The sequence below is a fragment of the Salvelinus alpinus genome, chromosome 35 (assembly GCF_045679555.1).
Source record: "Salvelinus alpinus chromosome 35, SLU_Salpinus.1, whole genome shotgun sequence".
In the NCBI taxonomy this organism is placed as follows: Eukaryota; Metazoa; Chordata; class Actinopteri; order Salmoniformes; family Salmonidae; genus Salvelinus; species Salvelinus alpinus.
The window spans coordinates 4,936,524-5,224,881 of record NC_092120.1 but is presented as its reverse complement, the minus strand read 5'-3'; the positions used below and the strand labels follow the sequence as shown (position 1 = coordinate 5,224,881).

The 288,358-nt window shown below is 45.3% G+C and overlaps 2 protein-coding genes, 1 long non-coding RNA gene and 1 pseudogene across 4 annotated transcripts; 1 reads left to right on the top strand and 3 right to left on the bottom strand.

The window, feature by feature from the left end:
• Window positions 1-76,107: 76,107 nt before the first annotated feature.
• LOC139564321 (uncharacterized) lies at window positions 76,108-78,202 on the top strand. Its single transcript, XR_011672720.1, has 2 exons — window positions 76,108-76,903; window positions 77,299-78,202. It is a non-coding gene; the product is annotated as an uncharacterized lncRNA (long non-coding RNA).
• Window positions 78,203-107,878: 29,676 nt separating this feature from the next.
• sim1a (SIM bHLH transcription factor 1a) lies at window positions 107,879-128,772 on the bottom strand. 2 transcript variants are annotated; one of them, XM_071383938.1, is made up of 12 exons: window positions 128,518-128,772; window positions 127,589-128,185; window positions 122,074-122,177; window positions 121,163-121,252; window positions 120,921-121,029; window positions 120,727-120,812; window positions 120,187-120,386; window positions 119,828-119,943; window positions 117,438-117,585; window positions 111,921-112,086; window positions 111,236-111,662; window positions 107,879-110,899 (listed from the first exon to the last, which is right to left on the bottom strand). In XM_071383938.1, exons 2-12 carry the CDS (start codon window positions 127,761-127,763, stop codon window positions 110,148-110,150), a joined length of 2,373 nt encoding a protein of 790 aa, XP_071240039.1. In that variant the 5' UTR covers window positions 127,764-128,185; window positions 128,518-128,772; the 3' UTR covers window positions 107,879-110,147. The 2 variants fall into 2 exon arrangements, with proteins under 2 accessions (XP_071240039.1, XP_071240040.1); XM_071383939.1 differs by having other exon boundaries at window positions 107,880-110,899; window positions 119,837-119,943.
• Window positions 128,773-132,470: 3,698 nt separating this feature from the next.
• Window positions 132,471-254,171, bottom strand: LOC139564274 (activating signal cointegrator 1 complex subunit 3-like; annotated as a pseudogene).
• Window positions 254,172-267,829: 13,658 nt separating this feature from the next.
• LOC139564079 (activating signal cointegrator 1 complex subunit 3-like) lies at window positions 267,830-278,585 on the bottom strand. Its single transcript, XM_071383289.1, has 5 exons — window positions 278,483-278,585; window positions 275,438-275,645; window positions 274,635-274,770; window positions 273,689-273,814; window positions 267,830-267,868 (listed from the first exon to the last, which is right to left on the bottom strand). Exons 1-5 carry the CDS (start codon window positions 278,583-278,585, stop codon window positions 267,830-267,832), a joined length of 612 nt encoding a protein of 203 aa, XP_071239390.1.
• Window positions 278,586-288,358: the final 9,773 nt, after the last annotated feature.

Below are 288,358 nucleotides of genomic sequence, written 5' to 3'. Positions count from 1 at the left end.
AACTGTTGGCGCAATTATTAGAAAATGGAAGAAGTTCAAGATGACGGTCAATCACCCTCGGTCTGGGGCTCCATGCAAGATCTCACTTCGTGGGGCATCAATGATCATGAGGAAGGTGAGGGATCAGCCCAGAACTACACGGCAGGACCTGGTCAATGACCTGAAGAGAGCTGGGACCACAGTCTCAAAGAAAACCATTAGTAACACACTACGCCGTCATGGATTAAAATCCTGCAGCGCACGCAAGGTCCCCCTGCTCAAGCCAGCGCATGTCCAGGCCCGTCTGAAGTTTGCCAATGACCATCTGGATGATCCAGAGGAGGAATGGGAGAAGGTCATGTGGTCTGATGAGACAAAAATAGAGCTTTTTGGTCTAAACTCCACTCACCGTGTTTGGAGGAAGAAGAAGGATGAGTACAACCCCAAGAACACCATCCCAACCGTGAAGCATGGAGGTGGAAACATCATTCTTTGGGGATGCTTTTCTGCAAAGGGGACAGGACGACTGCACTGTATTGAGGAGAGGATGGATGGGGTCATGTATCGCGAGATCTTGGCCAACAACCTCCTTCCCTCAGTAAGAGCATTGAAGATGGGTCATGGCTGGGTCTTCCAGCATGACAACGACCCAAAACACACAGCCAGGGCAACTAAGGAGTGGCTCCGTAAGAAGCATCTCAAGGTCCTGGAGTGGCCTAGCCAGTCTCCAGACCTGAACCCAATAGAAAATCTTTGGAGGGAGCTGAAAGTCCGTATTGCCCAGCGACAGCCCCGAAACCTGAAGGATCTGGAGATGATCTGTAGGGAGGAGTGGGCCAAAATCCCTGCTGCAGTGTGTGCAAACCTAGTCAAGAACTACAGGAAACGTATGATCTCTGTAATTGCAAACAAAGGTTTCTCTACCAAATATTAAGTTCTGCTTTTCTGATGTATCAAATACTTATGTCATGCAATAAAATGCAAATTAATTACTTAAAAATCATACAATGTGATTTTCTGGATTTTTGTTTTAGATTCCGTCTCTCATAGTTGAAGTGTACCTATGATAAAAATTACAGACCTCTACATGCTTTGTAAGTAGGAAAACCTGCAAAATCGGCAGTGTATCAAATACTTGTTCTCCCCACTGTATAAAACTTTATTTGTTCATCGAAAATTGTGAATAACTCACCACAGGTTAATGAGAAGGGTGTGCTTGGAATGATGCACATAACACCGCAATGTTGGGTTGTATTGGAGAACGTCTCAGTCTTAAATCATTTCCCACACACAGTCTGTACCTATATTTAGTTTTCATGCTAGTGAGGGCCGAGAATCCACTCTCACATAGGTACGTGGTTGCAAAGGGCATCAGTGTCTTAACAGCGCGATTTGCCAAGGCAGTGGCAGTGGCTTCTGATTAAATAACATTTTCACAAAACTGCTTGTTGCAATTTCGATGAGGCTCTCATGTTCAGATATCGGTAAGTGGGCTGGGTGCAGGGCATGAAAGGGATAACGAGGGCCTCCCAAGTGGCGCAGTGGTCTAAGGCACTGCATCACAGTACTAGTTGTGCCACTAGAGATTCTGGGTTTGAGTCCAGGCTCTGTCGCAGCAGGCTGTGACTGGGAAACCCATGGGGTGGCGCACAATTGGCCCAGAGTCGTCCGGGTTAGGGGAGGGTTTGGCCGGCAGGGATGTCCTTGTCCCATTGCACACTAGCGACTCCTGTGGCGGGCCGGGCGCAGTGCACGCTGACATGGACACCAGGTGTACGGTGTTTCCTCCGACACATTGGTGTGGCTGGCTTCCAGGTTAAGTGGGCATTGTGTCAAGAAGCAGTATGGCTTGGTTGGGTTGTGTTTCAGATGAATCATTGCTCTCGACCTTCGCCTCTCCCGAGTCCATACGGGAGTTGCAGTGATGAGACAAGACTGTAACTACCAATTGGATACCACGAAATTGGGGAGAAAAAGGGGTAAAAAATGATTTAAAGAGAAAGGGATAACGAAACCAGCTGTTTGTGTCATCCGTTTCGGGAAAGTACCTGCATAATTGCGCACCCAACTCACTCAGGTGCTTCGCTGTATCATACATTTGAGCTTGAGTTCATTTGCACACAAAAAAAATCATACAATGATGGAAAGACCTGTTGTCCTTGTTAATGCAGACAGAGAAGCGCTCCAACTTCTTAATCATAGCCTCAATTTTGTCCCGCACATTGAATATAGTTGCGGAGAGTCCCTGTAATCCTAGACTCAGATCATTTAGGTGAGAAAAAACATCACCCAGATGGCCAGTCGTGTGAGAAACTCGTTATCATGCAAGCAGTCAGACAAGTGAAAATGATGGTCAGTAAAGAAAACAGCAAGAGCCTCTCGGTGGATGCTGCAGTGTACCCAAGTGGCGTCGGGAGCAACTGCTTGTACATGTGTTACCACTCCACTATGTCTCCCTGTCATGGCTTTTGCACCATCAGTACGGATACCAACACATCTTGACCACCAAAGTCCATTTGATGTCACAAAGCTGTCCAGAACTTTAAAAATATCCTCTCCTGTTGTCCTGGTTTCCAGTGGTTTGCAGAAGAGGATGTCTTCCTTAATTTACCCCCCATAAACGTAACAGACATATACCAGGAGCTGTGCAAGGCCTGCCACATCTGTTGACTCATCCAGCTGTAACGCATAGAATTCACTGGCTTGTATGCGAAGCAGTAATTGTAATCTCCTGCCATGTCACTGAGGCGCCGTGAAACAGTGTTGTTTGATGAAGACATTGTCTGAATAGTTTTTTGGGCCTTTTCCCCCAGAATTGTCCCAGCCATATCCGAGGCAGCCGAAAGAATTAAGTCCACAATAGTATGGGGCTTGCCTTTCCTAGCCACTCGGTAGCTCACCATATAAGACGCTTCTAGCCCCTTCTTATCAATGGTATCTGTTGATTTTATACATGTCTTACTACTCAAAGTCGTCTTAATTTTCGCTCAAAAAACTCCCATGGCTTATTTTTAAAATTGGCATGTTTTGTTTCTATATGTCTGCGCTAGAGTGAAGGTTTCATTGAGTTGTGAGATAGTTATTTTGCACATATAACACACTGTGGCTGAGGAAAGGCACTACTCCCAATATAAATTAACTCCAAATCAATATAGTTCTCATCATATTTGCACCTCTTCGATGGTCCAACATCGCTGTCTGTTGTTCGGTGCTTTCCCGGGTAAGAGGGCAGTAGCTCTTCAGCTGCATCAGATTCACAACTGTCAGTGTCCATGCTAGCTGGGCTAACAACAAATGTAGAATTAATGATGCTAGCATTGGATGTGCTCGTGGAAGCAGAACAACTTGTGTTGTCGACAGGTGCAGGTGTAGTACTACTGGTAGTAGCAGTACTACCAGTAGAGCTGGTATGTGTCTCTATGGACGAGGGCCTTACTTTTTTTTTAACCATTTATACTTTTTCAAGGAAACGGAATGAGCAGCAGCTATGTTTGGCTACATAAGGACCGTTAGTGGAATTCCCACGAGAGAGTAATGGTTAATGTGACTGGATGTTAATTATTTGACAAGGCTTGCTGTATTTGACAATTGTGTTGTTATTTCGCTGAACACTAGATGGTTTAATTTTATTTTGGGCAGTGAAACGAGGCTACTCAGGTGAGAAAAAAAAACTCACCCCAATGTATAGCCTGTTGGAAAATGTATTTGAATGTAGCCTGTTTGAATGTATTTTTATGTATTTTTTAATCACATTTTTATTTGGCGTACCCCCGACGGCATTGTGTGTACATGGGAATACCTGACCTAGAGGATATGCATAGTGAGAAATACTGAAAAATGTAGATTTCTCTTTTGATAGATCTCTCAGAGCCAGAAACCTGTCCGGATGTTTCATTGGCTCTCCTGTGCCCTGACTCTGATGGATCGCTGGCTGACTAGAACCTTTGAAGTGATTGTGTTCAGTCTGATTGGCCGATCGGCCGTGTCCAACATGGATTCATGGTTACACCAGGTCAGCTCTCCATGAATCATCTCACAGAGTCACGACGTATGACCTTCCACTGCCCAGCCAATGGCTTTGACCACTACCCACTTAATCAGTTACCATTCATTCATACATACTATTCTATTCATCCAGAATGTGGGTTTTATGTGTGGATAAATCATGTCTTTGGTTATTTGTGTTGTTTGGCAGTGTTATAATGAATAGATGTCAATGGAAATTAAGGTTCACTTTGTTAATAAACCATACTTGTCACATATGAATGTTCAAGTTTCTTAAAAAAAAACATGAACATTCATATGTTCATGTTCCATTTACCAGTCAAACAGAATCCCAAGGCCAGGAAGGAATGCATCTCACCATGGCTCCAGGGACCCAGTGATGTCACGGTGTCCTAATTGGCTTGACAATCCTCGTCCATCTTAGTAGACTGAGCGGGAGTGGGGGAGGGAGAGAGAGAGAGAGTGAGGGGGGAAAGAAAGAAAAAAGAAAGACAGAAAGAAAGAAAGAGAAGAAATGTCCCATGTCAGGATCCAGGGCTGACAGAACAGAAACACCCCCCTGAGAAAGACTCGGTTGGACTAAACCAACTGAGACCCCCATACCTACTCCATTCCACATCTAATGTTTGGTGTCTACCAGTGGGAGGGCTAGGGCCTGTCAGTCAAAACACTGAGGGCATGCCGCTGTTTCAAAACATGTGCTTAAAGGGTGTGAAGTTTAACTGCAGTGGGGCTGGAAGCAGCAGTAAAAGTCTCCTTCAAATTTAAGAGACAGACATGCATCTAGCCCTCTCTCCTCTCTGGTACTGCAGGGGGCTGGATGTTTCTAAGAGACAGACATGCATCTAGCCCTCTCTCCTCTCTGGTACTGCAGGGGGCTGGATGTTTCTAAGAGACAGACATGCATCTAGCCCTCTTTCCTCTCTGGTACTGCAGGGGGCTGGATGTTTGTAAGAGACAGACATGCATCTAGCCCTCTCTCCTCTCTGGTACTGCAGGGGGCTGGATGTTTGTAAGAGACAGACATGCATCTAGCCCTCTCTCCTCTCTGGTACTGCAGGAGGCTGGATGTTTCTAAGAGACAGACATGCATCAAGCCCTCTCTCCTCTCTGGTACTGCAGGAGGCTGGATGTTTCTAAGAGACAGACATGCATCAAGCCCTCTCTCCTCTCTGGTACTGCAGGGGGCTGGATGTTTCTAAGAGACAGACATGCATCAAGCCCTCTCTCCTCTCTGGTACTGCAGGAGGCTGGATGTTTGTAAGAGACAGACATGCATCTAGCCCTCTCTCCTCTGGTACTGCAGGAGGCTGGATGTTTCTAAGAGACAGACATGCATCAAGCCCTCTCTCCTCTCTGGTACTGCAGGGGGCTGGATGTTTGTAAGAGACAGACATGCATCTAGCCCTCTCTCCTCTCTGGTACTGCAGGGGGCTGATGTTTGTAAGAGACAGACATGCATCTAGCCCTCTCTACTCTCTGGTACTGCAGGAGGCTGGATGTTTCTAAGAGACAGACATGCATCAAGCCCTCTCTCCTCTCTGGTACTGCAGGAGGCTGGATGTTTGTAAGAGACAGACATGCATCTAGCCCTCTCTACTCTCTGGTACTGCAGGAGGCTGGATGTTTCTAAGAGACAGACATGCATCAAGCCCTCTCTCCTCTCTGGTACTGCAGGGGGCTGGATGTTTCTAAGAGACAGACATGAATCAAACACTGTCTCCTCTCTGGTACTGCAGGGGGTTGGATGTTTCTGCTGTCATGTGTCACATCACATCAGCCTCGCCATGTGACAGTTATGAGTGATACAAACTAGTGCACCAGAAAGCAGTTAGGATGGTCTTCTGCTGTGTTCTGTCTACATTCATCATTGTATAATTGCATGAGATTGTTTTTGCCTAATAGACCAGATTGACAGATAAAAAGGGTGAACACACACACACGCATTCAAGCACACACACACATTTACACATACATAAACACACACACAAACACACACAGTCTGTAGCCTTTAGGATGTGTGTGATGAGTTGAATAAACTGTTTTGTTTTGTCCTAATCCCTATAACCCAGGCTTTTGTCTGCTGGCTCTGTGGAGATGAGAGATGTCACTCACTGCTGTAAGCTTCCTCTATCCTCTGATGACACATGATCCTATCTTTAATGTACCTTATTTTTCCTGTGTGTGTGTGTGTGTGTGTGTGTGTGTGTGTGTGTGTGTGTGTGTGTGTGTGTGTGTGTGTGTGTGTGTGTGTGTGTGTGTGTGTGTGTGTGTGTGTGTGTGTGTGTGTGTGTGTGTGTGTGTGTGTACTTGTGTATGTGTCTATGTCTGTGTTCATATAGCGAGTATTTTTTGGCTGTACAATGTCTTTGGTGAGATTGAAATGAGTATTGAACACCAGTTATGCATGTTGGTCATGTCTAACAGCCTTTTACAGGTGCTGGGATATACTCAGCTCTGCTTAATGGTGCATTTAGCAGCTACAATAACTAACTCGGTGGAGGGACTGGATGATAAAGCACATACTGTGAGACACACACAAACACATGTACGCACGTGCACACACACACACATGCATAAATGAACACAAATACACACACACACAATAAAGCACAAATGCACGCACACACATACAGTGGCTTGCGAAAGTATTCACCGCCTTGGCATTTTTCCTATTTTGTTGCCTTACAACCTGGAATTAAAATAGATTTTTTGGGGGGGTTGTATCATTTGTATTACACAACATGCCTACCACTTTGAAGATGCAATTATTTATTTTTTAGCAAACAAGAAATAAGACACTTTTTTTTTTTTGAAAACTCGAGTGTGCATAACGTTCACCCCCCAGAAGTCAATACTTTGTAGAGCCACCATTTGCAGCAATTACAGCTGCAAGTCTCTTCGGGTATGTCTCTATAAACTTGGCACATCTAACCATTGGGATTTTTGCCCATTCTTCAAGGCAAAACTGCTCCAGCTCCTTCAAGTTGGATGGGTTCCGCTGGTGTACAGATTCTCAATTGGATTGAGGTCTGGGCTTTGACTAGGCCATTCCAAGACATCCACCACCATGCTTCACTGTAGGGATGGTGTTCTCGGGGTGATGAGAGGTGTTGGGTTTGCCCCAGACATAGCGTTTTCCTTGATGGCCAAAAATCTAAATTTTAGTCTCTTCTGACCAGAGTACCTTCTTCCATATGTTTGGGGAGTCTCCCACATGCCCTTTGGCGAACACCGAATGTGTTTGCTTATTCTTTTCATTAAGCAATGGCTTTTTCTGGCCACTCTTCCGTAAAGCCCAGCTCTGTGGAGTGTACGGCTTAAAGTGGTCCTATGGACAGATACTCCAATCTCCGCTGTGGAGCTTTGCAGCTCCTTCAGGGTTATCTTTGGTCTCTTTGTTGCCTCTCTGATTAATGCCCTCCTTGCATGGTCCATGAGTTTTGGTGGGCGGCCCTCTCTTGGCAGGTCTGTTGTGGTGCCATATTCTTTACATTTTTTTATCATGGATTGAATGGTGCTCCGTGTTCAAAGTTTCTGATATTTTTTTATAACCCAACCCTGATCTGTACTTCTCCACAACTTTGTCCCTGACCTGTTTGGAGAGCTCCTTGGTCTTCATGGTGCCGCTTTCTTGGTGGCGCCCCTTGCTTCGTGGTGTTGTAGACTCTGGGTCCTTTCAGAACAGGTGTATATATACTGAGATCATGTGATAGATCATGTGACACTTAGATTGCACACAGGTAGACTATGTTTAACTAATTATGTGACTTCTGAAGGTGATTGGTTGCACCAGATCTTATTTAGGGGCTTCATAGCAGAGGGGTGAATACATATGCACTCTTTCCATTTATTACATTTTATTTGATATTTTTGAAGCAAGTCATTTCATTTCACTTCACCAATTTTGACTATTTTGTGTATGTCCATTACATGAAATCCAAATAAAAATCAATTTAAATTACAGGTTGTAACGCAACAAAATAGGAAAAACGCCAAGGGGGATGAATACTTTTTCAAGGCACTGTACACACTGTGAAACTACAGATTGTCTGACGAGTATTTTTCTCCGCTCATACAGGAGTAATAAAGGCTTAGTGAACTAATTTGGTGGGAATTTATCAGGGGGTGTTGCAGCACCCTCAGCACCGGTACTACCCACTGTTATGTCTTCATTAGTCTTAGATGTGGCTTGGACAATTAGAGGCTATTAAAATATCCAACATGACAAGTGAAAGTTTTATGTTCATGTTTCTTTCATTTGCAGCATAAAAACGTTATTTTTACCTTTTATTATTTATTATTTTATTTTACCTTAATTATCCTTTTGTTTCGAGGACTTAGTCTAAAATTACACCATCTGTAACGACCTGGGTGTCGGGGGGGTGCGAAGTCAAACGCAGGAGACAGCAGAGCTTCAATAAGTTGAGTCTTTAATCCCCAACTGTCCAATACAATGTCCAACACGGACGAACTGGGTGAACATACACGACGGTCCAACGACACGAGCAAACAATCCCAGTCCACAAATACAATCTCCACTCCCGAAATCCAAAAGGTTTACAAAGTAACAATCCCGCACAAAGACGCCTACGGGCTGGCTGACAAATAAAGCCATACTAATTACCCACTTAACTGAACACAGGTGTAACAAATAAACACATAAGGAGGGGGAGGAAAAAGAGTCAGTGGCAGCTAGTAGGCCGGTGACGACGACCGCCGAGCGCCACCCGAACGGGAAGGAGAGCCTGCCTCGGTTGAAGTCGTGACAGTACCCCCCCTCTGACGCGCGGCTCCCGCAGCGCGCCGACACCGGCCTCGAGGTCGACCCGGAGGACGAGGCGCGGGGCGATCCGGATGGAGGCGATGGAAATCCCTTAACATAGATGGATCCAAAATGTCCTCCACCGGTACCCAGCACCTCTCCTCCGGACCGTACCCCTCCCAGTCCACGAGGTACTGCAGGCCCCTCACCCGGCGTCTCGAGTCCAGAATGGCCCGTATCGTGTACGCCGGGGACCCCTCGATGTCCAGAGGGGGAGGAGGGACCTCCGGCACCTCACCGTCCTGCAGGGGACCAGCTACCACCGGCCTGAGGAGAGACACATGAAACGAGGGGTTAATACGATAATAGGAAGGGAGTTTTAATCGATAACACACCTCGTTTATTCTCCTCAGGACTTTGAAGGGCCCTACACACTGCGGCCTCAGCTTCCGGCAGGGCAAGCGGAGGGGTAGGTTTCGGGTCGAGAGCCAGACCCTTTCCCCCGGTACAAACACGGGAGCCTCACTGCGGTGGCGGTCAGCGCTCCTCTTCTGCCTCCTAGTAGCTTGTTGAAGAGACTCCTGGACGGACCTCCAGGTCTCTTTGGAGCGCTGTACCCACTCCTCCACCGCAGGAGCCTCGGTCTGGCTCGGATGCCATGGTGCCAGGACCGGCTGGTACCCCAACACACACTGAAAGGGGGACACATTAGTAGAGGAGTGGCGTAGTGAGTTCTGGGCCATCTCGGCCCAGGGAATGTATCTCGCCCACTCCCCTGGCCGGTCCTGGCAATAGGACCGCAGAAACCTACCCACCTCCTGGTTCACTCTCTCCACCTGCCCATTACTCTCGGGGTGAAAACCGGAAGTCAAGCTGACCGTGACCCCCAGACGCTCCATGAACGCCCTCCATACTCGGGACGTGAACTGGGGGCCCCGATCAGAAACGATGTCCTCCGGCACCCCGTAGTGCCGGAAGACGTGAGTGAATAAGGCCTCCGCAGTCTGTAGGGCAGTAGGGATACCGGGCAACGGGAGGAGACGACAGGACTTAGAAAACCGATCCACAATTACCAGAACCGTAGTGTTTCCCTGAGAAGGGGGGAGATCGGTCAGGAAGTCCACGGACAGATGAGACCATGGCCGTTGTGGAACGGGGAGGGGTTGCAACTTCCCTCTAGGAAGGTGCCTAGGAGCCTTACTCTGAGCGCATACCGAACAGGAGGAGACATAAACCCTAACGTCCCGAGCTAAGGTAGGCCACCAATACCTTCCCCGAAGGCTCCCCACTGTCCTCGTCACCCCAGGGTGACCCGAGGAGGGTAGGACATGAGCCCACCGAATCAGTCGGTCCCGAACACCAAGCGGTACGTACTTACGGCCCGCCGGGCACTGAGGAGGCGCGGGTTCCGCCCGTAACGCCCGCTCGATGTCCGAGTCCACCTCCCATACCACTGGCGCTATCAGCCTCGAGGCGGGGATGATGGGAGTGGGCTCGGTGGTCCTATCCTCCGTGTCGTAAAGGCGAGACAGTGCGTCAGCCTTTACGTTTTGGGAGCCGGGTCTGTAGGACAACGTGAACCTAAACCGGGTGAAAAACATGGCCCACCTTGCCTGACGCGGGTTCAGTCTCCGAGCTGCCCGAATATACTCCAGATTCTGGTGGTCGGTCCAGATGAGAAAGGGGTGTTTAGCCCCCTCAAGCCAGTGTCTCCACACCTTCAGAGCCCTGACCACCGCTAACAACTCCCGATCCCCCACATCATAGTTACGCTCCGCTGCACTGAGCTTACTAGAGAAGAAAGCGCAGGGGCGGAGTTTTGGTGGCGTACCCGAGCGCTGTGATAGCACGGCACCCACCCCAGCCTCGGACGCGTCCACCTCCACTATGAATGCTAAAGAGGGATCCGGATGCGCCAACACGGGAGCATCCGTGAACAGAGCCTTCAACCTGTTGAAAGCTCCGTCCGCCGCCGCTGACCACCGCAACCGCACCGGGCCCCCCTTTAGCAGTGAGGTAATGGGAGCCGCTACCTGACCAAAACCCCGGATAAATCTCCGGTAGTAGTTGGCAAAACCCAAAAACCGCTGCACCTCTTTCACCGTGGTTGGAGTCGGCCAATTACGCACGGCCTTTATGCGGTCACTCTCCACCACCACCCCCGAGGTGGAAATGCGATAACCCAGGAAGGAGACGGCTTGTTTGGAGAACACACACTTCTCAGCCTTGACGTATAGGTCATGCTCCAGCAGTCTGCCAAGCACTTTGCGCACCAGAGATACATGCGCGGCTTGAGTAGTTGAGTAGATCAGAATGTCATCGATATACACAACTACCCCCTGCACGTGCAGGTCCCTGAGAATGTCGTCTACAAAGGATTGGAAAACAGCTGGAGCATTCTTTAACCCATACGGCATGACGCAGTACTCATAATGGCCCGATGTGGTACTAAATGCGGTTTTCCACTCGTCCCCCTCCCGAATACGCACCAGACTGTACGCGCTCCTGAGGTCCAGTTTTGTAAAGAACTGCGCTCCGTGAAATGATTCCACCGCCGAAGCGATGAGAGGTAGTGGGTAACTAAACCCCACTGTGATGGCATTTAGACCTCTATAATCAATACACGGACGCAAACCTCCCTCCTTCTTCTTCACAAAAAAGAAACTCGAGGAGACGGGTGAGATGGAGGGCCGAATGTACCCCTGTCCCAGAGACTCCGCGACATATGTCTCCATAGCCAACGTCTCCTCTTGGGACAAAGGGTACACGTGACTCTTGGGAAGCGCAGCGTTAACCTGGAGATCTATCGCACAATCCCTACCCGGTCGATGTGGTGGTAATTTCGTCGCTTTCTTTTTACAGAAAGCGATTGCCAAATCGGCATACTCGGGGGGAATGCGCACCGTGGAACCCTGGTCTGGACTCTCCACCGACGTGGCACCAATGGAAACTCCCAGACACCTTCCAGAACACTCCTCTGACCACCCCTGGAGAACCCCCTGTCTCCACGAAATATTGGGATTGTGCCGGGCCAACCAGGGAATACCCAGCACCACTGGAAACGCAGGCGAATCAATAATAAAGAGACTGATACGTTCCCTATGATTCCCCTGCGTCACCATGTCCAGGGGAACTGTGGCCTCCCTGACCACCCCTGACCCTAATGGCCGGCTATCTAGGGAGTGCACGGGAAAGGGAGAATCTATCGGCACAAGCGGAACGCCCAACTCTCGGGCGAGTCCGCGATCCATAAAGTTCCCAGCTGCACCTGAATCTACTAGTGCCCTATGCTGGGAAGAGGGGGAAAAATCAAGGAAAAAAATTGAGACAAACATGTGACCAACAGGGGGTTCTGAGTGAGTCTGGTGCTGACTCACCTGGGGTGATCGAGAAGCGTTCCGCCTGACATCTCGACTCCCAGACAGACCCCCCCAGCACCGATCGGCCGTGTGTCCTCTCCGACCACAGCTGGTGCAGGGGAGGCCTCCTCCTCCGGTACCCCTAGGCGCGGCCCCTCCCAACTCCATTGGGATGGGAGCCGGGGCGCTGGGTGGTGGAACGCACAGGACCCTCTCCGAACGCCCGCGGGCAGCCAGCAGATTGTCCAGTCGGATGGACATGTCGATAAGCTCATCCAAAGAAAGAGCGATGTCCCGACACGCTAGCTCCCTGCGGACGTCCTCCCGGAGACTACACCGGTAGTGGTCAATAAGGGCCCTGTCGTTCCACCCTGATCCCGCGGCCAAGGTCCGGAACTCCAGCGCGAAATCCTGTGCGCTCCTCTTCTCCTGCCTAAGATGAAACAGTCTCTCACCCGCCGCTCGGCCCTCTGGGGGGTGGTCGAACACGGCACGAAAGCGACGGGTAAACTCCGGGTAGTGCTCCTTCGCTGAGTCCGGGCCATTCCAGACTGCGTTGGCCCATTCCAGAGCACGACCCGTTAGGCAGGAGACGAGGACACTCACCCTCTCCGCTCCCGAGGGAGTAGGGCGAACAGTGGCCAGGTATAGCTCCAGCTGGAGTAAAAACCCCTGGCACCCTGCCGCCGCTCCATCATAATCCCTCGGGAGCGTAAGACGGAGCGCGCTGGAGCCGGGGGATGAAGAGTCCTGAGGAAGGGGAGCTGAAGGTGGAGAGAGGAGCCCACTCCTCTCCCATCGCTCCATTCTCTCCATCATCTGGTCCATGGCGGATCCGATTCGATGGAGGACGGTGGTGTGGTGGAGAACCCGTTCCTCCATCGATGGGAGAGGGTTGGCTGCTGCTCCTGCTGACTCCATTCTTGGTGCGGGATTCTGTAACGACCTGGGTGTCGGGGGGGTGCGAAGTCAAACGCAGGAGACAGCAGAGCTTCAATAAGTTGAGTCTTTAATCCCCAACTGTCCAATACAATGTCCAACACGGACGAACTGGGTGAACATACACGACGGTCCAACGACACGAGCAAACAATCCCAGTCCACAAATACAATCTCCACTCCCGAAATCCAAAAGGTTTACAAAGTAACAATCCCGCACAAAGACGCCTACGGGCTGGCTGACAAATAAAGCCATACTAATTACCCACTTAACTGAACACAGGTGTAACAAATAAACACATAAGGAGGGGGAGGAAAAAGAGTCAGTGGCAGCTAGTAGGCCGGTGACGACGACCGCCGAGCGCCACCCGAACGGGAAGGAGAGCCTGCCTCGGTTGAAGTCGTGACAGTACCCCCCCTCTGACGCGCGGCTCCCGCAGCGCGCCGACACCGGCCTCGAGGTCGACCCGGAGGACGAGGCGCGGGGCGATCCGGATGGAGGCGATGGAAATCCCTTAACATAGATGGATCCAAAATGTCCTCCACCGGTACCCAGCACCTCTCCTCCGGACCGTACCCCTCCCAGTCCACGAGGTACTGCAGGCCCCTCACCCGGCGTCTCGAGTCCAGAATGGCCCGTATCGTGTACGCCGGGGACCCCTCGATGTCCAGAGGGGGAGGAGGGACCTCCGGCACCTCACCGTCCTGCAGGGGACCAGCTACCACCGGCCTGAGGAGAGACACATGAAACGAGGGGTTAATACGATAATAGGAAGGGAGTTTTAATCGATAACACACCTCGTTTATTCTCCTCAGGACTTTGAAGGGCCCTACACACTGCGGCCTCAGCTTCCGGCAGGGCAAGCGGAGGGGTAGGTTTCGGGTCGAGAGCCAGACCCTTTCCCCCGGTACAAACACGGGAGCCTCACTGCGGTGGCGGTCAGCGCTCCTCTTCTGCCTCCTAGTAGCTTGTTGAAGAGACTCCTGGACGGACCTCCAGGTCTCTTTGGAGCGCTGTACCCACTCCTCCACCGCAGGAGCCTCGGTCTGGCTCGGATGCCATGGTGCCAGGACCGGCTGGTACCCCAACACACACTGAAAGGGGGACACATTAGTAGAGGAGTGGCGTAGTGAGTTCTGGGCCATCTCGGCCCAGGGAATGTATCTCGCCCACTCCCCTGGCCGGTCCTGGCTATAGGACCGCAGAAACCTACCCACCTCCTGGTTCACTCTCTCCACCTGCCCATTACTCTCGGGGTGAAAACCGGAAGTCAAGCTGACCGTGACCCCCAGACGCTCCATGAACGCCCTCCATACTCGGGACGTGAACTGGGGGCCCCGATCAGAAACGATGTCCTCCGGCACCCCGTAGTGCCGGAAGACGTGAGTGAATAAGGCCTCCGCAGTCTGTAGGGCAGTAGGGATACCGGGCAACGGGAGGAGACGACAGGACTTAGAAAACCGATCCACAATTACCAGAACCGTAGTGTTTCCCTGAGAAGGGGGGAGATCGGTCAGGAAGTCCACGGACAGATGAGACCATGGCCGTTGTGGAACGGGGAGGGGTTGCAACTTCCCTCTAGGAAGGTGCCTAGGAGCCTTACTCTGAGCGCATACCGAACAGGAGGAGACATAAACCCTAACGTCCCGAGCTAAGGTAGGCCACCAATACCTTCCCCGAAGGCTCCCCACTGTCCTCGTCACCCCAGGGTGACCCGAGGAGGGTAGGACATGAGCCCACCGAATCAGTCGGTCCCGAACACCAAGCGGTACGTACTTACGGCCCGCCGGGCACTGAGGAGGCGCGGGTTCCGCCCGTAACGCCCGCTCGATGTCCGAGTCCACCTCCCATACCACTGGCGCTATCAGCCTCGAGGCGGGGATGATGGGAGTGGGCTCGGTGGTCCTATCCTCCGTGTCGTAAAGGCGAGACAGTGCGTCAGCCTTTACGTTTTGGGAGCCGGGTCTGTAGGACAACGTGAACCTAAACCGGGTGAAAAACATGGCCCACCTTGCCTGACGCGGGTTCAGTCTCCGAGCTGCCCGAATATACTCCAGATTCTGGTGGTCGGTCCAGATGAGAAAGGGGTGTTTAGCCCCCTCAAGCCAGTGTCTCCACACCTTCAGAGCCCTGACCACCGCTAACAACTCCCGATCCCCCACATCATAGTTACGCTCCGCTGCACTGAGCTTACTAGAGAAGAAAGCGCAGGGGCGGAGTTTTGGTGGCGTACCCGAGCGCTGTGATAGCACGGCACCCACCCCAGCCTCGGACGCGTCCACCTCCACTATGAATGCTAAAGAGGAATCCGGATGCGCCAACACGGGAGCATCCGTGAACAGAGCCTTCAACCTGTTGAAAGCTCCGTCCGCCGCCGCTGACCACCGCAACCGCACCGGGCCCCCCTTTAGCAGTGAGGTAATGGGAGCCGCTACCTGACCAAAACCCCGGATAAATCTCCGGTAGTAGTTGGCAAAACCCAAAAACCGCTGCACCTCTTTCACCGTGGTTGGAGTCGGCCAATTACGCACGGCCTTTATGCGGTCACTCTCCACCACCACCCCCGAGGTGGAAATGCGATAACCCAGGAAGGAGACGGCTTGTTTGGAGAACACACACTTCTCAGCCTTGACGTATAGGTCATGCTCCAGCAGTCTGCCAAGCACTTTGCGCACCAGAGATACATGCGCGGCTTGAGTAGTTGAGTAGATCAGAATGTCATCGATATACACAACTACCCCCTGCACGTGCAGGTCCCTGAGAATGTCGTCTACAAAGGATTGGAAAACAGCTGGAGCATTCTTTAACCCATACGGCATGACGCAGTACTCATAATGGCCCGATGTGGTACTAAATGCGGTTTTCCACTCGTCCCCCTCCCGAATACGCACCAGACTGTACGCGCTCCTGAGGTCCAGTTTTGTAAAGAACTGCGCTCCGTGAAATGATTCCACCGCCGAAGCGATGAGAGGTAGTGGGTAACTAAACCCCACTGTGATGGCATTTAGACCTCTATAATCAATACACGGACGCAAACCTCCCTCCTTCTTCTTCACAAAAAAGAAACTCGAGGAGACGGGTGAGATGGAGGGCCGAATGTACCCCTGTCCCAGAGACTCCGCGACATATGTCTCCATAGCCAACGTCTCCTCTTGGGACAAAGGGTACACGTGACTCTTGGGAAGCGCAGCGTTAACCTGGAGATCTATCGCACAATCCCTACCCGGTCGATGTGGTGGTAATTTCGTCGCTTTCTTTTTACAGAAAGCGATTGCCAAATCGGCATACTCGGGGGGAATGCGCACCGTGGAACCCTGGTCTGGACTCTCCACCGACGTGGCACCAATGGAAACTCCCAGACACCTTCCAGAACACTCCTCTGACCACCCCTGGAGAACCCCCTGTCTCCACGAAATATTGGGATTGTGCCGGGCCAACCAGGGAATACCCAGCACCACTGGAAACGCAGGCGAATCAATAATAAAGAGACTGATACGTTCCCTATGATTCCCCTGCGTCACCATGTCCAGGGGAACTGTGGCCTCCCTGACCACCCCTGACCCTAATGGCCGGCTATCTAGGGAGTGCACGGGAAAGGGAGAATCTATCGGCACAAGCGGAACGCCCAACTCTCGGGCGAGTCCGCGATCCATAAAGTTCCCAGCTGCACCTGAATCTACTAGTGCCCTATGCTGGGAAGAGGGGGAAAAATCAAGGAAAAAAATTGAGACAAACATGTGACCAACAGGGGGTTCTGAGTGAGTCTGGTGCTGACTCACCTGGGGTGATCGAGAAGCGTTCCGCCTGACATCTCGACTCCCAGACAGACCCCCCCAGCACCGATCGGCCGTGTGTCCTCTCCGACCACAGCTGGTGCAGGGGAGGCCTCCTCCTCCGGTACCCCTAGGCGCGGCCCCTCCCAACTCCATTGGGATGGGAGCCGGGGCGCTGGGTGGTGGAACGCACAGGACCCTCTCCGAACGCCCGCGGGCAGCCAGCAGATTGTCCAGTCGGATGGACATGTCGATAAGCTCATCCAAAGAAAGAGCGATGTCCCGACACGCTAGCTCCCTGCGGACGTCCTCCCGGAGACTACACCGGTAGTGGTCAATAAGGGCCCTGTCGTTCCACCCTGATCCCGCGGCCAAGGTCCGGAACTCCAGCGCGAAATCCTGTGCGCTCCTCTTCTCCTGCCTAAGATGAAACAGTCTCTCACCCGCCGCTCGGCCCTCTGGGGGGTGGTCGAACACGGCACGAAAGCGACGGGTAAACTCCGGGTAGTGCTCCTTCGCTGAGTCCGGGCCATTCCAGACTGCGTTGGCCCATTCCAGAGCACGACCCGTTAGGCAGGAGACGAGGACACTCACCCTCTCCGCTCCCGAGGGAGTAGGGCGAACAGTGGCCAGGTATAGCTCCAGCTGGAGTAAAAACCCCTGGCACCCTGCCGCCGCTCCATCATAATCCCTCGGGAGCGTAAGACGGAGCGCGCTGGAGCCGGGGGATGAAGAGTCCTGAGGAAGGGGAGCTGAAGGTGGAGAGAGGAGCCCACTCCTCTCCCATCGCTCCATTCTCTCCATCATCTGGTCCATGGCGGATCCGATTCGATGGAGGACGGTGGTGTGGTGGAGAACCCGTTCCTCCATCGATGGGAGAGGGTTGGCTGCTGCTCCTGCTGACTCCATTCTTGGTGCGGGATTCTGTAACGACCTGGGTGTCGGGGGGGTGCGAAGTCAAACGCAGGAGACAGCAGAGCTTCAATAAGTTGAGTCTTTAATCCCCAACTGTCCAATACAATGTCCAACACGGACGAACTGGGTGAACATACACGACGGTCCAACGACACGAGCAAACAATCCCAGTCCACAAATACAATCTCCACTCCCGAAATCCAAAAGGTTTACAAAGTAACAATCCCGCACAAAGACGCCTACGGGCTGGCTGACAAATAAAGCCATACTAATTACCCACTTAACTGAACACAGGTGTAACAAATAAACACATAAGGAGGGGGAGGAAAAAGAGTCAGTGGCAGCTAGTAGGCCGGTGACGACGACCGCCGAGCGCCACCCGAACGGGAAGGAGAGCCTGCCTCGGTTGAAGTCGTGACACCATCAGTTATTTTTCCTTGACAGTGTCCTCATTAATGACCAACAACGAGTGATTAAAGATATTATTTACATGAAATAGTGAACACTAATAATCAGTCCAGTAGGATAGCAGATAGGCTTAACCTTTTATATATTTTTCTTGAATTCAACACTTTCGGCTAATTAATGTATTTGGATCAGACCCAGTTGTGTGAAGGGGATCGTGCCTGGGCTCTGATATCCCTCATAAAGACCATATGACCTAATAATTACCCTGCTAACGATATCATCATCCATCCCCCACTCCACTCCCTCCGCCACACACCGCTGTTCTCCTTCAAAAACAGAGAGAGATACCATGTACTGTGTCAAATCACCTCAGGTAAATGATGTCTCGTTAAAATAACTCAGGGCCGAGGGTAGAACTAAGTGGACCACAACCAGTAAAGACAATTGTTTGACCTCAGTAGTTTTTTAATTGGATTCCTGTAGAAAAAATGAAACTTTGGATTCAACTTTTGTTCATTTAACTGGAAACCTTATGATGCCTTTTGTTTTTGTAACTCCTTTGACTTGAAGCTCTGTGCGGCCTGCTGTACTTGGCTAAAGCCTAGTTAATTAAGCTTCATGAGTTGGGAGCCTAAAACAGCGGTTCCAGCTGTGATGGTTCACCACATTACAGAGCCCCACGGACCTCTTCTGCTGTGATTAATTACTAAAATAATGATTCACTTAGTAGCCTCTGCTCCCACTCAGCTCAAATGATTCCCCACTGGAGCTATTCCCCACATAACGTTCGGTCATAAGTTTGGGTCAAATGTAAAATCATTTGCATGTAAATGCATCAAATGTCTGCAGCTGGAAGTGCTTGCATGTGTTGTTCAACCAGCTCAGATGCTCTAGACTAGGTCACCAGTTTGGATCTTCTTTTACAATATTTAAAAAAAGTGTGTGTGCATATGTGTGTGTGTGCGTACGTGTGGCATCATAGTTTCTCCTACCTCTCCTCGGCACAGTGAGTAACATGACCACTCAGGTATGTCTGATTCTCACCTTCGTGTTTAATCTTAGCAAACACATCCTAAATAGATCTCTACTATCCCTAAAGACACCCTCTCTTCTCACAACCCATCACTTCTCCCTTCTCTTAAAGAAGACAGATGTATTATGTCAGCCGGTAATAAAGTATCTGATAAGTACATGGCTTGTGTTTACTAACAAGTAAAGGTGAAATTTAACACCTATCTCTAAAGTAAATATGCACACTCCTGCTCCCACACATCACATACTGTATCTCAGAGAGAGAGAGGAGGGACTGATAGAGAGTGGGAGGGAGGGGGAAAGAGAGAGAGAGGGGGGGACTGATAGAGAGTGGGAGGGAGAGAGAGATGGGGGGGCTGATAGAGAGTGGGAGGGAGGGAGAGAGAGGGGGGGGGGACTGATAGAGAGTGGGAGGGAGGGGGAAAGAGAGAGAGAGGGGGGGACTGATAGAGAGTGGGAGGGAGAGAGAGAGGGGGGGACTGATAGAGAGTGGGATGGAGAGAGAGAGAGGGGGGACTGATAGAGAGTGGGATGGAGAGAGAGAGAGGGGGGACTGATAGAGAGTGGGAGGGAGAGAGAGAGAGAGAGAGAGATGGGACTGATAGAGAGTGGGAGGGAGGGAGAAAAAGAGAGAGAGGTGGCCAGGCTCAGGTTGTGAATGCGGGGTAAACATGCTGACAGTGTGAGCACAGCTGGGAGTGCTTAACTCACACTACCTCCCTGCATAGAGCCCTGCATTAACTCACACTACCTCCCTGCATAGAGCCCTGCTTTGTTCCACAGGCGCCTCTGGCTCTTTTCCTCCTGATAATTACACCTTATTTCACTTCAAACAAGCCTCCAACAAACCAACACAAAAACACTTGCCTTTTCTCTCCTCTTGCCCGTTACATTGCCTCATTTTCTCTCCTCTGCGTCTCCTTCTCTATAAATCTATGCAAGAGAAGAGTGTTTAATTAATCTATGTAAGATTGTATGTTCATGAGCTAACATGTCCGAACTCAGGTATGCTGTGCCACAAGACTATGTTAACCGGCTGAGCTAAAGCCTTGGTATTAGCTCTGGGTGCAAATGCAAGGTTACTCATCACACATCACACACAGTTTGATGTATTTGATACCATTCCACTAATTCCGCTGCATCCTCCCTAATTAAACTGGCACCAACTTCCTGTGTCACACAGGCATGACTCCCAACCATCTATGCTACACTTGCACCCCTTCCCCCGCCTATAGATACATACAACACTAAATATATCTTACACATCACCTTCAGTAGACTATCACTGTCTCATAGTTTGGAACTAGCAACAAAGCAGCACGACTCCATCAATGTCCAGACAGAGTGAATGAATAGTTGAATCCCCCATAGAGACAACCTGTTGTCCCTCTCATAACCACAACACACACATGGCCTCGGCTCACAGGTCACCAAATTGGATGACATAGCTTAAATCAGCTCATCAAACTGAGGGAAATGAGGCCAGTCTCCATGGTATCATATATTGACTGAATGAGACCATCAGTGCTTAAAATGTCTTCACTCTTTACTCAAAACATCATGCCACCACCACCAATGAGCTTAAGAGAAGTGTGAGGAGGTACAGTATTTTGACAGAGATAATTATGATTGCAAGTCAATATCAGTCAGGCGTCCGTATTGCTTATTATGCATATTTCATGTAACCAGAGTTAAAGACACCTGTATTTTAAAATGTGTTGATGGACACCAGTGTGCCATGCTGGCACAGAGCCAACATGCCAATGCCATCTGTCTCCTCTTCTTCTTCCCTCTCTTCCTCATCCTCATCCTCCTCTCCAATCATCTCCTGGCCAATAAATGTCAATATGAGACAGGCAGACAGATTAATCCCATACACACAAACACATGCACATGTACACGCACACACACACACACACACACACACACACACACACACACACACACACACACACACACACACACACACACACACACACACACACACACACACACACACACACACACACACACACACACACACACACACACACACACACACACACACACACACACACACACACACACCTCAGCTCAACAGCAAACACATGCTTTGCTAATCAGCTTAGCATTTAAAACTGACTCTCTCTCCCCCCTTTCCCCCCACACCCTTCTTTCTACATCTCCCTCTCGCTCTCTCTCTCTTCCTCTCTTTCCATTCAATCTCTCCCTCTCCCCTTTCTCCCCCCTCCCCCATATCTATCAGCCCCAATCAACTACACTTTCTCTCTCTTTCTATCCCCTTCTGCCCCCTTCTCTCTCAGCCCTCCTTCCTCCCCTTCCCTTGGAGGAGGATTGATATCTAATTATGTCAGGTCACTCGTCCAGATGGACCCATCGCCCGTCCCTTTGTATCCCCCCTCACCACTCCCACAGGCCCTCTGACCTCCTACAGCATCGCCCTGGAAACCAACCTGTCTGAGCTAGCTAGGTCCCCATGGGCAGAGTGTGAGGGGGAGGGGGGATGAGACCCTTGGGTTTACTCAGGGAAGAGATGCAGAGAAGGATGGATAGGGGGAGAGGAGAGGAGGAGAGGAATACTTGTATTCCAGGTTGCATACTTGGTATTCCAGGCCCATCTCACGGCTGGTTAAGCTGCATGAATAGTTATAGCTGGCAGGGAGGGAGGAAGGCCATGGATGTGTCTCTCTCTCTATATATCTCTCTCTTGATCTCTCTCTCTCTTGCTTGATCTCTATCTCTCTTTCTTCATCGTCATCTCTCTCTTTCTCTTTATGTCTCTCTGTATTTCTCTCTCTTTCTCTTTCTCTCTCTTTTCTCTGCTCTGGTGCCAGACAGATGGTTCAGTACACAGACAACAAGCATTTGTTTGAAGAGCTTCAATAACTCCACTAATGTGAAAGAGAATAAAGTGATAGTAAATAGGACATTATATAGGACATCATAGTGCAGGGTTGGGAATATGTCTGTCTCTGTGGTGATGTTTTAAACAACCGCCCCCAACCAAGAAACATAAAGTACATTGAAGACTGTTATATATTTGATTTGTTGATAGTATAACCTTGATCCCTTGATTTTATTGAAATGGGTAGAGGTATGATTTTCTTTATGGTTTTCAGATGGTGGGCAATTTCTTCCAAAGGTCTAGGACTTTCAAACTAACAGTGACTCTCCACTGATTGTGTTCTCCCCCGAGACACTGAAACACAGCAATCTATTTTAGGGCAGTAACCACTTGTCATATGCATTCAATTACCCCTTAAAGAATTGAGTATTGAAGTTGTAATTTGTAGGGCAGCATACCCTGACTGACCTCCCACACTGCACTGGGCTAATCATACCCTGACTGACCTCCCACACAGCACTGGGCTAATCATACCCTGACTGACCTCCCACACTGCACTGGGCTAATCATACCCTGACTGACCTCCCACACTGCACTGGGCTAATCATACCCTGACTGACCTCCCACACTGCACTGGGCTAATCATACCCTGACTGACCTCCCACACTGCACTGGGCTAATCATACCCTGACTGACCTCCCACACTGCACTGGGCTAATCATACCCTGACTGACCTCCCACACTGCACTGGGCTAATCATACCCTGACTGACCTCCAACACTGCACTGGGCTAATCATACCCTGACTGACCTCCCACACTGCACTGGGCTAATCATACCCTGACTGACCTCCCACACTGCACTGGGCTAATCATACCCTGACTGACCTCCCACACTGCACTGGGCTAATCATACCCTGACTGACCTCCCACACTGCACTGGGCTAATCATACCCTGACTGACCTCCCACACTGCACTGGGCTAATCATACCCTGACTGACCTCCCACACTGCACTGGGCTAATCATACCCTGACTGACCTCCAACACTGCACTGGGCTAATCATACCCTGGCTGATCTCCCAGGGTGCATTTGTGCTGATGTTTGGCTGTTCATGCCAGTCCAGATTGCCAGCTATAGTTGGGAACCGTTGTGTACCAAAAAACTACATTTCCAGCAACCAAATTTCCAAGTTACAGAGTTTCAGTCTAACTACTTAAGGTTTGTCATTGATGTCATTGTACAGTAAGCTGCATTTTGTTATTGATGTCATTGTACAGTAAGCTGCATTTTGTCATTGATGTCATTGTACAGTAAGCTGCATTTTGTCATTGATGTCATTGTACAGTAAACTATATTTTGGCCTTGATGTTAAGTTAAAGCACACATTTCAGAAAGATGAATTGTTACCTAACATGAAAAAAGGAATGTCTTTACTATTAGGATGCTATACGTATTTACAGCCCACTTCAGCTGTTGGTTTGTTTTTCAAGCCCTTCATGGATCGTTGTTGATGTGTATATCAGTCTGGGTAAGAGAGATGCCAGAGTCACAAATCAAAGCCCACCAACAATCTCAGAGCCAGGAAGGAGGGCAGAAATCAGAGAGCAAAACGTTACCCAACTCATCACAGCACTTAGTGTGTCCGCTCTGATGCAATCACACCTACTACATATCTCAATACTTTTATACACATTCATGAGCATATATAAAAGCTTCATGAAAGTTGTTATACATTCTTATCAATGTGTAGTGTACCGAATAATCTCAGATTCTCAATATATTCCCAACAACCAATACACAAACCGCATACACTGTAAATCTGTGCTATGCCTCTTTGATATGCCTCTTAAACACAGGCTTTTCCTGAAGCATCATGAGGACAGACTTATTTACTGTCTGAGAGGAAAGAACAGACAAATAAATAACAGCAAACAGAAGTCTGGATGAAGAGATGAAAACCGTCATTATGGTTTGTTGTGTTTCTTTCGCTTCGCATCCGTCCGTTGCACTCATTTCCAAATGTCAAAACACCCGCTTTTCTAAGACCCTCGAAGAAAATAACAAAAAGGGCAGATTTCTAAACCAACGGTGTATTATGTACAGCCTCTTGGATGGTGGATGGGCTTTCCTGCCAAGGTTGAAATTTCCATTGCTAATATGAACTTTGCATAAGTGCTTATAATGTTAGCTAGCATCGCTTCCTCAGCCTCTCGTTATTGTTTTTCCACTAAAGTAAAGCAAAGCCGCGAAAATTCCTGGGCAAATATAAACTTTGCTTAAGTACTTATATGGCTGTTTTCTCTCTCCCATATGGCGGCCAAAGGCACAAAGCCTCAGAGAGAATACAAAGCCGTCCCTGCTCCGCTAAGCCCATCCCCACCCACGGACAAAAGACACAGGGCCTTCAAAGGATCTGGGAGCCTTTAACCAGTTAACAGGAGTCGGACGAGTTGGACCATCAGTGTTTGAGAATGCTTTGCTTCACAAAACCTTTCAGAGATCATTCAGCTTCTCCTGCCGACTCCCACTCCATTGAAGGGAGAAAATTGACAAGATGAACTCCCTGCAAATATACTGTGCCCATTTTGTAAATAGCCCATCTGTAAATAGCCCATCCAACCAACTACCTACCTCATCCCCATATTTGTTTTTGTTTTTCTGCTCTTTTGTACACCAGTATTTCTACTTGCACATCTTCATCTGCACATATATCACTCCAGTGTAAATTGCTAAATTGTAAATGCTTCGCCACTATTGGCCTATTTATTGCCTTACCTCCTTACTTCATTTGCACACACTGTATACAGATTTTTCTATTGTGTTATTGACTGTACGTTTGTTTATCCCATATGTAACCCTGTGTTGTTGTTTTTGCCGCACTGCTTTGCTTTATCTTGGCCAGGTCGCAGTTGTAAATGAGAACCTGTTCTCAACTGGACTACCTGGTTAAATAAAGGTGAAATACATCTTTTTTTTTTCTGTTGTTCTGCACTCATTCTCTCTCACTCTCTTCCCTTCGTTCTGTGTCTCATGTAACTTCCCTTGGAGGGTAAGTCATTACCGCCTTGTGAGATTGAAATGAAACAAGCTGAAATGAATCTTAAACCTGTTGTTGTTGGTAAGAGCCTGAAAATCAACTGAAGTGCGACTAAACTCCATGCTGATACAGAGAAATGTCATTTTCAGATGGAAATGTATTTCCCTCCTAGTCGTCTACATACAGTGTGTGTGTACTACAAGCTACACACACACACACACACACACACACACACACACACACACACACACACACACACACACACACACACTCACACACACACACACACACACACACACACACACACACACACACACACACACACACACACACACACACACACACACACACACACACACACACACACACACACACACACACACACACACACACACACACACACACACACACACACACACACACACACACACACAGTGGCTGAACATTGAGTAATTGCTGGGGAGAGATTTAAGAAGTAAAGCCTGACTGCTGCATATGTCTTTATGACAAGAGTGTGAAGTGTTATCATTAGTAATGTGATTAACACCTTCTCAACAGGGGGTGGGCTGGGTGAGCCGGGCTGAGGTAGGGTAGGGGGAAGTGTGTGTGTGTGTGTGTGTGTGTGTGTGTGTGTGTGTGTGTGTGTGTGTGTGTGTGTGTGTGTGTGTGTGTGTGTGTGTGTGTGTGTGTGTGTGTGTGTGTGTGTGTGTGTGTGTGTGTGTGTGTGTGTGTGTGTGACCATGTGTGCTTTCTCAGTTGCAGCTCTTCTTCTCTTTCATTCTCTCTTTCTACTCATTATCTCTCTCTCTCTCCAAGACAATGCCTTGTTGGCGGAGAACGCGTTCTGTCAATATTTAGTAAATATGGAGAAGTCTATGGCCAAATCTCTCAATGTGTATTTGCTTCTCTCACTGATTCATTTATCTGTCCTCAACTAATGTTGTTTCAACCTCCTGTTTCTTTCTTTTCCTCTTTCCCTCTCTGTGTCTGTTTCTCTCCGTCTCACTGTCTTTCCCTCACATACTGTAACTTGCAGTGTAACTTCTATATAGCATAGAATTACAATTAGTATTCCCCCTCCCTCCATCCTTACCTCCCTGTGAGTGTCTATAATTACCCTGTTAATATATTACTGCACAGCATCGATTACCTGGCTAATCTGATCCCAAGCCTGCCATTGATTCTTGAGCTGTGAGCGGCCCGACAATAAGCACTTTGAGCTGAGGGCCGCTCAATAGTGCTCCCACAATAGGCTCTCTCACTCAGCTAATAGGCTAAAACAAGCCAAACATTTTGGTTTCCTACACAACACTTGGACCAATGAAGAGTATGGGAGCTGAATGCAGATGACTTTCTTAACAAGCAGTTTTTCTCTCCCTCCTCTATCCCTCTCTCTCTACGCCTCCTATTGCACTCCTCTCCTCATCTTGTTTCTCTATTAATTTCCTTTATTCTCCCTTTCCCTCTCTCCTTCCCTCTCCATCTCTCTTTCTCTCCAAATCTTTCTCTCTCCCTCCATCTCTCCTTATCCTTCTCTCTTTCTCCATCTCTCCCTCCCTCTCTCTCTCACACTCTCTCTCTAGCTCCCTCTCTCTCCCTCTTTCCCTCTCCTTACACACTTAGAAAAAAAGGTGCTATCTAAAACCTAAAAGGTTTCTTCAGCTGTCCACATAGGAGAACCCTTTGAAGAACCATTATTGGTTCCAAATAAAACCCTTTTGGGTTCTATGAAGAACCCTTTCCACAGATGGTTCTACATGGAACCCAAAGGGGTTCCACCTAGAACCAAAAAGGATTCTACCTGGAACCAAAATGGGTTCTCCTATGGGGACAGCTGAAGAACCCTTTTGGAACCCTTTTTTCAAAGAGTGTATCTCTCTTTCCCTCTCACTCCTTCTTTCCCTCTCTCTATCTATCTTTCTCTTTATCCCTCCCTTCCTCTTTTTCCCTCTGTCCCTCTCTCCTTCCTTCCTTCTCTCTCTCCCTCTTTCAGTCCGAGGCCCATCTGAGGGCCAGCTGGCTTGAAACAGCTGAAGCTCATAAATCACAGCAGAGAGGCAGAATTCCATACGCCACGTTGGCATGCGCTCTGTCAGCCATGAAATAAAGATGTAGTGGAGCAGGGGGTCAAAGGATATTACCCCCCACTAGCACCATCGTATAGCCCCTCCTTCCACCTGCACGATGACATCCAAACCCCAGGAAGTCGGACTGAGTCTCACATCCCTGTGGTTAGGTTTGTGTGGTCCCCACTAGCCTTCCATAATTTACAGCTTGTAACACCTCAGCAGTCTCCGTGTTCCCCTGTCCTCCCACCACAGTCTCCCCACCCTGAGCTCTCGGTCCTGGGTCCGGGCTGGGCCCTGCCGCCCCCTACCCTCCTCTCCCAGAAAAGCGGACAGGTCACCCTGTGGCTGACAGAAACCTGACACTCAGACAGAGTGTCTGTAATGATGTCAAACACACCAGGGCTATGTGGCCTCTGCTAGGAGCATATCAGTCACAAGAAGGGAGCAGGGACACACATCTTTATGACTGCCTGTCAGTACTAGCACTAACACACAGGGCCCACATGCACATGCTCACACAGACACACACACACACACACACACACACACACACGCACGCACGCACGCACGCACACAAGCACACACACACACACACACACACACACACACACACACACACACACTGACATAAACACCAACGTCCAACACCATAAACCAACGTTATGTATTTTACCCTTCCTCCTTTTGTTTTTTGTTTTTCAATGTGTCATACTGTATATGTTGACATGTTTATCCCATGACAGGCCTCTTCCCTCCCCCTGAACACAACTCTCCAGCATGCCATCATGACACACACACTAATTCAGGAACAAGCAAGACATGGATTATCCAGATATCCTCCATGTGATTCCCATGTGCTCCAGTAGCCCAGGCAGCCATGATGAAGTCTGGGCAGCTGGTCAGCCAGCCACAACAATAAAGCCTTTCACATAGTTACACTACACTACATTAACACACACTTTCCTTTTAGTTTTCCTTATTTCTTCCTTTTACTCTCTTCCTCAAACTTCTTTTATAAAACGTTGACTAAAAACAACGCCATATGGCCATGAATTGATAGATCTCCATCAATACACACACCAGATTCATTTGTGTTGGTGTACACATTAATTAACGTATTAACCTGGATATTACACTTCCTATGTCTTGATGTGTTCATGTTTTTTGCATCACTTTTTCAACAACTGCTCCAATGAACCCTTCCATGGTGTAGATATAATACTAATTATAAACTGATGGTTCAAGCCCTGAATGCTGATTGGTTGATTACTAAATAAACACTGATGTATTTCTTACTTTCAATTCAAATTTCTCCCAACCCTCTCTCTCTTTTACCCCTCCTCCATCTCCATCTCCCTTTCCCATCTTCTCTCTCTCTCTCTCTCTCTCTCTCTCTCTCTCTCTCTCTCTCTCTCTCTCTCTCTCTCTCTCTCTCTCTCTCTCTCTCTCTCCCCTCTATCTCTCAATCTCTGTCCCCCCCGCTCTCTCTCTCCCCTCTACCCCCCCCCCCTCTCTCTCGCTCTCTCTGAATTCTGAATTCAATTCAATTCAAAGGGCTTTATTGGCATGGGAAACATATGTTTACATCTCTCTCGCTCTGCGTGTCTCTGTCTTTTCCTCTGTCTCTCTCTGTCACTGTATTTTTCAATTCCAATGTATGGGGCTGTATTGGCATGGGAAACATAGGTTTACATTGCCAAAGCAAGTGAAATAGATAAAAGTGAAACAAACAATCAAAAATGAACAGTAAACATTACACTCACAAAAGTTCCAAAAGAATAAGGTCACTTCAAATGTCATATTATGTCTATATACAGTGTTGTAACGATGTACAAATAGTTAAAGTACAAAAGGGAAAATAAATAAACATAAATGTAGGTTGTATTTACAATGGTTTTCTTCACTGGTTACCCTTTTCTTGTAGCAACAGGTCACAAATCTTGCTGCTGTGATTGCACACTGTGGTATTTCACCCAATAGATATGGGAGTTTATCAAAATTGGATTTGTTTTTTGAATTCTTTGTTTGTCTGTGTAATGTGAGGAAAATATGTGTCTCTAATATGGTCATACATTTGGCAGGAGGATAGGAAGTTATCAAGGCTCAGGCTAAGACCCATATGCAGACACAGAGGCGGATAGTACGGAGTTTATTATAGTACAAGACGTAGACAAAAGGTAGGTCAAGCCAGGTAAAGAGTCGTAATCCAAATCAGAGTCAGGCAGGTACAGCACAGCAGACAGGCAGGCAGGATCACTTCCTATGGCGCCGACAGAGATGGCCGCCTCGCTTCGCCGTCCTAGGAAACTATGCAGTATTTTGTTTTTTTACGTGTTATTTCTTACATTGGTACCCCAGGTAATCTGGGTAATCTTAGGTTTTATTACATACAGTCGGGAGGAACTACTGAATATAAGACCAAAGTCAACTCACCATCATTACGACCAGGAATATGACTCTCCCGAAGCGGATCCTGTGTTTTGCCTTCCACCCAGGACAATGGATCTGATCCCAGCCGGCGAACCTAAACAACGTAGCCGTAAAAGGGGCAAACGAAGCGGTCTTCTGGTCAGGCTCCGGAGACGGGCACATCGCGCCTCACTCCCTAGCATACTACTCGCCAATGTCCAGTCTCTTGACAACAAGGTTGATGAAATCCGAGCAACAGTTGCCTTCCAGCAAGACATCAGAAACTGTAACGTTCTTTGCTTCACGGAAACATGGCTCACTCGAGAGACGCTATCGGAGTCGGTGCAGCCAGCTGGTTTCTTCACGCATCGCGCCAACAGAAACAAGCATCTTTCTGGTAAGAAGAGGGGCGGGGGGGTATGGCTTATGATTAACGAGACGTGGTGTGATCATAACAACATACAGGAACTCAAGTCCTTCTCTTCACCTGACTTAGAATTCCTCACAATCAAATGTCGACCGCATTATCTACCAAGGGAATTCTCTTCGATTATAATCACAGCCGTATATATTCCCCCCCAAGCAGACATATCGATAGCCCTGAACGAACTTTATTTGACTCTATGTAAACTGGAAACCACATATCCTGAGGCTGCATTCATTGTAGCTGGGGATTTTAACAAGGCTAATCTGAAAACAAGACTCACTACATTCTATCAGCATATCGATTGCGCAACCAGGGCTGGTAAAACCCTGGATCATTGTTATTCTAACTTCCGCGACGCATATAAGGCCCTCCCCCGCCCTCCTTTCGGAAAAGCTGACCACATTTTGTTGCCTTCCAGCCTACAAACAGAAACTAAAACAAGAAGCTCCCGCTCTCAGGTCTGTTCAACGCTGGTCCGAACAATCTGATTCCACGCTTCAAGACTGCTTCGATCACATGGATTGCGATATGTTCCGCATTGTGTCCAACAACAACATTGACGAATACGCTGATTCGGTGAAAGAGTTCATTAGAAAGTGCATCGGCGATGTCGTACCCACAGCAACTATAAAAACATTCCCAAACCAGAAACCGTGGATTGATGGCAGCATTCGCTCGAACCACTGCTTTTAACCAGAGCAAGGTGACCGGAAACATGACCGAATACAAACAGTGTAGCTATTCCCTCCGCAAGGCTATCAAACAAGCTAAGCGTCAGTATAGAGACAAAGTAAAGTTGCAATTCAACGGCTCAGACACAAGAGGTATGTGGCAGGGTCTACAGTCAATCACAGATTACAAAAAGAAAACCAGCCCCGTCGCGGACCAGGATGTCTTGCTCCCAGACAGACTAAATAACTTCTTTGCTCGCTTTGAGGACAATACAGTGCCACTGACACGGCCCGCTACCAAAACCTGCGGACTCTCCTTCACTGCAGCCGATGTGAGTAAAACATTTAAACGTGTTAACCCTCGCAAGGCTGCAGGCCCAGACAGCATCTCCAGCCGCGTCCTCAGAGCATGCGCAGACCAGCTGGCTGGTGTTTTTACGGACATATTCAATCAATCCTTATCCCAGTCTGCTGTTCCCACATGCTTCAAGAGGGCCACCATTGTTCCTGTTCCCAAGAAAGCTAAGGTAACTGAGCTAAACGACTACCGCCCCGTAGCACTCACTTCCGTCATCATGAAGTGCTTTGAGAGACTAGTCAAGGACCATATCACCTCCACCCTACCTGACACCCTAAACCCACTCCAATTTGCTTACCGCCCCAATAGGTCCACAGACAACGCAATCGCAACCACACTGCCCTAACCCATCTGGACAAGAGGAATACCTATGTGAGAATGCTGTTCATCGACTACAGCTCAGCATTTAACACCATAGTACCCTCCAAACTCGTCATCAAGCTCGAGCCCCTGGGTCTCGACCCCGCCCTGTGCAACTGGGTACTGTACTTCCTGACGGGCCGCCCCCAGGTTGTGAGGGTAGGTAACAACATCTCCACCCCGCTGATCCTCAACACTGGGGCCCCACAAGGGTGCATTCTGAGCCCTCTCCTGTACTCCCTGTTCACCCACGACTGCGTGGCCATGCACGCCTCCAACTCAATCATCAAGTTTGCGGACGACACTACAGTGGTAGGCTTGATTACCAACAACGGCGAGACGGCCTACAGGGAGGAGGTGAGGGCCCTCGGAGTGTGGTGTTGCGAAAATAACCTCACACTCAACGTCAACAAAACAAAGGAGATGATTGTGGACTTCAGGAAACAGCAGAGGGAGCACCCCCTATCCACATCGATGGGACAGTATTGGAGAGGGTAGTAAGTTTTAAGTTCCTCGGCGTACACATCACGGACAAACTGAATTGGTCCACCCACACAGACAGCGTGGTGAAGAAGGCGCAGCAGCGCCTCTTCAACCTCAGGAGGCTGAAGAAATTTGGCTTGTCACCAAAAGCACTCACAAACCTTTACAGATGCGCAAATCGAGAGCATCCTGTCGGGCTGTATCACCGCCTGGTACGGCAACTGCTCCACCCACAACCGTAAGGCTCTCCAGAGGGTAGTGGGGTCTGCACAACGCATCACCGGGGGCAAACTACCTGCCCTTCAGGACACCTACACCACCCGATGTCACAGGAAGGCCATAAAGATCATCAAGGACAACAACCACCCGAGCCACTGCCTGTTCACCCTGCTATCATCCAGAAGGCGAGGTCAGTACAGGTGCATCAAAGCAGGGACCGAGAGACTGAAAAACAGCTTATATCTCAAGGCCATCAGACTGTAAATTAAACAGCCACCACTAACATTTAGTGGCTGCTGCCAACATACTGACTCAACTCCAGCTCACTTTAATAATGGAAATTGATGGGAATTGATCAAAAATGTATTACTAGCCACTTTAAACAATGCCACTTAATATAATGTATATGTATATACTGTACTCTATGTCATCTACTGCATCTTGCCATCGTTATGTAATACATGTATCACTAGCCACTTTAAACTATGCCACTTTTATGTTTACATACCCTACATTACTCATCTCATATGTATATACTGTACTCGATACCATCTACTGCATCTTGCCTATGCCGTTCTGTACCATCACTTATTCATATATCTTTATGTACATATTCTTTATCCCTTTACACTTGTGTGTATAAGGTAGTAGTTGTGGAATTGTTAGGTTAGATTAATCGTTGGTTATTACTGCATTGTCAGAACTAGAAGCACAAGCATTTCGCTACACTCGCATTAACATCTGCTAACCATGTGTATGTGACAAATAAAATATGATTTGATTTGATCAGGACAGGCAGAAGGGTCAGAACTGTGAAGACTAGGAAAACCAAAAACTAGAGTACAGGAAACACTGGAACAGGCTGGTAGGACTTGACGGGACAAGACGAAATGGCAACAGACAACAGAAAAGGCAGGTATAAATACACAGGGCATAATGAGGAGAGATGTGAGACACCTGGTGGGGGGTGGAGACGAGCACGAAGGCAGGTGAAACAGATCAGGGTGTGACAGAAGTGCAGCTCAGTTTAAACCTAATTTTGTGGGCAGTGTGCACATAGCCTGTCTTCTCTTGAGAGCCAGGTCTGCCTACGGCGGCTTTTCTCAATAGCAAGGCTATGCTCACTGAGGTCTGTACATAGTCAAATATTTCCTTAAGTTTGGGTCAGTCACAGTAGTCAGGTATTCTGCCACTGTGTACTCTCTGTTTAGGGTCAAATAGCATTCTAGTTTGCACAGTTTTTTTGTACATTCTTTCCAATGTGTCAAGTAATTCTCTTTTTGTTTTCTCATGATTTGGTTGGGTCTAATTGTGTTGCTGTCCTGGGGCTCTGTGGGGTCTGTTTGTGTTTGTGAACAGAGCCCCAGGACCAGCTTGCTTAGGGGACTCTTCTCCAGGTTCATTTCTCTGTAGGAGATGGCTTTGTTCATGGAAGGTTTGGAAGGTTTGGGAATCGCTTCCTTCTAGGTGGTTGTAAACAGTAAACATTTGACGTCAGATTCTAGCAGGGTGAGGTGCTGCAGACTGTTCTAGTGCCCTCGCCAATTCGTCGATACATATGTTGAAGAGGGTGGGGCTTAAGCTGCATCCCTGTCTTACCCACCCAGCCCTGTGGAAAGAAATGTTTTTTTGCCCATTTTAACCGCCCACTTGTTGTTTGTGTACATTAATTTTATAATGTTGTAGGTTTTCCCCAACACAATTTGTATAGCAGACCCTCATGCCAAATTGAGTCAAAAGCTTTTTTGAAATCAACAAAGCTTGAGAAGACTTTGCCTTTGTTTTGTTTGTTTGTCAATTAGGGTATGCAGGGTGAATACGTGGTCTGTCGTACGGTAATTTGGTAAAAAGCCAATTTGACATTTGCTCAGTACATTGTTTTCACTGAGCAGATGTACAAGTCTGCTGTTAATGATAATGCAGAGGATTTTCCCAAGGTTGCTGTTGATGCATATCCTCCGGTAGTTATTGGGGTCAAATTTGTCTCCTCTTTGTGGATTGGGGTGATCAGTCCTTTGATCCAAATATTGGGGAAGTTGCCAGAGCTGAGGATAATGTTAAAGAGTTTTAGTATAGCCAACTGGAACTTGTTGTCTGTATATTTGATAATTTCATTGAGGATACCATCAACACCACAGGCCTTTTTGGGTTGGAGGGTTTGTATTTTGTTCTGTAGTTAATTCAAAGTAGTTGAAGAATCCAGTGTGTTCTGGTAGTCTTTAATAGTTGATTCTATGATTTGTATTTGGTCATGTAATATGTTTTTGCTGTTTGTTCTTTGTTATAGAGCTAAAAAGATTGGAAAAGTGGTTTATCCATACATCTCCATTTTGGATAGATACAGTGGCTTGCGAAAGTATTCACCCCCTTTGGCATTTTTACTATTTTGTTGCCTTACAACCTGGAATTAAAATTGATTTTTAGGGGGTTTGTATCATTTGATTTACACAACATGCCTACCACTTTGAAGATGCAACATATTTTTTTATTGTGAAACAAACAAGAAATAAGACCACAAAAACAGAACTTGAGCGTGCATAACTATTCACCCCCCCAAAGTCAATACTTTGTAGAGACACCTTTTGCAGCAAATACAGCTGCAAGTCTCTTGGGGTATGTCTCAAAAAGCTTGGCACGTCTAGCCACTGGGATTTTTGCCCATTTTTGCTACAGCTCCTTCAAGTTGGATGGGTTCCACTGGTGTTCACCAATCTTTAAGTCATACCACAGATTCTCAACTGGATTGAGGTCTTGGCTTTGACTAGGCCATTCCAAGACATCTAAATGTTTCCCCTTAAACCACTCGAGTGTTGCTTTAGCAGTATGCTTTGGGTCATTGTTCTGCTGAAGGTGAATCTCCGTCCCAGTCTCAAATCTCTGGAAGACAAACAGGTTTCCCTTAAGAATTTCCCTGTATTTAGCGCCATACACCATTCCTTCAATTCTGACCAGTTTCCCAGTCCCTGCCAATGAAAAACATCCCCACAGCATGATGCTGCCACCACCATGCTTCACTCTAGGGATGGTGTTCTCGGGGTGATGAGAGGTGTTGGGTTTGCCCCAGACATAGCGTTTTCCTTGATGGCCAAAAATCTAAATTTTAGTCTCTTCTGACCAGAGTACCTTCTTCCATATGGTTGGATAGTCTCCCACATGCCCTTTGGCGACCACCGAATGTGTTTGCTTATTCTTTTCTTTAAGCAATGGCTTTTTCTGGCCACTCTTCCATAAAGCCCAGCTCTGTGGAGTGTATGGCTTAAAGTGGTCCTATGGACAGATACTCCAATCTCTGCTGTGGAGCTTTGCAGCCCCTTCAGGGTTATCTTTGGTCTCTTTGTTGCCTCTCTGATTAATTCCCTCCTTGCCTGGTCCATGAGTGTTGATGGGCGGCCCTCTCTTGGCAGGTTTGTTGCGTTGCCATATTCTTTCAAAAACATTTTTTTTTATCATGGATTGAATGGTGCTCCATGTTCAAAGTTTCAGATATTTTTTATAACCCAACCCTGATCTGTACTTCTCCACAACTTTGTCCCTGACCTGTTTGGAGGGCTCCTTGGTCTTCATGGTGCCGCTTTCTTGGTGGCGCCCCTTGCTTAGTGGTGTTGTAGACTCTGGGTCCTTTCAGAACAGGTGTATATATACTGAGATCATGTGATAGATCATGTGACACTTAGATTGCACACAGGTGGACTTTGTTCAACTAATTATGTGACTTCTGAAGGTAATTTGTTGCACCAGATCTTATTTAGGGGCTTCATACCAAAGGGGGTGAATACATATGCACACACCACTTTTCCGTTTTTATTTGATATTTTTTTAAACAAGTCTTCTTTTTTTTCACTTCACCAATTTGGACTATTTTGTGTATGTCCATTACATGAAATGCAAATACAAATCTATTTAAAATACAGGTTGTAATGTAATAAAATAGGAAAAATGCCAAAGAGGGATGAATACTTTTGCAAGGCACTGTAACTCTGTGTTGTTTGTTTAGAGTTTTTCAATTTTCCCAGAAGTTGTTAGATTCTATGGCTTCTTCAATTACATTGAGCTGATTTCTGATGTGCTGTTCCTTCTTTTTCCGTAGTGTATTTTTCTATTGTTTTAGTAATTCACCATAGTGAAGGCATAGGCTCAGGTTTTCTGGGTCTCTATGTTTTTGGATGGATAGCTTTCTCAATGTCTTTCTTAGGTTTTTGTGTTCTTCATCAAACCATTTGTCATTGTTGTTCATTTTCTTAGTTTGTCTGCTTGAAGTTTTTAGATTTGATAGGGAAGCTGAGAGGTCAAATATACTGTTTAGGTTTTCTACTGCCAAGTTTACACCTTCACTGTTACAATGAAACATTTTGTCCAGGAAATTGTCTAGAAGGGTTTTGAATTTGTTGTTTTTTGGTAGATTTCCACACTATTTTCCTTCCATTTTTAGCATTTCTTAAAATGTCTTGATGCCTCATGAATGAGCAAAGCTCTGTTCAAGTACTGTGAGATTTTGCTGTGATCTGATAGGAGTGTCAGTGGACTGACTGTGAATGCTCTAAGAGACTTTGGGTTGAGGTCAGTGATAAAGCAGTCTGCAGTACTACTGCCAAGAGATGAGCTATAGGTGTACCTACCACAGGAGTCCCCTCGAAGCCTACCATTGACTATGTACATACCCAGCGTCCGACAGAGCTGCAGGAGATGTGACCCGTTTTTGTTGATTATGTTGTTGTAGTTGTGTCTAGGGGGGCATATGGGGAAGGGAATGCTGTCACCTCCAGGTAGGTGTTTGTCCCCCTGTGTACTGAGGGTGTCAGGTTTTGTCCAGTTTTGGCATTTAGGTTGCCACAGACTAGTACATGTCCCTGGGCCTGGAAATTGTTGATCTTCCCCTCTAGGATGGAGAAGCTGTCATCGTTAAAGTATGGGGATTCTATTGGGGGGTATAGGTAGCAGACATGAGGACTTTTTTCTCTGTTGAAATCATTTCTAGCCAGATGTTCCTGTTTTGACTAATTGAATAGAGTGGGTTAGGTCTTTTCTATATCAAATTAGCATACTCCCTGAGTCTCTTTCCTGTTTCACACCTGGTAGTTTGGTGGATGGGACTACCAGCTCTCTGTATCCTAGAGGGCAACCAGTGGGTCCGTCTCCTTTATACCATGTTTCTTGTAGGACGACAATGTCTGTATTTCCAATTTCTTTGAAGAAGTCTGGGTTCCTGCTCTTTAAACCAAAGGCAGATGACCTCAGACCTTGTATATTCCAGGCTGTATTTTGCTCTGTCTGTCATTGTTTGTCCTCCTGCCCCCTGGTCAGTGAGAGGGGTCAAAGGTGAAAAGGATAGGTCCATGTTTGTCCAGTTGTATTGTCTCTGCTGGCCTTGGTCTGTCTGACCTAAACTCTCTGTCTACAGACTCACTCACAGGATGTGCTGCCAGGGTCACAGCCCAAACACCCTATCACTGTGTGTGTGTGTGTGTGTGTGTGTGTGTGTGTGTGTGTGTGTGTGTGTGTGTGTGTGTGTGTGTGTGTGTGTGTGTGTGTGTGTGTGTGTGTGTGTGTGTGTGTGTGTGTGTGTGTAGTCGGACATGTGTACAACTCACACGTATACAGAACATAAACACCAACTTTCTTTTCGTTTTTTTCCTCTTAACACTTTCTTCTTTTAACTCCCTCACACACACTTCACACTCATACACCCACAGCTGTTCTGCTTCCTCTGTCTAATCTGTAGAGCAGAAACATCAATGGGCTAGGAACAGGAACAGCACAATGGCTCCAAACACATCAGTCCTCTCTGTGTTTTAATGGACTGTGGCTATTGGTCTACGGTGGAGGAGCTGTCTGTGTTCTGTTTTGTTTGAGAGGTTAACTCCACACTGTAAAACCTGAGGTGGATTTCTCCGACCTAAGACCCTTTGAAGAGGAACAAAAGAAAGCCTTGTCGTGGAGATTATTCCATTAGGACAAGACCCGCCTTGCCCACCCACGGCGTAACACACACACACACACACACACACACACACACACTCACATACACATGCACGAATGCATGCACACACAGACACACACACATATACACACACTGTAACCGTCATATCGGTGAGGACGTCAACGTTAAACCAGCCCAGCAGGCAGTGGACGTGACCACATAATTACCGGATAGATACTGAACACTGTTGGACAGGTGCTTCGTTTCACCCAGATTAGTGATATTGAGGGTTTTACTTTACCAGAAATAATATCTCTTGGGGGGGGGGGGGGGGGGGGGGAGTGAGACAGTGATAGATAGATGTGAAGAGAGTCTGAGACCAAATGAGAGAGAGAGATACAGTAATACACTGACAATTTAGAAAAAAAATCTCACTTTAAACAGATAGAGGGAAAAGGAATGAGAGAGAGAATTACATTTCAATGAGAAAGACAAAGACAAAAGGACAGAGAGATTGACACTTCAATTGACACTTTTGTTTATTATCTAGTTCACTTGCTTTGGCAATGATAACATATGTTTCCCATGCCAATAAAGCCCTTAAATTGAATTAAATTGAGAGAGAAACACTGTGAGACAGCAGTAAGAGGAGACTGTCTACGCCTTGTTGGCTCTAGCCCTGTTGGCTCTAGCCCTGTTGGCTCTAGCCTTGCGACTCGTTTCATGGAATTTAGGACGTGTGGAAATATACCCAACAAGGAACAGCCATGATAAAATGCTGTGTGACAGCTTAATTGTGACTGGTGCATCCCTCAACCTGAATTTCACTCGCTCCGACACACAGCTGTTATTTAGATGGCAATTAACAATCTTTGCATCGCCATGGCGATTTGATACGACTCAGCAGCGAGGAGGGGAAGGGGGGGTGTGATGAACGTAAATAACAGAGTTTAATGAGACCTTCGGATTTGATAACGGCAGAAACATAAAACATATTCCCTACATCTGTGCAGTCAATCACAGCCCATGTAGGCAGAGTGGAACAATGCAGCTTCTTTACAGGTGACATTACAGGAGCCAGGACAGCCTGGTGTGACAGCCTTACAGAGCCTGATAGAGTGTCTGGGACACAAAGGCATGTAGGACACACCTGTAGGACAGCGATGCTATCATCAATATTGGGAGCCCTGCCAACCCTCTGACCCTTCAAGCCCATGTGTTTGGAAGAGATGCAATCATACTACTCTTAGACTGGCAGCCATTGGCATCAACTCATCCCCCCTCCACCTCCACTTCACACACCCAGAGTGTTTCTCTCTATATCACAGGCATACACCTGCCCCCCATCACCTCACAACAGGGGTAAACAAGCTGCTGGTATCTAACTAAGGTTACATCTGCCACTCCAAGTGTAGGAGGATGAAAAATAAAGAGGTATTTGCCCACAGCAGCAGACCAGAGAAGACCAATCCATCTGAAACAGTAGCCTGTGCCGGGAGCCATTGGACCAATGGGAAGCTGAGTTTGAGACACGGTGAAAGGAACATGACTGTGAGTGCAGCCAGCAGAGAGCTGCCATTCATCGATTTACCTGGAATGGAGCCTAAATTAGAAATGTGTGTGTGTGTGTGCGTGCGTTTGTGCTCGTGTGTGTGTGTATGTGTGTGTGTGTGCGTCCGCACGAGAGAGAGTGAGAGACGGAGGAGTCGGGTTAGATGGCAAATAGAGAGGTCATTGACAGCGAGATGGGGCTGGGAGGGTGGAGAGACGAGAGTGAGAGATGGACAGATAGAGCAGAGGATGGGGGTGTGTGTGCTCTACAAGGAGGAGGAGGAGGTAGAAATAGGCAGATAGCGTAGAGTCAGGGGTGGATGGGTTGTGTGTCTGTGTGTCTGGCAGACAGGTGGGGTGAGTGATAGTTTTATGTCTCTATCCACGACTGGCCGAGAATCTGTCAGGTTTGTCGCCCAGGGAGTACGCAGAGTCGAGGCTTGTGGCTAGCTGCTGTATCAATGTCGCTCAGAAGCGGAGAGGAGGGAGAGGGGGAGTGGGAGGTGGGAGCTGGTGTGAGGAGGGAAAGGGATAGAGGGCCACAGGGGTAGCGAGGTGGGGCTTCAAGTATTCACCCCGAACTCACAGCTGCCCACTCACTTACGCCAGGAGCGGAGGGGGCAAGGAAGCAAGGGAAGGAAGCAAGAGTTACATTACATTAAACACATTACATACCACATAATCTCAGTGGTAATTCTATATAAGGATATTAATGTATGTGACTGGGATGAACATGAACATGTCAACAGCTGTACGATTATAGACATGCAAACGTGTGTGTGTGTGTGTGTGTGTGTGTGTGTGTGTGTGTGTGTGTGTGTGTGTGTGTGTGTGTGTGTGTGTGTGTGTGTGTGTGTGTGTGTGTGTGTGTGTGTGTGTGTGTGTGTGTGTGTGTGTGTGTACTGTAAGTGTAGAGTTCGAGGAGGTCACAATGCGTGACACTAGGCTCCTCCCCCTCAGTCCTCTCAGTAATGCAGACTGCCAGTCTGGACTGGGGCATGTGGGATCTGTTCTGGGGTCAGCTTCCCCTGCTGACCTTTTTAACACCTCACAGCCCCCAGAAAGCATCGGGACAAAAGTGACTTTTGAATGAGTCCCGGAGTGCAGTGGAGCGTGCTCTGAGGGACTAACACACAGTAGAAATCTACAGCATGCTAGGAATCCACCAGCAGTTAGACTCCCAGTTTCACTCAGCAGGCTCCCCCTGCTGCCACTGACTATTCCTCTGTCCCAGTGTCTTACACCTCCATCTCCACGTAGCTCAGTCTCAATGCTGCCGTTAGCTCAGACTCCCACTGACCCACTTGGATTAGACCATTTCTTATAACCCTCACATAGAAGGAAATTGCACTATAGATTGCGTTTTGCAAATGAGATCTTGGGGAACAGTGTAATTTCCATTACGGTCCACATCCACCTGTGGCCTCCAGCCAGCCAGAGAGACGACCCAGGACCTGCTGGGGGAACACTAAAGAAATAAACACACTCATCCCATCCAAACACCAGCCAGCCCTGTCTGACAAAACACTGGGAGAGTCTGCAGACACAGGCTGCTGAGGAGGTGTGTATGTGAGAGAGAGAGAGAGTGTGTGTGTGTGTGTGTGTGTGTGTGTGTGTGTGTGTGTGTGTGTGTGTGTGTGTGTGTGTGTGTGTGTGTGTGTGTGTGTGTGTGTGTGTGTGTGTGTGTGTGTGTGTGTGTGTGTGTGTGTTGGGCCGACATGCTCCCCCTGAGGGTATTGTTTTCAGTAGCAGTGTGGGTCGTGGAGAGGGCCTGTCCTGTCACACCGAGGCCTGGTCCTGTGAGAGGTCTTGTTAGCACAATAAGCAGTGGCCAGGGAATCCAGGGACAGTGTGTTTGCCCAGGTGGGAGCCCCTACTGTCAGAGCAAGCATAAATCTCCCAGGGTCAGGAGAGAGTGTGTGTGTGTGTGTGTGTGTGTGTGTGTGTGTGTGTGTGTGTGTGTGTGTGTGTGTGTGTGTGTGTGTGTGTGTGTGTGTGTGTGTGTGTGTGTGTGTGTGTGTGTGTGAAAGCTCGTAGAGGGGCACAGACAGCAGTCTGACCCCAGAGAGAGGAGCATGTATGGGCATTGGGTTCACACTGAAGCAGGAGAGACACATGGAAAGATACTGGAGGTGCCCACTGGAGGTGCTCTGCATGCTAACTGGAGGTGCTCTGCATACCCACTGGAGGTGCTCTGCATGCCAACTGGATGTGCTCTGCATGCCCACTGGAGGTGCTCTGCATGCTAACTGGAGGTGCTCTACATGCCCACTGGAGGTGCTCTGCATGCCCACTGGAGGTGCTCTGCATGCCCACTGGAGGTGCTCTGCATGCTAACTGGAGGTGCTCTGCATGCCAACTGGAGGTGCTCTGCATGCCCACTGGAGGTGCTCTGCATGCCCACTGGAGGTGCTCTACATGCCAACTGGAGGTGCTCTGCATGCCAACTGGAGGTGCTCTACATGCCAACTGGAGGTGCTCTGCATGCCAACTGGAGGTGCTCTACATGCCAACTGGAGGTGCTCTACATGCCAACTGGAGGTGCTCTGCATGCCAACTGGAGGTGCTCTGCATGCCAACTGGAGGTGCTCTACATGCCAACTGGAGGTGCTCTACATGCCAACTGGAGGTGCTCTACATGCCAACTGGAGGTGCTCTACATGCCAACTGGAGGTGCTCTACATGCTAACTGGAGATGCTCTACATGCCAACTGGAGGTGCTCTGCATGCCAACTGGAGGTGCTCTACATGCCAACTGGAGGTGCTCTGCATGCCAACTGGAGGTGCTCTACATGCCAACTGGAGATGCTCTACATGCCAACTGGAGGTGCTCTACATGCCAACTGGAGGTGCTCTGCATGCCAACTGGAGGTGCTCTACATGCCAACTGGAGGTGCTCTACATGCCAACTGGAGGTGCTCTACATGCCAACTGGAGGTGCTCTACATGCCAACTGGAGGTGCTCTGCATGCCAACTGGAGGTGCTCTGCATGCCAACTGGAGGTGCTCTGCATGCCAACTGGAGGTGCTCTACATGCCAACTGGAGGTGCTCTGCATGCCAACTGGAGGTGCTCTGCATGCCAACTGGAGGTGCTCTGCATGCCAACTGGAGGTGCTCTGCATGCCAACTGGAGGTACTTTACATTCTAATTGGAGGTACTCTACATTCTAACTGGAGGTGCTCTACATTCTAATTGGAGGTACTTTACATTCTAATTGGAGTTATTCTACATGCCAACTGGAGGTGCTCTACATGCCAACTGGAGGTACTTTACATTCTAACTGGAGGTACTTTACATTCTAATTGGAGGTACTTTACATTCTAACTGGAGGTACTCTACATTCTAACTGGAGGTGATCTACATTCTAACTGGAGGTACTTTATATTCTAACTGGAGGTACTTTACATTCTAATTGGAGGTACTATACATTCTAATTGGAGGTACTTTACACTCTAACTGGAGGTACATTACATTCTAACTGGAGGTGCTCTACATTCTAACTGGAGGTACTTTACTTTCTAACTGGAGGTACTTTACATTCTAACTGGAGGTGCTCTGCATACCCACTGGAGGTGCTCTGCATGCCAACTGGATGTGCTCTGCATGCCCACTGGAGGTGCTCTGCATGCTAACTGGAGGTGCTCTACATGCCCACTGGAGGTGCTCTGCATGCCCACTGGAGGTGCTCTGCATGCCCACTGGAGGTGCTCTGCATGCTAACTGGAGGTGCTCTGCATGCCAACTGGAGGTGCTCTGCATGCCCACTGGAGGTGCTCTGCATGCCCACTGGAGGTGCTCTACATGCCAACTGGAGGTGCTCTGCATGCAAACTGGAGGTGCTCTACATGCCGACTGGAGGTGCTCTGCATGCCAACTGGAGGTGCTCTACATGCCAACTGGAGGTGCTCTACATGCCAACTGGAGGTGCTCTGCATGCCAACTGGAGGTGCTCTGCATGCCAACTGGAGGTGCTCTACATGCCAACTGGAGGTGCTCTACATGCCAACTGGAGGTGCTCTACATGCCAACTGGAGGTGCTCTACATGCCAACTGGAGGTGCTCTACATGCTAACTGGAGATGCTCTACATGCCAACTGGAGGTACTCTGCATGCCAACTGGAGGTGCTCTACATGCCAACTGGAGGTGCTCTGCATGCCAACTGGAGGTGCTCTACATGCCAACTGGAGATGCTCTACATGCCAACTGGAGGTGCTCTGCATGCCAACTGGAGGTGCTCTACATGCCAACTGGAGGTGCTCTGCATGCCAACTGGAGGTGCTCTACATGCCAACTGGAGGTGCTCTACATGCCAACTGGAGGTGCTCTACATGCCAACTGGAGGTGCTCTGCATGCCAACTGGAGGTGCTCTGCATGCCAACTGGAGGTGCTCTGCATGCCAACTGGAGGTGCTCTACATGCCAACTGGAGGTGCTCTGCATGCCAACTGGAGGTGCTCTGCATGCCAACTGGAGGTGCTCTGCATGCCAACTGGAGGTGCTCTGCATGCCAACTGGAGGTGCTCTGCATGCCAACTGGAGGTACTTTACATTCTAATTGGAGGTACTCTACATTCTAACTGGAGGTGCTCTACATTCTAATTGGAGGTACTTTACATTCTAATTGGAGTTATTCTACATGCCAACTGGAGGTGCTCTACATGCCAACTGGAGGTACTTTACATTCTAACTGGAGGTACTTTACATTCTAATTGGAGGTACTTTACATTCTAACTGGAGGTACTCTACATTCTAACTGGAGGTGATCTACATTCTAACTGGAGGTACTTTATATTCTAACTGGAGGTACTTTACATTCTAATTGGAGGTACTATACATTCTAATTGGAGGTACTTTACACTCTAACTGGAGGTACATTACATTCTAACTGGGGGTGCTCTACATTCTAACTGGAGGTACTTTACTTTCTAACTGGAGGTACTTTACATTCTAACTGGAGGTGCTCTACATGCCCTACTGGAGGTGCTCTACATGCCCTACTGGAGGTGCTCTACATGCCAACTGGAGGTGCTCTACATGCCAACTGGAGGTGCTCTGCATGCCAACTGGAGGTGCTCTGCATGCCAACTGGAGGTGCTCTACATGCCAACTGGAGGTGCTCTACATGCTAACTGGAGGTACTCTACATGCCACCTGGAGGTGCTCTACATGCCAACTGGAGGTGCTCTACATGCCAACTGGAGGTGCTCTACATGCCAACTGGAGGTGCTCTACATGCAAACTGGAGGTGCTCTACATGCCGACTGGAGGTGCTCTGCATGCCAACTGGAGATGCTCTGCATGCCAACTGGAGGTGCTCTGCATGCCAACTGGAGGTGCTCTACATGGCAACTGGAGGTGCTCTACATGGCAACTGGAGGTGCTCTACATGCCAACTGGAGGTGCTCTACATGCCAACTGGATGTGCTCTACATGCCACCTGGAGGTGCTCTACATGCCAACTGGAGGTGCTCTGCATGCCAACTGGAGGTCTTCTACATGCCAACTGGAGGTACTCTGCATGCCAACTGGAGGTGCTCTACATGCCAACTGGAGGTGCTCTACATGCCAACTGGAGGTGCTCTACATGCCAACTGGAGGTGCTCTACATGCCAACTGGAGGTGCTCTGCATTCCAACTGGTGTGCTCTGCATGCCAACTGGAGGTGCTCTGCATGCCAACTGGAGGTGCTCTGCATGCCAACTGGAGGTACTTTACATTCTAATTGGAGGTACTTTACATTCTAATTGGAGGTACTCTACATTCTAACTGGAGGTGCTTTACATTCTAATTGGAGGTACATTACATTCTAATTGGAGGTACTTTACATTCTAATTGGGGGTACTCTACATTCTAACTGGAGGTGCTCTACATTCTGATTGGAGGTACTTTACATTCTAATTGGAGGTACTCTACATGCCAACTGGAGGTACTCTACATGCCAACTGGAGGTGCTCTGCTGGCCAACTGGAGGTGCTTTACATTCTAATTGGAGGTACTTTACATTCTAATTGGAGGTACTTTACATTCTAATTGGAGGTACTTTACATTCTAACTGGAGGTACTCTACATGCCAACTGGAGGTGCTCTACATGCCAACTGGAGGTGCTCTACATGCCAACTGGAGGTGCTCTACATGCTAACTGGAGGTGCTCTACATGCCAACTGGAGGTGCTCTACATGCCAACTGGAGGTGCTCTGCATTCCAACTGGTGTGCTCTGCATGCCAACTGGAGGTGCTCTGCATGCCAACTGGAGGTGCTCTGCATGCCAACTGGAGGTACTTTACATTCTAATTGGAGGTACTTTACATTCTAATTGGAAGTACTCTACATTCTAACTGGAGGTGCTTTACATTCTAATTGGAGGTACATTACATTCTAATTGGAGGTACTTTACATTCTAATTGGGGGTACTCTACATTCTAACTGGAGGTGCTCTACATTCTGATTGGAGGTACTTTACATTCTAATTGGAGGTACTCTACATGCCAACTGGAGGTGCTCTACATGCCAACTGGAGGTACTCTACATGCCAACTGGAGGTGCTCTGCTGGCCAACTGGAGGTGCTTTACATTCTAATTGGAGGTACTTTACATTCTAATTGGAGGTACTTTACATTCTAATTGGAGGTACTTTACATTCTAACTGGAGGTACTCTACATGCCAACTGGAGGTGCTCTACATGCCAACTGGAGGTGCTCTACATGCCAACTGGAGGTGCTCTACATGCTAACTGGAGGTGCTCTACATGCCAACTGGAGGTGCTCTACATGCCAACTGGAGGCGCTCTACATGCCAAATGGAAGCGCTCTGCATGCCAACTGGAGGTGCTCTGCATGCCAACTGGAGGTGCTCTGCATGCCAACTGGAGGTGCTCTACATGGCAACTGGAGGTGCTCTACATGCCAACTGGAGGTGCTCTACATGCCAACTGGAGGTGCTCTACATGCCAACTGGAGATGCTCTACATGCCAACTGGAGGTGCTCTGCATGCCAACTGGAGGTGCTCTACGTGCCAACTGGAGGTGCTCTGCATGCCAACTGGAGGTGCTCTACATGCCAACTGGAGATGCTCTACATGCCAACTGGAGGTGCTCTGCATGCCAACTGGAGGTGCTCTACATGCCAACTGGAGGTGCTCTGCATGCCAACTGGAGGTGCTCTACATGCCAACTGGAGGTGCTCTACATGCCAACTGGAGGTGCTCTACATGCCAACTGGAGGTGCTCTACATGCCAACTGGAGGTGCTCTGCATGCCAACTGGAGGTGCTCTGCATGCCAACTGGAGGGGCTCTGCATGCCAACTGGAGGTGCTCTGCATGCCAACTGGAGGTGCTCTGCATGCCAACTGGAGGTACTTTACATTCTAATTGGAGGTACTCTACATTCTAACTGGAGGTGCTCTACATTCTAATTGGAGGTACTTTACATTCTAATTGGAGTTATTCTACATGCCAACTGGAGGTGCTCTACATGCCAACTGGAGGTACTTTACATTCTAATTGGAGGTACTTTACATTCTAACTGGAGGTACTCTACATTCTAACTGGAGGTGCTCTACATTCTAACTGGAGGTACTTTATATTCTAACTGGAGGTACTTTACTCTCTAACTGGAGGTACTCTTCATGCCAACTGGAGGTGCTCTACATTCTAATTGGAGGTACTTTACATTCTAATTGGAGGTACTCTACATGCCAACTGGAGGTGCTCTACATTCTAACTGGAGGTACTTTACTTTCTAACTGGAGGTACTTTACATTCTAACTGGAGGTGCTCTACATGCCCTACTGGAGGTGCTCTACATGCCCTACTGGAGGTGCTCTACATGCCAACTGGAGGTGCTCTGCATGCCAACTGGAGATGCTCTGCATGCCAACTGGAGGTGCTCTACATGCCAACTGGAGGTGCTCTACATGCTAACTGGAGGTACTCTACATGCCACCTGGAGGTGCTCTACATGCCAACTGGAGGTGCTCTACATGCCAACTGGAGGTGCTCTACATGCCAACTGGAGGTGCTCTACATGCAAACTGGAGGTGCTCTACATGCCAACTGGAGGTGCTCTGCATGCCAACTGGAGGTGCTCTGCATGCCAACTGGAGGTGCTCTGCATGCCAACTGGAGGTGCTCTACATGGCAACTGGAGGTGCTCTACATGGCAACTGGAGGTGCTCTACATGCCAACTGGAGGTGCTCTACATGCCAACTGGATGTGCTCTACATGCCACCTGGAGGTGCTCTACATGCCAACTGGAGGTGCTCTGCATGCCAACTGGAGGTCTTCTACATGCCAACTGGAGGTACTCTGCATGCCAACTGGAGGTGCTCTACATGCCAACTGGAGGTGCTCTACATACCAACTGGAGGTGCTCTACATGCCAACTGGAGGTGCTCTGCATTCCAACTGGTGTGCTCTGCATGCCAACTGGAGGTGCTCTGCATGCCAACTGGAGGTGCTCTGCATGCCAACTGGAGGTACTTTACATTCTAATTGGAGGTACTTTACATTCTAATTGGAGGTACTCTACATTCTAACTGGAGGTGCTTTACATTCTAATTGGAGGTACTTTACATTCTAATTGGAGGTACTTTACATTCTAATTGGGGGTACTCTACATTCTAACTGGAGGTGCTCTACATTCTAATTGGAGGTACTTTACATTCTAATTGGAGGTACTCTACATGCCAACTGGAGGTGCTCTACATGCCAACTGGAGGTACTCTACATGCCAACTGGAGGTGCTCTGCATGCCAACTGGAGGTGCTTGACATTCTAACTGGAGGTACTTTACATTCTAATTGGAGGTACTTTACATTCTAATTGGAGGTACTTTACACTCTAACTGGAGGTACATTACATTCTAACTGGAGGTACTCTACATTCTAACTGGAGGTGCTCTACATTCTAATTGGAGGTACTTTACATTCTAATTGGAGGTACTCTACATGCCAACTGGAGGTGCTCTACATTCCAACTGGAGGTACTCTACATGCCAACTGGAGGTGCTCTGCATGCCAACTGGAGGTGCTTTACATTCTAATTGGAGGTACTTTACATTCTAATTGGAGGTACTTTACATTCTAATTGGAGGTACTTTACATTCTAACTGGAGGTACTCTACATGCCAACTGGAGGTGCTCTACATGCCAACTGGAGGTGCTCTACATGCCAACTGGAGGTGCTCTACATGCCAACTGGAGGTGCTCTGCATGCCAACTGGAGGTGCTCTGCATGCCAACTGGAGGTGCTCTACATGCCAACTGGAGGTGCTCTACATGCCAAATTGGAGGTAATTGGAGGTACTTTACATTCTAATTGGAGGTACTCTACATTCTAACTGGAGGTGCTTTACATTCTAATTGGAGGTACTTTACATTCTAATTGGAGGTACTTTACATTCTAATTGGGGGTACTCTACATTCTAACTGGAGGTGCTCTACATTCTATTTGGAGGTACTTTACATTCTAATTGGAGGTACTCTACATGCCAACTGGAGGTGCTCTACATGCCAACTGGAGGTACTCTACATGCCAACTGGAGGTGCTCTGCATGCCAACTGGAGGTGCTTGACATTCTAACTGGAGGTACTTTACATTCTAATTGGAGGTACTTTACATTCTAATTGGAGGTACTTTACACTCTAACTGGAGGTACATTACATTCTAACTGGAGGTACTCTACATTCTAACTGGAGGTGCTCTACATTCTAATTGGAGGTACTTTACATTCTAATTGGAGGTACTCTACATGCCAACTGGAGGTGCTCTACATTCCAACTGGAGGTACTCTACATGCCAACTGGAGGTGCTCTGCATGCCAACTGGAGGTGCTTTACATTCTAATTGGAGGTACTTTACATTCTAATTGGAGGTACTTTACATTCTAATTGGAGGTACTTTACATTCTAACTGGAGGTACTCTACATGCCAACTGGAGGTGCTCTACATGCCAACTGGAGGTGCTCTACATGCCAACTGGAGGTGCTCTACATGCCAACTGGAGGTGCTCTGCATGCCAACTGGAGGTGCTCTGCATGCCAACTGGAGGTGCTCTACATGCCAACTGGAGGTGCTCTACATGCCAACTGGAGGTGCTCTACATGCCAACTGGAGGTGCTCTACATGCCAACTGGAGGTGCTCTACATGCCAACTGGAGGTGCTCTACATGCCAACTGGAGGTGCTCTACATGCCAACTGGAGGTGCTCTGCATGCCAACTGGAGGTGCTCTGCATGCCAACTGGAGATGCTCTGCATGCCAACTGGAGGTGCTCTACATGCCAACTGGAGGTGCTCTACATGCCAACTGGAGATGCTCTACATGCCAACTGGAGGTGCTCTACATGCCAACTGGAGGTGCTCTACATGCCAACTGGAGGTGCTCTGCATGCCAACTGGAGGTGCTCTGCATGCCAACTGGAGGTGCTCTGCATGCCAACTGGAGACGCTCTGCATGCCAACTGGAGGTGCTCTGCATGCCAACTGGAGACACTTTACATTCTAATTGGAGGTACTTTACATTCTAATTGGAGGTACTCTACATTCTAACTGGAGGTGCTCTACATTCTAATTGGAGGTACTTTACATTCTAATTGGAGGTACTTTACATTCTAATTGGAGGTACTCTACATTCTAACTGGAGGTGCTCTACATTCTAATTGGAGGTACTTTACATTCTAATTGGAGGTACTCTACATTCTAACTGGAGGTGCTTTACATTCTAATTGGAGGTACATTACATTCTAATTGGAGGTACTTTACATTCTAATTGGGGGTACTCTACATTCTAACTGGAGGTGCTCTACATTCTAATTGGAGGTACTTTACATTCTAATTGGAGGTACTCTACATGCCAACTGGAGGTGCTCTACATGCCAACTGGAGGTGCTCTGCATGCCAACTGGAGGTGCTTTACATTCTAATTGGAGGTACTTTACATTCTAATTGGAGGTACTTTACATTCTAATTGGAGGTACTCTACATTCTAACTGGAGGTACTCTACATGCCAACTGGAGGTGCTCTACATGCCAACTGGAGGTGCTCTACATGCCAACTGGAGGTGCTCTGCATGCCAACTGGAGGTGCTCTACATGCCAACTGGAGGTGCTCTACATGCCAACTGGAGGTGCTCTACATGCCAACTGGAGGTGCTCTGCATGCCAACTGGAGGTGCTCTGCATGCCAACTGGAGGTGCTCTACATGCCAACTGGAGGTGCTCTACATGCCAACTGGAGGTGCTCTACATGCTAACTGGAGGTGCTCTACATGCCAACTGGAGGTGCTCTACATGCCAACTGGAGGTGCTCTACATGCCAACTGGAGGTGCTCTACATGCCAACTGGAGGTGCTCTGCATGCCAACTGGAGGTGCTCTGCATGCCAACTGGAGGTGCTCTGCATGCCAACTGGAGGTGCTCTACATGCCAACTGGAGGTGCTCTACATGCCAACTGGAGGTGCTCTACATGCCAACTGGAAGTGCTCTACATGCCAACTGGAGGTGCTCTACATGCCAACTGGAGGTGCTCTGCATGCCAACTGGAGGTGCTCTGCATGCCAACTGGAGGTGCTCTGCATGCCAACTGGAGACGCTCTGCATGCCAACTGGAGGTGCTCTGCATGCCAACTGGAGACACTTTACATTCTAATTGGAGGTACTTTACATTCTAATTGGAGGTACTCTACATTCTAACTGGAGGTGCTCTACATTCTAATTGGAGGTACTTTACATTCTAATTGGAGGTACTTTACATTCTAATTGGAGGTACTCTACATTCTAACTGGAGGTGCTCTACATTCTAATTGGAGGTACTTTACATTCTAATTGGAGGTACTCTACATTCTAACTGGAGGTGCTTTACATTCTAATTGGAGGTACATTACATTCTAATTGGGGGTACTCTACATTCTAACTGGAGGTGCTCTAAATTCTAATTGGAGGTACTTTACATTCTAATTGGAGGTACTCTACATGCCAACTGGAGGTGCTCTACATGCCAACTGGAGGTGCTCTGCATGCCAACTGGAGGTGCTTTACATTCTAATTGGAGGTACTTTACATTCTAATTGGAGGTACTTTACATTCTAATTGGAGGTACTCTACATTCTAACTGGAGGTACTCTACATGCCAACTGGAGGTGCTCTACATGCCAACTGGAGGTGCTCTACATGCCAACTGGAGGTGCTCTACATGCCAACTGGAGGTGCTCTGCATGCCAACTGGAGGTGCTCTACATGCCAACTGGAGGTGCTCTGCATGCCAACTGGAGGTGCTCTGCATGCCAACTGGAGGTGCTCTACATGCCAACTGGAGGTGCTCTACATGCCAACTGGAGGTGCTCTACATGCCAACTGGAGGTGCTCTGCATGCCAACTGGAGGTGCTCTACATGCCAACTGGAGGTGCTCTACATGCCAACTGGAGGTGCTCTACATGCCAACTGGAGGTGCTCTACATGCCAACTGGAGGTGCTCTACATGCCAACTGGAGGTGCTCTGCATGCCAACTGGAGGTGCTCTGCATGCCAACTGGAGGTGCTCTACATGCCAACTGGAGGTGCTCTACATGCCAACTGGAGGTGCTCTGCATGCCAACTGGAGGTGCTCTGCATGCCAACTGGAGGTGCTCTGCATGCCAACTGGAGGTGCTCTGCATGCCAACTGGAGGTACTTTACATTCTAATTGGAGGTACTTTACATTCTAATTGGAGGTACTCTACATTCTAACTGGAGTTGCTCTACATTCTAATTGGAGGTACTTTACATTCTAATTGGAGGTACTTTACATTCTAATTGGAGGTACTCTACATTCTAACTGGAGGTGCTCTACATTCTAATTGGAGGTACTTTACATTCTAATTGGAGGTACTCTACATGCCAACTGGAGGTGCTCTACATGCCAACTGGAGGTACTCTACATTCTAACTGGAGGTACTTTACTTTCTAACTGGAGGTACTTTACTTTCTAACTGGAGGTACTCTACATGCCAACTGGAGGTACTTTACTTTCTAACTGGAGGTACTCTACATGCCAACTGGAGGTACTTTACATTCTAACTGGAGGTGCTCTACATGCCCTACTGGAGGTGCTCTACATGCCATCTGGAGGTGCTCTACATGCCAACTGGAGGTGCTCTGCATGCCAACTGGAGGTGCTCTGCATGCCAACTGGAGGTGCTCTACATGCCAACTGGAGGTGCTCTACATCCTAACTGGAGGTACTCTACATGCCACCTGGAGGTGCTCTACATGCCAACTGGAGGTGCTCTACATGCCAACTGGAGGTGCTCTACATGCCAACTGGAGGTGCTCTACATGCAAACTGGAGGTGCTCTACATGCCAACTGGAGGTGCTCTGCATGCCAACTGGAGGTGCTCTGCATGCCAACTGGAGGTGCTCTGCATGCCAACTGGAGGTGCTCTACATGGCAACTGGAGGTGCTCTACATGGCAACTGGAGGTGCTCTACATGCCAACTGGAGGTGCTCTACATGCCAACTGGATGTGCTCTACATGCCAACTGGAGGTGCTCTACATGCCAACTGGAGGTGCTCTGCATGCCAACTGGAGGTGCTCTACATGCCAACTGGAGGTGCTCTACATGCCAACTGGAGGTGCTCTGCATGCCAACTGGAGGTCTTCTACATGCCAACTGGAGGTGCTCTGCATGCCAACTGGAGGTGCTCTACATGCCAACTGGAGGTGCTCTACATGCCAACTGGAGGTGCTCTACATGCCAACTGGAGGTGCTCTACATGCCAACTGGAGGTGCTCTGCATTCCAACTGGTGTGCTCTGCATGCCAACTGGAGGTGCTCTGCATGCCAACTGGAGGTGCTCTGCATGCCAACTGGAGGTGCTCTGCATGCCAACTGGAGGTACTTTACATTCTAATTGGAGGTACTTTACATTCTAATTGGAGGTACTCTACATTCTAACTGGAGGTGCTTTACATTCTAATTGGAGGTACTTTACATTCTAATTGGAGGTACTTTACATTCTAATTGGGGGTACTCTACATTCTAACTGGAGGTGCTCTACATTCTAATTGGAGGTACTTTACATTCTAATTGGAGGTACTCTACATGCCAACTGGAGGTGCTCTACATGCCAACTGGAGGTACTCTACATGCCAACTGGAGGTGCTCTGCATGCCAACTGGAGGTGCTTTACATTCTAACTGGAGGTACTTTACATTCTAATTGGAGGTACTTTACATTCTAATTGGAGGTACTCTACATTCTAACTGGAGGTACTCTACATGCCAACTGGAGGTGCTCTACATGCCAACTGGAGGTGCTCTACATGCCAACTGGAGGTGCTCTACATGCCAACTGGAGGTGCTCTACATGCCAACTGGAGGTGCTCTGCATGCCAACTGGAGGTGCTCTACATGCCAACTGGAGGTGCTCTACATGCCAACTGGAGGTGCTCTACATGCCAACTGGAGGTGCTCTACATGCCAACTGGAGGTGCTCTACATGCCAACTGGAGGTGCTCTACATGCCAACTGGAGATGCTCTGCATTCCAACTGGAGGTGCTCTGCATGCCAACTGGAGGTGCTCTGCATGCCAACTGGAGGTGCTCTACATGCCAACTGGAGGTGCTCTACATGCCAACTGGAGGTGCTCTACATGCCAACTGGAGGTGCTCTGCATGCCAACTGGAGGTGCTCTACATGCCAACTGGAGGTGCTCTGCATGCCAACTGGAGGTGCTCTACATGCCAACTGGAGGTGCTCTACATGCCAACTGGAGGTGCTCTACATGCCAACTGGAGGTGCTCTGCATGCCAACTGGAGGTGCTCTGCATGCCAACTGGAGGTACTTTACATTCTAATTGGAGGTACTCTACATTCTAACTGGAGGTGCTCTACATTCTAATTGGAGGTACTTTACATTCTAATTGGAGGTACTCTACATGCCAACTGGAGGTGCTCTACTTGCCAACTGGAGGTACTTTACATTCTAACTGGAGGTACTTTACATTCTAACTGGAGGTACTTTACATTCTAATTGGAGGTACTTTACATTCTAATTGGAGGTACTCTACATTCTAACTGGAGGTGCTCTACATTCTAACTGGAGGTACTTTACATTCTAACTGGAGGTACTTTACATTCTAATTGGAGGTACTTTACATTCTAATTGGAGGTACTTTACACTCTAACTGGAGGTACATTACATTCTAACTGGAGGTGCTCTACATTCTAACTGGAGGTACTTTACTTTCTAACTGGAGGTACTTTACTTTCTAACAGGAGGTACTCTTCATGCCAACTGGAGGTGCTCTACATTCTAATTGGAGGTACTTTACATTCTAATTGGAGGTGCTCTGCATGCCAACTGGAGGTGCTCTGCATGCCAACTGGAGGTACTTTACATTCTAATTGGAGGTACTTTACATTCTAATTGGAGGTACTCTACATTCTAACTGGAGGTGCTTTACATTCTAATTGGAGGTACTTTACATTCTAATTGGAGGTACTTTACATTCTAATTGGGGGTACTCTACATTCTAACTGGAGGTGCTCTACATTCTAATTGGAGGTACTTTACATTCTAATTGGAAGTACTCTACATGCCAACTGGAGGTGCTCTACATGCCAACTGGAGGTACTCTACATGCCAACTGGAGGTGCTCTGCATGCCAACTGGAGGTGCTTTACATTCCAACTGGAGGTACTTTACATTCTAATTGGAGGTACTTTACATTCTAATTGGAGGTACTCTACATTCTAACTGGAGGTACTCTACATGCCAACTGGAGGTGCTCTACATGCCAACTGGAGGTGCTCTACATGCCAACTGGAGGTGCTCTACATGCCAACTGGAGTTGCTCTGCATGCCAACTGGAGGTGCTCTACATGCCAACTGGAGGTGCTCTACATGCCAACTGGAGGTGCTCTACATGCCAACTGGAGGTGCTCTGCATGCCAACTGGAGGTGCTCTACATGCCAACTGGAGGTGCTCTGCATGCCAACTGGAGGTGCTCTACATGCCAACTGGAGGTGCTCTACATGCCAACTGGAGGTGCTCTACATGCCAACTGGAGGTGCTCTGCATGCCAACTGGAGGTGCTCTGCATGCCAACTGGAGGTACTTTACATTCTAATTGGAGGTACTCTACATTCTAACTGGAGGTGCACTACATTCTAATTGGAGGTACTTTACATTCTAATTGGAGGTACTCTACATGCAAACTGGAGATGCTCTACATGCCAACTGGAGGTACTTTACATTCTAACTGGAGGTACTTTACATTCTAACTGGAGGTACTTTACATTCTAATTGGAGGTACTTTACATTCTAATTGGATGTACTCTACATTCTAACTGGAGGTGCTCTACATTCTAACTGGAGGTACTTTACATTCTAACTGGAGGTACTTTACATTCTAATTGGAGGTACTTTACATTCTAATTGGAGGTACTTTACACTCTAACTGGAGGTACATTACATTCTAACTGGAGGTGCTCTACATTCTAACTGGAGGTACTTTACTTTCTAACTGGAGGTACTTTACTTTCTAACAGGAGGTACTCTTCATGCCAACTGGAGGTGCTCTACATTCTAATTGGAGGTACTTTACATTCTAATTGGAGGTGCTCTGCATGCCAACTGGAGGTGCTCTGCATGCCAACTGGAGGTACTTTACATTCTAATTGGAGGTACTTTACATTCTAATTGGGGTACTCTACATTCTAACTGGAGGTGCTCTACATTCTAATTGGAGGTACTTTACATTCTAATTGGAGGTACTCTACATGCCAACTGGAGGTGCTCTACATGCCAACTGGAGGTACTCTACATGCCAACTGGAGGTGCTCTGCATGCCAACTGGAGGTGCTTTACATTCTAATTGGAGGTACTTTACATTCTAATTGGAGGTACTCTACATTCTAACTGGAGGTACTCTACATGCCAACTGGAGGTGCTCTACATGCCAACTGGAGGTACTTTACATTCTAATTGGAGGTACTTTACATTCTAATTGGAGGTACTCTACATTCTAACTGGAGGTGCTTTACATTCTAATTGGAGGTACTTTACATTCTAATTGGAGGTACTTTACATTCTAATTGGGGGTACTCTACATTCTAACTGGAGGTGCTCTACATTCTAATTGGAGGTACTTTACATTCTAATTGGAGGTACTCTACATGCCAACTGGAGGTGCTCTACATGCCAACTGGAGGTGCTCTACATGCCAACTGGAGGTGCTCTACATGCCAACTGGAGGTGCTCTACATGCCAACTGGAGGTGCTCTACATGCCAACTGGAGGTGCTCTACATGCCAACTGGAGGTGCTCTGCATGCCAACTGGAGGTGCTCTACATGCCAACTGGAGGTGCTCTACATGCCAACTGGAGGTGCTCTACATGCCAACTGGAGGTGCTGTACATGCCAACTGGAGGTGCTCTACATGCCAACTGGAGGTGCTCTACATGCCAACTGGAGGTGCTCTACATGCCAACTGGAGATGCTCTGCATTCCAACTGGAGGTGCTCTGCATGCCAACTGGAGGTACTCTGCATGCCAACTGGAGGTGCTCTACATGCCAACTGGAGGTGCTCTACATGCCAACTGGAGGTGCTCTACATGCCAACTGGAGGTGCTCTGCATGCCAACTGGAGGTGCTCTACATGCCAACTGGAGGTGCTCTGCATGCCAACTGGAGGTGCTCTACATGCCAACTGGAGGTGCTCTACATGCCAACTGGAGGTGCTCTACATGCCAACTGGAGGTGCTCTGCATGCCAACTGGAGGTGCTCTGCATGCCAACTGGAGGTACTTTACATTCTAATTGGAGGTACTCTACATTCTAACTGGAGGTGCTCTACATTCTAATTGGAGGTACTTTACATTCTAATTGGAGGTACTCTACATGCCAACTGGAGGTGCTCTACTTGCCAACTGGAGGTACTTTACATTCTAACTGGAGGTACTTTACATTCTAACTGGAGGTACTTTACATTCTAATTGGAGGTACTTTACATTCTAATTGGAGGTACTCTACATTCTAACTGGAGGTGCTCTACATTCTAACTGGAGGTACTTTACATTCTAACTGGAGGTACTTTACATTCTAATTGGAGGTACTTTACATTCTAATTGGAGGTACTTTACACTCTAACTGGAGGTACATTACATTCTAACTGGAGGTGCTCTACATTCTAACTGGAGGTACTTTACTTTCTAACTGGAGGTACTTTACTTTCTAATTGGAGGTGCTCTGCATGCCAACTGGAGGTGCTCTGCATGCCAACTGGAGGTACTTTACATTCTAATTGGAGGTACTTTACATTCTAATTGGAGGTACTCTACATTCTAACTGGAGGTGCTTTACATTCTAATTGGAGGTACTTTACATTCTAATTGGAGGTACTTTACATTCTAATTGGGGGTACTCTACATTCTAACTGGAGGTGCTCTACATTCTAATTGGAGGTACTTTACATTCTAATTGGAAGTACTCTACATGCCAACTGGAGGTGCTCTACATGCCAACTGGAGGTACTCTACATGCCAACTGGAGGTGCTCTGCATGCCAACTGGAGGTGCTTTACATTCTAACTGGAGGTACTTTACATTCTAATTGGAGGTACTTTACATTCTAATTGGAGGTACTCTACATTCTAACTGGAGGTACTCTACATGCCAACTGGAGGTGCTCTACATGCCAACTGGAGGTGCTCTACATGCCAACTGGAGAAGCTCTACATGCTAACTGGAGTTGCTCTGCATGCCAACTGGAGGTGCTCTACATGCCAACTGGAGGTGCTCTACATGCCAACTGGAGGTGCTCTACATGCCAACTGGAGGTGCTCTGCATGCCAACTGGAGGTGCTCTAAATGCCAACTGGAGGTGCTCTGCATGCCAACTGGAGGTGCTCTACATGCCAACTGGAGGTGCTCTACATGCCAACTGGAGGTGCTCTACATGCCAACTGGAGGTGCTCTGCATGCCAACTGGAGGTGCTCTGCATGCCAACTGGAGGTACTTTACATTCTAATTGGAGGTACTTTACATTCTAATTGGAGGTACTCTACATGCCAACTGGAGGTGCTCTACATGCCAACTGGAGGTACTCTACATGCCAACTGGAGGTGCTCTGCATGCCAACTGGAGGTGCTTTACATTCTAACTGGAGGTACTTTACATTCTAATTGGAGGTACTTTACATTCTAATTGGAGGTACTCTACATTCTAACTGGAGGTACTCTACATGCCAACTGGAGGTGCTCTACATGCCAACTGGAGGTGCTCTACATGCCAACTGGAGGTGCTCTACATGCCAACTGGAGGTGCTCTACATGCCAACTGGAGGTGCTCTGCATGCCAACTGGAGGTGCTCTACATGCCAACTGGAGGTGCTCTACATGCCAACTGGAGGTGCTCTACATGCCAACTGGAGGTGCTGTACATGCCAACTGGAGTTGCTCTACATGCCAACTGGAGGTGCTCTACATGCCAACTGGAGGTGCTCTACATGCCAACTGGAGATGCTCTGCATTCCAACTGGAGGTGCTCTGCATGCCAACTGGAGGTGCTCTGCATGCCAACTGGAGGTGCTCTACATGCCAACTGGAGGTGCTCTACATGCCAACTGGAGGTGCTCTACATGCCAACTGGAGGTGCTCTGCATGCCAACTGGAGGTGCTCTACATGCCAACTGGAGGTGCTCTGCATGCCAACTGGAGGTGCTCTACATGCCAACTGGAGGTGCTCTACATGCCAACTGGAGGTGCTCTACATGCCAACTGGAGGTGCTCTGCATGCCAACTGGAGGTGCTCTGCATGCCAACTGGAGGTACTTTACATTCTAATTGGAGGTACTCTACATTCTAACTGGAGGTGCTCTACATTCTAATTGGAGGTACTTTACATTCTAATTGGAGGTACTCTACATGCCAACTGGAGGTGCTCTACTTGCCAACTGGAGGTACTTTACATTCTAACTGGAGGTACTTTACATTCTAACTGGAGGTACTTTACATTCTAATTGGAGGTACTTTACATTCTAATTGGAGGTACTCTACATTCTAACTGGAGGTGCTCTACATTCTAACTGGAGGTACTTTACATTCTAACTGGAGGTACTTTACATTCTAATTGGAGGTACTTTACATTCTAATTGGAGGTACTTTACACTCTAACTGGAGGTACATTACATTCTAACTGGAGGTGCTCTACATTCTAACTGGAGGTACTTTACTTTCTAACTGGAGGTACTTTACTTTCTAACAGGAGGTACTCTTCATGCCAACTGGAGGTGCTCTACATTCTAATTGGAGGTACTTTACATTCTAATTGGAGGTGCTCTGCATGCCAACTGGAGGTGCTCTGCATGCCAACTGGAGGTACTTTACATTCTAATTGGAGGTACTTTACATTCTAATTGGAGGTACTCTACATTCTAACTGGAGGTGCTTTACATTCTAATTGGAGGTACTTTACATTCTAATTGGAGGTACTTTACATTCTAATTGGGGGTACTCTACATTCTAACTGGAGGTGCTCTACATTCTAATTGGAGGTACTTTACATTCTAATTGGAAGTACTCTACATGCCAACTGGAGGTGCTCTACATGCCAACTGGAGGTACTCTACATGCCAACTGGAGGTGCTCTGCATGCCAACTGGAGGTGCTTTACATTCTAACTGGAGGTACTTTACATTCTAATTGGAGGTACTCTACATTCTAACTGGAGGTACTCTACATGCCAACTGGAGGTGCTCTACATGCCAACTGGAGGTGCTCTACATGCCAACTGGAGGTGCTCTACATGCCAACTGGAGTTGCTCTGCATGCCAACTGGAGGTGCTCTACATGCCAACTGGAGGTGCTCTACATGCCAACTGGAGGTGCTCTACATGCCAACTGGAGGTGCTCTGCATGCCAACTGGAGGTGCTCTAAATGCCAACTGGAGGTGCTCTGCATCGCAACTGGAGGTGCTCTACATGCCAACTGGAGGTGCTCTACATGCCAACTGGAGGTGCTCTACATGCCAACTGGAGGTGCTCTGCATGCCAACTGGAGGTGCTCTGCATGCCAACTGGAGGTACTTTACATTCTAATTGGAGGTACTCTACATTCTAACTGGAGGTGCACTACATTCTAATTGGAGGTACTTTACATTCTAATTGGAGGTACTCTACATGCCAACTGGAGATGCTCTACATGCCAACTGGAGGTACTTTACATTCTAACTGGAGGTACTTTACATTCTAACTGGAGGTACTTTACATTCTAATTGGAGGTACTTTACATTCTAATTGGAGGTACTCTACATTCTAACTGGAGGTGCTCTACATTCTAACTGGAGGTACTTTACATTCTAACTGGAGGTACTTTACATTCTAATTGGAGGTACTTTACATTCTAATTGGAGGTACTTTACACTCTAACTGGAGGTACATTACATTCTAACTGGAGGTGCTCTACATTCTAACTGGAGGTACTTTACTTTCTAACTGGAGGTACTTTACTTTCTAACAGGAGGTACTCTTCATGCCAACTGGAGGTGCTCTACATTCTAATTGGAGGTACTTTACATTCTAATTGGAGGTGCTCTGCATGCCAACTGGAGGTGCTCTGCATGCCAACTGGAGGTACTTTACATTCTAATTGGAGGTACTTTACATTCTAATTGGGGTACTCTACATTCTAACTGGAGGTGCTCTACATGCCAACTGGAGGTGCTCTACATGCCAACTGGAGGTGCTCTACATGCCAACTGGAGGTGCTCTACATGCCAACTGGAGGTGCTCTACATGCCAACTGGAGATGCTCTGCATTCCAACTGGAGGTGCTCTGCATGCCAACTGGAGGTGCTCTGCATGCCAACTGGAGGTGCTCTACATGCCAACTGGAGGTGCTCTACATGCCAACTGGAGGTGCTCTACATGCCAACTGGAGGTGCTCTGCATGCCAACTGGAGGTGCTCTACATGCCAACTGGAGGTGCTCTGCATGCCAACTGGAGGTGCTCTACATGCCAACTGGAGGTGCTCTACATGCCAACTGGAGGTGCTCTACATGCCAACTGGAGGTGCTCTGCATGCCAACTGGAGGTGCTCTGCATGCCAACTGGAGGTACTTTACATTCTAATTGGAGGTACTCTACATTCTAACTGGAGGTGCTCTACATTCTAATTGGAGGTACTTTACATTCTAATTGGAGGTACTCTACATGCCAACTGGAGGTGCTCTACTTGCCAACTGGAGGTACTTTACATTCTAACTGGAGGTACTTTACATTCTAACTGGAGGTACTTTACATTCTAATTGGAGGTACTTTACATTCTAATTGGAGGTACTCTACATTCTAACTGGAGGTGCTCTACATTCTAACTGGAGGTACTTTACATTCTAACTGGAGGTACTTTACATTCTAATTGGAGGTACTTTACATTCTAATTGGAGGTACTTTACACTCTAACTGGAGGTACATTACATTCTAACTGGAGGTGCTCTACATTCTAACTGGAGGTACTTTACTTTCTAACTGGAGGTACTTTACTTTCTAACAGGAGGTACTCTTCATGCCAACTGGAGGTGCTCTACATTCTAATTGGAGGTACTTTACATTCTAATTGGAGGTGCTCTGCATGCCAACTGGAGGTGCTCTACATGCCAACTGGAGGTACTTTACATTCTAATTGGAGGTACTTTACATTCTAATTGGAGGTACTCTACATTCTAACTGGAGGTGCTTTACATTCTAATTGGAGGTACTTTACATTCTAATTGGAGGTACTTTACATTCTAATTGGGGGTACTCTACATTCTAACTGGAGGTGCTCTACATTCTAATTGGAGGTACTTTACATTCTAATTGGAAGTACTCTACATGCCAACTGGAGGTGCTCTACATGCCAACTGGAGGTACTCTAAATGCCAACTGGAGGTGCTCTGCATGCCAACTGGAGGTGCTTTACATTCTAACTGGAGGTACTTTACATTCTAATTGGAGGTACTTTACATTCTAATTGGAGGTACTCTACATTCTAACTGGAGGTACTCTACATGCCAACTGGAGGTGCTCTACATGCCAACTGGAGGTGCTCTACATGCCAACTGGAGGTGCTCTACATGCCAACTGGAGTTGCTCTGCATGCCAACTGGAGGTGCTCTACATGCCAACTGGAGGTGCTCTACATGCCAACTGGAGGGGCTCTACATGCCAACTGGAGGTGCTCTGCATGCCAACTGGAGGTGCTCTAAATGCCAACTGGAGGTGCTCTGCATGCCAACTGGAGGTGCTCTACATGCCAACTGGAGGTGCTCTACATGCCAACTGGAGGTGCTCTACATGCCAACTGGAGGTGCTCTGCATGCCAACTGGAGGTGCTCTGCATGCCAACTGGAGGTACTTTACATTCTAATTGGAGATACTCTACATTCTAACTGGAGGTGCACTACATTCTAATTGGAGGTACTTTACATTCTAATTGGAGGTACTCTACATGCCAACTGGAGATGCTCTACATGCCAACTGGAGGTACTTTACATTCTAACTGGAGGTACTTTACATTCTAACTGGAGGTACTTTACATTCTAATTGGAGGTACTTTACATTCTAATTGGAGGTACTCTACATTCTAACTGGAGGTGCTCTACATTCTAACTGGAGGTACTTTACATTCTAACTGGAGGTACTTTACATTCTAATTGGAGGTACTTTACATTCTAATTGGAGGTACTTTACACTCTAACTGGAGGTACATTACATTCTAACTGGAGGTGCTCTACATTCTAACTGGAGGTACTTTACTTTCTAACTGGAGGTACTTTACTTTCTAACAGGAGGTACTCTTCATGCCAACTGGAGGTGCTCTACATTCTAATTGGAGGTACTTTACATTCTAATTGGAGGTGCTCTGCATGCCAACTGGAGGTGCTCTGCATGCCAACTGGAGGTACTTTACATTCTAATTGGAGGTACTTTACATTCTAATTGGGGTACTCTACATTCTAACTGGAGGTGCTCTACATTCTAATTGGAGGTACTTTACATTCTAATTGGAGGTACTCTACATGCCAACTGGAGGTGCTCTACATGCCAACTGGAGGTACTCTTCATGCCAACTGGAGGTGCTCTGCATGCCAACTGGAGGTGCTTTACATTCTAATTGGAGGTACTTTACATTCTAACTGGAGGTACTCTACATGCCAACTGGAGGTGCTCTACATGCCAACTGGAGGTGCTCTACATTCTAACTGGAGGTACTTTACTTTCTAACTGGAGGTACTTTACTTTCTAACAGGAGGTACTCTTCATGCCAACTGGAGGTGCTCTACATTCTAATTGGAGGTACTTTACATTCTAATTGGAGGTGCTCTGCATGCCAACTGGAGGTGCTCTGCATGCCAACTGGAGGTACTTTACATTCTAATTGGGGTACTCTACATTCTAACTGGAGGTACTCTACATGCCAACTGGAGGTGCTCTACATGCCAACTGGAGGTGCTCTACATGCCAACTGGAGGTGCTCTACATGCCAACTGGAGGTGTTCTGCATGCCAACTGGAGGTGCTCTACATGCCAACTGGAGGTGCTCTGCATGCCAACTGGAGGTGCTCTACATGCCAACTGGAGGTGCTCTACATGCCAACTGGAGGTGCTCTACATGCCAACTGGAGGTGCTCTACATGCCAACTGGAGGTGCTCTACATGCCAACTGGAGGTGCTCTACATGCCAACTGGAGATGCTCTGCATGCCAACTGGAGGTGCTCTGCATGCCAACTGGAGGTGCTCTGCATGCCAACTGGAGGTGCTCTACATGCCAACTGGAGGTGCTCTACATGCCAACTGGAGGTGCTCTACATGCCAACTGGAGGTGCTCTGCATGCCAACTGGAGGTGCTCTACATGCCAACTGGAGGTGCTCTGCATGCCAACTGGAGGTGCTCTACATGCCAACTGGAGGTGCTCTACATGCCAACTGGAGGTGCTCTGCATGCCAACTGGAGGTGCTCTGCATGCCAACTGGAGGTGCTCTGCATGCCAACTGGAGGTACTTTACATTCTAATTGGAGGTACTCTACATTCTAACTGGAGGTGCTCTACATTCTAATTGGAGGTACTTTACATTCTAATTGGAGGTACTCTACATGCCAACTGGAGGTGCTCTACATGCCAACTGGAGGTACTTTACATTCTAACTGGAGGTACTTTACATTCTAACTGGAGGTACTTTACATTCTAATTGGAGGTACTTTACATTCTAATTGGAGGTACTCTACATTCTAACTGGAGGTGCTCTACATTCTAACTGGAGGTACTTTACATTCTAACTGGAGGTACTTTACATTCTAATTGGAGGTACTTTACATTCTAATTGGAGGTACTTTACACTCTAACTGGAGGTACATTACATTCTAACTGGAGGTTCTCTACATTCTAACTGGAGGTACTTTACTTTCTAACTGGAGGTACTTTACTTTCTAACTGGAGGTACTCTTCATGCCAACTGGAGGTGCTCTACATTCTAATTGGAGGTACTTTACATTCTAATTGGAGGTACACTACATGCCAACTGGAGGTGCTCTACATTCTAACTGGAGGTACTTTACTTTCTAACTGGAGGTACTTTACTTTCTAATTGGAGGTACTCTACATTCTAACTGGAGGTGCTCTACATTCTAATTGGAGGTACTTTACATTCTAATTGGAGGTACTCTACATGCCAACTGGAGGTGCTCTACATGCCAACTGGAGATACTTTACATTCTAACTGGAGATACTTTACATTCTAACTGGAGGTACTTTACATTCTAATTGGAGGTACTTTACATTCTAATTGGAGGTACTCTACATTCTAACTGGAGGTGCTCTACATTCTAACTGGAGGTACTTTACATTCTAACTGGAGGTACTTTACATTCTAATTGGAGGTACTTTACATTCTAATTGGAGGTACTTTACACTCTAACTGGAGGTACATTCCATTCTAACTGGAGGTGCTCTACATTCTAACTGGAGGTACTTTACTTTCTAACTGGAGGTACTTTACTTTCTAACTGGAGATACTCTTCATGCCAACTGGAGGTGCTCTGCATGCCAACTGGAGGAGCTCTACATGCCAACTGGAGGTGCTCTGCATGCCAACTGGAGGTGCTCTACATGCCAACTGGAGGTGCTCTACATGCCAACTGGAGGTGCTCTACATGCCAACTGGAGGTGCTCTACATGCTAACTGGAGGTGCTCTACATGCCAACTGGAGGTGCTCTACATGCCAACTAGAGGCGCTCTACATGCCAACTGGAGGTGCTCTGCATGCCAACTGGAGGTGCTCTGCATGCCAACTGGAGGTGCTCTGCATGCCAACTGGAGGTGCTCTACATGCCAACTGGAGGTGCTCTGCATACCAACTGGAGGTGCTCTACATGCCAACTGGAGGTGCTCTACATGCCAACTGGAGGTGCTCTACATGCCAACTGGAGGTGCTCTGCATGCCAACTGGAGGTGCTCTGCATGCCAACTGGAGGTACTTTACATTCTAATTGGAGGTACTCTACATTCTAACTGGAGGTGCTCTACATTCTAATTGGAGGTACTTTACATTCTAATTGGAGGTACTCTACATGCCAACTGGAGGTGCTCTACATGCCAACTGGAGGTACTTTACATTCTAACTGGAGGTACTTTACATTCTAATTGGAGGTACTTTACATTCTAATTGGAGGTACTTTACACTCTAACTGGAGGTACATTACATTCTAACTGGAGGTGCTCTACATTCTAACTGGAGGTACTTTACTTTCTAACTGGAGGTACTTTACTCTCTAACTGGAGGTACTCTTCATGCCAACTGGAGGTGCTCTACATTCTAATTGGAGGTACTTTACATTCTAATTGGAGGTACTCTACATGCCAACTGGAGGTGCTCTACATTCTAACTGGAGGTACTTTACTTTCTAACTGGAGGTACTTTACTTTCTAATTGGATGTACTCTACATTCTAACTGGAGGTGCTCTACATTCTAATTGGAGGTACTTTACATTCTAATTGGAGGTACTCTACATGCCAACTGGAGGTGCTCTACATGCCAACTGGAGATACTTTACATTCTAACTGGAGATACTTTACATTCTAATTGGAGGTACTTTACATTCTAATTGGAGGTACTCTACATTCTAACTGGAGGTGCTCTACATTCTAACTGGAGGTGCTCTACATTCTAACTGGAGGTACTTTACATTCTAACTGGAGGTACTTTACATTCTAATTGGAGGTACTTTAAACTCTAACTGGAGGTACATTACATTCTAACTGGAGGTGCTCTACATTCTAACTGGAGGTACTTTACTTTCTAACTGGAGGTACTTTACTTTCTAACTGGAGGTACTTTACTTTCTAACTGGAGGTACTCTTCATGCCAACTGGAGGTGCTCTGCATGCCAACTGGAGGAGCTCTACATGCCAACTGGAGGTGCTCTGCATGCCAACTGGAGGTGCTCTACATGCCAACTGGAGGTGCTATACATGCCAACTGGAGGTGCTATACATGCCAACTGGAGGTGCTCTGCATGCCAACTGGAGGTGCTCTACATGCCAACTGGAGGTGCTCTGCATGCCAACTGGAGGTGCTATACATGCCAACTGGAGGTGCTCTACATGCCAACTGGAGGTGCTCTACATGCTAACTGGAGTGGCTCTACATGCCAACTGGAGGTGCTCTACATGCCAACTGGAGGTGCTCTGCATGCCAACTGGAGGTGCTCTACATGCCAACTGGAGGTGCTCTGCATGCCAACTGGAGGTGCTCTACATGCCAACTGGAGGTGCTCTACATGCCAACTGGAGGTGCTCTACATGCCAACTGGAGGTGCTCTGCATGCCAACTGGAGGTGCTCTGCATGCCAACTGGAGGTACTTTACATTCTAATTGGAGGTACTCTACATTCTAACTGGAGGTGCTCTACATTCTAATTGGAGGTACTTTACATTCTAATTGGAGGTACTCTACATGCCAACTGGAGGTGCTCTACATGCCAACTGGAGGTACTTTACATTCTAACTGGAGGTACTTTACATTCTAACTGGAGGTACTTTACATTCTAATTGGAGGTACTTTACATTCTAATTGGAGGTACTCTACATTCTAACTGGAGGTGCTCTACATTCTAACTGGAGGTACTTTACATTCTAACTGGAGGTACTTTACATTCTAATTGGAGGTACTTTACATTCTAATTGGAGGTACTTTACACTCTAACTGGAGGTACATTACATTCTAACTGGAGGTGCTCTACATTCTAACTGGAGGTACTTTACTTTCTAACTGGAGGTACTTTACTTTCTAACTGGAGGTACTCTTCATGCCAACTGGAGGTGCTCTACATTCTAATTGGAGGTACTTTACATTCTAATTGGAGGTACTCTACATGCCAACTGGAGGTGCTCTACATTCTAACTGGAGGTACTTTACTTTCTAACTGGAGGTACTTTACTTTCTAATTGGAGGTACTCTACATTCTAACTGGAGGTGCTCTACATTCTAATTGGAGGTACTTTACATTCTAATTGGAGGTACTCTACATGCCAACTGGAGGTGCTCTACATGCCAACTGGAGATACTTTACATTCTAACTGGAGATACTTTACATTCTAACTGGAGGTACTTTACATTCTAATTGGAGGTACTTTACATTCTAATTGGAGGTACTCTACATTCTAACTGGAGGTGCTCTACATTCTAACTGGAGGTACTTTACATTCTAACTGGAGGTACTTTACATTCTAATTGGAGGTACTTTACATTCTAATTGGAGGTACTTTACACTCTAACTGGAGGTACATTGCATTCTAACTGGAGGTGCTCTACATTCTAACTGGAGGTACTTTACTTTCTAACTGGAGGTACTTTACTTTCTAACTGGAGATACTCTTCATGCCAACTGGAGGTGCTCTGCATGCCAACTGGAGGAGCTCTCTATGCCAACTGGAGGTGCTCTGCATGCCAACTGGAGGTGCTCTACATGCCAACTGGAGGTGCTCTACATGCCAACTGGAGGTGCTCTACATGCCAACTGGAGGTGCTCTACATGCTAACTGGAGGTGCTCTACATGCCAACTGGAGGTGCTCTACATGCCAACTAGAGGCGCTCTACATGCCAACTGGAGGTGCTCTGCATGCCAACTGGAGGTGCTCTGCATGCCAACTGGAGATGCTCTGCATGCCAACTGGAGGTGCTCTACATGCCAACTGGAGGTGCTCTGCATGCCAACTGGAGGTGCTCTACATGCCAACTGGAGGTGCTCTACATGCCAACTGGAGGTGCTCTGCATGCCAACTGGAGGTGCTCTGCATGCCAACTGGAGGTACTTTACATTCTAATTGGAGGTACTCTACATTCTAACTGGAGGTGCTCTACATTCTAATTGGAGGTACTTTACATTCTAATTGGAGGTACTCTACATGCCAACTGGAGGTGCTCTACATGCCAACTGGAGGTACTTTACATTCTAACTGGAGGTACTTTACATTCTAATTGGAGGTACTTTACATTCTAATTGGAGGTACTTTACACTCTAACTGGAGGTACATTACATTCTAACTGGAGGTGCTCTACATTCTAACTGGAGGTACTTTACTTTCTAACTGGAGGTACTTTACTTTCTAACTGGAGGTACTCTTCATGCCAACTGGAGGTGCTCTACATTCTAATTGGAGGTACTTTACATTCTAATTGGAGGTACTCTACATGCCAACTGGAGGTGCTCTACATTCTAACTGGAGGTACTTTACTTTCTAACTGGAGGTACTTTACTTTCTAATTGGATGTACTCTACATTCTAACTGGAGGTGCTCTACATTCTAATTGGAGGTACTTTACATTCTAATTGGAGGTACTCTACATGCCAACTGGAGGTGCTCTACATGCCAACTGGAGATACTTTACATTCTAACTGGAGATACTTTACATTCTAACTGGAGGTACTTTACATTCTAATTGGAGGTACTTTACATTCTAATTGGAGGTACTCTACATTCTAACTGGAGGTGCTCTACATTCTAACTGGAGGTACTTTACATTCTAACTGGAGGTACTTTACATTCTAATTGGAGGTACTTTACATTCTAATTGGAGGTACTTTACACTCTAACTGGAGGTACATTACATTCTAACTGGAGGTGCTCTACATTCTAACTGGAGGTACTTTACTTTCTAACTGGAGGTACTTTACTTTCTAACTGGAGGTACTCTTCATGCCAACTGGAGGTGCTCTGCATGCCAACTGGAGGAGCTCTACATGCCAACTGGAGGTGCTCTGCATGCCAACTGGAGGTGCTCTACATGCCAACTGGAGGTGCTATACATGCCAACTGGAGGTGCTCTACATGCCAACTGGAGGTGCTCTACATGCTAACTGGAGGTGCTCTACATGCCAACTGGAGGTGCTCTACATGCCAACTAGAGGCGCTCTACATGCCAACTAGAGGCGCTCTGCATGCCAACTGGAGGTGCTCTGCATGCCAACTGGAGGTGCTCTGCATGCCAACTGGAGGTGCTCTACATGGCAACTGGAGGTGCTCTACATGCCAACTGGAGGTGCTCTACATGCCAACTGGAGGTGCTCTACATGCCAACTGGAGATGCTCTACATGCCAACTGGAGGTGCTCTGCATGCCAACTGGAGGTGCTCTACATGCCAACTGGAGGTGCTCTGCATGCCAACTGGAGGTGCTCTACATGCCAACTGGAGATGCTCTACATGCCAACTGGAGGTGCTATGCATGCCAACTGGAGGTGCTCTACATGCCAACTGGAGGTGCTCTGCATGCCAACTGGAGGTGCTCTACATGCCAACTGGAGGTGCTCTACATGCCAACTGGAGGTGCTCTACATGCCAACTGGAGGTGCTCTACATGCCAACTGGAGTTGCTCTGCATGCCAACTGGAGGTGCTTTGCATGCCAACTGGAGGTGCTCTGCACGCCAACTGGAGGTGCTCTGCATGCCAACTGGAGGTGCTCTGCATGCCAACTGGAGGTACTTTACATTCTAATTGGTGGTACTCTACATTCTAACTGGAGGTGCTCTACATTCTAATTGGAGGTACTTTACATTCTAATTGGAGTTACTCTACATGCCAACTGGAGGTGCTCTACATGCCAACTGGAGGTACTTTACATTCTAACTGGAGGTACTTTACATTCTAATTGGAGGTACTTTACATTCTAACTGGAGGTGCTCTACATTCTAACTGGAGGTACTTTATATTCTAACTGGAGGTACTTTACATTCTAATTGGAGGTACTATACATTCTAATTGGAGGTACTTTACACTCTAACTGGAGGTACATTACATTCTAACTGGAGGTGCTCTACATTCTAACTGGAGGTACTTTACTTTCTAACTGGAGGTACTTTACTTTCTAACTGGAGGTACTCTACATGCCAACTGGAGGTACTTTACATTCTAACTGGTGCTCTACATGCCCTACTGGAGGTGCTCTACATGCCATCTGGAGGTGCTCTACATGCCAACTGGAGGTGCTCTGCATGCCAACTGGAGGTGCTCTGCATGCCAACTGGAGGTGCTCTACATGCCAACTGGAGGTGCTCTACATGCTAACTGGAGGTACTCTACATGCCACCTGGAGGTGCTCTACATGCCAACTGGAGGTGCTCTACATGCCAACTGGAGGTGCTCTACATGCCAACTGGAGGTGCTCTACATGCAAACTGGAGGTGCTCTACATGCCAACTGGAGCTGCTCTGCATGCCAACTGGAGGTGCTCTGCATGCCAACTGGAGGTGCTCTGCATGCCAACTGGAGGTGCTCTACATGGCAACTGGAGGTGCTCTACATGGCAACTGGAGGTGCTCTACATGCCAACTGGAGGTGCTCTACATGCCAACTGGATGTGCTCTACATGCCACCTGGAGGTGCTCTACATGCCAACTGGAGGTGCTCTGCATGCCAACTGGAGGTCTTCTACATGCCAACTGGAGGTACTCTGCATGCCAACTGGAGGTGCTCTACATGCCAACTGGAGGTGCTCTACATGCCAACTGGAGGTGCTCTACATGCCAACTGGAGGTGCTCTACATGCCAACTGGAGGTGCTCTACATGCCAACTGGAGGTGCTCTACATGCCAACTGGAGGTGCTCTGCATTCCAAATGGTGTGCTCTGCATGCCAACTGGAGGTGCTCTGCATGCCAACTGGAGGTGCTCTGCATGCCAACTGGAGGTACTTTACATTCTAATTGGAGGTACTTTACATTCTAATTGGAGGTACTCTACATTCTAACTGGAGGTGCTTTACATTCTAATTGGAGGTACTTTACATTCTAATTGGAGGTACTTTACATTCTAATTGGGGGTACTCTACATTCTAACTGGAGGTGCTCTACATTCTAATTGGAGGTACTTTACATTCTAATTGGAGGTACTCTACATGCCAACTGGAGGTGCTCTACATGCCAACTGGAGGTACTCTACATGCCAACTGGAGGTGCTCTGCATGCCAACTGGAGGTGCTTTACATTCTAATTGGAGGTACTTTACATTCTAATTGGAGGTACTTTACATTCTAATTGGAGGTACTCTACATTCTAACTGGAGGTACTCTACATGCCAACTGGAGGTGCTCTACATGCCAACTGGAGGTGCTCTACATGCCAACTGGAGGTGCTCTACATGCCAACTGGAGGTACTTTACATTCTAATTGGAGGTACTCTACATTCTAACTGGAGGTGCTCTACATTCTAATTGGAGGTACTTTACATTCTAATTGGAGTTACTCTACATGCCAACTGGAGGTGCTCTACATGCCAACTGGAGGTACTTTACATTCTAACTGGAGGTACTTTACATTCTAATTGGAGGTACTTTACATTCTAACTGGCGGTGCTCTACATTCTAACTGGAGGTACTTTATATTCTAACTGGAGGTACTTTACATTCTAATTGGAGGTACTATACATTCTAATTGGAGGTACTTTACACTCTAACTGGAGGTACATTACATTCTAACTGGAGGTGCTCTACATTCTAACTGGAGGTACTTTACTTTCTAACTGGAGGTACTTTACTTTCTAACTGGAGGTACTCTACATGCCAACTGGAGGTACTTTACATTCTAACTGGAGATGCTCTACATGCCCTACTGGAGGTGCTCTACATGCCATCTGGAGGTGCTCTACATGCCAACTGGAGGTGCTCTGCATGCCAACTGGAGGTGCTCTGCATGCCAACTGGAGGTGCTCTACATGCCAACTGGAGGTGCTCTACATGCTAACTGGAGGTACTCTACATGCCACCTGGAGGTGCTCTACATGCCAACTGGATGTGCTCTACATGCCAACTGGAGGTGCTCTACATGCCAACTGGAGGTGCTCTACATGCAAACTGGAGGTGCTCTACATGCCAACTGGAGCTGCTCTGCATGCCAACTGGAGGTGCTCTGCATGCCAACTGGAGGTGCTCTACATGGCAACTGGAGGTGCTCTACATGGCAACTGGAGGTGCTCTACATGCCAACTGGAGGTGCTCTACATGCCAACTGGATGTGCTCTACATGCCACCTGGAGGTGCTCTACATGCCAACTGGAGGTGCTCTGCATGCCAACTGGAGGTCTTCTACATGCCAACTGGAGGTACTCTGCATGCCAACTGGAGGTGCTCTACATGCCAACTGGAGGTGCTCTACATGCCAACTGGAGGTGCTCTACATGCCAACTGGAGGTGCTCTACATGCCAACTGGAGGTGCTCTGCATTCCAACTGGAGGTGCTCTGCATGCCAACTGGAGGTGCTCTGCATGCCAACTGGAGGTACTTTACATTCTAATTGGAGGTACTTTACATTCTAATTGGAGGTACTCTACATTCTAACAGGAGGTGCTTTACATTCTAATTGGAGGTACTTTACATTCTAATTGGGGGTACTCTACATTCTAACGGGAGGTGCTCTACATTCTAATTGGAGGTACTTTACATTCTAATTGGAGGTACTCTACATGCCAACTGGAGGTGCTCTACATGCCAACTGGAGGTACTCTACATGCCAACTGGAGGTGCTCTGCATGCCAACTGGAGGTGCTTTACATTCTAATTGGAGGTACTTTACATTCTAATTGGAGGTACTTTACATTCTAATTGGAGGTACTCTACATTCTAACTGGAGGTACTCTACATGCCAACTGGAGGTGCTCTACATGCCAACTGGAGGTGCTCTACATGCCAACTGGAGGTGCTCTACATGCCAACTGGAGGTGCTCTGCATGCCAACTGGAGGTGCTCTGCATGCCAACTGGAGGTGCTCTACATGCCAACTGGAGGTGCTCTACATGCCAACTGGAGGTGCTCTACATTACAACTGGAGGTGCTCTGCATGCCAACTGGAGGTGCTCTACATGCCAACTGGAGGTGCTCTGCATGCCAACTGGGGGTGCTCTGCATGCCAACTGGAGGTGCTCTGCATGCCAACTGGAGGTGCTCTACATGGCAACTGGAGGTGCTCTACATGGCAACTGGAGGTGCTCTACATGCCAACTGGAGGTGCTCTACATGCCAACTGGATGTGCTCTACATGCCACCTGGAGGTGCTCTACATGCCAACTGGAGGTGCTCTGCATGCCAACTGGAGGTCTTCTACATGCCAACTGGAGGTACTCTGCATGCCAACTGGAGGTGCTCTACATGCCAACTGGAGGTGCTCTACATGCCAACTGGAGGTGCTCTACATGCCAACTGGAGGTGCTCTACATGCCAACTGGAGGTGCTCTGCATTCCAAATGGTGTGCTCTGCATGCCAACTGGAGGTGCTCTGCATGCCAACTGGAGGTGCTCTGCATGCCAACTGGAGGTACTTTACATTCTAATTGGAGGTACTTTACATTCTAATTGGAGGTACTCTACATTCTAACTGGAGGTGCTTTACATTCTAATTGGAGGTACTTTACATTCTAATTGGAGGTACTTTACATTCTAATTGGGGGTACTCTACATTCTAACTGGAGGTGCTCTACATTCTAATTGGAGGTACTTTACATTCTAATTGGAGGTACTCTACATGCCAACTGGAGATGCTCTACATGCCAACTGGAGGTACTCTACATGCCAACTGGAGGTGCTCTGCATGCCAACTGGAGGTGCTTTACATTCTAATTGGAGGTACTTTACATTCTAATTGGAGGTACTTTACATTCTAATTGGAGGTACTCTACATTCTAACTGGAGGTACTTTACATGCCAACTGGAGGTGCTCTACATGCCAACTGGAGGTGCTCTACATGCCAACTGGAGGTGCTCTACATGCCAACTGGAGGTGCTCTGCATGCCAACTGGAGGTGCTCTGCATGCCAACTGGAGGTGCTCTACATGCCAACTGGAGGTGCTCTACATGCCAACTGGAGGTGCTCTACATTACAACTGGAGGTGCTCTACATGCCAACTGGAGGTGCTCTACATGCCGACTGGAGGTGCTCTACATGCCAACTGGAGGTGCTCTGCATGCCAACTGGAGAGGCTCTGCATGCCAACTGGAGGTGCTCTGCATGCCAACTGGAGGTGCTCTACATGCCAACTGGAGGTGCTCTACATGCCAACTGGAGGTGCTCTACATGCCAACTGGAGGTGCTCTACATGCCAACTGGAGGTGCTCTACATGCCAACTGGAGGTGCTCTGCATGCCAACTGGAGGTGCTCTGCATGCCAACTGGAGGTGCTCTGCATGCCAACTGGAGGTGCTCTGCATGCCAACTGGAGGTACTTTACATTCTAATTGGAGGTACTTTACATTCCAATTGGAGGTACTCTACATTCTAACTGGAGGTGCGCTACATTCTAGTTGTAAGGGAACTCCCCCCTCAATTGTACAAAATAACATGGCAACTTATTGGCAGAGAGCGGACCATACACACGATGGAATTGTGTGGGATTTCACATTGCATCCGGCGGTGTTTCATCCAAAGTTGATGGCAAATGCCATATTGTAAATGAGCTGTGTAACACCCCAAAAATCCTATAGTGGGCGAGTGAGTTCCATCTTAATTTTTCATAGGCTTACTGTAACGCAAGTCAAGACCCAAGAGTCAAATTTTGAAATTTTGAAAGTTTTGGCAAAAACTTATCACCCCCTTAAAAAAGTGCTTTCTGGACCGTTTTTCGAAATTCTTTCGATTTTTATGTCAATTACACATGTGTAAGAACTGTATGAAAATACTTTTGTCAAATTTTATTAACATAATTTTTTTGACATTTTTATTTGGACTTAAGGAATATGTTTTGTGCATTTGGAATGTGATTTCTTAGGAAGTCAAAAGTCAAAAGTCAAAAATGTCAAAAATTTGGAAAAAACGTATCACCCCCTTTAAAAAGTGCTTTCTGGACCGTTTTTCGAAATTCTTTCGATTTTTATGTCAATTACACATGTGTAAGAACTGTATGAAAATACTTTTGTCAAATTTTATTAACATAATTTTTTGGACATTTTTATTTGGACTTAAGGAATATGTTTTGTCCATTTTGAATGTGATTTCATAGGAAGTCAAAAGTCAAAAGTCAAAAATGTCAAATATTTGGAAAAAACGTATCACCCCCTTTAACCCTTTCATGCGTGAGTTCCAAATATCTCTAACGGTCACCCCGGCGTGAGTTTTTTTATGCACGTGATATTAGAACGTTCTCTCCATTCCAGAATGCGTTTGTTATGTAACAGTACATTTCATCCGCGCTGCCCTCAAACAAAAGCACGCAGCCTGTTTTTATTTGTCAATTTTAAATTATTTTCTAACAAGTTTTTTATTTTCTAATAACAGTTGAAATGAGGTGTGTTCCGCCTCATTCATTCACAAAAAAGTAGTCATTTTTACTTTTGCGGACCAATTAATTTTTTTGACATTTCTGACCCGGACAAAATTCCCCAAACACTTCTCAATTGTTTGTGCAGGACATTTACTCATCTGCCGTCCTGCATACACATGTTCATATTATTCCACCTGTCGACTGCATCGAAATCAAAGTTGTTTTCGTTACCAATAATACCTTTGGAAATGTGTGCGTTTCTATCAAAGTGCCTTATTACGTTATAATAGTTTCTGCATGTCGTGTTATGTCGTTTCTACTGTAGCATCATGTTTTTGTGTATATTCCTTATAACCGCGGACACGCGATGTAACGTTACTCATTTTATAACATTTATGGTGTTATACTCAATGCTTGGGTAGCTAGCTACATTCTCCTATTAGCTCTGGAAAACAATGCTAATTGCGTCAGGGAAGTATTAGCATGTGTTGTATTTTGAAGCTACCCTGGCCTTATGACTCCCAAGTAGCACAGCGTCTCAGTGCTAGAGGCGTCACTCCAGACACCCATCTTCAAATCAAGACTGCGTTTCTATCAAAGTAAGTGCCTAATTACGTTATTGTGTCGTGTTATACCGTTTCTACTATAGCTCACTGTGTGAATGGAGCATAATATATTTGTAAATATTCCTTATAACCGCGGACACGCGAGATAACGTTACTCATGTTACTCACCTTTTATGGTGTTATATTCAATCGTGCTTATGTAGCTAGTTACATTATTCTATTAGTTCTGTAAAACAATGCTAAATGCGTCAGAAGTATTGGCATGTTGTATTTTGACGCTACCCTGGAAAAATATCTTATACCACTTGGTCGTTTTGAGTGCATTCCACAAAGCTGTTTATCATCCACTGCCCCCATTTTGAGGTAATAGTCAAGCACGCAGTCTGGTTTGATGTTTCTCTGTCTGGTTTGTTTCTCTCTCCCGTCAGGTGGTCCACCTTCCCTGTGGCCTACATGGTTGCTGTATGGACAGTGGAGAGGACATGGACGTCTCGTTTGTCATGCCACTTTACTGCCAGCTGTTAACATTTCTTATTTTGTATAACGGGTCATTTAGGATGGTAGTAGCGTTGATGAAATGCAGTCATAGCAGCAGAACTAGAAAGCAGTCTTTACTGTCACCAGGAATGTATACATTTCACTAATTGTGGTTGTCCCCCACTCCTGGCTCTCTCTTATCCTGTAGCTCCAAGGCATAGCGATTGGTCTCTACTATGTCTCCCACCAGCTCCTCTGTCAAACAACTTGAAGCACTCTGCCTCAGTTGGAAATGGCAAGGGGCGTTGCACTCCAGACTGGGACTCATCAAAGCAAACAGCAGGGCCAGGAGGGGTGAAACAGCAGGGCCAGGAGGGGTGAAACAGCAGGGCCAGGAGGGGTGAAACAGCAGGGCCAGGAGGGGTGAAACAGCAGGGCCAGGAGGGGTGAAATGACTGGTGGCCTTCCAGCTACCACAGAACTCCTGTACTTCATCCACTGTTGGTATGCCTCCATCACTACCAGCATCTTCAAAGGGAACTGGGACTTTGTCAGTGGACAAGGGAAATTCAGATTCAGGGTTCTCAATGGCTACAAGGTTGGGGGGCAGCTCCTCACTGTCACTGTCAGAATCTGATTCCTGAGTTTCATACTCAGACTCATTGTCAGAATTTTAAAAAATCTCCAGAATTTCCACATTTGTTTGTTGTCTCCTTTTGAAAGACATTGCTAATGCTTCAGCTCATCTCACTAGCTACATACATAAACAACAACACTGAATGGTTTAGAGTCAGAGGGTACGTGGTTGACTGCCGGCACGTGCCACTTGTATCAATAAATCACTATCAGAAAATGTTTTGTGTGGCAATTATTTGTGTATTTACGGTTTTATTCACATGTTTTCAAATCTAGGTGACAAATCATGCATTCCGATTCTTGCACAGATTGTAATGGGCACATATTATGTGTGTAAAATACTTTTTTGAAGGTTGTACTGATTATGATGAGCTAAGCTAATTCCAGCTGTGTAGTCATGTTTGTTGACATTCAATGCATTCTGGGTTCACGTAATCGTCTGTTTGACCAAAGATGTTATAACAAAATGAGGTGAGTAAGAGTTCACTCGTTTTTTGAGGACTTCCGGAAATGAATGGTGGGATGTGAACGACGGTAGACGACACACCCCTTCAACATGCATACTATAAACAGACCAATCTCGTCTTCTCTTATTATCTTCGGTTTCTGTGAGGAAAAAAAATGCATGGCTGCGCGCTGAAACTAATCGTCGGATTACTTTCGATTTCTAAAAAGTGCTTTACCTAATTATTTCGATCAATGGTGTGCTCACCCGTGATGTGATTAATTATACATAGTAATTGCTATTAGCTAATTCATATTGTAGTTTGTCAGCCGAGAGTTAGAAAATATGACTGCTTGTGTTGGGTCAATCTTTCCTCAGTTAGCGCTAGGACAAATGTAGCCTACATTTTTCCGGTTAGGATGATTGTATTTTGCTATATATTCTTCTGTGAATATCTGAACATTGAATCCAAAAATAAACTGCTCACATTCTGGACAGAACTTTGTAAGGACTGTGTTTGTGTAAATAGTTTCTGAAAAAAGTGTGGCCAGCTCAAACGCTGATTGTTGCGTCATTCGAAACTGGCCGTTCTAAACGAGCGTTCTAAATGAGTGTTCTAATCACACGGGTGTGATCGTACGCTTCAGGGACCACTGTAGAACGATCACACCCGTGTGATGGTACGTGTGAAAGGGTTAAAAAGTGCTTTCTGGACCGTTTTTCGAAATTCTTTCGATTTTTATGTCAATTACACATGTATAAGAACTGTATGAAAATACTTTAGTCACATTTTACTATCATAATTTTTTATAAATGTTTACTTGTACTTAAGGAATATGTTTTGTGCATTTGGAATGTGATTTCATAGGAAGTCAAAAGTCAAAAGTTAAAAGTCAAAAATGTTAAAAATGTGGAAAAAACATATATTCCATTTAAAAAAGTGCTTTCTGGACCGTTTTTTGAAATTCTTTCGATTTTTACGTCAATTACACATGTATAAGAACTGTATGAAAATACTTTAGTCACATTTTACTATTATCATTTTTTATAAATGTTTACTTGTACTTATCACCCCCCAAACCTCCATAAATCACTCAGGCCAGCACCCATTGATTTGGGGCCGTAGTATAGTGCTCCCATGGACGTCTGGATGACACCTAAAAGCATTTAAAACCGTTTTGAAAAATGACATGAAAACATGAAAAATATTTTTTTTTTACTTTTTTGGAAAACCTCCATAAATCACTCAGGCCAACACCCATTGATTTTTGTCCGTAGAATAGTGCTCCTAGAGCGGGTATGGAAGTCTGGATGCCCCCTAACAGCAATTTCAACCGTCTTGAAACAGGGCATCTGGTAACCTAAAAAAAATACCAGGTGCACGAAAAGTTTGGACTTAGAATATTTTTCGAGTTTTTTGGAAAAACTCCATAAATCACTCAGGCCATTGACTCGAGAATAAAAAACATAAAATATTTTTCAGAAAAAAAAACAGAATATTTTCTGACTTTTTTGGAAAACCTCCATAAATCCCTCAGGCCAACACCCATTGATTTTTGTCCGTAGAATAGTGCTCCCAGAGCGGGTATGGAAGTCGGGATGCCCCCTAACAGCAATTTCAACCGTCTTGAAACAGGGCATCTGGTAACCTAAAAAAAATACCAGGTGCACGAAAAGTTTGGACTTAGAATATTTTGAGTTTTTTGGAAAAACTCCATAAATCACTCAGGCCATTGACTCGAGAATAAAAAACATAAAATATTTTTCAGAAAAAAAAACATAGAATATTTTCTGACTTTTTTGGAAAACCTCCATAAATCCCTCAGGCCAACACCCATTGATTTTTGTCCGTAGAATAGTGCTCCCAGAGTGGGTATGGAAGTCTGGATGCCCCCTAAAAGCAATTTCAACCGTCTTGAAACAGGGCACCTGGTAACCTAAAAAAAATACCAGGTGCACGAAAAGTTTGGACTTGTGTGTGTGTGTGTGAGAGCTTTTCTTTGACATCTGTTTAGAGAAATGACTGATTTACAGTTCATGAAGGTTGCCTAATCACACACTTAAAGTTTTGGAAAGATCTGACTTTTTTAACCCTTCGAAACAGCACCTATGACCCCATTTTAAGGCACTTCCGGTTGTCACAGGAAGCTATAAGTAAAGAGATATCCTGATCGGGGTATGCTCTTAGAGAATCCTGAGTTTTAAGTCTATACGTTAAGAACTGACTGATTTACACAGGGTTGCATGCACTATATATCACAAACTGCTGGTTGGGTTTGGCAAAACACTTTTAGGGTGATTTAACCACTTCTGGTTGCTCCAGGAAGCTTAGAATCAACACAGGTAGACCTCATAGTGGCTTGATGGATTGTTATCAAAGACAGGTTCATAAGACATTCATAACCCACATAGGGTTTATTTAAAGAATGCACGTTAAATTTGCAATATGATTCAACACATCATATTGCAAAAGTAACACACACTGTTACGTTTGCAATATGATTCAACACATCATATTGCAAAAGTAACACACACTGTTACGTTTGCAATATGATGTGTTGAATCATATTGCAAACATAACACACACTGTTACTTTTGCAATATGATGTGTTGAATCATATTGCAAATTTAACGTGCATTCTTTAAATACTTTAAATACTTTAGAAATACAAAATCGAACAGGCTTGTTGGGGTCTGTCTCTATGGGCCGAGCCGGTTTCAATGCACCCAGTCTTGAGACTCTGGGACGTTTCTAAATGTCGTCCGTTTCGTTGAGGTCAAAATGAATTGAAAACATGGCAAATACACAAGGCTTTTTATCGATCCGAGAACCTTCTAGAGCCACATAATTCACTGTGCACAATCGACCTGAGGTCTAGAACAGGTTTGTAAATTTTCAGAACTCTAGGTCTGACGGTTCTTTAAAAGTTGGAACAAAAGTAACTACTACAGGCACTGTCTGCCTCTTAGCCCCTCAGTGTGTCCCTCCATCATTTCTGTGTCGGTGTGTTTTTTTTTTTTTTTTTTTAATCTGATGGGATGAAGGACTGATTTACAGTTCATGAGGGTTGTCTATTCACATATATGAAGTTTTGGAAAGATTTTACATTTTTAATCCTTCGAAACAGCCCATTTGACACCAGTTATGGCACTTCCGGTTGTCACAGGAAGCTATAAATAAACACATATCATCACTGGAGTAGGCTGTTACAGAATCCTGAGTTTTAAGTCTGTATGTTAAAAATTGACTGATTTACATAGGGCTGAATGCACTATTTCTCTCAAACTGCAGGTTGGCTATGGCAAACACTTTTAGGGTGATTTAACCACTTCCGGTTGCTCCAGGAAGCTTAGAATCGACACAGGTAGACCTCATGGTGGCCTGATGGACTGATATCAAAGACAGGTTCATACGACATTCATAACCCACATAGGCTTCAGGTTGAATTGAGAGGTGCAGTCAATGTATTCCTTTGGGGCGACATGTCATTGTAAATTATTTGATGTAAACACCAGCTTTTAACTGTTAAGGGTTAATGCCACAAGGTCAAGGTTAGGCTTGCACAGATCGGGAGGACCTTAAGAACATTCCTGAGGTGAAATTGTGCTTCTAACCTTAACGGTTCTCTCTCTCTCTCCCAAAAGCAAATAAAATTGACATTGAGGTCAAAAGGTCATTTGTGTCCGTCTTCTTGTAACGGTCGCTGCGCTCAGACCGAACGAGCTACGGTCAAGCGGGGCATCTCGTTGAACTCGGCACGGCCTGGAGATAATAGTAATACCGTTGCAGGCTTTGTGTGTCTTTAAGCACCGTACTTTTTCACTCCATCCTTCCTTTTTGTGTGTGTGTGTTTGTGTGAGAGAGCTTTTCTTTGACATCTGTTGGGAAAAATGACTGATTACAGTTCATGAGGGTTGTCTAATCACACAAGTGAAGTTTTGAAAAGATCTGACCTTTATTACCCTTCAAACCTGACCCTGTGCACCATTTTAAGGTACTTCCAGTTGATATAGGAAGCTGAACGTGAACACATACCCTCCTTGGGGTAGGCTCTTATTTAATATTGAGTTTTAAGTCTTTATGTTAAGAACTGACTTATTAACAGAGGGTTAAATGAGTGTGTGTTACTTCATAAAATCACATAAAATCACAGAATTCTCGCAGAGCTTCGAGACCCACTTTAAAAATGTACGTCTGAACACACTGCAACTGGATCTGTGATTTTTTTGAAAAAAAAATTCCTCTTCGTGAACATCACCAAATGGACAATGTACTATTTCTCTTAAATTACGATAGATAAACGGCAGTTTTTTTTTTCCTGACACCGTATGCTTATGTACTTTGACGTGAAGCGGTCAAATTGCACCCCACTTTGCGTTTTTGACCTTTAATCCCAGAAAAATGGCCATAACTCAAAAAGCGCCGAGGCCTCGACGCCATCTTGTTCGGGGCCAACTTCCCTTTACTCCAAACCTACGCTCGCCGAGTTTCGTCTTCGAAATATTTTCCGTTTAGGAGAAAAGGCCGCGCTCGTTTGCCCTGTGTTCGTGCGCATGCAATATGATTTATTTTCCCCCTTGTGGGAATTTTCGAGAATGCGGAGTCCAAGTCAAAAATTTGTTATTTTTATAAAACGGCGACCGAACGTCCGAAACGATTTCTCAGATGACTTCCCGAAAGAGCTCCCCCCCGCCCTCGGCCCGACGCCGTCCGCGATTTTCCGAGACGACGTCGGACGTCTAGTAAGGGACCGTACATTTCCAATGGGAGAATCTTCACCGATCATACGGCTCCCGTACTAGATGTCCCTTAAGGTATGGAGGTACTTTACATTCTAATTGGAGGTACTTTACATTCTAATTGGAGGTACTCTACATTCTAACTGGAGGTGCTCTACATTCTAATTGGAGGTACTTTACATTCTAATTGGAGGTACTCTACATGCCAACTGGAGGTGCTCTACATGCCAACTGGAGGTACTCTACATTCTAACTGGAGGTACTTTACTTTCTAACTGGAGGTACTTTACTTTCTAACTGGAGGTACTCTACATGCCAACTGGAGGTACTTTACATTCTAACTGGAGGTGCTCTACATGCCCTACTGGAGGTGCTCTACATGCCATCTGGAGGTGCTCTACATGCCAACTGGAGGTGCTCTGCATGCCAACTGGAGGTGCTCTGCATGCCAACTGGAGGTGCTCTACATGCCAACTGGAGGTGCTCTACATGCTAACTGGAGGTACTCTACATGCCACCTGGAGGTGCTCTACATGCCAACTGGAGGTGCTCTACATGCCAACTGGAGGTGCTCTACATGCCAACTGGAGGTGCTCTACATGCAAACTGGAGGTGCTCTACATGCCAACTGGAGGTGCTCTGCATGCCAACTGGAGGTGCTCTGCATGCCAACTGGAGGTGCTCTGCATGCCAACTGGAGGTGCTCTACATGGCAACTGGAGGTGCTCTACATGGCAACTGGATGTGCTCTACATGCCAACTGGAGGTGCTCTACATGCCAACTGGATGTGCTCTACATGCCAACTGGAGGTGCTCTGCATGCCAACTGGAGGTGCTCTGCATGCCAACTGGAGGTGCTCTGCATGCCAACTGGAGGTGCTCTACATGGCAACTGGAGGTGCTCTACATGGCAACTGGAGGTGCTCTACATGCCAACTGGAGGTGCTCTACATGCCAACTGGATGTGCTCTACATGCCAACTGGAGGTGCTCTACATGCCAACTGGAGGTGCTCTACATGCCAACTGGAGACGCTCTACATGCCAACTGGAGGTGCTCTGCATGCCAACTGGAGGTCTTCTACATGCCAACTGGAGGTGCTCTGCATGCCAACTGGAGGTGCTCTACATGCCAACTGGAGGTGCTCTACATGCCAACTGGAGGTGCTCTGCATTCCAACTGGTGTGCTCTGCATAACAACTGGAGGTGCTCTGCATGCCAACTGGAGGTGCTCTGCATGCCAACTGGAGGTGCTCTGCATGCCAACTGGAGGTACTTTACATTCTAATTGGAGGTACTTTACATTCTAATTGGAGGTACTCTACATTCTAACTGGAGGTGCTTTACATTCTAATTGGAGGTACTTTACATTCTAATTGGAGGTACTTTACATTCTAATTGGGGGTACTCTACATTCTAACTGGAGGTGCTCTACATTCTAATTGGAGGTACTTTACATTCTAATTGGAGGTACTCTACATGCCAACTGGAGGTGCTCTACATGCCAACTGGAGGTACTCTACATGCCAACTGGAGGTGCTCTGCATGCCAACTGGAGGTGCTTTACATTCTAACTGGAGGTACTTTACATTCTAATTGGAGGTACTTTACATTCTAATTGGAGGTACTCTACATTCTAACTGGAGGTACTCTACATGCCAACTGGAGGTGCTCTACATGCCAACTGGAGGTGCTCTACATGCCAACTGGAGGTGCTCTACATGCCAACTGGAGGTGCTCTGCATGCCAACTGGAGGTGGTCTACATGCCAACTGGAGGTGGTCTACATGCCAACTGGAGGTGCTCTGCATGCCAACTGGAGGTGCTCTACATGCCAACTGGAGGTGCTCTACATGCCAACTGGAGGTGCTCTACATGCCAACTGGAGGTGCTCTACATGCCAACTGGAGGTGCTCTACATGCCAACTGGAGGTGCTCTACATGCCAACTGGAGGTGCTCTGCATGCCAACTGGAGGTGCTCTGCATGCCAACTGGAGGTGCTCTGCATGCCAACTGGAGGTGCTCTACATGCCAACTGGAGGTGCTCTACATGCCAACTGGAGGTGCTCTACATGCCAACTGGAGGTGCTCTGCATGCGAACTGGAGGTGCTCTACATGCCAACTGGAGGTGCTCTGCATGCCAACTGGAGGTGCTCTACATGCCAACTGGAGGTGCTCTACATGCCAACTGGAGGTGCTCTGCATGCCAACTGGAGGTGCTCTGCATGCCAACTGGAGGTGCTCTGCATGCCAACTGGAGGTGCTCTGCATGCCAACTGGAGGTGCTCTGCATGCCAACTGGAGGTACTTTACATTCTAATTGGAGGTACTTTACATTCTAATTGGAGGTACTCTACATTCTAACTGGAGGTGCTCTACATTCTAATTGGAGGTACTTTACATTCTAATTGGAGGTACTTTACATTCTAATTGGAGGTACTCTACATTCTAACTGGAGGTGCTCTACATTCTAATTGGAGGTACTTTACATTCTAATTGGAGGTACTCTACATGCCAACTGGAGGTGCTCTACATGCCAACTGGAGGTACTCTACATGCCAACTGGAGGTGCTCTACATTCTAACTGGAGGTGTTCTACATTCTAACTGGAGGTGCTCTACATTCTAACTGGAGGTACTTTACATTCTAACTGGAGGTACTTTATATTCTAACTGGAGGTGCTCTACCTTCTAACTGGAGGTGCTCTACATGCCATCTGGAGGTACTCTACATTCTACTGGAGGTACTTTACATTCTAACTGGAGGTACTCTACATTCTAACTGGAGGTGCTCTACATTCTAACTGGAGGTACTTTACATTCTAACTGGAGGTACTCTACATTCTAACTGGAGGTCCTTTACATTCTAACTGGAGTTGCTTTACATTCTAACTGGAGGTACTTTACATTCTAACTGGAGGTACTCTACATTCTAACTGGAGGTACTTTACATTCTAACTGGAGGTGCTCTACATTCTAACTGGAGGTACTTTACATTCTAACTGGAGGGGCTTTACATTCTAACTGGAGGTGCTCTACATTCTAACTGGAGGTACTTTACATTCTAACTGGAGGTACTTTACATGCCAAATGGAGGTACTCTACATTTCAGCAGCACACCACCCTGCATTCCACTGCTGGCTTGCTTCTGAAGCTAAGCAGGGTTGGTCCTGGTCGGTCACTGGATGGGAGATCAGATGCTGCTGGAAGTGGTGTTGGAGGGCCAGTAGGAGGCACCCTTTCTACTGGTATAAAAAAAACATGAAAAATATTCCAATTCCTCATGGCAGTGATTGGGGACATTGCCCTGTGTAAGGTGCTGTCTTTTGGATGGGATGTTAAACAGGTGTCCTGACTCTCTGTGGTCACTAAAGATCCCATGGCACTTATCGTACGAGTAGAGGTGTTAACCCCGGTGTCCTGGATAAATTCCCAATCTGTCCCTTATACCATCACGGTCACCTAATCATCCCCAGTTTCCAATAGGCTCATTCATTTCCCCGCCAGTGTAACTATTCCCCAGGTCATTGCTGTTAATGAGAATGTGTTCTCAGTCAACTTACCTGGTAAAATAAGGGATTAAAAAATACAGGCCAACTGGAGGTGCTCTGCATATCAACTCCATAGTACATGGTGTAGTTCTCAACCCTCCATAGTACATGATGTAGTTCTCAACCCTCCATAGTACATGATGTAGATCTCAACCCTCCATAGTACATGTTGTAGTTCTCAACCCTCCATAGTACATGATGTAGATCTCAACCCTCCATAGTACATGGTGTAGTTCTCAACCCTCCATAGTGCATGATGTAGTTCTCAACCCTCCATAGTGCATGATGTAGATCTCAACCCTCCATAGTACATGGTGTAGTTCTCAACCCTCCATAGTGCATGATGTAGTTCTCAACCCTCCATAGTGCATGATGTAGTTCTCAACCCTCCATAGTGCATGATGTAGTTCTCAACCCTCCATAGTGCATGATGTAGATCTCAACCCTCCATAGTGCATGATGTAGATCTCAATCCTACATAGTGCATGATGTAGATCTCAACCCTCCATAGTACATGGTGTAGTTCTCAACCCTCCATAGTGCATCATGTAGTTCTCAACCCTCCATAGTGCATGATGTAGATCTCAACCCTCCATAGTACATGGTGTAGTTCTCAACCCTCCATAGTGCATGATGTAGTTCTCAACCCTCCATAGTGCATGATGTAGATCTCAACCCTCCATAGTACATTATGTAGTTCTCAACCCTCCATAGTGCATGATGTAGTTCTCAACCCTCCATAGTACATGATGTAGTTCTCAACCCTCCATAGTACATGATGTAGATCTCAACCCTCCATAGTACATGATGTAGATCTCAACCCTCCATAGTACATGATGTAGTTCTCAACCCTCCATAGTGCATGATGTAGATCTCAACCCTCTATAGTACATGATGTAGTTCTCAACCCTCCATAGTACATGATGTAGATCTTAACCCTCCATAGTACATGATGTAGATCTCAACCCTCCATAGTACATGATGTAGTTCTCAACCCTCCATAGTACATGTTGTAGATCTTAACCCTCCATAGTACATGATGTAGATCTCAACCCTCCATAGTACATGATGTAGATCTCAACCCTCCATAGTACATGTTGTAGTTCTCAACTCTCCATAGTACATTATGTAGATCTCAACCCTCCATAGTACATGTTGTAGTTCTCAACCCTCCATAGTACATTATGTAGATCTCAACCCTCCATAGTACATGGTGTAGTTCTCAACCCTCCATGGTACATGATGTAGTTCTCAACCCTCCATAGTACATGATGTAGATCTCAACCCTCCATAGTACATGATGTAGTTCTCAACCCTCCATAGTACATTATGTAGATCTCAACCCTCCATAGTACATGATGTAGTTCTCAACTCTCCATAGTACATGATGTAGTTCTCAACCCTCCATAGTGCATGATGTAGTTCTCAACCCTCCATAGTGCATGATGTAGTTCTCAACCCTCCATAGTACATGTTGTAGTTCTCAACCCTCCATAGTACATTATGTAGATCTCAACCCTCCATAGTACATGTTGTAGTTCTCAACCCTCCATAGTACATGATGTAGTTCTCAACCCTCCATAGTACATGTTGTAGTTCTCAACCCTCCATAGTACATGATGTAGATCTCAACCCTCCATAGTACATGTTGTAGTTCCTAACCCTCCATAGTACATTATGTAGTTCTCAACCCTCCATAGTACATGGTGTAGTTCTCAACCCTCCATAGTACATTATGTAGATCTCAACCCTCCATAGTACATGATGTAGATCTCAACCCTCCATAGTACATGATGTAGTTCTCAACCCTCCATAGTACATAGTGTAGTTCTCAACCCTCCATAGTACATGATGTAGATCTCAACCCTCCATAGTACATGATGTAGTTCTCAACCCTCCATAGTACATAGTGTAGTTCTCAACCCTCCATAGTACATGTTGTAGATCTCAACCCTCCATAGTACATGCTGTAGTTCTCAACCCTCCATAGTGCATGATGTAGTTCTCAACCCTCCATAGTACATTATGTAGATCTCAACCCTCCATAGTACATGATGTAGTTCTCAACCCTCCATAGTACATGATGTAGATCTCAACCCTCCATAGTACATGATGTAGATCTCAACCCTCCATAGTACATTATGTAGTTCTCAACCCTCCATAGTGCATGATGTAGTTCTCAACCCTCCATAGTACATAGTGTAGTTCTCAACCCTCCATAGTGCATGATGTAGATCTCAACCCTCCATAGTACATGTTGTAGATCTCAACCCTCCATAGTACATGTTGTAGATCTCAACCCTCCATAGTACATTATGTAGATCTCAACCCTCCATAGTGCATGATGTAGTTCTCAACCCTCCATAGTACATAGTGTAGTTCTCAACCCTCCATAGTGCATGATGTAGTTCTCAACCCTCCATAGTACATAGTGTAGTTCTCAACCCTCCATAGTGCATGATGTAGTTCTCAACCCTCCATAGTACATAGTGTAGTTCTCAACCCTCCATAGTGCATGATGTAGTTCTCAACTCTCCATAGTACATGGTTTAGTTTTCAATTCTCCTTCAATTCTTCTTTGTCTCCCAGTCTCTCTCGCTCAACTGACTGACAAAACGTTTTCTGAGCACAGGTGCAGCGTGGGCAAAATGAACTAATCATATGAAACATGTTACTGTAATAATGAGGTGTGAAACCTCCTCGTGTTTACATCCTCCCTCCAGAACCACAACAGGAAACATTAACAGGTTTTGCCCTCTGGTATCACTGAGTAACTAACTACTAACACATAAAGTGTGAAACTAATGTCTCATTATCAGGGAACACATTCAAACCATGCTTTAACCCCTATTAACACACTTCCTGCTCTTCACAAATGGTTAACTTTACACATAAACAGCTAATAACAGGCCATTTAAACAGGGGGTTTTCTGCACATTTACAGTGTTTTAGTGTATTGGAATGTGTTGGCTGAATGGTAGAGTTTGAGCATTTAACTGCAGCGAAGCAGTGCAGGTCTTCTCTGCTGCCCTTGACTGAGGAAGAGGTCAGACTGTGTTTTCACTGTTAAACGGAGCCTGAGGGGATGACTTCACAGGACAGGAGAGAACCCTTCTCTGTTCTGCCTATTCTCTGGGCATTGATGTGTGTAAGTGCGTGCGTGCGTGAGTATGTGTGTGTTAGTGTGTGTGTTTGTTATCCTCCTGTCCATGTACACAGCTGGTAACAAGGTGCAGGAGGATTGCAGCTGGGGGACCAAGACAGCGTAAACATGGCCTCACCTCTCTTCTCCTCTCTCTCCTCTCTCGTCTTCCTCCACCCCCCCTTCACATTGCCCTCTTGTATCCCTCTCTGCTTTTCTTCTCTCTCTCACCTTCCCCTCAATCGACACTCTCTCTCTCTTTCTCTCTCTCTGTCTCACCTTCCCCTCTCCTTCCTTCCTTCCTTCCTTCCTTCCTTCCTTCCTTCCTTCCTTCCTTCCTTCCTTCCTTCCTTCCTACCTTCCTTCCTTCCTTCCTTCCTTCCTTCCTTCCTTCCTTCCTTCCTTCCTTCCTTCCTTCCTTCCTTCCTTCCTTCCTTCCTTCCTTCCTTCCTTCCTTCCTTCCTTCCTTCCTTCCTTCCTTCCTTCCTTCCTCCCTCCCTCCCTCCCTCCCTCCCTCCCTATCAACTCTCTCTCTTTCCTCTCTCTCTCTCTCTCTCTCTCTCTCTCTCTCTCTCTCTCTCTCTCTCTCTCTCTCTCACATTCCCTCTCTCTCTCACATTCCCCTCTCCCCTTCTTTTTCTCTCTCTTCTTTTTTCCATTTTCCATACAACAGCCTCTCCCCTCTGTTGTATGTTTGTTAAAGGCCTTGTTACTATTCTGATGGAGAAACAAGTCCTTCCAAAACCTCTCTCTCTCTCTCTCTCTCTCTCTCACACACTCTCTCTCTCACCTTCCCCTCTCAACTCTCTCTCTTCCCTCTCCTCTCTCTCTCTCTCTCTCTCTCTCACCTTCCCCTCTCCCCTTTCTTTCTCTCTCTCCTTTTTTCTCACTGTAACATGGCAGGATAAACAGATGCCATCACATCTGGAATGGATCTGCCAGAACCTTAATTGACTTGCAACATGGTTGTTTGCCTTCCACACAAGATGCATTACTTTCTCTCCACATTCCATCCACCAGATTCAAGAAACACACTGGTTCCAGATCTATTAGTGCCGCCTTGTCAGTGGTGTGACAATGACCATAGGAGTTGGCAAGCCAGCACAAACAGGTCTGGGACCAGGCTAGCAGGCCAGGGATTGGATAGAGAAGAATGAGGAAAGTTCAATTCCCTGAGCATGATCTCTATTCCTTATGAATGTCTCTGTCTATTATTAAAAATGAAATTCTTATACTAGACAAGAAACTAAAACGCCATTAAATATGACCACCCAGCCCTTGAAATGTGAAGGAAGAGGACCTTCTCATTCTTGGGGCAGGGGTGTGAAGGAAGAGGACCTTCTCATTCTTGGGGCAGGGGTGTGAAGGAAGAGGACCTTCTCATTCTTGGGGCAGGGGTGTGAAGGAAGAGGACCTTCTCATTCTTGGGGCAGGGGTGTGAAGGAAGAGGACCTTCTCATTCTTGGGGCAGGGGTTTGAAGAAAGAGGACCTTCTCATTCTTGGGGCAGGGGTGTGAAGGAAGAGGACCTTCTCATTCTTGTGGCAGGGGTGTGAAGGAAGAGGACCTTCTCATTCTTGGGGCAGGGGTGTGAAGGAAGAGGACCTTCTCATTCTTGGGGCAGGGGTGTGAAAAAAGAGGACCTTCTCATTCTTGGGGCAGGGGTGTGAAAGAAGAGGACCTTCTCATTCTTGGGGCAGGGGTGTGAAGAAAGAGGATCTTCTCATTCTTGGGGCAGGGGTGTGAAGGAAGAGGACCTTCTCATTCTTGGGGCAGGGGTGTGAAGAAAGAGGACCTTCTCATTCTTGGGGCAGGGGTGTGAAGGAAGAGGACCTTCTCATTCTTGGGGCAGGGGTGTGAAGAAAGAGGACGTCTCATTCTTGGGGCAGGGGTGTGAAGGAAGAGGACCTTCTCATTCTTGGGGCAGGGGTGTGAAGGAAGAGGACCTTCTCATTCTTGGGGCAGGGGTGTGAAGGAAGAGGACCTTCTCATTATTGTGGCAGGGGTGTGAAGGAAGAGGACCTTCTCATTCTTGGGGCAGGGGTGTGAAGGAAGAGGACCTTCTCATTCTTGGGGCAGGGGTGTGAAGGAAGAGGACCTTCTCATTCTTGGGGCAGGGGTGTGAAGGAAGAGGTGTTGAGTGATTACAGGGTGCTAATGGGCAAGGAAAGGAACGTGTGTCTAAGATCTTCTCTAACTGAGAACCACCTGTTCAGAATATATTATAGTGTTATCCACCCAGCTCCTCTGTAGTGGGACTAATAGACCCAATCTCTACTATGGCCTCATCTCTAACCTTAGTAACAGTAAAGAAAGAAAGAAAGAAAGAAAGAAAGAAAGAAAGAAAGAAAGAAAGAAAGAAAGAGCGAGAGAGAGAGAGAGAGAGAGAGAGAGAGAGAGAGAGAGAGAGAGAGAGAGAGAGAGAGAGAGAGAGAGAGAGAGAGAGAGAGAGAGAGAGAGAGAGATTTAGTGGGGAGGGGGGCAGGGGAGAGAGAGAGAGAGAGATTTAGTGGGGAGGAGGGCAGGGGAGAGAGAAATATAGAGTGATTTAGTGGGGAGGGGGACAGGGGAGAGAGAAAGATAGAGTGATTTAGTGGGGAGGGGGACAGGGGAGAGAGAAAGATAGAGTGATTTAGTGGGGAGGGGGGCGGGGGAGAGAGAAAGAGAGGGTGATTTAGTGGGGAGGGGGGGCGGGGGAGAGAGAAAGAGAGAGTGAGTGTGTGGGGAGGGGGGGAGAAAGAGAGAGTGAGTAAGTGAGTGGGGAGGGGGGGCTGGGGAGAGAGAGAGTGAGTGGGGAGAGGGGGGTTGGGTAGAGAGAGAGTGAGTGGGGAGAGGGGGGTTGGGTAGAGAGAAAGAGAGAGAGAGTGAGTGGGGAGGTGGTGCAGGGGAGAGAGAAAGAGAGAGAGTGAGTGAGTGGGGGGGGGGCTGGGGAGAGAGAAAGAGAGAGTGAGTGAGTGGGGAGGGGGGGCAGGGGAGAGAGAAAGAGAGAGAGTGAGTGGGGAGGGGGGCAGGGGAGAGAGAAAGAGAGAGTGATTTAGTGGGGGGATAAAGAGAGAGAGGGGAGGGGGGGGCAGGGGAGAGAGAGAGAGTAGGAAAAATAGTGAGTGAAGAAAAAAGTGAATCTCAACAAGCAGCAGCACCAAATGGTGTGTTTAATTCATCTCCAATCCTCCCACACAAAACAGGCCATTTGTATGTTAAAGAAGGGAGAAGGGAGGGGGTGGGGGACGTCCGACATGAAGGAGTGCCCCTAGTTGCCCTCAGCAGCCACCAATCTGTTGCCTACTGCTGACTGGTAATAGTGGCGTTTTGATAGCGAGACGCGCTGTTGGAGCCTGGGTGGAGGGTTGGAGGACCATGGGTGGATAGACAGAGAGACAGAGACATAGGGGGTGTCATGAGCATACAGGGGTATGGGGGAGAGATGAAGACGGGGAAAGGGGGGACATTGAGACGGGCAGAGGGGGAGATTGAAAGCTGGAGAGGGGAAAGCAGGGGGAGACGGGGAGGGGGCCATGAGGAGGGCAGGGGCCATGAGCTATGATGTCTTCTCCTTTGTTCCCCATTATCTGCTTAAACACACAAACTCCTCATTCTGCTGTTCGACACTCAGCTCACTCTGCTCTTCCAGTCTGCTCAGAGACAGATGGCTGAGAACCCCTTCTCAAAAAAAAAAAACGTATTTCTTTCTTAAAGCGTTTGAGCCAATCAGTTGTGTTGTGACAAGGTAGGGATGGTATACGGATGACAGCCCTATTTGGTCAATAGGACAAAGTCCATATCATGGCAAGAACAGCTCAAATAAGCAAAGAGAAATGGCAGTCCATCATTACTTTGAGACATTAAGGTCAGTCAATCAGGAAAGTTTCAAGAGCTTTGCAGTTGTGCAGTTGCAAAAACCATCAAGCGCTATGATGAAACTGGCTCTCATGAGGACCGCCATGGGAAAGGAAGACCCAGAGTTACCTCTGCTACAGAGGATAAGTTCATTAGATTTACCAGCCTCAGAAAATGCAGCCCAATTAAATGCTTCACAGAGTTCAAGTAGCAGACACATCTCAACATCAACTGTTGAGAACCCTGCTTGAATCAGGCCTTCATGGTTGAATTGCTGCAAAGAAACCACTACTAAAGGACACCAATAAGAAGAAGAGACTTGCTTTGGCCAAGAAATATGAGCAATGGACATTAGACTGGTAGAAATCTGTCCTTTGTTCTGATGAGTCCAAATGTGAGACTTTTGGTTCCAACCGCTGTGTCTTTGTGAGACCATGAGTAGGTGAACGGATGATCTCTGCATGTGTGGTTCCCACCGTGAAGCATGGAGGAGGAGGTGTGATGGTGCTTTGCTGGTGACACTGTCTGTGATTTCTTTAGAATTCAAGGCACACTTAACCAACATGGCTACCACAGCATTCTGCAGCGATACGCCATCCCATCTGGTTTGCGCTTAGTGGGACTATCATTTGTTTTTCAACAGGACAATGACCCAACACACCTTCAGGCTGTGTAAGGGCTAATTGACCAAGAAGGAGAGTGATGGAGTGCTGCATCAGATGACCTGGCCTAAACAATCAACCAACCTCAACCCAACTGAGATTGGTTGGGATGAGTTGGACCGCAGAGTGAAGGAAAAGCAGCCAACAAGTGCTCAGCATATGGTGGAATTAATTTCAAGACTGTTGGAAAAGCATTCAAGGTGAAGCTAGTTGAGAGAATGCCAAGAGTGTGCAAAGCTGTCATCAAGGCAAAGGGTGGCTAGTTTGAAGAAACTAACATATAAAAAATATTTTGATTTGTTTAACACTTTTTTTGGTTACTACATGATTCCATATGTGTTATTTCATAGTTTTGATGTCTTCACTATTATTCTACAATGTAGAAAATAGTCAAAATAAAGAAAAACCATTGAATGAGTAGCTGTGTCCAAACCTTTGACTGGTACATTTGAACATCTTGGCCATGATCTGTTATAATCTCCACCCGGCACAGCCAGAAGAGGACTGGCCACCCCTCATAGCCTGGTTCCTCTCTAGGTTTTTTTCCTAGGTTTTGGCCTTTCTAGGGAGTTTTTCCTAGCCGCCGTGCTTCTACACCTGCATTGCTTGCTGTTTGGGGTTTTAGGCTGGGTTTCTGTACAGCACTTCGAGATATTAGCTGATGTACGAAGGGCTATATAAAATAAACTTGATTTGATTTGTACTGTATATCAAACAAGACTTTAATCAAATCTATCAAACAAGATACATAAACAATCTAATTATACATGTTCCATTGAACTTATATAAGTTTTTCTTTACTATACAAGTGGCTAGAAGACATTTCTACTTCCTCAAACAGTCATTATATTGAATTGTTTGAACATCAGCATTCATCAATTTACATGACATCCAATCTTCAGATGGAAACAGCAACACAAACTGTTGATTTTTCAAAGAAGATAAGATGAGTTTTGGAAAACACATTTTTCTCAGTAATTGCTCATCAGCCAGGGCAGGACAATCCACCTCTCACTCAATCAGGCTGAGCTGATGACTTCAACAATGGAAAAGCTAAGGACCTCTCCAAAGCTAAGGACCTCTCCAATACATCAGCCGACACTCAGCAGGTTTCGCCTCACACAGTTCTGCTCTCTCAGAATAACCCTGGTCTTCTCAGAATAATTCACTGTGGAAATGTTTTGACTCAATTATGTTTTTAGGTTCCAGTTTTGATTGCTGCTTTGTTGGGTGAAAGAGATGGGGGGAGGGATTATTTGTTTTCTGTATTTCTTTCTCATTATTTCTCTCATCAAACTCCTACACCGTGAACTTTCACCCCAGCATGTTGTTCTAAACAAGCACCTGGACACGTTCTTCCTCAAATCAATTATACTCCCTTAATCCATGTTACTATGTACATTACAGAATTTACACACAGAATGAGTGTGTGTGTGTGTGTGTGCATGCGTGTGTGTGTGTTCGTGCCTGTTTGAGTGCTTGTGACCCTGTGTGCCTTGTCACACTCATCAAGTTTATTTTCATCGCAGCAGGAGAGAGAATCTTTAGTCACTGCAGAGGCAGAGCATACTGAATGAACCTACTTCACTCTGTGGATTCTACAATGTGTGTCTACACACTTTCATCTCAACCAGGAACAATAGGGCATAAATATTTGTTACATACTGATGAGATCAAGTGATGCCTGTGTGTGGGCCACAGTACTAGATGTGTGTGGCTGTGTTGTGTAAGTGAATCTGAGAGTGTGATAGTATGGTGATGGTATCTAACCACCGGTCGTGACAGGCTTCGTTTCACTTTCCCTTAGGTAAACATTCCAATTGTATCTCTCTGGCCGTGTCCTTCTGTTCATGTCTGTGTAGCACCATGCCCATCCCACCAATCCACTCGGCCTGCCGGCCCCTCCGCTGGGCCTCATAAAGCTGTGGTGGAGCTGTGGTGCAGCTGGCCCAGAACACAACTGATGAGGGGGCTTTCATCCTTTCATCCTCTCTTTCCATTTAGCCTTTATCTTTGATGAGGGGAATCAGAGATAAGGCTGGACTTGCCATGAGAAAACAGAGGGAGACACATGAAGCCGGAGAGGAGGAAAGGAGGAGAAGAGGAGGAGGATGTAGGTGTTCTGTTTCAGGCTCCTGCCGGACTTAGTGAGGAAAGGTTGTGAAAATAACACTGGAGTCAAAGTCTGAGACCCATGCGTGAAATCGCCAACAGAGGGATTATTTGAGACTGTGAAAGCAGCATTAGAGTGGCGGGCGGGCTGGTAGGAGGACCCCCCCCCCCCCTTCATAGAGGTATGTGTGAGCCGACCCAATGCTGCAAAAGTGCTACAGAAGAAAGTCTGTTCCACTTTTGAGCGAGGGGGCGTTTCAAGGATGAGGGTTTAAGGATTCTTTGAGAGTGACCTCATAAACATTCCTTAAGATGAAGAGAGAGGAAAATAAAATACAATATGGCTTTATTCCAAAAACACACAAAACTGAAAAGTTAGTGGGGAAAAGCATTTGAGATTTAGGTTTCACTGCTGCGTGGCCTTAGGTGGCTTGTGAGGGATGTCGTCACGCAAACTAGACGATAGACACTGTATGAAATTCAAATGTATGATCCCACTTGCCATCTTTGATGGGTTGAAGAAAACATTATATGATCAGTCCCTGAACAAACCTCCATGTCTGAATAATATCATACAATATACATTTACAGTATAGTACACTTGTACATTTAGGCTATATACAGTACATCTGTATACATTTATAGTCCACTTACATTATACTACACTTTGAGCAATGGAGACAGTAGTACCACCAGCAAATCTTTTCAAATATTCAATAAAACATTTTATCTAAAGCCTCATTGGTTTTTGCATCTGTAACCTTTCTCTGTGCAGACGTATCGAACTGGACTGCGTTGTTTGCTGTGACATTTTCTGACATTTGAGCATATGAACAAACATTTCAGATGGGACAAGAATATATAATCTGGACTAGCATCAAGATAATCCCCAAAACTAACAGTGAAGTCTGTGCTTGTGTGGCTAGGATCGATATAATAGACAAGCCACTCTTTTCACAGTTGAATAACAGGTTGGTGGGGTAAACAAGCCTTCTGTTCAGGCAGATGGACGCACGCACACACATGCACGCACACGCACACACGGATAGACGGAAAGACAGACAGTGGCCCTCTGCTTGTCACAGGGAAAGACATATACAGTGCCTTCGGAAAGTATTCAGACCCATTGACATTTTCCACATTTTGTTACGTTACAGCCTTATTCTAAAATTGATTAAATTATTTTTATTCCTTATCAATCTACACACAATACCCTATAATTACAAAGCGAAAAACTGGTTTTTAGAAAGGTTTGCAAATGCACTATAAATAAAAAATATAACTATATTATTTACATAAGAATTCAGACCCTTTGCTATGAGACTCGTAATTGATCTCAGGTGCATCCTGTTTCCATTGCACATGCTTGAGAAGTTTCTACAACTTGATTGGAGTCCACCTGTGGTAAATATAAAAGACATGTACATATAACAGACATGTACGTACAACAGACATATACATATCACATCTACGTATAACAGACATGTACATATAAAAGACATGTACATATACCAGACATGTACGTACAACAGACATCTATGTATAACAGACATGTACGTACAACAGACATGTACGTACAACAGACATGTACGTACAACAGACATGTACGTACAACAGACATCTACGTACAACAGACATCTACGTACAACAGACATGTACATATAACAGATATCTACGTACAACAGACATCTACGTACAACAGACATCTACGTACAACAGACATGTACGTACAACAGACATCTACGTACAACAGACATCTACATACAACAGACATCTACATACAACAGACATCTACGTATAACATACATGTACATATAACAGATATCTACGTACAACAGACATGTACATAAAACAGACATCTACGTACAACAGACATCTACATACAACAGATATCTACATACAACAGACATGTACATATACCAGATATCTACATACAACAGACATGTACATATACCAGATATCTACATACAACAGACATGTACATATACCAGATATCTACATACAACAGACATGTACATATAACAGATATCTACATACAACAGACATGTACATATAACAGATATCTACATACAACAGACATGTACATATAACAGATATCTACGTACAACAGACATGTACATATAACAGATATCTACATACAACAGACATGTACATATAACAGATATCTACATACAACAGACATGTACATATAACAGATATCTACATACAACAGACATGTACATATAACAGATATCTACATACAACAGACATGTACATAAAACAGACATCTACGTACAACAGACATCTACGTACAACAGACATCTACGTACAACAGACATCTACGTATAACAGACATGTACGTACAACAGACATGTACATATAACAGATATCTACGTATAACAGACATGTACGTACAACAGACATGTACATATAAAAGACATGTACATATACCAGACATGTACGTACAACAGACATCTACGTATAACAGACATGTACGTACAACAGACATCTACGTACAACAGACATCTACGTACAACAGACATGTACGTACAACAGACATCTACGTACAACATACATCTACGTACAACAGACATCTACGAACAACAGACATCTACGTACAACAGACATCTACGAACAACAGACATCTACGTACAACAGACATCTACGTACAACAGACATCTACGAACAACAGACATCTACGTACAACAGACATCTACGTACAACAGACATCTACGTACAACAGACATCTACGTACAACAGACATCTACGAACAACAGACATCTACGTACAACAGACATCTACGTACAACAGACATCTACGAACAACAGACATCTACGTACAACAGACATCTACGTACAACAGACATCTACGAACAACAGACATCTACGTACAACAGACATCTACGTACAACAGACATCTACATAAAACAGATATCTACATACAACAGACATGTACATAAAACAGACATCTACGTATAACAGACATGTACATATAACAGACATCTACGTATAACAGACATGTACGTACAACAGACATCTACGTATAACAGACATGTACATATAACAGACATCTACGTATAACAGACATCTACATAAAACAGATATCTACATACAACAGACATGTACATAAAACAGATATCTACATACAACAGACATGTACATAAAACAGATATCTACATACAACAGACATGTACATAAAACAGATATCTACGTACAACAGACATGTACATATAACAGATATCTACATACAACAGACATGTACATATAACAGATATCTACATACAACAGACATGTACATAAAACAGATATCTACATACAACAGACATGTACATAAAACAGATATCTACGTACAACAGACATGTACATATAACAGATATCTACATACAACAGACATGTACATATAACAGATATCTACATACAACAGACATGTACATATAACAGATATCTACATACAACAGACATGTACATAAAACAGATATCTACGTACAACAGACATGTACATATAACAGATATCTACGTACAACAGACATGTACATATAACAGATATCTACGTACAACAGACATGTACATATAACAGATATCTACATACAACAGACATGTACATATAACAGATATCTACATACAACAGACATGTACATAAAACAGATATCTACGTACAACATACATGTACTTATAACAGACATCTACGTACAACAGACATGTACATATAACAGACATGTACGTACAACAGACATCTACGTACAACATACATGTACTTATAACAGACATGTACGTACAACAGACATGTACATATAACAGATATCTACATACAACAGACATGTACTTATAACAGACATCTACGTATAACAGACATGTACATATAACAGATATCTACGTATAACAGACATGTACATATAACAGATATCTACGTACAACAGACATGTACGTACAACAGACATCTACATACAACAGACATGTACTTATAACAGACATGTACGTACAACAGACATCTACATACAACAGACATGTACTTATAACAGACATATACATATCACATCTATGTATAACAGTGACAGTGAGAGAGACAGGAATGGCTAACACCCAAATGATCTAGGGTTGAACCGGATGTGGACGTGATGTGGGATTTGGACATGAAGCTAGGGTTAGGGGTAGAGCTAGAGCTAGGTAGTCATGTTCACATTGCAGTTCAACCCTAACCCTAACCTTAGTCTCAACCACAACACTTACCCAAATAACAATTTACCAAGAGTTTTGCATCCGTAATCAAACCTTTGTTTTTACCCTTTGACCCAAGGTGCAGGGCCTCGGCTCCGGCTCCGGTCCGGCTCACTTTAACTGCTGCATGTGTGTTTGTGTACTTCTTCTGGTGGCTATGAACATACAGTAATATTTCTGTTGTGTGTTACAATGTGTTATTTACACATGCTGTGTGTGTGTGTGTGTCACATTCTTGGGGGCAACAGCAGGCCCTCACCTGTCTGGGCTCCACTACAACAAAGGGCTCTGGTTTCCTCACTGGGCATGCTCCACAGCCCTGTCGTAAACAGCACAGGATTAGACAATCAGCATTTGTGTCTTCTTGTCTTTCTTTTGGGATGACACCACCAAAATGGACACCTTTTGTTTGGACAATATTCTGCAGTTGGTAACTGTGGTGGCTAACCTATGGTAGCTAACCTATGTGTGCTGCTTCTGGAAGTTAACAGAGAGAGAGGAGGAGGGGTCATGTACTAACGACCAGTTCTTCTTCTTCCACAAATGATGAATAAACAACCAGCTTTGATAAACAGTCGTTTTCTGGCTGGGTATGACCTAAATCCAACAGATCCATTTGGCTTGGTCACTGAGAATATATCACAACATTGGCTTGGTCGTTTCCCTCCCCATGAGCTTGAGAATGGAAAGGCATCTGTAAATGATTAGTGAGTTTGTGGAGTGTTGGATGGATGTATACAGCCAGCCCAGGGGTGGATATATAGAGTCACAGTGAAAGGTAACAGAATAAATGAAGCTGGTCATTAACCCCACTGGACCACCATTAGACATGCACTGATACTTCTGCAGGGAAAGGGAGGGGGGGGGGGGGGAATAATGAGGGAGTGTGAAAGATTGCTCTTACTTCCCCTATGGGGAAACGCCCAGTCATTTCAATATCCTAGTTAATCCAATCAGAACGTCTAACGGTTGGAGATTTAACAATGGAACCCTAACCAGAGTGGACATAATACCTGAGTAATATAGCAATGTGTTTAAATCCACTCCATAGACCTCCTCCAGTCCAGCATCTGGTAGCTATCCAGGCCATTGAGGAGGCCATACATTGAACCTGATCTAACTACTGTATAGAAATACAATTATTCTAGTTGATTTTGTTGACTAATTGAGTTACATAGTGTAGTTACATAGTGTTTATAAAAAATTATAAAAATACTGTGCATAAAGTACATAAATCCAACAAGTATACTGTATACATCCAATCATTATCAAATATGTAGGCTTTCCTCCCGAACCAATACTAAACGTATGAGCCAGACCTGTGTTAAAATACTATTTCAGGTATTTCAATTACTTTAAACACATTTCAAAATAAGTATTCAGACCACCTTTCTTTTTTTTTTTTTAAACAGTAGTTGAATATTGGAATATATTCGTTAAATACTATTTTGAAATACTCAAATACACAGACTCAAATGCACTCCCATGCATTTCACCCAGGTATTTTAAAATAGTATTTTAAATAAGTATTTGATAAATACTTTCAAAAACTATTTGGTAGACTATTTTTGATTTTTTTTTACAATTAACTATTCAAATACAACATATATATATATATATATAATATATAGTATTTCAATAAATACTCGGACACAGGGGGCAAATTGTGTCAAAAACAATCACACCATGGGTGGGTGGGTGGGTTACATGCTGACCCTTATAAGAAAAAGTCATACAGGACTCAAACCTTTGTGCAGGAATCCTGTAAGAATGACAAAATCCTGCAGGAAAAATCCCTGATGCTCCTGCACAACTCCTGCAGAAGTATGACTTGTCCTGCAGAAATGTTGACAATCTTGCACAAAGATGGCAATTCCTGAAGGACCATGACATGAATCCTGAAGGATCGAAACCTGCAGGATATGGTAATTCCTGAAGGACCAAGTAAACTCCTGCAGGAATGCTTCAGGTATGAAACCTGCCGTATTTTTATATTCCTGCAGTATATGTTTATTCCTGCAGGACTAAGTCAATTCCAGGTTGAATACCACGGAACCGAAACTTGCAGGATTTTGATATTCTTGCAGGATATGGCAATTGCTTCAGGACCTGGCAATTCCTGCAAGTAAATACCAGCATGATTCCTGCAGAATTTAGATACTTTATCATATAGTCAAACTGCTGAAGGAGGCGATAGATTGTATATGGAGATGAGTGCACATAATTTTGTATATCCCAAAAAACTTGGTTTTAACTGTCCTTTACAATTTACAACAAGAAGAGGAAAGGTCATGTGGCATCTTGGTCACCATAGCAACAGTTGACAGGTTGGCAGTTGAGGAAATGGCTGTCAGGCAGTTTAGCTAGTTCAACTACTGCTAATAAAAACAAAAATCACAGGCAAGGAGTCAGAGAAGCATACTAAGACTACAAGAAATTTCTATATGAACATGTTAGGGGGTAGCATAGTTATTTTTTATATGTTGTGTTTTCAGAATATTTTTTATGAGTAAGTTAGCAAACTTAGCTAGCGTGTTCGCTACCACTGGCTGCTAGCTGGCTAGCTCTGACAAAAACAAAACGTTTAAAACTTTTGCTTCCATGGAAATTGACAAATGATGTTTGATATCCCTCTTGCTATGTCTCTTTAGTACTGTTGTCACAAGTTTTTTAAGGGTTTTGAAATGGATGGTGATAGATTATATTTTTTAAATGTCTAGGCTAGCACTTGATGACATTATCCAAGTCACATGGCCGATCATGACCTGTCACGTAAATAAGGAAGTGATTGCATTTACAGTTGAAATCGGAAGTTTACATGCAGCTTAGCCAAATACATTTAAACTGAGTTTTTCACAAGTCCTGACATTTAATCAGAGTAAAAATTCCCTGTTTTAGGTCAGTTAGGATCACCACTTTATTTTAAGAATGTGAAATGTCAGAATAACAGTAGAAAGAAAGATTTATTTCAGCTTTTATTTCATTCATCACATTTCCAGTGGGTCAGAAGTTTACATACACTCAATTAGTATTTGGTAGCATTGCCTTTAAATTGTTTAACTTGGATCAAACGTTTCGGATAGCCTTCCACAAGCTTCCCACAATAAGTTCGGTGAATGTTGGCACATTCCTCCTGACAGAGCTGGTGTAACTGAGTCAGGTTTGTAGGCCTCCTTGCACGCACATGCTTTTTCAGTTCTGCCCACAAGTTTTCTATAGGATTGAGGTCAGGGCTTTCTGATGGCCACTCCAATACCTTGACTTTGTTGTCCTTAAGCCATTTTGCCACAACTTTGGAAGTATGCTTGGGGTCATTGTCCATTTGGAAGACCCATTTGTGACCAAGCTTTAACTTCCTGACTGATGTCTTGAGATGTTGCTTCAATATTTCCACATAGTTTTCCATCCTCATGATGCCTTCTATTTTGTGAAGTGCACCAGTCCCTCCTGCAGCAAAGCACCCCCACAAATGATGCTGCCAACCCCGTGCTTCACGTTTGGGATGGTCTTCGGCTTGCAAGCCTCCCCCTTTTTCCTCCAAACATAACGATGGTCATTATGGCCAAACAGTTATATTTTTGTTTCATCAGACCAGAGGACATTTCTCCAAAAATTACAATCTTTGTTCTCATGTGCAGTTGCAAACCATAATCTGGCCTTTTTATGGTGGTTTTGGAGCAGTGGCTTCTTCCTTGCTGAGCGGCCTTTCCGGTTATGTCGATATAGGACTCATTTTACTGTGGATATAGATACTTTTGTACCTGATTACTCCAGCATCTTCACAAGGTCCTTTGCTGTTGTTCTGGGATTGATTTGCACTTTTCACACTAAAGTACGTTCATCTCTAGGAGACAGAACGCGTCTCCTTCTTGAGCGGTATGACGGCTGCGTGGTCCTATGGTGTTTACACTTGGTACCGTTGTTTACACAATTGAACGTGGTACCTTCAGGCGTTTGGAAATTGTTCCCAAGGATGAACCAGACTTGTGGAGGTCTACAATTCTTTTCTGAGGTCTTAGCTGATTTCTTTTGATTTTCCCATGATGTCAAGCAAATAGGCACTGAGTTTGAAGGTAGGCCTTGAAATACATCCACAGGTACACCTCCAATTGACTCAAATTATGTCAATTAGCCTATCAGAAGCTTCTAAAGCCATGACATCATTTTCTGGAATTTTCAAGCTGTTTAAAGGCACAGTCAACTTAGTGTATGTAAACGTCTGACCCACTGGAATTGTGATACAGTGAATTATAAGTGAAATAATCTGTCTGTAAACAATTGTTGGAAAAATTACTTGTGTCATGAACAAAGTAGATGTCCTAACCGACCTGCCAAAACTATAGTTTGTTAACAAGAAATGTGTGGAGTGTAAGTGTATGTAAACTTGTGACTTCAACTGTAAATAGTAAAGAGGGGTTTAAAACATTGTTTATCTACTTTCACTGAAATGTATTGTCTCAATTGAATATACAAATAGTTTGACTTAAATAGAAATTGATATTAACATGACTTTCTCTCTATTTAACTTTTAGCTTGCTACGACAGTTTCCTCACCACCGCCATGTGAGTTCTTTCCCCTTACAGCTTAGACTACAGGGAGCACAGAAAACACACACACACACCTAGCATTTCACTGTAATTATTTACCTTCTATTTAGCAGAAGGCCACCACACCATATTAGAGCTGGTAAGTGCATGAGAAAACAATACATTTACTAATCTATTTCTGATTATTTGTCTCATTTGCAGCTCCATTAGTCCAGTAGTCTACTAGTTAAGGGTTAGTAGGTTGTATTTTACAAGTACAGTATATAATTTGCTCTATTTTGTCGCTTTTTTTATGTAACACACACGCACACAGATGTTCTTGCAGTTATATTCTGAACTCTGCCCCTCTCATCTCTCTCCTCTCCTCTCCAGTTAAGACAGAGCCTGTAAACAACAGTGAGACTGACTACCACAGAAGGCAGCACTGGATAGCCATGCAGGCAAAGGTAACAGCACACACAGTTTCAGCCTCTCATTTCTCCCTTTAAAAAAAGAGCCTAGGGGCCTCCTGAGTGGCGCAGCGGTCTAAGGCACTGCATCACAATGCTAGAGGCGTTACTACAGTCCCGGGTTAATTCCCGGGCTGTGCCGCAACCGGCTGTGGCCGGGAGTCCGATAGGACAGTGCACAATTGGCCCAGCGTCGTCCGGGTTAGGGGAGGGTTTGACCGGTGGGGCTTTACTTGGCTCATCGCGCTCTAGCGACTCCTTGTGGCGGGCTGGGTGCCTGCAGGCTGACACCGGTAGGCAGTTGAACAGGGTTTCCTCACATTGGTGCGGCTGGCTTCCGGGTTAATCTGGCGGGTGTTAGGGAGTGCGGTTAGGCAGGTCACGCATGACTCCACTCTCTTCTCACGAGCCCGTTGGGGAGTTGCAGCGATGAGACAAGATCAAAAATTGGGGAGAAAAGAGGGTAAAATATAAAAAATAAGAGTCTAACACATACGCATACCCACATACAGTATGTTGTTGGTGTTCCAGCCATATTAAAACCAACTATTACTAAGTTTACCATTGCAGACAACTGTTTAACTGCACACCAATGCACAAAAGCTGGTCATGTAATGTCACCATTACTCGCACTCTTGTTACAAAATATGCTTTTACCATGATCTGTCACACCCTGACCTTAGAGATCCTTTTTATGTCTCTATTTTGGTTTGGTCAGGGCATGAGTTGTGGTGGGCATTCTATGTTTTGTGTTCTATGTTTTCAATTTCTGTGTGTTTGGCCGGGTGTGGTTCTCAATCAGAGGCAGCTGTCTATCGTTGTCTCTGATTGAGAACCATACTTAGGTAGCCTTTTCCCACCTGTGTTTTGTGGGTAGTTGTTTTCTGTTTTGTGTTTCTGCACCAGACAGAACTGTTTCGGTTTCGTTCTTTCTCTTTGTTGTTTTTGTTATTCAGTGTTCAGTTTTATTAATAAATCATGAACACTTACCACGCTGCGCTTTGGTCCACTTCTTCATGCAACGATGGCCGTTACATGATCCATGACAAATCATTTTTTATGCAGTGATGGTGAAATGGACAATCAAACAATCAAAATTACCATGCAGTCTGTTGTATTGTGCTTTCTGTCCAATCTTTTGAAAGATTGTGGATTGTCCTAGATTAAATTCTCTGAAGGATGAGGAAGGGATCCAGCAGGTTTGTCCTACAGGAAAGTGGACCCAAAAATCCTGCGGAATATCCTGCATGACTTCCTATACAGGATTTTCTGCAGGAGTTTTTTTGTGCAGGATTCCCAGAAGGGACTTAACATTTTTTTTTCGATCACTAGGACTTTTTGGTAATTTAGATTCCCAATGCACTTGTTTTTTTCCCATTTTTTTTTTTGTGTATTCTGACATTTCAGGATAAATCTTATTATGTTAATAATGATTTATAAACAATGGTTTATAAATCAGCTCTCTAGCCTGCCTATCAACCTATGTTCCTTTGTATGAACTTGTGATAAAAAAAGAAGTCCAATACCATGACAAATATCTCCTTCCTTCTGGTCCTAGCTGAGGAAGTAAAGTGAAGAACAAGAAGAAGAGAAAGAACAAGAAGACCAAGAAGAAGAAGAAGAAGAAGAACCACCACCCGTGGGATTAAATGGTCTTAACGTCCTTGTAATATCTATGACAGACAGAGGCACAGGGATGGGGAGTGATGCAGTGCTGGAGCCTGAGCTGTCTAGGGTTGAAACGACTGTAGCAAACACCCAGTAAACATCCATCAGATATTAGAGAGAGGGGGAGGAGAGAGAGAGAGAGAGAGAGAGAGAGAGAGAGAGAGAGAGAGAGAGAGAGAGAGAGAGAGAGAGAAAGCTCCTCATCACTGACCTCTCTAGACCCACAAATCTTCTCGCTTAATTGGAGATCGTCCCGTATCGATTTTCATCAGTCTCTTTATTTGCCGTAGCAGCCACACATAACCAGGGGACATTTAGTGTGCTTCTCACTGCTAAAATGTCCCATCTCTGAAATGCTATTAAATTGAATCATTGCAGAAAATGGTTTAAGTAAACATAGTAAACATATCACAGTTTTGGGGCGTCTTTTTGTAAGTCTTTTAGAAAAAATTGCTTTTCACTTCAGTCTTTTTGGTGTATTATTAGCTAGTCAGAATGCAATACTTTTATTTTTATGGGTAAATGTAACAGTAAATATACAGTTTCATGTAGACTAATAGATTGTTTTCCTTATGTTTTTCAACATCTATAGCCAATATAAGTTAATTATTGCATTTACACTCAAATGCTTACAGTAGCCTACAATAGAAAACACACGTAAATTATGAGTCATTTCTTCTTTGCAAAAAGTGTTCTGTTTATTTAATTTTTTCATAGAATTTGTTTAAATCAAACACACTCATATGCAAGCAGACTGTTTTGATTGCAACTATATTTCAAAACCCAAAATAAACATTCACTAAATAAATACAACTTTTCCCCTGTGCTTCAAAGTGGTGTCTTTTTCTGAGCATATTTACATCATAAATAACTTTGGAGAAGCACAATTCAGAAAACTAACAAATCCAAACGTATAAATATAAGAGATATGGTAACCACATTTACAATAGAATCCAAGGGAACGTTTGAAATGTGTCACACTGCCTTCAAAACAGTATAATAAACATGATATGAAGGTTGTCACAAGCGTTAGTGAAAGGTAATGCAAGCATTAGCATGATCAGATGTGATGATGATTTAGGCTGTCTAAACGACTACCCAACCGGTTGGATTGCATATTGCTGCATGTATCATGACTTTGTGAAAAAATTTCATGAATTGTCATATAACTCATTATTATGGTACTAATAACTAACGTTATGTTGGTACAAGCAAGCGTTGCCACGGCATCATTCTGTATTATTAGACAGAAAGTGTCCTAACCGCTCTCCTTAACACTGTGCTAGTCAATCAACCACAGCAGAACACAACCTCTCCATTTCACCTCTCTTGATTTTTCCTTCATCTCATCAAATGTTCAATAAACAATGAGCATCTCTTTCCAGTACAATAACTGTACAATTACCCTTGTTGACAATTTAACAAGACATGCCTCGGAGATACACACACGTTCAACCTTATAAGCATGCTAACTCCCACCTCAGCCGTGTTAGCATGCTAACTCTCATGTCAGCCGAGTTAGCATGCTAACTCTCGCGTCAGCCGAAATAGCATGCTTACTCTCATGTCAGCCGAGTTAGCATGCTTACTCTCACGTCAGCCTTGTTAGCATGCTTTCTCTCACCTCAGCCTTGTTAGCATGCTAACTCTGACCTCAGCCTTGTTAGCATGCTAACTCCCACCTCAGCTTTGTTAGGATGCTAACTCCTACCTCAGTGTTTAGCTTGTAAGCATGCTAAATTCCCCCTCATCGTTTACCACTACACCTGGCTAATGAGAAAATCCTCTTCATCATATTGACCTTTAGCCTCTAAGTAATCACACCTCAATAAGGTTGTTCATTAGAGGTTGTATATAATGTTGTTATCCTCACTGAGGTGACAGACCAAAGCACTAATAACTGTTGTTATCCACGCCAACAAGACATTTAGCCCAATTAGAGCTAGCTACCTGACAGTCCAGGTGAACTGCTGTATGTCTCAATGTAAATGTAGGCATATGTATCTCTTGCATGTATCCCTTAAATCCCCTCTTTGCTTTCTCTGAAAGTGTGGGTACACTTCCCTTAATCCATACCTTACCTACTGGGGAAAACATAGATAGAATGAATTTGCATAATCATTGATGTCTGTGAAGTTTTTTTGTGTCATTTTTGCTTAATCTCTATACTGCACACCTTTAATCATAGCTATGGGAAGTAGGGGTGCTGCAGTACCCCCTGAATTATTATCACAAAAGTAGTGCCCTGGGCCTTTACTAGTCCTGTATTAGCAAACAGATACAGCCGTCTGTAGCACGGACAAAAAATATATCAATTTAACCAGGTCAGTTGACTTTAACTCTAGAGTTGTGTTGTGATAAGGGGATTCTGACCACCAACACTAAAAAGTGCACTGACGTTGAACCCTTCCCTGTTAACTCAAAACATATCCACAACCCTATCTTCAACCCTAGGGATGAGGTTCCCACAATGAAACTCCATTTCTGACAGTGCAAATGGAATAACGTAGCTCTGTAAAAACTAAAAGAAAAGGAAACACAAGAAGTAGGATAGGAAAAAGTATTTTTGCTGGATAAGATGCAGATGAGGCAGTCGAGGCTGGGCTATAGCATGGAGATTCCATGGATCTACAGTTTCTTCTTCATGTGTTTTAGTGTGCACCCGAAATGTCAACCTATTCCCTATGTAGTGCATTACTTTTGACCAGAGCCCTATGCAGGCTTTGGTCAAAAGTAGCGTGCAGGGAAATGGCACCCTATTCCCTAATGTAGGGAATATGCTGACATTTTAGACTTGGTGTTTTTGGACAAGCGGGCGTTAGCTGCCGTTGGTGATGATGACGGAGGTCCCCTTGTGTCCCGGCCCCTGCTCTGCCTGCATGCGCAGGTGTGAAGTCACGTCGTAGTGGGTGGAGCCAGCGGAGGAACAGAAGTCCCTGAGGCTCTCGGTGTCATACAGGTGCTCCAGGGCGTAGCCCGTCAGGGAGTAGGTAGCAGCTTGCTTGTCCAGATAAGGCCTCCCCGTTTGGGTTTGGGGGTGGGAAGGGTAGAGGGCTGGGGCAGGGGTAGGGGTAGGGGAGGAGGATGAGCAGGGGCCTGGACGGCCAAGCTGGTGGTGCAGGGGCTGGGAGAGAGGGGACAGGTCTGTCTGTCCTGTCTGCTGGAGGTAGTTTTTGGGCTTGGGGAGGTGGTGGTCAGAGCCTGGGCTGCTGAGCCTGGAGAGAGGGGCAGGGCTTGATCCGGGGCTGATCACCTGACCCAGGCCACGGCACAACACACTCTGTAGCACCCCCTGGGGGTAGTCGGTGGTGAAGCAGGGGCCGGGGCCCTTCGGGAGGCCGTTGGCAGGCCCTAGAGGAGTGTCAGTGTCTGGGTGGAGCTTGCTGCGGTGCTGCAGACGATTCTCCTCCTCCTTGATCATCTGCTGCGTGGCTCGGATCAGGGTCTCGATCTTGCTCGGCTCCTGGGGGCTGGCCCGGAAGTAGTCTGCGCGGTAACGGTCCCCAGAGTCGCTGGCGGAGCCCCCGTCTGGCGAGCTGACCACACTGTCCTGGTCCCATTGGCCACGGTCTGTAGAGGGAGGGACAGGACACTGATCTTAGAGCCAACAGGAAGCTATATCCAGGGCTAAGCAGAGTTAGCAGCATGTTATCTTACGTGTTAAAACTAACCTGTATTTTGCTGCTGACCTCTTCCATGTCACCATTGCAAAGAGGTTATAACCACAAGATTTTTCCCTGGTTAAATAAAGGTTAAATAAAGCAGAGGTGGGAGATCTGAAGAGTGAGCAGGCTTTTGTACCAACCCGAAACAAATCTGTGTGTCTTTGAGCCTGCAACAGTGGAGTTCACCCATCTCCAGCCTCCTACAGTAATACAAGCTAAAGGGCCAGGGATAGGGACTTACTATGCAGACTGTGGATGGATGTGATGTGGGGCACGCTGCTCTCATATCCCTCTCCATTCTCCAAGGATGAGGTCTTGGCCAGGGGCAGCACAGAGCGGGCAGCTCCCCACCACGCCTCTCTCCCACCCTGGGGAGCACCCAGGAAGTACCTCCCTGCCTCACAGCGGCCCCGCTCGCACGTCTGCTTGTGGCCTTGTGTGTCGAGGTGGGAGTGGCTGTCGCTGGAGGTGTGGTGGTGGTGTTGCTCCTCAGTGATTGGGAGGCTGTAGCAGAGGGGACGTGGCTCGGAGAACTGCCTGTAGGCACAGGAGGTGCCAAGCCCCTCACCCTGCTCCAGCAGCTGAGGGGAAGCAGAGTCTGTGAGGGGAGATCCGGCCCAAGGGCTGTCCTGGTCCGACTCTGACCGCTCGGCCTGGAAACCAGCGTACTGCAGAGATAGAGAGAGAGGGTGAGTGCGCGAGAGAGAGGGAGAGAGACAGGGCGAGAGAGGGAGAGAGACAGGGCGAGAGAGAGGAGAAATAAGAGTCATTACCTAGGTAATCAAGAAGTGATACATCAGGTATAAGCTACCTCCCATCACCTCCCATCACTGATAGATCATGCAGTATCCTGGCTCAAATAGAGAGAGTTGCCTCTGTGTGGGATGTGTACAGGACCAGTGCTTTATGTTCCTATAGAGCCTCACCTGTGTGTAGGGGGACAGTCGGGCCTTGGCCTTGGCTCGGGACACTCTGGTCTTGGGTGCTCTGCGGTTCTCAGTGAGGCTGGTGGGAGTACTGCTGAAGGGAAAGGAGGGCTTGGTGTCTGTCACCTGGTCCAGAGACAGCTGGAGTCCTTTATACTCAGTATCCCTGCAGAAACATACACATACAGTATGTACTGTAGATCATGTAGATCAGAGGTGTCCATCCCTGTTCCTGGAGAGCTACCTTCCTGTAGGTTTTCGCTCCAACCCCAGCTGTAACTAACCTGGTTCAGCTTATCAATCAGGTGTGCTAGATTAGGGTTGGAGTGAAAACCTACAGGATGTTAGCTCTCCAGGAACAGGGTTGGAGAGCCCTGATGTAGATACACAGATATATTCCTGATTTAACTATGTGTTAGGATTACATAAAGACCATCATTAAACAAGACAAGGCAGCTCCAATGTTACGACTGTTTATCCAAGTGTGGCTTGTGCTTTTGTCTACCTGGGTATTTTATTTTTTCACTCTCTGGGGGCATGTACCCACTAACATCTGTTTGGTAATTAAAGCATGGTGCGTGTGTGTGTGTGTGTGTGTGTGTGTGTGTGTGTGTGTGTGTGTGTGTGTGTGTGTGTGTGTGTGTGTGTGTGTGTGTGTGTGTGTGTGTGTGTGTGTGTGTGTGTGTGTGTGTGAGTCAGTGAGTGAGTGAGTGAGTGAGTGAGTGAGTGAGTGAGTGAGTGAGTGAGTGAGTGAGTGAGTGAGTGAGTGAGTGAGTGAATGAGTGAGTGAGTGAGTGAGTGAGTGAGAGCGGAAGAGAGCGGCTTTTGGAAGGACTTGTTTCTTCATCAGGATAGTAACAAGGCCTTTAACAAACATACAACAGAGGGGAGGTTGTTCGTTCAAATACACATGCGATTAAGGGCTATGTCTGGCTAAACCAAGCCCACAGGAACACCATGCCAGGAGACAGTACTTGGAAATGGGAATTGATTTCTCTGTAAATCAGGGGTGGACTGGCCAGCTGGCATTTCGGGCAAATGCCAGATGGGCTGGTACATTTTTAGCCGAGTGGGACTGTCCAACATGATTTATTTTCACAAAAAATAAGCATTATCTGGCTACTAATGTGCCATCAAGTGGAAAAAATGGGCCGGTGTAGGGGCCTCAAGGAAGAAAATGTGCCAGTGTAGGGGCCACAAGGAAGAAAATAGCCCAGTGTGTTAGAAATGCCAGGGCCGATTTCAGGTCCCAGTCCTCCCCGTATGGATTCTGTTCACTATGATGAATCAAGTTGGAGAAGATGGATGGAAAAATCTGGACATGGTTTACTCTGGCCAAACACTGATCCATCCTACACACACACACAAACAGACACACACACCCCAAGCATGTGCACATGCTCACTCGCACACAGACACATATACAGGTACATGTCACACACAATCACAATCAAGAAATACACGTTCCATACAAACACCATCAAAAACATAAAGAATAGTATTCTCATAGGATCAGGTCAGGTCTCGCATTTCAGTGCATGACACACACACTCCTTTACGTGATAAAGTGTTCGTGTCTCTCTGTAAACACAGAGTATTGCCTAAGAAAGGTCAGGGATCACAGTGACAGGCTCTGGCCAATAGGAAGGGACGGAAGGTGGAAGGGTTATCAGTACTAGCCAATAGGACGAGGCAGATAGGTTATCAGTACTAGTACACATAGAGGCAGTTCAACCAGAGGTGAACTCCTGCGTTCCTGTGTGCCCTACTAGCTGTGTGTTAATCAGTGTAGACTAGTACACCTCTACCTGCTACTGTGTGAATCACCTACCACTGCCTCTGATAACAACAGTGACAAAGGGGCTGTGATAGTTCTCTGATGAACTGACTAAATCCGATGCCATTCTCTCAGAAATTTAGGGGGAAACAATGAACTCATTATTATCATTATTATTTAGCCTCAGACAGGACAGGAACACTCAGTGGATGACATTGTATTGTTATCTCTCTCTCTGCTAATGAACTGAGTTACTATGAATTCACTGACTGACTGATGCTATTCTCACAGATACGTTGAGGCAAAAAAACACGTTTGCACATTGTCTCATTACAGCTTAATGTCTCACACGATAAAACATCTCAACAAGGTCACGAGACGGTACTAATTGACTGTACAGTATGTAATTCAATAAAAATAAAACAATTGTTAAAAAAAAAAGATCACATGGGGGGAATGAAAAATCTCCATCCAAACTTTAAACTCTCTACTCTCTCACCAAGCTGGCAGCCATAAACGCTCCTCATCTTTATGGCCTATCAATTAAAACCTCATAAACACCGTTATGGATATGGGGAGGGGGTTAGTCTGCGGCTGCGGCAGTGCGTGTCGAGTCATTTCCTTCTTCTCTCCTCTGTACGGAGAAGCCTCTTCTGCCTCCTCTGGCTAATGGAGTGTTTTATGGGCCTAATTAATTTACTGAAACAGTTTTACATCTGCAGCAATACACGTTACACACAGCAGCACACCAGGAAATAGGCTAAATATCCCATCCTAGAAGGCAGTGGCACCGTTTCCACAGACCTAACCGGAAGGTACAGATGTAGGATCTTAATTTGAGCCAGTTTGCTACAGCAGGAAATTAATCCTGCAGAAACAGGAAATGTGAATTATTATGTGGAATATAATTATACGATTTCTAAGTGGAAGTTACAAACTTCAGAAGCCTTTTTAAACCTCAAATACATGACAAGTTTTACATTTCCTGCATTGTAGGAAAGTTCTCCTGCAACAAGGTGATCAAATTAAGATTCTACATCTGTACTGAGCCAATACTAACACACAGAACCGACAGAGCTTGACTCAGACTATATCTATATCTATATCTGGACTGTTTGCAGTTCAGATGATAAAGCAAGTGCATGGCGAGTGAAAAGAGGTTTGAACGTTATGGTGACTTTTCCAGTGGAAAACTGGGTTGAAGCAAATTGTGTTGCTTATCAGTGCTCATGCATGACGGAGGCCCACACTTAGCTCAATACCACTGTCTGAGAAAGACAGTCCACCAGACCTGGGTTCAAACTGTATTAGTTTTCTTTCTAATACTTAAGCTTGACTGGATTGAGGTTTGCCAAGGCCAATAGAGACAATGGAATAGTGCCAACAGTGAAATCACTTCTATCTGACACCTCAGGCCAGGTTGACTCAACCAAACAAATTAAAACTATTAGGAAGAAAAAAATACTTTGTGAACCCATGCTTGACTGAGACAGTTGACACAGTCTGCAGACAGACAGATGGACATGTTGTTCATTCCACAGACACCTTGCCAACTGACTTTCCCTTCCTGGGTGAGGGTTCCAAAGGTAACAGCCAAGTCCACAGACATGAATAAGCTTTAGTGAACCTGATAACTCAATGACCTCAACACACAGACACCCACGCTGCTCAACACAATAACTAATCTACACACAGACATCCACACTACTACACAATAACTATTCTACACACAGACATCCACACTACTACACAATAACTATTCTACACACAGACATCCACACTACTACACAATAACTATTCTACACACAGACATCCACACTACTACACAATAACTATTCTACACACAGACACCCACGCTGCTCAACACAATAACTATACTACACACAGACACCCACGCTACTCAACACAATAACTATACTACACACAGACACCCACACTGCTCAACACAATAACTATAATACACACAGACACCCACACTACTCAACACAATAACTATAATACACACAGACACCCACACTGCTCAACACAATAACTATAATACACACAGACACCCACACTACTCAACACAATAACTATAATACACACAGACACCCACGCTACTCAACACAATAACTATACTACACACAGACACCCACACTACTCAACACAATAACTATAATACACACAGACACCCACACTACTCAACACAATAACTATAATACACAGACACCCACACTACTACACAATAACTATTCTACACACAGACACCCACGCTACTCAACACAATAACTATACTACACACAGACACCCACACTGCTCAACACAATAACTAATCTACACACAGACACCCACACTACTACACAATAACTATTCTACACACAGACACCCACGCTACTCAACACAATAACTATTCTACACACAGACACCCACACTACTACACAATAACTATTCTACACACAGACATCCACACTACTACACAATAACTATTCTACACACAGACATCCACACTAATACACAATAACTATTCTACACACAGACATCCACTCTATTACACAATAACTATTCTACACACAGACATCCTCACTACTACACAATAACTATTCTACACACAGACATCCACACTACTACACAATAACTATTCTACACACAGACATCCACACTACTACACAATAACTATTCTACACACAGACATCCACACTATTACACAATAACTATTCTACACACAGACATCCACTCTATTACACAATAACTATTCTACACACAGACATCCACACTACTACACAATAACTATTCTACACACAGACATCCACACTACTACACAATAAATATTCTACACACAGACATCCACACTACTACACAGTAACTATTCTACAGCAGAAGAAAGTGACAGTAAACAACTTTCAGTTTTTCAAGAAAATATGATTGTAATTGAACAGTGATAGACCGCTGCAGCCTGCCTGTCAGCTACTGTAAACTCTCACCCTATTAGACAGAAAAATCTAACAGAACATTTCATCCTAACATCTACAGAACAACAAAAAACACAGTCGACAGGCTCTGATGAGACGAAAATACACAATTTCGTTCCACTATAAATGAGCTCAACAAATAAAAAGTCCTATTTACAATCCTGTCAAAACTTACCTTCAACAAACACCTCATCCACTACACTTAAGTCATTTAAGCAAATGAACAAAAATGTGTCATGTTTCTTATTAACCTAAAAATAAATATATTTCTTATTAACCTCTCGTTAATTGCTTTGCAGTGATGGCTTGTGTAAACCTCGGGTGCCAATACTCATTATCTTATCAGAGAGGGAAACGACAGCTAAGCTGAGCTACAAAGAAGTCTGTGTGTGTGTGTGGTGCTGTGTAAAAATCTGAACAGGCTCAAGCCTGGCCTGACCCTCCCAGAGCCAGGAATCACATCAGACCAAACAAATCAAGGACAGATGTGACTGCTGATCTCGCTCTCTGCGGTGCCATGCCTCCCGATAGGAGATATAACCATCCACTGAAGAAATACCAGACACCCTAGACCTACAGCACCATTCTTTCCACTGACAGTACTACAGACTTATTGGTGATGTACAGACAAACCAAAAGGGCAGGCTATACACACTGTGGGACTAGCACACATATTATGACCCACTGATGTAGTGTTGGTCCTGTATGTTATCCACCAAGGATCACATAAGAAATAACTGTTGTACAATGGCTTTCATGTGTTATCCTCTGGGGTTTTGCTGAGGTACCTACGTGAGGACGTAGTTGACACTGACGATACAGTGGGGTCTGGAGGAACGGCTGTTGTGTACGATGGTGGCATAGCTCTGGACCCAAACCCAGCCACCCTGCTTAGCCAGGAACCTATAGTACTTAGTGGTCACTTGGCCTTTCACCAGCACTGGAGAGAGAGAGAGAGAGAGAGAGAGAGAGAGAGAGAGAGAGAGAGAGAGAGAGAGAGAGAGAGAGAGAGAGAGAGAGAGAGAGAGAGAGAGAGAGAGAGAGAGAGAGACAGACAGACAGACAGACAGACAGACAGACAGACAGACAGACAGACAGACAGACAGACAGACAGACAGACAGACAGACAGACAGACAGACAGACAGACAGACAGACAGACAGACAGACAGACAGACAGACAGACAGACAGACAGACAGACAGACAGACACACACACAGAGACACAGAGACAAAGAGACAAAGAGAGGGGGAGAGAGAGAGTTAGAGGGAAACTGAAATTCTTGTTTATATCATTGTTCAAAATAATGAAGCATTAATTAGTGGCCATGTATAACATAATGTGGATGATATGATTGTAGTGCAACATGGATGTGGTTCAAAGTAGAACAGGTTATTGCAATTACTCTGTCATATACACAAAATATATTAGAACTGATAAAACATAATAAAAAAATATAATAATTTATTTGTCAGATAATAATTTAGACTCTGGTGACGTGAAACCATAATATCAATCAGATAGTTCATAAAGCAATTTAGAAAAACAGGCACTTTGTTTCAGGTGATGTAAGCTATTATTAAAGTACAATTACAATGCATCCAGAAAGTATTCAGACCCCTTGACTTTTTCACATTTTGTTACGTTACATCCTTATTCTAAAATTGATTAAATAAATAAAAAATCACAATACCTCATAATGACAAAGTGAAAACAGGTTTTTAGATATTTTTGGGGGCGAATGTATTCAAAATAAGAAAGAGAAATACCTTATTTACATAAGAATTGAGACCCTTTGCTATGAGACTGTCACGTGTGCTCCCTCTCTGGCATCTAGGTCACCAGGCTGCTCGTTATACAACTTGATTGGAGTCCACTTGTGGTAAATTCAACTGATTGGACATGATTTGGAAAGGCACACACCTGTCTATATAAGGTCCCACAGTAGCAGCATTGAAGGTCCCCAAGAACACAGTGGCCTCCATCATTCTTAAATGGAAGAAGTTTGGAACTACCAAGACTCTTTCTGAGCTGGCCACCCGGGAAAAACTGAGCAATCGGGGGAGAAGGGCCTTAGTCAGGAAGGTGACTATGAACATGATGGTCACTGACAGAGCTCCAGAGTTTCTCTGTGGAGATGGGAGATCCTTCCAGAAGGACAACCATCTCTGCAGCACTCCGCCAATCAGGCCTTTATGGTAAAGTGGCCAGACGGAAGCCACTCCTCAGTAAAAGGCACATGACAGCCCACTTAGAGTTTGGCAAAAGACACCTAAAGACTCAGACTATGAGAAACAAGATTCTCTGGTCTGATGAAACCAAGATTGAACTCTTTGGCCTGAATGCCAAGCGTCACGTCTGGAGGAAACCTGGCACCATACCTAAGGTGAAGCATGGTGGTGGCAGCATCATGCTGTGGGGATGTTTTTCAGCGGCAGGGACTGGGAGACTAGTCAGAATTGAGGGAAAGATGAACGGAGCAAAGTACAGAGAGATCCTTGATGAAAACCTGCTCCAGAGCGCACAGGACTTCAGACTGGGGTGAAGGTTCACCTTCCAAAAGGACAACGACCCTAAGCACACAGCCAAGACAACGCAGGAGTGGCTTCGGGACATGTCTCTGAATGTCCTTGAGTGGCCCAGCCAGAACCCGGACTTGAACCTGATCGAACATCTCTGGAGAGGCCTGAAAATATCTGTGCAGCAACGCTCCACATCCAACCTGACAGCTTGAGAGGAACTGCAGAGAAGAATGGGAGAAACTCCACAAATAAAGGTGTGCCAAGCTTGTAGCGTCATACTCAAGAAGACTTGAGGCTGTACTCGCTACCAAAAGTGCTGCAACAAAGTACTGAGTAAAGGGTCTGAATAATTACGTAAATATGATATCAGTGTTTTATTTTTAATACATTTGCAAAAATGTCTAAAAACCTGTTTTTGCATTGTCATTATGGGGTATTGTGTGTAGTTTGATGAGGAGGGGAAATGTGGAAAAAGTCAAGGGGTGTGAATACTTTCCGAATGCACTGTAAGTACATTAGATATCTGTATAACATTCAGCACAGACAGTGGTGTTAGTTATGCCTTTTGTATTACTATTGCCACTACACTGTTAATATATCACAGATAGAAAATTCTAGTGCTGAGGACTGGGAGATAGTAACTGTAGGAGAGCAAAACAAACCTAACTCACACAAGTGGTGTGCACATCTCAGGTGGAAGGAGTCACAGCTATGGACATGGTGATAGAGCGTCTTCTCTATAAGATCCTGGGGCTCATAGCCTGTCAGCTCAGCTACCCTGGGACATACACAATATTAAATACACTCATAATTACATATACATATGCATACAGAATGTACCCAATTTCCACATCTTCCTCATTATTTCAGATGTGTATGACTACTCATGCATCTATGTAGCATTTATGAAGATGTTATGAATGCTCAACAAAGCCTTTAGAAGTTGTTTCAAGTGGAGCCTTAAGTATTTGGGGCCACTAAGCTTCTCCAGTGTGTGAGTTGCGTTAAATGCTGTATTTACCTGGAGTCGAGGAAGATGAGCTTCATATCCAGGCTGGCTCTGAACATGAACATGTTGCTGTGTAGTTTGATTTCAGTGACAGCGCTAGGGGGTAGAGAGTGGCCCACCGCCACCAAGCCCACGTTCTGATAGCAGCCATCAAATGGAGACATGTCCAGGCTGTACTGACGGATCTTTAGGTACCCGCTGCAGTGGATCACCTGACACAATTGTACACACAAATATGCATGTAGGCCTACAATACATAAGAATACACATATGGAAATATGTATTCAACCAGTTTAGAGGTATTGCAAGAGATTTCTGTTATTATGGACTGCATGGGAACGGAGAGTTTCTAGCAGGGCTAAAACTACAGTTTGATGGATTTTTCAAAAAACAACTGCAGTTTGCCAGAAAAGTTGAAAACATAGGCTTCATTTATAAAGACGATGTGCAAACTATCAAGAATTCAGTCACACAAGCGGTACAAAGTGGAATGACTGACTATATAATCTAACATCTTCGACATTGAGAAAGATGGCAGCAACATAGGCCTACCTTGTATCCACCACATGTCAGACCAGCATTTCTTTTCGCGAGGACGCATTTCATTCTCAAGAAGAACGAACGTTCCATTTCATATTCTTCAAAGACAGAGAGAAAACGCAATCAAAGACGACCATATAATGTAAATACCATGACACATGATTCAGTGCTCATTCAGTCACCATAGCACACACAGGTTACCATACCTTGGACAAAGTGCGAGTGGGAGGGTTGGTGAGCTGTCAGCACGGCTGTCATTTCGTCGTGGTCAGCGGGGTGGATGTACTCGTAAATACTATTTCCCGTCAGCTCTACCTGTTAAAATACACGTTTAGTCATTGTTTTCAAGGAACGTAAAACATAGGACTATAGGCTATGTCTACCGTAGCACAAAGCACAAGGATCGATGTAAATCGAATGCAAAATAAAGCAATCAGTAGCAGCGTACCTGTGATAATCCCAAATGGACCGATGCTGTTTCAGATATGTACATTATTTTCCCGTCTGGAGCAACCACAAAAATGAACCCGTCCAACGTCTGAAAAATAAATGTAATGTATATTTTAATTAGGTCCAACGTGGACAAAATGTGCGTAAACCTTTGCCTAGCTAGGCCTACATATTAATGCTACTATACAGGTTATTAGATCATTTAATTTCTCATATTAATAATCAATCAATCTGTTGTCAATACAAAATAAGGAAAATATCGGAGACACGTCCATGACAGCATTGTAGCATAGTGTTTTTTTTATTGATTGACTGTATCAAAAAGGTTGTTACCAATTAGCATAATAATAATAATAACACAATTTACTTCAATGTTTCCAAATTATTTATATTGAAATTATTAATTATCTTGAACTTATCAATAGAAAAACACTAATAATGTCTGCATACTTATTAATATCATTATGATCATTATTATAGTCTAGCACTTCGACTATACTAGGCCATGGTGCTTTTGCTGTGTTGCATTTAGTGTTGTTACGATCATGTAGGAACGAACCCTTGTTAACTAGAGACTCCTGGAGGAGAGAAGAGAGGCGCAGCGCGTGACTATGAATGCGTTGAAGATATTTCCAGATTTATATCCACAAGAATGAGAGCAGCAGGAGGGGGGCGTTGTGAGGAAGAAAATCACTCTCCTTTTAAAGCATGGATAACGGGCGACTACTGCTGCTGTCACGTGGGATAATGATAATAATAATAATGATAATAATAATAATACAATAAAAAATAAATCATGCATACAGAATTTACAATAATAAAAACACGTTTTACATTCGACATTTTTTAAACATTTCTATTATTATTCCAAAGATAAAAATGACGTTCATAATTCAAATAAGTCTGCACCTGTAGGATATGTGATCCCACCTCTAACAGATGTGATCCCAGCTCTCGCCCAACATTATCCAGAGATCTGGTCCGACTCACGTGGCCCCAGGACTCTCCCAGCCCTGCAACACACATGGGAAAATAAGACATAATAATACTCATCATCATAATAACCAAACATGACAATAATAATCTTACATTGGCCCAATATCCTTATAGAGAGGATGCCTTTGAGATGCATACATTTTCGACGTAATTGTGTACATTTAATAATATGGCTATCAGCGTTAAAATCAATGATAGGCATATCATAATAATATTTACACTTGAAATAAATATAATGTTTGGGTCTATATTTAAAAATCTAATATTATTCGTTCAATTGAGCACACCTGATTTCACAGCGAACGAAAATATTTTCGCATTGAACGGACTGTAAACAGGTTGGCAAGACATTGGACGTGCAAATCTCCCCCGCACACCCAAAGGAACCAACAAAACCCGATAAAGCAAATAAGAGTTGCTGTCCCCGGTAAACCACCGCGCAATCCCGATTGAAATGCAAATTCCATACGAAAACAAACACGCGCCAGTGCAAAGATCACAACAACGACAGAAACATTTCGCATTTTAATATTAACCAAAAATGCACTTCACGTTTGCACAACGGAAACAAACAAATTACTCCTTAACCACAACTCAAATATGCAGCCTCTTCACTACAGGAGCTGGACCATTCAGTGTCATATGAAAAATCATTTATTATTCAATAGACAATGATTTAATCTAAATCTCTTAACTTTTAGCATTTCATATGATTCTAATGAATGACCATCACTGATAGACCTACTGGTGATAACGTGGGGGGGAGGGGGGGGGGGGGGACTAGGGACGTTTTTTTGTGTGTCAATACGTCACGTTTTAAGGTAATTGCAATTAAGCAGGGCCATAGGTGGGTTTCCACTAGGTACCAAAGCCACAAAGTCAAAAATGTCTATATTGTAAAAATGTAGGAAGAAATAAATGTTTTTTGGTCTTAATTTAAGATTAGGGTTAGATTTAAAATCACTTGAAAATAGAATTGCACAAATAGGTTGTGGTAACTAGTCCCACCCCATAGCTGGGACTCTATGTTCCTCTCCGCGCCGTGGTAATCTGTGTGGAAGCTCGAGCTGGGGCCTTTAGGTTCTCGCACTTGACCTACCGCAGGGAATTAGGCTCTCTTCGACATCAACGCGCGTTTAAGATAATCACATTACATTCAGAAATAGGATCTAAAGATACTGCTGCGACATGAAGTGCTCCAAACTGAACAAAAGTAGGCCTACATTTCAAACAAAAGAGGCGTTAGCGACGACTCAAAGATTAGTCTGGAGAGCCCTGTCCTGAAAGAGTGTTCAATTGCTCGCATGCAGGGTTAGAAAATTGTATTCGTCTCCTATAAAATTGCAGTTGGAAAAGCTTCCAGTTTCTCTGAGCTCAATTTGTTATTTTGCTCACGTGCGCGTCCACAACAGATTTAGATCATTATTTACATGGGCCTCAGCTCTTAGAAGAAGCATAATACGTTGTGTAGGCCAACACACAAATATATCGTGTCCCATTAATTGTGTAGGTTTCAACAACGTATAGGAATATAAAAAGCTTAAAAATCCTTCCAAGAAATGGGATAGGCCTAATAATGTCCTATATTGGAATTATGATTCTAATATTGCATATTTGCGTCAGCAACGCCTGACAAGCCAGACATATGGTTTGCTGTTATGGTTATCTATTGTCGAAACATTTTGTTGAACCAAATAAAATGTGAGGTGGCCCAAATACGCATTGTATGTCTGTTTGTGTTTTCGATTAATCTTACAGCGGCGGCAGACTTCAGCAAAACAAACGCATCAACGCGTCTCTCCCGCTCTCTCTCTCTCTCTGATGTGACTTGTAATTCAACACCGTGGGACAACATAGGGTGGATGAAAGGTTATTGACCGCTTGCTGTCAATAACGTCCATAAAACACTTTCACCTCTATACATTTTCATATAATATTTTACTAGCGAATACTCGGAACATTTTCTTTTCAATAAACGCGGTCACTTTCCGGGCCTAATTCGACATTGTTTCAAGGCGATTTGCTTTGCACTCCTCGCAGCAGTGTGTGTGTGTTTGGACAGCCCTTTAAGACAGCAGAGGCTATTTAATGAGGAAAGCACATGGCTCCCAATACGGATCGTAAAACGCATCAGTGACAGGACCCTCCTAAACTGAGTATACAGAAGATTCCCCCATACAGCCACTATCCCCTCCTCCCTGTGAGACTGTAGCTTCAATTATTCATCAGTTTATTTTACCATATGCTAGTGTTGGGAAACGACCGCATGCTTTGTTTCCTTATCAAGTGTGGAAACGGTGAGCTGTAGCCTAATAAAATCATGGAACGGTGATAAAAAACGAATTAAGCATAGTCCTGTCATAATTTCCTCATCATTCCATTCACCCAGACAAACGGTGACTGAAATGGGCTTCTGGTGAGAACGGGTGTACATAGGCTACTAACGCTAAATAGACTATTTCTGGTTTAAATTTTTTTCTTTCTACACTCCTCTTTTATCAATATTAAAGAGTAGGCGGGCCTATCTATAAGAAGCTTAAATTGATAGCCTATGATAGCCTATAGCCTACACTGTAACGAAAAACTCACATTTTAGGTATTATCAACAGTAAAAAAAAAACGTATCTTTGGATCGCCAAAAACCTTTGCACCACTAGTGGGTGCATGGTAGGCTTATTGTTGTTTCTGGTTCATTAACATATTTTGAGGCGTGCCTTGTAAGAGGCTATATTTGTTGCACCTGTGAATGCTGTACCAATTTAACTTCTATGGTTATCATGGCTCATCGATTTAAAATGTATAGGGGACAGATTGGAGTGGCCTGATTTGGGGGATTTTCACTAGATGTAATCGAAAGTAGGGTCCTTTGGAGAAAGGATTGTTGACATATATTTGACATTTGTATGATTGAGAAATAATTAATTGAAGTTGGAATATTTATCACATTTTCGCCTTACCCAGGCCTCCTTAAGACGCCAAAATGTTTCATCTGTAGGTGCTACAAATCAAAGATTGGTGTCATATGAAGATTTACCGCTTGCTCGGTGATATCAGTTATATTTTTCTTATAAAAATGTATGACATAAATGTATTAATATTGAAAAATATAAAACATGAACATTGAAAATATAGGCTACCATTTTGGATGGCTAATTTCTCTATATATTGCTGAACATAATATACTCTACAGCCTGTCAAAGTTCCAGACTGGGATCTCTGCTACTTTTAGAGTAATGATCCAATTTCTAAGTATTATCAATGAGTGAATGTGAAAATGGATTCAAAATGGTCGCCCTCTGCTGGTGATTTGCAGGATGAGCAATGATTCAAGTTAAAGGAGAGCTGTGATTGGTTACATTGCCTACTTCGTCAATTTCTCTGTATAAAATGGTCCATAAATTTAAAACTAGCAGAGATCCCACTCTGAAACTTTGATATGCCTGTAGAGTAGGTAGACCTATATTATGTTAAACCATAGTCCTATATTGAAAAAAATTTGGCAAATCAAATTTTTCAATTTTTATAAATTAATATAAGAAAATTGTTATTGAAATCAAAATACTCCTAATATCACAGAGAAGGCAGTAAAGCTTCATATGAAACCAATTGTTGCTTTGTAGCACCTACAGATGAAACATTATAGAGTATTAAAGGGTAAGACGAAAATTTCACAAATATTCGAAATTCAAGTCTTTATTTCTCAATTATGCTTTAAGATACAAATGTCAAATATATGTCAACAATTCTTCCTCCAAAGGACCCTTCTATGGATTCAATTTCGTGAAAATCCCCAAAATCATGTTTTTTGTTTTGTTTTTAGTTCGTGAAGAATCCCCCAATACAAAGTAGGTTTATAGTGTAAATCAGATATGTGGACCTTGGACAACTCAGTAGAACACTGATGAAGATAAAATTAACAATAGACAAGATATGACACTTGTCATAACAACGTCAAAACAACCATCGCGTGTGCTTATAGAATTAGTCAATTAGACTTTAGATGACATATGTTCAGTAGGCCTATTACGTGCAGTGTTCCACTTCTTATACTGACTGCATTAACATTATTGATAGGCTAATATCTACGGGTACGCGCAAGACGCCCGTGCATGCGATGAATCGTTGATCACCTGCAACGTCATACATAGGTTAGGCCTATAGGCCTAAAAACAACATTCAACACATAGGGGGAATCGATCTTAAGCAAAATCCACAATCCATATACTCTCGTGCGTTTTTTTATGTTGGTGTGTGTCTTAACAGCCTGAGCTTGAGAAGTAATTCTTGAGAAGTCGCTTCTCTTCTTTGCCTCAGTGTTACAAGGCCACCATATGTTCGTAAGGATCAGACCGCTAGTCGCTCGGGCGACGCTAATTGGCGCGGCTCTGTAGCGGTCACGCAGAACAGGGGCCCGTTGAGACCGCGGGGAGAAGGTGGCAAATGACGGCTAATCGTCTTCCAGGGGCATGGTCGCCTGACTCTGAAAGGGGACTACACGTGTATAAATGTAAAAAGACACGCACAGTGTATTCTTCACAGACAAAGAGGTGTGTACAACGGTCCATTTATGCGCGCACACTACTTATTTCACAGGACATTGTGTGCATAAAGTTGCTATCTTTAGGCTACTTAGGCATACATCAAGTTTGTTTTGGAAAAACATTAGGGTAGATTCTGATTGAATAAATTCCAATTAAAAACATTTCTTAGTCCTAGTTAATAATATTGACACAATTTCATGGCCATAATTCAAAAGTCCTACAAAAGTTACCTTAAGTCGTATGGCATTTTGACCATCTCTCTGATTGCCTATATTTGACTATATATACCCAACTAAAATATAAAACTATTCCATATATCAATATGGGAAATAACATAGGTAAATAACAGTATTCCCTTCACGTGCAACAGTGGCGAGATTATTGAATGGAATTTAATTGGGCCTAACGAGTTATGTTGTGCAACATATAGCTTAATTTAGATGCATGTAGGCCTACACATCTCCCATACGTAAACACAATCATTACTGTAGTCTTATTGATTTTCGTGTAAATGAGGAGAAGTGGCAGCACAGGCGTTTTGCAGAATGAGAGCGGAATTAAAACGTTAATAACATGACATAATTCATCATTATAAGACATTATAATATAACACATTGCACATGTATATCAGTGTATAGATGAGGCAACAAAGTCATTTCATAATATGTGGCAACATTTGGAATTATGATTTGAATTATTAGCCTTGCATAAGAACATGAATTTCTAGCACCAAAATAAAAACAAAAAGCATAACTGTAACACAAATATAATATTAAATACACCAATAACACTTATGATAACATCAATATAAACGTTGGTTGTTATAATAGCCTAATAATAATCATCATAATATAACAACGTTTAATATAATAATATCATAACCTTACCTTCAGGAAAAACAATTCTCATTTTCAAGTAACTTGTTGTGAGTCGAATAATTGAAGCTTTATCAAGCTGAGACGTGATGGCAGAAGGTAAAGGCAATAGTTTGGCCAGCTCATAGAATTCACTATTTTCCTTTTCCCGTCGAGTCCGGGCAGCATTTTTCGATTTTTCTTTCATTTTCAAATAATTATATTTTCTTCGACCTTGGCGTGAATTCACCAAACAATAAAAGTCAGTCAATATACAGATCTCAATTCTAGATCATTTTACTGCTTTGACACCCATGCATTCTGTTTTACGCGCTGGCTCTTCCAATGCACGAACTGTATTTCTCTGGCGCGGATACCTTGTGTGGTGGGTCAAGATAACGCCGTAGCTGCTCGGTTCTCCTTCCTGACTAAATCCAGAAATAAAATATGAACATTCCCATGTTACTTCCAGGATAGATTAAAATGGCGAAGAAGGATCTGAGTATCCTGTTTATTATGAGGAGTAATCGGCCATAGCTCCAGATTCACTGTACATGACGTCCACTTGGGCCCAACATCTCTGTGAGGAGTTCAGGTCCTTCACATTGTTGCCGAAGACATCATGTCCCTCTGAAAAAATCATAATAATATGCGCGAATACATTAACACTTTGAACTTAATATTGTTCAAGTAGGCATAGGCCTACTGATGTAAAATTGTAATTTGCACACGTTCAATTGCACCAGATAGGCCTATGTAAAATGTGAACATCACACTTGTGGTGACCATTGATTGCAATGCGCATTACGCACCAATTAGGTTGGTTTACTAAACTTTAGTAATTATCCTAGAGACAGAATGCCAATACGCACACTCACATTTTAGTGGTCCTTAATGACTGCATCTTCGTTTCAAGGCAGTGTCAGATAAGGTATTGGAAACATGCTAGATTATCAACCTACCTCGGAGCGTCGACACAACCAACCCCAACTTTTTTTTCCAGAAGTCCGCAGCAATGTTACCTCTTCTCACTTCTGTGCTCATGTCCTAGTTTCCCCGAAAATCCTCAGTAGAACTTCAACTACGACAGCAGAGGCACACTAGACTTCCCTCATCTCTGCTTTAGGGTTGCGAGTGTATCAAAAGTAGTTTTTCAAACCCTCCTCTGTTTTTAACTCTATCTCCCTATTTCTCCTGTAGAATCTGAGAACGGCCCACCCCCGCGTTTCTACCAGCCAGCCTGTCCCTCATTGGGCAGTAAGTAGTCTGGTCCATTTCCCTATTGGGCATTATTATTATAAACGTGTCAGTGCTCGATGTGAATCCAGGATTTGCTCGTATAGATCCTCACCTCTAGCCTTGTTGAAATCATCCTGGGGACATTATAGAGGGCCATACGGCTAATGTAATTCGTTTATTAGATAGGCTTATACGTTGATATATATATATTTTTATAGCGATACATTGTTTTAGATATATTTTTTTATTGCTGTGTGAACCAAGTTTAGCATATAGGGCTAGTCGTTTGTTATCGTCTGATTCTCCAGATTAAAATTAGAGCTTTCATATTTCATAGTCCTAATAAGGAAATATAGGCTATGTTTAGGGCTATGGAGGAATAAAATAGTAGGCTAATAACCAAAAAAGTATAAACACGATTATGGTAAAATGTTAAAATGTCAAGTGGTTAAAAAATAGTAGGTATGCAAAATGTTTTTCAAATGTAATAACTCGGGGATAGCAGGTGAGATGACCGTGCACTATAGATGGACTTCAATTCCATAACATAACCTGAGGTATGTTGATAGACCAGTGCCACAATGCATTTAGTCCGCGGACTTTATTCAATTGCCTGATGCAGTTGATAAACTGCCAAACGAGATGGCAGATATGGAAACGCTGGATGTCTAGGGCCTATAGGGTACATTTTACGCAAAACAGATTAATAATGTACGTTAGTGATATTGAATAAAATTGAAAATTTTGCAATATTGAAATTATTCTTTATTGAAAATATGAGGAATATATGAAAGATAGGCCTAGAATATATGTCGACGGGACATTTTTCACGCCATTTCGATACCTAGCAATTTTTGTAGGAGGTTAGGAGAGTATTTTTGCTTACCTCTAACCCTAACCCCAGTCTCCCTACCTGCTACGAAAAGGTCACTTCAGTATCAAAGTGGCGTGAAAAGAGTGTTTCCCATATGTCGACCTTTCCGTTTTATTTCCGATAAAACAGACAATTGCACAAAATAAAATCGCTTATGACTAACGGCAAAATATATAATTATAGTCCCAGCAGTTAATATACAAAAATAAGAATTTGTTAATTCAATGTAACCCAGGTTTAAACAACTAGGCCTATGCGAAATCAATTTGGAACGTAATAGACCGTTTTTTTCTCTGATGTTGATACCATATTGGGATACGTTAACGGAAAGACAAGTGTGCCCTTGCCCATCCACTCTCCCACCCCACCTCATCCACACTCTTCTAGTCTTTCTCCCATCATGTGTTGTGTTCGTATTTCTTTCACTTTCGACACGGACGCCCAGATGATATGATATCTCCTGCGGCGCGCGATGAAGAAAAATAACCCAGGATGCGGTGCATGCACGGAATAGTTGACGCCAGTTTAACCTTTTCGTAAAACACAAATTTACTACTAATTAGACTGCAAATATCGGTGGAAAAGAGAATAGAAAATACTCGAGCTTATTAAGTCCCCAGGATGGACTTAAAATGATGCCATACAGTAAAACATCTACCTAGGCTACCTTCACTGGGTAGGCATTATTAGCCTAACATGACGAAATTCACAGCAACATGTTCACTGTCATTGATGGCCTTAATCGACAGTAATGTGGCATGCCTCAAGTTAGACAATCTAACGATGTTTTGTCTAAATGGCTACACACAGAGATAGCCTACATTTCACTGTGAAAATAACAGAAAAGTTCATCCTTAAGAATCTAAGCTGGGGTTCTACTAAAATAACATTTGGCATTGTTTTAAGATGGTCATACCAAGGATCATTTAGCTATGATTTTGAATTTTAGGACCCCTTTAGGTAGGCCTATAAAAAAAGTATTTACTTACTTGATGAAACATTGAATTTGGCCTTACTGCTATTAGTTTATAGAAACACATTGAATAACAGATTCATACATGGAAAAAACGATTATCAAAAAGTTAATAAAAATGTTTATTTTAAAGTGTATGTCCTATATCTGAGAGATTAAAGATCAGGAAATACGTTTTTTTTAACCCATATTAAAAACAAAAATAAATTTTGGGCACTAAACTATTTCCATAAATCTGGTACTGGGCTACCTTCAGATGAGTCTTGTGGGTGTCCTAGAGCAAAACAACATGTATATGTTCATGATAGCCTCGCCTTTCTATAGAGGGGTCATATTAGTGTGTAGCCCAAACTGATAATTCAGACGAAAGTTGGCAGATCAGTGGTAAGACTTCAGATGTGTCCCATGAAGTGACGCTTGTGGGGGTAGTAGAGAAAAACGGAGAACATATTAGTTTTGTAGGCCAAACCGTTCAGATGACAGAGACTTTTTTGTGAGATGTCTCCTGATCTGACAAACACCGCTGTAGCTCAACCACCTTCCACCACAGATGCGGAAGGCCGCCATTGGCAGATGCAGTAGGCAGATGCAAAAATATCAGATATAAACAGATATCTCTAACTATCTTAACCAGGAGGATTTTGGTGATTTTTTCATTATGCTAATTAGATTAGACTCCATAGTTTTTAACTCGAAAACGTGGATTATCACATTAGGCACTGCTAGACTAATATCCATAACTAACCTTAATGAAGTAGGCTACACTACCAAACAACATACACCTATAATAAAATACAGGTCTAGCACTGAGGCCTGCACAGCCCACTATTTAGCTATATGGCCTACTCAGATGAAAATCATCAAATTACATTGGAGTCCCTGTCACACTTTGGCTATAAAGTAACACAATTATATTCGTATTTAATTAAACTCAAATTTGGGATACCCTGCATATAGACTGAAAAAAAGTAGCCTATGCTATTTTTTTACAGAGACAAAGCAACGCATTCCTTATGGTTTAATTCCCATACAATAGGCCTATTAGCCTTCTGCAATTCTGGATCCAATAGTGAAGCGGTGGAAATATGGCGATCATGTGGTGAACCTGACCGCTACGGGAGAGGAGTCCAGCACAGGGGTGTAGGTACAGATCTAAATCATGCTCACCACAAACACTACCAAATACTTGAAACTGTTTGACATGTTTATTTGACCCATGTCTGACTGACGGAGAGTTGTTCTTTAGGACCATACGGGTTCCATATTCAGACGAAACCATAGCAGAGGAAAATGGCCCCAGTGACAGACTGTATACTATAGAAATGACATGGTGGTGCAACCAGACAGACAGTTTCAGCAGAGAAAGTATTTGTACATGCAGTGTAGTTTGAGATTAAATGGTGTGCTTTTTATAAGGTTTGTCGGTAATTATTTGCATGATATGTTTTTTGGCATTGATAGTAAGTGTAATATATAGGTCACTATCTCAAAACTACATTGATAGTAAGTGTAATATATAGGTCACTATCTCAAAACTACATTGATAGTAAGTGTAATATATAGGTCACTATCTCAAAACTACATTGATAGTAAGTGTAATATATAGGTCACTATCTCAAAACTACATTGATAGTAAGTGTAATATATAGGTCACTATCTCAAAACTACATTGATAGTAAGTGTAATATATAGGTCACTATCTCAAAACTACATTGATAGTAAGTGTAATATATAGGTCACTATCTCAAAACTACATTGATAGTAAGTGTAATATATAGGTCACTATCTCAAAACTACATTGATAGTAAGTGTAATATATAGGTCACTATCTCAAAGTTGAAAAAACCCAAAATAATTTCAAGACTTTTCAAACCAAACAAAAGTTTTATTCAAAAGTCATTATATTCAATCAACAGAGAAGTCACATCTGCTTCAATTGATTGGACAATCCAAAAATCAGAACAAAGACGCAGCTGGATTTTGTCTCATAAGTTTGGTTCTAAAATATAGTTGTCAGCTCTCCCAAGAAAATAAACACACTTACAACATACTAATCAATGAGACACTGAGACATCTTTACACATTTATCTCTGTGTATTGTGGTTATGTTCTTCTGTTCCTTGTATGACTGTCTATGGCAGTTTGATCAGCTTCTATAGATTAATCTTACACAAAGAAAGAGGAGGAGAGGAAGAAGAAGGAAAGGAGGGGGCTATTCTTTGCTATACACTAAGGATTGTGGGGGTGGGGGGTAGTACCTGTAGCCCCACAGCACTATTTTATTTTTCTCAATACCCGTTCAAAAGTTGGTGGATTTGGGGAGTTTTAGATAGTAGGCCAATCCCCGGATATATTATTTACAGAATATGACTGGGGAATGATATGATATACTGCAACAAAATAGGTATTCATTGTATTACACAATGTTGATGAGGTAACTTGACAGCCCTGTCTTTCATGACTATTTCTATTAACTGACCAATCATTGTACAGGGTCCCATTAGGCCAAACAGTTTCTCATAGCCCATGACCCAGACTCTCCCTAGTTCCTTAACCCTCCCTCCCTCCATCCCTCCATATTAGGACCAGACAGGCATGGGACCCTTTAAGGCACATGTGTCAAACTCATTCCACAGAAGGCAAGAGTGTCGGAGGGTTTATGGCTCATCCCTTGTACTTGATTGATAAGTTAAGGTCACGAATTAGTAAGGAACAACTCCCCTCACCTGGTTGTCAAAGTCTTAATTGAAAGGAAAAAACAAAAACCCGCAGATACTAAGCTCTCCATGGAATGAGCTTGACATCCCTGCTTTAAGGCTAACATCCAGTCACACAATTACCATCATCACATAATCAGGGTAAATATCCCAAACATTGGCGTCTAAAGACACATGGCCATTGTCTCTTGTCATTTTTATATGGTCATTGTCACCATGTCACTCATGATGATGTCATCATGTTGACGTATCACTTGACGGACATTCCTCCCATGGCCTCAGTGACTTTACTGTTGACCTGGGCAGCAATGCAGGCAGGGGTCACGTTGAGGTGGAGGTCATACTGCTGGTCCAGACCCAGGTAACTGTCACTCATCAAGTATAGCGTGTAAATACACCTGGAGGGAGAGGAGGGGGTTACCAGGGGAAGTTAGAGTTTGTGGTGGGATAAATATCAATTAATCAAACTATTTTATAAAGCCCTTTCACACTGGCAGCTGTGCCAAGATGCATAAAGTAACCAGGCTTAGACCCCAAAGAAAGAAATGTGTTGAACTTTTACCAATTCTTTTTAACATTCCCATACGTACTTTCCGGTCTTCTCGGGGGTGTAGAAGGCCAGGGAAACGGTGCTGCGGTGTCGGCAGTTTCCGATGCGTTTGACGGCCAGTAGCTCTCTGCGCTTCACCTCTCCTAGAACCAGAAACCAGCCCTCGTCCTTATTCTTAGGGAACCTGGGGGCCTGTGCCTTACTGTCCTGCTTCCTCTGGAAAACATGATGACAAATCAACTCATCAGCAGTCAATCATAAATAACGTCAATAATGTGTGTGTGAGCTCCTTTATACATGTGTGAGCATGAGTGTGTGTACGTACCCTCTGCTGGCCGGTGTTGATGCGCTGCAGTGAGACTTGCAGGACGTACTCCTGGTCAGCGTGGACATCCAGCCAGCTTCTGTCGTCCCTGAGCTTCCCCCCGGCCGCAGGGAGGGAGCGCTGTGCCTGCTCCCCACACCCATCCCACCAACCCTTCACACTCAGACGCACCTCCACCACCGGCAGATGGCTGAGGAACGACCAGGCCTGGAGGAGAGGAGGGGAGAGGGAGGAGGGATAGTAAAAGAGAAACAGAGAGGGGTGCAGAGAAATGAGAGAGGGAGAGAGAGACAAGGAAATGTGTCAGACCGGAGTGCAGAGAGAGAGAAAAGAGGAGGGAGACAAACAAAGAGCCAGAGGTGAAGAGATTCAGACTTAAGTGAGAGCCTTGTATAAGATGGACATATCTATCTGGTAAGACTAGAGCGTTTGAAGAAAGCTTGATTCATTCAAACACACATAATTCCCATGGTCTTAGGTGCCTCTTAAAGCTTTGTCATGGTGACTTTAACATCTCTGACTCAAATGGAGAAGAAAACACAAATCCAAAAGGGGATAGAGCAAGAGAGGTAGAGGGAAGGTAGAGAGAGAGAGTATGGATGATAGGTGGGCGAATGTGCGTGTCTGAATATGTGTATGTTTTCCTCCTGAAGACCCTGTCAGTGTCAGGGAGGGACTGGGATGGGAGAAGGAGAAAAGCCTCTCAGATTCACCCAACAAAAGCTATTTATGTAAGGATTACTGTCCCCTGGCGAATCAGACTGGGACGTTGCCACGCATCTAGTTATTTAATTAGCCAGGCCGCAATGCCATGGGGGGGAGAGCGTTGAGGGGCTGGGAGGAGGGGGAGCGGGGACACTGATTGGGCAAGGCCGCTGGACTGGCAGTGGCGCCTGGACGCTCTCATTACAGCTGCAATTAGCACTTAGATTGGTGCTGTAAACCCTCGCATTGGACCGTAATAGGAGATCCTGGAGGTACCTTGGACCACCGCGACAGACTGATGCTTCTCACTCTGTGTGTTTGTGTGTCTGTGTGTGGGCTGACGGTGGTAGAGAGTGTGTATATGTTGTTTGGTAGTGCTCTGGTAGTGTATTTGAGAAGGTCACATGAATAGAGAGATGAGGCTGACACCTTGGAAGTATTTCACGTTATTTTATTGTGGTGGAGGACAATGGAGACTGGAGGGTTCATAGTGAAGCGTATGTACATTTACATTTACATTTAAGTCATTTAGCAGACGCTCTTATCCAGAGCGACTTACAAATTGGTGCATTCACCTTATGACATCCAGTGGAACAACCACTTTACAATAGTGCATCTAAATCTTTTAAGGGGGGGGGGGGTCAGAAGGATTACTTTATCCTATCCTAGGTATTCCTTGAAGAGGTGGGGTTTCAGGTGTCTCCGGAAGGTGGTGATTGACTCCGCTGTCCTGGCGTCGTGAGGGAGTTTGTTCCACCATTGGGGTGCCAGAGCAGCGAACAGTTTTGACTGGGCTGAGCGGGAACTGTACTTCCTCAGTGGTAGGGAGGCGAGCAGGCCAGAGGTGGATGAACGCAGTGCCCTTGTTTGGGTGTAGGGCCTGATCAGAGCCTGAAGGTACTGAGGTGCCGTTCCCCTCACAGCTCCGTAGGCAAGCACCATGGTCTTGTAGCGGATGCGAGCTTCAACTGGAAGCCAGTGGAGAGAGCGGAGGAGCGGGGTGACGTGAGAGAACTTGGGAAGGTTGAACACCAGACGGGCTGCGGCGTTCTGGATGAGTTGTAGGGGTTTAATGGCACAGGCAGGGAGCCCAGCCAACAGCGAGTTGCAGTAATCCAGACGGGAGATGACAAGTGCCTGGATTAGGACCTGCGCCGCTTCCTGTGTGAGGCAGGGTCGTACTCTGCGGATGTTGTAGAGCATGAACCTACAGGAACGGGCCACCGCCTTGATGTTAGTTGAGAACGACAGGGTGTTGTCCAGGATCACGCCAAGGTTCTTAGCGCTCTGGGAGGAGGACACAATGGAGTTGTCAACCGTGATGGCGAGATTATGGAACGGGCAGTCCTTCCCCGGGAGGAAGAGCAGCTCCGTCTTGCCGAGGTTCAGCTTGAGGTGGTGATCCGTCATCCACACTGATATGTCTGCCAGACATGCAGAGATGCGATTCGCCACCTGGTCATCAGAAGGGGGAAAGGAGAACATTAATTGTGTGTCGTCTGCATAGCAATGATAGGAGAGACCATGTGAGGTTATGACAGAGCCAAGTGACTTGGTGTATAGCGAGAATAGGAGAGGGCCTAGAACAGAGCCCTGGGGGACACCAGTGGTGAGAGCACGTGGTGAGGAGACAGATTCTCGCCACGCCACCTGGTAGGAGCGACCTGTCAGGTAGGACGCAATCCAAGCGTGGGCCGCGCCGGAGATGCCCAACTCGGAGAGGGTGGAGAGGAGGATCTGATGGTTCACAGTATCGAAGGCAGCCGATAGGTCTAGGAGGATGAGAGCAGAGGAGAGAGAGTTAGCTTTAGCAGTGCGGAGCGCCTCCGTGATACAGAGAAGAGCAGTCTCAGTTGAATGACTAGTCTTGAAACCTGACTGATTTGGATCAAGAAGGTCATTCTGAGAGAGATAGCGGGAGAGCTGGCCAAGGACGGCACGTTCGAGAGTTTTGGAGAGAAAAGAAAGAAGGGATACTGGTCTGTAGTTGTTGACATCGGAGGGATCGAGTGTAGGTTTTTTCAGCAGGGGTGCAACTCTCGCTCTCTTGAAGACGGAAGGGACGTAGCCAGCGGTCAAGGATGAGTTGATGAGCGAGGTGAGGTAAGGGAGAAGGTCTCCGGAAATGGTCTGGAGAAGAGAGGAGGGGATAGGGTCAAGCGGGCAGGTTGTTGGGCGGCCGGCCGTCACAAGACGCGAGATTTCATCTGGAGAGAGAGGGGAGAAAGAGGTCAGAGCACAGGGTAGGGCAGTGTGAGCAGAACCAGCGGTGTCGTTTGACTTAGCAAACGAGGATCGGATGTCGTCGACCTTCTTTTCAAAATGGTTGACGAAGTCATCTGCAGAGAGGGAGGAGGGGGGAGGAGGGGGAGGAGGATTCAGGAGGGAGGAGAAGGTGGCAAAGAGCTTCCTAGGGTTAGAGGCAGATGCTTGGAATTTAGAGTGGTAGAAAGTGGCTTTAGCAGCAGAGACAGAAGAGGAAAATGTAGAGAGGAGGGAGTGAAAGGATGCCAGGTCCGCAGGGAGGCGAGTTTTCCTCCATTTCCGCTCGGCTGCCCGGAGCCCTGTTCTGTGAGCTCGCAATGAGTCGTCGAGCCACGGAGCAGGAGGGGAGGACCGAGCCGGCCTGGAGGATAGGGGACATAGAGAGTCAAAGGATGCAGAAAGGGAGGAGAGGAGGGTTGAGGAGGCAGAATCAGGAGATAGGTTGGAGAAGGTTTGAGCAGAGGGAAGAGATGATAGGATGGAAGAGGAGAGAGTAGCGGGGGAGAGAGAGCGAAGGTTGGGACGGCGCGATACCATCCGAGTAGGGGCAGTGTGGGAAGTGATGGATGAGAGCGAGAGGGAAAAGGATACAAGGTAGTGGTCGGAGACTTGGAGGGGAGTTGCAATGAGGTTAGTGGAAGAACAGCATCTAGTAAAGATGAGGTCAAGCGTATTGCCTGCCTTGTGAGTAGGGGGGGAAGGTGAGAGGGTGAGGTCAAAAGAGGAGAGGAGTGGAAAGAAGGAGGCAGAGAGGAATGAGTCAAAGGTAGACGTGGGGAGGTTAAAGTCACCCAGAACTGTGAGAGGTGAGCCGTCCTCAGGAAAGGAGCTTATCAGGGCATCAAGCTCATTGATGAACTCTCCAAGGGAACCTGGAGGGCGATAAATGATAAGGATGTTAAGCTTGAAAGGGCTGGTAACTGTGACAGCATGGAATTCAAAGGAGGCGATAGACAGATGGGTAAGGGGAGAAAGGGAGAAAGACCACTTGGGAGAGATGAGGATCCCGGTGCCGGGATCCCTAGAAAGCCTCTGTTTCTATAGGAAAGTGACACTTTACACATCCAGTATCTGGATGTGTTCTATAACAGTGAGGTGAAGGAACGCAGAATGTTAGAAGGTTGTTACCTGGGAGATCTGATGGGGCTGAAGCTCCTCCCCCACGATGGCAGCGAAGGTGTTCTCCCGCCCCTCGCAGGAGGCAATCAGCTCAGGGAGCACTTCTATTGGTCCGTGGAAGCCCATGGCTCCGCCCCTCCCTCAGTGCTCCACCTGCTGCAGGGAACAACAGGGGGCAGATCTAGTCATGTGATTTTAAATCCTAACCACACTTCCTGCTGTGTTGTCGCCACTGGAACCTCTGTCCTCTCTCATCCCTCTATCCCTTTCTCCTTACCATATTTATTGAGTTGGCACAAAATTATTCTTCACTGTAGGACACAGTCTCTCAAATCCATATGGTGTGTATGTAAAAATAATTAAGATTGCCTTGGACACTCACTCTTGAATTTCCTCTGTGTGTGTGTGTGTTAGTGTGTGTGCGTGAGCAGCCCCGAGGTTAGCAGAATGTACCTGATGCTGCCTGATGATAAGAATGCTTGCAGAGTTTGATAGTGTCGGTGGATTATAAAATGGTCCATGCCATAGAGCGTTAATTAAGAGTCCTAGCACCATGCTCATCCTGTGTGTGCTTAAACATACAACGGTACATAAAATACAGTCCGATGGCACAACAAACAGACAAGACACAGACAGATGATAAGAAACATAGAAAGTTCTTATACTCCTCTGCGTGGTGACTGATGCTGCAGTCTACCTTCACTACAACCCAGACACCTCCATCAGCAGGGGTCAGTAGAGTCATGTTGTCTACCTGAACAGGTAGAGGTGCTGCTGCTCTATGGTAGGTAGGGTCAGTATAGAGGAGTCATTGAGCCACCTGCCCTGAACGATCATCTGCACCAGGTTACAGATGCTGAGAGCAGTCACCAGCCAGCCCTCGTTGGCTGCTACGTCCAGCATGGCCTGTAGACAGACAGGAAATACTTTAGTTGAAAAATGCGTGCATTTATATGACTATATAAAATCCCCCACTGACATCAGTGTGAGATTTACTCACAATGAGTTATGTTACGATTGAGCCCATTTTGCTCACTCAAATTCAGCATGTCTTTACACATTCATGCACATATGCTAAACATCTACACAATAAATACAGCCCTCAATTTCTGTAACACCCCCCCACTACTTTTTCGCAGGTTGACGTTTTTTGGGATGAGCCTTGTCCTGGAGGCAGAACTGGGGCAAGCTGACAAGTAAAAATTGGCTATGTTGCTTTTTGGTGTTGCTTTTTTGCCTTTTGGTGTTAATTTAATGTTAGGGTTAGGCATTAGGGTTAGCAGTGTTGTTAAGGTTAGTGTTAAGGTTTAAAATCATATTTTATGACCACTCTGCAGAGCTCCCTCCAGAACAAGATTCATGATGAAATAACGCTAACCTGCTCCCTCCCTCCCTCGTAAGGTTAGAGTTTGCCAAGCTCCGCTGTATTCTAACAAACTTAATTAATCAGAAAGTAATTCCCCGGCAGTAACTATGACTAAAGAGGACCTTGAGTGCACAGGCGAAGCCCCGGCAGAGTTAATCAAAATGCTAATGCAGTACAAATTAAAGTAGTACTGATTAACATTTCACAGAAGCTGAAGAAGCAAATGGATGGTGACAGAACTACGGCTGATGTCACTGGAGTCCCCGTTAGCTGGGCCATATTCATTAGGCATCAAACGGAAGAAAACGGACTGAAACTTCAGTCCAAAAAGAGACGCTTGATTTCATTTTCCGTTTGGCTCTAATGAATACGATACCCTCGCCACATGAGGAAAAAAGCTCTGTTAGCCTGGCCTGGCAAAGCAGGGAGCCATAAAAGTGGACGAGCAATGGACAATCACTACCAGACACACACACAGTCAGCGCTTTGCAGATCATCCCCCCACACATACAAAGGCAGCAACAATGGGTTACAGAACCAGATCCTACGGGCATACATGGACCAAATCTCTCCCAGGCATGGCCAATCACCAGCAGACCTGGGATCTGGTGGCCAGGGCACTTTGTGGGTAGGCCTGGTTGTTAGGAGCAATCCCTGATAAGGCTCTTTTTACGAGGAGCTACAACTCATCTCCACACCCTCCTGAGTGACATGGGCTCCTGCCGGTCAGGATCCACATTATGTGTGTGTGTATTCTAAGATTGTGTGTGTGTGTATTGTGTGTGTACTGGAACTATCAGCAGTAAGTGTGTGTGTGGTGGTTAGGTTAGTGGCAGACAGTGCAGTCTGTCTTGTTAAAGCCGTGCTGTCCCTGTGAGGTCCTGTGGTCAAACCTGACTGTCATCCTCATCACGCTCAACACTTTCATGCTAGGAAGCCAGAGACCCAAAATAGATACAGTATTTGTCTTTGTCTTTTAAAAAGGCTGAAATTATCACCATGGGCAAAAACATATACAGATTCATTATCACACTGAAATGGAAATAGTTTGAACACAAGTCAACAATGATCATTTAGATTATTTTAAAACCTTGTTAGGCTTTCGGTTTACCAGTCTCCTGGCATCTGATGCCCTCTATGACACCTTTATGGCACCTCTATGTCATGTCTATATCCAGGGCTCTAAAGAGCAACCATTTGGTGGCAACGTGCTCCTGGATATCGTGCTGTGGAGATAACATTTTATTTTGAGAGCACCAGTATAACCAGGAAAACAAATCACCCAGATAATAATGGTTGTAATGACATGCTTCACTGTGCAGTTGTTTCTGAGTGCCCTACCGTAGAGTCGTTCAATCCAAAGCCTATTTGTTCAATCCAAAGTAAAGAATATTCAAGTATGCATCACTGACTTGTATTTTTCCTTCAACTTTCTGAAGACGTAACGGCATGGGAATGCCCGTGTGCACTGTCCAGCACTTCCTGTAGCCAGTTAGTGACACCGAAACAGTCATTTCTAAAGGCTTTCCCACACAACTTTCCAAATTAAATGTTAACTGCAAAGTAGACTTACCTGAAAAAATGATATATCTTGATGATTTGTACCATTCGAGTGGTCGTTTATTTGGCAAACTCTATTACACACACAGTACAGAAACCCCACCAGCCAAACACTTTGTCATTTAAATGACATTTTAGCTTTTGACAATAAACAAATGTCTTACAGGGTTAAATATTAGTTATATACCACAACATGTGCCTCAAAAGTAGCTAGAATTCATATAGACCCAATATGCTATATCTTAATCAATTAAAACATATATATATTTTGGTGCTCCTAGATTTTCTGTTGTGCTCCTAACTTTTTTTTAAAGTTGGGAGCACCAGTGCTACCAATAAAAACATTAAATTTAGAGCCCTGTCTATATCTTCTCTATGTCATCCCTATGTCACCTCTACTGCACTCTGTCCTGATCATGCTACAAAGTTGCTCCAAGCACTAAGCAGAAACTGCCTCTCTGTGTCTTTAGACAAGCCTTCCATTTCCCATATTGAATGAAAAGGGAAGAGCTTTCTTCCACCCAGAACATCTGAGTACTGGTGCTCTGACTGACTGACACATGGAAATGTGCTCAGGGTCTGAATCCCAGGGCTGAGAGAGGATCCATTCTAGGATGTATGAAAGCAAGGTGTTCTTTTTGATGGAAACAAAAGGACAAGAAAACAGAGGAAGTATTTCAGAGGTGCACTGTTCAGAAAGGAGCAGGGCGGTGGATGTACCCAGAGGGATGTAGTGTGTGGTACAGTACATAAACCTACACAGCAGATCTTGCACACACACTGACAGATGCGTATGGCGTTGTCCAGCACGGTCTTGGAGTCGGTGCCGTAGTCGGAGCAGAGTAGCTGGGCGTGGCTGAAATGGGCCTGCAGCAGCAGGTGGGTCTTGGTGTGGGCGCTGTCGTAGCTGTAGGGGTCGACCTGCAGGGGGAGACGCTGAGCCAGCTCACTGTTCAGGGAAGGGGGGTGAGGGAGGAAGGGAGGGGGAGGAGAGGGAGAGAGAAGAGAAGAGAAGAGAGAGGGGGATATAAAGAGAAAGCGAGAAGGAGAGAGATCAAAGTCAGCGAGGAGGAAGTTAGTACCCTGCTGTGGTTCTGTGGTTAGATCCTTTGTTTCAGTCATCTCTGTTAAAACAGCTGCATCAGGATCACTGGCTCCCCTCACCCAAGAGAGCAGTCCACCCAAAATATATTTAAGAGCAAAACCTCTCAGCGAATGAAGAAACCTTAAGTTACAACTGTCTGCACCTGCTCATAAAATCCTATGAATAGTCAGCAACTACATAGCAATTTCCCACAATATAAAGTTTTATTTTTTAATACAATGTGCAGTGGTGGTTCTCTTTCATATTGTTAGACTCTGTGCTAAACTGTGAATGGATGATGTTGAACAACCAAAACACTCAGTCTAGGTGGAATGTCTAAATGTCTACCCACATCTCTATTCTTCACTCCTCATAGGATATGTATAGGCTATTTAAAACCATTTGGTCTAATATAAAACCATTTGGTCTAATATAAAACCATTTGGTCTAGTATAAAATCATTTGGTCTAGTATAAAACCATTTGGTCTAATATAAAACCATTTGGTCTAGTATAAAACCATTTGGTCTAGTATAAAACCATTTGGTCTAGTATAAAACCATTTGGTTTAATATAAAACCATTTGGTCTAATATAAAACCATTTGGTCTAATATAAAACCATTTGGTCTAAAATAACACCATTTGGTCTAGTATAAAACCATTTGGTCTAGTATAAAACCATTTGGTCTAATATAAAACCATTTGGTCTAATATAAAACCATTTGGTCTAATATAAAACCATTTGGTCTAATATAAAACCATTTGGTCTAACATAAAACCATTGGGTCTAATATAAAACCCATTTGGTCTAGTATAAAACCATTTGGTCTAGTATAAAACCATTTGGTTTAATATAAAACCATTTGGTCTAGTATAAAACCATTTGGTCTAATATAAAACCATTTGGTTTAATATAAAACCATTTGGTCTAGTATAAAACCATTTGGTCTAATATAAAACCATTTGGTCTAGTATAAAACCATTTGGTTTAATATAAAACCATTTGGTCTAGTATAAAACCATTTGGTCTAATATAAAACCATTTGGTCTAGTATAAAACCATTTGGTTTAATATAAAACCATTTGGTCTAGTATAAAACCATTTGGTCTAATATAAAACCATTTGGTCTAGTATAAAACCATTTGGTTTAATATAAAACCATTTGGTCTAGTATAAAACCATTTGGTCTAATATAAAACCATTTGGTCTAGTATAAAACCATTTGGTCTAATATAAAACCATTTGGTCTAATATAAAACCATTTGGTCTAGTATAAAACCATTTGGTCTAGTATAAAACCATTTGGTCTAATATAAAACCATTTGGTCTAGTATAAAACCATTTGGTCTAATATAAAACCATTTGGTCTAATATAAAACCATTTGGTCTAGTATAAAACCATTTGGTCTAATATAAAACCATTTGGTCTAACATAAAACCATTGGGTCTAACATAAGACCATTTGGTCTAACATAAAACCATTTGGTCTAACATAAAACCATTGGGTCTAATATAAAACCATTTGGTTGAGTATAAAACCATTGGGTCTAGTATAAAACCATTGCGTTTAATATAAAACCATTGGGTCTAGTATAAAACCATTGGGTCTAGTATAAAACCATTGGGTCTAGTATAAAACCATTGTGTCTAGTATAAAACCATTGGGTCTAATATAAAACCATTGGGTCTAGTATAAAACCATTGGGTCTAGTATAAAACCATTGGGTCTAGTATAAAACCATTGGGTCTAGTATAAAACCATTGGGTCTAGTATAAAACCATTTAGTCTAGTATAAAACCATTTGGTCTAGTATAAAACCATTTGGTCTAGTATAAAACCATTTGGTCTAACATAAAACCATTTGGTCTAATATAAAACCATTTGGTCTAGTATAAAACCATTGGGTCTAGTATAAAACCATTTGGTCTAGTATAAAACCATTTGGTCTAGTATAAAACCATTTGGTCTAGTATAAAACCATTTGGTCTAGTATAAAACCATTTGGTCTAACATAAAACCATTTGGTCTAATATAAAACCATGATGCCCTATCAATCGGGCTGTGTTTAGTGCTGATGTGGTGTTCTGTGTTGAGGTTTGTTTGTGGGGTTTCAGAGGACACAGATGCATGGACACGCATGGCTCTTTTTCTGCGTTTCTCTAACTCACTGCAGTACGTTAAGTTTCCCCAACGTATTTCTGTCAACAGAGAACCAGCGGAGACATTTGTCATTGGGCCTACCCTGCTCTGGACTGTTAAGCTGACATCCATCAGCAGAGAGATGCAGTGTTAGAAAAGAGGGGGATTGAGGAACAGAGGGAACGATGAGGGGAAAAACGGGATTGATATGGCAGTGGTTTAGTGTCTGCATGCAGATGTGCAGGGGATAAAGACAATAGATCTTTATAAAGAGATCCTCATAACACACTAACTGCTAATTCCCCTACTCACTCCATCCAGCAATCCATCCCTGCCTCCCTCCCTCCATCCATCTCTCCTGCACACTTTCTCTTTAGTGACATTTACAGACAGGGAGGGAGGGAAAAGGGGAGGCAAATATTGGAAAGAGAAGGAGAAACAGAGAGACAGACAGAGAGAAGAGAAAGAGAGGAAGAGAAACATACTTTTTTCACATACTCTTTCAGTGTGTGTGTGTGTATATAGTAGGTCACTTGTGAACTTTAAGAAGAGGCAAAAGTAGAGCTTCGGGGGGTGGAAAAGGGAATCTAGCTGGGGGGAGTGGACAAGGGCATCTAGCTGGGAGAGTGGACAAGGGAATCTAGCTGGGGGGAGTGGACAAGGGAATCTAGCTGGGGGGAGTGGACAAGGGCATCTAGCTGGGGGAGTGGACAAGGGAATCTAGCTGGGGGGAGTGGACAAGGGAATCTAGCTGGGGGGAGTGGACAAGGGAATCTAGCTGGGGGAGTGGATGAGGGAATCTAGCTGGGGGAGTGGACAAGGGAATCTAGCTGGGGGGAGTGGATAAGGGAATCTAGCTGGGGGGAGTGGACAAGGGAATCTAGCTGGGGGAGTGGACAAGGGAATCTAGCTGGGGGAGTGGACAAGGGAATCTAGCTGGGGGAGTGGATGAGGGAATCTAGCTGGGGGTAGTGGATAAGGGAATCTAGCTGGGGGAGTGGACAAGGGCATCTAGCTGGGGGGAGTGGATAAGGGAATCTAGCTGGGGTAGTGGACAAGGGAATCTAGCTGGGGGGAGTGGATAAGGGAATCTAGCTGGGGGAGTGGACAAGGGCATCTAGCTGGGGGAGTGGACAAGGGAATCTAGCTGGGGGAGTGGACAAGGGCATCTAGCTGGGGGAGTGGACAAGGGAATCTAGCTGGGGGAGTGGACAAGGGCATCTAGCTGGGGGGAGTGGATAAGGGAATCTAGCTGGGGGGAGTGGATAAGGGAATCTAGCTGGGGGAGTGGACAAGGGAATCTAGCTGGGGGAGTGGACAAGGGAATCTAGCTGGGGGAGTGGACAAGGGAATCTAGCTGGGGGGAGTGGACAAGGGAATCTAGCTGGGGGAGTGGACAAGGGAATCTAGCTGGGGGGAGTGGACAAGGGAATCTAGCTGGGGCGAGTGGACAAGGGAATCTAGCTGGGGGGAGTGGACAAGGGAATCTAGCTGGGGGAGTGGATAAGGGAATCTAGCTGGGGGAGTGGACAAGGGCATCTAGCTGGGGAGAGTGGATAAGGGAATCTAGCTGGGGGGAGTGGATAAGGGAATCTAGCTGGGGGGAGTGGACAAGGTAATCTAGCTGGGGGGAGTGGACAAGGGAATCTAGCTGGGGGGAGTGGATAAGGGAATCTAGCTGGGGGGAGTGGACAAGGGAATCTAGCTGGGGGGAGTGGATAAGGGAATCTAGCTGGGGGGAGTGGATAAGGGAATCTAGCTAGGGGGAGTGGACAAGGGCATCTAGCTGGGAGAGTGGACAAGGGAATCTAGCTGGGGGGAGTGGACAAGGGAATCTAGCTGGGGGGAGTGGACAAGGGCATCTAGCTGGGGGAGTGGACAAGGGAATCTAGCTGGGGGGAGTGGACAAGGGAATCTAGCTGGGGGGAGTGGACAAGGGAATCTAGCTGGGGGAGTGGATGAGGGAATCTAGCTGGGGGAGTGGACAAGGGAATCTAGCTGGGGGGAGTGGATAAGGGAATCTAGCTGGGGGGAGTGGACAAGGGAATCTAGCTGGGGGAGTGGACAAGGGAATCTAGCTGGGGGAGTGGACAAGGGAATCTAGCTGGGGGAGTGGATGAGGGAATCTAGCTGGGGGTAGTGGATAAGGGAATCTAGCTGGGGGAGTGGACAAGGGCATCTAGCTGGGGGGAGTGGATAAGGGAATCTAGCTGGGGGGAGTGGATAAGGGAATCTAGCTGGGGGGAGTGGACAAGGGAATCTAGCTGGGGGAGTGGACAAGGGAATCTAGCTGGGGGAGTGGACAAGGGAATCTAGCTGGGGGGAGTGGACAAGGGAATCTAGCTGGGGGAGTGGACAAGGGAATCTAGCTGGGGGGAGTGGACAAGGGAATCTAGCTGGGGCGAGTGGACAAGGGAATCTAGCTGGGGGGAGTGGACAAGGGAATCTAGCTGGGGGAGTGGATAAGGGAATCTAGCTGGGGGAGTGGACAAGGGCATCTAGCTGGGGAGAGTGGATAAGGGAATCTAGCTGGGGGGAGTGGATAAGGGAATCTAGCTGGGGGGAGTGGACAAGGTAATCTAGCTGGGGGGAGTGGACAAGGGAATCTAGCTGGGGGGAGTGGATAAGGGAATCTAGCTGGGGGGAGTGGACAAGGGAATCTAGCTGGGGGGAGTGGATAAGGGAATCTAGCTGGGGGGAGTGGATAAGGGAATCTAGCTAGGGGGAGTGGACAAGGGCATCTAGCTGGGGGGAGTGGACAAGGGCATCTAGCTGGGGGGAGTGGATAAGGGAATCTAGCTGGGGGGAGTGGACAAGGGCATCTAGCTGGGGGGAGTGGATAAGGGAATCTAGCTGGAGGGAGTGGACAAGGGAATCTACCTGGGGGGAGTGGACAAGGGAATCTAGCTGGGGGGAGTGGACAAGGGCATCTAGCTGGGGGGAGTGGACAAGGGAATCTAGCTGGGGGGAGTGGATAAGGGAATCTAGCTGGGGGGAGTGGATAAGGGGATCTAGCTGGGGGGAGTGGACAAGGGCATCTAGCTGGGGGGAGTGGACAAGGGAATCTAGCTGGGGGGAGTGGACAAGGGCATCTAGCTGGGGGGAGTGGACAAGGGCATCTAGCTGGGGGGAGTGGATAAGGGAATCTAGCTGGGGGGAGTGGACAAGGGCATCTAGCTGGGGGGAGTGGATAAGGGAATCTAGCTGGGGGGAGTGGACAAGGGAATCTAGCTGGGGGGAGTGGATAAGGGAATCTAGCTGGGGGGAGTGGACAAGGGCATCTAGCTGGGGGGAGTGGACAAGGGAATCTAGCTGGGGGGAGTGAACAAGGGCATCTAGCTGGGGGGAGTGGACAAGGGAATCTAGCAGGGGGTAGTGGATAAGGGCATCTAGCTGGGGGGAGTGGACAAGGGAATCTAGCTGGGGGGAGTGGACAAGGGCATCTAGCTGGGGGGAGTGAACAAGGGCATCTAGCTGGGGGGAGTGGACAAGGGCATCTAGCTGGGGGGAGTGGACAAGGGCATCTAGCTGGGGGGAGTGGACAAGGGCATCTAGCTGGGGGGAGTGGACAAGGGAATCTAGCAGGGGGTAGTGGATAAGGGCATCTTGCTGGGGGGAGTGGACAAGGGAATGTAGCTGGGGGGAGTGGACAAGGGCATCTAGCTGGGGGGAGTGAACAAGGGCATCTAGCTGGGGGGAGTGGACAAGGGCATCTAGCTGGGGGGAGTGGACAAGGGAATCTAGCTGGGGGGAGTGGATAAGGGAATCTAGCTGGGGGGAGTGGACAAGGGCATCTAGCTGGGGGGAGTGGACAAGGGAATCTAGCTGGGGGGAGTGGACAAGGGCATCTAGCTGGGGGGAGTGGACAAAGGAATCTAGCAGGGGGGAGTGGATAAGGGCATCTAGCTGGGGGGAGTGGACAAGGGAATCTAGCTGGGGGGAGTGGACAAGGGCATCTAGCTGGGGGGAGTGAACAAGGGCATCTAGCTGGGGGGAGTGGACAAGGTCATCTAGCTGGGGGGAGTGGATAAGGGAATCTAGCTGGGGGGAGTGGATAAGGGAATCTAGCTGGGGGGAGTGGACAAGGGAATCTAGCTGGGGGGAGAGGATAAGGGAATCTAGCTGGGGGGAGTGGACAAGGGCATCTAGCTGGGGGGAGTGGATAAAAGGATCTAGCTGGGGGGAGTGGACAAGGGCATCTAGCTGGGGGGAGTGGACAAGGGAATCTAGCTGGGGGGAGTGGACAAGGAAATCTAGCCGGGGGGAGTGGATAAGGGAATCTAGCTGGGGGGAGTGGATAAGGGAATCTAGCTGGGGGGAGTGGACAAGGGCATCTAGCTGGGGGGAGTGGATAAGGGAATCTAGCTGGGGGGAGTGGACAAGGGCATCTAGCTGGGGGGAGTGGATAAGGGAATCTTGCTGGGGGAGTGGACAAGGGAATCTAGCTGGGGGGAGTGGATAAGGGAATCTAGCTGGGGGGAGTTGACAAGGGAATCTAGCTGGGGGAGTGGACAAGGGAATCTAGCTGGGGGGAGTGGATAAGGGAATCTAGCTGGGGGGAGTGGATAAGGGAATCTAGCTGGGGGGAGTGGACAAGGGCATCTAGCTGGGGGGAGTGGATAAGGGAATCTAGCTGGGGGGAGTGGACAAGGGAATCTAGCTGGGGAGAGTGGACAAGGGAATCTAGCTGGGGGAGTGGATAAGGGAATCTAGCTGGGGGAGTGGATAAGGGAATCTAGCTGGGGGGAGTGGATAAGGGAATCTAGCTGGGGGAGTGGATAAGGGAATCTAGCTGGGGGAGTGGATAAGGGAATCTAGCTGGGGGGAGTGGACAAGGGACAGGGGGGTGTAGGGACCGGCTGGGGGCGTTGTGGGAGCAAAAGAGGGGAAGATAATGTCTACATATTTTCTGCATTTTCAAAACATTTCCTTCCCAACAGTTCCTCTATAATCTGTGATCCTTCACCCTCCCATCTCGTCGAAATGTCTGGGTGAGAGCCATCATGGGGGAGTCAGAGGGTGGATGGGGCACAACGGGTTATCTGACACAACTATGATGTCGCCGGGTGACCCCTATTGAGGAGAGGTGTGAAACTGCTTTGTGTCCTAATGATCCCACAATTTACCATCCACCAATTACCAGCCTCACTAGGAATAACAGACTAAAACAGGGAGTAGAGGGAGAGGAGGAATAGGTACTCGCTATTAACTGGGAAAAAGAGGAAGAATGGAGGAGAAAGGAGAACAAAGACACATACACCCAGGAGTAATGAGGGGAGTTAATGAGGCCCAGATAAAGAGGTGTTCATTTGACAGAACTGAGATCCAGACCTCAATCATGGTCATCTACCTATTATACTGTCCAGTAGTCTATCCATCTCTCTTTCTCAATGTGAACACAATGGGAGAAGCACATGTAGAAGCACAGTAGTATGGTAAACAAATGACATCGGCCTGCACAATGCCTGATAGACTATTAGATTAAACTACACACTCAAACATTCAGAAAAGGAAATGCAAATCAATGCTGTAGTCCCACCGCTGAGGATGGAGTCGAGTCCAGTCCAGTCCAGGACAGTCCAGTCTAGTCCAGGACAGTCCAGGGCAGTATATAGTAGAAGAGATAGATGCCCTGATGAAAATAAGACAATGTCATCATGTTCTGTGGTCATTCCCAGCAGGCAGTCAGACATACCGTGAGGACAGAGAGGATGTCCTGGATGGGCAGCTCAGCCCTCAGCCTCTCCTTGAACATCCTGACTGTCTGGTGCTTCAGATAGTAGTAGGAGATACGACCGTACGTCAGGGCCTCAATGGTGCAATCATCCTGGAGGAAGACAGGAGGGAAGACAGAGAGGAGAGGAAACAGGGCAAAAGAGATGAAAGGAGACAGTGAGGAGAGAAGACAGAGAGGAAGAGAGGCAAGAAGACATGGTCAACTGTACTGATTCATGTTAAATCTATCAACACAAACCACAAACCTCAGTATGTACCTGTGTGCCTTATATCTTCACACTGCCTTACTACTACAGGCACATTAATCAATATGAATACATGTGCATATTTACATTTACATTTAAGTCATTTAGCAGACGCTCTTATCCAGAGCGACTTACAAATTGGTGCATTCACCTTATGATATCCAGTGGAACAACCACTTTACAATAGTGCATCTAACTCTTTTAAGGGGGGGGGGGTTAGAAGGATTACTTTATCCTATCCTAGGTATTCCTTAAAGAGGTGGGGTTTCAGGTGTCTCCGGAAGGTGGTGATTGACTCCGCTGACCTGGCGTCGTGAGGGAGTTTGTTCCACCATTGGGGTGCCAGAGCAGCGAACAGTTTTGACTGGGCTGAGCGGGAACTGTACTTCCTCAGAGGTAGGGAGGCGAGCAGGCCAGAGGTGGATGAACGCAGTGCCCTTGTTTGGGTGTAGGGCCTGATCAGAGCCTGAAGGTACGGAGGTGCCGTTCCCCTCACAGCTCCGTAGGCAAGCACCATGGTCTTGTAGCGGATGCGAGCTTCAACTGGAAGCCAGTGGAGAGAGCGGAGGAGCGGGGTGACGTGAGAGAACTTGGGAAAGTTGAACACCAGACGGGCTGCGGCGTTCTGGATGAGTTGTAGGGGTTTAATGGCACAGGCAGGGAGCCCAGCCAACAGCGAGTTGCAGTAATCCAGACGGGAGATGACAAGTGCCTGGATTAGGACCTGCGCCGCTTCCTGCGTGAGGCAGGGTCGTACTCTGCGAATGTTGTAGAGCATGAACCTACAGGAACGGGTCACCGCCTTGATGTTAGTTGAGAACGACAGGGTGTTGTCCAGGATCACGCCAAGGTTCTTAGCACTCTGGGAGGAGGACACAATGGAGTTGTCAACCGTGATGGCGAGATCATGGAACGGGCAGTCCTTCCCCGGGAGGAAGAGCAGCTCCGTCTTGCCGAGGTTCAGCTTGAGGTGGTGATCCGTCATCCACACTGATATGTCTGCCAGACATGCAGAGATGCGATTCACCACCTGGTTATCAGAGGGGGGAAAGGAGAAGATTAATTGTGTGTCGTCTGCATAGCAATGATAGGAGAGACCATGTGAGGATATGACAGAGCCAAGTGACTTGGTGTATAGCGAGAATAGGAGAGGGCCTAGAACAGAGCCCTGGGGGACACCAGTGGTGAGAGCACGTGGTGCGGAGACAGATTCTCGCCACGCCACCTGGTAGGAGCGACCTGTCAGGTAGGACGCAATCCAAGCGTGGGCCGCGCCGGAGATGCCCAGCTCGGAGAGGGTGGAGAGGAGGATCTGATGGTTCACAGTATCAAAGGCAGCCGATAGGTCTAGAAGGATGAGAGCAGAGGAGAGAGAGTTAGCTTTAGCAGTGCGGAGCGCCTCCGTGACACAGAGAAGAGCAGTCTCAGTTGAATGACTAGTCTTGAAACCTGACTGATTTGGATCAAGAAGGTCATTCTGAGAGAGATAGCAGGAGAGCTGGCCAAGGACGGCACGTTCAAGAGTTTTGGAGAGAAAAGAAAGAAGGGATACTGGTCTGTAGTTGTTAACATCGGAGGGATCGAGTGTAGGTTTTTTCAGAAGGGGTGCAACTCTCGCTCTCTTGAAGACGGAAGGGACGTAGCCAGCGGTCAAGGATGAGTTGATGAGCGAGGTGAGGTAAGGGAGAAGGTCTCCGGAAATGGTCTGGAGAAGAGAGGAGGGGATAGGGTCAAGCGGGCAGGTTGTTGGGCGGCCGGCCGTCACAAGACGCGAGATTTCATCTGGAGAGAGATATACACATATACACATATACACACACGTCGTACACACAAACACTCCCCTACCTCTCCTACCTCCATACAGTAGGAACACTCCAGGTCTCGGAGACTCCTCTCCACCAGGTTGGACAGGTACTTGTTGATGGTCTCGTGGCTGATGTCATCCAGGCTGTAGTAACTGGACAACACACAACCACGGTTAGACCTACATGTAACAGAAACCTAGGAAGAGAGATGATAACAATTAGGAAACAAGACAACAACAAAAAAGCAACAGCCACGTTTATAAAAGATCCTAGGCTATTTAATAGAGGAAATTGAAACGTTATATAATTTTCATATCTAGTTCCCGACTATTACTCCTCTAATAGGTCCAGAACACCACATGAGCAAGGACAATCCTTTAAAAAGTCCCTAAAAAGGAGTCCATCTTTAAGGAAACAGCTGACACATACAATGCTTTTCTACCTCTCCCTTCTCTCTAATAAACCCTCTGTAGCCGCTGCAAAGTTATGCTAAAACAGATAAATACTATTGGACATGTTTAAGATGTGGCCAGTGGCAGTAATAACTCAGCGGTATTAAAGGAGTCTATGGGGAGTCTGTAATATATGTATGTTTTTACTGCTTATTGATTTACTCATAACCCTGCGCTGACCATAGTAACGACTCCATGCTCCCCACACTAACACAGATACACTTCATCTATACAGATAACGTATATTATCAACACACGTCAGCACACACACAGTGTATTCTCTAGCTAGCACATAAAAATCAATACACGACACACATCGATCAAAAGCCACTGCATCATACGCATCAATAATACCACAGAATAGGCCTGTTTGTTTTCTCTGGGTTTGTTTTAGGGGTAAAACTGGGGTAACAGATAATTATTAAGACTTTAGACAAACTGTAGGTCTAGAGGAGCCTTGCCCTTGGGCCATGCCAGCCCACAGCCTGGAACAAACAAAATACCCTCTTATCACAAAATGATTCCCAGGTTTTGGGCCATATAGTATTTGCTGAGCTAAGACAACGCACAGCCAAAATGGCTTCCATGCGTGGCTCAGCAGCTCTAATGGGTAAGAGCTACCACATGAGACATGGCCATAAGTGCACACAACTACGTGCTTCATTAACTTCTAATAACAAATAACATTTGAGTGTGTGTGTGTGTGTGTGTGTGTACGTGTGTGTTTGGGTGTGTGTGCACGTTTGAGTGTGTGTGTGTGTTTGGGTGCGCATTTGTGTGCGCATTTGTGTGTGTGTGGGTGTGTTTGTGTGTGGGTGGGTGTGTGTGTTTGGGTGTATGTGTGTGTCTGTATGTGTGTGTTTGGCTGTGTGTGTGTGTGTGTGTTTGGGTGTGTGTTTGGGTATGTGTGTTTGGATGTGTGTGTTTGGATGTGTGTGTGTTTGGCTGTGTGTGTATGTGTGTGTGTTTGGCTGTGCGTGTGTGTGTGTGTGTGTGTGTTTGGCTGTGTGTGTGTGTGTGTTTGGCTGTGTGTGTTTGGGTGTGTGTGTTTGGGTGTGTGTGTGTGTGTTTGTTTGGGTGTGATTGGGTGTGTGTGTGTGTGTGTGTGTGTGTGTGTGTGTGTGTGTTTGGGTGTGTGTGTGTAAAGCTTTAAAGTTAATGGTATGAAAGATGTGGTTATACAGCATGCAGAGGAGTTCAAGCTATTACAGGTCATTTGCAGAGGAGAAGAAATTGAGAAATAATATGAGAATGAAACAGATGGGGAGAGAGATAGACAGAGAGAGAGAGAGAGCGAGACAGAGAGAGAGAGAGACAGAGAGAGAGATAGACAGAGAGACAGAGATAGATAGAGATAGACAGAGAGAGATAGACAAGGAGAGAGATAGACAGAGAGAGAGAGAGAGATAGACAGAGAGAGAGAGATAGACAGAGAGAGAGATAGACAGAAAGATAGACAGAGAGAGAGAGATAGCTAGAGATAGACAGAGAGAGAGAGATAGCTAGAGATAGACAGAGAGAGAGATAGACAGAGAGAGATAGACAGAGAGAGATAGACAGGGAGAGAGGAGAGAACGAGCGTGTGCAAGAGAGATGGAGGATGAATACCAATGGCTCAGTTAACAGGTAGAGGATGCTTAATGAAGGTAATTTGACAGTTGCCTCCATACTGATGTAGAATAATGTGTGTGTATGTAAACATGGATCCACTCACTCTGACACAGCCCACTCCTCACATTACACTCACGTAAACAATCCTCCCATGATTATCATTCACAATCATCTGTTGTTCTGTTGAAAACCAGAGGAGGGGTGGGGCGGGGGGAGGAACAGAGCCCATTGGAAAATAATACAGTGTTGAAACACAAACAGCAGTTGGGGAGCGGTGGTCATACTTAATGTGGGTTTAATGTTAAGTATGGACATCATTATCATCACTCCACACGTCAACACAGCCCAGCAGCCAATGCGTTTATTACTGACCATATTTCACAGATCTTTACTGGGGTGTGAGAGAGTGTGTGAGAGAGAGAGTGTTATGGGCTGTCTGATTAAGTCATGTCCATTAGACATCCTGATGCTGCACAAATACATTTATGGTGTGTGTGTGTGTTGTGTGTGTGTGTGTGTGTGTGTGTGTGTGTGTGTGTGTGTGTGTGTGTGTGTGTGTGTGTGTGTGTGTGTGTGTGTGTGTGTGTGTGTGTGTTGTGTGTGTGTAGCAGCGCTGGATACAAGCCTCTCCAGTCAATCATGTCTCCATGAGTAATGGCCGGTGACAAGGTGACCGTCTCCAGGGCTTGCAGGACAGATCAGATGGCCAATTGGCCATGTATAAAATACAGCTGTGACAATGTGCTGTTGGGTGGTACACCTATCTAACCCATAAATCACCTGATATTACTGATACTAAACCAACTATAAAAAAAATAGGACAGGCTGAAAGGGTATGTAGAGCTTGAAGTATAACTTAATGGTGCTAAAAATGTATGTTAATCTTTAAACCAACAGTGTGTTTTCAACTTACATAACACAATATATATGTGTGTGTGTGTATCTATGTATGTAGGGGCTGGGAGGCCGGGTCAGTCCTTAGTGGTAAATGTGGGCTGACAGCCGTGTCAATGCCAGCAGTCTGGAATGTTCTGGAATCCTCGTCCTCAACGCATAGCAGATGTCTCTGCAGCACAGTGCTTCCTTCTACCCAGCCATCCATTAGAGGAGGACCAGTGTTTGTGTGTGTGAGTGTGTGTATGTATATGTACGTGTGTGCGTCCCTGCATGTGTGTACTTGTGTTGTTGCAGAGAGACAGAGTGCTGTTGTGGCTGTAAATCATCTGTGTAATCACCAGGGTTGCAAAGGGTCAGAAACTTTCCGGTAAATTTTCTGAGTATTTCTGGTAATTTTCCATTGGAAGTTAAGCCCGGGAATTTGGGGAATTTTGCTTAAATTCATCAAAAAAGTTAAACCTTTGTGGGATACACATAAGGCAATTCTAGGTTGTGGCACATTCTGGTTAAACTATCCCCAATTCAATGGAATTGCAACCCTCTGCATGCACAGTGCATTCTTCCATCACATGTACAGCTGATTCTTAAGATCTTGCACACTAATGAGATGCTATTGAGCCCACACTACTACACTGTCTGAGCCAAGGACTACATGCTTTCTGGTAAGTTTTGATTACAATACTGTGTGGGGTGAATATATTTTATGTGACATACATGATTTTTTGTTAACTAGTAAATAGTAGCCTACAGCAAAGTGTGTTTAAATAATTTCTAACTTGTTAACAATTTCTGGTAGTTAGTTTTTGCGACCATGTGGGTTTTAGCTTGCTTGAGCCTGCTAACTGAGTGTTAATTAACCTGTTTCCAAACATGTTTCATGAAAAAATGTGTCTTACAAAGGAGTTGTTTAATCTAACTGCTTTAACTATTTATCTGTACATGGAATTGTCAATTTTTTTTTTTTACGCATTCTTTGCCTAATCTTTACTGGAAAATGCCACGGGCACTATCTGATGTGGAGACATTTCACTGCGGCTAATGTAGAAGGTAAAGCTGTGTACATTTGCAAATACTGTGCCAAATCATATGTGAAGAATGCAACAGATGCAGAATCATCTGGCCAAGTGCATAAAGTTCCCTCAGCGCTCACAACAAGTAACCTCTGACAAAAGTCCCTCTACTTCTATTCAAGGTGAAAATGATGAATCAGACACCTTATCGACAACAGCTCATGGTCCTCCTGGAATCAGACATTCTTTTGACTCAATGGAGGAACATAGTCAGAGAAATGCTGATGAATGTCTTGCTCGAGCTGTGTATGCAACTGGCTCACCTCTGATGCTCACAGGCAATATGTACTGGAAGAGATTTCTGAATGTTCTTCGCCCAGCATACACCTCTCCAACCAGACATGCTTTATCTACTCATTTGATGGATGCAGAGTTCAGAGTTCAAGTGAAGGTCAAGCAAATCATAGAGAAAGCAGACTGTATTGCAATCATCTCTGATGTGTGGTCGAATGTTCGTGAGAAAGAAATAATTAACTACATCATCTCCACCCCTCAACCAGTATTCTACAAGAGCTCAGCCACAAGGGACAACAGACACACCGGACTCTACATTGCAGATGAGCTGAAGGCAGTCATCAATGACCTTGGACCACAGAAGGTATTTGCATTGGTGACAGACAATGCTGCGAACATGAAGGCTGCTTGGTCTAAAGTGGAGGAGTCCTACCCTCACATCACACCCATTGGCTGTGCTGCTCATGCATTGAATCTGCTCCTCAAGGACATCATAGCACTGAAAACAATGGATACACTCTACAAGAGACCCAAGGAAATGGTTAGCTATGTGAAGGGTCATCAAGTTATAGCAGCAATCTACCTCACCAAACAAAGTGAGAAGAATAAGAGCACCACATTGAAGCTGCCCAGCAACACCTGTTGGGGGGGGGGTGTTGTCATCATATTTGACAGTCTCCTGGAGGGGAAGGAGTCTCTCCAAGAAATGGCCATATCACAGTCTGACAATATGGACAGCCCCATCAAGAGGATCCTCCTGGATGATGTATTTTGGGATTGAATGGTAAGCAGCCTGAAACCTATAACAGTAGCCATTGCACAGATCGAGGGAGACAATGTCATCCTCTCTGATGTTCAGACTCTGCTTGCAGATGTAAGAGAATAAATCCGTACTGCCCTTCCCACTTCACTGTTGCTCCAAGCAGAGGAAACTGCAGTTCTGAAATACATCAAAAAGTGTGAAGACTTCTGCCTGAAGCCCATACACTCCGCAGCGTACATGTTGGACCCCAAGTATGCTGGCAAGAGCATCCTATCTGGTGCAGAGATCAACAAGGCCTATTGTGTCATCACTACCGTGTCTCGCCACCTTGGACTGAATGATGGCAAGGTTCTTGGCAGTCTGGCGAAGTACACTTCCAAGCAAGGGCTTTGGGATGGAGATGCAATATGGCAGTCGTGCCAACATATCTCATCAGCCACCTGGTGGAAGGGACTTTGTGGATCTGAGGCTCTTTCCCCTGTTGCCTCAATCATCCTCCAAATCCCACCAACATCAGCCGCCTTAGAGGTCCCTGTTTGGGAACACACACACCAAAGTACGCAACAGGCTGACCAATACAAGGGTTGAAAAATTGGTGGCCACCTGGGCAAATTTGAGGCTTTTTGAGTCTGACAATGAACCATCCTCAACAAGGTTGGAAAGTGACAGTGAAGATGAAGCCTCAGAGTCTGATATTCAAGAGGTAGACATTGAGGAGGTCCAGGGAGAAGACATGGAAGCCTGAGAGGAAGACAACCAAAGCATTAGTTTCTAGACTATCATTTTACAGATGTATATTGAAAACATTTTTGGGAGATGCAAAGGATCATTGGAGATCATTCAATATTCCCTTTCTTTTGTTGTTCAGTGAAATCATCCCATGTGAAGAGTCAACTCATTTCATTAAAGTTCAATTCGTAACTAAATAGTTTAAAAAAAAATTCTATTGGAAGGATTTAATCATTTGCAATTATGATTACTTATAAGGTAAAAGGTTTATGTTTCTGTCTCCATATGATATGGTAAATATATCCAATGCAATACATTTAAAGGGTATTAATATTAATTTGCATATATTTCTGTGAATTCCCACTGAAAGTTTCCACCTCTGAATATTCCCCAAAATGTGCAACCCTAACCATTATCACCACATATTATTATTAAAATACATGAAAATAATGATGCTGTCAGATTAAGGGGAAATCGATAATCCTGTGGGGAATTTGGTAACATCAATCCATGTGCAGGAATCCCTAGGCTAAAGTGGATTTGAATCGGATCATGTATTAGGGCAATACTTACCTTTCTTCATATAACATCTAAGGTTAAAGTCAGCTGATCTTATTTTATCATTTTACAAATCACCTTCATTTAAGACTCAGCGTGCAAATGCACCTAAAAGCATTGTGTAGCGCATATTTATTGATTTTACTTTTGAAACTATGCCAGTATTAGACATTACACAAACATTTAAACTAGCTACTAGCTTCGGATGCACAGGCTTCGCTTAGGTTGGTTGAAAACCTGGGGAAGTTGTCAGCAGGAAGATGCTAGCCCTGTGAGACCCCCGGTTGCAAAAAGTTAAAACAAAGAGGAAAAACAAGGAAATACCTCTCCTTAGGGGATTTTTTTTTCAAACGTAATTTTCTTCAGAGCCAATCAGATGCGAGCGTTAACAGCCTGCCCAGAGAGCCTGCCCAATAGTCAAGTCAATGAGATTTGGAAGGATAGCCTCGAGAGACTGACTGTATTGGAGTAGATTTACATTAGTAAAATATGTGTAGTAAGATCTCTCCAACATCAGTTGCAACGTTTCTGTTTACACTATCCTTACATTAGCCTTGGATGTAGTGTGGCCAAAGCCACATTCCTGCTTCGTGTGTGTGCAGCTATTAGCATACCTTAAATACCATAGTATATAGACAACCAAAATAAGGAAAGCTATTCAAACAAAGTGTACGTTTGTACGTGAAGTTTGACCCTAAACAGAAAATGGGTCTCTACAGGAGCTTCTCATCTACACCATACTGCACGTGATGTTTCACACTTGATTAATGCAACGATTCTCAAATAAAATAAAAGCCATTAAGTTTTATTTGGCTGACAGAACCAAAATGTTGTCTACTGGTATTAAGGTAGGGGAGACCGGGGCTAATAGTAAAATGGGGTCAGTTGTAACAGCTAAATAACTCAAATCTAGAAACCACTTAGAAAGATGTTAAACATGTGCGCCTGGTACCTACTAGCATACCCTGTTTAAAGGTACTAAAATATTTTGTCTTGCCCATTCACTCTCAATGGCACGCATACACAATCCATGTCTCAATTCATGTCTCAATTGTCTCCTCACCTTCATGTACATCGATTGAAGTGACATCAATAAGGGATCATCGCTTTTACATGGATTCATCTGGTCAGTTTACGTCATGGAAAGAGCAGGTGTTCCTAAGCTTTTCCTAATGTTATAGTAAACACACAGACAGGCTTTGAAGGAATGCTGGTTTGTTCATAGGTTTGTCTGAGCCTGATGCTGATGAGATTAAGACATCAAAGCAGAGAGTGGCAGCATGGTTGAGAGAGACAAGTTCTGGAAAAGATTCGATCAGCAGTGAAAGAGAAGAAGACTAGTGACAGAAATATAACATCATCAATGAGAAATAGAGCAAGACCCAATGAAGGAGAGACAGCCACCTGACAGTCTAATATGACCTAGAGCAAGGTTCCCCAAAGCCCAAATAGTTGCATGTTTCGGGTTTTTGACATAGCACTACACAGCTGATTCAAATAATCAAAGCTTGATGATTATTGATTATTTGAATCGAGTTTGGAAGACAGAGTAAAAACTGTTGAGAAGCCTTTTTGTCCTAGACTTGGCACTCCGATACCGCTTGCCATGCGGTAGTAGAGAGAACAGTCTATGACTGGGGTGGCTGGGGTCTTTAACAATTTTTAGGGCCTTCCTCTGACACCGCCTGGTGTAAAGGTTCTGGATGGCAGGCAGCTTAGCCCCAGTGATGTACTGGGCCGTACGCACTCTGTAGTGCCTTGCGGTCAGAGGCCGAGCAATTGTCGTACCAGGCAGTGATGCAACCAGTCAGGATGCTCTCGAGGTTGCAGCTGTAGAACTTTTTGAGGATCTCAGGACCCATGCCAAATCTTTTTAGTTTCCTGAGGGGGAATAGGCTTTGTCGGGCCCTCTTCACGACTGTTTTGGTGTGTTTGGACCATTCTAGTTTGTTGTTGATGTGGACACCAAGGAACTTGAAGCTCTCAACCTGCTCCACTACAGCCCCGTCGATGAGAATGGGGGCGTGCTCGGTCCTCCCTTTCCTGTAGTCCACAATCATCTCCTTAGTCTTGGCTACATTGAGGGATAATTTGTTATTCTGGCACCACACGCCAAGGTCTCTGACCTCCTCCCTATAGGCTGTCTCATCGTTGTCTGTGATCAGGCCTACCACTGTTGTGTCGTCTGCAAACTTAATGATGATGTTGGAGTTGTGCCTGGCCATGCAGTCGTGGGTGAACAGGGAGTACAGGAGGGGACTGAGCACGCACCCCTGTGGAGCTCCAGTGTTAAGGATCAGCGTGGCAGATGTGTTGCTTCCTATCCTACACCTACCCTCACCAACTTGATGGCATATTTATATCAAATACATGCAACAAATCTTGCACCAACAGATTTCAGTACAAATGCACCACACACAACCAATAAGCAACGCATAACTGCATACCGATTACAGACTTCGAGCGCTAATCGTAAACGGTTTGCATTTTCAACACCACAATCAAGTAGAGTATGTCAAATACATTCCTGCCTACTCAGTATCGAAGGCTTGGTTTGAAAATCTCTGAATGTCATTACACTTTTTGGTGTTTTCTAAGAAATGTCTCTTTACATTAATAGAATGACCGTTGTGCAGTTTGGATGCTGAAAATATATTAGAGGGGAGTGGACGAACGTGCGCAAGTAGCCTACATGAGACGTTTGAAGTGGCATAATAAGATTAAAACATTGTGACTAGTTGTGTTTATGCCACAACTAAAAATGTAATACATTTTAGAAGTTAAATGACATACATTACCAGTCAAAAGTTGGGACACACCTACTCATTCAAGTGTTTTTCTTAATTTGTACTATTTTCAACATTGTAGAATAACAGTGAAGACATCAAAACTATGAAGTAACACATATGGAATCATGTAGTAACCACAAAAGTGTTAAATCTAAATATATTTTATATTTGAGATTCTTCAAAGTAGCCACCCTTTGCCTTGATGACAGCTTTGCACACTCTTGGCATTCTCTCAACCAGCTTCATGAGGTAGTCGCCTGAAATGAATTTCCATTAATGGGTGTGCCTTGTTAAAAGTTAATTTGTGGAATTTCTTTCCTTCTTAATGAGTTCAAGCCAATCAGTTGTGTTGTGACAAGGTAGGTTAGATAAGGTAGATAGGTAGATATACAAAAGACCAAGTCCATAATATGGCAAGAACAGCTAAAATAAGCATAGAGAAACAACAGTCCATCATTACTTTAAGACATGAAGGTCAGTCAAACCAGAAAATTTCAAGTACTTTGAAAGTTTCTTCAAGTGCAGTCCAAATACCATCAAGCGCTATGATGAAACTGGCTCTTATGAGGACCACCACAGGAAAGGAAGACCCAGAGTTATCTCTGCTGCAGAGGATAAGTTCATTAGAGTTACCAGCCGTAGAAATCGGCAATTAACTGCACCTCAGATTGCAGCCCAAATAAATGCTTCACAGAGTTCAAGTAACAGACACATCTCAACATCAACTGTTCAGAGGAGACTGTGTGAATCAGGCCTTCATGGTTGAACAGGTGCAAAGAAAACACTACTAAAAGACACCAATAATTAGAAGAGACTTGCTTGGGCCAAGAAACACAAGCAACGGACATTAGACTGGTGGAAATCTGTCCTTTGGTCTGATGAGTACAAATTTGAGATTTTTGGTTCGAACCGCCGTGTCTTTGTGAGACGTAGAGTGGGTGACCGGATGATCTTTGCATGTGTGGTTCCCATCGTGAACCATGGAGGAGAAGGTGTGATGGTGTGGGGGTGCTTTGCTGGTGACACTGTCAGTGATTTCTTTAGAATTCAAGGCTTAGTTAACCAGCATGGCTACCACAGCATTCTGCAGCAATACGCCATCCCATCTGATTTGTGCTTAGTGGGACTATCGTTTGTTTTTCAACAGGACAATAACCCAAAACACACCTCCAGGCTGTGTAAGGGCTATTTGACCAAGAAGGAGAGTGATGGAGTGCTGCATTAGATGACCTGGCCCCCACAATCACTCAACCTCAACCCAATTGAGATGGTTTTGGATGAGTTGGACTGCAAAGTGAAGGAAAGGTAGACCACAAGTGCTCAGCATATGTGGGAACTCCTTCAATACTGTTGGAAATGCATTCCAGGTGACTACCTCATGAAGCTGGTTATGAAAATGCCAAGAGTGTGCAAAGCTGTCATCAAGGCAAAGGGTGGTTTTGTTTAACACTTTTGTGGTTACTACACGTTTCCATATGTGTCATTCCATAATTTTTGTCTTCATTGGTACTGTATATTTTGGCTATATTGAAGCGTTAGGTTCAAAGAAATAGGTAGAGGAAATAGCTGCTCGGTGTTACGCTTTCCTGAATAACTGGGCCTGGTGGGAGCATAGACCTATGTAGTCACATAGGACGACTAAGGAGAATGATGATCGGCAACACACAGCGCATCAGTATCAGAAATAGACTACAGCCAGACTGGCCTACTACTGTGCATTTCTAGAATGTCGAGAGTAGACCCACAACTGATCCAAATGGAATGAAACATTCAAATAACAGGGCTTTCATTATTTAAATGACATTTTCACTGCAGTTTACATCCTAGAGTAGAATTGTACTCAATTGTACTAGTTTTTCATTGGATGTGGCGTTGTAGGCTAGTACTGGCAGGATACTTGTATAGTCCCTAAAATATAAATAGGGGAGCTTTTTGAGCTGCGTGTATTCACTATTATTTTAAGTGCATTGATTTTTCACTGCTACGCAGACGATACACCGCTTTTGATTTCTGTGTCACCGGAGGATTTTAGCTCCAAGGATAAATTATTAGACTGTATTAGTGATTTAAACACTTGGATGGCTCACAACTTCCTCCAGCGAAATCAAGACAATACCGAGGTACCTATTGTTAGAGCCAAAGCACAGAGAGAGAATCTAGTTGCACATTTTAATTTATGGGCAATAAAGATAAAACACCAGGTAAAAAACCTAGGTGGTATTTTAGATTCTAAACTAAATTTCGAATCACACATTAGGAATGTGAACAAAATAGCAATTATTTATTGGTACTGGCCTTTTAACTATCCCAAAGCCTAGGACCAGGAGGCATGGACAGGCATCCTTTAGTTATTATGTCCTCAGCCTCTGGAATAGCCTGCCAGAGAACCTGACGGGGTTTGAAACTGTGGAAAACCAGTATGAGGGTTTGTGCACAGGCTGGAATGGAAGGCGGCCAGTGCGTGGGAGAGAAAATATCTGTAGAGTTCAAAAAGTACTCACACTCAAAACCATGAAAAGGAATAACCCAAGGAGGCCGAGATGCAAACATAGTATAATTCATTTAATCCATGCTCAAAAATATCCAAAAAGTGAAAGTGCTAATGAAAATAAAAAAGTAACAGAGCATACATGTCGGCCTCATGCCTTCATCAGTGCCGTGCAAACAAATTAAGAAGACGCGTACTTCAGGCCCCTGCTGTGCGTAACAGGCATAACAGGTGCAAGCAGATAGTTAATTAATTAAAGACTGGCGAACAGGAAGTCAATGCATATTAACAAGGAATATAAAAAATTGACAATTCATACATACCGTTCAAAAGTTTGGCGTCACTTAGAAATTACCTTGTTTTTAAAAGAAAAGCTAAATGTTTTTTTGACCATTAAAATAACATCAAATTGATCAGAAATACAGTGTAGACATTGTTCATGTTGTAAATGACTATTGTAGCTGGAAACGGCAGATTATTTTAGGGAATATCTACATAGGCGTACAGAGGCCCATTATCAGCAACCATCACTCCTGTGTTCCAATGGCACGTTGTGTTAGCTAATCCAAGTTTATAATTTTAAAAGGCTAATTGATCACAGAATAGCGCAAACTGGTTCTAACCAGAATAGAAAGAGGAGTGGGAGGACACAGTGCACAAATGAGCAAGAGGACAAGTACATTAGAGTGTCTAGTTTGAGTAACAGACACCTCACAAGTACTCAACTGGCAGCTTCATTAAATAGTACCCGCAAAACACCAGTCTCAACGTCAAAAGTGAAGAGGCGACTCCGGGATGCTGGCCTTCTAGGCAGAGTTGCAAAGAAAAAGCCATATCTCAGACTGGCCAATAAAAAGAAAAGATTAAGATGGGCAAAAGAACACAGACACTGGACAGAGGAAAATTGTATAAAAGTGTTCAGGACAGACAAATCTAAGTTTGAGGTGTTCAGATCACAAAGAAGAACATTTGTGTGATGCAGAAAAAACACCATCTGTCAAGCATGTGGTGGAGGCAATGTGATGGTCTGGGGGTGCTTTGGTGGTGGGAAAGTGGGAGATTTGTACAGGGTAAAAGGGATCCTGAAGAAGGAAGGCTATCACTCCATTTTGCAACACCATGCCATACCCTGTGGACGGCGATTAATTGGAGCCAATTTCCTCCTACAACAGCACAACGACCCAAAGCACAGCTCCAAACTATGCAATAATTATTTAGGGAAGAAGCAGCCAGCTGGTATTCTGTCTATAATGGAGTGGCCAGCACAGTTACTGTATCTCAACCCTATTGAGCTGTTGTGGGAGCAGCTTGAACATATGGTATGTAAGTGACCATCAAGCCAATCCAACTTGTGGGAGGTGCTTCAGGAAGCATGGGGTGAAATCTCTTCAGATTACCTCAACACATTGACAACTAGAATGCCAAAGGTCTGCAAGGCTGTAATTGCTGCAAATGGAGGATTCTTTGATGAAAGCAAAGTTTGAAGGACACAATTATTTCAATAAAAAATCATTATTTATAAACTGGTCAAGTCTTGACTGTATTTCCTATTAATTTTGTAACTCATTTCATGTATGTTTTCATGGAAAACAAGGGAATTTCTAAGTGACCCCAAACTTTTGAACGGTAGTAAATGTCACATATGATTGGAAAGAGAACAGTCTGGGATACATACCAATATCAGAAGCAATATAAATGAAATACTTGAGTAGGGCCGAAACTGTGGACATATTTAAAAGAGATCTTAAAACATCTTTTGAACATTGCTTTTCCTCAGGCTTTTCCCCTATAAAGCACATTGAGCTATGTTTTTCCTCAGGCTTTCCCCCCTGTAAAGCACATTGAGCTATGTTTTTCCTCAGGCTTTCCCCCTGGAAAGCACATTGAGATATGTTTTTCCTCAGGCTTTCCCCCCTGTAAAGCACATTGCATTGCATTCCATGTCTGAAATGTGCTGCATAAATAAAGCTTGATATTTCTTTATTTATTATACTACCTGGACCTGTCAGCATCCTACCAGGTTCTACCTGGACCTGTCAGGGTCCTACCAGGTTCTACCTGGACCTGTCAGGGTCCTACCAGGTTCTACCTGGACCTGTCAGGGTCCCACCAGGTTTTATCTGGACCTGTCAGGGTCTTACCTGGTTCTATCTGGACCTGTCAGGGTCTTACCTGGTTCTACCTGGACCTGTCAGGGTCCTACCTGGGTCCCAAATGGACCTGTCAGTGTCCTACCTGGGTCCCACATGGACCTGTCAGGGTCCTACCAGGTTCTACCTGGATCTGTCAGGGTCCTACCAGGTTCTACCTGGACCTGTCAGGGTCTTACCTGGTTCTACCTGGACCTGTCAGGGTCCTACCTGGACCTGTCAGTGTCCTACCAGGTTCTACTTGGACCTGTCTGGGTCCTACCTGGGTCCCACCTGGACCTATCAGGGTCTTACCTGGGTCCCACCTGGACCTATCAGGATCCTACCTGGGTCCCACCTGGACCTATCAGGGTCCTATCCCACTTGGACCTATCAGGGTCCTACCTGGTTCTACCTGGACATGTCAGGGTCCTACCAGGTTCTACCTGGACCTGTAAGGGTCCTACCTGGGTCCCACCTGGACCTGTAAGGGTCCTACCTGGGTCCCACCTGGACCTGTAAGGGTCCTACCTGGGTCCCACCTGGACCTGTCAGGGTCCTACCTGGGTCCCACCTGGACCTGTCAGGGTCCTACCTGGGTCCCAACTGGACCTGTCAGGGTCTTACCTGGGTCCCACCTGGTCTTGTCAGGGTCCTACCAGGTTTTATCTGGACCTGTCAGGGTCCTACCAGCTTCTACCTGGACCCGTCAGGATCCTACCTGGTTCTACCTGGACCCGTCAGGGTCCTATCTGGGTCCCACCTGGACCTATCAGGGTCCTACCTGGGTCCCACTTGTACCTATCAGGATCCTACCTGGGTCCCACTTGGACCTATCAGGGTCCTATCCCACTTGAACCTATCAGGGTCCTATCCCACTTGGACCTATCAGGATTCTAACCCACTTGGACCTATCAGGGTCCTATCCCACTTGGACCTATCAGGGTCCTATCCCACTTGGACCTATCAGGGTCCTATCCCACTTGGACCTATCAGGGTCCTATCCCACCTGGACCTATCAGGGTCCTACCTGGGTCTCACCTGAACCTGTCAGGGTCCTATCCCACCTGGACATTTCAGGGTCCTACCTGCATCTACCTGGACCTGTCAGGGTCCTACCTGGTTCTACCTGGACCTATCAGGGTCCTACCTGGTTCTACCTGGACCTATCAGGGTCCTACCAGGTTCTATCTGGACCTGTCAGGGCCCTACCAGGTTCTACCTGGACCTGTAAGTGTCCTACCTGGACCTGTCAGGGTCCTACCTGGGTCCCACCTGGACCTATCAGGGTCATACCTGGGTCCCACCTGGACCTATCGGGATCCAACCTGGGTCCTATCCCACTTGGACCTATCAGGGTCCTATCCCACTTGAACCTATCAGGGTCCTATCCCACCTGGACCTACCTGGGTCCCACCTGGACCTGTCAGGGTCCTACCTGGGTCTCACCTGAACCTGTCAGGGTCCTAACTGGGTCCCACCTGGCCCTGTTATGGTGCTACCTGGGTCCCACCTGGCCCTGTCATGGTCCTACCTGGTTCTACCTGGACCTGTCAGGGTCTAACCTGGGTCCCACCTGGACCTATCAGGGTCCTACCTGGGTCCCACCTGGTCCTGTCAGGGTCCTACCAGGTTCCAACTGGACCAGTCAGGGTCCTACCTGGTTCTACCTGGACCCGTAAGGGTCCTACCTGGACCTGTCAGGGTCCTATCTGGACCTGTCAGTGTCCTACCAGGTTCTACTTGGACCTGTCAGGGTCCTACCTGGTTCTACCTGGACCTGTCAGGGTCCCACCTGGACCTGTCAGGGTCATACCTGGGTCCCACCTTGACCTATCAGGGTCCTACCTGGGTCCCACTTATACCTATCAGGGACCTACCTGGTTCTACCTGGACCTATCAGGGTCCTACCAGGTTCTATCTGGACCTGTCAGGGCCCTACCAGGTTCTACCTGGACCTGTAAGTGTCCTACCTGGACCTGTCAGGGTCCTACCTGGGTCCCACCTGGACCTATCAGGGTCATACCTGGGTCCCACCTGGACCTATCGGGATCCAACCTGGGTCCTATCCCACTTGGACCTATCAGGGTCCTATCCCACTTGAACCTATCAGGGTCCTATCCCACCTGGACCTACCTGGGTCCCACCTGGACCTGTCAGGGTCCTACCTGGGTCTCACCTGAACCTGTCAGGGTCCTAACTGGGTCCCACCTGGCCCTGTTATGGTGCTACCTGGGTCCCACCTGGCCCTGTCATGGTCCTACCTGGTTCTACCTGGACCTGTCAGGGTCTAACCTGGGTCCCACCTGGACCTATCAGGGTCCTACCTGGGTCCCACCTGGTCCTGTCAGGGTCCTACCAGGTTCCAACTGGACCAGTCAGGGTCCTACCTGGTTCTACCTGGACCCGTAAGGGTCCTACCTGGACCTGTCAGGGTCCTATCTGGACCTGTCAGTGTCCTACCAGGTTCTACTTGGACCTGTCAGGGTCCTACCTGGTTCTACCTGGACCTGTCAGGGTCCCACCTGGACCTGTCAGGGTCATACCTGGGTCCCACCTTGACCTATCAGGGTCCTACCTGGGTCCCACTTATACCTATCAGGGACCTACCTGGGTCCCACTTGGACCTATCAGGGTCCTATCCCACTTGAACCTATCAGGGTCCTATCCCACCTGGACCTATCAGGGTCCTATCCCACTTTGACCTATCAGGGTCATATACCACCTGGACCTATCAGGGTCCTATCCCACCTGGACCTATCAGGGTCCTATCCCACCTGGACCTGTCAGGGTCCTACCTGGTTCTACCTGGACCTGTCAGGGTCCTACCTGGACCTGTCAGGGTCCTACCAGGTTCTACCTGGACCTGTCAGGGTCCTACCTGGGTTTACCTGGACCTATCAGGGTCCTACCTGGTTCTACCTGGACCTGTCAGGGTTCTACCAGGTACTACCTGGACCTGTCAGGGTCCTACCTGGGTTTACCTGGACCTGTCTGGGTCCAACGAGGTTCTACCTGGACCTGTAAAGGTCCTACCTGCATCTACCTGGATCTGTCAGGGTCCTACCTGGTTCTATCTGGACCTATCAGGGTCCTACCTGGGTTTACCTGGACCTGTCAGGGTTCTACCTGGACCTATCAGGGTTCTACCTGGGTCTACTAGGACCTATCAGGGTCCTACATGGTTCTACCTGGAACCATCAGGGTCCTACCTGGGTCTACTAGGACCTATCAGGGTCCTACATGGTTCTACCTGGACCTATCAGGGTCCTACCTGGGTCTACTAGGACCTATCAGGGTCCTACATGGTTCTACCTGGACCTATCAGGGTCCTACCTGGATCTTGCAGTTGACAAACAGTTCCTCCACAGTCTTCCTGTCTCTCTCGTGTAGTCCAGTGTGATGCATGCCGATACCAAACGCCAACATCAGCTTCAGGTTGGACTCCCTCACCATGGCGATGATGTCTGTCATCTGGGTAACATTAACCAATCACAGCATGAGACCTTATCTTCTTGACCAATAGAGATACAGTAAACCATTACACAGTGTAGGACTAGAAGACACATCCATGACGAAGAAGACATTGTTGGACATGAGCATGGAAGGGGGCTACGGAAGGAGTGGAGAAAAGGGAGGTGGAGAAAAAAACTGAAAACATGTGGGACAGAGCAAGCAAAACATTTGAGAGGGTTTTACAGGGGGAGTTACAGGGAGGACGAGGGGTACATGTTCACAGAGGAAGGAAGGCGGGAGAAGAGCTAACTGCAGCAGAGGAAGTAATAGAGAGATCATAAGGCTAACTCGGGCAGAGAGGAGACGGAGGGCGGGATGGAGGGACCCCCACTGAGACTGAGGCAGCTAGCGCCAGCCGCCTGTCACTCAAACCACAGGGACTCCAGCAGCTACACGGCCAGTACAGAAACACAGCAGGGAGCAGCATATATCACTGGAACACACACACACTGCAGGGCCAGTTCAACACACCCAGGGCTAAAAATACACATACAGTAAATGTCAGGTTCTCACACACACACACACAGACACACACACACACACACACACACACACACACACACACACACACACACACACACACACACACACACACACACACACACACACACACACACACACACACACACACACACACACACACACACACACACACACACACACACACACACACACACACACACACACACAGACACACACACACACACACACACACAGAGCTAGGAAATGTGGAGCAGAAAGGATGAAATGTATTCTATGAAATAGATTTTTCTGCTGCATATACGGCAGGTAGCCTAGTGGTTAGAGCGTTGGACTTGTAACCGAAAGGTTGCAAGAACGAATTCCCGCGCTAACCATGTAAAAATCTGTCGTTTTGCCCCTGAACAAGGAAGTTAACCCACTGTTCCTAGGCCGTCATTGAAAATAAGAATTTGTTCTTAACTGACTTGCCTAGTTAAATAAAATAAAAAAATATATACAGTATTTTACTAGTTTGCTGTGTGTGTGTGTGTGTGTGTGTGTGTGTGTGTGTGTGTGTGTGTGTGTGTGTGTGTGTGTGTGTGTGTGTGTGTGTGTGTGTGTGTGTGTGTGTGTGTGTATTTTACGAGTTGGGGTTTGAAGTCAGTCACTCTATATTTCGCTCAGACCACAGGCTTGGTGTGAAAGGCGAGCAGCCCCATAAAACATGTTAATATCCATCTTTTACAACGCCAAGCCTACTGTGACTTCATAAGGCCCAATATGAGGGATTATACACCAGACACACATCCAACACCGCTCAGCTCTCTGTATCCACATCCAACACCGCTCTGCTCAGCTCTCTCGCTGTTTGGCAGGTTTGAGCAAATACATTGTTTTACTGCTTTTTAATGTGTGTGTGTGAGAGAGATAGCAGGAGAGAGAGCATTAGCTAGTGTGTGTGTGTGTGTTTGTATTTTAAGAAATTCTCCTTGTTTATGGGCCCCTATATGTCAGACACACATGTTGAGGTAATTACTGCCCATCTTCTATCAGAGCACATTTTCTCATCTTGGAATAATCCTGAAGTATGCAGAGAAAATAATGGGATATGACACAGGCGTTTCCTGTAGAAGTTGATTTGAGTTCCCTCTGTAATTACACTAAAACCAGTGCTTAGAGAGAATATCAGGAGGAGGAAGGAGACGATGAGAAAGGAGAGAGCAACAAGCAGCAGAGGACGAGGAATAGGAAGACTGGAGGAATAGAAGAACAGTCAGAGGAGATAGAGAAAGAGAGAGACTAAGAGAGAGAAAAAGACAGAGCGAGCGAGAGAGAGAGAAATACTGTAGATGTACACAGCTCTGATTACAGGGTTAGTTCCACTAGGAGGTAACAAGTATAAGCCTGGTCACCTGAGTCTCGTCCTGGTGCAGCCACTGTTTGGGGTCGTCCTCCGTGGCCAGGAAGGCTATCAGGTCTAGAGCTGTCAGACGAGTCTGTCGTCGCGACAACACAAAGATAAGAACAGGCTTGGCTGGAGAGTAACTGCGAATCGCTGGAGAGAAAGAAAGAGAGATAAATATATATATATATATATATATACTGTATATATAGAGAGAGAGATAGATAGAGATATAGAGAGATATATATATATACACTGCTCAAAAAAATAAAGGGAACACTTAAACAACACAATGTAACTTCAAGTCAATCACACTTCTGTGAAATCAAACCACTTAGGAAGCAACACTGATTGACAATAAATGTCACATGCTGTTGTGCAAATGGAATAGACAAAAGGTGGAAATTATAGGCAATTAGCAAGACACCCCCAATAAAGGAGTGGTTCTGCAGGTGGTGACCACAGACCACTTCTCAGTTCCTATGCTTCCTGGCTGATGTTTTGGTCACTTTTGAATGCTGGCGGTGCTTTCACTCTAGTGGTAGCATGAGACGGAGTCTAGAACCCACACAAGTGGCTCAGGTAGTGCAGCTCATCCAGGATGGCACATCAATGCGAGCTGTGGCAAGAAGGTTTGCTGTGTCTGTCAGTGTAGTGTCCAGAGCATGGAGGCGCTACCAGGAGACAGGCCAGTACATCAGGAGACGTGGAGGAGGCCGTAGGAGGGCAACAACCCAGCAGCAGGACCGCTACCTCCGCCTTTGTGCAAGGAGGAGCAGGTGGAGCACTGCCAGAGCCCTGCAAAATGACCTCCAGCAGGCCACAAATGTGCATGTGTCTGCTCAAACGGTCAGAAACAGACTCCATGAGGGTGGTATGAGGGCCCGACGTCCACAGGTGGGGGTTGTGCTTACAGCCCAACACCATGCAGGACGTTTGGCATTTGCCAGAGAACACTAGATTGGCAAATTCGCCACTGGCGCCCTGTGCTCTTCACAGATGAAAGCAGGTTCACACTGAGCACGTGGCAGACGTGACAGAGTCTGGAGACGCCGTGGAGAACGTTCTGCTGCCTGCAACATCCTCCAGCATGACCGATTTGGCGGTGGGTCAGTCATGGTGTGGGGTGGCATTTCTTTGGGGGCCGCACAGCCCTCCATGTGCTCGCCAGAGGTAGCCTGACTGCCATTAGGTACCGAGATGAGATCCTCAGACCCCTTGTGAGACCATATGCTGGTGCGGTTGGCCCTGGGTTCCTCCTAATGCAAGAGAATGCTAGACCTCATGTGGCTGGAGTGTGTCAGCAGTTCCTGCAAGAGGAAGGCATTGATGCTATGGACTGGCCCGCCCGTTCCCCAGACCTGAATCCAATTGAGCACATCTGGGACATCATGTCTCGCTCCATCCACCAACGCCACGTTGCACCACAGACTGTCCAGGAGTTGGCGGATGCTTTAGTCCAGGTCTGGGAGGAGATCCTTCAGGAGACCATCCGCCACCTCATCAGGAGCATGCCCAGGCATTGTAGGGAGGTCATACAGGCACGTGGAGTCCACACACACTACTGAGCCTCATTTTGACTTGTTTTAAGGACATTACATCAAAGTTGGATCAGCCTGTAGTGTGGTTTTCCACTTCAATTTTGAGTGTGACTCCAAATCCAGACCTCCATGGGTTGATAAATTTGATTTCCATTGATAATTTTTGTGTGATTTTGTTGTCAGCACATTCAACTATGTAAAGAAAAAAGTATTTAATAAGAATATTTCATTCATTCAGATCTAGGATGTGTTATTTTAGTGTTCCCTTTATTTTTTTGAGCAGTGTATATAGAGAGAGAGAGATAGCGAGAGAGATATATATAGAGAGATGTATATATATATATATATATATATATATAGAGAGAGATATATACAGTGGGGAGAACAAGTATTTGATACACTGCCGATTTTGCAGGTTTTCCTACTTACAAAGCATGTAGAGGTCTGTAATTTTTATCATAGGTACACTTCAACAAAAATCCAGAAAATCACATTGTATGATTTTTAAGTAATTAATTTGCATTTTATTGCATTACATAAGTATTTGATACATCAGAAAAGCAGAACTTAATATTTGGTACAGAAACCTTTGTTTGCAATTACAGAGATCATACGTTTCCTGTAGTTCTTGACAAGGTTTGCACACACTGCAACAGGGATTTTGGCTTTGTAAGTAGGAAAACCTGCAAAATCGGCAGTGTATCAAATACTTGTTCTCCCCACTGTATATATGAGGGAGAGAGAGATAGAGAAAGAGAGATATATATATATATAGAGAGAGAGATAGATATATATATAGAGAGAGATAGATATATATAGAGAGAGATAGATATATATATAGAGAGAGATAGATATATATATATAGAGAGATATATATATATAGAGAGATAGAAAGAGATGGAGAGGGGGGATGCACAGTGTAGTTGCATACTTAGTGTGTGTTTCTGTGCGTGGTATATTGTACCTTGGAACACAGGCTTGTTCATGCTGGCCATGCGGGGGCAGTAGTGCTGTCCTGGGAAGCCGTGGATGTGAACCTCCAATGGGACGGGACGCACAGAGGGCCGGAAGTTAAACAAACCCACCTGTAAGAGAGGGGTAGAGGCAAAGAGACAGAGAGAGTTAGACAGTGGATGAAAGAGAACCATATGGACATAGAACCATAGAAAGAGAATGAATGTCTTCTCTCAGTCAGTGAGAGAGAGAGAGAGAGAGAGAGAGAGAGAGAGAGAGAGAGAGAGAGAGAGAGAGAGAGAGAGAGAGAGAGAGAGAGAGAGAGAGAGAGAGAGAGAGAGAGAGAGAGAGAGAGAGAGAGAGAGAGAGCGAGAGCGAGAGAGCGAGAGAGCGAGAGAGCGAGAGAGCGAGAGAGAGAGAGAGAGAGAGAGAGAGAGAGAGAGAGAGAGAGAGAGAGAGAGAGAGAGAGAGAGAGAGAGAGAGACTGGATGGAAGAGAACCAGAACGAGAGAGAGAGACAGAGAGTGATTGATAGATAAAGTGAGTCCAGCTGGAAGCAAGGCCCATCTGGGTGTCTAAAGGTTTGTCATTGTCCTTGTCCGGGGGAGAGGGACAGGGAACTGAGCGCTTTTTGTCTGTTGTGCTCAGAGGCTCGCTGGATTGGGCAGCAGTGCATTGTGGCGTGTGGAGTGGCCAGGCAGGGCAGGCGCGTGTGTACACATATCTAAAGGCCTGGATAATGTATTGGGCATCTAAACCCAGCCAACATCCCCAGTCCCTCCCGTCCCCAGTCTAAACAGCCCGATTTATAACCAGACAATCTGTCTGCCAGGGACACTCTGCAACAGTAACACAACGCTTAGACAACCAATACCGTCACAGAGAAGACTGGAATGGTAGGATACAGTTGGAATTTGAGCGCAAGGTTTGAAAAGCATTACAAATTATGTTATGGTAACACTTTATAATAGCTTTCAGAAATAAGCCGCTGTAAATGCTTATAAATGCTTTATAAATGTTATATAAAATGTTTTTCAGCAGATATACAATTTATCTCAAAAAGAAAATACTAAGTGAATGTAAAGAGTGTCTGTCTACATGTGGTTTTCATGTGTGACTGGGGTCATGTTGGACATGCAGGCATACATGAGTTCCCATGTCTCTCTGCGGTGGACAGGGAGGTTATTAAATACATTTCTGATATGATTACTGCTATTATTATTATTATTATTAATAAAGGACTGTCAGGTCATCTGTCAGCATTGGTACCGTGATTTCTGTTGATTACCAGAGCAACTCCAGCATGGCTTCAGAGAAACAGGACTCCAAACCATTACCGTACTGTGGTCAAAACTATTACAGGGATTCCCTGCCAAAAACATCAGTATTATTCTAATAACTCTTATTATATACATTTATTAAATATGAAAAGGGGAGGCGGATACATGAACCCTAAAAAACACTGGCTAACACAAATGTGGTTACTGGTTAGCCTGAGAACAGCAATGTCAATTACAAAACCTCCAACTGATGACAGAGACATGAACACTATCTGAACACAGGACAGGAGGTCAAAAGGTGAAAGGATGAGCTGGTTTAAACTACAGGAGATGTCTTGTCTACGTGAAACTGAGACTAACTTGATGGTATGATCAGGGTAGAACACTGCTGTAATGCCTGATTCAGATAAGAAACTGATCCTAGGGCTGAGCCTAAGTGCAACTCCTACCAGGAGCGGCGTTTCACGATGCTTGTAGTGTCTAGTATGTGGTTGCTATGGAGAGCTCACCTGGCCAATCCCTAGCCAGTTGGCTAGGTCTCGTGCGTTGGCCAGGGCCGTGGACAGGCCCACCACGCGGACAGTCTTGTTGGTGTGGGAGGAGATGAAGTTGGTCCTGGACACTATGACCTCCAGCACAGGACCTCTGTCCTCCCCTGGGAAACAGACACAGTGGTATGGTCCAGTGTGAGACACAGTGGTACGATCCAGTGTGAGAAAGTTTGACAAAACATTTCACTATGGAGAGTAGTATTATTATTAACTCTTTAGAATTCTATAAGAATGTTGTTTGTATGATGGTTAAAGTTAAGGCTCTATAGAACGTTGTTAATATGAGGGTTTATGAGGGTTAAAGTTAAGGCTCTATAGAACGTTCTGTTAATATGAGGGTTTATGAGGGTTAAAGTTAAGGCTCTATAGAACGTTGTTAATATGAGGGTTTATGAGGGTTAAAGTTAAGGCTCTATAGAACGTTCTGTTAATATGAGGGTTTATGAGGGTTAAAGTTAAGGCTCTATAGAACGTTCTGTTAATATGAGGGTTTATGAGGGTTAAAGTTAAGGCTCTATAGAACGTTCTGTTAATATGAGGGTTTATGAGGGTTAAAGTTAAGGCTCTATAGAACGTTCTGTTAATATGAGGGTTTATGAGGGTTAAAGTTAAGGCTCTATAGAACGTTGTTAATATGAGGGTTTATGAGGGTTAAAGTTAAGGCTCGATAGAACGTTCTGTTAATATGAGGGTTTATGAGGGTTAAAGTTAAGGCTCTATAGAACGTTCTGTTTGTATGAGGGTTTATGAGGGTAAAAGTTTAGGCTCTATATAACGTTCTGTTTGCTGCGGTTCTGCCTTTAGCGACTCACGCCGTCCGATCAGGTCGGCCACGGCGATGGCCCGCATGTCTGGAGTCACATCACGAGGAGAGAGGGGAGGAGGGAGAGGGAGGGGAGAAAGAAAGAGACAATAGATGGATGGATGGATATACCACAGCTGATGGTCATTGAGAGATGTGAATGCAACAGAAATGCCATGTTTATAACCAAGTCTCACTCACTTCTTCCCCAGCTTTTCCTCTATCCTGATCTTCCAGTCCTCAATCCTCTCCCTGACCAGAGCTTTCAGAGGGGCACCACCTGAGAACACACACAGAGCAAGGATATAAACAGAGAGAAATGTATAGCGATATAGAAAGAGAAAAAGAGAGAGAGATAGAGTGAAGGGGGGGCAGACAGACCTTGGAGGTAGGGTATTGGATGAAGACTCGGAAGATGGCCAACTCGGCAGTGATGGTTTTACCGGAGCCCGTTGGCGCCCCCAGCAGGACGTTGGTGTCGGTGTGGTAGAGCGTGTGGAAGATCTGTGTCTGGATGGGATTGAAGTGGGTGAACTTGAACAGACTCTCGTACTCCGGGTTCCCCAGGGCGGTGATGGGCAACGGCTGCAGGTCCAGCAGCTCTGAGAATCCACAGGGCAACGTTGAGACAACGTATGGGTACATTTGTCAAGGAAAAAAGACAAAGAAAGGTGTATGTGTGAAGTATGAAGAGTTGTTTCATCTGTATACCTCTGAGGGTTGGTCTGTCTGTGTTTGTGAGTCTGTTGTACAGTACCAGTATGTGGGGGATGTCTCTCAGGCAGGATGAGGTGTTGGAAGTGGATGATGCAGACAGCCTCTGAGCCCAGCCAGCGGTCTGACACAGCTCTGATATAGTACACAGCTCTGACACAGCTCTGATATAGTAAAACACACACAAGGTAAGAAAGACTAGGCTCAACCATATCCACTGGTACAGGGTCAGAGTTATTCCATAACCATAATGGTTAAGGTTAGGATTAGGGGTCAGGTAATCTGATACTAGATCTGTAGTTAGGGGCAACTTCTGCCCCAAGGGAACACAGGAGTGGCTCTCAGACACATTCTGGAAGTTAATGGTACCTAGAAACCCACCTGTTTCTTCTGTAGGAGCAGGTACTCTGAATGGTAGATGTGATTGTTGATGGGGTCCTCCACCCACAGCCACCAGGGCTCACCCACTGAACCATGACACTAAGAGAGGAGAGAGGAGAGGCAGAGGAGAGAGGAGAGGCAGAGGAGAGAGGAGAGGCAGAGGAGAGAGGAGAGGCAGAGGAGAGAGGAGAGGCAGAGGAGAGAGGAGAGGCAGAGGAGAGAGGAGAGAGGCAGAGGAGAGAGGAGAGAGGCAGAGGAGAGAGGCAGAGGAGAGAGGCAGAGGAGAGAGGAGAGGCAGAGGAGAGAGGAGAGGAGAGAAGAGAGGAGAGGAAGGCAGAAGCATGAAGAATCAGTGGCATTAGAAGGTCAGAGCACTCCCAGGTTGTTTAACCAGATTGTAGCAATTCAAATCAAAGCAATGTAATTGTGTATTTGTTAGTAGTGTGTTGTGGTGCATGTGTATGTGTGTAAAACCTTCAGGAATGGGTTTTGGGGTGACTCCAAACAGAAACATCAGCCCTATCCTCTCCTCTCTCCCCAGTAGGAGGTGCACTGTACTGTGTATCTCTCTACATTTCTCTGCTCGGCACTGACCCCCTGTAGAACACTGTACGCTAATTACTTTACACTGCTGTGGAAACAACTGCTGGCTGGCTAACAGACCACAGGTCCAGGAGACTGGTTTATGACACATGGAGAGAGGAGACAGTCCAGTTTCCACAGACAAACACACTAGAACAACAGCTATAATGTCATCTCCTGGCCTGGTCCCTAGCCCTCTTCTGTAAATGTCTAAAGATATCAGGGACACTACTCTTGATTAGGGCTAGGAGTTATTCCCAACCATGTGACCTGAACCAGGAACAATTCTGGGTCCTACTCATGATAAATGCACAACATTAGGATGACCCCCAAAATAGAAAAACACTAAAGGGAGTGGGGAACCACAAATTAATATTAGAGAGAAGGAGATATCATGTGTCTCTACATGTGTCGTGGCTAGCTTACATATGCAGCAGGGATCACTGGCTAAGCTGGGGGTGTTCCATTACAACTCTCCCATGAGCAGAGCATGCATCGCTAATCACACAAACATTCATCTTCATACACAGCCTGGCTACAACGGGCCTCCTTTTCCACCCTGACTCCCTTACAAACTACAGGAGTCATCTGCCTCAATGATATTCTCCAATCTCCATAGAGATCCTGTAGCCTAACTCACATGTAGTATTAAAGCCGCAGGATAATAGGTGATAGGTGAATAGGTGATGCACCTAAACACTGATCTAGAATCAGCCATCTCCCCTTTAAAAAGACCTTAATTTTAACCATCAAAAGAAAAAAGAAAAAAAGTCTGTGATGAGAGGGAAACACAGTGATGGGAATCAGACGCTGCAGGGTTGCTTCAGCAGCTGGCTGCTCCACCTCGTTTATTTTCAGAAGCTACAGAGGTAGAACAGCAGCCAGATTCCCACTTTTCACTCATTACTCTACCACTGGCTGGAGGAGGAGAGGAGCAGGGCCACTGGGGGAGAGGATAGCTCCATACTGACAGACCACTGACACTTCACACTAACACATTTCTACTGTTAACAGCATTTAGACACACTTAAAGAGTGCTCTGATAATGCCTACTGTTTGTGTACTGTGTGTGTGTGTGTGTGTGTGTGTGAGGGAGCGAGAGAGACATCGAGGTCATCCTAGGTGAGGTCGACATGGTTACCTGGTCGTGCCACTGGAAGTCGGGGGTGATCTGGAGGCGGACCCTGAGCACGGTGCGTGTGATTGGTTGGATGGTGGCCTCCATCAGTATGGAAGGGATCTGGTGGATACACTGCTTCACCTTAAACCCGATGTTCACGTGGTGGAGCATGTGACCTGGGACACACAGAGAGAGAAGGGGAAGTGGTGTTACTACAGCACACACACACACACACACACACACACACACACACACACACACACACACACACACACACACACACACACACACACACACACACACACACACACACACACACACACACACACACACACACACACACACACACACACACACACACACACACACACACACACACACACAGCTCTACAGAACACAATATAATTCATGTCTAATGTGCTAGTACACCACACTTGGCCCAGTATTGTCTCACCTATCTCGTCCTTCTGCATATCTTTCAGTTTGTCCACAGTGAGTTTCTTCTCCTCCAGACGGGCCAGCACGTTGTGAGGCAGGATGGAGAACTGTCTCAGGGGGTGAGCGAAGCCCCACAGACGCTTGTCTATCACTTTACACAGGTTGAGCAGGCGGTAGGTCATGGCAGGCCAGCGCTTCCTCAGAGCAATCTCAAACAGAGCCCTGACGATACGAGCTGCGTTCTACACAGGGACGAAATACACACAGACAGTTACAATTTGAGTGGCATTCTATAGTAGAAAAACAAGGACAGACAGATAGTCACAAGTAGTGTATTACAGCAGGTGTAAAAAGACAGACAGGCTACTGCCAGACTTAGAGCAGTGTTCTACAATGGGTACAGCAGGACAGAGAGAGTCATGCAGAGACTGAAATAATCCAACAAGATGTAGGACGATTAATCATGTCTGATTGAGAGCCGCAGGACTGGTATGATCAGGCTCTGTTCTGAAACATGGGTCAGGCCTGGCTGTGCGATGATGGATTGCTTATGTCTGTCCTGACAGATGGGTCAGGTGGTTGGCGCTGCTCGCTGATAAACTGGTCAGATCTGACGTGGCTGGGCTCTGATTGATTTGGGCAGGTGTCTGGCCGTGCTGGGATTGATTTGTTGGGCCTGGCTCTGTTGTGATGGATAAGTCGAGGCGAGGCTGCTATCTGTGATAGATTGGTCAGATCTGCGTGGAGTGGAAGGATGGACAGAGACAGGCAGGCAGACAGACAGAGACAGGTATATAGACAGGCAGAGACACAGAAACACCAGCTGGGCCAGATGTTGGTCTGCTGCTGGTTAAAAGGCCACTAGGGCAACCACACTCCTACATCAAACCCTCTGGAGAGAAAACCCTACTCACACCCTTACTGAGCCTACACTCATACTCCAAATAACAACCAACAGCCAAAACACATCAGGCCTCACAGTCTGAGTCACAGCACCAGCATAGTTCCAACCAGGGAGATTATTGAGATTGACTAACTTCATGATTAAGCTGCCTTCCTTCTCCAGTTATTTTGTGTGCATGTGTCTTTAAGAGCATGCAGTAAACACAGGTGAACTGTGGTCTAAGTTCTCTCAGCGCTCATGTACAATAATCTACTCTCTCAGGAGAACTCCTGGTGTCCTGCGGTCAAGTGCACCGGCCTGCAGAACTGCTCTATCTATCATCCAGTTGCTAAAGCCATTGAGGAGTGTGTGGGTATGCATGAGAGACAGGGAGTTAGCCCCTGTCAGTGTGTGTGTGTGTGTGTGTGTGTGTGTGTGTGTGTGTGTGTGTGTGTGTGTGTGTGTGTGTGTGTGTGTGTGTGTGTGTGTGTGTGTGTGTGTGTGTGTGTGTGTGTGTGTGTGTGTGTGTGAGAGAGAGAGATGGTGAGTCTGCGTGTTTGTGAGTGTGCGCACATATATGTATGTATGCAACTTTATCTCTGTGCTTGTGTGTGTGTGTCTCTGTTGGTGTGTAGTGGCAGTATCATGCGGCAGCAGGACCTGTCAGTCCTCAGTCTGGATTAACCATCAGATCCCCTCTATTCCACTATGGCTGCCTGCCTCCCGGCCACAGCCATCCAAACCGGCTGAACATCTGAAATCGGGCGAAATAGGAGCAAAGAGGGAATTTGCTGTGAACAATTCCAAATATTCAGCCACATGGAATCAGTTACCGCGGAAACCATGGATAGATGGGTTCAGCAGAGGATGGGAAGAGGGGATGGGAAGAGGGGATGGGAAGAGGGGATGGGAAGAGGGGATGGGAAGAGGGGATGGGAAGAGGGGATGGGATGCGGGGAGAAAAAAACTCCAAATGCAAAAAAGATTCCAGGCTATCTGTCATTGTGAAATATGCACGAGCCAAACATATTACATTCCATCAGATATATCAAACCATTTGATTTTCATAAAGAGCATAATGCCGAAATGCCGGCATGGCAGATTAACTGTGACAGTTCATGAAAGCCTCATGATCCCTCTGAAACAATGGAGATTCTGGTACAAACAGGAAACCCGTTTATGGATGTGTACTATATGATTAGTTAAGACACCATTTCTAAACCCCTATCAGTACAACATGATACTGCATGTGCTGCTGGCTGAGGGAAGGGGAAGTCTTGGCAGGGGCTGCGGCCTAGCAGGGGACACAGGGGTAGAGCTGAACCCCTCAGAGGGGCTAGGCTAGCTCAGTTTGGAGGTGAAGCAGAGTATGTACACAAGTTGAAGTTTCTTCAGGTATGGTTCAGTTTGTATGAGTGTGTGTGTGTATGTGAGAAACAGATGGAGAGAGAGCATATGTGTGTGTAATGTGTGTGGTGCTGTGCCTGTAGCCTACCTGTGCTACGTAGGACAGGTCTGAGATGAGGGAGAAGCTGTCCACCTCTCCCCGGCCGATGTAGGTCTGCAGTAGGATGTTGATCTTGCCGTATCTGTTCTCCACTCCGCCTGCAGCAGGCAGCTCACAGTAGTTACAAACCATCTGCTCTAGTTCCTCCATCTCCTTATCACGCACCTGGAAAACACACACACACACACACACACACACACACACACACACACACACACACACACACACACACACACACACACACACACACACACACACACACACACACACACACACACACACACACACACACACACACACACACACACACACACACACACAGGATTCTTTCCACCTGGGTACGCAAACTATATCAAGACGTTGCTATACTGTTGAGCAGGTGTCCTGCAGCAGTCTATAATGTGTGATGAGTGACCTCTCAGTGTGACCTGTGACCTCTCACCTTGACCTGTTCAAACTCCTCGGCCTTGGAGACGATGCTGAGGATGTCAGCCTCTGTCTTCTGGGAGTTGAACAGCTCGTTGAACGTCTGCATGGAGAAGGAGGTGGACTAACACAAACATGACATAAGGAACAGCTGTTATCTAGTTGTATATTGCATGTTACTGTACAACCATTCATGATGTTTTTTTTTGTAGATAATACCATGCCATATTACACCTACACAGAAGGGTATATATACCTGGTTACAATAATATAATACATTGGAACATTAGGAACACCTTACTAATATTGAGTTGCATTCCCTTTTGCTCCCAGAAAAGTATCAATTTGTCGGGGCATGGACTCTACAAGATGTCGAAAGCTTTCCACAGGGATGCTGGCCCATGTTAATTGAAATACATTCCAGGTATTTCATTGAAGCTGGTTGAGAGAATGCCAAGAGTGTGCAAACCTGTCATCAAGGCAAAGAGTGGCTACTTTGAAGAACCTAAAATCTAAAATATATTTTGATTTGTTGAACACTTTTGTGGTTGCTACATGATTCCATATGTGTTATTTCATAGTTTTGATGTCTTCACTATTATTCTACAATGTAGAAAATAGTAAAAATAAAGAAAAACCATTGAATGAGTAGGTGTGTCCAAACTTTTGACTGGTACTGTATGTCATGGAAAGAGCAGGTGTTCTTAATGTTTTTTTTCACTCAGTGTACAATATAACATAGTACATATAACATAATATCATGTTATGGAACTCTGGTGTACCTCCATGGTGTTGTATTTGATGTAGAAGTGACTGGCGGTTCTGCCCAGGTCAGTGGAGGCGAAGTATCCTGTCCTCTCCTCGAAGCGGATCATCCTGGCCTTGTCCAGCTTCCTGGCTGCCATCACCACCAGTTCCTTACGATACAGCTCCAGACCTGGGTCCATCTAACACAGAGACAGAACAGTTTAACCCTACCATCACCACCAGTTCCTTACAGTACAGCTCCAGACCTGGTCCATCTAACACAGAGAGCTAGACAATAAGAGAAGAGAGTGCACAGTATGTGTGTACACGTGAGTGTGTACACGTGTGTGTGTATGCGTGTGTTTGTGTGCACATGCATGTGTGTGTGCCTTGTGGTTGATCCCGTAGGCCAGAGGGTTGGCTCTCATTCGGATGTACAGGTAGGTGTAACTCAGCCACCTCACTGCTTCCTCCACATTAGTCACAGTCCCTAGTGATACCTGCAGAGAGAGGGAGAAAGAGAGAGAGATCAATATCATCACATTCACCTTCAGTCATTTCAGCCCCCTTACAGCACCTGGTGGAGATTCCATACTCAGCATTGATTCCTTCTCAATAATACTTCATTGAATCTTTGAGGTGGGTGCCATCTAGTGGTGACTTACTGTACTGTGTTTATTTCGTGAAAAGGGTATTGGATGGAGATGAGAAGATTGATTGAAGGGGGCCAGAGTGGCATCTGCTGTCAAACACAGATCGCCGTGAAATATCTTTCCAATAAAGACAAATATTGTTTACTTTTGTTTTGGTCCACCAGCTTCAAACAGCTGCAAAAACAATATTTTTTGTTATTGAAAATACATTTCACAGCGATTTAGATGGTACAATGATTCCTGACACTATTCAGTGCTTGTTTTCTCACATAAACTGAAATTGAGTGAACAGTGTAGAATTTTAGCAACCAGGAAATGACAGAGCGATCTCCACTAGATAAAACAGCCACTAAGTCAGAACAGCTTTCTCATGTTGATAACAGATGCCCCTTCGGGCGGGAGAAATCAATCGGCCAATATCACAGCCAATCACAACACTGGCTGGTTAATAATAATGTGAAACACTAATGTTCCACTATAAGCCCCAGATATATTATGGACATTTATGAAATTACAATCCAAAAATAAAATTAAAAGTCAATTATTTTTAACATATTGGACCATGCATATAGCCTATGCATATTCCATATTATCAGGTATGCTATTAGCAATAAGCATTATCATCTGTAGCCCAACTGATGCAGCATAGTGGCTAGAAATAAATATGTTGAAGCATGGGATTGCCTATCTGCATTTACCCTATTGGGCTGATCATTCATAATGATGAATTTTACCTACCTGTTACCTGTTAGGGTAACTTGGGGTAAAACACTAACCGGGGTAACACACCACCTGCCTGTACTTCTCACAGAAACCCCTTTCCCTGATTGCCACTACTCTTGAACAACTAAGAGTTACAACTGCCTCATGGCCATTTTTTAAATCACTCCCCAAAATATATAGAGTTAGAGTGGCGTTTTAACCCAAGTTACCCTATAATTGCCCTGTGTTACATTGAGCCCACTCTCCCCTATGCACTCACAGTGAGAATGACTGCTGAGTTTAGCCATGCTGCTGCTGCTGCAGTTTATATTTAGGAGTTATAAAGAAATAAAGTAGGAGTTATAAAGAAATAAAGTAGGAGTGGAAACGTCTGTTTTTCCCACGATGACATTATGAATTGTTGTGCATTGACTGCTTGTCAGAATGCATGTTCCCCTCCCTATTGCTCTCGCAACTTCAATGTGCCTTGAGAGGAATATTTACCTTGGATAGAACGCACAACAACAAGGCGACTACGTAAATACAAAAACTATTTTACTATGGGGTTGTTTTCAGAGGAAAAGTACATTTGGACTGTTCTAGCATCTTCAATGTTTCATTTTTCTTTTGTGTAGCAGCAATGATTTTGGCGTGGTGCAGCGCCACAGCTAAATGACTGCAGTGGAAACACTGGTATGATTGTTAAAGGAGAGGTCCTGAAGATGTGTGATCGGTTGGTAAGAGCTATATTATTGACGGTGGCGTGTGTGTCCCTACCTCAGCGTTGAGGTTGTCAGCCATGGTCTCTAGGAACTGGCTCTCTATGGCGTTCTGCTGCGTGAGCAGGGTGAGGTAGTGGCTCAGCTTGTCATGTGCCGTGATGATGGTGCCCTCGCCATACTTGTCGAACTGGGGCCGCCCGACACGCCCGAAGATCTGCATCACGTCCAGGATGCCCAGGTCCACCAGGGTACCACGCTTAGCATCGTAGATTTGGGTGCCCTGTTGTTACCACGGGAACAAGAGAGGCCGGATATGAGTGGCTTTGGAGAGATAATACAGTCCTTATGGGCAAACGTCTGCATGTTTTAGTACAGACACCTACACGGACTTACCGTCTTCTAAGAGTGAACGGCACATGATACAGACTTACAAGTTCATACCTCAATCAGACGGAAAAACTCCCTCACACATACAAACTAACAAACTACCACAAGCACATGCACCCAATGAAAGTAAGCATTTTGTTGAACAGTGTATACCATGTGTATCCTGTTCATACGACTAACAGAACTTGAAAGACGCGCACAAAACAACCTTGATGATGACAGCGTGTGCAGGCAGGTTGACTCCCCAGGCCAGTGTGGCAGTACAGCACAGAACCTTGAGGTAACCCCTGGAGAACATGCTCTCCATCAGGCTCCGGTCAGCATGCAGCATCCCAGCGTGGTGGATCCCAAAACCATCTGGGAACATCTCCTTCATCTGCTTGTTCCTGGAACGCTGGATCTGGGGGAGAGAAGGAGAGGGAACAGTCAGAGGTGGGAGGGAAGGATTGAGAGAACACAATCAGGAGAGAAGGAAAGAGAGAACCAATCAGCACAGCCAGGGTATGTAGAAGAGAGGAGAAGGATGGAGAGGGAGTATTGCTTTAACAAGTACGTTGTCATGCCAATAAAGCATTTGACTACCCCCAAGGATCAGAGGTCAAATATACATTTTGAGTCGGCCACAGTTGGCACAACATGCCAACTGCTTTATGACTGTTTCCTTACTCAGACCTAACTCCCCACTGCAGCTGCTAGAGGGCACCATCAAAAAAGGTGTCCAGACCGCTACCCAATAGAGTTATTATCACACATCTGTAGAGTCGTTCAGACAGATCTATAAAACAGCTGTTGTATTGATCCTGCTGGGCCAGTATCAGTCAGTGTCCTTTAGTATCTGATAAAACCCTGCAACACTAAGTTGAGGTTTTATTTCAGTTTTAATAGCTGCTTCTCTGTTAGTTTAAGGACCAGTAATTTAACTGAAGGTAACTACATTTTTTAAACCTTGTTTCAAGTATACACATATGCAGCATGTACACACTAAGGCACTTGCGCACACACACACACACAGTGGCTGCTAATTGAGATGTGTGTGTGTTGACAGGCCGAGAGGTGAGGTGGTGACCTGACCAGGCAGTAATAATGGCCTGCTCATCAGCTTTATCTCTCTCTGGACAACTAAACGGAGGTCAGAGAGAGAGCACAGAGGAAAAAGCCCATTATAGCTAGCATCTGTCTGCGTGTGTGTGTGTGTGTGTGTGTGTGTGTGTGTGTGTGTGTGTGTGTGTGTGTGTGTGTGTGTGTGTGTGTGTGTGTGTGTGTGTGTGTGTGTGTGTGTGTGTGTGTGTGTGTGTGTGTGTGTGTGTGTGTGTGTGTTGTTGTTGAGGGAGAGAAAGTGTTTCTCTGTGTGTACAGTACATGCGCAAAATTGCACATTGGCTCCCACTCAGATTTAAATACCAATTGTGTTTCCTGAACAAATGACTTACATAACAAAAGGCGCATCTCAATAGGTGGTCCAGGTAAGTCATGACATAGCACAAGTGGCCTTTCCTCTTTTGTCCTCTATTGCCCCTCTATTGTTCCTCAAGCAAGAGGTGAATACGATGACATCACAGATTCCCATCAAACCAACACGGTGAATGCCCTACTCCTTGGACTTTGCAGTAGTGCCTAAAAAACACTATATTGCTCAAAACATGTATCTTTTTCTACCCTTTAGTGTGTGTACTTTACTGTACTTACACTTAGGATATTGCTTTTCAACAGTAAAAGTCCAAAAATGGCTGAAGGACGTCTTTAACAAGTGGCTCTTCACAAACAAGGCTTTTCTTCACATAATATTCTTTACAGACGATGAATACACTGCTTATCTGAATGAGTTCTCCATTCATGTTCCTCCTTAACCACCTTACCTACTATACCCTCACAACAGAGTGGTGTGTGTCTAACAAAGTATCCCTGTGGAGAATGTCTTTCAATAAACATGATCATGTATGCTAATGTAGTATAGGGGTATTACACTATCTGGCTAGTTTATTATGTACAACACCCCGTTCACGAAAATGGTCCACTCCTACAGACAGTGAGTCAAGTGTCAGTGACCTGCTTTATAAAGCAGGCAGACATGGATTGAGGCATTCAGTTACTGTTCAATTCAACGTTAAAATGGGCAAAACGAGTGACCTAAGTGACTTTGAGTGTGGTATGATAATCGGTGCCAGGCGCGCCGGTTCCCGTATCTCGGAAACGCTCGGCCTCCAGGGCTTTTCACGCAGGACGGCAGTCCTGTGGGTGAAAACAGCTCGTTGATGTGAGGTCGAAAGAGAATGGCAAGAATCATGCAAACTAACAGGCAGGCCACAAATAACTGTCCAGAACTGCCGAACAGCATCTCGGAACGCACGGGCGGGCTATTGCAGCAGACGACCACACTGGGTTCCACTCATATCAGCTAAAACCAAGAAGAAGTGGCTCCAGTGGGCACACGATCACCAACACTAGACAATTGAGAGGTGGAAAAACATTCCCCACACCATTACACCACCAGCCTGTACCATTAACACCACCAGCCTGGTACCATTAACACCACCAGCCTGTACCATTAACACCACCAGCCTGGTACCATTAACACCACCAGCCTGTACCATTAACACCACCAGCCTGGTACCATTAACACCACCAGCCTGTACCATTAACACCACCAGTCTGTACCATTAACACCACCAGTCTGTACCATTAACACCACCAGCCTGGTACCATTAACACCACCAGCCTGTACCATTAACACCACCAGCCTGGTACCATTAACACCACCAGCCTGTACCATTAACACCACCAGCCTGGTACCATTAACACCACCAGCCTGTACCATTAACACCACCAGTCTGTACCATTAACACCACCAGTCTGTACCATTAACACCACCAGCCTGTACCATTAACACCACCAGCCTGGTACCATTAACACCACCAGCCTGTACCATTAACACCACCAGCCTGGTACCATTAACACCACCAGCCTGTACCATTAACACCACCAGTCTGTACCATTAACACCACCAGTCTGTACCATTAACACCACCAGCCTGTACCATTAACACCACCAGCCTGTACCATTAACACCACCAGCCTGGAACCATTAACACCACCAGCCTGTACCATTAACACCACCAGTCTGTACCATTAACACCACCAGTCTGTACCATTAACACCACCAGCCTCTACCATTAACACCACCAGCCTCTACCATTAACACCACCAGTCTGTACCATTAACACCACCAGCCTGTACCATTAACACCACTAGTCTGTACCATTACACCACCAGCCTGTACCATTAACACCACCAGCCTGTACCATTAACACCACCAGCCTGTACCATTACACCACCAGCCTGTACCATTAACACCACCAGCCTGTACCATTAACACCACCAGTCTGTACCATTAACACCACCAGTCTGTACCATTACACCACCAGCCTGTACCATTAACACCACCAGCCTGTACCATTAACACCACCAGCCTGTACCATTAACACCACCAGCCTGTACCATTAACACCACCAGCCTGTACCATTAACACCACCAGCCTGTACCATTAACACCACCCGTCTGTACCATTAACACCACCAGCCTGTACCATTAACACCACCAGCCTGTACCATTAACACCACCAGCCTGTACCATTAACACCACCAGCCTGTACCATTACACCACCAGCCTGTACCATTAACACCACCAGTCTGTACCATTAACACCACCAGCCTGTACCATTAACACCACCAGCCTGTACCATTAACACCACCAGCCTGTACCATTAACACCACCAGTCTGTACCATTAACACCACCAGCCTGTACAATTACACCACCAGCCTGTACAATTAACACCACCAGCCTGTACCATTAACACCACCAGCCTGTACCATTAACACCACCAGTCTGTACCATTAACACCACCAGCCTGTACCATTAACACCACCAGTCTGTACCATTAACACCACCAGCCTGTACCATTAACACCACCAGCCTGTACCATTAACACCACCAGTCTGTACCATTAACACCACCAGTCTGTACCATTAACACCACCAGCCTGTACCATTAACACCACCAGCCTGTACCATTAACACCACCAGTCTGTACCATTAACACCACCAGCCTGTACAATTACACCACCAGCCTGTACAATTAACACCACCAGCCTGTACCATTAACACCACCAGCCTGTACCATTAACACCACCAGTCTGTACCATTACACCACCAGCCTGTACCATTAACACCACCAGCCTGTACCATTAACACCACCAGTCTGTACCATTAACACCACCAGCCTGTACCATTAACACCACCAGCCTGTACCATTAACACCACCAGTCTGTACCATTAACACCACCAGCCTGCACCACTAACACCACCAGTCTGTACCATTAACACCACCAGCCTGTACCATTAACACCACCAGCCTGTACCATTAACACCACCAGTCTGTACCATTAACACCACCAGCCTCTACCATTAACACCACCAGCCTGTACCATTAACACCACCAGTCTGTACCATTAACACCACCAGCCTGTACCATTAACACCACCAGCCTGTACCGTTAACACCACCAGTCTGTACCATTAACACCACCAGCCTGTACAATTACACCACCAGCCTGTACAATTAACACCACCAGCCTGTACCATTAACACCACCAGTCTGTACCATTAACACCACCAGTCTGTACCATTAACACCACCAGCCTGTACCATTAACACCACCAGTCTGTACCATTAACACCACCAGCCTGTACCATTAACACCACCAGCCTCTACCATTAACACCACCAGCCTGTACAATTACACCACCAGCCTGTACCATTAACACTACCAGTCTGTACCATTAACACCACCAGCCTGTACCATTTACACCACCAGTCTGTACCATTAACACCACCAGTCTGTACCATTAACACCACCAGCCTGTACCATTAACACCACCAGCCTGTACCATTAACACCACCAGTCTGTACCATTAACACCGCCAGCCTGTACCATTAACACCACCAGCCTGTACCATTTACACCACCAGTCTGTACCATTAACACCACCAGCCTGTACCATTAACACCAACCGTCTGTACCATTAACACCACCAGTCTGTACCATTAACACCACCAGCCTGTACAATTACACCACCAGCCTGTACCATTACACCACCAGTCTGTACCATTAACACCACCAGTCTGTACCATTAACACCACCAGCCTGTACCATTAACACCACCAGCCTGTACCATTAACACCACCAGCCTGTACCATTAACACCACCAGCCTGTACCATTAACACCACCAGCCTGTACCATTACACCACCAGCCTGTACCATTAACACCACCAGCCTGTACCATTAACACCACCAGCCTGTACCATTAACACCACCAGCCTGTACCATTAACACCAGGCTGTACCATTAACACCACCAGCCTGTACCATTAACACCACCAGTCTGTACCATTAACACCACCAGCCTGTACCATTAACACCACCAGCCTGTACCATTAACACCACCAGTCTGTACCATTAACACCACCAGTCTGTACCTTTAACACCACCAGCCTGTACCATTAACACCACCAGCCTGTACAATTAACACCACCAGTCTGTACCATTAACACCACCAGTCTGTACCATTAACACCACCAGCCTGTACCATTAACACCACCAGCCTGTACCATTAACACCACCAGCCTGTACCATTAACACCAGGCTGTACCATTAACACCACCAGCCTGTACCATTAACACCACCAGTCTGTACCATTAACACCACCAGCCTGTACCATTAACACCACCAGCCTGTACCATTAACACCACCAGTCTGTACCATTAACACCACCAGCCTGTACCATTACACCACCAGCCTGTACCATTACACCACCAAGTCTGTACCATTAACACCACCAGTCTGTACCATTAACACCACCAGCCTGTACCATTAGCACCACCAGCCTGTACCATTAACACCACCAGCCTGTACCATTAACACCACCAGCCTGTACCATTAACACCACCAGCCTGTACCATTACACCACCAGCCTGTACCATTAACACCACCAGCCTGTACCATTAACACCACCAGCCTGTACCATTAACACCACCAGCCTGTACCATTAACACCAGGCTGTACCATTAACACCACCAGGCCTGTACCATTAACACCACCAGTCTGTACCATTAACACCACCAGCCTGTACCATTAACACCACCAGCCTGTACCATTAACACCACCAGTCTGTACCATTAACACCACCAGTCTGTACCTTTAACACCACCAGCCTGTACCATTAACACCACCAGCCTGTACAATTAACACCACCAGTCTGTACCATTAACACCACCAGTCTGTACCATTAACACCACCAGCCTGTACCATTAACACCACCAGCCTGTACCATTAACACCACCAGCCTGTACCATTAACACCAGGCTGTACCATTAACACCACCAGCCTGTACCATTAACACCACCAGTCTGTACCATTAACACCACCAGCCTGTACCATTAACACCACCAGCCTGTACCATTAACACCACCAGTCTGTACCATTAACACCACCAGCCTGTACCATTAACACCACCAGTCTGTACCATTAACACCACCAGCCTGTACCATTAACACCACCAGCCTGTACCATTAACACCACCAGTCTGTACCATTAACACCACCAGCCTGTACCATTAACACCACCAGCCTGTACCATTAACACCACCAGCCTGTACCATTAACACCACCAGCCTCTACCATTAACACCACCAGCCTGTACCATTAACACCACCAGCCTCTACCATTAACACCACCAGCCTGTACCACTAACACCACCAGTCTGTACCATTAACACCACCAGCCTGTACCATTAACACCACCAGCCTGTACCATTAACACCACCAGCCTGTACCATTAACACCACCAGCCTGTACCATTAACACCACCAGTCTGTACCATTAACACCACCAGCCTGTACCATTAACACCACCAGCCTGTACCATTAACACCACCAGCCTGTACCATTAACACCACCAGTCTGTACCATAACACCACCAGCCTGTACCATTAACACCACCAGCCTGTACCATTAACACCACCAGTCTGTACCATTAACACCACCAGCCTGTACCATTACACCACCAGCCTGTACCATTAACACCACCAGCCTGTACCAGTAACACCACCAGCCTGTACCATGAACACCACCAGCCTGTACCATTAACACCACCAGCCTGTACCATTAACACCACCAGTCTGTACCATTAACACCACCAGTCTGTACCATTAACACCACCAGCCTGTACCATTAACACCACCAGCCTGTACCATTAACACCACCAGCCTGTACCATTACACCACCAGCCTGTACCATTAACACCACCAGCCTGTACCATTAACACCACCAGCCTGTACCATTAACACCACCAGCCTGTACCATTAACACCACCAGTCTGTACCATTAACACCACCAGCCTGTACCATTAACACCACCAGCCTGTACCATTAACACCACCAGCCTGTACCATTAACACCACCAGCCTGTACCATTAACACCACCAGTCTGTACCATTACACCACCAGCCTGTACCATTAACACCACCAGCCTGTACCATTAACACCACCAGCCTGTACCATTAACACCACCAGCCTGTACCATTAACACCACCAGTCTGTACCATTAACACCACCAGCCTGTACCATTAACACCACCAGCCTGTACCATTAACACCACCAGCCTGTACCATTAACACCACCAGCCTGTACCATTAACACCACCAGTCTGTACCATTAACACCACCAGTCTGTACCATTAACACCACCAGCCTGTACCATTAACACCACCAGCCTGTACCATTAACACCACCAGCCTGTACCATTAACACCACCAGCCTGTACCATTAACACCACCAGTCTGTACCATTAACACCACCAACCTGTACCATTAACACCACCAGCCTGTACCATTAACACCACCAGCCTGTACCATTAACACCACCAGCCTGTACCATTAACACCACCAGTCTGTACCATTAACACCACCAGCCTGTACCATTAACACCACCAGCCTGTACCATTACACCACCAGCCTGTACCATTAACACCACCAGCCTGTACCATTAACACCACCAGCCTGTACCATTAACACCACCAGCCTGTACCATTAACACCACCAGTCTGTACCATTAACACCAACAGCCTGTACCATTAACACCACCAGCCTGTACCATTAACACCACCAGCCTGTACCATTAACACCACCAGCCTGTACCATTAACACCACCAGTCTGTACCATTACACCACCAGCCTGTACCATTAACACCACCAGCCTGTACCATTAACACCACCAGCCTGTACCATTAACACCACCAGCCTGTACCATTAACACCACCAGTCTGTACCATTAACACCACCAGCCTGTACCATTAACACCACCAGCCTGTACCATTAACACCACCAGCCTGTACCATTAACACCACCAGCCTGTACCATTAACACCAGGCTGGATGGGGCCATGGAGTCATGCTGCTTACACCAAATCCTGACCCTGCCATCAGCATGACGCAACAGGAACCGGGATTTGTCAGATAAGGCAATGTCTTCCTGGCACACGAGTATGCCCCTTGACACCAATTAGGCAATGTTTCCATGCCCCAGATAATTCAGGCTGTTCTGGAGGCAAAGGGGGGCCTGACCCAGTACTAGATGGGTGTATCTAAGTGTATGTGTGTATGAGTTTGTGAGAGAGAGATGATGCTAAGCGTCAAGGAGCGGCCAAGCCTGAGGCATCAGAGCACTGTACACACACGGCACACACACCACTACCACGGCTCCAACTAGACACACACCGTTAACCACAGTATGACACCGGTTGTATATCATGTTAGGGCTCGGTAAAACTGACATCAAACTCTACACACAATAAAAGTACCTAAAAGTCAACTGCCTGTGCAAGTAATATAAAAGCAACATCAACAATTAGGATGCAATGTTCCTCTACAAACATACAGCACATAGCCCTGACCTGTGACTCTTTACTCTATACTGATGCACTAGGCAGTACTACCATCACTCCATTCTCTGTAATACTGCCAGCTCCTCTGTTATTCAGATCTACATAACTAGCTCCCTCCACCACCGCCAACAGTGATACCCACGAGCACAACTCAAATTGCAATGAAGTGTTAATTTACTTAGCTAGATTGTGACAGACAGGATGGTTAATTGTTGATTTCATTTGGCCAGCCCTTGATAGTCATAATGTTTGGCCCCTTACTTTGACAGGCTTTGGCGGAACGGGCGGAAGAGCTGGCGGAGTGGGCGGAGGAGCGGGCGGAGGAGCAGGAAGAGTGGGCGGAGGAGCCGCGAGGTAGGAGTGGGCAGAGGAGCAGGCAGAGGAGCAAGAGGAGGAGCAGGCGGAGCGGGCGGAGGAGCAGGAGGGGCAGGCGGAGGAGCTGGCAGAGGAGCGGGCGGAGGAGCAGGAGCTGGCAGAGGAGCGGGCGGAGGAGCAGGAGGAGGAGCTGGCGGAAAGGGCGGAGGAGCAGGCGGAGGAGCGAGTGGAGGAGCGGGCGGAGGGGCTGGCGGAGGAGCGGGCAGAGGAGCCGGCGGAGAGGGCGGAGGGGCTGGCGGAGGAGCGAGCGGAGGAGCCGGCGGAGCGGGGGGAGGAGCAGGCAGAGCGGGCAGAGGAGCAGGCGGAGGGGCTGGCGGAGGAGCTGACACTAAATCACACTCTACTCCACTTTACCACTCCCTTTTTTCCCATCGCTCTTGCTCCATCTCTCATGCACATGGCATGTGTGTACAGTGTGTTTTGTGCTTACATGCATGTGTGTGTAATGTGTGAAATGTGTGCGTGTACGTGTGTGTGTTCGTGTGTGTGTGTGTGTGTGAGAGGAGAGGAGAGAGGAGAGGAGATGAAAGCCAGGCAGCCAGTGTGTGATAACAGTTCTTTGTTTTCTCAGAGGGACACGGTGGGAGGCACAGCGGAATCACACACTCAACTCAGCCTTTTACAACCTGATGATGTACCAATTAAACAGGACGATGAGAGAGAGTGGGTTGGTATGCATGACCACGGTTACATGTCAGACCGGTCCCTCAGGCTACCAGACTGCAAATGAGCTTTTACACTAAAATGTGTATTTTCCTTTGCAGTACTTTTCTTGCACCCGTCAGTCTGTTTATCTACAGCACTGTATTACACATCTAGTCAGAGTCTGGTTGTCAGTGTGTGAGTGTGTTACCTGTATCTGACTGTGTGTGTGTGTGTGTGTGTGTGTGTGTGTGTGTGTGTGTGTGTGTGTGTGTGTGTGTGTGTGTGTGTGTGTGTGTGTGTGTGTGTGTGTGTGTGTGTGTGTGTGTGTGTGTGTGTGTGTGTGTGTGTGTGTGTGTGTGTGTGTGTGTGTGTGTGTGTGTGTGTGTGTGTGTTTTCTCTGAGTGTGTTTCTGTCTCATTGCAGTTTATCACTCTTTGGTCTGTGCTATGAGCTTGGGCGTACAGTAGTGACAGATCGTCACGGCAACTCAGACACGTTCAAAAGATCATTGGCGGTGTAAAAATAGCCCCAAACAAAGGCAAATATAGACATTAATGAGCGTGTTGAGGTCCTGTGTAACGGCAGGCGGGCGGCGTTTAGTCCCAGGTGGCCTAGCGTCTCTGCCGCGTCTGAACGTCTACAGAGCAAAACGCTTCCCCCTGACAGACACCCTGTCAACGCAACAGGACATGAAACCCCATCAAAGACACAGTACTGTATAGTACAGAAGATGAAAGATACACTTCACTACCATCACCACACACACCCCCCTAGAGTCCAGAGAGAGAGTGACAGATAAAAAACAAGATGGATGGGAGAGGGGGAGAGGAAGAGAGGGGTGGATGGGAGAGAAGGGGAGAGAGACAGAGTCGTCATCCTTTCATCCACATCAATGGGCATGCATCCATCCATCCATCCAGTGCAATGCCTCTTTCCTGTCTGCAGTCTACACTAGAGCACCTCTCAGTACCTCTCCACTAAATGAGACTGGCCTTCAATACAAGTCAACATCTCTAACTAAAACAAGCAGTAAACCACCCAGTCTACAGCTATACTGACTCAAACTGGCTCTCAGCACCATACAATAGATCTACACCATACATACTGGTGTACACGCCATAGACACCACTTCACTGACTAGAACAGATGGCTCTAAAGCCACGATGGACTCGTGGCCATGGCTCTAAAACGGCTCAATCTGGGTTCACTGGGTTCAAAAGTAATACACTATATAGGGAATAGAGTGCCATTTGGGACTCACTTCAAAAGAGGTGCGGAGGAGAGCTGTGCTGCTGTACCCTAACCTGGCCACTAGGTGGCTCTTCACCTCCACAGCTGAGCTGAGCCACTGTACTGTTCTCTGGTGCTGGGTCGCTGTGACAGGCCTGCACCTTTCATCTCACAGAGAGGACCCATCAAACTGGAGTGAACAAACTAGTGGGCTCCTCAGTGTGGGTGGAGTTCTCACACAGGCATACTCACCATGCACTCATACACTGACACCACACACATTACATGTGCACACATACTAACATGCTAAGGGCACACACATGCTAAGGGCACACACATGCTAAGGGCACACATATGCGAAATAACCCTTATCAAAAGTAGTATGGACAGGCCAGCAGATGGTCTGACCATTCAAATGTTCCACTTAATGAGAAACTTTGACTCTTTCACTCTGATAGACATGATTTGCATAGACATGATGAACTAGCTCAATAAATAACCATTATTCCAGCAGCACTCTTTATTCTAGTGGCTGCATTAAGATATCTAAGATAGATTGACAGCCTCTTCAACCCCCGAGTCAATTAATGAACATTATGAGAGAGAAAATATACTGGAATCACTTTTGACTTTTAAAGGTAGGATAAATAATGGCAAATTATATAATTGACCTTAGAGGTGCTGTATGCTCCACTACATATGCATACGGGAGATTAAAAAACACCTATAAATATTAATGTGGGCCAATTTCCCAGCACAAATAAGTCATGCATTATCTCTGTGTGGGCTTAGAGTGGAATCAGCCTCGTGCCCCTCCCCCACTGATACAAGACTGACAGGTGGACGGACGGAGAGACAGACACGAGGACAGCAGGACAAACAGGACAATGGAGAAGACAGATCAACCAACACTACTACTCCAGAGGTCTTTCTCCAACACTTTAGTTGATGCTCTGCTTATTAACGTCTTAATAAGGCATTTGTAAATACTTTACTAACAATTAGTAGACTATAGCGTTTGTTGACATAGCATAAGCACATCTATATGCAATCCCTTTATTACGCATAGCTTTAATCATATGCTGTATAAATCATGGAACAACCAGCTTTAATCATATGCTGTATAAACCATGGAACAACCAGCTTTAATCATATGCTGTATAAACCATGGAACAAACAGCTTTAATCATATGCTGTATAAACCATGGAACAACCAGCTTTAATCATATGCTGTATAAACCATGGAACAACCAACTTTAATCATATGCTGTATAAACCATGGAACAACCAGCTTTAATCATATGCTGTATAAACCATGGAACAACCAGCTTTAATCATATGCTGTATAAACCATGGAACAACCAGCTTTAATCATATGCTGTATAAACCATGGAACAACCAACTTTAATCATATGCTGTATAAACCATGGAACAACCAGCTTTAATCATATGCTGTATAAACCATGGAACAACCAGCTTTAATCATATGCTGTATAAACCATGGAACAACCAGCTTTAATCATATGCTGTATAAACCATGGAACAACCAGCTTTAATCATATGCTCTATAAACCATGGAACAAACAGCTTTAATCATATGCTGTATAAACCATGGAACAACCAGCTTTAATCATATGCTGTATAAACCATGGAACAACCAACTTTAATCATATGCTGTATAAACCATGGAACAACCAGCTTTAATCATATGCTCTATAAACCATGGAACAAACAGCTTTAATCATATGCTGTATAAACCATGGAACAACCAGCTTTAATCATATGCTGTATAAACCATGGAACAACCAACTTTAATCATATGCTGTATAAACCATGGAACAACCAGCTTTAATCATATGCTGTATAAACCATGGAACAAACAGCTTTAATCATATGCTGTATAAACCATGGAACAACCAGCTTTAATCATATGCTGTATAAACCATGGAACAACCAGCTTTAATCATATGCTGTATAAACCATGGAACAAACAGCTTTAATCATATGCTGTATAAACCATGGAACAAACAGCTTTAATCATATGCTGTATAAACCATGGAACAACCAGCTTTAATCATATGCTGTATAAACCATGGAACAAACAGCTTGACTCATATGCTGTATAAACCATGGAACAACCAGCTTTAATCATATGCTGTATAAACCATGGAACAACCAGCTTTAATCATATGCTGTATAAACCATGGAACAACCAACTTTAATCATATGCTGTATAAACCATGGAACAACCAGCTTTAATCATATGCTGTATAAACCATGGAACAACCAGCTTTAATCATATGCTGTATAAACCATGGAACAACCAGCTTTAATCATATGCTGTATAAACCATGGAACAACCAGCTTTAATCATATGCTCTATAAACCATGGAACAAACAGCTTTAATCATATGCTGTATAAACCATGGAACAACCAGCTTTAATCATATGCTGTATAAACCATGGAACAACCAACTTTAATCATATGCTGTATAAACCATGGAACAACCAGCTTTAATCATATGCTCTATAAACCATGGAACAAACAGCTTTAATCATATGCTGTATAAACCATGGAACAACCAGCTTTAATCATATGCTGTATAAACCATGGAACAACCAACTTTAATCATATGCTGTATAAACCATGGAACAACCAGCTTTAATCATATGCTGTATAAACCATGGAACAAACAGCTTTAATCATATGCTGTATAAACCATGGAACAAACAGCTTTAATCATATGCTGTATAAACCATGGAACAACCAGCTTTAATCATATGCTGTATAAACCATGGAACAAACAGCTTTAATCATATGCTGTATAAACCATGGAACAAACAGCTTTAATCATATGCTGTATAAACCATGGAACAACCAGCTTTAATCATATGCTGTATAAACCATGGAACAAACAGCTTGACTCATATGCTGTATAAACCATGGAACAACCAGCTTTAATCATATGCTGTATAAACCATGGAACAACCAGCTTTAATCATATGCTGTATAAACCATGGAACAACCAGCTTTAATCATATGCTGTATAAACCATGGAACAACCAGCTTTAATCATATGCTGTATAAACCATGGAACAACCAGCTTTAATCATATGCTGTATAAACCATGGAACAACCAGCTTTAATCATATGCTGTATAAACCATGGAACAACCAGCTTTAATCATATGCTGTATAAACCATGGAACAACCAGCTTTAATCATATGCTGTATAAACCATGGAACAACCAGCTTTAATCATATGCTGTATAAACCATGGAACAACCAGCTTTAATCATATGCTCTATAAACCATGGAACAAACAGCTTTAATCATATGCTGTATAAACCATGGAACAACCAGCTTTAATCATATGCTGTATAAACCATGGAACAACCAACTTTAATCATATGCTGTATAAACCATGGAACAACCAGCTTTAATCATATGCTGTATAAACCATGGAACAAACAGCTTTAATCATATGCTGTATAAACCATGGAACAAACAGCTTTAATCATATGCTGTATAAACCATGGAACAACCAGCTTTAATCATATGCTGTATAAACCATGGAACAAACAGCTTTAATCATCTGCTGTATAAAACATGGAACAACCAGCTTTAATCATATGCTGTATAAACCATGGAACAACCAGCTTTAATCATATGCTGTATAAACCATGGAACAACCAGCTTTAATCATATGCTCTATAAACCATGGAACAAACAGCTTTAATCATATGCTGTATAAACCATGGAACAACCAGCTTTAATCATATGCTGTATAAACCATGGAACAACCAACTTTAATCATATGCTGTATAAACCATGGAACAACCAGCTTTAATCATATGCTGTATAAACCATGGAACAAACAGCTTTAATCATATGCTGTATAAACCATGGAACAAACAGCTTTAATCATATGCTGTATAAACCATGGAACAACCAACTTTAATCATATGCTGTATAAACCATGGAACAAACAGCTTTAATCATATGCTGTATAAACGATGGAACAAACAGCTTTAATCATATGCTGTATAAACCATGGAACAACCAGCTTTAATCATATGCTGTATAAACCATGGAACAAACAGCTTTAATCATATGCTGTATAAACCATGGAACAACCAGCTTTAATCATATGCTGTATAAACCATGGAACAACCAGCTTTAATCATATGCTGTATAAACCATGGAACAACCAGCTTTAATCATATGCTGTATAAACCATGGAACAACCAGCTTTAATCATATGCTGTATAAACCATGGAACAACCAGCTTTAATCATATGCTGTATAAACCATGGAACAACCAGCTTTAATCATATGCTGTATAAACCATGGAACAACCAGCTTTAATCATATGCTGTATAAACCATGGAACAACCAACTTTAATCATATGCTGTATAAACCATGGAACAACCAGCTTTAATCATATGCTGTATAAACCATGGAACAACCAGCTTTAATCATATGCTGTATAAACCATGGAACAACCAGCTTTAATCATATGCTGTATAAACCATGGAACAACCAGCTTTAATCATATGCTGTATAAACCATGGAACAACCAGCTTTAATCATATGCTGTATAAACCATGGAACAACCAGCTTTAATCATATGCTGTGTAAACCATGGAACAACCAACTTTAATCATATGCTGTATAAACCATGGAACAACCAGCTTTAATCATATGCTGTATAAACCATGGAACAAACAGCTTTAATCATATGCTGTATAAACCATGGAACAACCAGCTTTAATCATATGCTGTATAAACCATGGAACAACCAACTTTAATCATATGCTGTATAAACCATGGAACACACAGCTTTAATCATATGCTGTATAAACCATGGAACAAACAGCTTTAATCATATGCTGTATAAACCATGGAACAACCAGCTTTAATCATATGCTGTATAAACCATGGAACAAACAGCTTTAATCATATGCTGTATAAACCATGGAACAACCAGCTTTAATCATATGCTGTATAAACCATGGAACAACCAGCTTTAATCATATGCTGTATAAACCATGGAACAACCAGCTTTAATCATATGCTGTATAAACCATGGAACAAACAGCTTTAATCATATGCTGTATAAACCATGGAACAACCAGCTTTAATCATATGCTGTATAAACCATGGAACAACCAGCTTTAATCATATGCTGTATAAACCATGGAACAACCAGCTTTAATCATATGCTGTATAAACCATGGAACAACCAGCTTTAATCATATGCTGTATAAACCATGGAACAACCAGCTTTAATCATATGCTGTATAAACCATGGAACAACCAGCTTTAATCATATGCTGTATAAACCATGGAACAACCAGCTTTAATCATATGCTGTATAAACCATGGAACAACCAACTTTAATCATATGCTGTATAAACCATGGAACAACCAGCTTTAATCATATGCTGTATAAACCATGGAACAACCAGCTTTAATCATATGCTGTATAAACCATGGAACAACCAGCTTTAATCATATGCTGTATAAACCATGGAACAACCAGCTTTAATCATATGCTGTATAAACCATGGAACAACCAGCTTTAATCATATGCTGTATAAACCATGGAACAACCAGCTTTAATCATATGCTGTGTAAACCATGGAACAACCAACTTTAATCATATGCTGTATAAACCATGGAACAACCAGCTTTAATCATATGCTGTATAAACCATGGAACAAACAGCTTTAATCATATGCTGTATAAACCATGGAACAACCAGCTTTAATCATATGCTGTATAAACCATGGAACAACCAACTTTAATCATATGCTGTATAAACCATGGAACACACAGCTTTAATCATATGCTGTATAAACCATGGAACAAACAGCTTTAATCATATGCTGTATAAACCATGGAACAACCAGCTTTAATCATATGCTGTATAAACCATGGAACAAACAGCTTTAATCATATGCTGTATAAACCATGGAACAACCAGCTTTAATCATATGCTGTATAAACCATGGAACAACCAGCTTTAATCATATGCTGTATAAACCATGGAACAACCAGCTTTAATCATATGCTGTATAAACCATGGAACAACCAGCTTTAATCATATGCTGTATAAACCATGGAACAACCAGCTTTAATCATATGCTGTATAAACCATGGAACAACCAGCTTTAATCATATGCTGTATAAACCATGGAACAAACAGCTTTAATCATATGCTGTATAAACCATGGAACAACCAACTTTAATCATATGCTGTATAAACCATGGAACAAACAGCTTTAATCATATGCTGTATAAACCATGGAACAAACATCTTTAATCATATGCTGTATAAACCATGGAACAACCAGCTTTAATCATATGCTGTATAAACCATGGAACAAACAGCTTTAATCATCTGCTGTATAAACCATGGAACAACCAGCTTTAATCATATGCTGTATAAACCATGGAACAAACAACTTTAATCATATGCTGTATAAACCATGGAACAAACAGCTTTAATCATATGCTGTATAAACCATGGAACAACCAGCTTTAATCATATGCTGTATAAACCATGGAACAACCAGCTTTTATCATATGCTGTATAAACCATGGAACAACCAGATTTTATCATATGCTGTATAAACCATGGAACAACCAGCTTTAATCATATGCTGTATAAACCATGGAACAACCAGCTTTAATCATATGCTGTATAAACCATGGAACAACCAGCTTTAATCATATGCTGTATAAACCATGGAACAACCAGCTTTAATCATATGCTGTATAAACCATGGAACAAACAGCTTTAAACATGGGTTTACTCCATTTAACGGTTAACATCAGAAATCAAACGAACGTAACAATAATTGTATCTTACTGTATCACTGACTAAAGTGTTGCAGCCCCATCTGTACTGAGGGTCTAATTCACAGCTCAACAGGAGCACACAGTCCTCTTTACAGTTGATTAGCTTTCTGATGTCTATTTTAGTCTCCTTACAGGCACTATAAACAACAGATAATTATGTGTATTATTGTGCTATACACAATTAAAATATGTATATTCCCAGGCATACACACACACTTTATCTTCAACTAATTCATCCATTCTGTCAAACCAGGCCACGAGGCACCATTTTCAACCCACTACATAATCTCTCGTCTGTATTTGTGGATTTACAAAGCGTGAAAAGTGATATGATTTGTATATTTATACATTTCCCCATATAAATAGGAGGGAAGATTAGATGCACATCAATCATGGGCCGGCCCCGAGGAATAAAGGAAAGGTTAGTAGATTTATCACTCTGCCTCATGTTGCTGTACTGCTCTCTCTCTCTGCTGGGGGAGATTTAAATACGGAGAGACATACAGTCTGACTAACCGTTGTCCTCTGAGGACTGCTGCAGATACACCCCTGTGCACTCTTCATGCACACACACCATTAACTAAGAGAGTGTGTGCGCACAACACATGCACGCACGGTACACACAAAAAGACACACACAGTGAGAATGCGGTCCATGCCGTAGCCCCAGTGGTACAGTAGTTGTGTGAAGTGGAGAGGCTTTCAGAAATCACTGAGGGAGCAGCAGGCCAACCCTGACACTGGGGTGTGTGTGTGTGTGTGTGTGTGTGTGTGTGTGTGTGTGTGTGTGTGTGTGTGTGTGTGTGTGTGTGTGTGTGTGTGTGTGTGTGTGTGTGTGTGTGTGTGTGTGTGTGTGTGTGTGTGTGTGTGTGTGTGTGTGTGTGTGTGTGTGTGAGCGCGGGTCTATTGATCCCTGTCCTGTGTGATTGATTCTATTCATCCTGAGCCCATGGCTACAGTCAATCATGAGCAGCAGGTTCTGATCATACGCTCCTCTACTCCTCTGCCTGGACAAGAAATAGTGAGTCTAGTTGGGTCCAACTGGACTAGAGCTTCATACAGACCTCTACTCCATGGTCTACAGGTTACATATCAGTACTGTCCTCCTCAAGCACATTCAACACCTGAGCTGTTCTCATTCACAGTATACGTAGAAGGCAGTCAAACACCCAGTAGATAAAACACTTAGACAACACACGCCGAGTGACAGAGCTCCACTTCACTTCCCTGGCCTGTTAATTGGCCTGTATCTGAGTGCTGTAAAGTTTGTTCATGGTATATACGGGGGCAGAGCAGGACTCTGACTCTCACACACATCCTTCCTCTTTGTTTACAGCTCTCCCCTGAGGAACCCGCTCTAAAGAGGTGCCTGACCTCAATTTCTCTCACTTTCCTCTCCTTTAAATCTCATGAATAAATGCTCATAAATAACTGTGTTTGTCTGAGGAGAGGAGAGCCAGCCCAGGAGCACACAGCCACTTTACAGTACACACAGTAACTTTAGTACCCACTAACAGTAACGTTAGTAGACACTCCAGAAGACTGGAGTCTATAGTTACAGTAACGTTAGTAGACACTCCAGAAGACTGGAGTCTATAGTTACAGTAACATTAGTAGACACTCCAGAAGACTGGAGTCTATAGTTACAGTAACATTAGTAGACACTCCAGAAGACTGGAGTCTATAGTTACAGTAACGTTAGTAGACACTCCAGAAGACTGGAGTCTATAGTTACAGTAACGTTAGTAGACACTCCAGAAGACTGGAGTCTATAGTTACAGTAACGTTAGTAGACACTCCAGTAGACTGGAGTCTATAGTTACAGTAACGTTAGTAGACACTCCAGTAGACTGGAGTCTATAGTTACAGTAACGTTAGTAGACACTCCAGTAGACTGGAGTCTATAGTTACAGTAACGTTAGTAGACACTCCAGTAGACTGGAGTCTATAGTTACAGTAACGTTAGTAGACACTCCAGTAGACTGGAGTCTATAGTTACAGTAATGTTAGTAGACACTCCAGAAGACTGGAGTCTATAGTTACAGTAACTTTAGTAGACACTCCAGTAGACTGGAGTCTATAGTTACAGTAACGTTAGTAGACACTCCAGAAGACTGGAGTCTATAGTTACAGTAACTTTAGTAAACACTCCAGTAGACTGGAGTCCATAGTTACAGTAACGTTAGTAGACACTCCAGTAGACTGGAGTCCATAGTTACAGTAACGTTAGTAGACACTCCAGTAGACTGGAGTCTATAGTTACAGTAACTTTAGTAGACACTCCAGAAGACTGGAGTCTATAGTTACAGTAACTTTAGTAAACACTCCAGTAGACTGGAGTCCATAGTTACAGTAACTTTAGTAAACACTCCAGTAGACTGGAGTCCATAGTTACAGTAACATTAGTAGACACTCCAGTAGACTGGAGTCTATAGTTACAGTAACGTTAGTAGACACTCCAGTAGACTGGAGTCCATAGTTACAGTAACTTTAGTAGACACTCCAGTAGACTGGAGTCCATAGTTACAGTAACGTTAGTAGACACTCCAGTAGACTGGAGTCTACAGTTACAGTAACGTTAGTACACACTCCAGAAGACTGGAGTCTTTAGTTACAGTAACGTTAGTAAACACTCCAGAAGACTGGAGTCTATAGTTACAGTAACGGTAGTAGACACTCCAGTAGACTGGAGTCTATAGTTACAGTAATGTTAGTAAACACTCCAGAAGACTGGAGTCTATAGTTACAGTAACTTTAGTAAACACTCCAGTAGACTGGAGTCCATAGTTACAGTAACGTTAGTAGACACTCCAGTAGACTGGAGTCCATAGTTACAGTAACGTTAGTAGACACTCCAGTAGACTGGAGTCTATAGTTACAGTAACGTTAGTAGACACTCCAGAAGACTGGTGTCCATAGTTACAGTAACTTTAGTAGACACTCCAGTAGACTTGAGTCTATAGTTACAGTAACGTTAGTAGACACTCCAGTAGACTGGAGTCCATAGTTACAGTAACGTTAGTAGACACTCCAGTAGACTGAAGTCTATAGTTACAGTAACGTTAGTAGACACTCCAGTAGACTGGAGTCTATAGTTACAGTAACGTTAGTAGACACTCCAGAAGACTGGAGTCTATAGTTACAGTAACGTTAGTAGACACTCCAGTAGACTGGAGTCTATAGTTACAGTAACGTTAGTAGACACTCCAGTAGACTGGAGTCTATAGTTACAGTAACGTTAGTAGACACTCCAGTAGACTGGAGTCTATAGTTACAGTAACGTTAGTAGACACTCCAGAAGACTGGAGTCCATAGTTACAGTAACGTTAGTAGACACTCCAGTAGACTGGAGTCCATAGTTACAGTAACGTTAGTAGACACTCCAGTAGACTGGAGTCTATAGTTACAGTAACGTTAGTAGACACTCCAGTAGACTGGAGTCCATAGTTACAGTAACTTTAGTAGACACTCCAGTAGACTGGAGTCTATAGTTACAGTAACGTTAGTAGACACTCCAGTAGACTGGAGTCTACAGTTACAGTAATGTTGGTCCACTCAAACACTATATCATGATAGATAGGGGTAGGAGTAACAGTCTCCAGCTTAGCTACTGTATTGGTAGGTACTGAATTGAGTCAACATTGTCTAGAAGAATAGTGATTAGTGTTCCTTACTGGTATCTCACACTGGCCGTAGTCACACTGGTCTATGGTCTGGCTGGAAGAAGGAAGACTCTCCACGGTTCTTAGCCATCTCGATCAGCCCCATGGCTGTCCTCACCGTGGCATTGCGAGCATGGACAAACACCATCACCTGGGTCACACAGAGAACAGAGACACGGATCAGTCTGGGTCAAAGGGAAAAACACAGAGGACGGAGAGAGGTCAGTCTTGAGCATAGACAAACACCATCACCTGGAATGGAGACGCAGAGAACACAAACACAGGTCAGTCTGGGGTCAAAGGTCAGAGGTCAAAACACACAGACGTAGAGGTCAGCCCACACTGTTCGCTACAACATTCCTCTTTCAATTAATAGCACTACTGTACAGTGCTGTTCCTTGCCACACTAAAGCACCATTGTGACTGCATATACTTCTCCTCTCCTGCTGTATTGTATGAGAACAACAGAAGGTCATGGTGCCATTTTAATCTTTTGTTAAAGGACAGAGAAGGGCTGTAATTTTCCTATTACACTCAGACTGCCCTTGTAAAACAGTCAATACCACAGACAAAACAATCAATAAAATAAATACAAGACAGTTATGAGATGGAGGCAAAGGACTCTCTCTCTTCCTCTCTCCCTCCTTCGCTACCCCTCCCCCCTCCTCGCTCCCTCCCCCCACCTCGCTCCCTACTTCCCTCCCTACTTCCCTCATCTTTTAAGGACACTATAAAGGGACAAGAGAGAGGAGTGAGGGAGGGAGAGAATATGAGAAACAGTGGGAGGGGAGATATGAAAGGGAGAGATAGCATGTTAATATCCATGTGTGAGTGTGTGTCTCTGTGTACATGTGTGAGTACAGGCCTGAAGGGTGTGTGTTTCCTCAGAACAGATAATGTGCCACCATTGATTCCTGTTCTGCTGCAGAGCTCAGAAGTGTCATCCCCTTCTCTGTCACTGTTCTCGGTCTAACCCCTCACTGCTGGGCTGGCACAGTTACACCACTACTACGCGCACGCACACACACAGGGCTGTTCCTGTTATGGAATTTTGGATATCAATTAATTGTCATGCAAATGGTCATGTTGTCAATTTTTGTAGATATTTTTTTTGCACATGTAATGTATCATAATGCCACTGCACCCACCGATCAGTTTACCCGACATTCTTTTTTACCACTACGTCACTACCAAACATTCACTGGACACACACACACACACACACACACACACACACACACACACACACACACACACACACACACACACACACACACACACACACACACACACACACACACACACACACACACACACACACACACACACACACACACACACACACACACACACACACACACACACACACACACACACACAGAGAAATAGATTTCCCTCCCTCTGTCTAATTTCACGCATAGGATCCATGTCAACCCATTGGTGCAGTGTGTGTGTAGAGCGGAGATAATCACAGTGGACAATTACAGCCAATAACCATTAACTAAAAATAAGAATTGTCATAATCATCATATTACATTCATTTTCGGGCAGGGGGGAATGAAATGTACTTTCCAGTAACTACAGTTTGTCCAATAGCAGCAGTCAAATGAGTGTGTGAGACAGGAGTCACCAAAGCTGTGCTGTATATGTTGTAGCACATTTTACATGATGCATTATGATGCATTACAAGCTCAAACATTTTGAAATGTCAGCTTGAAACTTCTCTTCTTTCTCTTCAAGTCTAATGTGTCACCATTCAGCCATGTTGAAGGCAGCAGCAGCAGGGCCTAGCTGGATAGTTTCATCTCCTCAGCACAGTGACTTAAGAAATTACAGAATGTCTGGGGTTTGGAAATGACTTGCGGCAGCAACGCCAGATGAAGTGAAACATTCTCTTAATGTGATGCTGTACATCACACGCCACACACACACACCCACAATGTGATATGTCGATGTGATATCACTAAATAGTCTATTCTATTAATTAGCCTAAAGTTAAACCTCTTTTTCTGCAGGGTTACCTATACTAAGCAGGGGTTAGCACAGATTGAGCAGCGTAGCCTGGCGTCTCCTCCATACCCTCGCTGTGGGCCCATAGACCACTGCAGCAAACTGTTATTTATTGAAGCTGTTTTATCAGTGCAGAGCTGTGAGGAGGGAAGCGTCCACGGTAACCGCTGGTTTGAGAGCTTATTAAAGTTCCGTCTGCCGGGCTGAAACCCCAGCACAGGAGGGCCAGGGGGCTTCATCCAGACAATTCCATCTATCACCCTCCCAGATGAAATTAATATATGTCACAGCCACTTCTGACAATTTAATATGGAGCCTAGACAGATGCTCCCTATTGGAGAGTTTTGGCTCCAGGGCTGTGACCCACAGACAGAAAGATGACATCACATCTAGACTCACCTACTGTGAGACTGAAAACACAAACCACACATAATAAATTATACACAAACCACATTCTCCAATTCAGATACCAGAACCTGGTACAGTATTTCAGATCCTTTAAAAAAAATGTATTGACAGCAGGCAAACTGTGTGTAGATTAATTTACTTGTGCCCTGTGTGTGTTTGAGTGAGACAATGTGTGTGTGCGCTCGTGGTGTGCCTAAGTGTGTGTACGTGTTGTGCACATAGGTGTGTGTGTGTATGTTAAGGGGATACAGACAGAACCAGCAGGCTGGACTGGGAACTCAACACACAGTGCAGATGGGGCTGAGTGGAAACGGATGAATCCACAACTCTGGAAGCTGGGAGAGTGAGTCTGGTGGAGTAAAGCTGGGGAAGTGAGTCTGGTGGAGTGAGTCTGGTGGAGTAAAGCTGGGGGAGTGAGTCTGGTGGAGTAAAGCTGGGGGAGTGAGTCTGGTGGAGTAAAGCTGGGGAAGTGAGTCTGGCGGAGTAAAGCTGGTGGAGTGAGTCTGGCGGAGTAAAGCTGGTGGAGTGAGTCTGGTGGAGTAAAGCTGGTGGAGTAAGTCTGGTGGAGTGAGTCTGGCGGAGTAAAGCTGGGGGAGTGAGTCTGGCGGAGTAAAGCTGGTGGAGTAAGTCTGGTGGAGTAAAGCTGGTGGAGTGAGTCTGGTGGAGTGAGTCTGGTGGAGTAAAGCTGGTGGAGTGAGTCTGGTGGAGTAAGTGGTGGAGTGAGTGGTGGAGTAAAGCTGGTGGAGTGAGTCTGGTGGAGTAAAGCTGGTGGAGTGAGTCTGGTGGAGTGAGTCTGGTGGAGTAAAGCTGGTGGAGTGAGTCTGGTGGAGTGAGTCTGGTGGAGTGAGTCTGGTGGAGTAAAGCTGGGGGAGTGAGTCTGGTGGAGTAAAGCTGGTGGAGTGAGTCTGGTGGAGTGAGTCTGGTGGAGTGAGTCTGGTGGAGTAAAGCTGGGGGAGTGAGTCTGGTGGAGTAAAGCTGGTGGAGTGAGTCTGGTGGAGTGAGTCTGGTGGAGTAAAGCTGGGGGAGTGAGTCTGGTGGAGTAAAGCTGGTGGAGTGAGTCTGGTGGAGTGAGTCTGGTGGAGTAAAGCTGGGGGAGTGAGTCTGGTGGAGTAAAGCTGGTGGAGTGAGTCTGGTGGAGTGAGTCTGGTGGAGTGAGTCTGGTGGAGTAAAGCTGGGGGAGTGAGTCTGGTGGAGTAAAGCTGGGGGAGTGAGTCTGGTGGAGTAAAGCTGGGGGAGTGAGTCTGGTGGAGTAAAGGTGGGGGAGTGAGTCTGGTGGAGTAAAGCGTGGGGAGTGAGTCTGGTGGAGTGAGTCTGGTGGAGTAAAGCTGGTGGAGTGAGTCTGGTGGAGTGAGTCTGGTGGAGTAAAGCGTGGGGAGTGAGTCTGGTGGAGTGAGTCTGGTGGAGTAAAGCTGGTGGAGTGAGTCTGGGGGAGTGAGTCTGGTGGAGTAAAGCTGGTGGAGTGAGTCTGGTGGAGTGAGTCTGGTGGAGTGAGTCTGGTGGAGTAAAGCTGGGGGAGTGAGTCTGGTGGAGTAAAGCGTGGGGAGTGAGTCTGGTGGAGTGAGTCTGGTGGAGTAAAGCTGGTGGAGTGAGTCTGGGGGAGTGAGTCTGGTGGAGTAAAGCTGGTGGAGTGAGTCTGGTGGAGTGAGTCTGGTGGAGTGAGTCTGGTGGAGTAAAGCTGGGGGAGTGAGTCTGGTGGAGTAAAGCTGGGGGAGTGAGTCTGGTGGAGTAAAGCTGGGGGAGTGAGTCTGGTGGAGTAAAGCTGGGGGAGTGAGTCTGGTGGAGTAAAGGTGGGGGAGTGAGTCTGGTGGAGTAAAGCGTGGGGAGTGAGTCTGGTGGAGTGAGTCTAGTGGAGTAAAGCTGGGGGAGTGAGTCTGGTGGAGTGAGTCTGGTGGAGTAAAGCTGGTGGAGTGAGTCTGGGGGAGTGAGTCTGGTGGAGTAAAGCTGGGGGAGTAAAGCTGGGGGAGTGAGTCTGGTGGAGTAAAGGTGGGGGAGTGAGTCTGGTGGAGTAAAGCGTGGGGAGTGAGTCTGGTGGAGTGAGTCTGGTGGAGTAAAGCTGGGGGAGTGAGTCTGGTGGAGTGAGTCTGGTGGAGTGAGTCTGGTGGAGTAAAGCTGGGGGAGTGAGTCTGGTGGAGTGAGTCTGGTGGAGTAAAGCTGGTGGAGTGAGTCTGGTGGAGTAAAGCTGGTGGAGTGAGTCTGGTGGAGTAAAGCTGGTGGAGTGAGTCTGGTGGAGTGAGTCTGGTGGAGTAAAGCTGTTGGAGTGAGTCTGGTGGAGTAAAGCTGGGGGAGTGAGTCTGGGGGAGTGAGTCTGGTGGAGTAAAGCTGGTGGAGTGAGTCTGGTGGAGTGAGTCTGGTGGAGTAAAGCTGGGGGAGTGAGTCTGGTGGAGTAAAGCTGGGGGAGTGAGTCTGGTGGAGTGAGTCTGGTGGAGTAAAGCTGGGGGAGTGAGTCTGGTGGAGTAAAGCTGGGGGAGTGAGTCTGGTGGAGTGAGTCTGGTGGAGTAAAGCTGGGGGAGTTAGTCTGGTGGAGTGAGTCTGGTGGAGTAAAGCTGGTGGAGTGAGTCTGGTGGAGTAAAGCTGGGGGCTGGAGAGGGAGACAGACTAACGCACACAGTACAGAGAACCTTACCTGATGTCCATTTCTGATCTGCTCCAGAATCTTCTCATAGCAAACCTCCTCCATATCGTGAAGCTGCTGGATCTGAGAGAAACACATATTAGCTGTGTTAGAACTGTTTAAGAGCATTGGCCCAGTAAACAAAAGGTCGCTGGTTCGAATCCCTGAGCCGGCAAGGAGAAAAAACCTGCCATTCTGCCCTTGAGCAAGGCAGTTAACTCCCAACAACAACTGCTATCCGGGCACCGATGACATGGACATCGATTAACCCAACCCTCTCTGATTCAGAGGGGTTGTGTTAAATGCAGAAGACACATTTCGGGTTGAATGCATTCAGTTTAGCAACTGACTAGGTATCCCCTTTCCCCTACGTTTAACCCGGTCAAATGATTCAGAAGAACGTGGTAAAACAAAACTCGTGGCCCTGCTAAAGACACATGAGTTCTGGCAGTATGGTCAGCTTGATGCGTGTTAGCAGTGTGTGTGTGTGTGTGTGTGTGTGTGTGTGTGTGGTCACCTTGTTGGTGGTCTTGATGCCTACGAAGCTCTGTCCGAGGGGCACGGGTCTGAAGCGGCTGTCGAAGTAGAAGAGTCCGATGTAGGGGTTGACGTGGAGGAAGGAGGCCACGTCCAGGTAGTTGGGCAGCCAGGATACGGATCATACTGTGGGTCGACTCCACCTGGAATAAACCCACACCAAGGTCAAAGGTCACACCATGATGACATCACAATCCGATTGGACTTCACCAGGCATGACACAAAGTGATTTCAGTAGGTGATTTAGATCAAACATGGATGCTTCCCTACACCAGTCTCCTCAAAAGGGAAGAAGTGAGGGAGGGTGCTGTCTTACACGCGAGGTGGACAAGAAGCATACACTTAAGAACAGGAAAGAGTGTAGGTGTGTCTGTGTGTGTGGGAGAGAGAAAGCGAGGGGGAGAGAACAGATAGATGTAGACAGAGAGCAGCGAGGGAGAGAGAGAGTGTGAGAGGCCTATCTCCTTGCCTCCTGTGGTGAGTGTGACAGGGAAGATTGGCGAGGCTTTTAATGTGGTGCAGTACCCGTCTATACCCACTATCAAGATAGGGCCCAGCCAATCCCTGGCAGCCGATAGCCCTGGCCCGGATCAGCCTAACACACACACAGCACTGTGTCAGCCCAGTGGTACAAAGCGGTCCATACTGTAGATACACATTACGTTCATTAACAGTGCCCGTCAGCCTGGTTGAGTGGATAGTGGGCTTCTTACAGACACCATTTCTCCATTACTCTCACTGTTAATGGGCTCTAGAGGGCGGCTGCTTTCCCTGAGCTTTGTCCCAGATAGTCTATTCAATGTTTCAGCAATACCAACACATTACATTATCAGCATTAGTTAATTATACAGTATTCCACACTTCTGCATCTATGATACTTTACCAAAGAGCCATCCACACTAATGCCTCCAGTGATGAACGGCGATGCAGGTAATAACCTAAGTTTATCTACGGAGCAACGCAAAGTCTGGCGTTAATCTCCCCGACGACGGGAGAAAATTAAAATTAAATAAACCAAAACTTTGACAAGCAAAACATCACGTGATAACTGCTTCAGTTATCATCCTATATTTACATAAAGAGAAAGGAGGAAAATAAAACATCCTTTAGAGCCTCAACTTAATTTAGAGGCAGGGATTTCCATATTCATGAGGTTAAAAGATATGAACTTAAGCACCCTGTTCCTCCTGTGTCAGGAGCACCAGCCGTGGCTCCTCCAGCCGTGGCTCCTCCAGCAGAAAACACTAACAATTAGGCTAGCCTGTCAGATGTAGCGGTAATTGGACAGGAGGGATGTGTGTGTGTGTGTGTGTGTGTGTTTGTAGTTAGGGTTGGGGGTATCTGTGCAATGGGTTTGGGGTCCTTCAACTCCTAGTGTATTGTGGGTAGGAATGGAGGCTAAGTATGTCAACTTCTCAACAACAAAAAATTACTGAACATCTTTGGGAGGGAGAAAGAATTAACCATAAAGACTCCGGTTTCTTATGTGTCTATATTTGTGGGTTCTGTTGAGAAGGAATAAGATATGGTGGATTTCTCTACTGGGGCCTGAACCCAATGGTTTATAGGTCCATCTAAGCTTGTCATTTCTCAATAAAGATACACACCATCACCCTTCCTCACCGTCTCACTGAAGCACATATCATTCTGAAGTCTGGTTGTTCCATGTACTTCTGTGTGCTCTGGATCAAAGTTACCGCAACTTTGATGGTTAACCAAAATATTGATATGATCATATATGAGATACGATTTGTGGGTTATGACTGTGGCTGCGGCCTGAAGACTTGTAGAGCAACCACAACCCACAGCTTTAGGGTTACTGGACCCCCACAGACTTCCCTGGAAGGCTCTACAACAGAGCCCAGTGTCTGCAGTGCTGTCTGTGCTCTGACTGATTTGTCTCTTCTTGGAAACCAGAGAACTAAAGACCCTGTCCTTCTCCTTCGGAGAACTCTTGTGTTGTTTCCTCTCTACCTCGTCATATTTATTGATGAGGTGACTCCTTTTTGTACTTCCAGAGGCAACAATCTTGCTTACTGTGCACCAATCAATAATTCACAGTGTCTTAAAGACACCTTCCAATGTGCTGTTGACTGTTGGCTCCAATACGGCACAAACACCTTAATTACAAACGCTGGCTGGAGAAACACAGGAAAGACATTTCTGCTGTGCTACTCAGGACGGTTGGATCCTCCCTACTTCCTCAGAGGTAGGGAGGCGAGCAGGCCAGAGGTGGATGAACGCAGTGCCCTTGTTCAGGCCCTACACCCAAACAAGGGCACTGCGTTCATCCACCTCTGGCCTGCTCGCCTCCCTACCTCTGAGGAAGTACAGTTCCCGCTCAGCCCAGTCAAAACTGTTCGCTGCTCTGGCACCCCAATGGTGGAACAAACTCCCTCACGACGCCAGGTCAGCGGAGTCAATCACCACCTTCCGGAGACACCTGAAACCCCACCTCTTTAAGGAATACCTAGGATAGGATAAAGTAATCCTCCTAACCCCCCCCCCCCCCCTTAAAAGAGTTAGATGCACTATTGTAAAGTGGTTGTTCCACTGGATATCATAAGGTGAATGCACCAATTTGTAAGTCGCTCTGGATAAGAGCGTCTGCTAAATGACTTAAATGTAAATGTAAATCTTGGATTTTATGTGCAAAAAAAACTAAAAACACTGCCTCTGAAGCACCTGCCTGTGTATAGGCCGAATGCACAGTCATAATGCATTATAAGACATTATATGCCTTCATAACAGCCCAAGGCTCCTTGACAAATGATAGTTAAAGTGTTATAAGCATTTCTAACACCCTGGACAAATGCAAAGAGACAGACAGACAAAGAGGCTGCAGTGTGCGGTCTAGGAGAGTCTCTAGGTAGGGGTGTGGTGTGGCCTCACAGGACGCTCCCTCAGCCCTTCTCCAGTGATAGCAGCTAGAGCTGCACATGAATAGGCTGTGAACGGAGTCAACAGCGGTCAGATGTACAGACTGCTTTTCAATTACCTGGCGGTTAACCTTGCCCACCCAGAGGTCCCCGACGTCACAGCACACTAAAATAAATAAATAAATAAAAAGCAGCACTATATCCTGTCAGTATCCTTCTCTCTCTGTCTCTACCCTCTCTGTCACTCTCTCTGATCGGTCTCTTTCTCCATTTTGTTCTCAACACCCCTCTCTTTCATCTCCAACTTTTATATCTGTCATCAATATTTTAACATTCATATTGGTATATTGATGTGTGTGTGTGTCTGCCAATGGAGAAAGAAAAAATCATTCCAATCCCTCTTGTCACCTAGGAGACCGTGAAAATTCCTACCATGCATCTCTCTATCCCCCCTCCATTTATTCATTTCCTCCTTGGCTGGGATTGACACCTGACGCTAGCTCGTCACAATGGTACACGGTTGCGGGACACTCCGGAACGATGGCTCCCATTTCCCAGACTGTCGGAATTTGCATAATCACTCTAATATCCCAAACGGCAGGGCTGATTCCTGCGCATGACGCTGTCAATCATCATAAGAGGGAATCAGGCATCCCACTCAGATACAGAAACACACAGCACAGACAGCACAGCCCACAGACAGACAGGCTAACTAAAGCTAAATCACCGACTCTGACTGCGGTAAACACACAGCTCCACAACAAAGACTAGACAAAACTTACAATATTTAACAATGACATAAACCTGATATGGTTGAATGAGAATGACGGTGTTGTACTAATATTAATATGAATGTCCTTGTGCATAATGTTCATGGTGAGGAGACCCTAGTGTAATGATAGAGGGAGGGACTGACCTGTCGGAGTGGGCTGACCGCTAGGCTAGTGTGGTGAGGGGACAGTGGGACCAGGGGGGACAGGGTAGGATAAGGGCTGGGACCAGGGCTCTAAAGTGCAACCATTTTGGTCGCATATGCTCTAAAACATTTTCCAGTGTGACCTGGAATTTTATTTTGGGGGCACGAGTGTGACTACCAAAATTTTTTTATCACCCAGAATAATTGTTATGATTAGGCTTCGCTGTACTGCTGCCTCCGAGTGCCATACTCGCCAGCCCAGAGAGCAAATCAAGTGCACCTATAGGCCTACAGCTGGCCAATCGGATGGCACAGATTACCGTGTCTGCAGTTTCCTTGATGCACAGCAACATTGATACTGTGAGACTTTAAAACCATAGCAACATTGATACTGTGAGACTTTAAAACCATGACTAGAGAGCAAAGAGCTGCTGTTTTTATGAGTGAGTTCACGTTTACAGTTTTATTCAGCACTGTAACCACTTTTTATTGAACACTTTTATATGCCATTAAATGAGCTTCTCCCTTCTTCCACTCGCATTTCAACCAGCACGGCAGCTGCAATGAATGACTAGCAAAGCGTATCGAAATGCTTGCATTGTTATTACTGGCAAAGTGTGTCTATTTTTATATGGAGGAATATTTCACTTTCACTGGTCAGAGGAGTAACATGAATTTGAGCCTGAGACTCGAGTTTCACCATCAGCTGGAAGACGTCCCCTTTTTGGTCACAGTCAGTCTCAGCGAAGGGAGGGAGAGCAGAGGGATGGTGAGAGGTGGACCCTCTGCTGCGCTCTCTCTCCCCCCACTGAGACTGACCATCAGATGAAGGCACCATCAGTCCAGTGAAATAAAAAAAGCACTTTATTAAAATGTATGCTCACTCAGCTGGGCCTCACAAGTAATACAACAACTGATCTACTACCGGTGTGATCATAAACCATACGTTTTGAAATATAATTTAAATCATCTGAGAAGAACAACACTGGCAGGGTAATTCAAGCGTAGCTGATATGCAGTGATAATGTATTGGGCCTATAGCCTACTGCACAAACCTCATTGCTACAGAACTGTTTTTAATAGGTTATTGTTGGATAGGTTTACGTTTAAGTAATGTTAAAAATATATATATAATAATTGACAATAAACAATGTCTTTAAAGGGTTATAGTTTCTAGCCACCGCATGTGCTTCAAAAGTAGATATAATTCATATATCTCCAATATAGGCTTTATCTCAATCAATTAAAGAATTAACTTTTCTGGTGCTCCTACATTTTAAATTGTGCTATTAACTTTTTAAAGTTGGGAGCACCAGTGCTACCAATATATATTTATATTTTTTAAGAGACTTATGCTGAGACAGAGAGGTACTAACCCATCGTAGTGTCCTGGCCACCAGGCTCTCCAGAACTGGACCTCTGTCCTCGTGTAGCAGATGCACCTCGTCCAGGATGAGGAGCGTTACAATCTGGGACAGGGCCACGTCCCCAAAGCTCTTCCTGGTCACCACATCCCACTTCTCAGGGGTGGTCACCAGCATCTGGAAAACAGATGGACACACACCGTCAGTGACAAACAGATGAACACAGACAGACATGATTTGTCAGTCGATCCAAAAGTACCTGTTCAGCCCCATATACTCAAAATCCATGACATACTTTGACCATCAGAACAGCGTACTGTTATAACTAGGGGCTAGGAGTTTTCATGACCATCAGATCAGGGTCCTGTGTTAATCTAGGGGACAGAGTTCTTAATGACCATCAGGTCAGGGTCCTGTGTTAATCTAGGGGACAGAGTTCTTAATGACCATCAGGTCAGGGTACTGTTATAACTAGGGGACAGTGTTCTTAATGACCATCAGAACAGGGTCCTGTGTTTAACTAGGGGACAGAGTTCTTAATGACCATCAGGTCAGGGTCCTGTGTTAATCTAGGGGACAGAGTTCTTAATGACCATCAGGTCAGGGTCCTGTGTTTAACTAGGGGACAGAGTTCTTAATGACCATCGGGTCAGGGTCCTGTGTTTAACTAGGGGACAGAGTTCTTAATGACCATCAGAACAGGGTACTGTTATAACTAGGGGACAGAGTTCTTAATGACCATCAGAACAGGGTACTGTTATAACTAGGGGACAGAGTTCTTAATGACCATCATATCAGGGTACTGTTATAACTAGGGGACAGAGTTCTTAATGACCATCAGGTTAGTGTCCTGTTATAACTAGGGGACAGAGTTCTTAATGACCATCATATCAGGGTACTGTTATAACTAGGGGACAGAGTTCTTAATGACCATCAGGTCAGGGTCCTGTTATAACTAGGGGACAGAGTTCTTAATGACCATCAGAACAGTGTCCTGTTATAACTAGGGGACAGAGTTCTTAATGACCATCAGAACAGCGTACTGTGTTTAACTAGGGGACAGAGTTCTTAATGACCATCATATCAGGGTACTGTTATAACTAGGGGACAGAGTTCTTAATGACCATCAGAACAGGGTCCTGTTATAACTAGGGGACATAGTTCTTAATGACCATCAGAACAGGGTACTGTTATAACTAGGGGACAGAGTTCTTAATGACCATCAGAACAGGGTCCTGTTATAACTAGGGGACAGAGTTCTTAATGACCATCAGAACAGCGTACTGTGTTTAACTAGGGGACAGAGTTCTTAATGACCATCATATCAGGGTACTGTTATAACTAGGGGACAGAGTTCTTAATGACCATCAGGTCAGGGTCCTGTGTTAATCTAGGGGACAGAGTTCTTAATGACCATCAGGTCAGGGTCCTGTGTTTAACTAGGGGACAGAGTTCTTAATGACCATCATATCAGGGTACTGTTATAACTAGGGGACAGAGTTCTTAATGACCATCAGGTCAGGGTCCTGTGTTTAACTAGGGGACAGAGTTCTTAATGACCATCATATCAGGGTACTGTTATAACTAGGGAACATAGTTCTTAATGACCATCAGGTCAGGGTCCTGTGTTTAACTAGGGGACAGAGTTCTTAATGACCATCATATCAGGGTACTGTTATAACTAGGGGACAGAGTTCTTAATGACCATCAGAACAGGGTACTGTTATAACTAGGGAACATAGTTCTTAATGACCATCAGGTCAGGGTCCTGTGTTTAACTAGGGGACAGAGTTCTTAATGACCATCAGAACAGGGTACTGTTATAACTAGGGGACAGAGTTCTTAATGACCATCATATCAGGGTACTGTTATAACTAGGGAACATAGTTCTTAATGACCATCAGGTCAGGGTCCTGTGTTTAACTAGGGGACAGAGTTCTTAATGACCATCATATCAGGGTACTGTTATAACTAGGGGACAGAGTTCTTAATGACCATCAGAACAGGGTACTGTTATAACTAGGGAACATAGTTCTTAATGACCATCAGGTCAGGGTCCTGTGTTTAACTAGGGGACAGAGTTCTTAATGACCATCAGAACAGGGTACTGTTATAACTAGGGGACAGAGTTCTTAATGACCATCATATCAGGGTACTGTTATAACTAGGGAACATAGTTCTTAATGACCATCAGGTCAGGGTCCTGTGTTTAACTAGGGGACAGAGTTCTTAATGACCATCAGAACAGGGTACTGTGTTTAACTAGGGAACAGAGTTCTTAATGACCATCAGAACAGGGTACTGTTATAACTAGGGGACAGAGTTCTTAATGACCATCAGGTCAGGGTCCTGTTATAACTAGGGGACAGAGTTCTTAATGACCATCAGAACAGGGTCCTGTTATAACTAGGGGACAGAGTTCTTAATGACCATCAGAACAGCGTACTGTGTTTAACTAGGGGACAGAGTTCTTAATGACCATCATATCAGGGTACTGTTATAACTAGGGGACAGAGTTCTTAATGACCATCAGAACAGGGTCCTGTTATAACTAGGGGACATAGTTCTTAATGACCATCAGAACAGGGTACTGTTATAACTAGGGGACAGAGTTCTTAATGACCATCAGGTCAGGGTCCTGTGTTTAACTAGGGGACAGAGTTCTTAATGACCATCATATCAGGGTACTGTTATAACTAGGGAACATAGTTCTTAATGACCATCAGGTCAGGGTCCTGTGTTTAACTAGGGGACAGAGTTCTTAATGACCATCAGAACAGGGTACTGTTATAACTAGGGGACAGAGTTCTTAATGACCATCATATCAGGGTACTGTTATAACTAGGGGACAGAGTTCTTAATGACCATCAGGTCAGGGTCCTGTGTTTAACTAGGGGACAGAGTTCTTAATGACCATCATATCAGGGTACTGTTATAACTAGGGAACATAGTTCATAATGACCATCAGGTCAGGGTCCTGTGTTTAACTAGGGGACAGAGTTCCTAATGACCATCAGAACAGGGTACTGTGTTTAACTAGGGAACAGAGTTCTTCCTGTTCAGGTCACATGACCAAGAACATCTCTGGTCCCTACTTGTCTCATATACACCACCTGCAACCAGAGCACTCTATCCATCATCTGTGTTATCAGTTCATCCCTCTATCCTCTACACATCCCTCACTCCTCCCTTGTCATCTTCTTAATCATCATCTCACCTGTTCCCGTTTAAAACCCGGACCCTTTGGGCCCTTCAGAACCATCGTTCTAGTGCAATTAAGCGTCTGACGATAGAAAAATAGAACAATGCATAATGAATGGTGTGCGAGCTGTTTGCCAACCCATCAGTGTGTGTGTGTGTGTGTGTGTGTGTGTGTGTGTGTGTGTGTGTGTGTGTGTGTGTGTGTGTGTGTGTGTGTGTGTGTGTGTGTGTGTGTGTGTGTGTGTGTGTGTGTGTGTGTGTGTGTGTGTGTGTGTGTGTGTGTGTGTGTGTGTGTGTGTGTGTGTGTGTGTGTGTGTAAATTCCTATTAGACACTTTTTGTAAAATCATTTCATTAGACTCTAGTTTGCATTCAAATCCATCTGGCTAGCCATTACAGACTGGCGCTCCTTCCTAGCAGAGAGGCAACGGCCATGCACGCACACATACATTGCCACGCACGCACACACATTGCCATTAGAGACCGGCAAAGTGCTAGCAGAGAGAAAACGGCCACGCACACATTGGTGCTAGCAGATAGGAGAGAAGTGGCCGTCTTAATTAGGCTGCAGGTTCATCTAAATGGAAGCTCTGGCTTCCAAACCAATGACTAGCAGGCCACAGTGCTTTCTTTAATTACACAACAAAAACAATGACAAGACGCCATTTGACTTAACAGGAAACACCCATTATTTTCCTTGCATTGTTTTTACTAACATTGATATTGATCTCGTTATTTATTTCTATGACTGGCTGCTAAGTGTTTTATATTCATGGTTGGACAGACTCCCACGGATTAATTTTAGTGCCGCAAAAACCTTCCCCTAGAAAAAACACAATAGTTGTGAATATGCAGCGTTGGTGAAATAGAAGAGAGTGCAGTCCTGGAACACAATGGGGCGGATAAAGACCTGTGTCAAAGTGGGTTTCCATTATAGAACATTTACAATTACTAGAATGGACATCCACATTCAAATCAACGTTCCATGATGATCACGTAGAAATAGTGTCCTAGAACTGTTCTGATGAGCAAGTTGCAGCTCGTCTGTGGTGGTCAGACCCAGCCATATGATGAGTGGGGCTCTACCCAACGTGCACCCAGTGGATCAGAACAATTCTAGAACACACGGAGCGGTTTTCTTGAACACAGATTAAGCCCTGAACAAAGATCATACTGAATGGCGAATCGCCATTGAAAGAGCATTTTAGTCTAGGACTACGCCTAATGTGTGTCTGAGAAACGGACCCTATATTGCTATGTAATGTGACTCAGCCCCAGCTCCATGTTAACAAGGGGGGCTCTACCCAGGCAGCTCTACCCAGCGTGGTAACAGTGATGTGTGCAGCCATGTGGAACATGGGGCCATGGCGAGGTCTTCCCACACTACCACTTATCTACTAATTACCTGTCTGTCTGTGGGTGCGTGTCTTTCTGTCTGTGGAGCAGAGTGCCAGGGGGCCACTCTGTCATTAAGTTAATATTTACTCTCAAGACTGAGGGAGAGGGACTTGAAGAGCCAGCGCGCCCACTGCTCATTCACCCACTCACCCACCCGCACACTGGCATGTCTGCCAGCCAGCAGCCACTCCAAGCCCGTTGACTGTTACTATGGTAACTATCGGTGCCACAGAGAGAGAGGGGGTTTGCGAGGAGGGAAAGGTAAGAAGGTAGAATTGTTTCACTGCTTTCATACTGTAATTGAACGACTAATAGCTTGTCAAGGCTACAAATGTATCTGTGTGTGTGTGTGTGTGTGTGTGTGTGTGTGTGTGTGTGTGTGTGTGTGTGTGTGTGTGTGTGTGTGTGTGTGTGTGTGTGTGTGTGTGTGTGTGTGTGTGAGTGAGTGAGTGAGTGAGTGAGTGAGTGAGTGAGTGAGTGAGTGAGTGAGTGAGTGAGTGAGTGAGTGAGTGAGTGAGTGTGTATGTGTGCGTGTGTACATCCACTGCATGTTTTTAATGGGAGTTGTGACAATAGCAGACCCATAAATCAAATCAATGTTCATTTGTTGCGTACACAGATCAGCAGATGTTAAAGCAGGTGCAGGGAAATGCTTGTGTTTCTAGCTCCAGCAGTGGAGTAAGTTTCTAACTGTACAATACTAACACACAAACACACAAACAATCCCCCCCAACAAGAAGAAACAAGTCTGGAATATAAACACGTGGTGTGCATAGACAGTATGAACAATATACAGTGTATATGTAGGAAGGTATGTTCAGCAGTAGTTATATGGATGAGATATGTTGATAATACAGTATGTACTGATAAAGTAAGTCATCAACTAGCTTCATTTCTCAGAGATCAAGTTCAATTTCAACAGAATAATATTGTAGGAATGCTAATCTTCTCTGTATCGAACTACAGCAACGATTTCACACATATATGCAAACAGTGAGAAACAAACACTGGTGTGATATGTCTGTGGGAGGGGATAAATAGAAAGGTCTGTTAGAAAGTTGTTTCAGATAACAAAAATGTATGAGGATCATTTAAAAAAAATCCTGCTTATTTACCCTGAGGTCTCCAGAGAGCTAACTTTATAGTACCTAGTGAACTTTAATGGAGTTATTGGAGTTTTAATACACTTACTCTACACTTACTCTACACTTACTCTACACTTACTCTACACTTACTCTACACTTACTCCACACTAGCAGAAACAGAAGGTCATTTCATGAAATTGTATTTCATCCAAGCTCTACAGTCTGGGTAGATAGAGAAGCAAGGCTGGTTGGTGGGAGTATGCAGGGGGTAAGGATAATATTGTTGAGCCTCTGCCAGTCCATCCTCATTAAAAGTGTGTGTGTGCCCTCTCTCTCACAAAGAAAAACACACCACCACACGCACGCACACACACACCTCCAGATTAACTGGTATTGACCTAATTTCTCAAGATTCACATCTCTCTCCCTCAATTTCTCTCTCTCTCGCTCTCTCTGCTTTCATCTTGCCATCCTTAAGTACCAGGAGGTTTATGAACCTCTAAAGTCTAAGCTCTACTATCCTCTTTTGGATTTGCTAGATATGCTTGTTCTTGGCAACCTTTTCAGCCTAGTCCTTCCTCTCTCTGTCTACCTCTCCCCCACCTCTCACCCCCTCCATCAGTGAGGCGCTCACTAGATGGGAAGGAGTTTAGCCTACATCCTTCACTCCACCCTCCTTTTTGTTTCACAAATCCCATTCATCCTCCTTTTCTACATTCTGTTTTACACACGCAACACTGACTCACACATACAGTCAAACGCTCTGAGGAAAATAATGACTAATAATGAAAATATATACTTAATGAAATGAATATAAAACAAGGGAGAAGTAGCAGGAAATATGAATGATTTTACCATTGAGAGAATACACACCTGGTTGACAGAGCTATTGACAAATGCATTAGAGACAAGAACAAACTCGTTTACAGGCCACTCACTGAGGCAAACAACCTAACTGGTTGATTTGCTGGGGAGCTGTTACAATTGGATATCGAATTGGACAATTGACTAATCATTTTAATTGAAAGAAAACATCTGATTGGTTATGTCACTACGAGTATAACAAGTGGCAATCTAATTGGTTTAGTTACTCAATAACAACATTATATTTATCATCTTCATTTTGTGAGTGGTAAGTTTTTTCTGACCACGGACGCATTTCAAATATGAGTTAGTCTTAACTCATGTCAATCACATTTCCAATATATCCAGCCATCTTGTTAATTGGAGAGAACAGAGTAGCCTTTGTATCCATAACTAGCATAGGTCTCTTATTTGAACACTTTGAATTGGGAGAGCACTTTAAAAGAGGTTGACTAAAGTACTGCTGGGTAATGTTGAAAGCATCTCTTCACTCCCTCCCCCCGCGTTAAAATACAAGCACCACCGTCAAGGGCACAAATACAGTGGACAATAAACAGGATATGAATTTGGTATTTTACAGTACAACTAACTGCAGTCACCATGGCAAATACAACTAATGCTGCTGAGAACAAGGAATCAGGAACATGGAGAGGGGTAGTATAGACGAGGGAGAGAAAGAGATAAGATATGGAGACCAAAAGAACACACACAAACCCTCCTAAAATAATGTCAACCAAGTAGCCACACAATGACCTCTCAGAGATTTTTCTGCCATTTGTAATCCTTGGGCGAACCGCCTAAGTGCTTTTTTGGGTCGCTTAAGTACTAACAGTTAATCAAAAAATAATCATATATACAGTGGGGAGAACAAGTATTTGATACACTGCCGATTTTGCAGGTTTTCCTACTTACAAAGCATGTAGAGGTCTGTAATTTTTATCATAGGTACACGTCAACTGTGAGACGGAATCTAAAACAAAAATCCAGAAAATCACATTGTATGATTTTTAAGTAATACAATTTCATTTTATTGCATGACATAAGTATTTAATCACCTACCAACCAGTAAGAATTCCGGCTCTCACAGACCTGTTAGTTTTTCTCATTACCTGTATTAACTGCACCTGTTTGAACTCGTTACCTGTATAAAAGACACCTGTCCACACACTCAATCAAACAGACTCCAACCTCTCCACAATGGCCAAGACCAGAGAGCTGTGTAAGGACATCAGGGATAAAATTGTAGACCTGCACAAGGCTGGGATGGGCTACAGGACAATAGGCAAGCAGCTTGGTGAGAAGGCAACAACTGTTGGCGCAATTATTAGAAAATGGAAGAAGTTCAAGATGACGGTCAATCACCCTCAGTCTGGGGCTCCATGCAAGATCTCACCTTGTGGGGCATCAATGATCATGAGGAAGGTGAGGGATCAGCCCAGAACTACACGGCAATACCTGGTCAATGAACTGAAGAGAGCTGGAACCACAGTCTCAAAGAAAACCATTAGTAACACACTACGCCGTCATGGATTAAAATCCTGCAGCGCACGTAAGGTCCCCGTGCTCAAGCCAGCGCATGTCCAGGCCCGTCTGAAGTTTGCCAATGCCAGAGGAGGAATGGGAGAAGGTCATGTGGTCTGATGAGACAAAAATAGAGCTTTTTGGTCTAAACTCCACTCGCCGTGTTTGGAGGAAGAAGAAGGATGAGTACAACCCCAAGAACACCATCCCAACCGTGAAGCATGGAGGTGGAAACATAATTCTTTGGGGATGCTTTTCTGCAAAGGGGACAGGACGACTGCACCGTATTGAGGGGAGGATGGATGGGGCCATGTATCGCGAGATCTTGGCCAACAACCTCCTTCCCTCAGTAAGAGCATTGAAGATAGGTCGTGGCTGGTTCTTCCAGCATGACAACGACCCAAAACACACAGCCAGGGCAACTAAGGAGTGGCTCCGTAAGAAGCATCTCAAGGTCCTGGAGTGGCCTAGCCAGTCTCCAGACCTGAACTCAATAGAAAATCTTTGGAGGGAGCTGAAAGTCCGTATTGCCCAGCGACAGCCCCGAAACCTGAAGGATCTGGAGACGGTCTGTATGGAGTAGTGGCCAAAATCCCTGCTGCAGTGTGTGCAAACCTGGTCAAGAACTACAGGAAACTTATGATCTCTGTAATTGCAAACAAATGTTTCTGTACCAAATATTAAGTTCTGCTTTTCTGATGTATCAAATACTTATGTCTTGCAATTTAATTACTTAAAAATCATACAATGTGATTTTCTGGATTTTTGTTTTAGATTCCGTCTCCCACAGTTGAAGTGTACCTATGATAAAAATGACAGACCTCTACATGCTTTGTAAGTAGGAAATCCTGCAAAATCGGCAGTGTATCAAATACTTGTTCTCCCCACTGTATATAAAAAAAATGTTAATTTTTTTTTAATTATATGTATATATGATGTATATATATATTGTTGTTAACTTTCGGGATGGAAAAACCCTTTGAGTGTAAACTTAATAGACTACAAACAGAAAGTATGTAGAAAATTGACCCATATGGACCCATATATTTTTGATAATATAAACCTTGAGAACTAACACCAAAATAAACGCTAGACTTTGAGAATTGAAAATTAAAAAATTCTATGAATATAGTAATATTCATTTATTAGGTCTGAGCAAAAGAACAGCATAATCCATGGGGGAAAAAATAATAGAATTGCAGGAAATGAGCAAAATGTTCTCTCAGCTCAATTGCAGAATATGTAGAATCGCAGGAAAGTTGCTTTAAAACGGCAAAAACAATTCTCAGCTGCATGAAAAAAAAAGTGTACAATTCGATGAAATTAGCTTTAAAATGGCAAACATTTCTCTCAGCTTCATGGAGAAATTTGTAGAATTTCAGGAAATTGGCTTAAAAATGCTAACATTTCTTTACAGCTCCAAGATGGGGGCTTTCTCTAAAATGTAGCCGCGTTGACAGCCAACCGTGCTCATTGCCACGCCCCCTGCCACGCCAACCACCTAAGCCTGCATGACTGTCTAGTGTGAGAAACTCTGTGGTTGTGGTAGTGCTGGCCTCTCTATGGCTTATCAGTTCTATCAGTAGCTACAGTATGTTGCAGTGAAGGAACAGTCCATTTATAAAGCCTGCCAGAGAATTAAGAACAGGAGGACACCAGAGAGAGATAAGGAACTGCACTAGTCTCCTACATAAAGCAGGAGAGAGGGACACTATCATTGCTGGAGGGTGAGTGTGTGTGTGTGGTGCTTGAGCGTATGCATTCGGAAGCCTCGCCAATTCTTGCTTTTATGACTTTTATTTTGAACTAAGACAGGAGAGCAACTATTATCTATACTGCAATTGTGTACGTTTCCATGTGATTCATGAACACAATATTGTCTCCTACTCTTCACTGCAGAATGCCAGATGTATGACTGAAGTCTGTGTTGTGACCTGACCCTAACTGAGCCCAAAGTACAGTGTGAGGAGACCAGCTGTAAAGCACTGTTATTGGTCCTGTTGATCTCTGTCCAAGACACTGTCATTGGCCCTGTGGATCTCTGTCCCAGACACGGGTATCGGCCGTGTGGATCTCTGTCCCAGACTCTCTCCTGTTATCTCCCTCTGCTGTGTAAACCCTGCTACTCTATACAGCCATAAGCTGCTATGACAGATACCCTTTTCACACTACTGAGCCTATCGAGCCAAACCAAGCCAAGCTGTGCTGGGCTAGCCTGTTTACGGACCATAGTTACTGGAATGGACAATGTAAAGAAAGAGATCTGAGCCAGAACAGTATGGTTGGGGTTGGCACTATAGTCTGTGTGTGTGTGTCTGTGGTTGGCACTACAATGAGTACGGTTACATACTAGGGACGGACATCAAAACGCAAACTTTAACAAGAGATTACCATTTTTCCCCCAATACTGTAAAACCTACTTTGCTAAATTAATCCAATTACCTGACAGGTTTTAATTTATTTTATTTAACTAGGCAAGTCAGTTAAGAACAAATTCTTATTGAAGGCCTACCAAGAGGCCAAAGGCCTCCTGTGGCTGGGATAAAAATAAATAAAAATAGGAAAAAACAAACATCACGACAAGAGACACCACAACACTGCATAAAGAGAAACCAAAGACGACAACACAGCACGACAGGTGTGGCATATCAAGAAGATGATTAAACAGCATGATCATTACACAGGTGCACCTTGTGCTGGGGACTTGCCAAGTTACAGTTGAAGTCGGAAGTTAACATACACTTAGGTTGGAGTCATTAAAACTCGTTTTTTCAACCACACCACAAATTTCTTGTTAACAAACTATAGTTTTGGCAAGTCGGTTAGGACATCTACTTTGTGCATGACAAGTCATTTTTCCAACAATTGTTTACAGACAGATTATTTCACTTATAATTCAGTGTATCACAATTCCAGTGGGAAACTTCTGATAGGCTAATTGACTTAATTGAGTAAATTGAAGGTGTACCTGTGGATGTATTTCAAGGCCTCCCTTCAAACTCAGTGCCTCTTTGCTTGAATTCATGGGAAAATCTAAAGAAATCAGCCAAGACCTCAGAAAAAAAATTGTAGACCTCCACACGTCTGGTTCATCCTTGGGAGCAATTTCCAAATGCCTGAAGGTACCACGTTCATTTGTACAAACAACAGTACGCAAGTATAAACACCATGGGACCACGCAGCCGTCATACCGTTCAGGAAGGAGATGCGTTTTGTCTCCTAGAGATGAACGTACTTTGGTGCGAAAAATGCAAATCAATCCCAGAACAACAGCAAAGGACCTTGTGAAGATGCTGGAGGAAACAGGTACAAAAGTATCTATATCCACAGTAAAACGAGTCCTATATCGACATATATATACCGCTCAGCCACTGCTCCAAAAACCGCCATAAACAAAGACAGACTATGGTTTGCAACTGCACATGAGAACAAAAATTGTAATTTTGGGAGAAATGTCCTCTGGTCTGATGAAACAAAAATATAACTGTTTGGCAATAATGACCATCGTTATGTTTGGAGGAAAAAGGGGGATGCTTGCAAGCCGAAGAACACCATCCCAAACGTGAAGCACGGGGGTGGCAGCATCATGTTGTGGAGGTGCTTTGCTGCAGGAGGGACTGGTGCACTTCACACAATAGATGGCTTCATGAGGATGGAAAATTATGTGGATATATTGAAGCAACATCTCAAGACATCAGCCAGGAAGTTAAAGCTCTGTCGCAAATGGATTTTCCAAATGGACAATGACCCCAAGCATACTTCCAAAGTTGTGGCAAAATGGCTTAAGGGCAACAAAGTCAAGGTATTGGAGTGGCCATCAAAAAGCCCTGACCTCAATCCTATAGAACATTTGTGGGCAGAACTGAAAAAGTGTGTGCGAGCAAGGAGGCCTACAAACCTGACTCAGTTACACCAGCTCTGTCAGGAGGAATGAGCCAAAATTCACCCAACTTATTGTGGGAAGCTTGTGGAAAGCTACCTGAAACATTTGACCCAAGTTAAACAATTTAAAGGCAATGCTACCAAATACTAATTGAGTGTATGTAAACTTCTGACCCACTTGGAATGTGATGAAAGAAATTAAAGTTGATATAAATCATTCTCTCTACTATTATTCTGACATTTCACATTCTTAAAATGAAGCGGTGATCCTAACTGACCAAAAATAGGGAATTTGTACTTGGATTAAATGTCAGGAATCATGAAAAACTGAGTTTAAATGTCCTTGGCTAAGGTGTATGTAAACTTCCAACTTCAAATTTAAATCAAATTGTAAAAAATGTAAAAAAATAAATGAAATATCACTCTAAAATGTGAGATTTTGTCACAACACAATGCCACAGATGGCAAGTTGAGGGAGCGTGCAATTGGCATGCTGACTGCAGGAATGTCCACCAGAGATGTTGCCAGATAACTGAATGTCCATGTCTCTACTACAAGCCGCCTCCAACGTCGTTTTAGATAATTTGGCATTACGTCCAACCGGCCTCACAGTCACAGACCACGTGTAACCACGCCAGCCCAGGACCTCAACGTCAAGCTTCTTCACCTGCGAGATCATCTGAGAACAGCCACCCGGACAGCTGATGAAACAGAAACCGTCTCAGGGAAGATCATCTGCATGCTCATTGTCCTCGCTAGGGTCTTGACCTGGCTGCAGTTCGGCATCATAACTGACATCAGTGGGCAGATCTGTACACAATTACTGGAAGCTGAAAATGTCCCAGTTCTTCCATGGCCTGTATACTCAACAGACACGCGTACAACAGCGTGTTCCAGTTTCCGCCAATATCCAGCAACTACGCACAGCCATTGAAGAGGAGTGGAACAACATTCCACAGGTCACAATCAACAGCCAGGTTAACTCTATGTGAAGGAGATGTGTCGTGCTGCATGAGGCAAATGGTGTTTACACCAGATACTGACTGGTTTTCTGATCCACGTCCCTGCAAAATGGTATATCATACACTGCATTGGGAAAGTAATTCTGCTTTGAAAGTTGATAAACTTGCAACCTCACTTTTGAGAAAATGGCCTTTGAATGTTTTGGTACCTACAGGAGAGCTCTTCTTTATCTACACCCATTCAGCATCGTTCACACTACGGATCCCTTTAGCGGGATCATTTTCCTAAACAACCGCTGAATTGCAGGGCGCAAAATATTACAAAAAATATTTATAATCTTGCAATCACAAATTAAATATACCAAAACATAGCTTAGCTTGTTGTTAATCCACCTATCGTGTCAGATTTTGAAAATATGCTTTACAGCGAAAGCAATCCAAGCTTTTGTGAGTGTATCAAACAATGCTAGAACAGCTAGCCCCAAATTAGCATGGTCACGAAAGTCAGAAAAGCAATAAAATTAATCGCTTACCTTTGATAATCTTTGGATGTTTGCAGTCACGAGACTCCCAGTTGCACAATAAATGTTATTTTTGTTAGATAAATATTACTTTTATAACAAAAAAACGCCATTTGGGTTGTGCGTTATGTTCAGAAAACTACAGCCTCGTTCCGTTCGACCGAAAATTCCAAAAAGTATCCGTAATGTTCGTAGAAACATGTCAAATGTTTTTTATAATCAATCCTCAGGTTGTTTTTAACATACATAATCGATCATATTTCAACCGGACCGTAACCTATTCAATAAAAGAGAGAAAGGAAATGGAGAGCTACCCCTCTCGCGCGCAGGAACTAATCAAAGGACACCTCACTAGTTTTGAAAAATCTTGCTCATTTTTCAAAATAAAAGCCTGAAACTATGTCTAAAGCCTGGTCACAGCTGAGGAAGCCATTGGAAAAGGAATCTGGTTGATAACCCCTTTAAATGGAAGAAAGACGGGAAATGAAATACAGATTTTTATTTTATTTTTTTATCATTTCCGGGTTAGATTTCCTCAGGTTTTCGCCTGCAAAATCAGTTTTGTTATACTCACAGACAATATTTTGACAGTTTTGGAAACTTTGGAATGTTTTCTATCCTAATCTGTAAATTATATGCATATTCTACGATCTGGACCTGAGAAATAGTCCGTTTACCTTGGGAACGTTATTAAAAAATCAAAAAGAAATCTGACCCCTAGCGTCAAGAAGTTAAGCTTGATATATAAAAACGGATCTAACTGATGAGATACACAAGCTACATTCCATGCCAAATGACGACTGTTTTATTACAAATAAAAAATGCACTGGTTGACTTAAGAATAGGAAATATGTGTTCCAACAACGAGCTGCAGTTATGGAATAATTGCGTCCATTCTAATTTCCGTTTAGGCTACTTTGCGGTTGTCACTAGTTACCACAGCCAAAAAGTCAAAATGGTCTATATCGTAAAAAAAATTCAAACACTTATGTTTTTGCTCATAATTTAAGGTTAGGGTTAGGCATAAGGTTAGCAGTGTGGTTAAGGTTAGGTTTAAGGGATAGGTTTAAAATCACAGTTTAAGAAGATAAATTGTAGAAATGGGCGAGATTAATGACTTTGTTGCTGTTATAGGACCAGGGCACAAATAATAATATATTAATCAATAATTTTGCTCTTTATTTAGCAATCTTAAAAATAAAACCTTATTTGTTCATCAAAAATTGTGAATAACTCAACACAGATTAAAGGGTGTGCTTGAAAGGATGCACATAACTCCGCAATGTTGGGTTGAATTGGATAGAGTCTCAGTCTTAAATCATTTCCCCCATAGTCTGTATTTCGTTTTCATGCTAGTGAGGGCCGAGAATCCACACTCACATAGGTACGTGGTTGCAAAGGCATTAGTGTCTTAACAGAGTGATTTGCCAAGGCAAATCTCTGAGCGCAGCCCTATCCAGAAATCTGGCAGTGGCTTCTGATTAAATAACATTTTCACAGAACCGCTTGTTGCAATTTCGATGAGTCTCTCTTGTTCAGATATTGGTAAGTGGACTGGAGGCAGGGCATGAAAGGGATAACGAATCCAGTTGTTTGTGTCATCGTTTCGGGAACGTACCTGCATAATTGCGCACCCAACTCACTCAGGTGCTTCGCTATAACACATTTGACATTGTCCGTAAGCTTGAGTTCATTTGCACACAAAAAAAATCATACAATGATGGAAAGACCTGTGTGTTGTCCTTTTTAATGCAGACAGAGAAGAGCTCCAACTTCTTAATCCTAGCCTCAATTTTGTCCCGCCCATTGAATATAGTTGGAGAGTCCCTGTAATCCTAGACTCAGATCATTCAGGCAAGAAAAAACTTCACCCAGATAGACCAGTCGTGTGAGAAACTCGTCATCATGCAAGCGGTCAGACAAGTGAAAATGATGCTCAGTAAAGACAACTTTAAGCTCGTCTCTCAGTTCAAAAAAATGTGTCAATACTTTACCCCTTGATAACCAGCACACTTCTGTATGTTGTAAAAGCGTTACATGGTCACTGCCCATATCAATGCATAATGCAGAAAATACACGAGAGTTCAGGGGCCTGACTTTAACAAAGTTAATCATTTTCACTGTAGTGTCCAAAATGTTTTTCAAGCTGTCAGGCATTCCATTGGAAGCATGAGCCTCTCACTGGATGCTGCAGTGTACCCAAGTGGTGTCGGGAGCAACTGCTTACACACGTGTTACCACTCCACTATGTCTCCCTGTCATGGCTTTTGCGCCATCAGCACAGATACCAACATCTTGACCACCAAAGTCCATTTGATGTCACAAAGCTGTCCAGTACTTAAAAAATATCCTCTCCTGTTGTCCTGGTTTCCAGTGGTTTGCAGAAGAGGATGTCTTCCTGAACTGACGCCCCATAAACGTAACGGACATATACCAGGAGCTGTGCCAGGCCTGCCACGTCTGTTGACTCATCCAGCTGTAACGCATAGAATTCACTGGCTTGTATGCGAAGCATTAATTGTTTCAAAACATCTCCTGTCATGTCACCGATGCGTCATGAAACAGCGTTGTTTGATGAAGCAATTGGCTGTATAGTTTTTTGGCTTTTCCCCCAGCATTGTCCCAGCCATATCCGCGGCAGCAGGAAGAATTAAGTCCTCCACAATAGTATGGGGCTTGCCTGTCCTAGCCACTCGGTAGTTCACCATATTAGACGCTTCTAGCCCCTTCTTATTAACGGTATCTGTTGCTTTTATACATGTCTTACTACTCAAAAGTCGTCTTTATTCTCGCTCAAAAAACTCCTGTGGTTTATTTTTCAAATTGTCATGTTTCGTTTCAAAATGTCTGCGCAAGAGTGAAGGTTTCCCGCGAGTAACAGTTAATGTGATTGGATGTTAATTATTTGACTAGGCTACCTGTATTTGACATTGGGTTGTTATTTCGCTGAACACAAGATGGTTTAATTTTATTTTTGGCAGTGAAACGAGGCTACTCAGGTGAGAAAAAAACCTCACCCAAATGTATAGCCCTGTTGGAAAATATAACTGTACTATTTGAAAAAGTGATAAAAAAAAAAGTATAATGTGAATCACATTTTCATTTGGCATATCTCCGACGGCATTGCGCGTTCCCAGGGGAACCCAGGCATACCTGGCCTAGGCTATCTTCATTGTAAAGGTTTTAAACACTGTTTCCCATGCTTGTTCAATGAACCATAAACAATTAATGAAAATGCATCTGTGGAACGGTCGTTAAGACACTTACAGCTTACAGACGGTAGGCAATTAAGGTTACAGTTATGAAAACTTAGGACACTAAAGAGGTCTTTCTACTGACTCTGAAAAACACCAAAAGAAAGATGCCCAGGGTCCCTGCTCATCTGCGTGAACGTGCCTTAGGTATGCTGCAAGGAGGCATGAAGACCGCAGATGTGGCCGTACTCTGAGACGCCTAAGACAGCGCTACAGGGAGACAGGATGGACATCTGATCGTCCTCACAGTGGCAGACAACGTGTAATAACACCTGCACAGGATTGGTACATCCGAACATCACACCTGCGGGACAGGTACAGGATGGCAACAACAACTGCCCGAGTTACACGAGGAACGCACAATCCTTCCATCAGTGCTCAGACTGTCCGCAATAGGCTGAGAGAGGCTGGACTGAGGGCTTGTAGGCCTGTTGTAAGGCAGGTCCTCACCAGACATCACCGGCAACAACGTCGCCAATGGGCACAAACCCACTGTCGCTGGACCAGACAGGACTGGCAAAAAGTGCTTTTCACTGACGAGTCGCGGTTTTGTCTCGCCAGGGGTGATGGTCGGATTCGCGTTTATCGTAGAAGGAATGAGCGTTACACCGAGGCCTGTACTCTGGAGCGGAATCGATTTGGAGGTGGAAGGTCCGTCATGGTCTGGGGCGGTGTGTCACAGCATCATCGGACTGAGCTTGTTGTCATTGCAAGCAATCTCAACGCTGTGGGTTACAGGGAAGACATCCTCCTCCCTCATGTGGTACCCTTCCCACAGGCTCAACCTGACATGACCCTCCAGCATGACAATGCCACCAGCCATACTGCTCGTTCTGTGCGTGATTTCCTGCAAGACAGTAATGTCAGTGTTCTGCCACGGCCAGCGAAGAGCCCGGATCTCAATCCCATTGAGCACATCTGGGACCTGTTGGATCGGAGGGTGAGGGCTAGGGCCATTCCCCCCATAAATGTCTGGAAACTTGCAGGTGCCTTAGTGGAAGAGTGGGGTAACATCTCACAACAAGAATTTGCAAATCTGGTGCAGTCCATGAGGAGGAGATGCACTGCAGTACTTAATGCAGCTGGTGGCCACAACAGATACTGACTGCTACTTTTGACTTTTGATTTTGAACCCCTTTGTTCAGGTACACATTATTTTATTTCTGTTAGTCACATGTCTGTGGAACTTGTTCAGTTTATGTCTCAGTTGTTGAATCTTGTTATGTTCATACAAATATTTACACATATTTGCTGAAAATGAACGCAGTTGACAGTGAGAGGACGTTTCTTTTTTTGCTGAGTTTATATGAGGCAATTAGTTATCTATAATTGTTCTGATTAATTGTTGCGCACTGTTGGCATATAGATGAATGCAAACATACACTACATGATTAAAAGTATGTGGACACCTGCTTGTCGAACATCTCATTCCAAAATAATGGGCATTAATATGAAGTTGGTCCCCCCTTTGCTGCTATAACAGCCTCCACTTGCCTGGGAAGGCTTTCCACTAGATGTTGTAACATTGCTGCGGGGACATGCTTCCATACAGCCACAAAAGCATTAGTGAAGTTGGGCACTGATGTTGGGCATTAGGCCTGGCTCGCAGTCGGCGTTCTAGTTCATCCCAAAGGTGTTCGATGGGGTTGAGGTCAGGGCTCTGTGCAGGCCAGTCAAGTTCTTCCACACCGATCTCAACAAACCATTTCTGTATGGACTTCGCTTTGTGCTGACAGGACATTGTCATGCGGACAGGAAAGGGCCTTCCCCAAACTGTTGCCACAAAGTTGGAAGCACAGAATCATCTAGAATGTCATTGTATGCTGTAGCATTAAGATTTCCCCTCAATGGAACTAAGGCGCCTAGCTCGAACCATGAAAAACAGCCCCAGACCATTATATTCCTCCTCCACCAAACTTTACAGTTGGCACTATGTATTGGGGCAGGTAGCGTTCTCCTGGCATCCGCCAAACCCAGATTGGTCCGTCGGATTGTCAGATGGTGAAGTGTGATTCATCACTCCAGAGCAAAAGTTTCCACTGCGCTAATGACTGTGAGCTTTACACTACTACTGCCAAAGAAACAGTCACATTACTCTTGAAAAATAATTTTAAAATACACTGCTATAACTTTGATTAAGTTGTTAATAATTAATGTCCTAATAATTCAAAAGAACGTTCAGAACACCAGGTGTAGCGTTCAGAACAATCGGCGTATGCTTACTATGATTTTGACCTAATGCCATTTAAAATAAGCAGAGTAAAGTGTTTACTTGACATTTGCCATAACCGACCTACTGTCATAATCCGTTTAATATCGATTTATTAGTGCAAGTAAACGTGCTCAGTGTGAAGAGGGTACGGAGCTACTGTAATCCAGAGAGCCGAGCTGAGAGCCGACCACTGAGAGGCGCTAGAGAAGAGTCGTGAGGCAGAACACAACTCCACTCTGGACCAACGGAGCATAGGGAAAGCCTACGCAGAAACTGTGTGTGTGCGTGCGCACCCGTGTGTGTTTGTACAGTACCTGTGTACGCAGAATCTCCCCTTTGGTTAGCTGCATGTCTCCAGTGAGCTCTTTGACAGCAATGCCCAGTGGCTCCAAGCGCTTACTGAAGTAATTTGTCATCTCTGCTGCCAGGGCCTTCATAGGAGCTACATACACTATCTACAGAGGGAGAGAGAGAGAGATGGAGGGAAGGGAGGGAGCGAGTAGGAGAGAAGAGAGAGAAAGAGGGCAGCAAGAAAGAGGGAGGTAGATAAATATATATAGAGAAAAGGGAGAACGGGGGGAGAAAGAGAGAAAGAAAGTGAGAGGAAGTGGAAGGTCGCGGTCATGATAAATGAGTGAACAGCACAGTATCACTTGTTCCCTGGCAACCAGCATAAATCACTATTTATTGAAAAATATGAAACAGGCCACTTAGATTAAGAAAGTTTAATGAAGATGTATGAGAAAGTGGCTATCCTCGCTGGCTGGCATTGGGTGTGTGGTGTTAGAATGTGTGTGTATTAGAACATGTGTGTGTGTGGGGGGGGGGGTGTGGCTTTATAAGGACAACCAATAATAAATGTGTTCTACTGTATGTTTGTATGTCTCGCTCACACACACACACACACACACACACACACACACACACACACACACACACACACACACACACACACACACACACACACACACACACACACACACACACACACACACACACACACACACACACACACACACACACACACACACACACACACAGCTGAGTGGTAGCTTGAACTCATCCTTCTTGATGACCCCTCCAGGTTGGAGGGGCTGTCTGATCTCATGGAGGACTGTCAGCATGGCGATGTTGGTCTTGCCGGCCCCAGTGGTGGCACAGATGAGCAGGTTCTCATTGGTTTTGTAGGCTGTCTCAAACACTATGGACTGGATCCTGTTCAGACGCTGCATCCCCTTAAACACCAACTGACCAACCTGGGGGGAATGAAAGAGGGAGAGACAGAGACAGAGAGACAGAGAGAGAGCGAGAGAGAGACAGAGAGAGACAGAGAGAGACAGAGAGAGACAGAGAGAGACAGAGACAGAGAGAGACAGAGACAGAGAGACAGAGACAGAGAGACAGAGAGAGAAAGACAGAGAGAGAGCGAGAGACAGAGAGACAGAGAGAGCGAGAGACAGAGAGAGAGCGAGAGAGACAGAGAGAGAGCGAGAGAGAGAGCGAGAGACAGAGAGAGAGCGAGAGAGACAGAGAGAGAGTGAGAGACAGAGCGAGAGCGAGAGCGAGAGCGAGAGCGAGAGAGAGAGAGAGAGAGAGAGAGAGAGAGAGAGAGAGAGAGAGAGAGAGAGAGAGAGAGAGAGAGAGAGAGAGAGAGCGCAAGAGGGAGGAAGATAATAAGAAAGTGTTCAAATCAGAGTAATTATGAGAGTCATTACAAAGATAGACATGGGAGCATGATGATACAAGTCTAACACACACGTCAGGAAAGAGCAGAGTGGACGGGAGGGATGGTCAGGGTAAAGACAAACATTGGTTGTCCTTATTGAGAGGGTCACCAGAACATTTTAATGGTTTTAGATGAGTCACACAGTGGAAAGAACACTCTGACAACCCCCCCCCCACCCCACATACACACGAGTGTAAACCGATCTACCACTGATTGACAGACCATTTCCCTCATACTATAGGGCAGGTTTCCCAACAGGCGGCCCACGGGCCAAATGCTTTTATTAGGCCCCCCCAAGTCTTCTGAGCAAAAAAGTATTTATTTTTACATTTAGCATTTTTGGGAGAATTTGAATTGTTGCACACAAAAAACTGTAAAAACACCAGGATATTAGCTCCAAGTGATTTTAAATTAAAGAAATCTGTTACCAAGTATTCCCAATAGAGCGACACGTGATCATATACAAAGGAAAACAAAGGTTTTAAATTATTATGTTTTAGTCAAACATATTTGTTTGGGCTTCTTGTGGTCAATTTTCAGTCTACAAATTATATGCAATTATGTTCCGGCCCCACGACCATCCGCTCAAGAAAAAAAATTGTCCGGAGGCTGAATCTAGTTGATGATCCCTGCTATATGGGGGGAGGTGATTTACTGTTGCCTAGGGGTGGCTGCAGAAAGGGTGTGGGAAGGGGAAGGGCATTGACTGCCAGTAGGAGAGAGGTTAAATCCTGAGTGGTGGGAACAGCTGTCAGTCAACCTGGCTTCTCCATGGCAACAGAGTGTGGGTGACAGACAGGCCTCAATCTCCCGGCGACCGACGTTGATAAGGAGAGAAATGACCCTTCTGAAAGACAGCAACCGTGACCTGTTGACCGTCCACTACTCGGACACACGCGCGAAAACACACAAGACATTCAGTCGTCAGAGTGGGCAGTTAACCGCTCCGGCCACCCTCACTCCTAGGGAAAAAGACACATAACTGCAGGTCGAGGTGTGTGCTCTGTCCCCATCTGTCCATCAATCTCCCTCTCACTCACTTTATAGCCTTATTTTACTTCGTGCTCCCTCTCTCAACTCTTTCTCTGTCTCTATCTCTCGGAGTGGATCAGGATATCTAGAGCTTAGACAGCAATATCATTTATTTAAGGATTCATTAAAAATATGCCATCACTCTACTCTTCCTCCCAGTTTCGCTCTGACACTCAGAAAAATAAAGAATGAGTGCTGCGTGTCATCCAGGGGCTGGGGCCAAAGAGGAGAGAAGAGGCAGGAGTCAGCCCCGCGGCCCTGACAACCCAACCCAACTCTGATGAAGGCAGGAGTCAGCCCCACGGCCCTGACAACCCAACCCAACTCTGATGAAGGCAGGAGTCAGCCCCGCGGCCCTGACAACCCAACACTGATGAAGGCAGGAGTCAGCCCCACGGCCCTGACAACCCAACCCAACTCTAATGAAGGCAGGAGTCAGCCCCACGGCCCTGACAACCCAACCCAACACTGATGAAGGCAGGAGTCAGCCCCGCGGCCCTGACAACCCAACCCAACTCTGATGAAGGCAGGAGTCAGCCCCGAGGCCCTGACAACCCAACCCAACTCTGATGAAGGCAGGAGTCAGCCCCGCAACCCTGACAACCCAACTCTGATGAAGGCAGGAGTCAGCCCCACGGCCCTGACAACCCAACCCAACTCTGATGAAGGCAGGAGTCAGCCCCGCGGCCCTGACAACCCAACACTGATGAAGGCAGGAGTCAGCCCCACGGCCCTGACAACCCAACCCAACTCTAATGAAGGCAGGAGTCAGCCCCACGGCCCTGACAACCCAACCCAACACTGATGAAGGCAGGAGTCAGCCCCGCGGCCCTGACAACCCAACCCAACTCTGATGAAGGCAGGAGTCAGCCCCGAGGCCCTGACAACCCAACCCAACTCTGATGAAGGCAGGAGTCAGCCCCGCAACCCTGACAACCCAACTCTGATGAAGGCAGGAGTCAGCCCCGCGGCCCTGACAACCCAACCCAACTCTGATGAAGGCAGGAGTCAGCCCCGCAACCCTGACAACCCAACTCTGATGAAGGCAGGAGTCAGCCCCACAACCCTGACAACCCAACCCTGATGAAGGCAGGAGTCAGCCCCGCGGCCCTGACAACCCAACCCAACTCTGATGAAGGCAGGAGTCAGCCCCGCGGCCCTGACAACCCAACCCAACTCTGATGAAGGCAGGAGTCAGCCCCGCAACCCTGACAACCCAACTCTGATGAAGGCAGGAGTCAGCCCCACAACCCTGACAACCCAACCCTGATGAAGGCAGGAGTCAGCCCCGCGGCCCTGACAACCCAACCCAACTCTGATGAAGGCAGGAGTCAGCCCCGAGGCCCTGACAACCCAACCCAACTCTGATGAAGGCAGGAGTCAGCCCCGCAACCCTGACAACCCAACTCTGATGAAGGCAGGAGTCAGCCCCGCGGCCCTGACAACCCAACCCAACTCTGATGAAGGCAGGAGTCAGCCCCGCGGCCCTGACAACCCAACACTGATGAAGGCAGGAGTCAGCCCCGCAACCCTGACAACCCAACCCTGATGAAGGCAGGAGTCAGCCCCGAGGCCCTGACAACCCAACCCAACTCTGATGAAGGCAGGAGTCAGCCCCACGGCCCTGACAACTCAACCCAACTCTGATGAAGGCAGGAGTCAGCCCCACGGCCCTGACAACCCAACCCAACTCTGATGAAGGCAGGAGTCAGCCCCACGGCCCTGACAACCCAACCCAACTCTGATGAAGGCAGGAGTCAGCCCCACGGCCCTGACAACTCAACCCAACTCTGATGAAGGCAGGAGTCAGCCCCGAGGCCCTGACAACCCAACCCAACTCTGATGAAGGCAGGAGTCAGCCCCACGGCCCTGACAACCCAACCCAACTCTGATGAAGGCAGGAGTCAGCCCCACGGCCCTGACAACTCAACCCAACTCTGATGAAGGCAGGAGTCAGCCCCGCGGCCCTGACAACCCAACTGTGATGAAGGCAGGAGTCAGCCCCACGGCCCTGACAACCCAACCCAACTCTGATGAAGGCAGGAGTCAGCCCCACGGCCCTGACAACCCAACCCAACTCTGATGAAGGCAGGAGTCAGCCCCATGGCCCTGACAACCCAACCCAACCCAACCCTGATGAAGGCAGGAGTCAGCCCCGAGGCCCTGACAACCCAACCCGACTCTGATGAAGGCAGGAGTCAGCCCCGAGGCCCTGACAACCCAACCCAACTCTGATGAAGGCAGGAGTCAGCCCCGAGGCCCTGACAACCCAACCCAAGTCTGATGAAGGCAGGAGTCAGCCCCGCAACCCTGACAACCCAACTCTGATGAAGGCAGGAGTCAGCCCCGCAACCCTGACAACCCAACTCTGATGAAGGCAGGAGTCAGCTCCGCGGCCCTGACAACCCAACCCAACTCTGATGAAGGCAGGAGTCAGCCCCGCAACCCTGACAACCCAACTCTGATGAAGGCAGGAGTCAGCCCCGCAACCCTGACAACCCAACTCTGATGAAGGCAGGAGTCAGCCCCGCGGCCCTGACAACCCAACCCAACTCTGATGAAGGCAGGAGTCAGCCCCGCAACCCTGACAACCCAACTCTGATGAAGGCAGGAGTCAGCCCCGCAACCCTGACAACCCAACTCTGATGAAGGCAGGAGTCAGCTCCGCGGCCCTGACAACCCAACCCAACTCTGATGAAGGTAGGAGGAGGAAAAGGTTAAATTATTAATGAATCAAAGAGCAACTTTATTAGAGTCCACTTAAGCCGGTGGAAGGTTGATTGTGGTTACACCATGGCACTGAGAGAGAGAGAGAGAGAGAGAGAGAGAGAGAGAGGTATCTATCTATCTATATATACACACACACACACACACAAAACATAAATGCAACATGTAAAGTGTTGGTCACATTTTTAATGAGCTGAAATAAATTATCCCAAAAATTTTCCATATGCATAAAAGATTCCAATCACAAGCCAAGATAATCCATCCATCTAACAGGAGGGATCGTATGAGGATGGCGGGGTGCTCAGGAGTATTTCTGTTTGTAATAAAGCCCTTTTGTCAGGAAAAACAAATTCTGATTGGCTGGGCCTGGCTCCCCAGTGGGTGGGCCCCAGTGCGCCCTTACCCAGTCATGTGAAAACCATAGATTAGGGCGTAATGAATTTATTTCAATTGACTGATTTCCTTCGATGAACTATAAGTAAAATCTTTTAAATTGTTGCATGTTGCATTTATATTTTCGTTCATTTATTCAGAGAGAGAGAGCCAAAGAAAGAGGAATACAAAGAGGTAGAGAGAGAAATAAAAAAGAGGGCAAAAGAGAGAAAGGCGATACTATACACACCATCTTGACACATCTTTGAACTAAGCGAGTAAAATAATGGATATTAGTGCAGTGTGTTGTTTTGTACCCATCCTTTCTCTCTAGTCTAAATGACTGTAGGGCTGACTTCCTCTCATCCTCTCTCCCTGGCGAGTGGAGCGTCCTCCTGTCTAACCAATTATTTCCCCCAAGGCCAAGTCCTGAGAGCACCAACCAATTTATAAATATGCATTTCTGAATTAGGAGCGGCACAGTTTCACCCTCATCCGCACGGCTCCTGCACACACACGCAAGCAAGCACGCACGCACGCACGCAAACAAGCACACACAATTGCCAGTACTCAAACACACACTCTGTGTCGCTGTGGCAAACACCTTCACTTTAAGCGGCTAGACCGCCTTTTGTTTTGATTTATCGACTTTGTCTGTAGATAACGAGGAGCCAGTGTCCCGAACTCCTTAAACATGCTAATTCATGCAAATGTATGCCTGCCACAATATTCACCTTGAGGTAATGCATACATGTCGTAAATATGAAGTTGCCATCCTTCAATGATCTTTTTGAAAATGTTCAGTGCTTTGTTTTTTTCATTTCTTAAAACATCTCTGGCTGGCTTCATTGTTATTCAGATGTATGCACTGTACATCTTCCAATAGGAGATGCAGCTGTCCCTACCAGGAGTAGTCTCCGGGGTCCAAGCAGCAGTAACTCACTGAAGAGGTAAAGTTACTGTAGGCTACTTGAGATACTATCATATGCAGCTGTTAACATAACATTCATTTCATTAAAAATCCCTGTCTCCAAGCAACAAACACCAGCATGGTTATACATCTTCAGCACTAAGTGAAATACCACAAATATAGCTAACAGTTAAAACATTTTTATTTTATTTAACCTTTATTTGACTAGGCAAGTCCGTTAAGAACAAATTCTTATTTACAATGAAGGCCTACAGTTAACCACAACTAAGAGAAAATACCAACAGTAGACACCACAATTCACATTTAAGAGAAAAACATTCTACACAGTTGTTTTATCAACTGGCCTCAGTTTGTTGGAGTTATTGCCTGTGACTGAGTTTATGAACAGGCCTGCGATCAGTACATCAGTGTCCACACTGGGATTATCACATTAACTCATAGAAACAAGGGCCAAACTTTGAGTAACAAAATCAATTTGACATCACCAGGCAAGATTCCAACTCAAGTACGACGACAAGAGTCCTAAACACACTTGCCCCAGGCATTGCCCCAGGCATTCAAAAAGAGAACACACCTCCAGAACCAATCTCAGATTCCAGTTTTTCTCACCCCTGCGGTTGAAAAATCAGAGTAACTTTCCCCAAATCCCCAGGTTTTCCAAAAACCGTGGTTGGAATATTCATGGCATCCTCCAACTGGGATTTCTGGAAAACCTGGGCATTTGTAGAAAGTTACTGGAATGTCCCAGCCCTACTCCCCCACAAAGACAGACCCATGCAGCTATCAAAGGGTTCTCCCCAGGATGTCAACCAGGTGGTGCTGATGTGAGTGGAGGAATGGGAGAGGTCCAGAGGGGGCTGGGAGCAGAAGCATAACATTTGTGAAAGAACTTCTCTCCCGAACCTCTGCTCACTTTAAAACGTGTTTGACCACAAATACATTTTGGAAAATTGTTTAACCAAATTTCCATTTAAAAAATGCTCTAGATACGACTGCCTCATTCCAACTTCGTTGCCACCTATTCATCATCATCATCATGTACAACTGACTAATCCAACTACCAACCTAAAACATCACTTTACATTCACATACACCCATGTGCCTTTTCATTTATTTTTATTTCACCATTATTTAACAAGGTAGGCCAGTTGAGAACAAGTTTTCATTTACAACTGCGACCTGGGCAAGATAAAGCAAAGCAGTGCGACAAAAACAACAGAGTTACAAACAAACGTACATTCAATAACGCAATAGAAAAAATCTATGTACAGTGTGTGAAAATGTAGAAGAGTAGGGAGGTAAGGCAATAAATAGGCCATAGAGGCGAAATAATTACAATTTAGCATTAACACTGGAGTGATAGATGTGCAGATGATGATGTGCAAGTAGAGATACTGGTGTGCAAAAGAGCAAGAAGATAAAAAACAATATGGGGATGAGGTAGTTGGGTGTGCTATTTACAGATCGGCTATGTACAGACACATTCCAACTAAACTACTGAAAGAGCTGCTTCCTGTGCTTGGCCCTCCTATGTTGAACATAATAAACGGCTCTCTATCCACCAGATGTGTACCAAACTCACTAAAAGTGGCAGTAATAAAGCCTCTCTTGAAAAAGCCAAACCTTGACCCAGAAAATATAAAAAACCAAAAATCGGCCTATATCGAATCTTCCATTCCTCTCAAAAAAAATTGAAAAAGCTGTTACACAGCAACACTGCCTTCCTGAAGACAAACAATGTATACGAAATGCTTCAGTCTGGTTTTAGACCCCATCATAGCACTGAGACTGCACTTGTGAAGGTGGTAAATTACCTTTTAATGGCGTCAGACCGAGGCTCTGCATCTGTCCTCGTGCTTCTAGACCTTTGATATCATCGATCACCACATTCTTTTGGAGAGATTGGAAACCCAAATTGGTCTACACGGACAAGTTCTGGCCTGGTTTAGATCTTATCTGTCAGAAAGATATCAGTTTGTCTCTGTGAATGGTTTGTCCTCTGATAAATCTACTGTACATTTCGGTGTTCCTCAAGGTTCCGTTTTAGGACCACTACTGTTTTCACTATATATTTTACCTCTTGGGGATGTCATTCGAAAACATAATGTTAACTTTCACTGCTATGTGGATGACACACAGCTGTACATTTCAATGAAACATGGTGAAGCCCCAAAATGCCCTCGCTACAAGCCTATGTTTCAGACATGAGGAAGTGGATGGCTGCCAAAATTCTACTTTTAAACCCGGACAAAACAGAGATGCTTGTTCTAGGTCCCAAGAAACATAGAGATCTTCTGTTGAATCTGACAATTAATTTTGATGGTTGTAAAGTCGTCTCAAATAAAACTGTGAAGGACCTCGGCGTTACTCTGGACCCTGATCTCTCTTTTGACGAACATATAAAGACTGTTTCAAGGACAGCTTTTTTCCATCTACGTAACATTGCAAAAATCAGAAACTTTCTGTCCAAAAATGATGCATAAAAATTAATCCATGCTTTTGTTACTTCTAGGTTAGACTACTGCAATGCTCTACTTTCCGGCTACCCGGATAAAGCACTAAATAAACTTCAGTTAGTGCTAAATACGGCTGCTAGAATCCTGACTAGAACCAAAACATTTGATCACATTACTCCAGTGCTAGCCTACCTACACTGGCGTCCTGTTAAGGCAAGGGCTGATTTCAAGGTTTTACTGCTAACCTACAAAGCATTACATGGGCTTGCTCCTACCTATCTTTCAGATTTCGTCCTGCCGTACATACCTACACGTACGCTACGGTCACAAGACGCAGGCCTCCTAATTGTCCCTAGAATCTCTAAGCAAACAGCTGGAGGCAGGGCTTTCTCCTAGAGAGCTCAATTTTTATGGAATGGTCTGCCTACCCATGTGAGAGACGCAGACTCGGTCCCAACTTTTAAGTCTTTACTGAAGACTCATCTCTTCAGTAGGTCATATGATTGAGTGTAGTCTGCCCCAGGAGTGTGAAGGTGAATGGAAAGGCTCTGGAGCAATTCTCTGCCTCTAACCCTATTACAGGGGCTGAGTCACTGGCTTACTGGTGCTCTTTCATGCCGTCCCTAGGAGGGGTGCGTCACTTGAGTGGGTTGAGTCACTGACGTGATCTTCCTGTCTAGGTTGGCACCCCCCCTTGGGTTGTGCCGTGGCGGAGATCTTTATGGGCTATACTCGGCCTTGTCTCAGGATGGTAAGTTGGTGGTTGAATGTATCCCTCTAGTGGTGTGGGGGCTGTGCTTTGGCAAAGTGGGTGGGGTTATATCCTTCTTGTTTGGCCCTGTCCGGAGGTATCATCGGATGGGGCCACAGTGACTCCTGACCCATCCTGTCTCAGCCTACAGTATTTATGCTGCAGTACTTTATGTGTCGGGGGGCTAGGGTCAGTTTGTTATATCTGGAGTACTTCTCCTGTCTTATCCGGTGTTCTGTGTGAATTTAAGTATGCTCTCTCTAATTCTCTCTTTCTCTCTCTTGGAGGACCTGAGCCCTAGGACCATGCCTCAGGACTACCTGGCATGATGACTCCTTGCTGTCCCCAGTCCACCTGGCCGTGCTGCTGCTCCAGTTTCAACTGTTCTGCCTGCGGCTATGGAACCCTGACCTGTTCACCGGACGTGCTACCTGTCCCAGACCTGCTGTTTTCAACTCTCTAGAGACCGCAGGAGCGGTAGAGATACTCTTAATGATCGCTATGAAAAGCCAACTGACATTTACTTCTTAGGTGCTGACTTGCTGCACCCTCGACAACTACTGTGATTATTATTATTTGACCATGCTGGTCATCTATGAACATTTGAACATCTTGGCCATGTCCTGTTATAATCTCCATCCGGCACAGCCAGAAGAGGACTGGCCACCCCTCATAGCCTGGTTCCTCTCTAGGTTTCTTCCTAGGTTTTGGCCTTTCATGGGAGTTTTTCCTAGCCACCGTGCTTCTACACCTGCATTGCTTGCTGTTTGGGGTTTTAGGCTGGGTTTCTGTACAGCACTTTGAGATATCAGCTGATGTAAGAAGGGCTATATAAATACATTTGATTTGATTTGATGATCGGTAAGCTGCTCTGACAGCTGTTGCTTAAAAGGTAGAGAGGGAGATATAAGTCTCCAGCTTCAGTGATTTTTGCAATTCGTTCCAGTCATTGGCAGCATAGAACTGGAAGGAAAGGTGGCCAAAGGAAGTGTTGGCTTTGGGGATGACCAGTGAAATATACCTGCTGGAGCGCGTGCTACGGGTGGGTGTTGCTAAGGTGACCAGTGAGCTGAGATAAGGCAGGGCTTTACCTAGCAAAGACTTATAGATGACCTGGAGCCAGTGGGTTTGGCAACGAATCTGTAGCGAGGGCCAGCCAACGAGAGCATACAGGTCGCAGTGGTGGGTAGTATATGGGGCTTTGGTGACAAAACGTATGGCACTTTGATAGACAACATCCAGTTTGCTGAGTAGAGGGTTGGAGGCTATTTTGTAAATGAAATCGCCGAAGTCCAAGATTGGTAGGATAGTCAGTTTTACGAGGGTATGTTTGGCAGCATGAGTGAAGGAGGCTTAATGTGAGTCTGGAAGGAGAGTTTACAGTCTAACCAGACACCTAGGTATTTGTAGTTGTCCACATATTCTAAGTCAGAACCGCCCAGAGTAGTGATGCTAGACGGGCGGGCAGCAATCGGTTGAATGAATTTCGTTTTACAAGCGTTTAAAAGCAGTTGGAGGCCACTGAAGGAGTGTTGTATGGCATTGAAGCTCGTTTGGAGGTTTGTTAACACAGTGTACAAAGAAGGATCAGAAGTATACAGAATGGTGTCGTCTGCGTAGAGGTCGATCAGAGAATCACCAGCAGTAAGAGCGACATTATTGATATATACAGTCGTGGCCAAAAGTCCCTCTTTACGATGCAAATTAACTGAATCCCCAAAAAACATTTCCACTGCATTTCAGCCCTGCCACAAAAGGACCAGCTGACATCATGTCAGTGATTCTCTTGTTAACACAGGTGTGAGTGTTGATGAGGACAAGGCTGGAGATCACTCTGTCATGCTGATTGAGTTCGAATAACAGACTGGAAGCTTCAAAAGGAGGTTGGTGCTTGGAATCATTCTTCCTCCTCTGTCAACCATGGTTACCTGCAAGAAAACACGTGCCGTCATCATTGCTTTGCACAAAAAGGGCTTCACAGGTAAGGACATTGCTGCCAGTAAGATTGCACCTAAATCCACCATTTATCGGATCATCAAGAACTTCAAGGAGAGCGGTTCAATTGTTGTGAAGAAGGCTTCAGGGCGCCCAAGAAGGTCCCGTAAGCGCCAAGACCGTCTCCTAAAGTTGATTCAGCTGCGGGATCGGGGCACCACCAGTACAGAGCTTGCTCAGGAATGGCAGCAGGCAGGTGTGAGTGCATCTGCACGCACAGTGAGGCTAAGACTTTTGGAGGATGGCCTGGTGTCAAGAAGGGTAGCAAAGAAGCCACTTCTCTCCAGGGAAAAACATCAGGGACAGACTGATATTCTGAAAAAGGTACAGGGATTGGACTGCTGAGGACTGGGGTAAAGTCATTTTCTCTGATGAATCCCCTTTCCGATTGTTTGGGGCATCCGGAAAAAAGCTTGTCCGGAGAAGACAAGGTGAGCGCTACCATCAGTCCTGTGTCATGCCAACAGTAAAGCATCCTGAGAACATTCATGTGTGGGGTTCCTTCTCAGCCAAGGGAGTGGGCTCACTCACAATTTTGCCTAAGAACACAGCCATGAATATACAATGGTACCAACACATCCTCCGAGAGCAACTTCTCCCAACAATCACAAACAGTTTGGTGACGAACAATGCCTTTTCCAGCATGATGGGGCACCTTGCCATAAGGCAAAAGTGATAACTAAGTGGATCGAGGAACAAAACATCGATATTTTGGGTCCATGGCCAGGAAACTCCCCAGACCTTAATCCCATTGAGAACTTGTGGTCAATCCTCAAGAGGCGGGTGGACAAACAAAACCCCACAAATTCTGACAAACTCCAAGCATTGATTATGCAAGAATTGGCTGCCATCAGTCAGGATGTGGCCCAGAAGTTAATTGACAGCATGCCAGGGCGGATTGCAGAGGTCTTTAAAAGGGTCAACACTGCAAATACTGACTCTTTGCATTAACTTCATGTAAATGTCAATAAAAGCCTTTGACACTTATGAAATGCTTGTAATTATACTTCAGTATTCCATTGTAAAATCTGACAATTATCTAAAGTCACTGAGGCAGCATACTATATGAAAATTAATATTTGTGTCATTCTCAAAACTTTTGAACACAACTGTACAGAGAAAAGAGTCGGCCCGAGAATTGAACACTGTGGCACCCCCATAGAGACTGCCAGAGGTCCGAACAACAGGCCCTCCGATTTGACACACTGAACCAAGCGAGTCGTTAGAGAAACCAAGGCTATTGAGTCTGCCGATAAGAATACAGTGATTGACAGAGTCAAAAGCCTTTGTGCAGGTCGATGAAGATGGCTGCACAGTACTGTCTTTTATCGATGGCGATTATGATATCGTTTAGGACCTTGAGTGTGGCTGAGGTGCACCCAGCTCGGAAACCAGATTGCATAGTGGAGAAGGTATTGTGGGATTCGAAATGGTCGGTGATCTGTTTGTTAACTTGGCTTTCAAGGACCTTAGGAAGGCAGGGTTGGATAGATATAGGTCAGTAGCAGTTTTGGTCGAGAGTGTCTCCCCCTCTGAAGAGGGGGATGACCGCGGCAGCTTTCCAATCTTTTGGGATCTTAGACAATACGAAAGAGGTTGAAAAGCCTAGTAATAGGGGTTGCAATAGTTTCTGCGGATACATTTTGAAAGAGAGGGTCCAGATTGTCTAGCCCAGCTGATTTGTAGGGATCCAGATTTTGCAGACCTTTCAAAACATTAGCTGTCTGGATTTGGGTGAAGGAGAGGCCGGGGGGGGGGGGGGGAGGCTTGGGCAAGTTACGTAAGGGGGTGCAGAGCTGATGGCCGGGGTAGGGTAGACAGGTGGAAAACATGGTCAGCCGTGAAAAAATGCTCATTGAAATGATCGATTATCGTAGATTTATCGGTGGTGACAGTGTTTCCTAGCCTCAGTGCAGTGGGCAGCTGGGAGGAGGTGCTCTTATTCTCCATGGACTTTACAGTGTCCCAAAACTTTTTGGAATTAGTGCTACAGGATGCAAATTTCTGTTTTAAAAGCTAGCCTTAGCTTTCCTAGCTGACTGTGTATATTGGTTCCTGACTTCCCTGAAGAGTTGCATATCGCGGGGGCAATTCGATGCTAATGCAGAATGCCACAGGATGATTTTGTGCTGGTCAAGGGCTGTCAAGTCTGGGGTGAACCAGGGGATATATCTGTTCTTTGTTCTCCATTTTTTGAACGGGACATGCTTATCTAAGATGATGAGGAAAGCACTTTTAAAGAGCAACCAGGCATCCTCTACTGACGGGATGAGGTCAATATACTTCCAGGATACCCGGGCCAGGTCAATTAGAAAGGCCTGCTCATTGAAGTGTTTTAGGAAGCGTTTGACAGTGATGAGGGGTGGTCGTTTGACCACGGACCCATTAACCTCTCCAGGGTATGTGGGACGGTAGCGTCTCACCTCGTCAACACCCATGAGGGCGCCAAATTCAAAACAACAGAAATCCCATAATTAAAATTCTTTAAACATACATGTATTTTACACCATTTTAAAGATACACTTGTTGTAAATCCAGCCACAGTGTCCGATTTCAAATTGGTTTGCTTTCGTCGTAAAGCCTAATGATTATGTTAGGTGAGTGCCTATTCACAGAAAAACACAGCCATTTTTCCAGCCAAAGAGAGGAGTCACAAAAAGCAGAAAAATAGATCACATTAATCACTAACCTTTGATGATCTTCATCAGATGACACTCATAGGACTTCATGTTACACAATACATTAATGTTTTTTTCGGTTAAGTTCATATTTATATCCAAAAGTCTCAGTTTACATTGGCGCGTTATGTTCAGTAGTTCCAAAACATCCGGATATTTTGCAGAGAGCCACATCAATTTACAGAAATAGTCATCATAAATGTTGCTGAAAATACAAGTGTTATACATGGAATTTTAGATCCACTTCTCCTTAATGCAACCGCTGTGTCAGATTTAAAAAAAACTTTATGGAAAAAGCAAACCATGCAATAATCTGAGTACGGCGCTCAGACGACAAATCAACCCAAAGAGATATCCGCCATGTTGGAGTCAACATAAGTCAGAAATAGCATTCTAAATATTCACTTACCTTTGATGATCTTCATCAGAATGCACTCCCAGGAATCCCAGTTCCACAATAAATGTCTGTTTTGTTCGATAATGTCCATCATTTATGTCCAAATTCCTCCTTGTTGTCCGCGCGTTCAGTACACAATCTAAACTCACGATGCGCGTTCAAGTCCAGTGGAAAGTACGGACGAAAAGTCCAAAATTTCCGTTACAGTCCGTAGAAACATGTCAAACGATGTATAGAATCAATCTTTAGGATGTTTTTAACATAAATCTTCAATAATGTTCCAACCGGAGAATTCCTTTGTCTTCAGAAATGCGCGATGGAACGCAGCTAACTCTCACATGAACGCGCATGGTCAGCGCATGGTCAGCTCGTGGCACTCTGGGAGAGACCTTACTCAATCTCCTCTCATTCGCCCCCACTTCACAGTAGAAGCATCAAACAAGGTTCTAAAGACTGTTGACATCTAGTGGAAGCCTTAGAATGTGCAACATGAACCCATTTCCACTGTATCTTGGATAAGCAAAGAGTTCCCACTTCTTGGGAAATCGCTTAGATTGTAGGACGGCCGGGGTGTTAAGCATATCCCAGTTTAGGTCACCTAACAGTACAAACTCTGAAGATAGATAGGGGGCAATCAATTCACATATGGTGTCCAGGGCACAGCTGGGGGCTGAGGGGGGTCTATAACAAGTGGTAACAGTGAGAGACTTGTTTCTGGAAAGGTGGATTTTTTAAAGTAGAAGCTCGAATTGTTTGAGCACAGACCTGGATAGAATGACAGAACTCTGCAGACTAACTCCGCCCCCTTTCGCAGTTCTATCTTGTCGGAAAATATAGCAGTTGGGGATGGAAATTTCTGGATTTTTGGTGGCCTTCTTAGGAAGGCCACCAAAAAGGAGGCCACCAGGATTCAGACACGGCCACCAGGATTCAGACACGGCCACCAGGATTCAGACACGGCCACCAGGATTCAGACACGGCCACCAGGATTCAGACACGGCCACCAGGATTCAGACACGGCCACCAGGATTCAGACACGGCCACCAGGATTCAGACACGGCCACCAGGATTCAGACACGGCCACCAGGATTCAGACACGGCCACCAGGATTCAGACACGGCCACCAGGATTCAGACACGGCTAGGACATCCAGGTTGGCTGAGTGTGCTAAAGCAGTGTCGTGTCTTTGGCATCATTAAAACTGAAGACTTATTTATCAAATAACTCTCTGTAATTATTATTACGCGATTAAACTGATTAATCATGTAACTGTAATTAACTAGGAAGTCGGGGCACCAAGGAAAATATTCAGATTACAAAGTTAAAATTTTCCTAATATAACTTTCAGATGTTTTAATATCTGATCAATTAGTCTTCGAATTAATGAATTATTATTTACCTCACGTCAATCTCATTCCAAACGTCGTAAATTATTGGTTATCTGCACGAACCCAGTCTTCACTAGGAGTCATCCATACATCAATTGTCTTAAAATAATTTATTTACTAACATTTATTTACTGTACAAAAGGGAAGTGGGGGTCGACTGAGATAAGACAACACACACAGTTGATAATTATAACAATTGAAAAAACGCTAATCCTTTGCACATGAACGCTCACTCATTTGGGAATAATTGCAATCAATCAATATATTTACGCTCAGTGTGTCGTCGGGATCTCTGTTGAAAAGTTATTTTCTGTTGGAGAGTCTGTCCGCCCTCTCTCTCTGTTGTGTTTAGAATGGATAGTTCAGAGTGACATTCATTCATGTCGTTATAGAATAGATGTTTTGGTGGTTGTCGATCTTCGCGTTCAATGATACCGAATTCCTAGCTGCAGACTAGTAATTAATATCAAAGACTTGTTCTTATTCTGTCGGTATCGATAGTCTAAGAGTTTAACCACGTGGTATGGTTAAAAGATTCAGCCATCTACTCAAACCTTGGCCCTCTCGTTATCGAGGTAAGCTGGTCTGGTGATAGAAAACCCGGGTGGGGGTTTTATTCCGAAGAGCAGAAAAAGGCTGTCTCATGACGCCAGGTCCTAACTGTGCTCATGGGCGGTCCTCTGATTTAGTTAAACTCCAAAGGGAATTGGAGTTTCCTTCATTAAACAGTCCAAAATTACATTACACAATTTCACAAATAGTATCACCCTCACTCATTCATTTTATACAACAATTAGATGTAAGCCTCATATCTGAGGCTATTGTGTAAACAGCGTTATGGTAATGTGGCCGTATTGTCTCCCATGAGTTTCACAAAATTGTACCAAACGGACCAGTTCGTAGCTGGATTCTTCACCGATCTTTTATACATTCTCCAGAACATAAATGTTGTTCGGACCTCAAGTTCTGTGAGGTGGAAGTAATTCCTTTGTTCTCTCTAAGAAAACTCACTCTCTCTCTATACTGTGGCCATGAGGAGATAATCTCCTCCAGGAATTTACGACCTCTCTGACCACAGCAGCCTGGTTGTAGGAGACAGAAAGAGGGGGATGGTGCTCGCTGTACCCAAAGAGGGTAAAGTCATGACAGCAGTGAATAAAGCAAACTTAGGGAGGAGGCTTCTAATGTTAACATGCATGAAACCAAGGCTTTTATGGTTACAGAGGTCAACAAATGAGAGCGCCTGGGGAATGGGAGTGGTGCTGGGGGCTGCAGGGCCTGGGTTAACCTCTACATCACCAGAGGAACAGAGGAGGAGTAGGATAAGGGTACGGCTAAAGGCAATAAGAACTGGATGTCTATTGTGTTCGGAACAGAGAGTAAATGGAGCAGATTTCTGGGCGTGGAAGAATAGATTCAAGGCATAATGTACAGACAAGGGTAAGGTAGGATGTGAGTACAGTGGAGGTAAACCTAGGCATTGAGTGACAATGAGAGAAGTTTTGTCTCTAGAGGCACCAGTTAAGCCAGGTGAGGGTACCACATGTGTGGGGTGTGGAACAAAAGGGCTATCTAAGGCATATACACCTCTGCTGTTTTCAATTAGGATCTCAGCTATCACTGCCTCATTGCCTGTATCCGCTATGGGTCCGTGGTCAAACAACCACCCCTCATCACTGTCAAACGCTCCCTAAAACGCTTCTGCGAGCAGGCTTTTCTAATCGACCTGGCCCGGGTATCCTGGAAGGATATTGACCTCATCCCGTCAGTTGAGGATGCCTGGTCGTTCTTTAAAAGTGCTTTCCTCACCATGCCCCTTTCAAAAAAATGCAGAACTAAGAACAGATACAGCCCTTGGTTCACTCCAGACCTGACTGCCCTTGAACAGCACAAAAACATCCTGTGGCGGACTGCAATAACATCGAATAGTCCCCGCGATATGCAAATGTTCAGGGAAGTCAGGAACCAATACACGCAGTCAGTTAGGCAAGCAAAGTCTAGCTTTTTAAAGCAGAAATTTGCATCCTGTAGCTCTAAATCCAAAACGTATTGGGACACTGTAAAGTCCATGGAGAACAAGAGCACCTCCTCCCAGCTGCCACCTGCACTGAGGCTAGGTAACAGGGTCACCACTGATAAATCCATGATAATTGAAAATTTCAATAAGCATTTCTCTACGGCTGGCCATGCCTTCCTCCTGGCTACTCCACCCCCCCCCCCCCGCTTCTCCTTCACCCAAATCCAGATAGCAGATGGACCTGGACCCATACAAATCAGCTGGGCTAGACAATCTGGACCCTCTCTTTCTAAAACTATCCGCCGCCATTGTTGCAACCCCTATTAAAAGCCTGTTCAACCTCTCTTTCGTATCGTTCGAGATCCCTAAAGATTGGAAAGCTGCCGTGGTCATACCCCTCTTCAAAGGGGGTGACACTCTAGACCCAAACTGCTATAGACCTATATCTATCCTGCCCTGCCTCTCTAAAGTCTTCGAAAGCCAAGTTAATAAACAGATCACTGACCATTTCGAATCCCACCGTACCTTCTCCGCTGTGCAATCCGGTTTCCGAGCCGGTCACGGGTGCACCTCAGCCATGCTCAAGGTACTAAACGATATCATAACCACCATCGATAAAAGACAGTACTGTGCAGCCATCTTCATCGCCCTGGCCAAGGCTTTCGACTCTGTCAATCACTGTATTCTTATCGGCAGACTCAATAGCTTTGGTTTCTCTAACGACTCGCTTGGTTCAGTGTGTCAAATCGGAGGGCCTGTTGTGCGGACCTCTGGCAGTCTCTATGGGGGTACCACAGGGTTCAATTCTCGGGCCGACTCTATTCTCTGTATATATCAATGATGTCACTCTTGCTGCGGGTGATTCCCTGATCCACCTCTACGCAGACGACACCATTCTGTATACTTCTGGCCCTTCCTTGGACACTGTGCTAACTAACCTCCAAACAAGCTTCAATGCCATACAACACTCCTTCCGTGGCATCCAACTGCTCTTAAACGCTAGTAAAACCAAATGCATGCTTTCAACTGTTCGCTGCCCGCACCCATCAGCCCGACTAGCATCACCACCCTGGACGATTCTGACCTAGAATATGTGGACAACTATAAATACCTAGGTGTCTGGCTAGACTGTAAACTCTTTTTCCAGACTCATATTAAACATCTCCAATCCAAAATCAAATCTAGAATCGGATTTCTATTTCGCAACAAAGCCTCCTTCACTCACGCCGCCAAACTTACCATAGTAAAACTGACTATCCAACCGATCCTCGACTTCGGCGATGTCATCTACAAAATAGCTTCCAATACTCTACTCAGCAAACTGGATGCAGTCTATCACAGTGCCATCCGTTTTGTTACAAAACCACCTTATACCACCCATCACTGCGACCTGTATGCTCTAGTCGGCTGGCCCTCGCTACATATTCGTCGCCAGAACCACTGGCTCCAGGTCATCTATAAGTCTATGCTAGGTAAAGCTCCGCTTTATCTCAGCTCACTGGTCACGATAACAACACCCACCCATAGCACACGTTCCAGCAGGTATATCTCACGGATCATCCCCAAAGCCAACACCTCATTTGGCCGCCTTTCCTTCCAGTTCTCTGCTGCCAATGACTGGAACGAATTGCAAAAATCACTGAAGCTGGAGACTTATATTTCCCTCACCAACTTTAAACATCAGCTATCTGAGCAGTTAACTGATCGCTACAGCTGTACACAGTCCATCTGTAGATAGCCCTCCCAATCTACCTACCTCATCCCCATACTATTTCTATTTACTTTTCTGCTCTTTTTCGCACACCAGTATCTCTACTTGCACATCATCATCTGCTCATTTATCCCTCCAGTGTTAATCTGCTAAATTGTAATTCTTTGCTACTATGGCCTATTTATTGCCTACCTCCTCATGCCTTTTGCACAAACTGTATATAGACTTCCTTTTTTTCTACTGTGTCATTGACTTGTTTACTGTGTTATTGGCTTGTTTATTGTTTATTCCATGTTATTCCATGTGTAACTGTGTTGTTGTCTGTGTCACACTGCTTTGCTTTATCTTGGCCAGGTCGCAGTTGTGAATGAGAACTTGTTCTCAACTAGCCTACCTGGTTAAATAAAGGTGAAATATATAAATATATTTTTAAATATTGGGCAGGGCTGTGGGCTCCACAGTGAAATAAGACAATAATCACTAACCAAAACAGCAATAGACAAGGCATATTGACATTAGGGAGAGGCATGTGTAGCCGAGTGATCATAGGATCCAATGAGTAGCAACAGATGAGTCAGGGAGCCGATTCAGTAGTCTCTACTATGCTGGGCGAGCTGGAGACACGGCGATTCAGACAGCTAGCAGGCCGGGGCTAGCAGATGGGCCTCCGGCGACGTCGCAACGGAAGAGCCTGTTGAGACCACCTTGGACGTTTACATTGGCAGACCAGTCGTGATGGATAGGCAGGGCTCTGTGTTGGCAGTAAAGGGGTCCAGGCCAATTGGCAAAATAGGTATTGTAGCCCAAGTATTGGCTGGTGGACCTCTTCGGCTAGCCGGGAGATGGGCCTAGCTCGAGGCTAGCTCAAGGCTAAGTGGTGCTTGCTTCAGGACAGAGACATTAGCCAGGAGTAGCCACTCTGATTCCAGCTAGCTAGCTGCGATGATCCGGTGTAAAGGTTCAGAGCTTACGGTAGGAATCTGGAGATGTGGTAGAGAAAAAGCAGTCCAATACGCTCTGGGTTGATATCGCGCTGTGCAGACTGGCAGGTATTGACTGAGCTAAGGCTTGCTCGTGTCCGAGTTAACGGTGAAGACCGCTAGCAGTGGCTAACTAGCTGGTAGCTAGCTTCTGATGGGGGTTCCGGTTCTAAAGTATAAAAAATGCACATTTGTGGCCTGCTGGAGGTCATTTTGCAGGGCTCTGGCAGTGCTCCTCCTTGCACAAAGGCGGAGGTAGCGGTCCTGCTGCTGGGTTGTCGCCCTCCTACGGCCTCCTCCACGTCTCCTGATGTACTGGCCTGTCTCCTGGTAGCGCCTCCATGCTCTGGACACTACGCTGACAGACACAGCAAACCTTCTTGCCACAGCTCGCATTGATGTGCCATCCTGGATGAGCTGCACTACCTGAGCCACTTGTGTGGGTTGTAGACTCCGTCTCATGCTACCACTAGAGTGAAAGCACCGCCAGCATTCAAAAGTGACCAAAACATCAGCCAGGAAGCATAGGAACTGAGAAGTGGTCTGTGGTCACCACCTGCAGAACCACTCCTTTATTGGTGGTGTCTTGCTAATTGCCTATAATTTCCACCTTTTGTCTATTCCATTTGCACAACAGCATGTGAAATTTATTGTCAATCAGTGTTGCTTCCTAAGTGGACAGTTTGATTTCACAGAAGTGTGATTGACTTGGAGTTACATTGTGTTGTTTAAGTGTTCCCTTTATTTTTTTGAGCAGTGTATATACGAAATACATACAAAAAAAACAAGGAAGAAAATGATATTTACATGGGACAAGACGTGACAAGACAAAACACACGTCCGACTGCTACGCCATCTTGGATGTGCCTAACCCAGTGACTAAAAGTGTTGTTAGTTCCAGATGTCTAATAGAGGACCATACACATCTGTGGTCAACGTAGCAGCAAGATTAAATTCAGTTCCTAATGAGGCCAGCTGTGTGGACCCCAACTGTAGCCCGTCTCTAAAACCCAGCTGGCTAACTCATGACTGTGAACACTCTGTTAAAGTGAGCAAGCTGGATGGAACGTGACCGTTCGACACAGATTTTGTGGGAGTATCGAACCCATCAAGGCCCAGAACATCTGTGTGTGTGTTGTGTGTATTCCAATCCTAGTCTGTACCATGTCTCGTGTGTGTGTGTGTGTGTGTTGTGTGTTGTGTGTGTGTGTGTGTGTGTGTGTCCATACAGTGTAGTCTATGTGTGTGTGTGTGTGTGTATATATGTCCGTACTGTGTAGTGAGTGCGATGGAAGCTGTCAGGCTCATTATCAGAGTGCTAGCACAGCCTACGGCCATATGTGCCAACCAGGCTGACTGGGAATAAACTGCCAATATAGAACCAATCCACCAGCCACTCTAAACTTACTAATTGGAGCCTCAAAGATCCCAGTAATGATTCTACAGCTAAATCTAAAACACCCACCAAGCAGTCTCTGTCCAATTGCCTCCCTGTCCTAGTTTTGACATACAGTGCATTGGGAAAGTATTCAGACATCTTTACTTTCCCCACATTTTGTTACGTTGGATAAAATGGATTCAATTGTGTTTTCCCCCTCATTAATCTACCCACAATACCCCAAAATTGCACCTTTGGCAGCAATTACAGAGTCTTCTTGGGTATGACCCTACAAGCTTGGCACACCTATATTTGGGGAGTTTCTCACATTCTTTTCTGCAGATCGTCTTAAGCTCTGTCAGGTTGGATGCAGAGCGCCGCCGCACAGCTATTTACAGGTCTGTCCAAAGATGTTTGATCGGGTCCGGGCTCTGGCTGGGCCACTCAAGGAAATTGTGCTTAGGGTCATTGTCCTGTTGGAAGTTGAACCTTCGCCCCAGTCTGAGGTCCTGAGCACTCTGGAGCAGGTTTTCATCAAGGATCTCTCTGTACTTTGCCTCGATCCTGACTAGTCTCCCGGTCCCTGCCGCTGAAAAACATCCCCATAGCATGACGCTGCCACCCCCATGCTTCCCCGTAGGGATGGTGCCAGGTTTCCTCCAGATGTGACGCTTGGCATTTAGGCCAAATAGTTCAATCTTGGTTTCATCAGACCAGAGAATCTTGTTTCTCATGGTCTGAGAGTCTTTAGCTGGCTTTTGGTAAACTCTAAGCGGGGTGTCAAGTGCCTTTTACTGAGGAGTGGCTTCCTTCTGGCCACTCTACCATAAAGGCCTGATTGGTGGAATGAGGCAGAGATGGTTGTCCTTCTGGAAGGTTCTCCCATCTCCACAGAGGAACTCTGGAGCACTGTCAGAGTGACCATTGGGTTCTTGGTCACCTCCCTGACTAAACCTTTCTCTCCCGATTGCTCAGTTTGGCCAGGAGGCCAGATCTAAAAAGAGTCTTGGTGGTTCCAAACTTCTTCCATTTAAGAATGATGGAGGCCACTGTGTTCTTGTGGATCTTCAATGCTGCAGACATTTTTTGGTACCCTTCACCAGATCTGTGCCTCGACACAATTCTGTCTCTGAGCTCTACGTACAATTCATTCGACCTCATGGCTTGCTTTTTGGTCTGACGTGCACTGTCAACTGTGGGACCTTATATAGACAGGTGTGTGCCTTTCCAAATCTTGACCAATCAATTTAATTTACCAAAGGTGGACTCCAATCAAGTTGTAGAAACATCTCAAGGATGACCAATAGAAACATGATGCATCTGAGCTCAATTTCGAGTCTCAGAGCAAAGGGTTTGAATACTTACAGTTGAAGTCGCAAGTTTACATACACCTTAGCCAAAAACATTGAAACTCAGTTTTTCACAATTCCTGACATTTAATCCTAGTAAAAATTCCCTGTCTTAGGTCAGTTAGGATCACCACTTTATTTTAAGAACGTGAAATGTCAGAATAATAGAAGAAAGAATGATTTATTTCATATTTCATTTCTTTCATCACATTCCCAGTGGGTCAGAAGTTTACATACACTCAATCAGTATTTGGCAGCATTGCCTTTAAATTGTTTAACTTGGGTCAAACTTTTCGGGTAGCCTTCCACAATCTTCCCACAATAAGTTGGGTGAATTTTGGCCCATTCCTCCTGACAGAGCTGGTGTAACTGAGTCAGGTTTGTAGGCCTCCTTGCTCGCACACGCTTTTTCAGTTCTGCCCACACATTTTCTATAGGATTGAGGTCAGGGCTTTGTGATTGCCACTCCAATACCTTGACTTTTGTTGTCCTTAAGCCATTTTGCCACAACTTTGGAAGTATGCTTGGGGTCATTGTCCATTTGGAAGACCCATTTGCGACCAAGCTTTAACTTCCTGACTGATGTCTTGACATGTTGCTTCAATATATCCACATCAATTTCCTTCCTCGTGATGCCATCTATTTTGTGAAGTGCACCAGTCCCTCCTGCAGCAAAGCACCACCACAACATGATGCTGCAACCCCCGTGCTTCACGGTTGGGATGGTGTTCTTCGGCTTGCAAGCCTCCCCCTTTTTCCTCCAAACATAACGATGGTCATTATGGCCAATCAGTTCTATTTTTGTTTCATCAGACGAGAGGACATTTCACCAAAAAGTACGATCTTTGTCCCCATGTGCAGTTGCAAACCGTAGACTGGCTTTTTATGGCGGTGTTGGAGCAGTGGCTTCTTCCTTGCTGAGCGGCCTTTCAGGTTATGACGATATAGGACTCGTTTTACTGCGGATATAGATACTTAAGTACCCGTTTCCTCCAGCAACTTCACAAGGTCCTTTGCTGCTGTTCTGTGATTGATTTGCACTTTTCGCAACAAAGTACGTTAATCTCTAGGAAACAGAACGCGTCTCCTTCCTGAGCGGTATAACGGCTGCGTGGTCCCATGGTGATTATACTTGCGTACTATTGTTTGTACAGATGAACGTGGTACCTTTAGGCATTTGGAAATTGCTCCCAAGGATGAACCAGACTTGTGGAGGTCTACCATCCTTTTTCTGAGGTCTTTGCCGATTTATTTTGATTTTCCCATGATGTCAAGCAAAGAGGCACTGAGTTTGAAGGTAGGCCTTGAAATACATCCACAGGTACACCTCCAATTGACTCAAATGATGTCAATTAGCCTATCAGAAGCTTCTAAAGCCATGACATAATTCTCTGGAATTTTCCAAGCTGTTTAAAGGCACAGTCAACTTAGTGTATGTAAACTTCTGACCCGCTGGAATTGTGATACAGTGAATTATAAGTGAAATAATCTGTCTGTAAACAATTGTTGGAAAAATTACTTGCATCGTGCACAAAGTAGATGTCCTAACCGACTTGCCAAAACTATAGTTTGTTAACAAGAAATTTGTGAAGTGGTTGAAAAACGAGTTAATGACACCAACTTAAGTGTATGTAAACTTCTAACTTCAACTGTATGTAAAGAAGGTATTGTTTTTTAGTTTTTTAATACATTTGCAAAAAAAGATCTGAAAACCTGTTTTTGCTTTGTCATTATGGGGTATTTTGTGGAGATTGATGAGGAAAAAAGTTTATTTATTTAATTTTAGAAAGTCAAGGGGTCTGAATACCTCCAAATGCACTGTCCCTGGTCAACTAAAAATTAAAACATGGACTATCTCCTGTGCAAAGGCGTGTGTGTGTGTGTGTGGCTACTGTATACGTGTAAGCATATATTGACTGTATGAGTTAGTGTGGGAACAGCTAAACTAATTAAATGATGTGCATTGGTAATGGGGAGCTAAAAGAAAGTTATTTGCACGCTATCCTTTTAATTACTTTTCAGTTCCATTTCATTCCATTTGAATTGACAGCTTGATCAACTTTTAATTGCTCGTTTTAGTAAACAGCTTATCAGCCTGCTCCAAGCCCACACACAGAGCCCTGAATGACCTGGCCAAACACACACACAAGCTGTACTGTGGAGTTTGACAGAGTGAGATGCAGATGCAGCAAACAGGAGGCCCATTCATTTCCCAACAGCACACCAGCAGAAAGAGAGAGAGACAGAGCGAGGGAGTTGAAGAGAAAGGGGAGGGAGGTGAAGGGAGAGAGGAAAAGGGAGAGAGGAAAAGGGAGAGAGGAAAAGGGAGAGAGGAAAAGGGAGAGAGGAAAAGGGAGAGAGGAGAGGGAGGAAAAGGAGGAGAGGGAGGAAAAGGGAGAGAGGAGAGGGAGGTGAAGGGAAAGAGAAGCAGAGAAAAAGGGAGGGAAATTGAGAAAAAGACAGAGGGTGGGTGGAGGGAGAAAGCGAGGGAGAGAGCAAGAATAAGAGAAGCAAGCAATCAATCACCCCATCCTGAGGCACCCGTCCAGGGGGCACTGGGACTGGACTCACACTTGGATGGACTCACTCGTGCACACGCACACACCGACTCACCCCCACACGCTGACACACCCGCAAGCGCCGACAAACCCCTACGCGCACGCGCCGACAAACCCCTACGCGCACGCGCCGACTCACCCCTACGCGCATGCGCCGACTCACCCCTAAGCGAACGCGCCGACTCACCCCTACGCGAACGCGCCGACTCACCCCTACGCGCAAGCACCGACTCACCCTTACGCGAACGCGCCGACTCACCCTTACGCGAACGCGCCGACTCACCCCTACGCGCACGCGCCGACTCACCCCTACGCGCACGCGCCGACTCACCCCTACGCGCACGCGCCGACTCACCCCTACGCGCACGCGCCGACTCACCCCTACGCAGAAGCGCCGACTCACCCCTACGCACAAGCGCCGACTCACCCCTACGCGCACGCTCCGACAAACCCCTAAGCGCACGCCGACACACCCCTACGCGCACGCGCCGACTCACCTCTACGCTCACGCGCCGACTCACCCCTACGCGCACGCGCCGACTCACCTCTACGCGCACGCGCCGACTCACCCCTAAGCGCACGCTCCGACAAACCCCTAAGCGCACGCCGACACACCCCTACGCGCACGCGCCGACTCACCTCTACGCGCACGCGCCGACTCACCTCTACGCGAACGCGCCGACTCACCCCTACGCGGACGCTCCGACAAACCCCTAAGCGCACGCCGACACACCCCTACGCGCACGCGCCGACTCACCCCTACGCGCACGCGCCGACTCACCTCTACGTGCACGCGCCGACTCACCCCTACGCGCACGCGCCGACTCACCTCTACGCGCATGCGCCGACTCACCTCTACGCGCACGCGCTGACTCACCTCTACGCGCACGCGCCGACTCACCTCTACGCGCATGCGCCGACTCACCTCTACGCGCACGCGCCGACTCACCTCTACGCGCACGCGCCGACTCACCTCTACGCGCACGCGCCGACTCACCTCTACGCGCACGCGCCGACTCACCTCTACGCGCATGCGCCGACTCACCTCTACGCGCACGCGCTGACTCAACCCTACGCGCACGCGCTGACTCACCTCTACGCGCACGCGCTGACTCACCTCTACGCGCACGCGCTGACTCAACCCTACGCGCATGCGCCGACTCACCTCTACGCGCACGCGCCGACTCAACCCTACGCGCACGCGCCGACTCACCTCTACGCGCATGCGCCGACTCACCTCTACGCGCATGCGCCGACTCACCTTTACCTGCACGCGCTGACTCACCTCTACGCGCACGCGCCGACTCACCTCTACACGCATGCGCCGACTCACCTCTACGCGCACGCGCCGACTCACCCCTACGCGAACGCGCCGACTCACCCCTACGAGCACGCGCCGACTCACCTCTCCGCGCTGACTCACCCCTACGCGCACGCGCCGACACACCCCTACGCGCACGCGCCGACTCACCCCTACGCGCACGCGCCGACTCACCCCTACGCGCACGCGCCGACTCACCCCTACGCGCACGCACCGACTCACCAATACACACACGCACCGAATCACCGCTACGCGCAAGCACCGACTCACCCAACCCCACACCCTCACACACACACACACACAGACTCACACACGGACTAAGTCAAGTCTTCACGGACTGACGGACTCGCACACACGGACTGATGGACTCGCACACATGGACTGACTCACTGACGGATGGACTCACGGACGGACTCACACACGGACTGACGGACTGACACACGACTGACTCACTGACGGACGGACTCACACACGGACTGACTCACAGACGGACTCACGGACGGACGGACTGACGGAGACGGACTCACACACACGGACTCTCACACACGGACGGACTCACGGACTCACACACACACACACACACACACACACGGATTTACACACACACTGACTCACACACACGCACACACACACACACACACACGGACTCACACACACGGACTCACACACACGGACTCACACACACGGACTCACACACGGACTCACACACACGGACTCACACACGGACTCACACACGGACTCACACACACACACACACACACACACACACACACACACACACACACACACACACACACACACACACACACACACACACACACACACACACACACACACGGACTCACACACACACACACACGGACTCACACATACAGACTCACACACACAACCTGAGAGATAAGTGGCTCTAGATGAGATGTATGCTGCCACTCCCCAAGGCCTCTCCTTTCACATCAGAGATAAGGCTTTAACAAGCCTCTGTCCACCATCTGTGCTCTTTCCACCCCCCACTCTCTCTCTCATCCCCACACCTGCTTTGCAAGTCTGAGCAAACACACACACACGTGTGCACTGAGGAGGAAATCAAAACTGGATTAGGAAACGTAATCAGGACATATTAATTATGGATGGCACTCCCTGCTCTGTCTCGTGTCCTCCTGCCACAGTCCAGAACACAGGACCCATGTCCCTCACACTGAAAGGTGAGGCAGAGACATCAACAAGTGGGGGGACACTAATGGGGGAGGGTTGAACACTGAATTAGGAGATAAGACAGGAGGAGAAGGGTGGAAACCCATCTCACTTCATTTAGAAGAGTCTTCGTGCTAAATCCTAGAACTAGAACCGGGCTTACTACACCCCTCCAACTAGCCTACACTCCTCTTGGAGGTTTGAACACATGAAGGTCCAAAATCTGCATTCAGTGAGGAGAGAGACACCTAGTCAGGACATGAGGACAGAAGAGTGAGTCCACACACATGATTCCAACCATCACACGCACCACAAGTCCCTCTGACCCTCCCTCTCTATGACAACAGAGTAGACGGATAACCCTGTCCATCAGTACACAATCATGTCAATGTCTATGAAGAAGACAGGCTAAGTGTTCAATATCCACTTAGGCGAAGAAGCTGCAGGAGAATACACAACCAGGGTTTGGCAGGAAAGTCTCCCCCATTCATCACTCATGTTCCTGCCCTTTAAAAAACCCACTAGGGATAGTAAAGACCATCAGCGCAAGCACACACGCTCCTAAATCCTACCGCTCAATTCAGTGCTCCCCTTTGGGAATAACCATATGTCTTAATGTAAGTCAAGTCTTCTTAGAATCCTTGAGGAGGAGGGTGGTCCTGATTAGCAGTTTCTATGAGGACAGGATGTGTCTGATAGGGTTGCAAAGCTACCGGTAATTTGACAAAGTTACCAGAATCTTCAGTAATTTTGGTAAATAACAGAAACGCTATGGCAATCTAATGTAACTTCGGTCATTTATACTTTAAAAAAAAAGATTGATATTTAGTATACATTTTTTATCTGTGTCATACTGTCCATGAGTTTCTAGACCATGTGGTTCAAGAGAAAATAGCCTAATTCATTTTTTAAAAGCATCTAATCAACAATGCCACGAGATGTCTTGTGATAGATTACATAAAATCACTGAAAGATACCAACATTCTGGTTGTTTACTGGTAAAGTTAGACATTTTCCAGTAATATACCCACCCTTTGCAACCCTAGTCCGTGTCTTCTCAAGCCTCCATGGATATTTCAGTTGATATTTCAGTACATCTATTAGTGTCTGAGTGGAGGGGTTGTTGTGTTGTTTTTCTGTCAGTACTAAGAGGAAAGCCAACCACACACACACACACACACACACACACACACACACACACACACACACACACACACACACACACACACACACACACACACACACACACACACACACACACACACACACACACACACACACACACACACACACACACACACACACACACACACACACACACACACAAACACACAAATTTATTCACAGAAATTAGGAGGGCTTTTACCAGCGTGACGAGAGCAGGATGCGTAGGCCACTGATTCATTCGTTAAAAGGCCCCTTAATAAATTCCCCACCTTTAATGTTTCACAGTGCTATTAAAGGCTTGCCAGGCCAGGCAGAGCCCTGTTGCCCATTACAGCTTTCAATAAATGACAATCTACGCTACGCTGCGTGATGGTGGAGAAAGAAAGGGAAGGGGAAAAAAGCTGACAGGCTTTTGGTTCGGCCTGCCTTGCAAAGCGCTGCTCCTAATAGCACATAAAGACTTATTAGCCTCGGCGTTGTGTGCTTGGCGCTTAATAAGAGAGAGGCATATTGTTTCAGAGTAGCATGGCTTAAGTTAATGAATAGAGGAGCTCCTGCGCTAGGGGCTAATTCACATCGCTCAGCTGAACAGGCTCCATATCAATCTGGATCAGTCACACGGAGGTTTCAAACAGAACAGGAAGCAGGGAATCTAGCCTGCTGGAGCTAGTGGAGAGACAGGGAGAAGCCCAGAACAAAACAATACAAGAAAGAAAGATAGAAAAACAGATGATGGCACCTCAGAGAATTTCATTTTTTATTCTCACTGTCTCTTTTTTTATATTTATTTAAGATGGAACTTGTAAATACATTTTTGCGACGGCCAGTGCTGCAGAATGAACAAAACGGTGAAAAGGCGCTTTATTTATTAACTCTCTCTGTAAGACACAACCATAAACGTATCATGCCCTGGTGTACTGTAATTCATTGTTCCCGTGAGACAAATAGAAACAGGAAATTAATTTGAGAGAGAGAGAGAGAGAGGAAGAGATAAATCCTGTCTGTCCATCCCACTTAAAGTAGAGGAGAGCCTCAGACATTGATCACTTCCTTCATGATGAGGACCAAGGGTTCTTCCACGACTACTATCTTGTGCAAAGGGGCATGCTGTTGCATGTGAGGGCTCACATCAGACCTGGGTTCCAATAGTATTTGTCTTCTTTCAAATACTACTGAATACTATCAAATACGCTTCGAGCAAAAGACTGTGCCTACCTTGATTGGGACATGCATGCATGTGCATATACAACTATGTTTTGCCCCTCTATTCGGGCACTTGGGCTAACCTTCCTCTCAAATACCTGGTCCCTTAGAGCACGTACTGTTTGATGTGCCAGGAGGCTCTCCATAGGCTGGAAGATACAGTGTGAATAGCCGAGAACCAACCCGAAGAGCAAATGTATCAGGTACTGGAGTGGGTAATAGCCAAGGTAGCAGAACCCATGGCTAGGGGTGAATCCAGGGTTGGAGATGGGGGTTAAGGAAGGAGACCGGACCTGAGGTATGGGATAGGGCCGGGATGATACCAGTCTCACAATATCTTTTCCATGGCGAAAATGAAAACACAAAGCAGACCAAATTCTTTGGTCCTTTAAATACCTGCTGTGTGAAAAATGTTGTGTGCTATAGCTTGAAAAATCAATCATTGTGACTCTGGATGACAACATAATGATGTTTATTTCCAACAGTAGGGCTGTTTTCCTAAAGAAGTTTAATCCACTTAGTGTTTTGTTTCCTTGCCGCGATACTGGTATCATCCCAGCCCTAGCGTGGGAGAGCTTTTTGAAAGTGATACTCTCACTCCCAATCCCAGCCCACTTCATGAAGTACCCTCTCTGGAATAACAGAATGGGTGTAAAAACTAAATAGCCAAAACTCCACTTAGCCCAACAGAGGAAGCTAGGGATTGATTGGAGATAGAGTGAGACGTTTCCATGGAAAGAAACACTATAAATCTGGACATTTACACATTTAAGAATGCCTAATGAAGATAATGAGTGACAGGCAGGGAGACAAACACCTGAGCCAGCGTCACAGACGCCACAAAAATAACAACAGCAACCACACATGCATGACCAATCCTTCTCTTAATCAATTTGTCTCAGCCTGCGATCACACACACACACACACACACACACACACACACACACACACACACACACACACACACACACACACACACACACACACACACACACACACACACACACACACACACACACACACACACACACACACACACACACACACACACACACACACACACACACACACACTATGCCTGTCATCTTGATTGACAGACAGGTTAAGTGAGGTGAACAGCTACAGGAGTACTCTTCAAATATGACAAAATATGTTCCAAGGTTTAAACATATCCAGTCATCTTCAGATATGATGCCATGTTTTGGGCACATCCAGGGGAGTTAATTCCACACTTAGGATTCTACCCAAAATCTATTCAAGATTGAATGTAGTGCATTTCAGAACACACTTGACAGAGAATAAATGCCATAATAACTGTTTCTAAACATCCCACCATGATCCAATACAGAATGACTCCAGAAATCTAGATGAAGAACCAGAAGAAAAGACAGTGATGTGATTGAACTGAAGCCAACTGACCACCTCTGCTCTCCCATCTCCCAAAAGGCTGGGTGGGGATTGGCTCACCTGTCCATCAGTCCTGTCCACTGCCTTGCTATTGGCTGAGGGAAGATTTGTAAGCCTGTCACTTAGACTGTCACTCAGCCTGTCAGTCAGGGAGGAGAAGCCATTGTGGCTCCAGACAGCTGGCTGAGCACTACAGCACTTCCATTAAGACTCAACATCACTCACTGCCAATTACGGCTCCAGAACGCACCCAGTCGCCGGAATATGGACACCAGGGAGTGAAACTGAGCACGCCCTGGCTGGCACTCACAAAGTCACACAGATACCCTTTACAGACAGACTTTACGGTATGTTGCCAGTAAAAAAAAATCAGCCAATGTATTTTAGAGCCCAATTCATATCGTCCCATTTTTACCATATTCTTGGCCGGGATAAGCCTTGTATATCTCCCGTGCAGATTCTGGCAAGTTTAGGAGAGGAAGAAGATGTGGGCCGATGTGGATGGACGTCTATTTCAATAAATCAATTGAATATACACCATCACAAAGAAATATATTACTATATTGTTTTATGCAGGCCCTAAAACCTTATAAGACTAATAACATGTATTTTCAAAAGAACAGAATGGCACATTTTTGTTGTCTATGTTACTGGTCTGTGTAGCCTATACAGTGCATATGGAAAGTATCAGGCCCATTGACTTTTTCCCTATTTTGTTACGTTATTTGTTACCTTATTCTAAAATTGATTAAATCGTTTCCCCCCCTTCAATCAATCTACACATAATACCCCATAATGACAAAGCAAAAACAGGTATAGATATGTTTTGCAAATGTATAAAAACAGAATAAATTCATTTACATAAAGTATTCAGACCCTTTACTCAGTACTTTGTTGAAGCACCTTTGGCAGTGATTACAGCCTTGAGTCTTCTTGGGTATGACACTACAAGCCTGACACACCTGTATTTGGGGAGTTTCTCCCATTCTACTCTGCAGATCCTCTCAAGCTCTGTCAGGTTGGATGGGGAGCGTCGCTGCACAGCTATTTTCAGGTCTCTCCAGAGATGTTCGATCGGGTTCAAGTCCGGGCTCTGGCTGGGCCACTCAAGGACATTCAGAGACTTGTCTCGAAGCCACTCCTGTGTTGTCTTGGCTGTGTGCTTAGGGTCGTTGTCCTGTTGGATGGTGAACCTTCACCCCAGACTGAGGTCCTGAGCAGGTTTTCGTCAAGGATCTCTCTGTCTTTGCTCCGTTCATCTTTCCCTCGATCCTGACTATTCTCCCAGTCCCTGAAAAACATGCCCACAGCATGATGCTGCCACAACCATGCTTCATCATAGGGATGGTGCCAGGTTTCCTCCAGATGTGGCGCTTGGCATTCAGGCCAGAGAGTTCAATCTTGGTTTCATCAGACCAGAGAATCTTGTTTCTCATGGTCAGAGTCCTTTAGCTGCCTTTTGGCAAACTCCAAGCAGGCTGTTGTGCTTTTTATTGAGGAGCGGCTTCCTCCTGGAAGGTTCTCCCATCTCCACAGAGGAACTCTAGAGCTATGTCAGAGTGACCATCGGGTTCTTGCCAAGGTCCTTCTCCCCCGGTTGCTCAGTTTGGCCGGGCAACCAGCTCTAGGAAGAGTCTTGGCGGTTCCAAACTTCTTCCATTGTAGACTGATGGAGGCCATTGTGTTCTTGGGGACCTTCAATGTTTTTGATATCCTTCCTCCGATCTGTGCCTCTACACAATCCTGTCGTCTCGGAGCTCTACGGACAATTTCTTACACATCATGGCTTGGTTATTGCTCTGACAACTGTGGGACCTTCTATAGACAAGTGTGTGCCTTTCCAAATCATATCTCATACATTTAATTTACTACAGGTGGACTCCAATCATGTTGTAGAAACATCAAGGATGATCAATGAAAATAGGATGCACCGGAGCTCAATTTCGAGTCTCATACCAAAGGGTCTGAATATTTATGTAAATAAGATATGCGTTTTTTATTTTTAATAAATCAAATATATATTTTTTTTTGCTTTGTCATTATGGGGTATTGTGTGTAGATTGATGACGAAAAAAGTTTTAGAATAAGGCAATTTTAGAATAAGGCTGTAATGTAACACAATGTGGAAAAAGACAAGGGGTCTGAATACTTTCCAAATGCACTGTATGGCTGCAGCATGCACATGAAATCAATAGGTATTTTGTTCATTAAACAGACAAGACACTTAGGCTACCCTGATTACAGTCAACACGCATATATTTTATAGTAGGCTAAGAATGTAGGTACCATTGAGAGCCTCTTGACTGGCTGTATCACTGCTTGGTATGGCAATAGCACCACCCTTGGTCGCAAGGCGCTACAGAAGGTGGTGCAGACAGCCCAGTACATCACTGGGACCGAGCTCCTTGCCATCCATGATCTCTGTATCAGGTGGTGTGAAAGGAAGGCCCGGAAAATTGTTAACGACTCCAACCACCCAAGCCATAGACTGTTCTCTCTGCTTCCGCATGGCAAACAGTCCCGGTGCATCAAGTCTGACTCCAACAGGCTCCTGAACAGCTTCAATCCCCACGCCATAATACTGCTAAATACTGTTGCTAACAAATAGCTACATGGACTATCTGAGTTGACGCTTGTATTTTATTCTAATTTTTGCTCTATGCACACTCACAGGGACCTACACACTCACACACACTGACACACATACATTTATAATGACTCTACACACACCCAAAAAATCATCATATATGCTGCTGCTACTCTGTTTATCATATATCCTATTACTCCTAATACATACATTATATACAAAAGTATGTGGACACCCCTTCAAATTAGTGGCTTCGGCTATTTCAGCCACACCCGTTGCTGACAGGTGTATAAAATTGAGCACACAGCCATGCAATCTCCATAGACAAACAAGCAGGGAGAACAGTTTTACAGTTTTAAAGCTAATTTCCTGCAATTCTACACATTTTGACATGACTTATGCCATGTTAATATGATGAGTTACTAACAAAATCAACAGGGGGCCCCTGGAGGTCAGGGCCCCTGGGTAGGCCTACATTATATTCACAGTCCATGATCCTTGGTTGGCTGACTGAATTTATTGGGGGGACATTCAAGTTGTCAATGTGTTGTTGTAACTAGCAGCAAGATAACCTAATGTTTGAACTTTTGAGTTTGTGACACAATAGGTTAAATGCAGATGTGCAACCCTCAGGCTATTTATTTCTAGCCGCTATGCTGCATCAGGTGGACTACACCATGTGATAATGCTTATTGATAAATAGTAGGACTGGGACGATACCAGTATCGTGATATTTTTTCCATGGCAAAAATGAAAACAGGAAGCAGATCTAACTCTTTGGTCCTTTAAAAACCTGCTTTATGTAAAATATTATGATCTGTATCTTGGAAAATAAATCAATGTGACTGGATGACAACATAATGATGTCTGTTTCCAACATTAGGGCTGTTTTCCTAAAGAAGTTAAATCCTCTTTGCGATTTGTTTCCTTACCATGATACTAACGAGTATCGCGATACTGGTATCGTCCCAGCCCAACTAAATAGCTCACCTGCCTGACAATATGAACCAATCTGTTATATTGGGGTCATTTCTGGAGGGGGAATGATATTTTATTTTTCACTTATGAGTAGAAAGTCCTTTTAAAAAGTAACCAGAACTGACCTTCTCACAGTCATCCTCCCTCCAGAATTGCAGGTCCCTCCGTGATGTGTAGTATGCTGTGTGCTTTTGACAGTGCTGTGTGCCCCCCACCTCCCAAATTCACATGTAACCATTGGGTGTCTTACCTCATCCAGTTCAGAGATGTAGATGGGTTTCTCCTCAAAGCCGATGGGCATGGGATCACTAGGAAGAATCTCCACCTCTTCATACATCTTATTATACTCTCTCTTTATCCCCTCTGGTAACATCAGCTGAACACAACACAAACACATCCCAAATATTAACAACACGCCGCATTACATAAAGTACATTTCCACCCCAATCTATTTATTACCAACTGAACTACATAATATTAAACATTTTACAATACACATAATAAAACAACAAACAGTGCCTCAACTTCGAAACAAACACGTTCAAAACATTGCAAAAGTCATGTTCAGATTTGAAAATGTATCAACTTTCCAGTGAACATCATTTCCCCTACCCCACCTGCTCCTACTGAACTGAGGACTAAATAAACACACCCCAGGTTAGTTGATGTAAATAGTGAGTGAAAAATCAGCAAGAACAAAAGAATAGATCATAAAAACGGGATAAAAGCAGTGGCTTGTGGGTAATGTGAGGGGTGCTGGTGTGTAATTAAAGGAACAGACTGCCGTGAAGGATGGTGGGTAAACAAAGAACTGAAAAGTGTGTGTGTGCACACGTGTGTGTACTCTATGACTTTCCTCACTATGAAAGAGAAATGAAAGTAATACAAACTAATACAAAGCAAGCTGTTCATTTTGCCCAATAATACAGGTGGGCAGGATTTGAAAATGTCTTCTAGTCTTGTTATAATCACTTGTTATTTCGATAGAACATGATGGTCTAGGGGTCAAGTGTATAGGGCATAGATTTGGTATTGGGCAGTACAGGGCTTTGTCCCAAAAGGCTCCCTATTCCCTTATCCCTACATAGTGCAGTACTTTTGACCAGAGCCCTATGGAGCCTGCTCAAAAGTAGTGGATTAAATAAGAAAAAGGGTGCCATTTGTGACGCACCTCTGGTAATCCCCACATACTGTACCTTGGCTCCCACTACGAAGGCGGAGGTCTTGGTGGCCTCGGCGTAGCAGTCATAGACGTTGGGGTAGCGGACGCGTTCGTACACCCTCTCTCTGCTCAGCAATGGAGACCGCCGTGCTGTCAGCAGGGCCTGCTCTCTGGAGAAACACAACCATTAATCAACCACAGCACAACCGTGACACAACAATAACACATCCATGAAACCCATAAAGAAATATATATATAGTATTTCAACACCAAACATCCACATGAACAGCAGAACAGCCATAGTTACACATGCTTAATGTGTGGTTGGTTGTGATTGGGGATGGATACTAGAGTTGAGAGCTGTTAGACAGGAGAGGTGTGGAGATGTGAGGCGCTGCAGTAATACTATTCTCTGCTAACGTAACGTGGCTTACCTCTCTGCTAATCTCTTCCCTCACACTCTGCCGGATTTGGCCCGGATAAGTTTTTAATTAAACAGATCGCTGCGCCGCTTTTTTATCCGCTGAAAGTAAACTTTCAGAAAGATCCCTTCTTATTTATTTTTTTCAGAAAAAAGTGTGACCAGGAGCCGTGTTTTTTTTTCTTATAACCTGCAGCCGAGCAGTGATGAAAAATGCAGGAGGGTGTAAAGAAGCGATCACAGGGGGAGATATAGAAAAAGAAGTAAAGCAGAGAGAGAAGGGAAAACGAAAGAGAGGGAGGGAAAAAGAGGCAAAGAGAAAGAGATGGGAAGAGAGACAGAAGAGAAAGATGGGAAGAGAGAGAAGAGAAAGGGGAAGAGCTAGAGAGAGAGCGAGATTGAGTGTGGTGGTTCACCTCTGAGCTCTCATCTCCTTGGGGTCAAAGTAGAGGTCGGAAGAGGATTCGGTGTCATCCCAGCGTCTCTCCCCCCTCTTCCTCTCCCTCTTCTCCTCCCTCCGGTGCATCTTCATCATCTCTTTCTCCTTCCCCGACTGGATGGTCACCTGACAGCCGTAGGTGGGCTTGCTGCTCCCCTCTCCTCCGCCTCCTTTACGGCTACCATCTAAACACAAGAATAACAAAGACATCAGTAAAAGATTTGTGGATTCAATTTATATGTTTAAATTAATGATTAGAATATTCCACCCCGAAACTATATAATTGTATGTAATTGATTAGAATCAATGAAATACATTAATTAGAATCATCAAATTATTATTAATGATGTGTGTAGTTTTAGTCAGAATTAGGGTAAAACAATATACTGTATCTGTACAGTATGTCTCTAAAGTGTCTTAAACACAGACTGTCTGAGCAAGATTCAGTGCCGACCTTGGCTAGGGGCCACTGAGAGATTTGGGAAAAGACAGGGAGTGCTTCTCACGGTCCCTAATCTTTGTCGGCTGGGTATTGATACAGTATGTGCGTAGGATACCTACTGTTTGTGTGCAAAAGTATGTGCGTAAGGAGCTAGTCTAAAATGAATGGTTTTGTACAACGAGGGAGCGCGCCCGTGAATAAACATTTTGACTATCATAGCTGGGGCCTCCGTCTGTTTCATTTCAACCAGTATCTTACAAATTCTGGGTCGCAGACCGAGTAGTTAATTTTTATTGGGTTTATGAACACTGAGAACATAATTCTCGTGACAATTTGGTCCTTCGAGCCGGATCTCAATACCTGCCTCTGTCTCCCCAAGGAACTGCTGAAAACCGTGCACGGGCGGATCCAGGATCCGTAAGACAAAGACCTGACCTCTCAATTGAGGGTTTATTTCAGGCCAGTGGTGAACTGGTACACGACAGAGGTGGTGACGAGATCCAACCTACATTGCTTTTCCCAGTCTACGAGACGACAGTCAGTAAATCTTTATTCACGAATTCTGGGGAATTGACGCTCGGGCTACATTCAGAAATATATTTGAGTGTTTTTGTGTAGTTTAGGTGTTGATTTTAAAATTCCCATAGGGCATTCTGACCCGGTGATCTATCTTTCGAATTTTGTGTAGAGAAAAGTTTTAAAGGCAACAAAGTATTCTATGCAAATGGTAGGTAGGAATTGGGTGTAGAGACACCTAGGCAGCAGTAGAAGGGGGTCCGTAATGACACCAGGTATCTGCAGTACCAATATAAACTAGAGAATATTGAGATCTAACTGAGACCTGATCAAGAATATATTAGAAGGTCCGTAAATGACGCAAAGTATCAGGGGCTACTACCAAACTATCTGTGGCCACTACCTATGTAAACTAACTGAAAGGAGATATACACATTAGAAAAGGACGATAGCAATTGAGTAAGGAATTAAAGAGACACACACACATAGATTGTGATAACTATAGTGATTGGATAACGGTAAAAAGCACACACCTAGATCATAGAAATACACATAGATTGTGAGAATAAGCATAGAAACTACAAGGTTTTACTAAACATGGGTAGTAAATCCTCACAGGAGTATGAATTTTATGGAAGTTTGGACGTAGAAAAGTTGGAACTAATGATAAGACAAACCGACAGAGATGGTCACAAAGAAACAGTTGGGTCATCACTGTGTAATCATCATTGTGTAATTGAGCACTTATAATATGGTAACTAAGTATGGAACAGCATGTACAGTACTATAATACACAATTTGCCACCGCCTATTGTATACCGCCTATACTATACCGCCTATATTATAGCTGTAGGTCTAGGTGAAGTCACCCCACCGTCTACTCTTCAGCTCAGCTGAAGAGTTGCTAGACTGGTCAATAGTTAATGGTGAGAGCCGAGCTGCGACACAACAGGACTGACAAGTGGCTGTGTGTGTTTTTCCAGACTGCAACAACCATATCTGTTCAGATTCTGGTAGCCACCAGGTGGAAAGGACAATTTGTAACCCCAGGACCTCAGCATTAATTCATATTGTAACGTGTGTGTGTCCTTTACTTAACCTGCATGGTTAAGGGCCCACAGGAGACCACCAGCTCAGCTTGTTGTTGAGCAGGGAGAAAGAGCATCACAGGAGCAAAATAAACCCTAACAGCATACAAGTACAAGTGACGTGAGTAAAATCCATAACTACTTCAACAGAGGACCTACAACCCCAGGGTGGTCTAGACCTTTATCTTTCTAGTGTGTGTGTGTGTGTGTGTGTGAGTGAGAGAGTGTGTACTAGGGTTTAATATTTTCCAGAGAATTTACCAATTTTCCTTCCTGAGAAAATTGCAAGAAATTACCAGTATCCCGGTACCACTGTAAATGGAGAAATACACACATGAATCTAACGTAGCCTAGTTTTAAATGACTATTTTACCCTGGTAATCCATTGGTTTTGTTGTTTTCAGTAGTCCATAGTAGACAAATTCACTAAATATTTATCAAAACAATGAGTCTAGATTTCTAGCTTTGAATGTCCTGATCATTCCTGATGTTCCCAATTGCCCATTTGAGTAAATTCGTACAACTCCCAACATTCCCCTCTAACTGGATTGAGTGGGCGGTGTGTGGACTTGGTTTAACACATAGGTGTCAAAAGTGCTTCAAATATAAAACAGTTGAGATTATTTCGCAGAAAATAATAATGTTCCTTGAGTTGTCAGAGTTTAGCGTGACGAAAAGTAGCTAACAGCCATGCTCTGTGTTCTCTCATGTCTCGTCATTGAGCAGAGCAGCCCAAGAGGAGCTTTTTGCTATATACACAGACATCCAGAGCTGCCATGAGCAGAGCTCATGCACAGCGAGCAAGTGACAGACGGAGAGGAGCAGCTAATGGATTTAATAACGAATAAAGTTATTTCTAATTTCGGGTTTTGGGCAAAAGCAATCGGGCCTGGGTAGGGTAGGGCCTGAACATTGCAGGCATAGGTAGGGCTCAGGCAGGGCTCTATTAAACATCTCAGCAAATCATTTGAATTACACGTCCACCGGTGATTGAACATCCCAAGAGAGTCAGCTAGAACGTGCTGCTTTCTGGGAGTCACTGTCAAAGAAGAGCAGGGTGGAAGTGCAAAGTCTCGCATGGTGACGTAATTTGACTTTTTGACAGACGGGGTGTTTCGATATCTAAGATGCAACCGTATGATAAATGATGATATTTCGAGACCGTATGCATGGTGGATTGACTAGAAATACACATTAAATGGATTTAGGGTAAAATTCCCCTTTAAGGTAGCCTAGGCCTATGAAGCACTTTTGGCCAACTGCTCAAATATTATGAGGTCCAGTGACAATTACATTTGTTTTAGCCTACCTCAGAATTTTCTCGCCCTTGTACCTGGCTATCAGGGGGATTTGGGAAGGTTGTGGGTGTTTTCACTTCATTATAACCTGCTTATTGTGGTGACTGTCACAGGGAACATCAGCTTCTAAACAAACAGGCCTAGGCTAGCAGAGATTCAGCACCATGGATAGCTCAGTTAATCAACTGCCCGCAAATCTGACCAGTAGCCCACCGTGTGCCCGCTTTTGTAATCATAACGTCATGAAACAATCGTACAAATGTCGATTTCCTCAAGCGCTTTTGTGGACACAGTATCTGCCGTTTTGTGATTAGCAACCGTTTAGCAACCGTTTTTGTGATTAGCAACGTTAGTGGAGATTTGATTGTGAGATTGATATTGAGATTGTGTACCGTAACGGCGTCGAGAGGTTGCGTGTAGCCTGCACATATAGTAAGCAATTACATATAGAAGCCATGCAGCCTAAGGGATATTTTCTATTGGGGACTTTATGAGTAAATATGGTAGGCTGCTAGCGTTGACTGGAATAATGTATGAATGAAGCCAGAGAGTTGATACATCGCACGTGCATATTTTGCATTTTTGCATCTCCGCTTTTTTACCCTTCTCTTTCTCTGCATATCCTCTCACCAGTTGTGATAAGTTGAGGGATTCTTGGGGAGGGTAGGCTATGGCTGTGAGAGAAGGTTGTGAGAGAGTGTGGCACAGCGAGTGTTAAAGCCCCCAGAGACTGCCTCCCTGACTGAGCCGCAACAGTTCAATAGAAGACAGAATTGCTCTTGAAAACAGATGAGATGTGATGATTGTCCTGAGGCCTCGGCTGATTGTCTGAATGATCTTATCTTTATCTCCTCTTACGGCTCTAGCTGCTGCACCCCCCCATTACCTCTCTTCCCCTCCTCCCTCTCTTCACTCCAACATTCCCTCATTCTTGATGCGCCTATTCCTCTAGCCTAATCTATTCCCTCTCCCTCCCTTTCCAGCTCTCTCTCATCAACTCCTGCTACATCTCTCAGAACAGTGATTGCCACCAGGACTCATGCAATTCTTTTAATTTTCAAGGTACGACTAGGGCTGGAATAATTACTGTATAAGGTTATGGATGAAGACCCTCATGAAAAGAACCGTCATAAATGTTTAAAAAATATATAATAATATAACTTCTGTGCGTGGAAGGAACCTGAAGACGGGAGGGCGGGGCATTCGTGTGGTTGAGTCCGTTTCGGCCGTTACATGGACTCTTAACGTGATGAAACTTTGTTGCTCCTTGCTGAAACAAGCTAATTAGACTTCAGTTGCCTAGACAACGCACCCCACAATGCAGCAGCAGCAGACACAGAAAATAGAATGAATAGAACATGCTTGGAAACTCTAAACCTGGCAATGTGACTGGTAAACTCATGGGTAGCCTACACTCGCAATAGTTCAAGTTGATATTCACATAATAATTAGGAATTTCCCTCACCCACGCCCACAAATTGGGGAAAACATATATTCTTTCCATTCAAATCAAATCAAATCAAGTTTATTTTATATAGCCCTTCGTACATCAGCTAATATCTCGAAGTGCTGTACAGACACCCAGCCTAAAACCCCAAACAGCAAACAATGCAGGTGTAGAAGCACGGTGGCTAGGAAAAACTCCCTAGAAAGGCCAAAACCTAGGAAGAAACCTAGAGAGGAACCAGGCTATGAGGGGTGGCCAGTCCTCTTCTGGCTGTGCTGGGTGGAGATTATAACAGAACTATGCCAAGATGTTCAAAATGTTCATAAGTGACAAGCATGGTCAAATAATAATCATGAATAATTTTCAGTTGGCTTTTCATAGCCGATCATCAAGAGTTGAAAATAGCAGGTCCGGGACAGGTGGCGGTTCCATAACCGCAGGCAGAACAGCTGAAACTGGAATAGCAGCAAGGCCAGGTGGACTGGGGACAGCAAGGAGCCATCACGCCCGGCAGCCCCGACGCATGGTCCCAGGGCTCAGGTCCTCCGAGAGAGAGAAAGAGAGAGAGAAGGAGAGAATTAGAGAGAGCCAAGATTTTCAAAATGTTCATAAATGACAAGCATGGTCAAATAATAATCAGGAATAAATGTCAGTTGGCTTTTCATAGCCGATCATTAAGAATTGAAAACAGCAGGTCTGGGACAGGTAGGGGTTCCATAACCGCAGGCAGAACAGTTGAAACTGGAATAGCAGCAGGGCCAGGCGGACTGGGGACAGCAAGGAGTTATCATGCCCGGTAGTCCTGACGTATGGTCCTAGGGCTCCGGTCCTCCGAGAGAGAGAAAGAAAGAGAGAAGGAGAGAATTAGAGAGAGCCAAGATTTTCAAAATGTTCATAAATGACAAGCATGGTCAAATAATAATCAGGAATAAAAGTCAGTTGGCTTTTCATAGCCGATCATTAAGAGTTGAACAGGTAGGGGTTCCATAACAGCAGGCAGAACAGTTGAAACTGGAACAGCAGCAAGGCCAGGTGGACTGGGGACAGCAAGGAGTCATCATGCCCGGTTTGCCGTGACGTATGGTCCTAGGGCTCAGGTTCTCCGAGAGAGAGAAAGAAAGAGAGAACGAGAGAATTAGAGAGAGCATACTTAAATTCACACAGGACACTGGATAAGATAGGAGAAGTACTCCAGGTATAACCAACTGACCCTAGCCCCCCGACACATAAACTACTGCAGCATAAATACTGGAGGCTGAGACAGGAGGGGTCAGGAGACACTGTGGCCCCATCCGATGATACCCCCGGACAGGGCCAAACAGGAAGGATATAACCCCACCCACTCTGCCAAAGCACAGCCCCCACACCACTAGAGGGATATCTTCAACCACCAACTTACAATCCTGAGACAAGGCCGAGTATAGCCCACAAAGATCTCCACCACAGCACAAACCAAGGGGGGGGCGCCAACCCAGACAGGAAGATCACGTCAGTAACTCAACCCACTCAAGTGACGCACCCCTCCTAGGGACGGCATGAAAGAGCACCAGTAAGCCAGTGACTCAGCCCCTGTAATAGGGTTAGGGGCAGAGAATCCCAGTGGAGAGAGGGGAACCGGCCAGGCAGAGACAGCAAGGGCGGTTCGTTGCTCCAGAGCCTTTCCGTTCACCTTCACACTCCTGGGCCAGACTACACTCAATCATATGACCTACTGAAGAGATAAGTCTTCAGTAAAGACTTAAAGGTTGAGACCGAGTCTGCGTCTCTCACATGGGTAGGCAGACTATTCCATAAAAATGGAGATCTATAGGAGAAAGCCCTGCCTCCCGCTGTTTGCTTAGAAATTCTAGGGACAATTAGGAGGCCTGCGTCTTGTGACCGTAGCGTACGTGTAGGTATGTACGGCAGGACCAACTCGGAAAGATAGGTAGGAGCAAGCCCATGTAACGCTTTATAGGTTAACAGTAAAACCTTGAAATCAGCCCTTGCCTTAACAGGAAGCCAGTGTAGGGAGGCTAGCACTGGAGTAATATGATAAAATTTCTTGGTTCTAGTCAGGATTCTAGCAGCCGTATTTAGCACTAACTGAAGTTTATTTAGTGCTTTATCCGGGTAGCCGGAAAGTAGAGCATTGCAGTAGTCTAACCTAGAAGTAACAAATGCATGGATTAATTTTTCTGCATCATTTTTGGACAGAAAATTTCTGATTTTTGCAATGTTACGTAGATGGAAAAAAGCTGTCCTTGAAACAGTCTTGATATGTTCGTCAAAAGAGAGATCAGGGTCAAGAGTAACGCCGAGGTCCTTCACAGTTTTATTTGAGACGACTTTACAACCATCAAGATTAATTGTCAGATTTAACAGAAGATCTCTTTGTTTCTTGGGACCTAGAAGAAGCATCTCTGTTTTGTCCGAGTTTAAAAGTAGAAAGTTTGCAGCCATCCACTTCCTTATGTCTGAAACACAGGCTTCTAGCGAGGGCAATTTTGAGGCTTCACCATGTTTCATTGAAATGTACAGCTGTGTGTCATCCGCATAGCAGTGAAAGTTAACATTATGTTTTCGAATAACATCCCCAAGAGGTAAAATATATAGTGAAAACAATAGTGGTCCTAAAACGGAACCTTGAGGAACACCGAAATGTACAGTTGATTTGTCAGAGGACAAACCATTCACAGAGACAAACTGATATCTTTCCCGACAGGTAAGATCTAAACCAGGCCAGAACTTGTCCGTGTAGACCAATTTGGGTTTCCAGTCTCTCCAAAAGAATGTGGTGATCGATGGTGTCAAAGGCAGCACTAAGGTCTAGTAGCACGAGGACAGATGCAGAGCCTCGGTCTGACGCCATTAAAAGGTCATTTACCACCTTCACAAGTGCAGTCTCAGTGCTATGATGGGGTCTAAAACCAGACTGAAGCATTTCGTATACATTGTTTGTCTTCAGGAAGGCAGTGAGTTGCTGCGCAACAGCTTTTTCTAACATTTTTGAGAGGAATGGAAGATTCGATATAGGCCGATAGTTTTTTATATTTTCCGGGTCAAGGTTTGGCTTTTTCAAGAGAGGCTTTATTACTGCCACTTTTAGTGAGTTTGGTACACATCCGGTGGATAGAGAGCCGTTTATTATGTTCAACATATGAGGGCCAAGCACAGGAAGCAGCTCTTTCAGTAGTTTAGTAGGAATAGGATCCAGTATGCAGCTAGAAGGTTTAGAGGCCATGATTATTTTCATCATTGTGTCAAGAGATATAGTACTAAAACACTTGAATGTCTCCCTTGATCCTAGGTCCTGGCAGAGTTGTGCAGACTCAGGACAATTGAGCTTTGGAGGAATACGCAGATTTAAAGAGAAGTCCATAATTTGCTTTCTAATGATCATGATCTTTTCCTCAAAGAAGTTCATGAATTTATTACTGCTGAAGTGAAAGCCATCCTCTCTTGGGGAATGCTGCTTTTTAGTTAGCTTTGCAACAGTATCAAAAAGAAATTTTGGATTGTTCTTATTTTCCTCAATTAAGTTGGAAAAGTAGGATGATCGAGCAGCAGTGAGGGCTCTTCGGTACTGCACGGTACTGTCTTTCCAAGCTAGTCGGAAGACTTCCAGTTTGGTGTGGCGCCATTTCCGTTCCAATTTTCTGGAAGCTTGCTTCAAAGCTCGGGTATTTTCTGTATACCAGGGAGCTAGTTTCTTATGACAAATGTTTTTCGTTTTTAGGGGTGCAACTGCATCTAGGGTATTGCGCAAGGTTAAATTGAGTTCCTCAGTTAGGTGGTTAACTGATTTTTGTCCTCTGACGTCCTTGGGTAGGCAGAAGGAGTCTGGAAGGGCATCAATGAATCTTTGTGTTGTCTGAGAATTTATAGCACGACTTTTGATGCTCCTTGGTTGGGGTCTGAGCAGATTATTTGTTGCGATTGCAAACGTAATAAAATGGTGGTCCGACAGTCCAGGATTATGAGGAAAAACATTAAGATCTACAACATTTATTCCATGGGACAAAACTAAGTCCAGAGTATGACTGTGGCAGTGAGTAGGTCCAGAGACATGTTGGACAAAACCCACTGAGTCGATGATGGCTCCGAAAGACTTTTGGAGTGGGTCTGTGGACTTCTCCATATGAATATTAAAATCACCAAAAATTAGAATATGATCTGCTATGACTACAAGGTCTGATAGGAATTCAGGGAACTCAGAGAGGAACGCTGTATATGGCCCAGGAGGCCTATAAACAGTGGCTATAAAAAGTGATTGAGTAGGCTGCATAGATTTCTAGAAGATGACTAGAAGCTCAAAAGACGAAAACATCATTTTTTTTTTTTGTAAATTGAAATTTGCTATCGTAAATGTTAGCAACACCTCCGCCTTTGCGGGATGCACGGGGGATATGGTCACTAGTGTAACCAGGAGGTGAGGCCTCATTTAACACAGTAAATTCATCAGGCTTAAGCCATGTTTCAGTCAGGCCAATCACATCAAGATTATGATCAGTGATTAGTTCATTGATAATAACTGCCTTTGAAGTGAGGGATCTAACATTAAGTAACCCTATTTTGAGATGTGAGGTATCACGATCTCTTTCAATAATGGCAGGAATGGAGGAGGTCTTTATCCTAATGAGATTGCTAAGGCGAACACCGCCATGTTTAGTTTTGCCCAACCTAGGTCGAGGCACAGACACAGTCTCAATGGGGATGGCTGAGCTGACTACACTGACTGTGCTATTGGCAGACTCCACTAAGCTGGCAGGTTGGCTAACAGCCTGCTGCCTGGCCTGCACCCTATTTCATTGTGGAGCTAGTGGAGTTAGAGCCCTATCTATGTTTGTAGATAAGATGAGAGCACCCCTCCAGCTAGGATGGAGTCCGTCACTCCTCAGCAGGTCAGGCTTGGTCCTGTTTGTGGGTGAGTCCCAGAAAGAGGGCCAATTATCTACAAATTCTATCTTTTGGGAGGGGCAGAAAACAGTTTTCAACCAGCGATTGAGTTGTGAGACTCTGATGTAGAGCTCGTCACTCCCCCTAACTGGGAGAGGGCCAGAGACAATTACTCGATGCCGACACATCTTTCTAGCTGATTTACAGGCTGAAGCTATGTTGCGCTTGGTGACCTCTGACTGTTTCATCCTAACATCGTTGGTGCCGACGTGGATAACAATATCTCTATACTCTCTACACTCGCCAGTTTTAACTTTTTCACTCCGGAAGCTTTCTCTGGACATGGTTCAACAGCACCTAGCCAAAGCTAAGTAGTAACATTAACATGATGCCTTCTAATTGCAGTCGCTGTACTCATAATATACAGGAGAACGATCGCCTTACGGCGAGGATAGCTGTGCTGCAAGCCCAGCTTCAAACGCAATCGTTAGGCAAGGGTAATTTCAGTGTAGGAAAGGATGAAACAGAGTCTGTGCCACCAGTAAGTACAGATAGTAGTATAAATCCCCTCGCACAGTCCCCGCAGCCGGACAACTTTCTCATGGCTTCTGGAGGGAAATGCTGTAGGAATGCTCAACCGGTGTCGCTCATTCAGCCGACAGAAACTTTCAACCGGTTTTCCCCATTAAGCAGCGAGTCGGAGTCTGGGGCCGAGCCTTCTCTTGTCTCTACTCCTCCCGTTACGGGGTCTGAGACGCCGAAGCTTCCCACCATTAGCTCTGACAAATTGAAAACCCTAGTCATTGGCGACTCCATTACCCGCAGTATTAAACTTAAAACGAATCACCCAGCGATCATACACTGTTTACCAGGGGGCAGGGCTACCGACGTTAAGGCTAATCTGAAGATGGTGCTGGCTAAAGCTAAAACTGGCGAGTGTAGAGAGTATAGAGATATTGTTATCCACGTCGGCACCAACGATGTTAGGATGAAACAGTCAGAGGTCACCAAGCGCAACATAGCTTCAGCGTGTAAATCAGCTAGAAAGATGTGTCGGCCTCGAGTAATTGTCTCTGGCCCCCTCCCAGTTAGGGGGAGTGATGAGCTCTACAGCAGAGTCTCACAACGCAATCGCTGGTTGAAAACTGTTTTCTGCCCCTCCCAAAAGCTAGAATTTGTAGATAATTGGCCCTCTTTCTGGGACTCACCCACAAACAGGACCAAGCCTGGCCTGCTGAGGAGTGACGGACTCCATCCTAGCTGGAGGAGTGACGGACTCCATCCTAGCTGGAGGAGTGCTCTCATCTTATCTACTAACATAGACAGGGCTCTAACTCCTCTAGCTCCACAATGAAATAGGGTGCAGGCCAGGCAGCAGGCTGTTAGCCAGCCTGCCAGCTTAGTGAAGTCTGCCACTAGCATAGTCAGTGTAGTCAGCTTAGCTATCCCCATTGAGACTGTGTCTGTGCCCCGACCTAGGTTGGGCAAACCTAAACATGGCGGTGTTCGCCTTAGCAATCTCACTAGGAGAATTCCTATCGGACCTATCGGACCTTGTAGTCATATCAGATAATATTGTAATTTTTGGTGATTTTAATATTCACATGGAAAAGTCCACAGACCCACTCCAAAAGGCTTTCGGAGCCATCATCGACTCAGTGGGTTTTGTCCAACATGTCCTCCATGGAATAAATGTTGTGGATCTTAATGTTTTTTCTCAAAATCCTGGACTATCAGACCACCATTTTATTACGTTTGCAATCGCAACAAATAATCTGCTCAGACCCCAACCAAGGAGCATCAAAAGTCGTGCTATAAATTCTCAGACAACACAAAGATTCCTTGATGCCCTTCCAGACTCCTTCTGCCTACCCAAGGACGTCAGAGGACAAAAATCAGTTAACCACCTAACTGAGGAACTCAATTTAACCTTGCGCAATACCCTAGATGCAGTTGCACCCCTAAAAACGAAAAACATTTGTCATAAGAAACTAGCTCCCTGGTATACAGAAAATACCCGAGCTCTGAAGCAAGCTTCCAGAAAATTGGAACGGAAATGGCGCCACACCAAACTGGAAGTCTTCCGACTAGCTTGGAAAGACAGTACCGAAGAGCCCTCACTGCTGCTCGATCATCCTATTTTTCCAACTTAATTGAGGAAAATAAGAACAATCCTAAATTTATTTTTGATACTGTCGCAAAGCTAACTAAAAAGTAGCATTCCCCAAGTGAGGATGGCTTTCACTTCAGCAGTAATAAATTCATGAACTTCTTTGAGGAAAAGATCATGATCATTAGAAAGCAAATTACGGACTCCTCTTTAAATCTGCGTATTCCTCCAAAGCTCAGCTGTCCTGAGTCTGCACAACTCTGCCAGGACCTAGGATCAAGAGAGACACTTAAGTGTTTTAGTACTATATCTCTTGACACAATGATGAAAATAATCATGGCCTCTAAACCGTCAAGCTGCATACTGGATCCTATTCCAACTAAACTACTTAAAGAGCTGCTTCATGTGCTTGGCCCTCCTATGTTGAACATAATAAACGGCTTTCTATCCACCGGGTGTGTACCAAACTCACTAAAAGTAGCAATAATAAAGCCTCTCTTGAAAAAGCCAAACCTTGACCCAGAAAATATAAAAAACTATCGGCCTATATCGAATCTTCCATTCCTGTCAAAATTTTTAGAAAAAGCTGTTGCGCTGCAACTCACTGCCTTCCTGAAGACAAACAATGTATACGAAATGCTTCAGTCTGGTTTTAGACCCCATCATAGCACTGAGACTGCACTTGTGAAGGTGGTAAATTACCTTTTAATGGCGTCAGACCGAGGCTCTGCATCTGTCCTCGTGCTACCAGACCTTAGTGCTGCCTTTCATACCATCGATCACCACATTCTTTTGGAGAGATTGGAAACCCAAATTGGTCTACACGGACAAGTTCTGGCCTGGTTTAGATCTTATCTGTCGGAAAGATATCAGTTTGTCTCTGTGAATGGTTTGTCCTCTGACAAATCAACTGTACATTTCGGTGTTCCTCAAGGTTCCGTTTTAGGACCGCTATTGTTTTCACTATATATTTTACCTCTTGGGGACGTAATTCGAAAACATAATGTTAACTTTCACTGCTATGCGGATGACACACAGCTGTACATTTCAGGGAAGCATGGTGAAGCCCCAAAATTGCCTTCGCTAGAAGCCTGTGTTTCAGACATAAGGAAGTGAATG

What these genes read in the sequence shown, in the direction of transcription:
- sim1a (XM_071383938.1), bottom strand. Translation starts at nt 127,763, where the DNA reads ATGAAAGAAAAATCGAAAAATGCTGCCCGGACTCGACGGGAAAAGGAA. An exon ending in GAGAATTGTTTTTCCTGAAG is followed by an intron (nt 122,178 to 127,588) that starts GTAAGGTTATGA and finishes TGTGTGTTGCAG; the next exon opens with GGCTGGGAGAGTCCTGGGGC. An exon ending in ATCCATCCACAGTCTGCATA is followed by an intron (nt 110,900 to 111,235) that starts GTAAGTCCCTAT and finishes CTCCCTCTACAG; the next exon opens with ACCGTGGCCAATGGGACCAG.
- LOC139564079 (XM_071383289.1), bottom strand. Translation starts at nt 278,585, where the DNA reads ATGCGAGACTTTGCACTTCCACCCTGCTCTTCTTTGACAGTGACTCCC. An exon ending in GTTCAATCACCGGTGGACGT is followed by an intron (nt 275,646 to 278,482) that starts GTAATTCAAATG and finishes TCTTGTGTTTAG; the next exon opens with ATGGTAGCCGTAAAGGAGGC. An exon ending in CCTTCGTAGTGGGAGCCAAG is followed by an intron (nt 273,815 to 274,634) that starts GTACAGTATGTG and finishes TGTTGTGTTCAG; the next exon opens with CTGATGTTACCAGAGGGGAT.